The 288,358-nt window shown below is 45.1% G+C and overlaps 5 protein-coding genes across 5 annotated transcripts; 1 reads left to right on the top strand and 4 right to left on the bottom strand.

Annotated features, from left to right (window-relative positions):
• The first annotated feature begins 14,109 nt into the window (after positions 1-14,109).
• Positions 14,110-71,555, top strand: LOC100557913 (probable cation-transporting ATPase 13A5). The gene is made up of 30 exons (XM_062976950.1): positions 14,110-14,369; positions 19,266-19,439; positions 19,666-19,806; positions 20,799-20,869; positions 20,966-21,046; positions 21,235-21,304; positions 27,736-27,870; positions 33,482-33,554; positions 33,782-33,913; positions 37,108-37,278; positions 39,936-40,093; positions 40,806-40,994; positions 42,407-42,468; positions 47,092-47,239; positions 47,356-47,442; positions 48,084-48,240; positions 50,990-51,107; positions 52,095-52,219; positions 52,402-52,565; positions 53,344-53,448; positions 53,533-53,612; positions 55,369-55,411; positions 59,932-60,041; positions 60,294-60,390; positions 62,470-62,542; positions 65,654-65,828; positions 67,076-67,260; positions 68,810-68,898; positions 69,151-69,231; positions 70,920-71,555. Exons 1-30 carry the CDS (start codon positions 14,301-14,303, stop codon positions 71,118-71,120), a joined length of 3,564 nt encoding a protein of 1,187 aa, XP_062833020.1. The 5' UTR covers positions 14,110-14,300; the 3' UTR covers positions 71,121-71,555.
• Positions 71,556-76,889: 5,334 nt separating this feature from the next.
• On the bottom strand, positions 76,890-114,804 carry LOC100558109 (probable cation-transporting ATPase 13A5). Its single transcript, XM_016997581.2, has 24 exons — positions 112,949-114,804; positions 110,445-110,517; positions 109,404-109,535; positions 107,283-107,453; positions 106,080-106,237; positions 104,047-104,235; positions 101,601-101,662; positions 96,933-97,080; positions 96,730-96,816; positions 95,915-96,071; positions 91,185-91,302; positions 90,466-90,590; positions 90,105-90,268; positions 89,183-89,296; positions 89,011-89,090; positions 88,046-88,088; positions 86,500-86,609; positions 86,112-86,208; positions 84,934-85,006; positions 83,547-83,721; positions 79,447-79,631; positions 78,421-78,509; positions 78,143-78,223; positions 76,890-77,534 (listed from the first exon to the last, which is right to left on the bottom strand). The coding sequence occupies exons 1-24, from the start codon at positions 112,991-112,993 to the stop codon at positions 77,334-77,336; spliced, it is 2,877 nt and encodes a 958-aa protein (XP_016853070.2). The 5' UTR covers positions 112,994-114,804; the 3' UTR covers positions 76,890-77,333.
• A 34,509-nt stretch (positions 114,805-149,313) lies between these two features.
• On the bottom strand, positions 149,314-212,524 carry LOC103280848 (probable cation-transporting ATPase 13A5). Its single transcript, XM_062976947.1, is given in 30 exon segments — positions 149,314-149,933; positions 153,540-153,620; positions 153,705-153,793; positions 159,685-159,851; positions 161,137-161,311; positions 173,240-173,309; positions 174,566-174,662; positions 176,626-176,735; positions 184,731-184,773; positions 185,277-185,356; positions 185,482-185,570; positions 187,829-188,026; positions 188,200-188,324; positions 188,874-188,991; positions 189,533-189,689; positions 189,781-189,867; positions 191,361-191,508; positions 193,799-193,860; positions 194,512-194,700; positions 195,240-195,397; positions 196,625-196,795; positions 197,521-197,652; positions 198,035-198,107; positions 199,127-199,261; positions 200,015-200,084; positions 201,144-201,224; positions 201,319-201,389; positions 204,005-204,145; positions 205,074-205,247; positions 212,359-212,524. Coding segments are annotated over 30 exon segments (3,570 nt in total). The 5' UTR covers positions 212,425-212,524; the 3' UTR covers positions 149,314-149,720.
• Positions 212,525-224,826: 12,302 nt separating this feature from the next.
• LOC103280852 (probable cation-transporting ATPase 13A5) lies at positions 224,827-227,998 on the bottom strand. The gene is made up of 2 exons (XM_062976945.1): positions 226,827-227,998; positions 224,827-225,486 (listed from the first exon to the last, which is right to left on the bottom strand). The coding sequence occupies exons 1-2, from the start codon at positions 226,863-226,865 to the stop codon at positions 225,274-225,276; spliced, it is 252 nt and encodes an 83-aa protein (XP_062833015.1). The 5' UTR covers positions 226,866-227,998; the 3' UTR covers positions 224,827-225,273.
• A 668-nt stretch (positions 227,999-228,666) lies between these two features.
• On the bottom strand, positions 228,667-282,258 carry LOC100557321 (probable cation-transporting ATPase 13A5). The gene is made up of 27 exons (XM_062976946.1): positions 282,005-282,258; positions 269,032-269,205; positions 268,639-268,779; positions 267,008-267,078; positions 266,818-266,898; positions 264,700-264,769; positions 264,136-264,270; positions 263,639-263,711; positions 262,789-262,920; positions 258,361-258,531; positions 256,312-256,469; positions 253,849-254,037; positions 252,479-252,540; positions 250,465-250,612; positions 249,178-249,264; positions 248,784-248,940; positions 248,151-248,268; positions 247,464-247,588; positions 247,056-247,284; positions 246,473-246,551; positions 246,282-246,361; positions 245,950-245,992; positions 245,228-245,337; positions 240,785-240,881; positions 240,083-240,152; positions 237,545-237,719; positions 228,667-229,205 (listed from the first exon to the last, which is right to left on the bottom strand). Exons 1-27 carry the CDS (start codon positions 282,068-282,070, stop codon positions 228,869-228,871), a joined length of 3,378 nt encoding a protein of 1,125 aa, XP_062833016.1. The 5' UTR covers positions 282,071-282,258; the 3' UTR covers positions 228,667-228,868.
• Positions 282,259-288,358: the final 6,100 nt, after the last annotated feature.

Genomic DNA, 288,358 nt, shown 5'->3' with positions numbered 1-288,358 from the left:
TATCTGGTTGAAATTACATTTCGATCCAGAAGTGGTTTCCCTTGTTATTATTGAAAACTGTCTTGAGATCTCAAGATAAGGGGCAGGAGAGAAGTATTTTAATACAGACAACACTAAATGTTTTGAGTAAACACAAGGTATCTTTTTACCTTGGCTTTAATGCATATTCAGTTGCATTTGCACTGCAGAATTAGAGCAGGTGAGCACCACATTCATTTCTGTGTCTCAATGCTATGGAGTCATGGGATTTGTAGTTCAGAGAGATCATTGTCCTTCTCTATCAGAAAGGTCTAGGGCCACAACAAACTACAACTCCCAGGATTCCATGACAGTCAAAGAGGCATCTTATTTACCTCCACTTTGGATTTTGTGTTGCTTCTTTAAAAAAATAATTTTAGCAATTTTTCTGCCCACATCTTTGAAACCTATTTTCACTTTGGAACTTAGGATGCATCTACACTCTAGACTTAATCCAGTTTGACCACACTTTAACTGCTATGGCTCAATGGTATTAAGTTCTGGGAGTTGTAGTTTGGTGAGGCACCAGCACTCTTTGTCAAAGAAGGTTAAAGTCCTTCTGAAACTACAACTCCCAAAATCCCATAGCCTTGGGCTGTGGCAGTTAAAGTGGAGTCAAACTGCATTACTTCTCAAGTGTAGAATTCTCCAAGTCTCCAAGAGTATGCATGGGTTTTTTGTTTTGTCTTTTTCATAGAAATTAGCCTTTTTTTGAACAACATTTTCTCTGCAAAAAACAGTACTTATACTCAGAAATATTTTCTGGGCAGGAAAGTCAGTATCCTGCATAGAAAATGACATTTCCTGCACACACACACACACATGTTATGAACAAAATAGTGTCTGTACCTTTGTTCTTAAGTTGAATTTGTTTGTGAGTCAGAACAGGGACATTTTAAGTGTAATTCCAGCCACACACACACACACATATATACAGTAGAGTCTCACTTATTCAACATAAACGGGCCGGCAGAATGTTGAATAAGCGAATATGTTGGATAATAAGGAGGGATTAAGGAAAAACCTATTAAACATCAAATTAGGTTATGATTTTACAAATTAAGCACCAAAACATCATGTTATACAACAAGTTTGACAGAAAAAGTAGTTCAATACAGAGTAATGCTATGTAGTAATTACTGTATTTATGAATTTAGCACCAAAATATCACGATGTATTGAAAACATTGACTACAAAAATGTGTTGGATAATCCAGAACGTTGGATAAGCAAGTGTTGGATAAGTGAGACTCTACTGTATATATATGTGTGTGTGTGTGTGTGTGTGTGTGTGTCTGGAGTTAGACTTAAAAATGTTCCTATTCCAAACGACACCTCAGGTAAAAGCTAATCAATGTGGAGAAAACTAAGTTTTCCCAGTTTATTCCACATTAATTAATCATCTGGAAGGGAAAGCCCAAGGTTGTAGGTAGGGTGTGGACAGAAAAACAGGAAGATGCGGGTTATTTTAACCTGCTTCCTCCCAGGTTTCTGCCCTGTGTAGAAGGGCCCTGCGTCACTTGCATGGAGGATGTTTGTAATTCAAGGACGGACTGTAGACACACTGACACCAGTAATCCATATTTTTTTCAATAACACGCATTCACTCACACATTCTCACTGACTCGTGCGTCCAGCGTCACATCGGCCATCCCTTTGCTGTTCCTGGCTGTCGCGGGAAGAGAGGCGGATGGTCAGGCCTGGCTCTGTGTACCCGAAGGCCTGGCACACGCTCCCTTTGGGAGGGCCTTCCTTCCTTACACAGGGGTTATATCATCCATCATTTGATTGCTCAGTGGTTACTCTCCGCTCTGCTTTTGGTCAGGTGCCGCTTCATCAATCACCAAACTAACAGGGCGCTGCGTTCATTCTCCTCCAACTGGACAAAATAAAACTTCAGTGATCTCTGATTCTAACGTTCTGCTGAGGTTTTATTGGGATAAAGGATTTTAAAATTTGCTTCTCGGGAGCTCGCCAGGTGATTGCGCAATCCTCCTTGCTGGCTTTGCGTGGGTCTCCTCCGCTAGGAGAGATCCCCAAATCTTTGATCTCGACCTCAACACCATGCTTTCTCTTTATGTTTGTGCGTGTACACTTTGTAACACCTGTTTGTACTTTTATCTCTTTTGGCTGAATCGAATATTTATTTATTTATTTACAGTATTTATATCCCGCCCTTCTTTCTCACCCCGAAGGGGACTCAGGGCGGATTACAATGAACACATATATGGCAAACATTCAATGCCAACAGACAAACAACATATATAGACAGACACAGAGGCATTTAACATTTTTTGTCCAGCTTCACGATTCCAGCCACAGGGGGAGCTGTTGCTTCACTGTCCAGTAGTGGCTGTACTTCCTCATTCCATTCCTTGTGTTTTGATGGCAGTTTTATGATGTTGTAAATTAGTTAAATTAGCCTCCCGCATAAAGCGTATCTACATTTCCCTAATTGACAGATGCAACTGTCTTTCGGGGCTGCATAGGTCAACAGCAAGCCGGGCTATTTAATGGTCGGGGGCTTAACTCGATTCGGGTTTCAAACTCATGACCTCTCGGTCAGTAGTGATTTATTGCAGCTGGTTACTAGCCAGCTGCGCCACAGCCCGGCCCTCTGTGGCTTGTCTTCAACCAGGTGAGTGTTTCTCTGTCCTGCCCAAGGATCCTTTTATCCCTAGTACTAGCTTATCCACTTCATTATGGAATCCTGGGAGTTGTAGTTTGGCAAGGCCATTAGCCTTCCCTGCCTAAGAGGGTTGGTGTCCCGCCAAAGTCCAAATCCCAGGATTGCATAGCAGTGAGCTATGGCAGTTCAAGTGGGGCCAAACCTCATTCATTCCACACACAACCAATGTCAGAAAATGCACCAGGCTTCCAAATTTCACACCTTGATTGGCAGCTAAAGAAGAAGGGAATTAAGTGGAAGAGGAGCTGGGCGTGGAGCATTCTTCTCATCTTTGGAGGGGGGGGGGGGGAGAGAGAGAGATACTACTCAGCAGTTATGGAATATCTCTTTGTAGTAAAAGGATCTTCACCAATTAAGGCCCAAAACAAAACAAGGATGTCTATGGTTCCTTTTGGATGCACCCGGAACCTCTCGTTGCAGGCTGAGCATTTTCACTACAGTGATACCAAATGTTGCTTTTCATGGTGCAATTGCAAAATGTCAAACTCTCCAACATTTCACGGGCACAATCTGGGACACATCTTGCCAAATGGCATCAGAGTAAAAGGAGTGAATGAGGAAGGTGGTGATGATGATAATGATGATGATGAAGATGATGGTGTATACCCTGTTTTGTTCTCTTGAGAACAGAAGCAAATTGAAACATTATGCTCCGTTGGAATATCCTTCCTTCTCTGGAAGTTTTAAAACATCAGTTGAATGTTGTATCAGTTGTATATATGTATTTTTATCCTTTACAATTTTATCTTGTAAATCGCCTAGAGCATCTTGGATGGAGGGCGATTAATAAGTAATTAAATGATGATGATGATGATGATGAATGGCCATCTGTCAGGAAGGCTTAGATGGTAGCTTCCAGCCTGGCAGAAAATTTATTTATTTACAGTACAGTAGAGTCTCACTTATCCAACACTCGCTTATCCAACGTTCTGGATTATCCAACGCATTTTTGTAGTCAATGTTTTTAATATATCGTGATATTTTGGTGCTAACTTTGTAAATACAGTAATTACAACATAACATTACTGCGTATTGAACTACTTTTTCTGTCAAATTTGTTGTATAACATGATGTTTTGGTGCTTAATTTGTAAAATCATAACCTAATTTGGAGTTTAATAGGCTTCTCCTTAATCTCTCCTTATTATCCAACATATTCGCTTATCCAACGTTCTGCCGGCCAGTTTATGTTGGATAAGTGAGACTCTACTGTATTTATATTCTGCCATTCTCACCCCGAAGGGGACTCAGGGCAGATCACATTACACATATAAGGCAAACATTCGATGCCTTTAACATAGAACAAGGACAAGACAAACATAGGCTCCGAGCTGGCCTCGAACTCATGACCTCTTGATCAGAGTAATTTGTTACAGCTGGCTGCAGCTGGCTGGCTGCTCACCAGCCTGCGCCACAGCCCGGGCCCAAAATGATTGGTCTGGGTGGTCCTTGGGGTCCCTTCCAGCTCTAGGATTCTATGATTAAAAGCAATCCTCAGAGGTTGAGACTTATATTGGAAAGAAACTAAGCAAGGAAGGTTTATATATCTGTGGAAGGTCCAGGGTGGGAGAAAGGACTCTTGTCTGTTGGAGGCCAGTGTGAATGTTGTAATTAATCACCTTGATTAGCATTGATGGCCTTGCCAGATTCATTCCTGCCGAGGGGAATCCTTTGTTCAGAGGCATTAGCTGCCCCTGATTGATTCCTGTCTGGAATTCCCCTGTTTTCTGAGTGTTGCTCTTTATTTACTGTTCTGATTTTGGAGATTTTTTTAAATACTGGGAGCCAGATTTTGTTCATTTTGATAGTTTCCTCCTTTCTGTTGACATTGTCCACCTGCTTGTGGATTTCAAAGGCTTCTCTGTGTCGTCTGACATGTTAGTTGTTGGCAGGCCCGTAGCAAGGATTTTGATTTTTTTTGGGGGGGGGGGGGGCTGAGACTGAGTGAGAGAGGATCTACCCTAGCAAACCTTTTGTATCGTTATCCCAATACCCCCATGCATATGGGATATATTGAGCATTATATATATATAATATGGGGCCGGGCTGTGGTGCAGGCTGGTGAGCAGCGTGCTGCAATAAATCACTCTGACCATGAAGTCATGAGTTCGACGTCAGCCCGTGGCGGGGTGAGCACCCGTCAATTAAAAAATAAAAAATAGCCCCTGCTTGTTGCTGACCTAGCAACCCGAAAGATAGTTGCATCTATCAAGTAGGAAATAAGGTACCACTTATAAAGTGGGGAGGCAAGTTTAACTAATTTACAACGTTGGAATGAGGAAGTGCCGTCACAGTGGGCGATGAAGCAGCTTCTCCCCCCTGTGGCCAGAATCGAACATCCTCTCAGGAGAAGGTTAAATTGCCTCTGTGTCTGTCTCTGTCTCAGTTCTATGTGTATATGGGCATTGAATGTTTGCCCTATATGTATATAATGTGATCCGCCCTTTGGGGTGAGAAGGGTGGAATATAAATACTGTAAATAAATAATAAATAAGCATGGTAATGATATGAATAAACGTAACAGTTGATAATCAGATCATGATATGAATAAACATAACAGTTGAAATAATACCAGTAAGGCCTTCTCGTGGACCACCCTGAGCATTTTTTTGGGGGGGGGGGTGCTGAATGGGGCTCCCATTCCAGCTCCCCTTTGTATTCCTGAAAACTCAGAGATGCGACTCGTGGGGCCCCAACGCTCCCCGGACTTCCTCAAGGGAGGCCCACGGGAGGAGTCTTGTCTCGGGGAGGATTCTCCTTTGGGGATTTCCCCTCCTTCGTTGAGCAGGTTGCCAACACAGCCATTCCTGTTTGGTCAGCAGTTAATCAGGCAGTATCGGCACCACCTTGGCGTCATTGCTGTGGCCCACAAAAAAGGAAGCGCACGGTGCACGCTCAGATCTGTGGTGTGGTGGGACCTCTGACTTTCCTCGCAAGCAAAGCTCTGATCCGCCTGGATCTGGATCCACCACCGTTTTCCTCGAAGGACGGCTCCCCTGAGCTCTCCTTCCTTCCTGCTTCTTTGGCAGGAGGAGCACACGCTTTTGCGTCAGTCTTCTGAGTTGCTGAGTAATAAACAACAGCCAGAAAGGAGGATGGGCCAAAGCACTAATGGGTTTTAAAGCTCTTTGAGAGTTCAGACAAGGCTACACCCAAAGCTCCCCAACACTGTGCCAAATGACTCACACTTTGGGGAGAGAGATGAGCAGCCACTCACCTCCCTTGAGTTTTGCATAGAGGTGAAACCGGCAGAAGGGAAGTTGAGATCATAGAGACCTAGAGTCAGAAAAGAACCCCAGAGGTACCCAGTCCAGGAAGACACTATCCGACCGCTCCTGACAGATGGTCATCCAGCTTCTGCCTGGAAACCTCCAGAGAGGGAGACTTCACCAGATTCCCAGGACATTATAATAATAATCATTATTATTTTTATACCCCGCCCCATCTCCCCGAAGGGACTCAGGGCGGCTTACATGGGGCCTTGCCCGAGAAAACAATCAAATATCAAAACACAGCAATAAAACAGTTATCCAACAAAAACATCAATTACAGTAGAAACAATCGTTAAAAGCAACATAAAACATACAATATTAACACTGGAGACTAATTCATAGAACCCAGGCAACGTGCAACATGTGCCGAAATGGGCCGAAATGGGGAAGGTAATTTCACAGTTGAAATGGACAAAGTGCAATATAGCATTGGCAACACCTCGAGAATGGGGCTATTATAAAATGGGCAGATAGATCAGTCCGACACCACATTGACTGCTGTGACAGGGAGAGCGAGAAGGAAAGGAAGGGATTTCAGTAAGGCCTTCGACAAAGTCCCCCACGACCTTCTGGCAAACAAACTAGTAAAATGTGGGCTAGACAAAACTACGGTTAGGTGGATCTGTAATTGGCTAAGCGAACGAACCCAAAGGGTGATTCTCACCAATGCGTCGTCTTCATCATGGAAAGAAGTGACAAGTGGAGTGCCACAAGCAGGGCTCCGTCCTGGGCCCGGTTCTGTTCAACATCTTTATTAACGACTTAGACGAAGGGTTAGAAGGCACGATCATCAAGTTTGCAGACGACACAAAACTGGGAGGGAGAGCCAACACTCCAGAAGACAGGAGCAGAATTCAAAACGATCTTGACAGACTAGAGAGATGATTGGCTGAAACTCACAAAATGAAGTTCAACAGGGACAAATGCAAGATACTTCACTTCAGCAGAAAAAATGGAAATCAAAGATACAGAATGGGGGACGATGCCTGGCTTGAGAGCAGTGTGTGCGAAAAAGACCTTGGAGTCCTCGTGGGGAGGAAGATGAACATGAGCCAGGAATGTGATGCGGCTGCTAAAAAAGCCAATGGGATTCTGGCCTCATCAATAGGGGAATAGCGTCTAGATCCAGGGAAGTCCTGCTCCCCCTTATTCTATTCTGCCTTAGTCAGACCACACCTGGAATCACACTGTGTCCAATTTTGGGCACCGCAGTTGAAGGGAGATGCTGACAAGCTGGAAAGCGTCCAGAGGAGGGCGACTCAAATGATCAAGGGTCTGGAGAACAAGCCCTATGAGGAGCGGCTTAAAGAGCTGGGCATGTTTAGCCTGCAGAAGAGAAGGCTGAGAGGAGACATGATAGCCATGTACAAATACGTGAAGGGAAGTCATAGGGAGGAGGGAGGGGGCTTCCTTTCTGCTGCCCTGCAGACTAGGACGCAAGGGAACAAGGGCTTCAAACTACAGGAAAGGAAGGAGATTCCACCTGAACATCAGGAAGAACTTCCTCACTGTGAGAAGGGCTGTTCGGCAGTGGAACTCTCTCCCCGGGGCCGTGGTGGAGGCTCCTTCCTTGGAGGCTTTTAAGCAGAGGCTGGATGGCCATCTGTCGGGGGTGCTTTGAATGCGATTTCCTGCTTCTTAGCAGAATGGGGTTGGACTGGATGGCCTGTGAGGTCTCTTCCAACTCTACTATTCTATGATTCTATGATTCTATGATTCTAAGGGACACTTGTGGCCAAAGGGACAAACATGGCTCCATCGTTTGGGAAAGAACATCGACCAGAGGAAACCTTCACACACGGATAGATAGATACCTACATAAAAACTCCAACCATCACCCAAGTCAAAAAAGAAGCACAATCAAAGCCCTGGAAGACCGTGCCAAAGGAATCTGCAAAGCCCACCTCCTCCAAGGAGAACTGGACCACTTAAACCCGGCTCTCCAGGCCAATGGAGACTCCACTACAGACATCATAAGAGACGCAAGACCAAGAAAATGCCATGAGAGCAAAGACAAAGCTCCACCCAAAGGAAAAGGGTTCTGACCAGACATCAAGGGAACCATCCTCTCCTCCATCCTAGTGGTCTTTCTTCTTCTTCTTCTTCTTCTTCTTCTTCTTCTTCTTCTTCTTCTTCTTCTTCTTCTTCTTCTTCTCTGATTCATATGTTATTTGAGTGATTATATTGCTTCTGTTTATGTGATTGTTTTAGTCAATTGTTATGTTTTTTAAAAATTCTTATAGCATTTTATAGTGTTTTCAGTGTTTTATTGTATAATGTTTTAGGCTGATTTTATATTGGAAACCGCCCCGAGTCCCTTTCGGGAGAGAGGGTGGTATACAAAGAAACTTTTACTTACTTACTTAATTACAATGATTGCAGAGGGAAGCTGAGGAAAAAACACAACCTACAAAACTATCAACAGACCCACCAAGATAATAATAATAATAATAATAATAATAATAATAATAATAATAATAATAAAAAAACTGTGTAAGGAAGCTGACGAAACCATTGATCATATCCTCAGCTGCTGTAAGAAAATCGCACAGACAGACTACAAACAGAGGCACAACTGTGTGGCCCAAATGATTCATTGGAACTTATGCCTCAAGTACCACCTCCCAGCAGTAAAGAACTGGTGGGATCACAAACCTGCAAAAGTATTGGAGAATGGGCACGCAAAGATACTGTGGGACTTCCGAATCCAGACTGACAAAGTTCTGGAACACAACACACCAGACATCACAGTTGTGGAAAAGAACAAGGTTTGGATCATTGATGTTGCCATGCCAGGTGACAGTCGCATAGATGAAAAACAACAGGAAAAACTCAGCCGCTCTCAGGACCTCAAGATTGAACTTCAAAGACTCTGGCAGAAACCAGTGCAGGTGGTCCCGGTGGTGATGGGCACACTGGGTGCCGTGCCAAAAGATCTCAGCCGGCATTTGGAAACAATAGACATTGACAAAATTACGATCTGCCAACTGCAAAAGGCCACCCTACTGGGATCTGTGCGCATCATCCGAAAATACATCACACAGTCCTAGACACTTGGGAAGTGTTTGACTTGTGGTTTTGTGAAACGAAATCCAGCATATCTATCTTGTTTGCTGTGTCGTACAACGTCGTTGTGTCAATAATAATAAAACTTTATTTATACCCCGCCACCATCTCCCCAACGGGGACTCGGGGCGGCTTACATGGGGTCTTGCCCAGGAGAATACAATATAACAAAATATAAAAAACAACATATCATAATACAATTAACCAATACAGTAGATAAAAATGTGCAGTACAACACAAAGTCAAGAAAGCAATATAACAAGGGCGGGCCGCATGAACACTAAGTTAAAAACTCGGGGTGAGAAAGGGATCAGAATAAAACCCTCGGGGGACAGGGACATCAGATAGTGATGGATAGAATCCAACAAATGCTGCGTTCAGCAAAGGACAAGGGGGATCCTCTCACCTCTGCAGGAGTCTACTGTATCCCATGCAGCTGTGGATACATCTCCATAGGGACAAGTCTACAGAAGGACCATCAGATGCAGCAGCATCACCCAAACACGAAAGGCACTGCAGACTGACTCGACCAGAGAAGTCCGCCATAGCAGAGCCCTCGAGGGACCAACCTGGACAGAGAACATTATCTGAGAACACAGAAATGCTGGACCACTCTCACAACCACCTTGTCAGACGACACAGAGAAACCACTGAAATCCACAAGAAGCATGTGGACAACTTCATCAGCAAGGAGGAAACCATGAAAATGGACACTATTAAAAAATCTTAAAACCAGGGCAGTAAATAAAGAACAACACTCAGAAAACAGGGGAATTCCAGGCAGGAAACAATCAGGGCCGGCTAATGCCTCCCAACAAAGGATTTCCCAAACAGGAAGCAGCAAGACTTTGAAGCTGCAAGGCCATTCAATGCTAATCAAGGTGGCCAATTACAACATTTATACTTGCCTCCAGCAGACAAGAGTTCTTTCTCCCAACCTTGACTTTCCATAGATATATAAATTTGCCTAGTTTCCAACAGACCTCACAACCTCTGAGCATGCCTGCCATAGTTGTGGGTGAAACGTCAGGAGAGAATGCTTCTGGAACGTGGCCAGGCAGCCCCAGAAAACTCACAGCAACCTACCAGAGAGACTGTTAAAAAGGCTGATTCAGTCAATTCTCTTATCCAGTGATCAGCCCTGAAGACGTTTTCCAGTTGCTTCATGACGTGGAAAGTGAGGCCCTGGCCATGCAGACTGAGACGGAAAAGACAGGTGTGCCTCTCACCTGTTGCGTTTTGTCTGGCGAAGGCCCTCCGTCCTAATGGTTCTTATAGGGCTTCTGCCTCTCCCTGAGCAGCTCCAGGTTCAGCAAACAGCAGCTCCTCCAAAGTGGAGACACCAGGGAGAAGGCTTCTCAGGGTCAGAACCCAAAAGGACCTCCGTAGCAGATGGGAGACCTGATGGGCCAGAGCTAACCAAGTGAATTTCAGCACGGGGAAATGTATGGTACTATGATTTGGAAATAAAAATGAAATGCACAGATACAAGATGGGTTGGACTTGGCTTGGAAACAGTCCACGAAAGAGCTAGAAGTCTTAGTGTAAACAATTACCATCAAAGGGTCCTGGCTCAGGAGGGAAATCAGGCAGAAAAATCCAGTCTCGTGAGAGATGCAAAAAGCAAAGTTTATTATCATAGCTATGACAAGGGAAACAGCCGTAGGCACCAATTTCAATGGCTGCAACAACATGTGCGTAGCAAACAAAGAATAAATACCTTTGGCTTATCTAAAATTGACCAAGGGCTGAGGGTCTTCCTCACCTTCCACACCCACTTGGCATAAGTGATACCTGTGACCTCACTTGTTGATTTCAAGCTAACTTTTGGTCTTGGAACTTTCTGGAGAAAGGCACCAGCTCGCAGAAAGGGAGGGGCATATGCAGAGGCAAAGCTACATTATTTATTTATTTATTTATTTACAGTCTATATATTCCGCCCTTCTTTCTCACCCCGAAGGGGACTCAGAGCGGATTACAATGAACACATATATGGCAAACATTCAATGCCAACAGACAAACAACATATATAGACAGACACAGAGGCATTTAACATTTTTTTTTCCAGCTTCACGATTCTGGCCACAGGCGGAGCTGTTGCTTCACTGTCCAGTAGTGGCTGTACTTCCTCATTCCATTCCTCGTGTTTTGCTGGCAGTTTTATGATGTTGTAAATTAGTTAAATTAGCCTCCCGCATAAAGCGTACCTAAATTTCCCTAATTGACAGATACAACTGTCTTTCGGGGCTGCATAGGTCAACAGCAAGCCTGGCTATTTAATGGTCAGGGGCTTAAGCCGACCCGGGCTTCGAACTCATGACCTCTCGGTCAGTAGTGATTTATTGCAGCTGGTTACTAGCCAGCTGCGCCACAGCCCTGCGCCACATAGGCAATAGTTTATTATTTTCTGGCTTATGGTCCCTTCATTAGTGAGACCATGAGCTGGACATGAACCAAGAGTGTGATGCGGCAGCTAAAAAGGCCAGTGTAGTAGTAGTAAACTTTTATTACGGTCAATGACCAGCTCGTAACGGGGGTACCCAGTTCTGTACATCCATGTTAGTGTGATTCTAGTGTGATTCTAGACTGCAGTTTAGGTTGCAGGAAGTCCTAATCCCACTCTAGAATCATAGAATCATAGAATAGTAGAGTTGGAAGAGACCACATGGGCCATCCAGTCCAACCCCCTGCTAAGAAGCAGGAAATCGCATTCAAAGCACCCCCGACAGATGGCCATCCAGCCTCTGTTTCAAAGCCTCCAAGGAAGGAGCTCCACCACACTCCAAGGCAGAGGGTTCCACTGTTAATAATAATAATGATAATAATAATAATACAGTAGAGTCTCACTTAGAATCATAGAATCATAGAATCATAGAATAGTAGAGTTGGAAGAGACCACATGGGCCATCTAGTCCAACCCCCTGCCAAGAAGCAGGAAATCGCATTCAAAGCACCCCCGACAGATGGCCATCCAGCCTCTGCTTAAAAGCCTCCAAAGAAGGAGCCTCCACCACGGCCCCGGGGAGAGAGTTCCACTGCCGAACAGCCCTTCTCACAGTGAGGAAGTTCTTCCTGATGTTCAGGTGGAATCTCCTTCCTTTCCTGTAGTTTGAAGCCATTGTTCCCTTGCGTCCTAGTCTGCAGGGCAGCAGAAAACAAGCTCCCTCCCTCCTCCCTATGACTTCCCCTCACGTATTTGTACATGGCTCTCATGCGTCCTCTCAGCCTTCTCTTCTGCAGGCTAAACATGCCCAGCTCTTTAAGCCGCTCCTCATAGGGCTTGTTCTCCAGACCCTTAATCATTTTAGTCGCCCTCCTCTGGACGCTTTCCAGCTTGTCAACATCTCCCTTCAACTGTGGTGCCCAGAATTGGACCCAGTGTGATTCCAGGTAAAGTGGTCTGACCCAGGCAGAATAGAATAAGGGGGAGCAGGACTTCCCTGGATCTAGACGCTATTCCCCTATTGATGCAGGCCAGAATCCCGTTGGCTTTTTTAGCTGCTGCATCACATTGTTGGCTCATGTTTAACTTGTTGTCCACGAGGACTCCAAGGTCTTTTTCACACACACTGCTGTCAAGCCAGGCATCGTCCCCCATTCTGTCTCTTTGATTTCCATTTCTCTTTTGCTTGGGCCAGACCTTTTCACCTGGAATCATAATCTTGCGTCCTGTTTCTCTTGCTCCCACCACCATCACAAGCACGGTTGGCAGGGACGAGGGAGAGGCCTTCTCGCTGGTGGCTTCCCAGCTCTGGAACGCCCTTCCGAGGGAGATCAGACAAGCTGCTACCTTATCCTCATTTCATAAGAATCTGGTTTCAGCAGATCTTTGAGTAGAGCTTTTTCGTCCTGCCGGCTATGCTCTTGCCCTTTACCCATTTCCCTGCCCACTACATATTGTAGCATCTGATACGCCTAGCACTTTAGCCAGCCATTTCAATGCCGAATCCTGGTCACTGTACAAGGAATTCGTGATTGAGGTTTGTTATTGATTTTAAATCCTTGTTACATGACTATATGTCTTATGTATTTATGTTTACGTGGTATTGCGTTTTAATTGCTGTATGGTTTTTAACTTGTTTATTTATTTATTTATTTACAGTATTTATATTCCACCCTTCTTTCTCACCCTGAAGGGGACTCAGGGCGGATCACATTGTACACATACAAGGCAAACATTCAATGCCATATAACATAGAACAGAGACAGAGACAGACACAGAGGCAATTTAAACCTTCTCCAGCTTCCTGAGGGTATGCTTGATTCCGGCCACAGGGGGAGCAGATGCTTCATCATCCGCTGTGACGGCAACTTCCTCATTCCAACGACGGCTAGGTGATTTATATGGTGTCGTAAATTAGCCTCCCCACATATAAGTGGTACCTAAATTTCCTACTTGATAGATGCAACTATCTTTCGGGTTGCTTAGGTCAACAACAAGCAGGGGCTATTTTTTTAAAAAAAAATTATTTATTTTAATTGTCAGGAGCTCACCCTGACATGGGCTGGCCTCGAACTCATGACCTTTTGGTCAGAGTGATTTATTGCAGCTGGCTGCTAACCAGCCTGCGCCACAGCGAGTCTCCATCTAAAATGCCCATACTCTCTACTAGGTTAGCCATATTCTTAGAAATCCTTCTAGAAAAGATCTGTGCCAACTTGAGCAAATGCATCATCTCTAAAATCTGGTTGCGAATATCTCAAGACATCTATTTAGTACGCAATATGTCAACAAATGTCTAGGTCGTTTTCCTTGAGCTTCCTTAATTCCTTTATTATAACATTCATTTTGTACGTTTCATGTGTATTGGAAGTCGAGTCCCTCGAGGAGATGGGCCAGTATATAAATAAAGTTTTATTATGATAGTAATGAGAAAAGCACCCTCCTCTCCTCCTTTCATGCACCATTGTATTACATCTCTACCAAGTCTTTGCATGCTCACCTTTAGGGGAGAAATCCCTCCTTTTGTGACCTGAAGCAGCCAGAATGCGATGCTGATCCTGCCTGTTGCTTGTGATGCCAGCGAGAGGAAGAGAAAGGCGTCTCAAGGAAGAGCCCGGCCTTACGTAAGAAAGAATACCTGAGGGCCGGGAGGCAGGAACAGGTTTCTCAGCCGTGGGTTTGGTGGAAAAGGCGTGTGCTCCCGTTCTTAAAGGCAGCCGGACCGGCCATGAGGGAGGTCATTGCAGCCCTGAGCTCAGGACCGTTGCAGATGCGGAGAGAGTCCTCTGGAGTGAGTGACAGCTGTCAGTCTGGATGGGAGGGAAGCCTTCCTTGCTGGATCGGCACCATGCCCTGCTTGGCAAAGGGACCGAGGAGGAGATGGTAAGCGCCGGAGGGGGAAACGGGCTCTCGTTCATCATCTTTCTAAACATCTGCTTTGTTTGGTGTCTGCACTGGAGAGTTTGGCTCTCAAAGCAGAATCATTTGCAAGGGAACTGCTACCTGGAAGGTCATGCGCTGGAGGGTGGAAATGCTCTTGAAAGTTATGGGTCAATTCTCTTGGTAGCCCTTTGCTTTCTGCCAGTGCCAGGTTGGCAAGTGGGAGGCCATTCACTGGAGCATGGAAATACACTTATTTATTTATTTATTTATTTATTTATTTATTTATTTATTTACAGTATTTATATTCCGCCCTTCTCACTCCGAAGGGGACTCAGGGCAGATTACAATGAACACATATATGGCAAACATTCAATGCCAACAGACAAACAACATTCAGTTTAGACAGACACAGAGGCATTTTTAACATCTTTCCAGCTTCACGATTCCGGCCACAGGGGCAGCTGTTGCTTCACCGTCCACTGGTGGCTGTTCTTCCTCATTCTTTTCCTCGTGTTTTGCTGGCAGGTTTATGGTGTTGTAAATTAGTTAAATTAGCCTCCCGCATAAAGCGTACCTAAATTTTCCCTACTTGACAGATGCAACTGTCTTTCAGGGCTGCATAGGTCAACAGCAAGCCAGGGCTATTTATTTTTTTTAATGGTCGGAGGCTTAACCCGACCCGGGCTTCGAACTCATGACCTCTCGGTCAGTAGTGATTTATTGCAACTGGTTACTAGCCAGCTGCGCCACAGCCCGGCCCACTTGGACTTTATGGGCAAACTATTTCAACAACCCTTTATTTTCTGCTGGTGCCATTCAAAGCATTGGATGGGGGACAATGGGCCTTGATGTCTCTGCAAAAGGCTGAAGCCAGCTCCAGGCAAAGAAGAGCTTCCATGGTCAGCCATTGAGGTCTCTTCTGGAGCCCTTGCATGGCCTTGGCCTGGAGAAGGTCCTTTGCTTGGGAGGTTTCAGCCAAGGATCTCCTCTGCTGATGTTTGGCTGCACTGATGTTCCTCCTTAAGGGACAAGAGCCATAAGGCATGCGGTGGAACCCAGGAGATAGTTTAGGACGGCAATGCTCAGCTTTAGTTGAAAGAGGGACTGCAGTTGGGGATCTTGAGGGAAATGGCTTGGCTTCTGGAATGGTGCAATGTGCTTCACAGGACACAACAGGACCAGGCAATCGTTCATGCAAGTTGGTTTCTGCGAGTGCATCTACACTGTAGAGCAGTGGTTCTCAAGGTGGGGTCCACAGATGCTTTTGGCCTTCAACTCCCAGAAATCTTAACAGCTGCTAAACTGGCTGGGATTTCTGGGAGTTGTAGGCCAAAAACATCTGGGGACCCCACGCTGAGAACCACTGCTGTAGAGTGAATGCAGTGTGACACCAATTGCACTGCCATGGCTCAATGCTATGGAGTCCTGGGAGTTGTAGTTTAGAGAGACACCAGAACTCTTGGGCAGAGAAAGCTAAAGACCTTGTAGAACTCCAACAAATCCCATTGCATTGACAATGACAGTACAGGGCTGTCAAACTGCATTCATTCCACTGTGTAGACACACTTAAAGTCGTTCTCGGTTATTTTGCAATTGTAATTAGAGATTTATGTTTCACAATTACTCTGCAGCTACTTTTTAACTGCCAATACCTGGATGGCGCAATCTTCTGGACTGTGATGCCAAGCACATTCTCTTTGTGCTCATCCTTCTGAGCTTCGGATTAGCGTTACGTTGCTCTTTGCCTTTGGCTACACCTCTGCAAGAACATACGTCCAACCGGTTCTGTGGCAGATTTATCCCTTTTTTTGTTTCTCCCTTAAGCTTTAGAAAAACAAGTCACTGATCCTAATAAAAATGAATGTTATAATAAAGGAATTAAGGAAGCTCAAGGAAGACGACCTAGACATTTGTTTACATATCGTGTACTAAATAGATGTCTTGAGATATTCGCAACCAGATTTTAGAGATGATGCATTTTTTCAGTTTGGCACAGATCTTTTCTAGAATAAATACAGATTTCTAAGAATATGGCTAACCTAGTAGAGAGTACGGACATTTTAGATGGAGATGTAATGAATATCCACATTGAGAGGGATTGTGGGTACCCTGAGGACAGGATCCGGAGCACAGATTAGAGATCTGATTGGCCAAAACTAAGAGAAGAAACTCCAGCAGTGGGAAATGCACTGCACTACCTTGAGGCAATGAAAACGACTTGCACAGATATAGGATGGGAGACACCTGGCTTGGAAACAGTTCATGGGAAAGAGATCTAGGAGTCTTAGCGGACCCCAAGCTGAACAAGAGTCAACACTGCGATGTAGCCTCTTAAAACGCCAGTGTAGTCCTAGGTTGCATCCACAGCAGTATAGCGTCCCGGTCGAGGGGGTGGTAGTCCCTCTCTCTTCGGCTTTGGCCAGACTTCCTCACCTCAATCTCTCAGTTCAGTTCTGGGCACCAAGATTCAAAAAAGGAGATGGACAGAATGAAAAGTTACCACAGGATCTGCTTAATCGCATCATTCCCTCACCCGAGTGTTCATTGTTTCACAACTGACAAATACCCAGGGATGGGTTCAACACCCTGGGAGTCTCCCCATCCCAGGAAATGCTCTTGACTGCTGATTGGAGGTCCTAGGGTTTCCCTGCCTGGCTGGGAAGGAACCACCAGCCACATCATCGCCAATCAGGCTGTAATGAAGTATGAGTTTTGTATTCATGTTTGTTGTGTTTAACTATGTGCTTGTGGTTTGGTTGGGTAGGTGTGAGATGGCAGCAGCCATTTAGTGGCTCTCCTCTGAGGCAGTTGCCATGGAGATGTGGGCAGAGCCATCTGCCAAGGGGAGGAGAAGTGAAGAGGTTTTTAAAAAGTGAAGCCTCAGTCTGTGCTCTGATGAGGCAAAGGGAAGATTGATTCCAGGTTGATGGGATCAAGGAGACTCAATTGTTCATTTTGAGTCAGTTTTAAATAAGTTTGGTGACTTATTTAATGTAGTCTGTGTCCTGGAAAGGCACAGAGAATCTGTGATAGTATATCACAGGGGTGACTGTGGTTTGAAGTCACTGGATAGTCCAAGTTTCAGACTTTGGGAACCAATCCCAGCTGGACTCACAGAGATCCATTGAAGTAACAGTTTAGAAATGAGCAGAGTGTGATGTCTCAGAGACCCTCGAGTCATGACCCCACAGCCATTATAGATCAGAGTGAAGAGGATATGGGTTTTTTCCCAACTCAGCAAGATTCCGTTCCCTTCCAGATGTCCCCTGTTGACAGTTTGGGTCCAAAACTAATTACAAAAGCCCTTGAAACAGAAAGTGTTGTTTTTGATAGGAAGTCGTTTCTCAAAACACACTGCTCTGAGAAGGAGATTTGGAGACGGAGAGAGAGGATTCTAATTAAACTGATTCCCTTGGGAGTTTTCAGGGAGGCTTACATCTGGCAAGTTGTTTTCTTCAGTCCGTTTCCCTTGGGAAAATGTGAACTCAGGCACCTGGTTCGGAGAAGTGTTTGCAGTCCCCCAACGTGTCAGTTGGAAGGTTAACATCGACTCTTGTTTCCATGTACTTCAGCGGCCTGACGGCGCGCTACTCTTGAGTAGACCGGGCATTGCGTCCCATCTCCCAGCCAAGACTGGACTGCGTTTCAGTACCACCACGATCAACTTTGCCTTGCCTTGCTTCCTTGCCTTGCCTTGTTTTCCTGCCTTGGACATTCAACTTGGAACTCTCTTGAGAGACCTTGCCTTATTCCCCACTCAAACTGCTTGGAAGTTTGAGTGTGTTTCGGTTATTGGATTTGAAAACTTGAACTCTAATACTGGACATTAAACTTTATATTACTGGACTATATTTGACCTTTCCTGAAAGGACTATTGCTGGACTATATACTCTGCTTATTTTTGTTTGATTCCTTTATTGCTTTAATAACGATATTAGATTGTTTATTGGCCTCTGTGTTGGTTTCCAGTGCTCACACAGCTTAGAGGCATCACACAGAGGAAGAAGTTTTAACTACTTTAAGTAAAAGAAGTGATACTTTAGAGAGTTTTATTCATCTCATTCTAGTATTGTAACTGTTAATAAGAATACCTCTAAGTGAAACATCTTTTGTAACCACCAAGCTTGTGCCTGAATAAACTTGATATTGTTCTTTTTACATCAAAGCCTCTGTCGTCTATAGACAATCTCAGCACAATTGCGCTACCATTTTAACACCGAATAAAGTAAAAGGCTTCCTCTGAGCTATTGGGTGGTTGAGCGCTTTTATAATCTAAAGGTCTCTCTCCACACAGTGGTGGCTGCATTTCTACTAATCGGTGGCAATTATCTTTTATTATTTGGGACATCTATTAGTTATTAATTGGGTCTTCTACACTACCCTCTTTTACATAGGCCAGTCAGCACACACCTCTCAGACAATCAGGGGTGAGGAAAACACTGTCCAGCTTTTCAGAGCCGGCCAATCAGGGAGAGCGGAGGGAATTTCAAACCCTAGCAATGTTAATGTGTGGCATTTCTTCTTTATAAAAGTGACTGCATCTTCTATATTGTTAATTCTTGTATTTTTGGGCAGGAGCCCACATGCATTGATTCTTGGCCAAGAATGCATTAAAACACCTCTGTCCTTTGTCTTCACTTCCTGGTGAGTCTTTAATCTGGAACATATTTATTTTGGTTAGCAATGCTTGCCAGGCAGACTCTCTCATTTTAATGTGGTCTAAATTCCATATCAGAAGCTTTTAAGCAGAGGCTGGGTAGTTATCTGTCAGGAGGTCTTGGATGGTGTCTTTCTGCCTAGCTGAAGGGGGTTGAACTGGATGGCCCCTGGGGGTCCCGATCCTATGATGCTATGATTCTATGAATGACTGAGCATTCATATTTTCCCACCATTTAGGAAATATTTGGCTACAGGACCCAAGTCTTCCGGAGGGCCCTTTGCATTGCCGGCTACCTCTTCTCCTGTGGAGCCCTTCTGCTCCTCTTCTACTGGAAGCCTGAGTGGGACGTCTGGGCCAACTGCACTCCCTGCGACCTGGAGGAGGCCGATATTGTGTTGTTACGGGCAACAGTAAGTCCCTTTGGATTTGCCAATACATTTGTATATATGGATGTTGTAGCTCAGTGGTTCTCCTCCATGTTGGTGTCCACTTCCACCTTGTGAGGTCTATGCAATGTGCCCACTTTCCTGGGAGCTGCATGCATAATCCCTAATCTATCATTCCTGCTCTAGCAAGAGTATGATGTTCCTCAAAAGCTTCTCTTAAAGACAATCCACCTCTTCTTTCTCTCCTGAGGATGAGTTCCAGAGATACAAGAGGAAGAAGGTGATCTCCCTTGACCTGCAGCGTCTTCTGGACAGTGAGAAACCGGAGCAGCTCTTCAGTGAAGACCAGGAATCTGTCATCAACAGAGCCATCGCCAGGCCTGGAGGCAAAGTAAGTGTTTCTTGCAATCAAAGAATTAAACCAGATGATGGGCTGAAGATATGGAGAACGCTATAGTTCATTCCTATCTCTGAAAATGCTTGAATGTGGGACAATCCCTGCATCTGTAGAAGCAGTATCTATGGTTTCATTCATCTACAAATGACAAAATATGCAATCTCTAGACACTTTCTAGATCTTCTAGTCTATCTCTAAGGTTTTCTTGGGCCAGAAGTCATTTCAATGGGATTTGCTATCATTCATGGCTTTCAGTGTCCATGCACAGTCTTGTAGCGTGAGAATGAACGAGCCACCCTATTGTATCTCCTCTCAAGAGAAACAGGAAGTTGGAATGAGCCTTGAATCTGAGCAAGAAGGGAAACTCAAAAGACAGTATTTTTGACCAAAAGGACTACCAAGCCCATCCCTGCCTTCAGCTCTATCTTCTCAAAATCCTGGCCCAACCCTTGGTATTTTACAGAAGAGTTACACACAGCAGGCATGAGCAATATCTAATGCATGTGTGGTCATCCATATGTGTGGTCAATGTATTCATTTGCTTGTTTAAATGGATCTCTCTCAGGTTCTGGCTCTGTATGTAGCCATAACTTTGGTTGGTTGACCTGAGAACATGGAACCATAGAATCGTAGTGTTGGAAGAGACCTCAAGGGCCTTCTAGTCCAACCTCCTTTGGCCACAAAAGAGAGATACAATCTTGCATCAATCTTGTATCAATCTTGCATGAATGTTATGGAAAACATTTTAGAGAAGACTCAAAACATTGTGAAACCACAGGATTTCGTAGCATTGAGCCAAGGAAGTTGAAATGGGGTCAATCTGCCTTCATTCTACAGCTTAAATGCACCCCAGAAACCAGCTTCCACAAAGGATTGCCATTTATGAACACCCGAGGGTAGCAATGGCTATGGTATCAAACTGCATTGATTTGACAGTGTAGATGCACCTTTCGTTGTTGCTAATGCCTTTGCCATGGGTCTTGCAGGTGAGATACATCCAGGTGCAAAAAATCCGCTACGTCTGGGATGTTCCCGGAAAAGCCTTCGTCAGAGTTGGGTGAGTTATTCCTGCCATTTAGCAGGAAAAGAGATAAAAGGAATGATATCTGAAATATTGCTTCACTTCTCTGTGTGGTATTTCGCCCTTTTCCAGGTCGCTTGAGGACAGCAACACTTGCTATCAGATACACCAGAAATTCAGAGATGGACTCACCAGGAGGCAGCGAGATCTCAGGTGTGTCCCCAGTACAGTCGCCTGGCTTTCGGACATCCGACAGTTGCACAAGTGGAACAATTGTGCCATCATCACACTTCCAAAGTCACCCCTTGCTTGTTGCGAGGAATCATGAGGTCCATCCCTGTTCTGTTGTCCCTTTCCCAAAGGAAGTAACAGCTTCTCTTCTGTCCTTCTTTCTTATGTAGGAAGTTGGTGTGTGGACCCAACGCCATCGAAATCGAAATCCGGCCCATCTGGAAACTGCTTTTCAAAGAGGTAACCAAAGAGCGTCATTCTAATCTATGAATTGCTTTTCAAAAAGGTGTCCAAGGATTTTCAACTGATGGTTCCATCAGTCTTTGTAGGATGTAATGGGGTCATCCTGGTAATATGATACCTGGAGCTGCCACAGTCAGGTCATGCTGGAACGTTATGCTCTGATGGCACACCTTTGGGGTGTTTAAGGCATAATTCCCAGCCAATGTGGGCACAGCATATGGTTGTTGTAGCCAGCATGGCAGCCTTACTTGTTCAAGGACCACAGCCAGTAAATCCCTTACTATGTGTCCAGGGAGGGTGACGTGTTTGGCAACTGCTTTTTGGGGCATTGCCATTTTAAATGCCAGATCTGTGTCCATTGCATAGAAAATTTATCCTGTTTATCCAATGTAGCATGCAGAGGGGCACTGCTGGCATAAGATGGCATACATCGCATAGGTACACCCACCTCTGACCACATAGGTAAATGCACCAAGGAAGATATAGGAACAGAGTCAGCACCTGGGTTTGTGGCAAAGTCTTGTCCTTGTATTCAGAGCCGGCCCTAGGTATTTTTCAAGTGTAGGCGAACAGAATTTTGCCCCCCCCCAAAAAAAATCAATCACTGAAAAATAAAAGCGTTGGATAAGCGAAAATGTTGGATAATAAGGAGGGATTAAGGAAAAGCCTATTAAACATCAAATTACATTAAGATTTTACAAATTAAGCACCAAAACATCATGTTTTACAACAAATCTGTTAATGTGGGATTTGTGTATTGATAGTGTTTAAATGCAATTTGTGCCGTGCTTGTATTGCAACTGATTGCATCATCCAGAATGTACCATAGTGTGGAAAGAGTTAATTGCCAAGAAGCTATGATGACCTTGATGTGTGGCTGGAACTAGGGAGTATCCAGACACAAGTGTTTGTGCATAATGATTGCATCAGTTCAGTTCTGTTCAGTTGAGTTCTGTCTGCCTAAAGTTCGAATCAAGTTCTGTTGGAGAACAGAGCAGTCCTGTGTTCGTCTGCAAGTCTGTTTGTGTTGATTATTGCTGCATACAGTAAAACTTTGTAAATAGTTTTACCAACGTCTCTGAGTGTCTCTTCATTCTGCGTTCCACTGCTTCCATCCAACTACTGCTGCACTGCAAATACTCTGACAAAATCAACAGAAAAAGTAGTCTTGGCTGCACCCCTGTATGTTTTGCGCCCCAAGTGACCGCTTAATTCGCCTCATTGTTGGACCGGCTCTGCTTGTATTACTATCCAGGCTACGCATCTTGTTGCAAGTGAGACTTCGTCTAAGATTAGAAGCTCTCCAGAGGTTAATAAACATCTATGTTATTCTCCAAAAACACAATGAAGGAGGTCTGAGCTGGGGATTGTAGCAGACTACCTTGTAGGAAATGATGCCTGGGTGTTAGTTTTGCCTTGTCAATGTGTTTCTTCACCTGCTTGGTTGGGCATGGTATGAGTAGGTTGAGGAATGCCTCTTGTAAATGTTTTGAGCCTTGTGGTCTGAATAGATATGGTTGCATCAGAGGTCATGGTTGTGAAGAGCAGCTTTGGTTGTGTGTTCTGGGGGAAAGTACAGGCACTGCGTATGGAATTAGGCATTAATAAAGAGAATTTGTTGTGTGGCTTCTTCCAGGCTCGATGGTTGTTAGAAGTGGGTGAAGTCTTGGAGATTGCTTCCCATGCAGCCAATTACAAAGATGAAGTTTGGCAGAGGAGAGGGTCTGGGGGTCAACCCCAAACCCTGCCTATTCCAGGCCAGCCATGATAATGTTTGGGCATTGCGTTTCCATGCCGTTGTCCATGGCAGCGCCCTGGACTTGGATAGACATATTGTCCCCAAAATGAAGCAGTTAAGAGCAAGCGGACAAAGTGGCAGAGATCTCCCTCTGAGGAGCGGCTCCGGTTGCTGTAGAGGTTTGGCCTGGAGAAGAGAAGATTGTCAAAGGCTTTCATGAGCAAAATCACTGGGTTGCTGTGAGTCTTTTAGGTTGTATGGCCACGTTCCATTAGCACTCTCTCCTGTACCTATGGCTGGCATCTTCAGAGGTCTGTTGGTAGTGAAGCAAGTGAGGTGTGTGTGAAACACACACACACACACCTGTGGAATGTCCAGGGTGGGAGGAAGAAGCCTTGTCTGCTTGAAGCAAGTGTGAATGTTGTAATTAGCAGGCTTGATTAGCACCGAGTAGCCTTGCAGCTGCAAAGTCAATCAGTGAGAGTATCTGCATAGAGGTAGCCTGGCTGATGTTGCCTGGAGGCATCCTCTGTTTGGGAGGTCTTAACTGGCACTTGATTGCATGCTGTCCAGAATTCCCCAGTTTCTCAGTGGTGTTCCTTATTTCCTGTCTTGATTTTGGTGTTTTTCAATATGATAACCAAAATTTGTTCATTTGCAAGGCTTCCTCCTTTCTGTTGACATTGTCCACCTGCTTCATGTGGGTTTCAATGGCTTCTCTGTGTCGTCTGACATGGTGGTTGTGAGAGTGGTCCAGCACTCTCCGATAATATTCTGTGTCCAGGTTGGTGCTCTGCTATGGTTGACTTCTCTGGTTGAATTGGTCGGGAGGGCTTTCATGTTCTTTGATATGTGTCTGGGCAATGCTCCTGCCTTTGGTGATCCCTATGTAGACTGTTCACACTCTGAAGATGCCATGAGCCACAGATGCAGGTGAAACGAAAGGTGCCAATTTTTGCCCTGGTCTTGTTATCTTAACCAGAGTCATGGCAATCCTAGACTTGGAAGAGACCTCAAGGGACATCCAGTGCAACTCCCTTTGTCAGGCAGGAAGACACCACCCAAGCCCTCCCAACAGATGGCCATCCAGCCTCTGCTCTTTTATGCCATCATAGAATGTGCTAAAACCCATCATCCAGTATGTGCAGAGAGCATGGGTTAAAAACGTGGCAGGGCCTTTGATCCTGAGATCTGGCATGTGGTTGCCTTTCATTGCGGCCAGTCCTTGGAACGGGAACAAAGGCTTACCTTGCAAGCCTGATAGCAGAGGCCAGGCGTCTTTGAGGCTGCCTCGTTGTGTGGGTGAAAACGAGTTAATTAAAGGAAATGTGCATTAGCAGGAGAGGCCAGGAGATGCCGTGCATTCCAGCAGGCACTGCGCGTTCTCATTCTGACAATGGACACATCAGTCTCCATCCCACATTCACTTTTGTGTGTTTTGATAAATGCCGATCCAAACCAAGATGCCAGATGGAGAGAAGGGGGGGGGGGGGAGAGTCAGAGAAACATTTGTTTGTTTGTTTGTTTACAGTATTTATATTCCATCCTTCTCACCCCAAAGGAGACTCAAGGCGGATCACAATGCACACATATACTTGGCAAACATTCAATGCCATTATTAGACATACAACATACAGACAGACACAGAGGCAATTTAACATTTTCCAGCTTCTGGCTTCATGACGATATGCTCAATTCTGGTCACAGGGAGAGCTGCTGCTTCACGTCCACTTGTGACACCGAATCCTTGATGGTAGTACTTCCTCATTCTTCCGCACACTGTTGGCAGTTTTATGGTGTTGTAAATTAGTTAAATTAGCATCCTCCTACAAAGTGGTACCTAATTTTTCTATTGACAGATGCAACTGTCTTTCAAGCTGCTTAGGTCAGCATACACTCCTAGAGCTTGAAGAGACCCATAAAGGCCATCCAGTCCAACTCCTTTCTTCCAGGCAGGAACACCCCATCCAAACTGTCTCAACAGATGCCCCCCAACTGGGATATCTTTTCAGATATTGAAACTAGACTCCTCTTGATACAGTCTAGATTTATTTATTTATTTTGTGTCAAAACCGTTGCATAAATAAATACGTTTAAAACTGATAAAAAGGGATCAGAAGCAGCTAATTGCAATGGGATCAGAAGCAGCTAATTGCAAAAGATTGCAATTTGCAATCTTTTGGAAAAGCGCTCAAGACTTGGCTGTTTGGTTGTGCATTTAAGTAAATCAGATCTAATTTGCCAAATAGTCACTGTTGAATGTTTTTATGTTGAATGTTTTATATTGTGGAATGATATTTTAAATTGTAAGTCGCTCGGAGCACTCTGGTGGAGAGCGACTAAGTAAGAAATAAAGTGAAGTGAAGTGAAGTGAAGCTAAATAGTTTTAGACCAAGAACAGGCAACAGTGACTGCATTGTCTGTAACTTGAAGCAGTTCTTCCTCTGTGCACGAGGCAGGGCATGGTGGGCAACCATACAGGTGCGGAGTTGTTTGCTCTGCTCCACAGTTGCACAAAGTGGAGGATTCTTCTAGTTAGTGCCATTTTGCCAGGTTCCCTTTTGATCTGCCCACTCCGCTTCTGAGTCTGTTCAGGGACTTCCAAGTGGCCCATTCTTGGTTTGCCCCTGGATGAAGGAAAACCCTTGTGGGGGGCCACCCAGTTGGAATTGCCTGGTTTTGCTGCCCAGAGGGATATTCTTGCTGTTGCTGGAGGAACATCGAGAGGAGTGGTGGTCCTCATGAAACTTTCCCTTGATTTGCATCTACTGGGAGGAGGCTGGTAGCCATGCAGTGGGTGGTTTTCACAGTCTGCAATCTTATTTCTCTTACAGTTAGAAGCAACTTTCTGTCGCACATCAGGTGGGGGGGGGGGGCAATGCCGGCTAGCTTGTAGAGTTTATCAACAGGTGTAGGTTTTAAGCAACTTGTGATTATTCTTCATGTTTCGTTCAGTGCTATATTCAACCACTTTGACAGATTTGTGCCAGACATGGCAGGCATACTCAGCGGTTGAGTAAGACAAGACCAGGGCTGATGTTCTTATTACTTGTGGGTCTGCACCCCATGCGCTGCCAGTCAGTTTCGGCAGGATGTTATTGTGTGCAGCTGCTTTGTGCTTGGTGTTCACGCAGTGTTTCCTAAATGTTAGTGTTCGATCTAAGGTGACAGCGAGGTATTTAGGATGGGAAGAGTGTTCAAGCTCTTGCCCTTCCCACATAACCTTCAGTTTCCTGTTGGCTTCACCATTACGTAGATGGAAAGCACACACTTGTGTCTTGTCTTGGCAGGGTTAGGCTTCAGGTGGTTATCTTTATGGTAGCTGGAGAGATCTTTCAAGGCATTCAGAAGTTGGTTTTCAACTGTTTCAAAGGGCAATGATGGGCAACCTTTTGCTCTTGATGTGTCAAAATTCACCAAAAAACCTAGCATGACTTAGGTGGTGTGTCACTTCGAGAAAAAAACCATAATTTTGCAATATGTGTAATTTAAATAACAAAAATATATAATTGTAATATATAACTGTATTCAATAAATCAAAAACTATTTACTACCATTATTTCCATGTACAACAATCTATGGTACCTCTTGCAGTTTCCATGCTGATTTCCCTCTATTCTAGTTTCAATGTAGTCATGAGCAATGAATAATATAATAATAATATAATAGTAATAATATAATATACTACAATAATAATAGAATAATAATAGAAATTATATATGTAATGTGCATAATTCCCATGGAGTAAACAACAAAACCACTGGACCAAATCACACCAAATTTGGCCACAAAAGACATAGTCATCCAATCAATCTGCATGCGGCAGCGTGTCAGCAAAAATGACTAGCCGTGTCAGTGCTGACATGTGTGTCATAGGTTGGCCATCACTGGACTAGGGTCATCAGCATATACAAATCTCTTTGTGAGTGGTGATTGTGGCTGATGGTTAGTAAAGATGTTAAACAAGGTTGGTGCAAGAACCATTTTTGTCTCCTCCATCTACTTTTTTTTATTATCCAAAAGCGTTACTTTGCAGTCTAGATATGCATTGGCCTTTGTAGCTGCTGCATCACACTGTAGGCTTATGCTCAGACTCTTAGATCCCTTTCACATGGACTGTTTCCAAGCCAGGTGTCACCCATCCTATACCTGCGCATTTCATTTTAATCGCCTCTATCTGTGCATTTCATTTCTTCCTGTTGACATTCATTGTGTTGGTTTTGGCCAATCAGCTCTCTAATCTGTTGAAGTCATTTTGGATCCTGATCTTATCCTTTCGGAGGTACTGTATTCCTTTTCAGTTTGGTCCTATCTGCAAATGTCCTAAGCAGGCCTTCTATTCCATTGAATAGAAGTCATTGACAAAGATCTTGAATGGCCCCGAAAGCAAGGCTCAGGACAGAATCCTCTTCATGGCACCCAAACTGGGACTTCTCTCCAGGAAGAATAATGTTGGGTTCAAGCAGCACTATTTGGGGTCCAGCCTTTTTGAGTCCCCATCTCCTTTAGGCATGCGCTGGCTCTTTCGCTCTGTTATTTATGAGAAGTGCCAACAATGGAGAAGCTGGGTTGTGGAGCTCACCAAAGAGAGATGCAAAGGAGATGGGTTTTTGGGGGGTGTTTGCTGCATGTACCCCAGAAGCACCCTGGCGCATCACTCTGACCTGTGGCCCTTCTGCTCTATTGACAGATCCTGAACCCCTTCTACGTGTTCCAAGCCTTCACGCTGACCCTCTGGCTGGCCCAGGGATACATTGAGTACTCCATCGCCATCATCATCCTCTCCATCATCTCCATCGGCCTCACCGTCTACGACCTGCGGCAGGTGAGTGGCCCAAGCCATTTGCCAGAATTAGAATGGAGGTTCTTAGGATGCATCCACGAAAAGACCAAGATTTTTCAAGTGTGAATTTTATAAGTTTTGAGAATGGGTGAAAGAGTGGGCAGGAGGGAGGGAAGAGAGCGAAGGAGTCGGAAAAGATGGTTTTGCCAGGCACCGTGAGAGAAGAGTGTGTGAAAGGTGGAGAAAGACCAGAATGACCTGGAAGAGATGAGAAAGGGAAGCGCAGGGGAATTGCTTTGGAAAACAGGATTATTTTGGAACAGAGTGGTGGAAGGGGCTCCCAAGGGCCACCTAGTCCAACTGTTATGAATAACCTTTCAATAACTTTAAAGCATAGGTTCTTTTTATTGTAATTTGCAGTGTGAGAGGGTACATCAGAACTTTTACAGAACTTTTACACAAAGAATGACATTAGACATATAGAAATATAGATTCTATTCATTGGATTGACAAATCTACAGTTACATTGACTAACAAACAGACAAAGGGGGTAAATTTCTTACTCAGCATTCACAGACACGTGCATGCATTCATCTGTGGGGGGGGGGAGGTGCCATGTTGTTCATGCATCTGGAAAAAGAGTGGTGGGGTTTTTTGGTCCTTTGTTATGCTGTCAAGATGCATTCGCACTGTGGAATGAGTGCAGTCTGGCACCGTTCTAACCTCCATGGCACAGGAGAGTTGTAGTTTCACAAGGTCTTTAGCCTTCTCGGCCAAGAAGGTTGGTTCCATGCCAAACCAGAACTCCCTTGATTCCAAAGCATGAATCTATGGCAAGTAAAGTGGTGCCAAACTGCACTCATTCTGCAGTGTAGAAGGGGGAAACTGCACTCAGTTTGACACCACTTGTGACGGCGCGAGTGGCTCCATCTATATGTCGAACTGTAAGTTGCAAGATTTGAATTGCTGTATCATGCCTGATTTTGCCTTTACCCTGTAAATGTAGTTGGATTGATTGGTTATTTATAGCTGTCAATCAGTGTTGTTTGCACCAGTTATATTGCTCCCTCAGCTCAATTGTTTGATTCCACCCTTTCCTGGAGTGGGTCAGTGTTTCCTTTTTCATTCCACCATCAAGCTTTCTACCAGATGGACGTGAGAGAGAGATTTGGCTCTCAAAGCCCTTGATTAAGTTACCTCTCACCACCAGTTCTGAGGTTCTTACCCTTGAGACTTACACTTCATGTTTAGGGCCAACCTGAACGACGTTGAGGAGTCTCAAGCGCCTTCAGATAAGTTCTTTGGCATCAAAGGAAGACTGTGTCTTCAAACATAGGCCATTTGGACTGAGGCTGAGGATTGCTCTGGCATTCACAGCCATTGAGAAAGAGGGACCTGGAAAAGCTTCTCAGCTGCAGAGCTCCTTGGACTTAAGACAACCAAAGACTGTAATGTATATTTTCCTTTATCCCTTTGAAACTTCCAGCTTATTGGGATAACCTTTTGTGAACAATTAAACCAGTTTTGCGTTATCTACAGTGTTTTGGTCCTTGGGAGTTCCAGTTTCCCTAAAGGAGGGCAAGAAGCAATCCCCTGGGGAAAGATGTCACGTCCATGCCTCTTTCGCTAAGAGTTATAGCCCCAGGCGCGATGGCACACCACTTGCTATGGGATACTGGGAGTTGTAGTTTATCAAGATCTTTAGCCTTCTCTGGGTGCGTCTACATTGTTGAATGATGCAGTGTGGCCCCACTTGAGCTGTCATGGTTCCATGCTAAGGATTCCTAGTTTGGTGGGCACCAGTGCTCTTAGCAGAGAAGGCTAAAGACCTTGAAAAACTGCAATTCTCATCATTCTATAACATCTATGTGCATGTGTATGTATGTTTGTGTGTTTGTATCTAATCTCCCCTCTGAAAGCAAACCTTGACGTGGCCATTGAATAGTATCAGGGGCCCCATTATATTCCACCATTGCATCTAATGGGACTTGAGCATCCACAGATTTTGTTATCCATGGCATGTGGGCTCCTAGAAGATGCCGATGGCTTGCCATAGATTCCTGAGTCCAGAGCATTGCTGGGACATGAAAAAAAAAATTAAAAAGTTAGAAAGAGCCAAACAGAGCTTCTGCAAAGTGACCATCGAGGGATCAATCTGAACGGGATGCAAAGGAGGCAAACGGTTTGCTTTGGAATCCAAAGGTGCATCCGTACTGTAGAATGAACACAATTTGAGCCAGGTTCAATGCTATGGAATCACGAGAGTTGTAGTTGGCAAGCTCTTTTTTAGCCATCCCAGCAAAAGAATGCTGGTGCCCCTTTAAACTGTGGCGGGCTGTGGTGCAGGCTGGAGAGCAAGCCAGCTGCAACCAGCTGCAATGAATCACTCTGACCAGGAGGTCATGAGTTCGAGGCCCACTCGGAGCCTATGTTTGTCTTGTCTCTGTTCTATGTTAAACGGCATTGAATATTTGCCTATATGTGTAATGTGATCCGCCCTGAGTCCCCTTCGGGGTGAGAAAGAAGGGCGGAATATAAATGCTGTAAATAAATAAATAAATAAATAAACTCCCAGGACTCCCTAGCATTCAGCCAGGAAAGATAAAGTGGTGTCAAACTGCAGTGTGGATGCACTCCAGTGCACAATGTCACTATTGCTGTCCATTCTCATGGCAGAAAGGCTGAGATTATTGGGTTCATTGGAGTTGTATAACCAGTAATCCTCAGTTGGGGACCGTGAACGGGCTGCGGTGAGGAACAGAGCGGTTGTTGACTGTCATTGGAGCTTGTTCTTCTTGACTCCTTCCATTCGCTTTGGTTTTGTTGAATCGCCAGGCTTCACCTTCTGTTTGCTTTCTGTCTCCGTTTCTCCTCTTAATGGGTTTCTGTGTACCTTAGGCGCCCGGTTCCTCCCAACAGCCCGTGAAGTTCTTATGAATAGAAGGATGAATCAAATGTCAACATAAGAAATAAAAGATTTCTGACAGACAGACCGCCCCAAAACCACTTGCTAAAAACTCTTTAAGAGGAAGACTTTTGTGTAGAAGATTATGCAACGTATGGGATGGCTTTGTTTTCATTTTTGTTTATTTATGGAAAGGCTCTTTCAGTTTCTACTTGGCATTTACAAATGTGGATGATTTCCTCTGTTTTTATGAGAGTTTCTTCACTGCTTCCTGAAACTGGCAAAACAAAAGAGGGTCCTTAGTGTTCAGGACACAACAACAACAACAACAACAACAATAACATCTTCCATTTGAAATTCTGTTGGATTGTACTTTTAATATAGAAGACATGACAACTTTATAACAATTTTCGGTATATATACAATGTGTTTTAAGGTCTGAAAGCTTTGAAAGAAGAATGTTGGTTTCAGAACCTCCAAGGGTGGAGAGTCCACTTTCTTCCCTGAGAAAGTCTATGTCACTGTCCATGTCAGAAATCCTGCAAGTCGCTTCTGGTGTGAGAGAATCAGCCGTCTACAAAAATGTTGTCCAGGGGACACTCGGATGAGTTAGGATCCTGCAGGGAGGCTTCTTTAATGTTCCCCTAAACAGAAATTATACTGTGTTGAAGGTTTTCATGGCCGGAATCACAGGGTTGTTGTGTGTTTTCCGGGCTGTATGGCCATGCTCCAGAAGCATTCTCTCCTGACGTTTCACCCACATCTATGGCAGGCATCCTCTGAGGTTGCCTAGTTTCCAACAGACCACACAACCTCTGAGGATGCCTGCCATAGATGTGGGTGAAACGTCAGTAGAGAATGCTTCTGGAACATGGCCATACAGTCTGGAAAACACACAACAACCCAGAAATTATATTGTTTAGCCGGTATTGCACCACCTGACATCCGCTACGAAGTAGCAGCCAGCAATGAAAGGACCAAGGCAGTGACATCTCCGGCCCATCCTCTATTTGGATATAAGCCAGCATGCCAATGCCTTAACTCAAGAAACAGCTTCCTAAGATCTACGGAGATACGCGCAGGAACACCTCAGCAAGCAAGAGTCCAAAAGTGGCAGGCTAAAACCCGAAACCTCAATCCGTGGCTGATACCAAATGAGAAACGCCCTCCTGGGCACACAGAAGCCTGGGCAACTTGGAAAGCGCTGAACACACTGTGTTCTGGCACCACGAGGTTCAGAGCCAACCTTAAGAAATGGGGCCACAAAGTGGAGTCCACGACATGCGAGTGTGGAGAACAGCAAACCACAGACCACTGACTACAATGTGGTCTGAGCCCCACCACATGCTCAAAGGAGGACCTTCTTATAATGACACCAAAGACACTCCAAGGGCCCAGCTTCATAGAATCATAGAATCATAGAATCGTAGAGTTGGAAGAGACCACATGGGCCATCCAGTCCAACCCCCTGCTAAGAAGCAGGAAATCGCATTCAAAGCACCCCCGACAGATGGCCATCCAGCCTCTGCTTAAAAGCCTCCAAGGAAGGAGCCTCCACCACGGCCCCGGGGAGAGAGTTCCACTGTCGAACAGCCCTTCTCACAGTGAGGAAGTTCTTCCTGATGTTCAGGTGGAATCTCCTTTCCTGTAGTTTGAAGCCCTTGTTCCCTTGCGTCCTAGTCTGCAGGGCAGCAGAAAACAAGCTCCCTCCCTCCTCCCTATGACTTCCCTTCACGTATTTGTACATGGCTATCATCATGTCTCCTCTCAGCCTTCTCTTCTGCAGGCTAAACATGCCCAGCTCTTTAAGCCGCTCCTCATAGGGCTTGTTCTCCAGACCCTTAATCATTTTAGTTGCCCTCCTCTGGGCGCTTTCCAGCTTGTCAACATCTCCCTTCATCTGCGGTGCCCAAAACTGGACACAGTATTCCAGGTGTGGTCTGACCAAGGCAGAATAGAATAAGGGGGAGCAGGACTTCCCTGGATCTAGACGCTATTCCCCTATTGATGAGGCCAGAATCCCATTGGCTTTTTTAGCTGCTGCATCACATTGTTGGCTCATGTTTAACTTGTTGTCCACGAGGACTCCAAGATCTTTTTCACATGTACTACTGTCAAGCCAGGCATCGTCCCCCATTCTGTATCTTTGATTTCCATTTTTTCTACCGAAGTGAAGTATCTTGCATTTGTCCCTGTTGAACTTCATTTTGTTAGTTTTGGCCAATCATCTCTCTAGTCTGTCAAGATCGTTTTGAATTCTGCTCCTGTCTTCTGGAGTGTTGGCTCTCCCTCCCAGTTTTGTGTCGTCTGCAAACTTGATGATCGTGCCTTCTGACCCTTCGTCTAAGTCGTTAATAAAGATGTTGAACAGAACCGGGCCCAGGACGGAGCCCTGCGGCACTCCACTTGTCACTTCCTTCCATGATGAAGATGACGCATTAGTGGACGCTTCTGGTCAAAGGAAATCTTGTATCATGCCAAGTTTTTAACTTTGTTTGTGTGTGTGTGTTTTTTAATACATTATAATTGTACTCACAGTTTGCTTTTGACATGATAAATGAATAAATACTGCCAGAAGAGTGCTCCTCACATTTCAAGGGAGTCTCTTTTCTTGCCACTTGAATCCACTCGTTTATGTCCTGGCCTCTGGATCTCCAGAAGCAAGTTCTCTCCACCTTTGACAGTCTTCCAGCTACTTAGACATGGCTCTCGTGTTACCTCTCCTCCTTTTCTTTCCATTTCCCACAGCAATCCGTCAAATTGCACAACTTGGTGGAGGAGCACAACAAGGTCCAAGTCAAGGTCTGGACTAAACCTGAAGGTGAGAATATGCTGCCTCCTTCCCTGGAGGTTTTCATGCAGAGGCTGGATGGACATCTCTTGGGAGGAGTTTGGATGTCTCTTCCTGGATGGCGGAAGGGGGTTGGACTGGATGGCCTTTGGGGGTCCCTTCCAATGAAGGAGAGGATCAGCACAACCCAACTTGTAGGCATATAGCAATGGCAACACTTGAATGTCCTTGCTTTTATGGATTGTGTCTTTCCGCAGGTGGGCACCAGTCGGAGTCCTGCCACTTGGTCCCGGGAGACGTCCTCCTCTTGGAAGGGCAGAAGCTTTCCTTGCCCTGCGATGCCATCCTCCTGGACGGAAGCTGCGTGGTCAATGAAGGCATGCTCACAGGTGTGCAACCACAATGGCCTTCATCATGCTCTCCTTTTGCGCCTTTTCCCAAACAGGGGCTGCTTCTGCCATCAGGGGTCTTTTGGGCAGAAGAGAGTTTTCAAACGCTTATAGAAGGTGCAACGTGGCAGCCACCAAAGACTCAGGGAGGAGACCTTTACTTTTACTTTTTCTTCTTCTTCACTTTAGATGGTAGCGTAACTTAGTTTAGAATATATGTGACAGAGGCCTGGATGTTGGAGAACACTAACAAGTTTATTCAGGCACAGAGCTTAGTGGTTACAATGTTGCTTCTCAGAGTTACACTTTCTTCAACCGTTGCAAATATAACCTATGATGAATCCAATTTCAAAATACTTTCTCCTTTCCTTGAGCAGTCTAAAACTTTTTCTTCTCTTACAACCAAAGCTATCAACTGATCACTTTGGATCTAACTGGGATTGCTTCCCCTTACCACTCAGACTCTACGAATAAACCCAAACAAGTCACTTAACTTGCTTAATATGACACAACTAGAGATCTGAGCTTCCCTGGTTTCCCTAACCTGGAACCAGTGTCTTCCCTGTGACTCAGATCACAGATGACTGCTTTTTTAAAACATTCCCTCCTTTTTCTACAAACAGTGGTTGGCTCCGCCCTCGTTACTATGGCAACCTGCCTCAGAATGCTAAGATGCCATAACTGTAATACTTACCCTTTTAAAACATAAACACACAATTAAACATAACATCTGTAAACCAAAATTCATACTTCATTACAGAAGGAATGCAGCTTGATGCTATTTATTATTCATTTATTTGCAGTATTTATATTCCACCCTTCTTTCTCACCCCGAAAGGGACTCAGGGTGGATCACTATGCACATATACATGGCAAACATTCAATGGAATTAGACATACAACATACCGTATATACTCGAGTATAAGTTGACCTGAATATAAGCTGAGGCACCTAATTTTACCATAAAAACTGGGAAAACTTATTGACTTGAGTATAAGACGAGGGTGGGAAATGCAGCAGCTATGGGTCAAATTCAAAAATAAAAATAGATATTAATAAAATTGCATTGTTTGAAGCATCAGTAGGTTAAATGCTTTTGAATATTTATATAAAACTGTAATTTAAGATAATAATAATAATACTTTAATAAGACTGTCAAACTCTGAATACCTATATATTGAAGTATGAGCTGACCTGAATAGAAGCCAGCCAGGACCCTCACTCGAGTATAAGCCGAGGGGAGCTTTTTCAGCCCTAAAAAAGGGCTTATATTCGAGTGTATACAGTATATAGACAGACATAGAGGCAATTTAACATTTTCCAGCTTCCGGCTTCATGACGGTATGCTTGATTCCGGCCACGGGTGGACCTGCCGCTTCACCGTCCATTTGTGACACCAAGTCCTTGATGGAATACTTCCTCATTTCTTTCCGCACGCTGCTGGAAGTTTTTATGGTGTCGTAAATTAGTTAAATTAGCCTCTCCACATAAAGCGGTACCTAAATTTACTTCTCAACAGATGCAACTGTCTTCCGAGCTGCGTAGGTCAACAGCGAGCTCACTCTGATCCGGGCTGGCTTCAAACTCATGACCTCTCAGTCAGTAGTGATTTATTGCAGCTGGCTACTAAACAGCTGGGTCACAGCCCAGCCCATTCTACTTGAATTCAATTTTTATAGCTCAATGCTATGGAATCATGAGCTGTCATTTTACAAGGTCTTTAACCTTCTTTGGGCCACCAGACTACAACTCCCAGCATTCCATAGCATTGAGCTCAAGTTCAAGTATAGTCAAGCTGCCTTCCTTCCCCAGTACAGAGATTATGCTTTTGCCCTGAAATGCGATGACACTTTTGCCCTCATAGGCCATGATGTGTTAATGCTTTTGCTTTGAATTGTTATAACACGATGACCTCTTTTGCTCTGAAATGCTGTAGTGTAAGACAATTACCTTCAAAGGGTCCTGGCTCAGGAGGGAAATCAGGCAGAAAACCCAGTTTCATGAGAGATGCAGAAAGCAAAGTTTATTTTCACCACAGCTGTGCGAAGGCGACAGCCGTACATACCCCAGAGGGCTGTACCATGCAAATGGCTGTCGCAAAAGCATGTCGCAGTAAACAAATAATTTATACCTTTGGCTTATCTAAAATTGACCAATGGCTGAGGGTCTTCTTCACCTTCCACACCTACTTATTTACAGTATTTATATTTATTTACAGTATTTATATTCCGCCCTTCTCACCCCGAAGGGGACTCAGGGCGGATTAACATTGCACACATATAAGGCAAACATTCAATGCCATAACATAGAACAGAGACAGAGACAGACGTAGGCACGGGTTGGCCTCAAACTCATGACCTCTTGGTCAGAGTGATTTGTTGCAGCTGGCTGCTAACCAGCCTGTGCCACAGCCTGACCACTTGGCATAAGTGATACCTGTGACCTTACTTGTTGAGTTCAAGCTAACTTTTGGTCTTGGAACTTTCTGGAGAAAGGCACCAGCTCACACGAAGGGAGGGGCATATGCAGAGACAAAGCTACATACCATGTTTCCCCGAAAATATGACAGTGTCTTATATTAATTTTTTCTCCCAAAGAGGTGCTAGGTCTTATTTCAGGGAATGTCTTATTTTTCAATGAAGAAAAATTCACATTATTGTTGAACAAAACATTTGAGCATTTATTATATACTATACAGTAGTTGTCATCACAAACCAACATAACCAGACAAACTGTGAATCCTATCAAGAATTTCTTGTTACTACCATTATTTCCATGTACACCTGGTATGTACATTTACCAATCCTGAATGCTCTGGTGTTCTGTTTGGCAGGCGCTAGGCATAGTTCCAAACAAAAACTTTGCTAGGTCTTACTTTCGGAGGAGGCCTTATATTTAGTAATTCAGCAAAACCTCTACTAGGTCTTATTTCCGGGGATGTCTTATTTTCGGGGAAACAGGGTAGGCAAAAATTTACTATTTTCTAGCTTATGGTCCCTTCAGTAGCTCTATGATACTTTTGTCTTGTGATGCTGTAATGCTTTTGCCTTGAGTTGGCATACTGTTATGACACTATTGCCTTGAATGCTCTGATGCTCTGATGCTTTTGCCCTGTAACATTACGGCTCCCATGTGGCACTTCTGTGTACTGACCCAAGGTGTGTGTGTGTCTGGGATGTGGGCTTCCTTTGCAGGTGAGAGTGTCCCGGTGACCAAGACCCCTTTGCCCCAAGCGGACAACGTCCAGCCCTGGAAGAAGCACAGCCTGGAGGACCACCGGCGCCACGTCCTCTTCTGCGGCACAGAGGTCATCCAGACCAGGCCCAGCGGCAAAGGGCCGGCCAGAGCCGTCGTGCTGCAGACAGGTGAGGGGCTTCGCTCCACCTTTTGAGGAAGAGGAGGGACACTTTGTCCTTGTAGCTACAAGAGAGAGAGAGAAAAGGGGAGATGGAAGCTCCCATTGCATAGAGTCACAGAATCGTAGAGTTCAAAGAGAACCTAAGGCCTGTCCAGTCCAAACGTCATTAATACTTTTTGAACCCCAGAATGTTCTTTAATCTCTTTTCCGGGGAACAGAATGCAAGACCCCAGTATTGGCTTTTATAAATAATAATAATAATAATAATAATAATAATAATAATAATAATACTTTTATAATAAATAATAATAATAATAATAATAATAATAATAATAATAATAATAAGACTCAAAGACTCTGGCAGAAACCAGTGCAGGTGGTCCTGGTGGTGATGGGCACACTGGGTGCCATGCCAAAAGATCTCAGCCGGCATTTGGAAACAATAGACATTGACAAAATTACGATCTGCCAACTGCAAAAGGCCACCCTGCTGGGATCTGCACGCATCATCCGAAAATACATCACACAGTCCTAGACACTTGGGAAGTGTTCGACTTGTGGTTTTATGAAACGAAATCCAGCATGTCTATCTTGTTTGCTGTGTCATACAACGTCGTTGTGTCAATAATAATAATAATAATAATAATAATAATAATAATAAGTTTATTTGTATCCCGCCACCATCTCCCCTGGAGGGGACTCACCGAAATATCAGATACAAAATGATAACAATGTACAATACATCAATAAACAGTAACGCGCACCAGTTATAATATTTAAACATTGACCAGAGAAACGAAACACACTTACTAAAAACATAGAATTAAAAACAGTGAGGTTGTAATGATAGATTAGCAAAGTACACATTATAAGTTGCGAACTCAGAAACATAGATGAAGTGCCACAGATTCGCTTGAGGTCAATTTGGGATGAGAGAAGCCCTGAGCTAATATCAAGTTATATAATATAATAGTTATATTGGTTACACAGACAAAAAGGGGAAATATCACATATACTGTGCTTGTTTATCAAGCTATTCCCCTTCCAACCCTGTTCTATGCCTGCAAAACTTGGAAAGTCTACAGACGTCACACTCAACCATTGGAATAATTCCACCAGCATTGCCTCCGAAAAATCCTACAAATCTCTTGGGAAGATAGGCGGAGAAATCTTAGCGTGCTGGAAGAAGCAAAGAACACCAGCATTAAAGCAATGCTCCTTCGCCATCAACTCCGCTGGACTGAAGGCCACGTTGTCCGAATGCCCAAAGATCACCGTCTCCCAAAGCAGTTGCTATACTCCCAACTCAAGAACGGGAAACATAATGTTGGTGGACAGAAAAAGAGATTTTTTTTAACCATTAAGCATCCAAGAAAGATTGTGGTTGAGCAATGAATGAATACATTGCAATATTTATATGTAACGGATGAAATAAGAATGATGTCAAAGTACCGTAATAGAATTGGCAGTGCTGTATTTTGATAATGGGAGGGAGGGTGGGTATAGACCTGGGAATAGAAAGTGTGACGCGGCAATTGTATTATGTTTCAATCAATAAAAAAGAAAAATATTTTAAAAAGAAGACACCATCCAAGCACTCCAGACAGATGTCCATCAAGTCTCTGCTTCAAAATTCCATCAGACTCCAAGCAGATTCCATGGTTGAGTAGCTCTGATGATGAAGACCCTCATGTTGAGGTGGAATCTCTTTGCAAGGACTTTGAATCCATTGCTCCATTGTATTTCCTGGAGTAGCAAAAATAAGTTTGCCCCTTCTCCTCAATGGGACCTCCTTCCAAATAGCTAAACATGGCCCTTATATTCCCCTTTCCCAGCCTTATATTATCACAGCTAAATCTCCTCAGTTTCCAGAGCTGCTTCTCGCAGAGATTCACAATTTCCAGGTCTTTGACCATTTTTGTCATCTTTTCCTCTCTTCTTTCCACCTTACGCATCTCCTTCTTGAATGGCGTTGCTGGAGGGCTCCCAGCACATCCTGTGAGCCTAATGCATTAATCCCTTGTTCATCTTGTTTGGAATGAATGAGCCGCTAAACTCTAATCACCCCCTTTATGAGGTAAATTCCCATTAAAATAGCAGATTAAAAATGCACCAGTGAGACTTACGCGGTGTGAGTTTTAGAAGGCTTCTGTGTCTTCAGGAAGGCAAAGGAACGCAAAGTTAGCTTTAAAGTTTAAAAGCATTTATTGAGGTAAAAGGAAATCCATTGATGGATAGAAAAGGTTTGGAGCTAACTAGCTAATCTATCCTGTTCTAATACACATAGACGGATCAAAATAACAAAGGTATAGATAGCTACATCTTGGAATATAGGAGCAGACAGAGTGCATCCTCTCTCTGGAACAAAGCAGGAAGCAGGAATGGCGACTAAGCCTCGTGGATCGCTTCTTCTCTAGGGCCATAAACATTCCAAAGTCCAAATTGGGGAAAGTTACGTCAAAGCCCTAGGAGAGATCACATTTCTAAAGCATCGAAGGGTGGGGTTGACCTAAACAGGACACAAGGGAGGAAACAGTAGTAAAGCCTAATCAAAGCATGCATGGAACTGGGGAAGGTGCCCCTAACTCTTTTTCTAGGCTTCCTATCTAACCATATAGACTTAAGCAGTGCAGGATGACATTTTTCCAACACATCTTCCCGCAGGTTTCAATACGGCGAAAGGAGACCTGGTGCGGTCCATCCTCTACCCGAAGCCCATGAACTTCAGGCTCTACAAAGAGGCCTTCCTCTTCATTGTTGGTCTGGTCATCATTGGGCTCATAGGGCTGGTCTACGCAGCAGCCGTCTTTGGGAGCCGAGGGGTGAGTTTGGGCAGCAGAACCCCATCCTGAGCCCCCTTTTTCCCACAATGTCCAGCCAGGGGGTCAGTGGGGGTCCACAGTCTCTCTTCTTGGAAGGAGGAGAAGCGGCCACGTTGCCTTCAAGGGTGATGAGAACATGCTGTGGACACATTCAACACCAAGGAGGGACCTGATGTTTCTCTGCTTGGGGTTGTGCCTTTTGGGAGAGGGATGTTGCCTCGTTCCCAGTTTCCTTTCCCCATTTCCCTCCTCTGTTCATCACTAGACACTCAACATCCCTTCTGGACACTGAGCATGTCTTCCAATGGCAGTTTGGGTCAAGCCTTGCTTGGTTTTATCTTTTCCAAAAATATTGGGGAAACCAAATCTGCAAACTGCTCCAACTTGTATCTCCAGAGCCTGTTGCAACTCAGCCTGGGTTGATTGCTTGTTAGCGGTGACATGGAATTTAGACCTCAATGAAATGGGAGGGGACGGTCTGGTGAGCCTTATGCCAACCATAATTAAGAACCAAAGTTCCAGATGAAAAACTCACCAGTGAAGCAAAGACAAAGGAGAGAGGCATTTATTGGATTCTTGGCCTTCTCCACTCCATGCCCATAACCACTGGATTCTCTCCCCTTGGTGGCCATTCATCTTCCCTCTCGCCTGCAATCTGCAATGCTTGCTTCTTCTCATGCGCTGCTTGATGCGCCTGTCCCTGTTTCCCCAGAGGCCTGTGTCGGACACCGTGGCCATGGCCCTCCTCCTCCTGACAGTCGCTGTCCCTCCGGCCATTCCGGCCGCCTTGACCACCGGCATCGTCTACGCCCAGCGGAGGCTCAAGAAGAAGAAGATCTTCTGCATCAGCCCTCAAAGGATCAACATCTGCGGGCAGATCAACATGGTCTGCTTTGACAAGGTGCGTCCCTTGAACTTCCAGCTGGTTTCGGGCAGCCAGAGAGAGAGAAGGTACATCTACACTGTAGAATTAATGCCACTTGACTCCCCATTGACTGCCATGGTTCCATGCAATGGAATCCTCAGAGTTGTAGTAGTTTTACAAGGTCTTTAGCCTTCTCTGCCAAAAAGTGCTGGTGCCTCACTAAACTATAACTCACAGGATCCCATAGCATAAAGCCTCAGCAGTCAAAGTGCCTTTATTCTGCAGTGTAGATGCACAGAGAGAGAGAGCCTTGCTTCCCAAAGGCAAGATGGGTACGAATGAGAGACATAGAGCTACTACAGTGTCCTGGGTGAATGTCATGATCTCAGATCTTTGACATATCCAGACACAGAGCAAGCGCTGACAAAGAACAGATGCCAGCCATAAAACGGGCCAGCCATAAAACCTCAATTACCCTCTGGTACATGAGAGCCCCTATATAAATGGGCTACAGTGAAGATTCTGGTATTCTGTACAATAAAACCTGTTGGAATCTACCAGCGTGTGTCTTGGTGCTTTCTTCTGTGGAAGACTTACCCACAGCACAACTGGAAGAAGAGAACCTTACAATTTGTACAGAATACCAGAATCTTCTCTGTAGCCCATTTATATAGGGGCTCTCACATACCAGAGGGTAATTGAGGTTTTATGGCTGGCCCGTTTTATGGCTGGCATCTGTTCTTTGTCAGTGCTTGCTCTGTGTCCGGAGATGTCAAAGATTGAAGATCATGACATCGAATGTAGGAGCAACTTTATTGAAGTTGTATCAAATTGTAGCCTTGTTGTATGCCACCGTGGATCTCGTATTGGGCAAGATAGCAACCTGCTTTGGGTCTCCATTCTGGGGAAAAAGAAGGATAGCACTAATAATGTTAACAGAAAGAACAGAGGACTGAATCAGGTTTGTTTCCATGTCAGGAGCGACTTGAGAAACTGCAAGTCGCTTCTGGTGTGAGAGAATTGGCCGTCTGCAAGGACGTTGCCCAGGAGACTTTGCCCGGATGTTTTGATGTTTTTACCATCATTGTGGGAGGGAGGCTTCTTTCATGTCCCTGCATGGGGAGCTAGAGCTGACAGAGGGAGCTCATCCACTCTCTCCCGGGTTGGATTCAGACCGGCAACCTTCAGGTCAGCAACCCAGCCTTCAAGTCATCCGTCCTGCCAGCACAAGGGTTTAACCTACTGCGCCACGGTGGGCTGACTGAATCAGTGGGTTCCTGGGAATGTCCTTCTACCCCCAAAGACCCCCTTTGGACCCCAGCCCTCCATGGCTCCGATTTCTAACCTTTTTGAACCTTTTCTACCTGACCTTCCTTTCTTTGAAACCAAGCCAAAAATCATGGTCACCTTTCCCTCACTTTGTCTTCGCTTTGTCTTCTTTGACCCAGACCGGGACGTTGACGGAGGATGGGCTTGATCTCTGGGGGGCCATCCCTTGCCAGGAACAGAGGTGAGGAATGCTGGATGCAAGGAAGACGGTTGTTGTTGTTGTTGTTGTTGTTATGATGACTATATTTATTTTGCATCTCCTGGTCCTTATGCTGAGAACATTCTCACATTTGCAAGCCCCACCTTGCATCTCCACTGAAGAATGAATGCAGCTTGGCTCCCTTTTAACCACCATGGCTCAATGCGATGGAATCCTGGGAGTTGTAGCTTTACAAGGGCTTGTCAAACAAAAAAGTACAAATCCCAGGGTTCATAGACTCATAGAGTTGGAAGAGACCACCTCAAGGGTTATGCAATCCACCTCCTTTCTGCCAGGCAGGAAGACACTATCCAAGCCCTCTTGACAGATGCACATCCAGTCTCTGTTTCAAATCCTTCAACGAAAGAAGGAGGCTCCACTGGACTCCAAGGAAGCATCATATTTCAGCATCGATGCACGGGGAGGATGCTGCATTCATTCATATTAATTCCTCATTTCATAACCCAAAGCCATGTCAAGGAGATGATGATGATGATGATGATGATGATGATGATTGACACAAAGACACAGTATGACACAACAAACAAGATAAATATGCTGGATTTCGTATCACAGAATCACAAGTCCGAATGTGTGATGTATTTTCGGATGATGTGTGCAGATCCAAGTTATTATTACAGTAGAGTCTCACTTATCCAATACTCCTTTATCCAATGTTCTGGATTATCCAACGCATTTCTGTAGTCAATGTTTTCAATACATCATAATATTTGGGTGCTAAATTCATAAATACAGTAATTACTACATAGCATTACTGCATATTAAACTACTTTTTCTATCAAATTTCTTGTATAACATGATGTTTTGGTGATTAATTTTTAAAATCATAATCTAATTTGATGTTTAATAAGCTTTTCCTTAATCCCTCCTTATTATCCAACATATTTGCTTATCCAACATTCTGCTGGCCCGTTTATGTTGGATAAGTGAGACTCTACTGTATTATTATTTTATATCTGTATTGTGTACTTCAATATGTATTTTATAGAAATGCAGTTTTAATGTGGATCTTTTATAGAAATATGTATATTTGTTGAATTTATGCAATGTTCATGGTTTTTAATTGTGTCGTAACCCACCTCGAGTTGCAGGGAGAGGCGGGTAAGAAATTCAATTACAGTATTATTATTATTACTAGCTGTGCCCGGCCACGCGTTGCTGTGGCAAAGTGGTGGTGGTATTGGTTAAAAATTGTTGTGTAATTTTTATTTGACATTATTTGCATTTTTTAAATTAATTTTATTGTAAGTTATATTTTTATTTATTATATTTTATTATTTTCTTGTATTATTTTTAGTTATTTTCTGTTATTATAGTATTTTATTGTATCAATTTTTTTAGTGTTTATTATTATTTTTTATTGGGTTGCTAGGAGACCAAGTTGGAGGAGCTTAGCCTTCTAACTGGCAGCAATTGGATAAAAGCAATTATTCCTCTCCCTCTAATTAGGACTTTATTTTTCTTTTCTTTTTGTTGTATCAACCTAGAGGCGTGGATGATGGGTTGTGTTGTCAAATTTCGAGGTTGGGGGGCATGTAGTTTTGTTGTTTTGTGGGTCGCCGTGATGCCATCACTCTTTTATATATATAGACTAGCTGTGCCCGGCCACGCGTTGCTGTGGCTTTTTTTTAGTGATGTTGGTCAATCTACATTGGGTTTTATTTTTGTTGTGACCGTCAACAAAAATTATACAGTATTATTTATTCATTTATTACATTAAAGACATATGATAGGATATTACGCTATAACATATACGACTATTTCACAATATTAGTAGTAATATATATATATATATATATATATATATATATATATATATATTGTTTTGTTTTGTTATTAGTATTATATTGTAGTGTATTATAATATTATTAGCAGTATTATATGTATATACAATGTATTGTATTATATATGTATTGTATTATTATATATATTAATATATTGCAAATTGGCCCCAGAGTACGGAATGGCCTTGTAGTTTCAAAGCTTGGGTGGTTCCGTGTGTTAGAGGGGGGGAATGCTTTGTTGGGAGGTGCTAGGTGGTCCTGATTGTTTCCTGGATGGAATTTGTGTGTTTTCAGACTGTTGTTGTTTATTTACTGTGCTGAGATGAGAGAGTGATGAGTACGGAATGGCCTTGTAGGTTCAAAGTGTGGGTGGTTTCCTGTGTGAAGGGGGGAATCCTTTGGTGGGAGGTGTTAGATGGCCCTGATTGTTTCCTGGATGGAATAGCTGTGTTTTTAGAGTGTTGATCTTTATTTACTGTCCTGAGATGATATTGTTGTGTATTATTGTACCACAGTAATTATTTCATATTACAGTAGAATCTCACCCAACATTCGTTTATGCAATGTTCTGGATTATGCAATGGAGTCTGCCTTTTAATAGTCAATGTTTTTGGAGTGAGTGTTTTTAATGTATTGTGATATTTTGGTGGTAAATTTGCAAATACAGTAATTACTACATAGCATTACTGCGCATGGAACTACTTTTTGTGTCAAATTTGTTGTATAACATGATGTTTTGGTGTTTAATTTGTATAATGATGACCTAATTCGATGTGTAATTGGTTTTCCTGAATCCCTTCTTATTATCCAACATATTTATTTATGCAACGTTCTGCCGGCTTGTTTATGTTGGATAAGTGAGATTCTAGTGTATATTTATAATGTGATATTATTTGTTTAGAAGTGGATTATATGAGGCGCCTTCTGTTATAACAATAATAATTATTATAGTCTTGAATGATTATCATTGTGATAAAAATAATAACTACTTATTATTAGTTGTTATTATATTGTTGAATGATTATCAATGTTATAATAATAATTATTAATTTGTGAATGATTATTACTATAATAATAATAATAATAATTTTCTATTATTACGATTTGTTAATACATTGTTGAATGATTGTCAGTGTTATAATAATAAGAACTGACTATTATTATGAATTATTATGTTCTCGAATGATTATCAGTATTATACTAATAATAAATTAGTATTATTATTGGTGATTATGACATTCTTAACTGATGATCAGTTATTATATTAATAATTATTACAGGGAAGGGAAAGGTGAGGGCGATAGGGTTTGAGAGGGGAAAAAGGGGGGCTTCTGAGGCATTGGAGGGGTTGTAATTTGTGGGTGAGAACAACAACAACAATAACAACAACAGAAAAGGGGGAAGCTCAGCCTGGGCCAACTGGGGCCTTCCCTTGACTTGTTTTGGGCGCCAACTTCCACCCTTCCTGGCCTGAGGCGCTTTCCTTTTCCCCACCAGCCGTTTAACCGGGTGAGGGGGAAAAGGAAGGGCCCTGAGGCCGGGAAGGGCGGGGGGGGGGGGGTTGGTGCCCCAAACCACTCGAGGGGAGGTCCAGGCCTGCTCGAGGGCCGTGCCCTCCTCTTCCCCCCTCACCTTGAAGAGCTTGAAGACCTCCGAGAAGAACCGAGAAGGGAGGAGGAGGAGAGAGGGTGAGGCGGGGGGGGCTCCACGGGGCCTTCCTCGCATTGGGGGGAGGGGAGAGGGGCGGGAGGAGGGGGCCTGAACGGCAACCGGGGCCCTCCATGGGCCCTGAGGGGGGGGAGATTGAGGGGGAGAGGGCAGAGAGCGACGTGAGGCCCGCACGCCTCCCAGCGCGGCCTCCTCCATCCCGCGCCCAGCAAGGAATCGGCCTTCCTGCCTTCCTTCCTTCAGCTCTGAGGCGAGGTGTGTGTGTGCGCGCGCGGGAAGGGATGGGGGGGTGCGCGCAGGCGCACATCGCCTGTTGCAGTTTTTGGCCGTTTGTGGCCCTGTGATTGTGTTTGTCATATAAATGTGTTGTATCTTACTGGAGCCGCGCGAGCGCCATAAAGGTTTGAAGCATGGTGTTTTTGCGCATGCGTACTTAGTTTTGGCATTTTTTGGTGTTGTGATAGTGTTTTATGTGTAAATTTGTTGTATCTTACTGGAGGCGGGGATGATGGATTGCGTTGCCAATTTTCGAGTTTGGGGGGGCTGTAGATTTGTTGTTTTGTCCATCGCCGTGATGCCATCACTCTTTTATATATATAGATTGACACAATGACATAGTCTGACACAGCAAACAAGAAAGATATGCTGGATGATGATGATGATGATGATGATGATGATGATGATTATTATTAACTTCATTTCTATCCTGCTCTTCTCACCCCGCAGGGGTCTCAGAGCAGCTTACAACATACATTTAGGAAAAATTCAATGCCTCATTATACAAAGCAAATAAAACATAACATAAAATCTATAGAAACCATCAACATATAAATACAACTAGCATCTAGATTCACCCTACTAGCCCCCCCCCCCCCCCATCTCATGATCTTAAGGTTTTCTTTGTCTCCCTTGGATGGTGCTGGGATTGAGTTCGTGTTGCTTTTGGCTTGTTGTGAGCTGCCTTGAGGGGGAAAGACGAGAGGCAAACAAATGAAAGAAAGCCACGAGCAATGAGGGGATGGAGGGTCTTCAGCTCAAGAAGATCAGCCACTGCTGTAAAGCCTTATTCTTTGCACAATTGATGTATTGGCTTGTGTTTATCTCACGTGTATTTCTCTCTTTTCTGCCCCAGCTTCCTCCCCTTGCACAGCTTCTCCTCGGGCCCTCTGCCCTGGGGACCCCTGTGCCAAGCCATGGCCACCTGCCACTCGCTCCTCTTCCTGGAGGGGAGGATTCAGGGGGACCCCATGGACCTCAAGATGTTCGAAGGCACCGGATGGGTGAGCCTCTTCTCCTACAACGCCATGAGTATAAAATGAGTATTTGATACTAGTATCATCTGTAAGTGAGTTCAGAGGAATCCCCTGGAACGCCTTCTGTGTCTTTCTTCCTTCAGGAGATGCAAGAGGCCAGTTCGGAAGAGAAGGAAACGGGGGAGACGGAGGAATTCACCATTGTTAAACCAGGAGCCACTGCTTCACAGGTGAATTTCCTTCCAAAGAACCCTTTGCCCTGGAAACCCCTTCAAAAGACCCTTCATGGTTCAAACCAGCCACCCAACTCTTGGAAATTGGTCGCTGTATCTGCAGCTTCTGGGGTTTAGCTTTGGATTGCATGTAAAGAACTATCAACCCAAGTTGGACTCTAATCTACAATGTAGGATTACTGAAGTCTGACTCTATTTTAACTGACTTAGCTCAATACTATGGGATCCTTCTCTGCCAAAGAGGGCTGGTGTCTCACCAAACTACAAATCCCAGGATTTCATTGCATTGTGCCATGGTGTTCAAATGCTAGCAAACTGCCTTATTGAATTAATTTTGACAATGTAGATGCACCCTTAGATACATCTGGAAAGAAAGTTCCATGAAAAATAAACTGATAGAGAAGGTTAATCCAGAGGAGGGTTTCTGTCACCCACCGAAAAGACTGGGGAGATGCAGGGCAGAACCGAGTGGATCAGCGGGTGAGCACAGAGAAGCTGGCCTCTCTTGCAAACCTCATGCAGAACTGGCTCCAGCATGAAATGGGGGTCCAGATATCTCACATACTTCCAAGCTAATTTCCCTTGGTGGAAGGCCAGTTCAACAGGGCTATGATCTCACTGCTTCTCCCCCCGTCCAGGCCCCGTCGGAAGGGATGTCCATCCTGCACCAGTTCCCCTTCTCCTCGTCTCTGCTGCGGATGTCGGTCGTCACCAAAGAGCTGGGCAAGGACACCCACGGACTCTACATGAAGGGAGCCCCCGAGACCGTGGCCAGCTTCTGCCACCCAAAGACTGGTAGGAGGAAAAGACAATCTGTGGGTGTGATGGGCCAAAGCCAGAAGGGAGCCTCGCCGCCTTCTCGGTCTCAGATATTCCACTTCTGGGGTCAAGGCTGCAGTCATTCTTGGAAAAAACCCTGAGTGCCCAAATGTCCCCTCATTTGTAGACTCTGGTGAAGATGCCTCTGGCCCAGTCTGGCTTTCCAGCCATGTATATGTCTTTAAAAATGTACACAGCATCCACACTGGGGCCACAGTCCAGGAGAGAAGTTGCATAGAGGATGTTCCCCTTGTAAAGCCACAACATGGGTTTTCTCCCCCAGTTATACTCTGGATCACACCATGGTGACTGTACCTGGTGACATCCTTTGCATTATGCTACTGTTGCACAATGGTTGAGAGACTTGCACGACACTTCCAAAAGCATGACTACATTTGCAAGAGTGCTGTTAGGTCACCAGTAAAGGTCTAGTCATGGTGTTATTCCTGAATAAGGAGAGAAGTTCCGGAGATATAGCTTCTCTCTAAGGGTTTCTCATATTGGGCACCTGCAGCTGCCCAAGGTTCCAGGTGGGATTCAGTCTTAGCTTTGCATGAAACTGCTGCCAGGGATTGAGCCCAGGACCTTCGGCATCCAAAGCAGACTCCGTGACACTTGGCTACAGCTCTCCTCAGCAGGTTTTCTGGCCAAAAGCAAGACAGGAACTTCAGAACAGAATTCTTCTCCTCTCCCTTCTCCCATTCCCTCTCATCTTCCCGCTCGCTCTTTCTTTTCTCTTAATCTTCATACAAGACTGTCGTGAATGGCAGGAAAACAAAGTGGTTTTGGGCTGCTTCACCTTGCTCCTCTGACTGAACCCAGGCCTTTATTGTTCATTTCAGTTCAAAAGGAAAGCCCTTTGTTAAGGGATTTTATGGGGATTAAGATCCTGTCTTTATGTAATGCCTGACTTGCGCAATTCATTGGCACTGGATCTTTGAAAGGCAACCAGTGAAAGAGGCGTTTGGCACAGATTGCTTCTCTAAGTCAGAGTCTCAAAGATCCTCCACACTTAGTAGAGTAGAAGAAGTGTTTGTCAGAGTATTTGCAGCACAGCAGTAGTTAGATGGAAGCAGTGGAGCGCAGAATGAAGAGACACTCAGAGACGGTAAAACTATTTACAAAGTTTTACTGTATGCAGCAATAATCAACACAAACAGACTTGCAGATGACAGATGAACACAGGACTGTTCTGTTCTCCAACAGAACTTGACTCGAACTCTAGGCAGACAGAACTGAACTGAACTGATGCAATCGTTATGCACAAACACTTGTGTCTGGATACTCCCTAGTTCCAGCCACACATCAAGGACATCACAGCTTCTTGGCAATTAACTCTTTCCACACCATGGTACATTCTGGATGATGCAATCAGTTGCAATACAAGCATGGCACAAATTGCATTTAAACACTATCAATACACAAATCCCACATTAACAGAGTTGACCCATGTCGTGTGTCAGACCTCTGTCAGCTGGGCACCAAGAACCATACACGGAGGCCAGTCTCTATCTAATATTATTATATATTTCTAATTAAGGAAATATATAAAGGCAATAAAAACAAGTGAAGAATATAGTTCAGAAGCAGACCTTTCAAATGAGGTCAAATATAGTCCAAAAATGTATTGTCCAATAAATGATATTAGAGTTCAAAGTTTTAATCCACTTGACCGAAACACACACTTCTGCCAAGCAATAGTGTGGGGAAATGTCAGAGTCTTAGAGTCCAAGGTAGCTTGACAACAAGGCTGGAACAAGGCTGGAAATAAACTTGGTTCTTTGACTAGGTCCGTGACTAGAAACAAGGTAATCCGTGGATCCTGGAACAAGGTTCGTGGTCGAAAGCAAGGCAATGCATAAACTTGAATACGTGATCTGGGAGGCAAGGAACTGGGGTTACGAAGTCCACACACGATCTCACTCCTGAAGCTGATCTGTTGACTCCGCAAAGAATCTCCCGCGCCAAACACCTATATTGGGTCTCGTTTTCCCGCCAACAATCTCTTTCCCTAGAGAACGAGAAGCGAAACCCAACTCTGTCCAGATGCATGACTCCTTAGAATTTCCCAAGGGAAGCAGGCCTAATCAGCCTGTTGTTTGGCAGCGATCTGTAAACTCCTCCGATTTGCTTCTCTGACTCCTCTGTCTCTAGAGTAAGATTCCTTCCTGGGAAACGGAGGGGAGTAATGCCCAAGGCCTGTTTTACTGAATTCTTGAGGGCAAACATCAACATCCGGCAGGTGAAGGGATTCCGGGTCTTGTTGAACCGGCGAAAATCCCATGTTTTCATCTTCATCTGCCACGATAGTACTAGGAACAGGACTACAAGGCCCATGAGGCATCACATCGTGTGATCTTCTCATGTTGGCCCAAACCTCTTAGAAGAGGGCTCACTCTGCCACAGCAACAACTGAGGCACAGATGTCATCATTGGTGGTTCTGGTGCACATCCAGGATTGTGCATTTAGTCCTTGTCCAAGGCGCTTGTGTGGCAGCCCAAGGGGTCTCTCCAGGCAAGGTATGCTCACCAAAAGAGCCCAATGCCCTTGCGTGGCTGCAATGGTGGCCTTGTGAACCTTACTGGATCTGCAACCTCTCTCTTGGTTCTCCATCTCCCGAATATTGGAGGTCCTGCTGGTTCTGCTTCAGGGCCAAGGCTTCCCTGACTCTTTGCCCACGTGACTATGACACTCAATGCCTTCTTCCTCCATCTTCCCCTCCAGTGCCCTCCTCCTTCCAAGAAGAGCTGAAGTCCTTCACGGCGCAGGGCTTCCGGGTAATCGCTTTGGCCCACAAGGTGCTCTCCCTGGATGCAGAGGACAGCCTCAGGGACCTGGACAGGTAAGGCCTCTGTCTCATAACTCTGTCTCAGTGAAGGACAGGACTTCATGGCTTGCTCCCTTTTCAATCCATGTGTCGTGCCTCATTTGTGCATTGCGGTCACTACTAATGCACAACTGCTTGTCCGACGGGCAAACCAATGGGACGTGCTATTTTATTATTTTTATTTTATTTACAGCATTTATATTCCGCCCTTCTCACCCCGAAGGGGACTCAGGGCGGATCACATTACACATATAGGCAAACATTCAATGCCTTTTAACATAGAACAAAGACAAACAAACATAGGCTCCGAGCGGGCCTCGAGCTCATGACCTCCTGGTCAGAGTGATTCATTGCAGCTGGTTGCAGCTGGCTTGCTCTCCAGCCTGCACCACAGCCCGGGCCCCTACTCTTTATAAGTATACGGCATTGTTTTTAGCACTGTTAACCACATGTTGCTGTTGTTGATTATTATTATTATTATTATTATTATTATTATTATTATTATTATTATTATTATTGACACAACGATGTTGTATGACACAGCAAACAAGATAGACATGCTGGATTTCATATCACAAAATCACGTCGTTTAGGACTGTGTGATGTATTTTTGGATGATGTGTGCAGATCCCAGTCGGGTGGCCTTTTGCAGTTGGCAGATCGTGATTTTGTCAATGTCTATTGTTTCTGAATAATAATAATAATAATAATAATAATAATAATAATAATAATAATAATAATAATAATAATTGTAACAATAAAGAAGTGCAGCAACCCCTAAACCTATTTCAGAATGCAGGTTGAGTCTTCCTTATACAAAATACTTGGAAGCAGAAGTTCATTGGATTTTGGATCCCCCCCCCCCCCCCCCCGGGACATTAACTCCATTTGGCTCCAGAGGCGCCTGGCCCTTGTATGTCCTGCCTGGTCGGAGAGAAGCCTTCTTTCCCCTCCTGTTGGAGAAGTAACCCCCACCTGTCGCTTTCTTCTTCTTCTTCCGAGGGACGAGGTGGAGTCCGGCCTGACCCTCCTGGGCCTCCTGGTCATGGAGAACCGGCTGAAGGGCGAGACCCGGCCTGTCCTGGAGGAGCTCAGGGACGCCCGCATCCGGACTGTCATGGTCACAGGTACCGCCGCTCCTCTTTTGCTCTGCTGCTTTTTTATGGTTCATCCATGCATTGAGAATGCGCAGAACCAATGCTGTGGAGTTAAGGCCATTGTGACGCAGCCAACACTCCCATCAGTCCCTTGAGGGTCAAGTGAAGCTCCCTTGAGACTCAATCCCTTGGCCTCGCCTTCTCCTTTGCAGGTGACAACCTGGAGACGGCCGTCACGGTGGGCAGGAACTCTGGCATGATCCCTTTGGGAGACAGAGTCATCCTGGTGGAAGCTGCAGATTCTGAGGGCCCCCAACCGGCATCTGTTACCTGGCAGGTGATGGAGGACATGCAGTCTTGCAAGGAGAAGAACCAGGTATTGTATGCTAGACCTTCAGCGGCATGTGGGTTGATGAGCCTGAGCAGTGTTGTAGCAGCATTGGGGAAAATAAGAGCCTTTCTGTACACAAACATGGATTTCTGAGGGTCAAAAATCCCCTTCCAAAATGTATGGTGAACCAGCATGAAGCAATGGTTTGGGATAGGACTCTGGAGAGCAGGTTTTGGGTCATTGCTCAGCCCTGGAAACCCATGGGTGACACTGGGTGAATCACAACCTCTCAGCCTCAAAGGAAGGCAAGGACAAGTTCTGTTTCTGTTTAGCTGGAGATTAGAAATGAATCATTTGACAAATTTTGTATTTTAATGGCATCTCTTAATATCTCAAGACAGCACTTTTCATTGAGGATGAGAAAAAATGCATATATTATTATTTATGGCCTTGTTGATGGAGCTGGCCCACCTTCTTAGGTGGGCAAAACAGGTGTCCTTGTGGTTTACCTGTGAGTTCAGTGTTTGGCATCATTTCTAGAGAAATATCTGCCCACAAGATGAAAGAGGGTGAAAGGGAGCAAGAAGGGGTCATTTTACAGCCCCATGGCCTTTGTTGTTATTGTTGTGTGCCCTCAAGTCATTTCCAGTGACAACCCTAAGTCTGTCTTATCACCGGATTTGTTCAGCAAGATTTAATCAGAGAAGGTTTGCCATTGCCTTCCTCTGAGGCTGAGAGAGTGGGACTCTTGCCATTGGGTTTCCATGGAAATTTGCATAAATCCTAAAACCCACCTTGGGAATCACTTTCCCCTGACTTCCAGGATCCTTGCATTAGCATTGATGGCAGCAGCACCAGCTTCCACTTTGCTATGAATGGGAAGACCTTTCAGGTTCTCCAGAAGTACTTCAGCCCTTTGCTGCCAAAGGTAAATTGTGGGGCAAACTGGGACGAGGGGAGGTTCTTTGCTGGTGCAAATGGAATAAAGATAAACTCATTGGGCTTTCCCCAGATTCTTGTGAATGGGACCGTGTTTGCACGGATGTCTCCAGGGCAGAAGTCCAGCCTGGTCGAGGAGTTCCAGAAACTGAAGTGAGTGATTTGGTCCTAAAATAGAGAAAGGAAGGGAGGGAGGGATGCATTTCCCCCAAAACCCTGGAATATTTATTTATTTATTTATTTATTTGTGACATTTATATCCCACCCTTCTCACCCCGAAGGGGACTCAGGGCGGTTTACAAGTATGTATACATACAATATATTATATTATATGACTATATTGCAATGTAATATAAATATACAATTATAATAGTGAATTATAATTTTTATTACATTGTATTACATCATAATATTATTATTAATATTACATGTATATACAATCTATATATATAAAAGGGTAATGAAATTTCGGCCTAGGACAAAACAACAAAACTACACATCCCAGAAACACTAAACTTGGCAGCACAACCCCTCATCCATGCCTCTACGTTCATACAACAAAAAGAAAAGAAAAATAAAGTCCTAATTAGAGGGAGAGGAATAATTGTTTTTATCCAATTCTGCCAGTTAGAAGGCTAAGCTCCGCTCACTTGGTCTCCTAGCAACCCACTCAGCCCAGGGGACAGGCAGAGTTAGGCCTCACTTAGGCCTCTTCCACACTGCCTATAAAATACAGATTATCTGATTTTAACTGGATTATATGGCAGTGTAAACTCAAGGCCCTTCCACACAGCTATATAACCCATTTAGAATCATATTATCTGCTTTGAACTGGATTATCTTGACTCAACATTGCCATATAATCCACTTCAGTGTGCATTTTATCCAGCTGGGTAGAAGGGGCCTCATACTTCGCCACAGCAACGCGTGGCCAGGCACAGCTAGTATATTATAATATTAGTATAGTGTAATATTATTATATATTATTATATCATTAAATTGATACAGGAGACAATAGATTGATGGACCATTATGGAAGGAGTCAGAGCCAGTAAACTGTATTCTTTTTTTAATATATTTTTATTGAAGTTTTACCTTATAAGATAGAGTAAATTAACATCGAAAGAGAGAACATTTGATTGTATAGAAAGTAGGAAAACAGATTAAAGAAGGATCAAAAAGGGAGAGAGAGAAAAAAAGAACCAAAAACGAAGCTAAAGTGTCCATATTTATATAAAAAATAAAAAATAAATAAATCTGAACAAATGGCGATATAAAAATGCAAAAGTACTTGGCAAAGAAACACACCAAAAAGCAAAAGCAAAAAGCATTAGCACTGGCATTAAACACTTTGAATAAAATCGCTAGTTTAGAAGCAGCTGACATTGGAAATGTTCTAACAAAAAACTGCCAAAAACTGTTAAAGTTAAACAATCATTGTTGTTTCCAGTTGGAAAATTAAATAATAATAGTAGTAGTAGTAGTAGTAGTAGTAATACTAATAGTCAGGATTTCCAAGACAATAGATTGATGGACCATAATGAAATACTAATAGCCAGTAAACTATTGATTTGAACGTTGGACTGTGAATTCAGGGCTCGAATCTCTGTTCAGCCATAGAAACCCCCATTGGGTCACCTTGGGCGAGTCACACTCTCACAGCCTCAGAGGAAGGTGATAACAACCCCCCTTTAAACCAATTTTGTCAACAAAACCTCAGGACAGGTTTGCCTTAAGGACCCTCAAGGGCACAAGACAACAATAGAAGAGAGGGAAGCATGAAGGCATCTACAAGAATAAACATGGTCACCTTAAGGATATCACAAGACTTGTTTGTGTCCCAAGAGATCGTGTTGTGTTCTTATTTTATTTCCTGGGTGGCCCAACAATGTCTTCTCCTGTCTTGCAGTTACTTTGTGGGGATGTGTGGAGATGGAGCCAATGACTGTGGGGTAAGCCATTGCGACCGTTGTCGTGTTGTTGTGTTTTTGTTACCTCCATGTTCGTTGTTGTCCATCCTGATCCCTCCCCTGTAAACATGATGGGGATCTTTAGTGGAAACAATCCCTTCCAAAACCATTTAAAGCAAGGTCCATCTCTTCATAGTAAGTAAAGACTTTGCATATTGATTATGTAAGGAGGCATCTTGTTTGGTTTTCAGTCCATCCTTTACTGCAGCAGTTCTCAACCTGTGGGCTGTGGCCCAGCAGTGGGTTGTGAGAATGAAAATCCGGTCTGAACTTCCTTCCTTTTTGTTTATTTATTTTATTTACGCTTCTTTCTGCAGAACTGACCATTGCATTGGGTACACCACATCAGCTCTAGATTATTAATTATTGTTTTCTGTGGGTGAGCAGATGGCGGCTACTGTATCAGAAACTAGATCTGATGTGGTAGTGTTTGTAAGATGCTTTTTAAAAAAGATATTTTAAAGATGTTTTTAAACTGTTAGATTTTAGCCTTTCTTGTAAGCTGCCCTGAGCCCTAGGGGAGTGGCGGCATATAAGTTTAAATAATAAATAAATAAATAAATATTCAGTTTTCTGAATCAGCACCCCAAATAACCAAACCGAATCTAAAGTTGACCAAAAACTGAATTGTAACCCTTTTGGTACTAATGTTGGAGAGTGGCCCCTGGTCACAATGGACTCTGGTCAAGTGGGCCCTGGTCAAAAAAAGGTTGGGAATCACTGATTTAACACAATGTCCACCTCCTTATGGGAAGTAAACACACTGCATCTATTTAGGGTTCACCTTGTACACAATATTGATCATGTAAGAACGAATCTCACCTTGTTCTCTCATCATCCATTACTGTGTCAGTGTATTCATCTCTGCTTATTAGAGCAAAAGCAGTCTGTGCTCAGAGCTGAGAGGGGTGCTGAGAAGAGGTTATCTTTCCCCTTAGGACCTAATTTTATAGGGTCATAGAATCATAGAATCATAGAATCGTAGAGTTGGAAGAGACCTCATGGGCCATCCAGTCCAACCCCATTCTGCCAAGAAGCAGGAAATCGCATTCAAAGCACCCCCGACAGATGGCCATCCAGCCTCTGCTTAAAAGCCTCCAAAGAAGGAGCCTCCACCACAGCCCCGGGGAGAGAGTTCCACTGTCGAACAGCCCTTCTCACAGTGAGGAAGTTCTTCCTGATGTTCAGGTGGAATCTCCTCCTTTTCTGTAGTTTGAAGCCATTGTTCCCTTGTGTCCTAGTCTGCAGGGCAGCAGAAAACAAGCTTGCTCCCTCCTCCCTTTGACTTCCCTTCACGTATTTGTACATGGCTATCATGTCTCCTCTCAGCCTTCTCTTCTGCAGGCTAAACATGCCCAGCTCTTTAAGCCGCTCCTCATAGGGCTTGTTCTCCAGACCCTTAATCATTTTAGTCGCCCTCCTCTGGACGCTTTCCAGCTTGTCAGCATCTCCCTTCATCTGCGGTGCCCAAAACTGGACACAGTATTCCAGGTGTGGTCTGACCAAGGCAGAATAGAGGGGGAGCATGACTTCCCTGGATCTAGACGTTATTCCCCTATTGATGCAGGACAGAATCCCATTGGCTTTTTTAGCAGCCGCATCACATTCTTGGCTCATGTTTAACTTGTTGTCCACGAGGACTCCAAGGTCTTTTTCGCACACACTGCTGTCAAGCCAGGCATCGTCCCCCATTCTGTATCTTTGATTTCCATTTTTTCTGCCGAAGTGAAGTATCTTGCATTTGTCCCTGTTGAACTTCATTTTGTTAGTTTTGGCCCATCTCTCTAGTCTGTCAAGATCGTTTTGAATTCTGCTCCTGTCTTCTGGAGTGTTAGCTATCCCTCCCAGTTTGGTGTCATCTGCAAACTTGATGATCGTGCCTTCTAACCCTTCGTCTAAGTCGTTAATAAAGATGTTGAACAGAACCAGGGCCCAGGACGGAGCCCTGCGGCACTCCACTTGTCACTTCTTTCCATGGTGAAGACGACGCATTGGTGAGCACCCTTTGGGTTCGTTTGCTTAGCCAATTACAGATCCACCTAACTGTAGTTTTGTCCAGCCCACATTTTACTAGTTTCCTTGCCAGAAAGTCGTGGGGGACTTTGTCGAAGGCCTTCCTGAAATCCAGGTACGCGACATCCACAGCATTCCCTGTATCGACCCAACTCGTAACTCTGTCGAAAAAAGAGATCAGATTAGTCTGGCATGACTTGTTTTTGGTAAATCCGTGTTGACTATTAGCAATGACCGCATTTGTTTCTAAGTGTTTGCAGACCACTTCCTTGATGATCTTTTCCAGAATTTTGCCTGGTATTGATGTGAGGCTGACCGGACATTGGTAATTGTTTGGGTCGTTCTTTTTTCCCTTCTTGAAGATAGGGACCACATTCGCCCTCCTCCAATCTGCTGGGACTTCTCCCGTTCTCCAAGAACTCTCGAAGATAATTGCCAGTGGTTCTGAAATAACTTCCGCTAGTTCCTTCAGTACTCTTGGGTGTAGCTGATCTGGCCCTGGGGACTTGAATTCGTTTAGAGAGGTCAGGTGTTCCTGGACAACTTGTTTCCCTATTTGGGGTTGGATTTCCCCCAATCCTTCGTCCATTCCATGTTGCTGAGGTTGAAGATGGCTTTCTTTTTGTGAGAAGACCGAGGCAAAGAAGGCATTAAGTAGTTCTGCCTTTTCCCTGTCCCCTGTCGCCATCACCCCATCTTCTCCTTGCAATGGCCCTATCGCCTCCTTTTTCTAACTTTTTCTACCAACGTAAGCAAAAAAGCCTTTTTTGTTGTTTTTTATGTCCCTGGCAAGCCTGAGCTCATTTTGCGCTTTAGCCTTGCGAACCTTTTCCCTACAGGAGTTGGCTATACGTTTGAATTCTTCTTTGGTGATTTCTCCCCTTTTCCACTTCTTGTGCATGTCACTTTTGAGTTTTAGCTCAGTTAGAAGTTCTTTGGACATCCATTCTGGCTTCTTCGCATGTGCCATATTTTTTTTCTTTGTTGGCACTGTTTGCATTTGCGCCTTGAGTATTTCACTTTTAAAAAATTCCCATCCATCGTTAACTCCCTTGTCTTTTAATATTGGCATCCATGGAATGCTGCTCAGTATTTCCTTCATTTTTTGGAAGTCAGCTCTCTTAAAGTCCAGAATGCGTGTTTGACTTGTCTTAGTTTCAGCCTTCCATTGTATCACAAACTGCAGGAGCACATGGTCACTTGCCCCTAAGGATCCAACGACTTCTACTGTATTGATCAGGTCTTCCACATTTGTTAAGATTAGATCAAGAGTTGCTGATCCCCTTGTTATCTCCTCTACCTTCTGGACCATAAAATTGTCTGCAAGGCAAGTGAGGAATTTGTTGGACTTTGTGCTCTTGGCCGAGTTTGTTTTCCAGCAGATATCAGGATAATTGAAATCGCCCATGACTACTATATCTCTTCTTTGTGCCTGTTTGGTCAGCTGTTGACAAAAGGCTTCATCAAGTCCTTCATCCTGACTCGGAGGTCTGTAGTAGACACCCACGACGAGATCTTTTTGAGTCCCGGTTCCCTTGATTCTTATCCAGATGCTTTCAAGCTGGTTTCCCAGATTACAGTCTTGCATTTCTTCTGCAACGTAACTGTTTTTGACATATAAAGCTACTCCCCCTCCTCTCCCCTTTGTTCTATTTCTGTGAAAGAGGTTATAGCCCTCAATGGCTACTTTCCAGTGATGGGAGTCATCCCACCAGGTTTCAGTGATGCCTATGACATCGTATGTGTGGTGCTGTGCTAGGAGTTGGAGTTCGTCTTGCTTATTTCCCATGCTCTGAGCATTAGTGTAAAGACATGTAAGCCCCTGTGACCTCCCCTTGAGCTGTTTATTTGGGATTATTGTGCTCTCGGTAGTTGGTCCTTGCTGTGTTTGTGCAGCCCTCCGTTTAGCCTTTTGGCAGTTCCCTGTGGTCGTGGGTAATATAGTGTTTGCCAGGCTGTTGTTCCCCTCCCCCAGTGGATCTAGTTTAAAGATCTCTCTATAAGTCAAAGATGACCTGAAGGCACACGACAACAACAAGGTCTATGGACCTTCAAGTCATCTGTTGCCTTCTGCGGGATTTCATAGGGTTTTCTTAGCCAAGAATGACTCAGGGTGCATCTACATTGTAGAATTAATGCATTTTGAAGTCACTAAATTGCCATGGCTCGATGCTGTAGAGCCCTGGGATTTGTAGTCTTACAATGTCTTTAGTCTCATCTGGCAGATAAGGCTGGTGCCTCACCAAACTACAACTCCCAGGATTCCATAGCTGTTAAAGTGGTGGCAAGCCCCATTCATCCTACATTGCAGATAGATAGATGCTCCCTCAGAGGGGATTTTGCCCTGCATGAAATGGGGAACTTCTAGCACATGAGGGATCTCAGTATCCAGAAGATCCGTTCCCATTTTACTTGGATGGGGAGATTGGTGGGAATTCCTCCTCCTCTTGCTGCTGAAATCTTGTGGGCTTGTGCTCCCTCCCCTCCAGGCCTTGAAGATGGCTCACGCGGGGATCTCCCTCTCGGAGCAGGAGGCCTCCGTGGCCTCGCCCTTCACCTCCCAAACCCCCAACATCCAGTGCGTCCCGGAGCTCATCCGGTAAGTTGTGCCTCCTTCCACGCGACACAACAAAGGACTCCCCGTTCCTCCAAAGAGGAGCAAAGACCTCTTGTGCTCCCCTTCTGAGGACATCTTTCTGCACTGGACCTCCTCTCCTGTCATCCAGATGGCCATGTTGGGGATTGCAAGGCAATGGGGGGCTGAGGAGGGTGGCCGAAGGTGTTTCCTCGGTGCCCCTGAACCACCCACTCTCACTGAATGCATCGCAAACACTTGATCTTTCCCTCGCAGGGAAGGCCGGGCATCTCTGGTGTCCTCCTTTGCTGTTTTCAAATACCTGACCATTTATGGGCTGACGCAGTTCATCGGTACAGCCCTGCTTTACTGGGTAAGTTCTTCCTTACGAAGCTGATGTGACTCATAACTGGTATTTTGTTAGTGATGTATCCATGTGTTTAACTTGTGCTATGTGTGTAGGGTGAAGCTGATGTGTCCCACAACTGGTATGTTTACCTCCAGGATGGACTATTGCAATGCACTCTACGTGGGGCTGCGCTTGAAGACGGCCCGGAAACTACAATTAGTCCAAAGTTCAGCAGCCAGACAGTTAACTGAAGCAACTTACAGGGAGTGGTCCACCCCCTTGTTTAAGGAGCTCCATTGGCTGCCGTTTACTTTCTGGTCCCAATTCAAGGTGCAGGTTGTCACCTACAAAGCCCTGTACGGTTCGGGACACGTCTACCTTCGCGACCACCTTTCCCCCTATGACAGTGATGGCCAACCTATGACACGCGTGTCAGCACTGACACGCCTAGCCATTTTTGCTGACACGCTGCCGCATGCAGATTGATTGGATGACTAATGTCTTTTGTGGCCAAATTTGGTGTGATTGGGTCCAGTGGTTTTGTTGTTTACTCCATGGGAATTATGCACATTACACACACATATATACAGTATAGTCTCACTTATCCAACATAAACGGGCCGGTAGAACGTTGGATAAGTGAATATGTTGGATAATAAGGAGGGATTAAGGAAAAGCCTATTAAACATCAAATTAGGTTATGGTTTTACAAATTAAGCACCGAAACATCATGTTATACAACAAATTTGACAGAAAAAGTAGTTCAATACGCAGTAATGCTACGTAGTAATTACTGTATTTACAAATTTAGCACCAAAATATCATAATGTTTTGAAATCATTGACTACAAAAATGCATTGGATAATCCAGAACGTTGGATAAGTGAGACTCTACTGTATATATAATCATTCTATTATTTATTTATTTATTTACAGTATTTATATCCCGCCCTTCTTTCTCACCCCGAAGGGGACTCAGGGCAGATTACAATGAACACATATATGGGAAACATTCAATGCCAACAGACAAACAACATACAGTAGACAGACTCAGAGGCATTTTTACCATTTTTCCAGCTTCACGATTCCGGCCACAGGGGGAGATGTTGCTTCACCGTCCAGTAGTGGCTGTGCTTCCTCATTCCTTTCCTCATGTTTTTCTGGCAGTTTTATGGTGTTGTAAATTAGTTAAATTAGCCTCCCGCATAAAGCGCCCCTAAATTTCCCTAATTGACAGATGCAACTGTCTTTCGGGGCTGCATAGGTCAACAGCAAGCCGGGGCTATTTAATGGTCGGTGGCTTAACCCGACCCGGGCTTCGAACTCATGACCTCTCGGTCAGTAGTGATTTACTGCACCTGGTTACTAGCCAGCTGCGCCACATTATTATTGTAGTATATTATTATATTATTACTATTATATTATTATTATATTATTCATTATTCATGACCACATTGAAACCACAATAGAGAGAAATCAGCGTGGAAACTGCAAGAGGTACCATAGATTGTTGTACACGGAAATAATAGTAGTAAATAGTTTTTGATTTATTAAATACAGTAATATATTACAATTATATATTTTTGTCATTTAAACTATATATATTGCGAAATTATGGTTTTTTCTCTCGAAGTGACACACCACCCAAGTCATGCTAGGTTTTTTGGTGAATTTTGACACACCAAGCGCAAAAGGTTGCCCATCATTGCCCTATGAGCTTGCACGATCTCTCCGATCTTCCGGGGAGGCTCTCCTCTCATTCCCTCCACCATCACAGACTTGGCTTGTTGGAACGAGGGAGAGGGCCTTCTCCGTGGTGGCCCCTCTGGAATTCTCTCCCTAAGGAGATTAGACTGGCACCAACCCTGTCTACCTTTATTAAACAGCTCAAAACATGGTTTTTCAAATGTGCTTTCGAATAATCGATAACATGTTAGGCCCCGCTCAGTGACATGTTGTTTCCTCGCACCTTGTTTTCCCTCCTATCTATCCAAATGCAAGTTATCTCAGGAAATGTTTTGACACTTGTCCTGGACTCTTCCAAGTCTATGATTGTAAAACAGGCCTTCGTGGGACTCCTTCTAATGGTTCTTTTTTGCAAACAGCAACTGCAGATCTTTGGGAACTACCAGTACCTCATCCAAGACGTCTGCATCACCCTCGTGGTCTGCCTCACAAGTAAGCACAGGCCTTGCCCTCTCCTCGCTCTTGTGTAGGCCAGATATTGCAGGCTTTTGGCACACCAAAATTACTTCCTGATTTGGTATTGTATTTTTTATTTGAATTCATTGCATGGTCTCTTGTTTTTTTGATGTTCCCTCCTTGGCATTTGTCGAGTTCTCTTCTCCCAGTTGTGCTGTGAGTCAGTCTTCCACCAGAAAAAGCACCAAGACACACACTGGTAGATTCCAACAGGTTTTATTGTACAGAATAGCAGAACCTTCTCTTTGGCCCATTTATATAGGGGCTCTCACATACCAGAGGGTAATTGAGGTTTTATGGCTGGCCCGTTTTCTGGCTGGCATCTGTTCTTTGTCAGCCGACTGGAGATGTCAAAGATTGGAGATCATGACATCAACATTCATAAAAACATTCTAAAATATAAATGGGCATGTTCAAGTGCAAAAGACTGGGTCTGTCAATTGAGTTCTGGCGTACATAATAATAATTAGCGCTGCTGATTCTTATTCGAAAGCCTGGCCCCCTTATTCGAAAGCCTGGCTTATTCAAAAGCCTGGTTTTAGTCAGTTATTTTAATCCTTGTTAATTTACCGTATATACTCGAATATAAGCCAACCCAAATATAAGCCGAGGCGTCTAATTTTACCACAAAAAACTGGGAAATCATTTACTCAAGTATAAGCCTAGGGTGGGAAATTTCAGAAATAAAAATAGATACCAAAAAATTACATTAATTGAGGCATCAGTAGGTTAAATGTTTTGAATATTTACATCAAGCTCTAATTTAAGATAAGACTTTCTAACTCTGATTAAATCATTATCATCTTCTTCAATGTAAATGTGTGTTGCACCCCAAGGCAGTGAGAGCATTGGAAACCAAACAGAGACCAATAATCATATAATAACTTTATTAAAACAATTATAAATTCAGCAATGAATAAGTGGAAAGGATGAGTGGGCAATAGTCCTTTGTAAAGAGGTATAAATTAGTTCAAAGTGTTGAAGAGAAATGTCCAATATTATTGTACAAAGTCCAGAAAGCGAAACACGCTCAAAACTGTTGGAAAGTTTATTTATTTATTTTTATTTATTATTAGACTTGTATACCGCTACTCCCAGTTTGGCTCGGAGCGGTTTACAGAAATAGATTAAAACAATACACTTAGCTTTAAAATAACAATACAAATAATAAAAACAACAATAAAAACAGATATAGCCCCGAGTTTTTCACCCATTGAAAGCTTGTTGGAAGAGCAAGGTTTTGCAGGCTTTCTGAAAGGCAAGTAGGTCTCGGATAGTTCGAGTTTCAACTGGCAAGTTCTTGAGCAGGGAGAACTACAAAGAAGCAAGACTGTATAACAAGGTCCAACGCCACTAGAAAGTCTTTGATATCAAAGCAGGAAAGAGATGAAGTTAAAACCAAGCTTGATTCAGGAACAAGGCAAGGAAGTGGATTTACTCTGGGTCTACTTGGGAGTTGCGGCTCAGCTTGGCCGCCAGGAACAGGAAACTTGGCTTGGTAGAATCAGGAACTAGAGTCGGTGAACTGTTCTCAGGAAATAGCTACGTTGACATGACGAAGTGTTCACAGTGTAGGACACTTTTATGGAACTTAGATCTGATCACAGCGAAGGGAAGCCAAACTCCCCAGAGGTTCCCAAGGGAATCTTCTATCCATTATCCCCTCGAGATGCCAAGCGGTTACTCCTTCGAAGCCCTTGTTTTTCTGATCTCTGACGATGCAGAAATTCCCTTCTGTTAAAAGATACATTCCCTGGAGAACTCGGAACATCTGGTTCAGCCACGGGAGTAATATTTTCAGCATCTCTCCCAATTAAGGAAGCATCCGAGCTATCAACAGCTGGGAGCTGTAATTGGAAGGAGCTCTGCGGACTAGGAAAAAGTCAGAATAAGCTTCATCCTGGTCAAAGTTCATTTCTGAATCAGGTTCAGAAGCCAAAGGTGGCTGGGGTATGACAATGTGCTTATATATCCTTTTAATAATAATAGAGTAAAATAATACATGTAATAATAGTAATAATAAATACAGAAAAATAATACATGTAAAAATAAATAGAGCAGAATAATAAATGTAATAATAATAATATCAGAGTGAAATAAATAAATAATAATAATAATAATAATAATAATAATAGAGTAAAATAAATGTAATAGTAGCAACAATAATAGAGTACAATAATAAATGTAATAATAATAGAGTAAAATAATAAATGTAATAATACCAATAATAATAGAGGAAAAATAATCAATGTACCATATATTCTTGAATATAAGCTGACCCAAATATAAGCCAACCAGGACCCTCACCCGAGTATAAGCTGAGGGGGGCTTTTTTAGTCCTAAAAAAAGGGCTGAAAAACTAGGCTTGTACTCAAGAATATACAGTAATATACAGGGGCCAGGCTGTGGGGCAGGTTGGTGAGCAGCCTGCTGCAATAAATCACTCTGACCATGAGGTCATGAGTTCGAGGCCAGCCCGTGGCGGGGTGAACACCCATCAATTAAAAATAAAAAAATAGCCCCTGCTCGTTGCTGACCTAGCAACCACCTAGCAACCCGAAAGATAGTTGCATCTATAAAGTAGCAAATAAGGTACCACTTACAAAAGTGGGGAGGCAAATTTAACCAATTTATGACGTTGGAATGAGGAAGTGCGGTCACAGTGGATGATGAAGCAGCTGCTCCCCCCTGTGGCCAGAATCGAACATCCCCTCAAGAGAAGGTTAAATTGCCTCTGTCTATCTCTGTGTCGGTTCTATGCATACATGGGCATTGAATGTTTGCCCTATGTGTGTATAATGTGATCCGCCCTGAGTCCCCTTTGGGGTGAGAAGGGTGGAATATAAACACTGTAAATAAATAAATAAATCATTTAATTTTCCCTGATTAGCTTGAGTGATTTGCAATCTAAACTGCCTGTGGAGTCTGTGGTGGAGTCTCCTTATCTGGAGGTTTTTACACAGAGGCTGGATGGCCATCTTTTGGGAGTGCTTTGATTGCGTCTTCCTGCCTGGCAGAAGGGGGTTGGACTGGATGGCCTCTTGGGCTCTCTTCCAACTCTAGGATTCTCTGCTTCTTCCTTCCTAGTGAGCCTGACGGAGGCCTACCCCAAGCTGGCCCCCTACCGCCCCCCCGGGCGCCTCCTCTCCCCTTCGCTGCTGCTCTCCGTCTTCCTCAACGTCTGCTTCACTCTCGTCGTCCAGATCTTCGCCTTCCTCTTCGTCAGGCAGCAGCCCTGGTACTCCCCGATCCGCAGCCACAGGTCAGTCCTGGCCCTTCTGTAGGGCTTTCCCTGATGGGTAGTGTCACAATTGTTAATGTGGGATTTTTGTATTGATAGAGTTTAAATGCAATTTGTGCCGTGCTTGTATTGCAACTGACTGCATCATCCAGATTGTATCATAATGTGGAAAGAGTTAATTGCCAAGAAGCTATGATGACCTTGATGTGTGGCTGGAACTAGGGAGTACCCAGACACAAGTGTTTGTGCACAACGATTTCATCAGTTCAGTTCAGTTGAGTTCTGTCTGCCTAGAGTTCGAGTCAAGTTCTGTTGGAGAACAGAGCAGTCCTGTGTTCGTCTGTCGTCTGCAAGTCTGTTTGTGTTGATTACTGCTGCATACAGTAAAACTTTGTAAATAGTTTTACCAACGTCTCTGAGTGTCTCTTCGTTCTGCGCTCCACTGCTTCCATCCAACTACTACTGCGCTGCAAATACTCTGACAACAAAGCCAGGGCTCTGCCAATACACCGGCAGAGGTGAACCAAAACAAACACCCAGTTTGTGTCAAACTGTTTAATTAAAGCAACACTTACAGTCTGGTTGTTTTCATAGTCCCAATGTAAAACATAAAGATAGCACTCAACCACAGAATATAAAACAAAATTGATAGCAAACACCAATGCAGGTTCGAGAAAATATTGTAGTCAAAAAGGTCCAGTCCAATAGTCAAACACCAAGAGTTCAATGAGTAAAGTCCAGGGATCAAAAGTCTATACCACTGTTTCCCAAACTTATTTGGCCTGCCGTCCCCTTTCCAGAAAAAATATGACTCAGTGCCCCCTGGAAAGGGGTCGTGGCTTAGAGGGGTGGGCGTGGCTCCTGCTCAAGAGGGTGGGGCTGAGCCTCTCCCCTAGTCCAAGGTGCAGGGGGGGGGAGGGGGAGGGGGAGGTTGGTTGGGCCACAAATGGGTGGCTAGGACTGGGATGGGCGGAGTTACAAGCTCTGAGGCAGCGCTGAGCTTCTATCCCTTTGTAGACGGCCAATTGTCTCACATCAGAAGCAACTTGCAGTATGTTCTCAAGTTGCTTCTGACACGATAAAAAAAGTCTTGGGGAAGAGGCGGGGCATCAATAAAGGCAGGGCTAGTGGGAGGGATGTTCACTCGAGCTCAGTCATATCAAGCCCTGCTTCCCTCTGGCTGGGTGCAAAACACCATCAGCTGAGGGCAAGGCAGAGGCTGGTCAACGAGGGAGAAGTCATCCTTCTTGGGGGCTGTTCTCTTGCAGGGGCTGTCCTTTAGGAAATGAGCCCTTCCTCCTGGGCAATGGGACGGGGAATGCCACTGAGCCAGAGGACACAGTGCTGAGCTACGAAGACACCTCTCTCTGGCCATTAGTGACCATCTACTGCATCATCGTGGCCTTTGTCTTCTCCAAGGGGAAGCCCTTCAGGAAGCCCATCTACACCAACTGTGAGTTCCGGGAAGGGGGGCATCCTCTATCTATCTATCTATCTATCTATCTATCTATCTATCTATCTATCTATCTATCTATCTATCTCTATCCATCCATCCATCCATCCATCCATCCATCCATCCTTCCATCCATCCATCTATCCATCCATCCATCCATCCATCCATCTATCCATCCATCCATCCATCCATCCATCTATTCATCCATCCATCTATCCATCTATCCATCCACCCACCCACCCATTCATCCATCTATCCATCTATCTATCTATATATGTTGTAGCCTGATCAGATTCTGAGTGCTCAGAAGATGAGGAAGGAGATGCTGGGATAGATTCAGAAGGCCCAGAGAAGGATAGAAGTGGCTTGGACAGAGTTGATTTGGAATCTCCTGGCAGTTCCCACGAGACTGGAGAAAGTGATATCAGTTCTCATGAGAACCTGCCAGAAGTGCCGTCTGAGAGAAATGTGGGAGATGAATGTTTGTCCAGATCCAGGCGCTTGGAAATTCAGAGGCAGCACATTCAACAAAGACAGACTCACTTTTCCCAGAGGCTAAGAGATAAGGAGAGGAAAAACAGGTGTGTGAGGAACGATGTCATGGGAGAGACTGATGTCATGGGAAGGAATATTTCAAATACAGTCTCCTTTTATTCTCTTTTTTAGATTTGCTTATTTTTATATGCACTTCTCTAAATAAAGTTTTACTTACTGGATTATCTCGACAGTGAGTGCTGTGTGGTGAAAAGGTGTTTCAGGGCTCTTGTGCAACAATATAGATATAGATATAGATATAGATATATTCCATCCCTTGTCAGCATCTGTCTTTGGTCTCTGGACCAACCTGCCTCTCTTTGTACTCCCAAGCCTTAAATCCTATCCCTTAAAAATAAAGAATTCTGGAGTTGGAAGGGACCCCGAAGGGCCATCCAGTCCAGCCCATTTTGCTTGGCAGGAAGACAGAATTCAAGCCCTCCTGGCAGATGGCAATCTGGTCTCTGTTGAAAGACGTCTAGGGAAGAATTACCCATCAGACAGTCTATATATTCCACTGGAATTGGAAAGGGGCACCCAAGGGCCATCCAGTCCAACCCTTTCTGCCACACAGGAATGCAATCTGAGCCCTCCTAGAAGGTGGCCATCCAGCCTCTTTCCAAACCTCTGGAGAAGGAGAATCCAGTGGATTCCCAGGCAGAATACATTCCACCAGAGTTGGAAGGGACTTCCAAAGGTCATTCAGTCCAACCCATTTCTGCCAGGCAAGATCACACAACACACAGCTCTGTTGGAAAACCTCAAAAGGAAGAGGTTACACCAGATTTCAAGGCAGCAGCAGATTCCTCTGTTGAGCAGCTCTTCGTACTGTTTTTCCAAAAGGTTTAAGTGGAATCTCTTTTCCTGCTGTTTGAAACCACTTATAATCCCAATCCCATCCCCTTCCTTCTCTCCAAGGTCCGCTTGAGATGCCTGTGCCTCGCTTGTTATCCCTGAACGAACCCATCTTTGCAGCTTTAACTGGGACCCTTTTCTCCCTCCTTTGATTCTACAGACATCTTCTCCACCTTCCTCTGCATCCAGCTGGGCCTGAGCCTGTTCCTCTTCTTTGCTGACATCGAGGCCATCTACAAGGGGCTGATGGTGAGTATTCAAGGAACCCGGAAACAGCATGGTCCTTCCAATTGTGCCATGAGCACTTTTTCTCCAGCAAGGCTAAAACCAATGCTCCCTGCTTGGAGCAAAAGGCAGGATTATATTCAGTTGTCCTGAGACAAAACCCTTGACCAGGTGAAATGGCCAACAAGAACGGTCATGCTGGTCCAAAGGGCTGCTAGAGGTCTTTGGAATGAATGGGAATGGACAGCCTGGGGCCCCTTTCTCTTTTTCCCACAGCTGCTCTGCACCCCAACCATCTGGAGGATTTACATCCTGATCATGTTGCTGGTCAAGTTTGGCGTCTCCTACTTTGTGGAGGTGAGTGAGAAATGGCGGCTGGGGCCATTAATGGCTGTGCTTCTCTTGAAGACTGCTGGGAGGGCTGGGATTGAGTCTTCTCCAATGGCAGCAAGGGCTTGGACTGGATGGCCTTTGGGGGGTCCCGACGAACTGTAGAACTCTATGGCCAAAGGATGATACTTTCATGAGAGTGGGGCCCACTGCTGTGGAGGCCAGCCACAGGGGAAACTGAGGCAACGGCAGACAGGGCATCCCATCCCACAAGTGAAGCAGAGTTTGGCATTCCTCTCATTGCTGTCTCCTTTCTCACCTGAAAACAAGATAGCCTTCTTACCTGGACCTTATCTTACGCTGGAAGGACTGAAGTACCCCAATAATTAGGAAGAACAACCAACCTGATTTTCTATTTGGTTGCTATGGATTTTGTTACCTGCCTTCAAGTCATGTCCCAGTCTGAGAGCGTGTGCCCCTTGTTCTTGCTCAACCAGTGGATTTCCATGGCTTAGTGGAGAATTCAAATGTCTGTCTCCCCAGTGTCTAGTATTATCTTTAGTATCATCATTATTATGAACATCATTATTATCCTCCTCCTTCTCATTCGGCTTTTATCTCTGGATTGAGACTTATGTCTTGCTGAGAAAAATGTGAATTCCTTTGCTATATTTCCAAGCACTTTGAATTGTAAGATTGTCCATGAATTCAATGAAATATTTGGGAAGTTTACCCTGGTCTCCTTTCATCTTCTTCACTGATAGTCTGCCCAGTTTAAGTGACGCCACTCCATTCCAGTCTCCTATCAGTATTATATTTTCATAGGGGAATTCCTTAATTTCTATTAAAGGTTTCTGATATAATTCTGGTTTTGCTCTTATAGGGGCACAGATGCCAACTATCAAAAATTTTGGCTCTTGAATATGTATCTCAAGCTCTACATATTGTCCATTATATATTATATAATTATATTATATTAATTATATTATATTAAGTATGTGACCGCTGACATCAGCACTTGGCCAAACTGAATAAATGCATCTGTTCTTTGCCTTCATCCCATCTGTGGATGTTAGGGATTCCTCTTCTTCGGAAAAGGAAGGGGAGCAGGAAAGTGTTCGTGAATCTGAGGGTGAGTTGGAATCTGAGGAGGAGACTTTGCAAGTACCCTCATTTCAGGAGAGGTGAAAGGAAACAGAGCAGAGACGTTGCTCAGCTAGAATAGCTGCCAGAATTGGGAACCACCCTAGCAGCTGTGAGGGGACTCAGGGCTATAAAGCAGAAGCAGGTGCAGCCAGCTCTTGCTGGTAACAAACTAATTCTAATGCCTTTGCTCCCCTGGTGCCTGCTTCGAGTCTGCATCTGGATTTATCGCTGTTTCTTTGTCTGAAGTAAGACTGCTATTTGATTTGGAAGTGTATCAGAGACTAAGAACTGTGTTTGCCATATGACTTCCTTGCTTCCTTTTGCATTATTCCACTTGAGTGTGCGGTACCTTATGTTTTCCTGAAGTAAGGCAGTTTTCATTTACTTACCACAGTGTTTTAAGGCTGTTCTTGAAAGACAAAACAGGGCAGTGTATTATTTGGTTCTTTGGGAGCTTGACATGCCGGGCCCCGAAACTCATGGTTCTTGCAGAGCTGAAATCCCTTGACAGTCCAGTGCTCAGACCATTGTGCCATGCTGCCTGCTTCCCTTCTTCTTTTTCTTTGCAGGATGCCATCTTGCAAAACCACCGCCTCTGGCTCTGGATCAAGGCGCTCTTGCGGTTCCGTTCCTCCAGCAAATACCGGAAGTTGCAGAGGCAGCTGCAGCGGGATCCCTCTTGGCCTCCTTTGAACCAAAGGGACTTTGCCGAGGACAGGAAAGGCGAGGCCTACACCAACCCTGTCTTTGAAAACAGTGAAGGGGACTAGGCAGACGGAGCCTCTCAAGAGGTGGCTGGTGGATCAGGACTGAATAATTTATCTGTACAGGATGTTAATGGAACTTACAATAGAAATACAGATCTGTGGAGAGCACTGTTACAAAGAAGATCCTTGGAAAAGCTGGAAATAAGCAGTGTTGGGGACTTCTGACCTGGAAATGGCATTGTGTGGTCAGCTGTGATGAAGGACTGGCACTGGTCATGGCCCTTGCTGTTGGCTAGCTGGCTACCAACAGGCAAGAATGGCCTTTTTCGCCCACGAGCCCAGTTCCTGTTCCTGGCATCCAAAAAACACAAGAGTGGACCAAGGAAGGACCACCTACCTGCCAGGGCTTGGCCACAGTTTGAATGGTTTAAGTCACTGCCAAAATGGATTGCTAACTTGCACTTTGTGATAATAAAGTTGACTTTATTTTTTCTCTAATTGATTAAATATGTGTTTTAGAATACTCAGAGATATAAGAAAAGTCTAGGTACCAAAACAACTTGGATGAGTCCATGTAGTCTCCTTCCTCCCTATTCTTTCCCTATTCTTTTCCAAAAGAGTCAGAGAATTCTCAAGAGGGAAGAGTCCCCCAAAAGACATCCAATCAAGCCCTCCTGACAGAAGGCCATCCAGCCTCTGTTCAAAACTCTTCAGGAAAGATGTCACTTGAGTTCCAGGTTGCAACCTATTCCACTGTTGACTTCTCAAGAAGTTCTACCTAAATTTTAAGTGGGATCTCTCTTCCTGCCATTTGAATCCATTGCTCGATTGTGTCCTAGTCTCCAAAGCAGCAACTAGCTTGGCCCTCCTCAATGGGACACCCACCCCAATATTTAAACATGGCGATCAAGTCTCTTATCAGCTTTATCTTCTCCAAATTAAGCAAACCCAGTAACTAAAAGGGAACGTGTCCAGAGAAGGGTGAGTTAAATGGCCAAGGGTCTGGAGGCCAAGACCCATGAGGAGCGGCTCAATGGAGCAATGGTTTTGAATGGCAGGAAACAAAACCCCACCTACAATTTAGGAAGAAGTTCTTGAATGTAAGAGCTGTTTGGCACTGGAATATGTTGCTGCCTGGGAATCTAATGGACTCTCCATCTCTGGAGGTTTTGAAGAAGAGACTGGTCATTGGTTGGGAGGGTTTGGATGGTGTCTTTCTGGACTGACGAGATTGGACTGGATGGCCTTTGGGGTCTCTTCTAGCTCTAGGATTCTATGATATATGAGGGGCCTGGTTCACTTGGACTCTGGTAGAGCCTCCTTCTCTGGTGCCTTTAAAACACAGGCTGGATGGCCACCTTTTAGGGTGCTTTGTTTGTGTCTTCCTGTCTGGCAGAAGGGGGTTGGACTGGATGCCCTTTGAGGGTCTCTTCCAACTCTATGATTCTATGATGCTATGAAATGAGGCCAAGCCCTGCATTGGGGAAAGGCCATCTCCATCATCATCCAGTTAGGTGCAATTATCCCCTGTCCTTAACGGGCGGAAACACTAGTTTGCCAAGCCATGGCACTGCTAATGAGGACAGTATTTGAACATCTTGGAAGGCCCAATGGGAGCAATCATCTGTAAAATTGCCAAATGTTGGGAGTACTTTGATTTTATTTTCCTGCATGGCAGAAGGGGTTGGACAGGGTGGCCCTTGGGGGGTTCCTTCCAATTCTATGCATCGATAGATGTTAGGATTTTCAGGAGAGAACCTCCTCTGCAGATTCCCATAGTCTGGGTCTGTCCTTGATCCTGTACTAAAAGGTGGGGAGTTGGCAATGCCCACTGCCTCCTTGCCGTGCATGATGACATGATGGCAACAGTCTTGGAAAGCACTGGCTCCCAAAGTGACCCATTTAAGGTGGAATCAGGTGTCAAGCAGGGATGTGTTATTGCCCCCACCTTATTTTCCATCTTCATCGCTATGACACTTCACCTTGTTGATGGGAAGCTTCCCACCGGAGGGTGGAGGAGCTCCCTGATGATGTGGAACAACTCCAATGGTCTTTTAGTTGCAGACACTATGCGGGCAGTCGTGAAGGTCTTCCTGCCTGCCTGCAAAGCCACGGAGTAGGCCTTAATAGCGGCACTAGACCGTGCTCGGTCAGAGACGTCCTGAGTTTTCACCAGCGGCACTCTAGTCTCCTTCTCGAGCGTTTCATCACTGCCAACTCCTCTGAGAACCAGGGAGCCAAAGTGAGTCTTTGCAACAAGAGGGGACATTTGGGGGTGATTGTGTCAATTGCCCTGGACATCTCGCTATTATAGCGGTCAACCAAGGCATTGACAGGATCATCAGCCTCCATGACAGGAGAAACCCCAAGAGAACTCAGGAATCCATCAGGATCCATAAGTCTCCTGGGGCAGACCATCTTAATGGGTCCACCACCCTTGGGGAGGTTCGAGGAGATGGTGAGTCTTAAACCGATCATGTGGTGGTCAGACCATGACAACGGAAGAATATTTCCATGTTGAGACTTGGATCCTCTCTCCAAGAGAACTCATTATGTCTATGCAAGGATTCCAAGATCTGGGGGAAAATAGCAAAATGCAGAATACTCCTGGTGCCAAGCTGTTCAGAGAAGAGAAATGCCATTGCTGTTATTTGCCTATAGAAATTCTCAATTTTTCTGCCTCACTAAGCATTTTTCCAGTGCTCTTTCCTTGATAGTTCATGTAAACTGATTGAGAAGACATCAACTGGAAATGTCTTCATTGCCTTTCTTGGGGGAAAGGACATCTCTGCTTTTTGCAAAGTGGACCTTAGTTGGGCTAATTGGAAATGTCCTGCTTATTGGCCCAATGGACCCCGTATTTGCAAAGGTTACTTGGGCCACCCAAAGTCCTTCTAATGAATGCCAGGCTGTTCAGTGACCCAAATACTCAGGTGTGGCTTGTTTCAATGGCCAAATTGGGTGAGGTTTCCTCCCAATTCCAGATGTATCTGAGCAAGGTGAGAAAAGGCACAGGAACCTCACACCTACGTTGGCCAAGGTGCTTTTGTGAAATTAGTTTTCTGGTGCTCCAGGGAGCAGGGCACAATGGAGCAAAGGAAAAGCTCCAGGAAAAGAGATTCCATGTGAATATTAAGAAAAGCTTCCTCAAGGCAAGAGCTGTTTCAAAGTTGCCTGGGCATCCACTGCAGTTTCTTTCCTTCTCTGGAGGCCTTTATGCAGGAGCCATGGATACAAACTGAAGGAAAAGAGAGTCTACCTCAACATTAGGAAGAACTTTCTGTCAATCAGAGCTGTTCAACAGAGGTATAATGCTGCTGTTGTTGCCTCAGGGTCCTACACAGTCTTCTTCTCTGGAGGCTTCTTGGCCATCTGTCAGGAGGGTTTGGATGGTGTCCTCCTGGAAGGCAGAAGGAGGTTGGACTGCATGGTCTTTGGCCAAATCATAATAAACCTCTGACTTGTCTTCAACCTGGCAAGTTTGTTTCTCTGTCTTGGCCTATCTGGTTTAGCATATGCTCTCCAGGCACGGACCCTTTAACTGCAGTCCTAGCTGAAATCACTACACTGGTGCCATTCTTATGTCTCTGGATTGTTTTTGTCAAGGTAATGGTTAAATATAGTGAAACGTTTAACTCATTGTTTCAATGTAAGTGTGTGTTTGATTCGGTAAGCAATCCAGTACAGAAGTAGTTAATCACATAGAGCAATGATTTACTGCCTAGAGGGAAAAGGAATGAGACTCCAGCTTTTCCCAAGTAGAAGATAATAGAATCATAGAATCATAGAATAGTAGAGTTGGAAGAGACCTCAAGGGCCATCTAGTCCAACCCCCCGCTAAGAAGCAGGAAATCGCATTCAAAGCACCCCCGACAGATGGCCATCCAGCCTCTGCTTAAAAGCCTCCAAAGAAGGAGCCTCCACCACGGCCCGGGGGAGAGAGTTCCACTGCCGAACAGCCCTCACAGTGAGGAAGTTCTTCCTGATGTTCAGGTGGAATCTCCTTTCCTGTAGTTTGAAGCCATTGTTCCGTGTCCTAGTCTGCAGGGCAGCAGAAAATAAGCTTGCTCCCTCCTCCCTATGACTTCCCCTCACATATTTGTACATGGCTATCATGTCTCCTCTCAGCCTTCTCTTCTGCAGGCTAAACATGCCCAGCTCTTTAAGCCTCTCCTCATAGGGCTTGTTCTCCAGACCCTTAATCATTTTAGTTGCCCTCCTCTGGACGCTTTCCAGCTTGTCAGCATCTCCCTTCATCTGCGGTGCCCAAAACTGGACACAGTATTCCAGGTGTGGTCTGACCAAGGCAGAATAGAGGGGGAGCATGACTTCCCTGGATCTAGACGTTATTCCCCTATTGATGCAGGCCAAAATCCCATTGGCTTTTTTAGCTGCCGCATCACATTGTAGGCTCATGTTTAACTTGTTGTCCACGAGGACTCCAAGATCTTTTTCGCACACACTGCTGTCAAGCCAGGCGTCCCCCATTCTGTATCTTTGATTTCCATTTTTTCTGCCGAAGTGAAGTATCTTGCATTTGTCCCTGTTGAACTTCATTTTGTTAGTTTCGGCCCATCTCTCTAGTCTGTCAAGATCGTTTTGAATTCTGCTCCTGTCTTCTGGAGTGTTAGCTATCCCTCCGAGTTTGGTGTCATCTGCAAACTTGATGATCGTGCCTTCTAACCCTTCGTCTAAGTCGTTAATAAAGATGTTGAACAGAACCGGGCCCAGGACGGAGCCCTGCGGCACTCCACTTGTCACTTCTTTCCATGATGAAGACGACGCATTGGTGAGCACCCTTTGGGTTCGTTCACTTAGCCAATTACAGATCCACCTAACCGTAGTTTTGTCTAGCCCACATTTTACTAGTTTGTTTGCCAGAAGGTCGTGGGGGACTTTGTCGAAGGCCTTACTGAAATCTAGATATGCTACATCCACGGCATTCCCTGTATCGACCCAACTCGTAACTCTATCGAAAAAAGAGATCAGATTAGTCTGGCATGACTTGTTTTTGGTAAATCCGTGTTGACTATTAGCAATGACCGCATTTGTTTCTAAGTGTTTGCAGACCACTTCCTTAATGATCTTTTCCAGAATCTTGCCTGGTATTGATGTGAGGCTGACCGGACGGTAATTGTTTGGGTCGTTCTTTTTTCCCTTCTTGAAGATAGGGACCACATTCGCCCTCCTCCAATCTGCTGGGACTTCTCCTGTTCTCCAAGAACTCTCGAAGATGATTGCCAGTGGTTCTGAAATAACTTCCGCTAGTTCCTTCAATACTCTTGGATGTAGCTGATCTGGCCCTGGGGACTTGAATTCGTTTAGAGTGGCCAGGTGTTCCTGGACAACTTGTTTCCCTATTTGGGGTTGGATTTCCCCCAATCCTTCGTCCATTCCATGTTGCTGAGGTTGAAGATGGCTTTCTTTTTGTGAGAAGACCGAGGCAAAGAAGGCATTAAGCAGTTCTGCCTTTTCCCTATCCCCTGTCACAGAGAATGGAATTTGGGAGGAGTTATTCTTTACTGATAAGAATTCTTGTAGTCGCCATTAATTTTGCTGTAAGAGAAACGTGTCTGAGCAGCTCCGGCTGCTATCTGTGTATTTAGCTGTATAATAAATATTTATTACCGCCAGGATCGGCAGACAGCTATGCAGTCTTATTTCTTCGTGTTACTAGGCAGATGCTGAGTTGCCGAACAGAGGGGAGAATTGAGACAGAAGGCTGTAAGTGTCTCAATCTATCTACCTCACATCCATCGTCCACACATTTGACAGTTTTCTATAACACATATTTACATTTATTACAAAAGGCTAAAAGAAAATCATTTAGAGAAAAAAAACCAAAGTCAACTTTATTATGACCACAAAGTTGAAGTTAGCAGTCTCTTTAGGCCTCTCAGAGGCTTGGACCATTCCAATTGTGGCTAAGCCTTGGCAAGACAGGGCAGAGAGGGATAGTCCTTCCTTGGTCCGCTCCATTCTTGTAGCCCAACTTACATTTCCTGGATGCCAGGAACAAACCCTGGGCTCATGCACACAGTTCCCTGAGCCTGCTGTGCCAAGGAGGCCTTTCTTGCTTGTTGGTAGCCAGCCAACTAGGAAAGAGCCAGGACTAAGGCCCATTCTTCATCACAGCCAACCACACAGCACCATTTTCAACTCAGAAGTTCCCAACGCTGCTTGTTTCCAACTTATCCAAATATCTTCTTTGTAATTGGATCTGTATTACTATTTGGTTCCATTTGCATCCTGGACAGGTAAAGTATTCAGTCCCGACTAGTCCCCTTCACTGTTTTCAAAGACAGGGTTGACGTAGGCCTCGCCTTTCCTGTCCTCGGCAAAGTCCCTTTGGTTCAAAGGAGGCCACGAAGGATCCCTCTGCAGCTGCCTCTGCAACATCCGGTATGTGCTGGAGGAACGGAAGCGGAAGAGCGCCTTGATCCAGAGCCAGAGGCGGTGGTTTTGCAAGATGGCGTCCTGCAAAGAAAAGGAAGAAGGGAAGCAGGCAGCGGTGCACAATGGCCTGAGCACTACGTATGGCTCTGGAGACCAGGGTTTGACCCTCCACTCAACCATGGAAACCCACTGGCTGACCAAAGGCAAGGCACGCTTTCTCACCTTCAACACAATTTGAAGGCAGACAAGGAACAACAACAATAACAGAAAAACCCATCAGGTTGGTCTCCTTCCCTATTGGGGATACTTCAGTCCTTTCAACCCAAGGTGGGATGATCAGGTCCAGTTACTAAGGAAGGCTGCCTTGTTTCCAGGTTAATAAGAAGACAGCAATGAGAGGAATACCAAGGAATGTTTCTCCCAAGCGTTTTGCTGTCATTTGTGGGGTGGAATGTCCCTTCCTCACAATCCCCCTCCTCACTGTCTCTATATTCCTTGGGGATGGTGTCCACCAAAGCAATGGATACCACTCTTGTGAAAGCATCAAACTTTGGCCATAAGGTAACAAAGTTTGGAAGAGACCCCCAAAGGTCATCCAGTCCAGTCCTGTCTTGACATTCTTGAACACTCGATCCAGACCCTTCAGACAGTCTTCAAGCCCAGAATCACAACCCCGGTTCCTCACTTACCTCCACAAAGAAGGAAACGACAAACTTGACCAGCACCATGATCAGGATGTAAATCCTCCAGATAGTTGGGGTGCAGATGAGCTGTGAGGAAAGGGAAAGGCTCTAGTATGGCCACCCTTCCTGGCCACTTCACCCAGTCAAGGGTTTTGCTGAAAGGCAGCAGAGCGTAATCCTGGCTTTTGCTCCAAGCACAGAGCATTGCTTTCAGCCTTGCTCTCATTGGCCAGATCCTGATGCTTCAAGGGCTCACGTGCTGTCCAGGCCCCTTGAATACTCACCATCAGCCCCTTGTAGATGGCCTCGATGTCAGCAAAGAAGAGGAACAGGCTCAGGCCCAGCTGGATGCAGAGGGAGATGGAGAAAATGTCTGCAGAATCAAAGAAAGGAGGAAAGGGTCCCAGTTAAACCCATGGAGACAGCATCTGGACCTGAGTATGGAGACCCAGGAATAGCAAGGAAGGCAAACACATCTCAATGAGACCTTGGAGAGCAGGAATGTCACTGGGATAATTACTAGTTTCAAATGGCAAGCAAAGATATTCCACTGAAACCTTAGGAAAAACTTTCTGGTGGCAAGAAGATGTTCAACAGAAGAATCCACTGCTGCCTTGGAGTCTGGTGGAGTCTTCTCTGGATGTTTTCAGCAGAGACTGCATGGCCATTTGTGGGGAGGGCTTGGATTTTGTATTCCTACATGGCAGGATTCTATTGGACTGGATGGCCTTTATGGGTTTCTTCCAACTCCAGTGGAATATAGACTGCTTGGGAGTCTGGTGAAGTCTCCTTCTCTGTAGGTTTTGAAGACTCCCCAAAGGCCAACGAGTCCAGCCCCACTCTGCCAGGTAGGAGGACACCATCCAAGCCCTACTTCCAGATGACCACCCAAAAGGCAGGACTACGCTCCGTTGCCCTTCAGCAAAACCCTTGACTGGGTGAAGTGGCCAGGAAGGGTGGCCATACTAGAGCCTTTCCCTTTCCTCACAGCTCATCTGCACCCCAACTATCTGGAGGATTTACATCCTGATCATGGTGCTGGTCATGTTTGTAGTTTCCTTTTGTGGAAGTAGGGCTTGGATGGTGTCCTCCTACCTGGCAGAGTGGGGCTGGACTCGTTGGCCTTTGGGGGGTCTCTTAAAATTCTAGAATTCTATGATTCTATGTCTTTAAGGGATGGTGTTGGAGACTGGGCAGTCCAAATAGGGGGAAAGCTGGCCCAGAGGTCAAAGACAGATGCTTACAATATTGGAATATACACCCACACACACATACGCATGCACCACAGATGCCCTCTTCCTGGAACTCACAGTTGGTGTAGATGGGCTTCCTGAAGGGCTTCCCCTTGGAGAAGACAAAGGCCACGATGATGCAGTAGAAGGTGACGATGGCCCAGAGAGAAGTGTCTTCATAGCTCAGCACCATGTCCTCTGGCTCCGTGGCATTCCCTGTCCCGTTGTCTAGGAGGAAGGGCTGGTTTCCCAAGGGGCAGCCCCTGCAAGAGAAGACCCCCAAGAAGGATGGCATCACCCTCATTGACCAGCCCATGCCTCCGCCTTGCTCCCCGCTGATGGCATTCTGCACTTGGCCATCTGCTACCCAAATGTTGTTGGTCATCCAGGCTTTTATGGAACACAATGGGCCAGGGGTCCTCAAACTAAGGCCTGGGGGCCGGATGCGGCCCTCCAAGGTCATTTACCTGGCCCCCGCCCTCATTTATAATATAATATTTTATATCAGTTTTAATAATATATATTGTATATACATATGATATTGATAATAATCAATAATTGATAATAATCAATAATCAATAATTGTTTCGACAGGCTTTTGAGTTCTGTTGTTGATGTTTTAGAAGGTGCTTTTAGGATGTTTTTAAGATGTTTTTAAAGATGTTTTTAAGATGTTTTTTAAATTGTTGATTTTAGCCGGTTCTTGTAAGCCGCTCCGAGCCCTAGGGGAGTGGCGGCATATAAGTTTGAAAAATAAATAAATAAAATAAATAAATAATATTATCATTTTATACAATATAATACTAATAATAATACCATATAATAATATTAATTATATGTTATATATTACATAGAATATTACAGTATAGTGGTATAGTTCAATATAGTAATATATAATGCTAATATTTTGCTATGCTAATAATATAATATATTGTATGTACATACAGCTGCTCTGAGTCCCCTTTGGGGTGAGAAGGGCGGGATATAAATATAGTAAATAAATGTAGTAAATGAATAAATAAATAGTTTTAGACTTAGGCTCACCCAGGGTCTGAAATGACTTAAAGGCACACAACAACAACCCTAATTAACCTGACTATCTCATTGGCCAGAAGCAGGCCCACACTTCCTATTGAAATCCTGATAGGTTTATGTTGGTTAAAATTGTTTTGATTTTTAAATATTGTATTGTTCTTTCATTGTTATTGTTGTTCTGCAATACAAATAAGATATGTGCAGTGTGCATAGGATGTTTTTTTTTCAAATGATAATTCGGCCCCTTAACAGTCTGAAGGATTGTGGACTGGCCCTCTGCTTTAAAAGTTTGAGGACCCCTGCAATGGGCTATAATGCAACATCTGCTCCACATCTGGAAGCATGCTACTCCACATTAAACAACCCCTTTTGCAGTAAAGTAGCATTAAGTGGCATGGATTAGAGAACTGGGTGCCGTTGTGTGATGAGTGTATTGAATGAAATTGTATGATTGGGATCTGGCTAAGGGCCTATTAAGGCCTGGCAAGACCGAAGATGCGATCCTAAAATTAAACCTGAAAACTGCATCATGGAAGAGGTGAAGAATTTGATGAACTTTAGCAAGAAATGTGCTGAATGAGAAAACTGCTGACTTGATGAGACCTGACCTGCAAACTTTTGGGGTAAACAACACATGTTGAAATAGTCAGAGACAATTACTCCTTATGTTAAGGAAGAAAAACAACATCTGTTCTGGAATTGATGGAGCTTCAACAAGTCTTAGCTGAATGACAAGTTGTCAATCAATCAAGAAGAACAACAGCAAAAATTTTTACACAAGGTGACCCTTTCCCCTTTTAAAATTGTGTCAGATTTGCAAGCAATGCAGAATCTGAACATCTGCCACCTTCCAAAGTTGACTGAATGAAGAGGGATGGTGAGTATGGATGATTGAATGAATGGATTAGGAGTGAATATTAGGGTATATGTGATGTTTTGTCTCTCAAGAACAACCTTAAAACAACGGGGTAAGCAAATGAAAATTGCTTTACTTCAGCAAAACATAAAGAACTGCACACTCAGTTGTATAATGCAAAGGAAAACAAATAAATATTAAGGCAAACATAATTCTTAAGTCTGATAAATTCCCAAATCAAGTAGCTGTCTTACTTCAGATAAAGAAACAGCAATAAATCTTTAGGAGCAGTTTCCCAAATACAGACTCGAAGCAGGCACAAGGGGAGCAAAGGCTTAGGTATTAGAGTCAGTTTGTTACCAGCAAAAGCTGGATGCACCTGCTTCTGCTTTATAGCCCTGAGTTCCCCCACAGCTGCTAGGGTGGTTCCCAATTACTTTAGCATTTCTGGCAGCTATTCTAGCTGAACAGCGTCTCTGTTCTGTTTCCCTTCACCTTTCCTGAAATGTGGGTACTTGTAAATTCTCTCCTCGGATTCCAATTCCCCCTCTAATTCCTGAACACTTTCCTGCTCCTCTTCCTCTTCTGACGATGAAGAATCCAACGTGTTTCCCCTTTTTGTCTGTGTAAACAATACAGCTATTATAAACCCAGTACTAGGTCTGTGTGACTGCTTCTTTCTCTGAAAGTGCCTTATTCACTCTGTCCCACTGAAAACAGATTAAAGAACGTTTTAAGGTTAAAAAAGTATTTATGACAGCTGTGCAATTGTAAGGCAGCTTACAAGATAAATATGCAAGTTCTTCAAAACAAAAAATGAAATTAAAACTGAAGTGCCTGTAGGTGTGAAAACAGTGATTGAACTCCCATAAAAGCTCAGAAAACAAGACTCAGTGGAGGATAATATCCCAAGGTCAGCAAACGTGATGCTGCATTGGCTCGGGTCCTTTGGAAGCAGGGGCCAAGCTATGGGACAGAAGATGACACTTAGTGTTGTGACTCAGCTTGAATCTAGGATAGACTCTGATGAGGAAACAGGGGTTCAGGTTCAGAATCTCCCTGAAAGGCCTGTAACTTTGGAAGATGAGGAACAAAGATGGCAAGTTCAGTTTCCCACAGGGAGGGTTGGGGTTGATGACTCTGAAACTACTGAAGCCAGCCAGGTGCAAACTGACTCAGGAAAGGAGGAAGGGAGGATGGAATGTTCTCAGCCTGATAATGAGTATCAGAGAAATAACGAGCAAGCTGATCTTGATGGGATGGGCTCCTTAGATCGAGCGGACTGTTTGGAATTGAGGGTATGGCGTAGTACTAGTATTGCAAACAGGTGGGGGGAGCCAAGAGGGTAAAGAAATGCTTTCATGTTTTGCAAAGAGCGTTAAAAGGGGACGTTTGGGAAAAAGCTGTTGTCAAAGCAACTTTCTTTCACTGGAGAAGCAATCTCTAGTTGAAATTCACAAGCATGTGGACAATTTCAACAAAAAGGAAGAAACCATGAAAATGAACAAAATCTAGCTACCAGTATTAAAAAAACTCAAAAATTAGAACAGTAAATAAGAAGCAACACTCTGAGACATGGGAACTAGGGGCAGTTAACAAAGAATGCCCCAGGCAGAAAGGAGCTAGTAGGTGTAGCCATTCAATGCAAATTAGGGTGATTAATTGGAACATTTACACTATCCTCCAACTGACAAGAGTTCTTCCCACACCATGGACTTCCCCACAGATAAATATAAACATTCTTTGCTTAGTTTTTTCATACCTCACAACCTCTGAGGATGCCTGCCATAGATGTGGGCAAAACGTCAGGAGAGAATACTTCTGGAACATGGCCACACAGCCCGAAAGACATACAACAACCCTGTGATCCCGGCCATGAAAGCCTTCAACAACAAATCTCTAGTTTTCCTGCCATGTCTTGGATTATCTTGCAGTTATCCATGTTCCTTGGACTTTGCCATGCTTTCTTTGGACATTGTTTATTCCTTGTGAGTTCCTGATTTATATTTCAAGATTATATTTTGTAACTGACTTTTGATATTTCAGTTTTGCTTTTTGAAGAATTTTTTATTATCTTTCTTTAATAAACTGAAAAGACTTAAACCTGCTGAACAGTTTTGTGTGTCAGAGTAAGGTGAATCAAGGCTGAGGTGCGACACTTAGGGGATCGTAAAGGAAAGAGCCTTTGGTTCTTAGGAAGCAATTGCTAGCCAGCAGGGAAAGCCCTACAGAAGGGCTTGCCATCCTGCTCTTCCCTTGAGCCCTCTTCCATCGGGCCAGGACTGACCTGTGGCTGCGGATTGGGGAGTACCAAGGCTGGTGCCTGACAAAGCGGAAGGCGAAGATCTGGACGGCGAGGGTGAAGCAGACGTTGAGGAAGACGGAGAGCATCAGCGGAGGGGAGAGGAGGCGCCCGGCGGGGCGGTAGGGAGCCAGCTTCGGGTAGGCCTCCGTCAGGCTCACTAGGAAGGAAGGAAGGAAGGAAGGAAGGAAGGAAGGAAGGAAGGGAGAAGACCATGTCAGGGGGTTCTTGCCCTTTGCAAGCAATAAGGCCCTTAGTATTCCCTGCCCCACAGCTGGTAGCACCTGGGAAAGCAAGGAGCAAGTTGCTCGAAGGATGGCTGTGTTTGGGACGCTATTCCTCTGTTGACTTATGTGACAAATGGGGAGAAAGGGGCACAGGGCAGAGAAGCCATTCCATAAGGAGAGGGACACTCACTACCCGAAACTCCAAATTTCAGCAATGGCCCACAAGCCATGGTTTCCCTGCCAGTGGCACAAGTCCCCTGTGGACCTGTGGTGGCCCCGTGAATCTCAAAGGGTTTTCTAAGGCAAAGAACTGTCAGAGGTGGTTTGGTCAGTTCCTTCCTCTGAAATAGAACCAATATCATCTGGGATCCCTTGATGGTCCTTCTGGGCTTAAGGAAGGCGAGGCATCACTGGTGGGGAATTCAGCAGCCTTTTTGGGAAAGGGCCCGGGCCCAGTTCTTATGTGTCTCTCAGCCATCAAGTTGACTTATGGTGACTTCATGGATTTCTTAAGGATTTCTCAAGCAAGGAAGACTCGGACGTGGTTCTGCTGGTCTTTCCTACAGTACTCCACAATGTTTTCCCATCCAAGGTACAAACCAGGGTGGACCTTGTCCAGCTTCCAAGAACAGATAAGTTCTGGTGCCTTTAGGGTATTTGTTGCTGTGTGACTTCAAATCATGACTGACTTATGGCCAACCTGTGGAGTGACTTTGTTGGTAATGTTTCTTCCGGAGGACATTTGTCCCCACTGCCTTCCTCCAAAGCTGAGAGTGTGTGATTTGGATAAGCTCAACCAGTGGGTTTCAAACCCTGGCCTTCCTGTATTCAACAGTAAAATCACTAGACCACATTGGCTTTTAGGGGAATAATTTACCTCAATCCAGTTAGAGTGCCTTTCCAAAGAGGGTTTGTCAAGCCCCAAAGAAGTAGGCAAAGACAGAGAAGGGAGACAGATGAGACTTCCAGACTGGTTTGGGATCGGGCAGAGGGCTTCTTGGTGGTTCAAGGCCTGGAAGCCCTAGAGGACAAGGAGGCCCCAAACCCACTCAAGGCTTGTGCAAGTGAGCTCTTTAGGGCCATAAATGGAGCCAATGTCCTTCCCAACCTAAGTGAGTGTGTGTTTAGGGTGAGGATCCGCTTACTTGTGAGGCAGACAACGAGGGTGATGCAGACGTCTTGTGTGAAGTACTGGAAATTCCCAAAGATCTGTAGTTGCTAATTTGGAAAAAAAAACAATTCACAGGAGTCCCATGTAGACTTGTTTTGCAACTCTTAACAATCATTTCATTAGTAGGTACAGGAAAGAGGGCACAAGGCTCTGCAAAAAGGACACCCACAAAACAATACCCTCTTTTACGGAGACATCCTCTCTTGCAAACCTTTGGCTCTTGTGCTGCAGCTGCCTCATTCACTTCTGTGCCCACCCCATGAAAGCTGCCCCACACCAGACTTCTTGCAACAGGGTCACATGTAATGTGTGGTGTATGAATGGGATCTGATGAAGACTGAGGACACAGTCCTAAGATTGGAGCCTGGAAAACTACAAGAGGTTCAGAATTCATGAAATGCTGAACTCTGATTAGAAAGGTCACTGAAGAGAACTGCTCTTCTATGGTGGAAAACAACATGTTTACACAGGCAAAGACATGGATTCTTTAAGTTAAGGAAGCAAACACAATGCATCTTAGTTAAGAAGGAAAACTAACATCTGCTGGAACTGATGGAGTCGGCACTCAGCGTGTATAGCATATTTCCCTTCCATATCTGACAGTCATGGAGCAGGAGCATTGCTCTTCCCACTTTGGGAGGGTTTCCATCCATCGGCTTTGTAGGATTTTGGTATGCCTTAAGGAGAAGGCACCTTTGCTACATTTTCTTTGGGCTTTAAAAAGTCCCAGCCAGGGTTGGTCATCCAAACCCAACATCTTTGCCACATCTGGAGGCGTGTTATTCCAGAACAAGGCCCACCGTTTGCAAACAAGTCACCCTAAGGCACAAAGGGAAGGGAATGGCTGGCATTCTCCATACAGTCTCCTAGGCACTACTGTCAGGCAGAGTTTTCAACTAAGACACATAATTCACAAACAAAGTACACAGTGGGCAAAGGCATTCCACAATGTGTAACAGCTACTACAATGTGTAACTCTGGTAATTTACCCTACAAACATAGCACAAATTATGCCTTGATATATCACTAACAAAATAGTCATAACAATAATAATAATAATAATAATAATAATAATAATAATAATAATAATTTATTTATAGCCAGCCCTATCTCCCCAAGGGGAATCTGTAAAGTCTGTAAGGAAGGACTTACCCAGTAAAGCAGAGCTGTCCCGAAGAACTGCGTCAAGCCATAAATGGCCAGGTATTTGAAAACGGCAAAGGAGGACACCAGAGATGCCCGGCCTTCCCTGTGATGGAAAGATTTGTGATGCATTTAGTGAGAGTGGGTGGTTCAGGGGCACCAAGGAAACACCTTCAGCCTGGACTAATGGTGCACTGGTGTCCAGAAGAAAGGGACACCCTTAGGGCCACCCTCCTCAGCTCCCCGTTGCCTTGCAATCCCCAACATGACAATCTGGAAGCCAGGAGAGGAGGTCCAGTGGAGAAAGGTGTCCTCAGAAGGGGAGTGCAAGAGGTCTTTGCTCCTCTTTGGAGGAACGGGGAGTCCTTTGTGTCGCATGGAAGGAGGCACAACTTACCGGATGAGCTCCGGGACGCACTGGATGTTGGGGGTTTGGGAGGTGAAGGGCGAGGCCACAGAGGCCTCCTGCTCTGAGAGGGAGATCCCCGCATGAGCCATCTTCAAGGCCTGGAGGGGAGGAAGCACAAGCCCTCAAGATTTCAGAAGGAGGAGGAGGAGTTCCCATTGACTGCATATCCTCAAGTAAAATGGGATATGCCTTCTGCATGCTGAGATCCCTCATGTGCTGGAAGATCCCCATTTCATGCAGGCAAAAATCCACTCTGAGGGTGCCTCTATCTATTGTAGAATGAATGGGGCTTCCCACCACTTTAACCATCATGGAATCCTGACAGTTGTAGTTTGGTGAAGCACCAGCCCTATCTGCCAAAGGAGGATAAAGACCTTGTAAGTGTTGGAAAAATGTCATCCTGCACTGCTTAAGTCTCTATGGTTAGATAGGAAGCCTAGAAAAGAGTTAGGGACACCTTCCCCAGTTCTATGCATGCTCTGGTTAGGCTTTACTATTGTTTCCTCTTTCCTGTCCTATTTAGGTCAACCCACCCTTTTGATGCTTTAGAAATGTGATCTCTCCTAGGGTTGATGTAACTTCCCCAATTTGGCCTTTGGAATGTTTATGGCCCTAGAGAAGAAGCAACCCATGAGGTTTGGTCGCCATTCCATTTTCCTGCTTTGTTCCAGAGAGGACGCATTTTGTCCCTTCTTCTAGTCAAGATGTAGCTATCTAGACCTTTGTTATTTTAATCTTTCTATGTGTATTAGATCAGGATAGATTAGTTAGTTATCTCCAAACATTTTCTATCCATCAATGGATTTCTTTTTACTTCAATAAATGCTTTTAAACTTTGAAGCTAACTTTGCGGTCCTTTGCGTCCCTAAATACTCAAAGGCTTGCTAAGGAAACCCTATGAAATCCAGCATAAGGCAACAGGTGACTTGAAGGTCCAAAGCAGTATGCCGCTGCCGCCTCCTCCTCCTCCTCCTCCTCCTCCTCCTCCTCCTCCTCCTCCTCCTCCTCCTCCTCCTCCTCCTCCTCCTCCTTCTTGTGGTGTGCCTTCAGGTCATCTCTGACTTAAGAAGACCCTAAAGGGAACCTATAAAAATGGGTTCTGAGCGGAAAGAAACCCTCTTTCAGCCCTGATCTCAACTCTGAGCATGGGCTGCTTTATGTGTAATAAACAGAGATGAATACACTGATACAGTAAAGCAGTGCCCCCCCCAGATGTTTTTGGCCTTCATCTCCCAGAAATCCTAACAGCTGATAAATTGCCTGGGATTTCTGGGAGCTGTAGGCCAAAAACATCTGGGGACCCCAGGTTGAGAACCATTGCAATAAAGGATGGACTGAAAACCAAACAAGATGCCTCCTTACATAATCAATATGCAAAGTCTTTACTTACTATGAAAAGATGGACCTTGCTGTAAATGGTTTTGGAAGGGATTATTTCCACTAAAGATCCCCACCATTTTTACGGGGCAGATATCAGGATGGGCAACAACTAACATGGAGGCAAAACAACACAACAACGGTCTCCATGGCTTACCCCACAGTCGTTGGCTCCGTCTCCGCACATTCCCACAAAGTAACTGCAAGACAGAAGACATTGTTGGACCACCCAGGAAATAAAATAGGAACACAGCACGATCACTTCGGACACAAAAAGCATCTTGTGATAGCCTTAAGGTGAGCATGTTTATTCTTGTAGAGGCCTCCATGCTTCCCTCTCTTCTATTGTTGTTTTGTGCTCTTGAGGGGCCTTAAGATAAACCTGTCCTGAGGTTTTGTTGGAAAGATGGTTTAAAGGCGGGGTTGTTATCACCTTCCTCTGAGGCTGGGAGAGTGTGACCTGTTACTGTTTTTGTGATAATCTATTTGTGGCTGTGGAAGTGTGTGTATTCATTCCGGAAAGCATTCCAGCAGTCAAGAGGTTAATTGCAACGAGCCCTGATTGATTGTTAAAAGGGCAAAGGGCTAAGACTTCCATTTGTGTACTACATGACAGGAAGATATGTCATGGACTGTGGAATGCAGGGAGGTTCTTCAAGTTCACTGATAACGGACTCAGAGAGAGATGGAGAAAACCACATGATTTGATCTTGCGGAGGCAAGATGTGTCCAGACAGCTTTGGTTATTAGGATTGTAAATATTACTGTAAATAAAGTCTTTAGTGCCGCTGGCTTCAGCAGATAAGATCGACTGAGCTGTAGTTCTTTGTCGGTGCCACTTTCTTTGTTGCTGAAGTGGTCTGACGGGTTAGCAGAGGTGAGACCTGACTAATCAATCAGTCAGGGTGCCGGTTCCCTGACATGGCCCACCCAATGTTACCCAATGGGGGTTTCTATGGCTGAACAGAGATTCGAGCCCCAAACTCACAGCCCAACGTTCAAATCAATACAGTTTACTGGCTCTGCCTCCTTCCATAATGGTCCATCAATCTGTTCCAGGGCTTTTGGTGGAATGCATCCCTCCCTCACTTCCTTTCTCCATTTTAGGACCAAATCACTCACTTCAGTTTCTGGAACTCCTCGACCAGGCTGGACTTCTGCCCTGGAGACATCCGTGCAAACACGGTCCCGTTCACAAGAATCTGGGGAAAGCCCAATGAGTTTATCTTTAAGACATTATTCCATTTGCACTAGCAAAGAGCCTCCCCTCATCCCAGCTTTCCCTCCAATTTACCTTTGGCAGCAAAGGGCTGAAGTACTTCTGGAGAACCTGAAAGGTCTTCCCATTCATGGCAAAGTGGAAGCTGGTGCTGTTTATGCTGCTGCCATCAATGATAATGCAGGAATCCTGTAAGCCAAGTGAAAGTGATTCCCAAAGTGGGATTTCAGAACTAGCGGAAGTTCAAATTCCCATGGGAACTGGGTGGCCTTGGGGAGTCCCACTCTCTCAGCCTTAGAAGAAGGCAATGGCAAACCTTCTCTAGTTAAATCTTGCTGAGAAAATCTGGTGATGAGATAATTTTAGACCCCTTCTACACTGACACCTGTTTTGCCCACCTAAGAAGGTGGGCCAACTCCATCACCAGGACCATAAATAGAATATGCATTTTTTGTCATCCTCAGTGAAAAGGATTGTCTTCAGACATTAAGAGATACCATTAAAAGAAAGAATTTGTCAACTGCCATTAATTCCTTTCTGTTCTTTAATGAGAGTGAAAAGACCACCCTCTGACTTTTCTTGGCAAGATATATTCAGTGGGAGCTTTCCCTTGACTTTCTTTGTGGCTGAGAGAGTGTGACTTACCCAGGGTCACCCATGGGCCTCCAGGGCTGAACGAGGATCTGAACCCTGCTCTCCAAAGTCCTAACTCGAGGCTCAAAGCATGGCATGACAAATTTCGAGGAGTGGGGAAGCTTTGGAATCCTTGGAGATGTAGTTTTGTGAGATGGAGAAAGCTTAAGTCCATACAAAACAACAACTCCCAGGATTCCATTGCACTTAGTCATTCAAGTTAAAGTGGGGCCAAACTGCATTAATTCAACACTGTAGACACCCTCTTGGTGGCTGGAAGGCAGCACTTGCTACTTCAATACCATTAAGCTTCTCTGCCCCATGGATCTATTAATCCTACTCAGATGAAATTTCTGTGCCTTACTTGGTTCTTCTCCTTGCAGGGCTGAGTGTCCTCCACGGTCTGCCAGGTAACGGATGCCGGGTGGGGATCCTCTGGATCACTGGCTTCCACCAGGATGACTCTGTCTCCCGAAGGGATCATGCCGGAGTTCCTGCCCACCGTGATGGCCGTCTCCAGGTTGTCGCCTGCAAAGGAGAAGGAGAGGCCAAGGTATTGAGTCTCAAGGGAGCCTCGCTTGGCCCACCTGCAGGGACCTCAAGGGACTGATGGGAATGTTGGCTGTGACACAATGGCTGAAGCTCCACAGCAGTGGCTCTGTCCATTCTTAGTGCATGGACGAACCATAAAAGAAAGTGGCAGAGCAAAAGAGGAGCGGCGGTACCTGTGACCATGACAGTCCGGATGCGGGCCTCCCTCAGCTCCTCCAGGACAGGCCGGGTCTCGCCCTTCAGCCGGTTCTCCATGACCAGGAGGCCCAGGAAGGTCAGGCCAGACTCCACCTTGTCCCTTGGAAGAAGAAGAAAGCAAAAGGGTTACTTCTCCAAAAAGAGGGGAAAGAAGGCTTCTCTCTGATCAGGCAGGACATACAAGGACCAGGCACCTCTGGGGCCAAATGGATTTGAGTGTCCCTCAACTGGAAATATAAAGCCATTCCAAAATCAGGGGAGAAGGGATCCAAAGCACTCCTGCTTCTGAGCATTTTGGGTAAGGGAGATTCACCATCATCATCATCGTCATCGTCATTATCATCTTAATAATAATAATAATAATAATAATAATAATAATAATAATAATAATAATAACCAGCAACAACAACAACACTATGCAGTCAACAGTGCTAAAAACAATGGAGTACTGTATACTTATAAAGAGCCATCACGTCCCATTGGTTTGAACATCGGACAAGCAGTTGTGCATTCGTAGTGAACCGCAATGCAGAAATGAGGCAAGGCACATGGACTGAAAAGAGAGCAAGCCATGAAGTCTTCTTCACTGGGACAAATTTGTGGAGGTTGCACTGCTGTCCCTGCTGCCCTCCTCTCTCTCTCTCTCTCTCTCTCTCTCTCTCTCTCTCTTTCTGTCTCTCTCGCCAGGCCTTACCTGTCCAGGTCCCTGAGGCTGTGCCCTGCGTCCAGGGAGAGGGCCTTGTGGGCCAAAGCGATGACCCGGAAGCCCTGGGCCGTGAAGGACTTCAGCTCCGCTTGGAAGGAGGAGGGCACTGGAAGGGGAGGAAGAAAGTGTTGTGTGTCAGAGACCCATGGGCAATAGAGTTGGGAGACAGCACTGTCCCTGAAGCAGAACCCACGGGGCTTCCAATATGAAGGATATGGAGGACCAGGACAGATGCTGCACATCCAGCAAATGTCTCAAGGCCACCACTGCAACCATGCAAGGGCATTCTGTTCCTTTGATGAACCCACTTTGGTGCTGGAGAGACCCCTTGGGCTGCCACACAAGCACCTTGGACAAGGACTAAATGTTGGATTATGGTTTTATGTGTATGAAATGTAAATCAAGTGTTTTCTGCTGTTGAGCAAGAGTGTATTTTTCAGTAATGAAACAGTTAACAGCAGGCTAGTTTTGACTGACAGCCTGTTGTGATTGCTATGACCTATCAGGCATGACTTCCGGCCTTTGGGGGTCGGAACTTCCTCTGAACAGAGGAATGTGTTTCTTATCTTATCTGTGGAGTTCGGCTTGAGCATTCGCTGAAGATGGACTATGAATGCTATGCTCTGAAGCCGAGAAATGCAAACTGTAAATAGACATGTAAATAAAGTTAATCAACAGTTGGACTTCGCCTGCTGGAGTGTTTTCTTGACCAGTGCTGATTCTCCGCATGGGAATACAGTCTGGAGAAGGAGGTGAGACCGGGATGATGAATTTTGGAATCCACTCTACACCCCATCATCCCCTGACACTAAATGCATGGTCCTGGATATGCACCAAAATCACCAGTGATGACTGTGCTTCAGTTGTTCCTGAACAAATAGAGCCCACTTTTGAGGGGGTTTGGCCAACCTCAGAAAGCAATACTAGATGGCCCTTTGGTTCGACGAGGCTCTATTTCAACCCTTAAAAGTGTGATCTTTGAGCCGTTGATTTGGAGTAGTAATCTGTGTCAAAAGCCTCTTACGCCAGTTGCCGTTCAATGATCCAGTGCCAATGAATTGCACAAGTTAACCAGGCATTGCATAAAGACGGAGCTTAATCCCCACAAAACCCATTAACAAAGGCTCTCCTTTTGAACTGAAGCAAACAATAAAGGCGTGCAGTGTGCAGACAAATCAGCAAGGCTAAGAAACTCAAGCTACTTTGTTTTCATGCAATTCACAACAGTCTTGCATGAAGACTGAAAAAAGGAAGATGGGAGAGAGGAAGGAAGTAGAGCAGAGGGGAAGGAGAGTAATGCAGATCCTACTGAGGAGAGCTGTGGTTTCACACCCCTTACTTTGCATGCCAAAGGTCTTGGGTTCAATCCCTGGCAGCAGCTCCATGCAAAGGTAAGACTGAATCCCACCTGGAGCCTTTGGCAGCTGCAAGTGGCCGGTCTCCACTGCGGTCAATAAGACAAACCCTTAAAACTTGCGCTGAACCCCCAGAACTTCTCTCCCTACTCAGATATTGGTGGTGCATGGAACAACACAATGGTTAGAACTATGATAACAACACTATTGTCCGTGTTTTGGCTCAGCCTTTGCCTTTGTGTGATTCTGATGAGGATTCTGGGATGCAAATGCATAATGATGGGATTCAGAGTCAGGATCAGATTCAGGATGAGTTTCAGGATGACTCTGATGGGATTCAGCTGCAGAGTGTGCCTGCTGTGGGAAATGAAGGGCAAGGAGGTTTTCCCATGGGAAATAATGAGGTTGTTTCTGAAGATGAAATTCAGGTGTTGGAAACAGAAAGTAGCTCTGATATCACTAATGGGCTCAGCGGCCTTGACAATGGGGCTACTGAGCTTGACCGTGCTAGTCGTCTGGAATTCCGTGGGGTGCGAAGGAGTCTTCATATAGAAAACAAACGAGAGGCCAAAGGGCAAAGGAATGATTTCATGCTATGCTTTTAAAAAGGGTTTGCTGAGAGAGAGATCTTTGTCAAAAGCAATCTTAGCCAGGGGTCCTCAAACTTTTTAAGTGGAGGGCCGGTTCATGGTCCCTCAGATTGTTGAGGGGCCGAATTATCATTTGGAAAAAAAAATGAACAAATTTTACACTGCACATGTCTTATTTGTAGTGCGAACACCCCCCAACAATTATTTATTTGTTTGCTGACTACATTTATACCCCACCCTCTCTCACCCCGAAGGGAACTCAGAGCGGCTTACAAGTTGTATGTACATGCAATATACTATATTATTAGCATAGCACAATATTAGCATTAAATATTTCTATATTGTACTATACCACTATACTGTAATGTTATTGGTAATATTATATTTAATATATAATATATAATTAATATTATTATATTATACAATACTATTATATTGTCTTATTATTATTATCAGCCGCCCAGAGTCCCCTATTGGGTGAGAAGGGCGGGGGTAGAAATACTGTAATAAATAAATATTATATTGTCTTACATTATAATATTATAGTAGAGTCTCACTTATCCAAGATAAATAGGCTGGCAGAACCTTGGAGAAGCGAAAATCTTGGATAATAAGGAGGGATTAAGAAAAAGGCCTATTAAACATAAAATTACATTGATTTTACAAATTAAGCACCAAAACATCTTGTTTCACAAGAAATTGACAGAAAAAGCAGTTCAATACACAGTAATGTTATGTAGTAATTACTGTATTTACAAATTTAGCACCAAAACATTGCAACATTTACTACAAAAACAATGACTACTAAAAGGCAGACTGCCTTGGATAATACAGAACCTTGGATAAGTGAGCTTGGATAAGTGAGACTCTACTGTATTATCAATGTTATATGTATACACAATATATTATATTATTGCCATAGCACAATATTAGTAAATGAAAGAACAATACAATATTTAAAAATCAAAACAATTTTAACCAACATAACCTATCAGGATTTCAATGGGAAGTGTGGGCCTGCTTCTGGCCAATGAGATAGTCAAGTTAAGTAGGATTGTTGTTGTTTTGTGCCTTCAAGTCATTTCAGACTTAGGGCGAGCCTAAGTCTAAAACTGAGGGCGGGGGCCAGGTCAATGACCTTGGAGGGCCGCATCCGGCCCCCGGGCCTTAGTTTGGGGACCCCTGGTCTTAGCTAGAGTCAAGAACCAAGTTGGTTTTCCTGTATCAAGTCTGTGTTCCTGTATTACCTTGTAGCCTGGATGTTTTCCTGTGTTTGGGACTTTGGCTTTCATTAAAAGGATCTTGTTTCATGCCTATGCTTCTATGGATTGAAGGACTACAGCTTTGTTTTGTAACTATATTTTGGAACTGTACTTTTACCTCTTTTGAACTACAGTAGAGTCTCACTAATCCAAGCTAAACGGGCCGGCAGAAGCTTGGATAAGCGAATATCTTGGATTATAAGGACTGATCAAGGAAAAGCCTATTAAACATCAAATTAGGTTATGATTTTACAAACTAAGCACCAAAACTTCATGTTATACAACAAATTTGACAGAAAAAGTAGTTCAATACGCAGTAATGTTATGTTGTAATTACTGTATTTATGAATTTAGCACCAAAATATCACGATATATTGGAAACATTGACTACAAAAATGGCTTGGATTATCCAGAGGCTTGGATAAGTGAGGCTTGGATTAGTGAGACTCTACTGTATTCTTATACTTATTCCTCAATAAATTATAAAAGTCTTGTGTACAGCCTGGTGTCTCTAGCAAGGTGAAGCTATCCTGAGGTGCGACAGTCCAAGCAGTCGCGCTTTTGAAAGTGTCGTGCAAGTCTCTCAATCACTGTCAACAGTAGTGTAATGCAAAGGTGTCACCAGGTACACTTCCCATGGTGTGATCCAGAGTATAATTGGGAGAGAAAACCCATGGTGTAGCTTTGCAAGGTGACCATACTCTATGCAACTGCTCTACTGGATTGTGGCTACTGTGTGGATGCTGTATACACCTTGAAAGATATATATATATGGCTGGAAAGCCAGACTGGGCCAGAGGCATCTTCACCAGGATCTACAAATGCAGGGGACATTTGGGCACTCGGGGCTTTTTCCAAAAGTGATTGCAGCCTTTTTAAATATATATATTTTAAAAATATATTTTATTGAAATTATCTCATATTTCATGTTGTGAGTATATTGCAGATTTAATACAAACATTCATACCTACACATCATTTATCTCTTATCACATTTCTCCATCCTCTTCCCATCTATATTGTCTACTCACATGTCTAATATATCATCATTCTATTCATTCTTTCCCCCCCCCCCTTTCCCCATACCACAATTCCATTAGAAATTTAACTCCAACCATGAGCACAACTTTTCCCATTTCTGTGCAATAGTTACATTGGCTTCGCCTCTTTTTATCCAATCTGAATATATATTATTAGGGAACAATAAGATTGATGTAAAACACCAAGATCTATTCAAAGCTATGATTCTTTCAGGGAAGGCAGTAATAGCTTGGGGCTGAAGAGACGAAAAAAAGGGGAATATGGTGAATTGGAATAACTATTTGTTTGACCAGGTTCAATCAGAAATTATTGCAAATGTAACCTCTGAGGATAAGAAGGAAGATAAAATGAGGAAAGTTAAAGAGAAATGGGAGTGACTTCAGCCTTGACCCCAGAAGTGGAATATCTGAGACTGAGAAGAAGGTGAGGCTTCCTCCTTGGCTTTGGCCCATCACACCTGCAGATTCCTACCGGTCCTTGGCTGGCAGAAGCTGGCCACGGTCTCGGGGGCTCCCTTCATGTAGAGGCCGTGGGTGTCCTTCCCCAGCTCTTTGGTGACGACCGACATCCGCAGCAGAGACGAGGAGAAGGGGAACTGGTGCAGGATGGACATCCCTTCCGACGGGGCCTGGACGGGGAGGAGAAGCAGTGAGATCATAGCCCTGTTGAACTGGCCTTCCACCAAGGGAAATTAGCTTGGAAGTATGTGAGATATCTGGACCCCCATTTCATGCTGGAGCCAGTTCTGCGTGAGGTTTGCAAGAGAGGCCAGCTTCTCTGAGCTCACCCGTCGATCCACTCGGTTCTGCCCTGCATCTCCCCAGTCTTTTCGGTGGGTGACAGAAACCCTCCTCTGTATTTCTGCATTAACCTTTCCTTTCTGTTTATTTTTCATGGAAATTTCATTCCAGATGCATCCCAGGGTGCATCTACACTATCAAAATTAATTCGACAAGGCAGTTTGCCAGCATTTGAACTGCCATGGCTCAATGCGATGAAATCCTGGGATTTGTAGTTTGGTGAGACCCCAGCCCTCTTTGGCAGAGAAGGATCCCATTGCATTGAGCCAAGGCAGTTGAAAGGGAGTCAAACTACATTAATCTTACATTATAGATGCACCCATAGAGTCCAACTTGGGTTGATAGTTCTTTACATGCAATCCAAAGCTAAACCCCAGAAGATGCAAATTCAGCAAACAATTTCCAAGAGTTGGGTGGCTGGTTTGAACCATGAAGGGTCTTTTAAAGGGGTTTTCAGGGCAAAGGGTTCTTTGGAAGGAAATTCACCTGTGAAGCAGTGGCTCCTGGTTTAACAATGGTGAATGCCTCCGTCTCCCCCGTTTCCTTCTCTTCCGAACTGGCCTCTTGCATCTCCTGAAGGAAGGAAGACACAGAAGGGGATTCCTCTGAACTCACTTGCAGGTGGTACTAGTATCAAATACTAATTTTATACTAGTTATTGGAGGGGTGTTGTAGGGGAAGAGGCTCACCCATCCGGTGCCTTCAAACATCTTGAGGTCCATGGGGTCCCCCTGAATCTTCCCCTCCAGAAAGAGGAGCGAGTGGCAGGTGGCCATGGCTTGGCACAGGGGTCCCCAGGGCAGAGGGCCCGAGGAGAAGCTGTGCAAGGGGAGGAAGCTGGGGCAGAAAAGAGAGAAATACAAGTGAGATAAACACAAACAAAGAACAAGGCTTTACAGCAGTGGCTGATCTTGGCCTGAGCTGGAGACACTCCATCCCCTTATTGCTCTTTGCCTTATTAGCTCATTGCTTTCTTTCATTCGTTTATACCCCACTTTTCCCACTCAAAGCAGCTTAGGTAAAGGTAAAGTTTCCCCCTTGACATTAAGTCTAGTTGAGTCCAACTCATCTCCATTACTAAGCTGAAGAGCCGCCGTTGTCCGTAGATGCCTCCTAAGTCATGTGGCCATTAGCGTGACTGCATGGAGCACCGTTACCTTACCACTGAAGCAGTAGAATAACAGAATCATAGAATCATAGGATAGTAGAGTTGGAAGAGACCTCATGGGCCATCCAGTCCAACCCCCTGCCAAGAAGTACCTATTGATCTTTTCATATAACAACAAGCCAAAGGCAACACAAGTTAAACCTATTTGAGGTGGCTTCGTACTGTGCGATATGGGATTGTATGTTTCTGCTTGTAATTTAGTAGGGATGAAAGATGGGATTTTACCAGAAAATTATGAAGTCTTTACAACTTCAAGGTCATGACTTTAGGTTTGGATGGCACAGTTATTTGTGGCACGACAAAATAAACAAGGACTTTAACGACCCCCTTACAAGATTAACATGGAGAATAAAAGCTAATTTAAAGCTAATTGTATTGTTTTAATCTACTTTTGTAAACTGCTCCGAGCAAAATTGGGACTAGCGGTATACAAGTCCAATAAATAAATAAATAAATAAAATAATAAATTTACTACAAGACCAAGCAATATAATGACATAATGGATATGAACTCCAGAGACATTTCATAAACTGGAGAAGGAAACTACTGAAACATGGATAACCTATAAAGACTTAGTAGTCTTTGAAAAAAGAGTATCGTAGACTTAAAACCATTAAAATTTATGACAAAGAATATGTACAAGCCAGTTTCAAAACCCTATCTGAGTCAGTTTCTAACGTCCTGTGGCATAACAATGTTTGGTTTCTCAGGGGAATTGTTTCTTGCATAAAGTTGCTAAACATGTTGTATAAGATTATCTGCAGGCAATCCGCGTAAGGTGTATATGATACACAAATCAGTTTTGTGTTTAGACTTGGGCCTTATCTCCAAGACATTATGCATGTCTGTGCAAACGCAAATATTCCAAAATCTTGGGAGGGGGAGTCCAAAGTAAGAGTAGGTTCCTGATTTTGGAGAAAGGGAGCTACACTTGAACTACAGGTAATCCTGGGACTGAGCAGCGTCCAGTTCTCCTGCCCTTTTAGTGGGGTTTTGACTCCCATCAAGTTGATGTTGACTTTAAATGGTGACCCCATGGATGAGAGACCTCCAAGCCACTCAAGCAGCAGCAGCAGCAGCAGCAGCAGCAACAACAACAACCCAGCTCAGATCTTGCAAAGTCAAGTTAACTTTGACTTATGGTGGCTCTAGGAACGAGAGGTCCGAATCAACAAATCTTTTCCAAATTTATCTGCAAGTTTCAGGGCCTTATGTTTTGATTCATTAATGCTTTGGAGGGGACCTTCTCGCATTTTATTTAGGTGATTCATGCCTCCAATTTGCCAAATTTTTCCAAAATCCAAAATGACGTCTGGAATTTCACACACCCCTACTTCCCCATATTTAAACGTGGCTCTCATGTCCACGTCTCTCAGCATTCTTGTCTCCAAGCTGATCATCTCCAACTCCCTAAAACACTCGTTCCAGACCTTAACTATTTTGGTGGCCCTTCTCTGGACCCCATCCATCTTGTCCATCTCCTTCTTTGCCCAGCAATGGACACATGGCTATTATTCCAGGTGAAGAGGTCTGAGCAAAGCAGAAGGGAGTGGGGCTTCCTCGTGATCTCAGCACTATGGTCCTATTAGTGCAGCCTAGAACTGAGTTGACCGTTTTGGCTCTCACACCACACTCTTGACTCCCATTCCATTTTTGCTTCACTAAGACTCCTAGATTCCTTTTGCATGGACTATTTTCAAGCCTGGTGTCGCACCTCAGGTTAGTTTCACCTTGCTAGATACACCAGACTGCACACAGGTTGAAGTCTTTTGTAGTTTATTAGAAAATAGAAGATAAAAAGTTATTTAAAAGCAAAAGTAACGTTCCAAAAGATCGTTACAAGACAAAGCATTAGCAAATAATCCAAGAAATCACAAGGAATAAACAAAGTCCCATTAGAGCATGACAAAGTCCCAATAACATGAACACAAAGGCTGCAAGATAATCCAGGAAAATGGGAGCTTGCTTCTCGGTTGAACGAAAGTTGCTTTGACAAAGATTTATCTCCAAACACACTGTTTTAATCCTCTTTGCCAAGCATGAAAGCATTTCTTTGGCCTCTGACCTCCTTCTTGTTTGCTATTCTCACACTCCTTCGAACCCTGAATTCCAAATGGTCAGCTCAATCTAAAGATTCCATTTCATCAAGGTCAGCCTGCCCGTTAATGTCATCCTGCCTGCTGTCAGACTGAGAACTGTCCTCCTTTTCTGAGTCAATTTGCACCTGGTTAGTTTCAGTATCATCAATATCATTTCCTGCTGTGGGAAAAACTCTCTGTTCCTCATCTTCTACAACAGGGATATTCTGAACCTGATTTTGAACCTGAATCCCATAATCCTCATCAGAGTCACTCTGAGGTTCCAGCTGAGTCACAACGCCAGGTGTCACCCATCCTATATCTGTACATTTGTTTTTATCACCAAAGTGCAGTACCATACATTTTCCCCTGTTGTTATCCACAGCCGAGTTTAGATCTGAAAATTCAAGTCTGTGACTTCTTTGATGGACTTTCTCCACCTGTAATTCTATATTCCTCTCCTCCTCTGGCCGCTTTCCTTCCCAAGCACTCTGTCCTCCCAAGATATGCCCAAAATAGCCTTGGTTTAGCCGCCTGGGCTTCTATGGAGAAGTCATCCTTGATCTCCTCTGGGCCCCCCCACCAAAGTCATTCCAGCTTCTGGAAGTAGATTCCCCACAACTGACCCCTCATCTACATCTTCCTTTATCCTCAGACAACCCAGTATTTGTGATTAATAGGAAGTCTCTCCCAAGGCTTACATAAACCTGCCTCCCAGTCATTTCCAACCGTTGCTTCTACTTAACCTGTTCTCACAAAACAGGGTAGACAAGAGTTTCTAGTCTGAAAATTGTAGGCCTCCTTTTCTTTGTCTGTTATGGGTTCAAGAGGCCAAACATACATGGCTCTTTCGCCCTTTTGCTGGGGGGCTTTTCCTTTCTTTTTCGCTCTTCTCCGGTTCTCAGACTTTGTACTCTATATGCATAACATCCCCCCAGTTCAATGGATGACGGTAATAAGTTAATGTCTTGCTCCTCCCTTGAAGGACTACTATGTTTTCTGGAGGACTGCAACCCAAAGTTTTGGAGGACTTTCTGGAGGACGGCACCCCTTTGTTTCAAACAGGCTGGATTACTGCAACGCACTCTACACGGGGCTGCCTTTGAAGACGGCCCGGAAGCTCCAGCTGGTGCAGCGGGCGGCAGCCAGGCTAATAACGGGAGCGGCTTACAGGGAGCATACAACCCCCCTGCTAAGCCAGCTCCACTGGCTGCCGATATGCTACTGAGCCCAATTCAAAGTGCTGGTTTTGACCTACAAAGCCCTAAACGGTTCTGGTCCTGCCTATCTATCCGAACGTATCTCCTCCTATGAGCCCGTTAGAACCTTAAGATCTTCCGGGGAGGCCCTGCTCTCGATCCCACCTGCCTCGCAGGCGCGGCTGGTGGGGACGAGGGACGGGGCCTTCCTTCTCGGTGGTGGCTCCTCGGTTGTGGAACTCCCTCCCCAGCGATATCCAGCAAACCCCATCCCTCCTGGGATTTAGAAGAAAACTAAAAACTTGGCTCTGCGCCCAGGCATTCAGCGAATAAGCTCATTGGCTGATGTAATCGGGTCGCAAATCTGTCATTGTAGCAGTATTGAATGACTGAGGATGGTGCAATATCGCTGCCTTGCAGCGTTTTAATTTTTGTATACTTTTTGTCATGTTTTAATTGTTTGTTTTATAGTATATTTGTTGCTGGCCCTTGTGGCGGAATGTAAGCCACTCTGAGTCCCCTCGGGGAGAAGGGCGGGGTATAAATGCATGTAATAAATACATAAATAAATAAATAGTGTTGTGAAATTCTGGGATGTGTACTCTAGTGAGGCACTATTTCTGTTTGGGCGACAAGGCTAATGCCCTTGGAAAACTACAACTCCCAGGATTCCATCACAGCAAGCCATGCCAGTTAAAGGGGAGGGAGACACACTGCGTCCAAGATGTGCCTTATAAAAGTATGAACGTCCAATGGGAGCTGAGAACTTTTCAACATAACCTCTGGGAGATGCCAATTTGGGCCTCAACCCAGAGAGAAAAGTGGGATATAAACATATAAACAAACAACAATGAGAGGATACAGTTTCCTTGCATGTATTGGACCGATTCACAACCCGTATTCCTGACTTACCTCCTTTCCTGGCAAGGGATGGCTCCCCAAAGATCTAGACCGTCCTCCGTCAACGTCCCAGTCTAAGTTTAAAGAGAATTTTGAATGAAAATTAGGAAAAGATGGCCGTGATTTTTGGCCTGGTTTCAGTGGGGCAGGGAAGGGTCAAGTGCAGACCCCTTTTGGGTGGAAGTGGGTCAAGAGGGGTAGAAATGGGGGGCATGGGGGCAACGAGATGAAAGGGGGCCTGGGGTTCTTCAGAAACACAGGAAGTTCTCTGCACCCTACTGCTAAAACCATGGGATCTAAACCTCTGGTTTATTTTAAAATCATCAACATCGTGCTAAGGAGCTGCGGTGGTGCAATGGGTTAAAGCCTTGTGCCAGCCGAACTGCTGACCTGAAGGATGGGTTGCTGACCTGAAGGTTGCCAGTTTGAATCCATGGGACAGGATGAGCTCCTGTATGTCAGTTCTAGCTTACAGGGACATGAGAGAAGCCTCCCAGCAGGATGGTAACACATCTGGGTGTCCTCTGGGTAATGTCTCTGTAGATGGCCTATTCTCTCACACCAGAAGCAACTTGCAGTACGTTCTCGAGTCGCTTCTGACACGATTTAAAAAATCATCTTACTTTTCCCCCTTCAGAATGGAGATTCCAAGCAGCTCACACTTAAAAAGAATTCCTGTTAAGCACACACAAAAGGCCACTGTTAAGCTGCAGTCACCTTTTAAGCGTGCCTAATGGGAGGCCCAAGGCAACATATAACCAGACTAGAAATGAGATCAAGTTTCAGACCTGATAACAAATTTGTTAGAACCCAATTAAACAGAGCCACGCGTTAAGATGGCATCCATTGGGTAATATAGTAAGCCATGTCTTTAAAAAACAAAAATGTAACATTAAAGATAAAAGTACGGACATGCTCACAGACGGAGCTGACAGAATCGAAGCAACAGGGAAGTCAATGCAAGCATCCAAAAGCTTCCTCACCGTTGCCACTTATATAGCGCTTTGAAGCATTGAGGATTCCTTTTGCTCACAAACTGAGCAACGTTAGCTAGGATAATTGTGTTGTTGTGAATTTTCCGGGCTGTATGGCTATGTTCGAGAAGCCATTCTCTCCTGACGTTTTGCCCAGAGGTTGTGAGGTATATGGGAAAACTAAGCAAGGGAGGTTTATATATCTGTGGAAGATCCAGGGTGGGAGAAAGAACTTTTGTCTGTTGGAGGCCAGTATGAATGTTGCAATTAATCACACTGATTGGCATTTAATGACTGCTTCTTGCCTGGGGGAATCCTTTGTTGGGAGGTGTTAGCTGGCCCTGATTGATTCGTATCTGGAACTCCTCTGTTTTCAGAGTGTTGTTTCTTATTTACTATTCTGATTTTAGAGGTTTTTTTTAAAAAAAAATACTGGTAGCCAGATTTTGTTCATTTTCACGGTTTCCTCCTTTTTGTTGAAATTGTCCACATGCTTGCAGATTCTAGGTCACTCCCCATTGGGATTCATCGTGTTCACACCATAGCCTTTTGGTCACCCTCCTCTGGTCAGTCTCCACTTTGTCCATCTTCTTCTCGAGTTGCTTTGCCCAGAATTGGACTCAGGTTAGCTAGAACCCATTGAAGGAAGGCTCCTGTTTTCCTCTCTCTATGACAGATGCGGGTCAAGAGACTGAGATGGAGAAAGCATGGCCTCCCCAAGGGGAAGGGGAAGGGGGTGGGCAGATTTGAATTCAGCTCCTACATTTAGCTAAAACAATCAGTGTGGTGCTGGACTGCATCCATAACAATCTATTGTCTAAATTCAGAGAAGTCATAACCCCACTCTGTCATGTTTTGGTCAGAACTCTTCACCCTGAGTCCAGTTCTGGGCAAAACAACTCAAAACGAAAATGGACAAAGTGGAGAGTGTCCAGAGGTGGGTGACCAAAAGGCCCATGGTGTGAAAATTATGAATCCCAATAGGGAGCGACCTAGAGAATTGGGGGTGTTTAGTTTGGAGAAAAGAAATTGCAAGAAAGGGACATAAGAGCCAGGTTTAAATATCTGAAAGGACGTCATACTGAGGAGGGGGCAAGATACTAAGATCCAGATACTAAGGCACAAGGGAGGGGCGGATTCAAATGGCAGGAAAAGATTCCACTGAAATGTTAGGAAGAACTTATTGATGGTCTACATTATTTGACATGTGATATATAGATCCTGGGAGTCTGTGGGAGTCTCCTTCTCTGGAGGTTTCTAAACAGAAGCTGGATGGCCATCTGTCAGGATTGTGATTGGAATGTGTCTACCTTCCTGGCAGGAGGGGGTTGGGCTGGATGGCCCTTGGGGGCCTCCTCCAATTCTAGGATTCTATGATTCTATTTACTCATTCGTGGCTCTATGGCTCCTTTCTCTACCCTCCCTGCCTTTGGGATGTCAAACATTTTCTGCCCAAAAACCAGCCAAATGATCCCAGGAGGCACCTTGTCGAAGCAGACCAGGTTGATCTGCCCACAGATGTTGATCCTCTGAGGGCTGATGCAGAAGATCTTCTTCCTCTTGAGCCTCCGCTGGGCATAGACGATGCCGGTGGTCAAGGCGGCCGGAATGGCCGGAGGGACGGCGGCTGTCAGGAGGAGGAGGGCCATGGTCACCGTTTCTGAAGCAGATCTCTGTGGAAGGGGGCAAAGGCACATCAAACTGCGCATGGGAAGGACCAGGATGAAGAATGGTGCTGTGTTTGCAATGAAGGGAGGGAGAGATCCCAAGGCCTCCTCACCTTTCCTAGAGAGAGACTGTGGGCCCCCCATTTGTGGGAAGATTGGGGTCTGGCTAAGGCCTATTAAGGCCTAGCAAGGCTGAAGACACCGTTTATAAAAAAAAAATTGGACCCTGGAAAATTGCATTATGGAGAAACAAAGGAGGTGAAGATTGGATGAACGGTGGCAAGAAAAGTTCTGAAAATATTTGACCTGAGAACATTTGGTGTAAACAATATATGTTTAGTTTACATATGTGTTGTTGAAGGCTTTCATGGCCGGAATCACGGGGTGGTTGTGCATTTTCCGGGCTATCTGCCATGTTCCAGAAACATTCTCTTCTGATGTTTCACCCACATCTATGGTGGGCATCCTCTGAGGTTGTGAGGTATATCATAAACTTCACAACCTCTGAGGATGCTTGCCATAGCTGTGGGCGAAACGTCAGGAGAGAATGTTTCTGGAACATGGCCAGACAGTGCGGAAAATGCACAACAACCCTATGTTGTTTATATAGTTAGAGACAACTCTTTAAGTTAAGGAACTCAGAAACAATGACTCCTTACGTTGAGGAAGAAAAAAAACATCAGGACCAGAATTGATGGAGCTTCAGCAAGACTTAGCTGAATGACAAGTTGTCAAAACCATCAAAGAGCAGCAGCAAAAAGTTCTACATAAGGAGACCCTTTTCTCTGTGAAAAGTGTGTCGAATCTCTGAGGAATGCAGAATCTGAACACCTGCCTTTCTTCTCCATCAACAGACCAGGGAAGTGATTGTGAGTAATATATGTGAAAGAATGCATATGAGTGAATGTTGAATATATGTTTCCCCTTTATCTGTGTAACTAGTATTGCTATTATTGTTGTGACTCAGCCACAGCATAGCCAGAGTGAGGATGAAGAAGGGGATTCTGGGTTTCCGATACAAGAGCTAGATGAGGGGATGCAGGATGAATTTCAGGAGGATGGCATGGGAATCATACAGGCTGATTCAGAGGCTCGAGAACTGCAGCTTGAGCAGAATGAACTGTTGACCCCACAGACCATAGATAACGGCCAGCATGACATTCCCATGGGAATTAATGAGCAGGAGATGTCTCAAGCCCTGGTTCAGGTGCTAGATAACGAGGACCTTGAATTATCCAGGGCGGACTGGCTGTTATGGAAAGGAGTTCAGCCTCGTAGGAGTGTGAGATTGACGAGTAAACGAGAGGCCTCCACAGGAAAGAGAAATGCATTTCTGGGGTGCTTTTAAAAGCGTGTGTTTTGAGATCTTTGTCAAAGCAAATTCTCGCTTCATCTGTGTGGATGTTTCTGCTTCATACCTAGAGAAGATTTCTGTTCCTGGATCTTTGAAACCTTGTGCCTTTGTTCTTTGGGATCTATCGTTTATTGCTTTGGCTAATGGACTTGTGGATTATTATGACTTACGAACTATTGGATTTCTATTGACTTTTTTATTGCCTGCTTTGATTTATATCTGCTTTTGCTCAATAAATCTACAAAAGACAATCTCCCGTGTATGATTGGTGTCTATAGCAAGGTGAACTATTCTGAGGTGCAACAATTATAAAACAAGTACTGGGTCTATGTGTCTTCTTCTTTCTCTGAAAGTGCCTCATGTACTCTTTCTCACTGAAACCAGATTAAAGAACATGTTTAAGGTTCAAAAAGTATTCGTGACACTCACTTCCCAGACATTGGGTTAGGAAGGGGACTCGGGATGGAGACGCTGGGGTTCTGCTGCCCAAACTCACCCCTTGGCTCCCGAAGACGGCCACTGCGTAGACCAACCCTATGAGGCCAATGATGACCAGGCCAACGATGAAGAAGAAGGCCTCTTTGTAGAGCCTGAAGTTCATGGGCTTCGGGTAGAGGATGGACCGCACCAGGTCTCCTTTGGCCGTGTTGAAACCTGGAGGAAGACGCTCAAGAGCTTAATGCATGAAGCTTGCAGCATGTGCTTGGAGCCCTCCCCTATGAATATTTTTATTTATTTATTTCACATATTTGTATCCCACCCTTCTCACCCTGAAAAGGGGATCCAGGGCAGCCTTACAGTAGGCAGCAATTTGATGCTGATATATATAAATATAAAATAAACAGATACAATTAAAAACATTAATTAAAACATCAATTAAAATCACGCAGTCCAGATCATAGTCAGAGGCCTGTCCAATTGCCAATTCCATTAATCCATTATCACTATTGCACTGTTTACTAGTTGAATGCGTGGTCCCACAACCATGTCTTAAGTTTTTTCCTGAAAGACAGGAGGGAGGGACCTGACTTGATTTCATTGGGAAGGGAGTTCTATCGGGGGCACCACTAAGAAGGCCCTGTCTCTCATCCCCACCAATCTCGCTTTCGAAGGTGGTGGGACCGAGAGCAGGGCCTCCCCTGATGATCTTAATTTCTAAGGTGGACCATAACGGGAGTTACGTTTGGACAGGTAAGCTGGGCCGGAACCGTTTCGGGCTTTATAGGCTAAAGCCAGCACTTTGAATTCTGCTCCGTAGCAGACTGGCAATAGAAGTTGTTCTCTGGATCTCACACTGTCTTTTGATTTTCACCCTTTATTATCCTGTTCCCTTTAGGTAGTACTCTATAACCAACACTACTATTTTTAATAACATCTCTCTAATGCAGTGTTTCTCAAACTCTGCTTCTCCAGTGTTTTGGGCTTCAACTCCCAGAAATCCCAGCCAGTTTACCAGCTATTAGGAATGGTGGGAGCTGAAAAGCACTGCTCTAATGTATAGATCCTGCAGTTACTATCTGCCCCTACCCTTTTTGTCAAAAAGTGATAAACAAATCCTAATCATTCTTCAAGTTGACCAATGATATCTCCTTGATCAGCACGGTCAGTCTGTCCACCTCAGCTCCTTATTTCTTTTTCTCACAGCCACAAGCACAGAGCAGCTCTTCTCTTCCTCAAATGGTGAAGAGAAGCCCCTCACCTGTCTGCAACACGACGGCTCTGACTGGACCTTTGCCGCTGGGCCTGGTCTGGATGACCTCTGTGCCGCAGAAGAGGACGTGGCGCCGGTGGTCCTCCAGGCTGTGCTTCTTCCAGGGCTGGACGTTGTCCGCTTGGGGCAAAGGGGTCTTGGTCACCGGGACACTCTCACCTGCAAAGGAAGCCCACATCCCCCCCACACCTTGGATCAGTACACCTGGGTGGGGACTGTAAGCAAGAAAGACAAAACTGCCACATCGGAGGCCTAATGTTACAGGGCAAAAGCATCCTAGCATTATAGCATTTAGGAGCCATGGGTTAAACCCTTGTGCTGGTTGAACTGCTCACTTGAAGGTTGCCGGTTCGAATCCATGAGACAAGGTGAGCTCCCATCTGTCAGCTCTAGCTTCCTGCAGGATGGTAACACTTTCAGACATCCCCTGGGCAATGCTGATTCTCTCACACCAGGAGCGACTTGCCTCAATTTGCTTGTGACACGATTACATATTATAGCATTTCAAGGCAACAGCGTCATAATAGCATAGCAATTCAAGGCAACAGCGTCATAGTGTTCTGGCAATTCAAGGCGAGAGCGCCATAACAGTATAACAGTCCAAGGCAAAAACATTACAGCATCACAAGGCAAAAGTATCATAGTGCTACAACTTTTCAGGGCAAAAGCGTCATTGCGTTGTAGCAATTCAAGGCAAAAGCATCCTCGTGTTATACTATTTCTACACTTGCAGAATGAATGCAGCTTGAGACTGCCCTGGCTCAGTGCTCTGGAATCTGTCAGAGTAATGGTTATTATAGTGTGTGAAATGTTCACTCATTGTTAAAGTGAATATGTGAGTGCTTCAGTAAGCTTTCCAGCAGAGGAATGGTTAATTGCATAGAGTTAGATTTACTGCACAAAGTGACAGGAATGCAGCTTCCGTTTTTTATGTTTTTTACATAGCAGACATAAGTTACTAAGAATGGAATTTGGAAGGTGTTAACTTTACTGATAAGCTTCTTTGCCAGTTGCTTTAATTCTGCTGGAGAGGAAACGTGTGTGAGCTGCATGTTTGTACATTGTTGTAAATAACATCAATAAAGCTCTGAACCACCAACTTCGGCTGACATCTGACTGATGAGAGTTGTATTCTTTCCATGAGACTGGACAGATTGCCAGATCTTTGGAAGGAGAGGAATTGAGACAGGGAAAAGGTACGAGGGCTATCCAGAAAGTACATGACGTTTTGGAATTAAAAAAGAACAAAATATAGGATAAACCACTTACGATATGCAGTTGAAAGCCACACTGAAATAGTACATTTCAACATAGTTCTCATTCAGATTTAGGCACTTATCACAGTGAGGAATGACTTTGGAAATTTCATAGCCTCAACACTTTCCCGCCGCTGAGACCAGCGTTATTGCAACGCTGAAACTCAGCCAGGCTGAACAATGAATGCAAAGGGAAGCAAGGAAAAATTCAGCTCTTGCTTCTTTAGCAAAGGGATCTGAAGAAGACAGACTTCCTGCCAGCCGATCCTGGTTGCTTGCAAAACCTGGGCCGATTGCGACCTAGCCAATCCTGCCTGTTTCTCCTTGGGAGCTGCTCTCCTCCAGTCCGCTTTCTGGAGCTTGCTTGCTTCCCTTTGCATTCATTGTTCAGCCTGGCTGAGTTTCAGCGGCGGGAAAGTGTTGAGGCTATGAAACTTCCAAAGTCATTCCTCACTGTGATAAGTGCCTAAATCTGAATGAGAACTATGTTGAAATGTACTATTTCAGTGTGGCTTTCAACTGCATATCGTAAGTGGTTTATCCTATATTTTGTTCTTTTTTAATTCCAAAACGTCATGTACTTTCTGGATAGCCCTCGTATATGTCTCAATTAACCTCTCACACATCGGCATAATCCTGTTAGTCATACCTTGGTGGGGCACCAGCCCTCTCTGGCAGATGAGGCTACAGACCTTGTTAAACTATGGCTCCCAGGATCCCATAGCATCGAGCCATGGAAGTTCAAGTAGGGTCAGGCTATCTAAACCGTTTCTGCTGCCTGATGCCAGAAGCAGCACCTGCTTGGAATGAGGCGCAAGAGGAGAGGCAGAAGACAAAGGCCATGGCTTCTCACCTGTGAGCATGCCTTCGTCCACCACGCAGCTTCCGTCCAGGAGGATGGCATCGCAGGGCAAGGAGAGCCTCTGCCCTTCCAAGAGGAGGACGTCTCCCGGGACCAAGTGGCAGGACTCCGACCGGTGCCCACCTGTGGAAAGGCCAAGGTTTATGGAAAACCATTGGCCATCATTGTTATACATCTTCAAGTTGAGTCCAACTGATACCGAACCCCTCCTGGGGTTTTCCTTCATTGGACCCCCAAGGGCTATCCAGTCCAATCTTCACTTCTTCACTTCACTTTATTTCTTAATTAGTCGCTCTCCACCAGAGTGCCCCGAGCGACTTACAATTTAAAATATCCTTCCACAATATAAAAACATTCAACAGTGACTATTTGGCAAATTAGATCTGATTTACTTAAATGCACAACCAAACAGCCAAGTCTTGAGCGCTTTTACAAAAGATCGCAACTCCGACATTGCTCTAACATATGGAGGCAACGAGTTCCACAGAATTGGAGCATCGGTCGAAAAGGCTCTACTATGCCTTGTGGCTTCCAGGCGTACCTCCCTAGGGCCCGGTACGTATAGGAGATTTTCCTGGGAGAATCGAGGTGACCACTGATGGAAGAAAGGAATCTCCTTCTGCCAGACCGGGAGATGCCATCTAAGCCCTCCCAGCAGATGGCCATATCCGGCTTCTGCTTGAAAACCTTCAGAGAGGGAGACTCCCCTCGACTCCCAGAAGATCCATATTATCCCAGTTGGAAGGGATCACTAAGCCCAACCCCTTTGTGCCAGGCAGCAAGACACAATCCAAGCCCTCCCAACAGATGGCCATTCAACCCCTGCTCAAAAACCTCCCCTTGACTCCAAGGCCACATATTCTCACCTTGGTTGTTGTATGTTTTCCGGGCTGTATGGCCATGTTCTAGAAGTATTCTCTCCTGATGTTTCGCCCACATCTATGGCAGGCATCCTCAGAGGTTGTAAGGTACCTCACATACAACAACCCTGTGATCCCGGCCATGAAAGCCTTCAATAACACATATTCTCACCTTCGTTTTTAGTCCAGACTGTGACTTGGACCTTGTTGTGCTCCTTCACCAAGTTGTGCAAATTGATGGATTGCTGTGGGAAAGCAAAATAAAAAGTGGAGAGGTAAGAACTGGAGGGCTGTCAAAGATGGAGAGAACTTGCTTCTGTTGATCCAGAGACAAACACATAAACCCGTGGATTTAAATGGCAAAAAGGCTCTTGATGGCAGAATAGACTCCCTAAGACAAAGACGATGGCCTCACCATCTTTGAAGGTCCTTAAACACAGCTTGGATGAGCATCTTTCAGAAGTGTTTTGGTTGTGTCTTCCTTCATGGTAGAATGAGGTTGGACTAGATGGACTCTGGGGGTCTCTTCCAACTCTAGGATCCTACCAGAAGACCACCTTGGAGGGTGGTAGACTCTCCACCTTGGGAGGTCTTTTAATAGGGGTTGGATGGCCATCTTTCAGGAGTGCTTTAGCTGGCTGAAGGGGGTTGGACTAAGTGGCCCTTGGGAGCCCCTTCCAGTTCTGTCTTTCAAAGTGCAGGTACTGCCTGTTTTCTGGTGGTTCTTCCAAGAACAGGGCCATAACAGAGGCAGGATCTCTTAGCATTGAGTTATGTCGATTAAATCAGTGCCAAATCACACCTATCCCACAATGTGGATGTTAAAGCTCAGGGCCCCCAAAATCCCTAGTATCTTTTTCCAATCAGATGAAGAAATTTAAAATACAATGGTTTAATTTGAAGAATAGCACTAAAGGGTGAGTGCAACAGAAAGAGTGACATAATAGATTGATCTGCACTGATCTGGTTTTATACTTGACCAGAGTAGAGTAAACAAACCAAACTTTCTGTGATGACTCATGGGCCATGTAGTCCCGTTCCTGGTACTATTGAGGCAGATGAAGAGGAAAACTTGGGTTTCCCACCGTTTCAGCCAGAATTGGAGCCCTTGCACCTGCAAGATGTTTGCCCACAAGAAGTCAGCCAAACAAACCTTGAGCAGAAATCTTCCCCATTTTCTCGCCGGGATTATTATAATCAAGATAGAGGCGCTCGGGAGGTGACTCGCAGGAGCGCCAGGATTGCTGCCAGACAATTAGCTGATTAAGTCTGCTTCCCTTGGGAAACTTTAAGGAGTCATGCATCTGGACACAGTATGGGTTTTGTTTCTTGTTCCCCAGGGAAAGTGTTCCTTGGCGGGAAAACAAGATCCTATATAGGTGTTTGCTCACAAAGAAATCCTTGCGGAGTCAATTCGTCAGCTTCGGGAGTAGATTGTGTGTGGACTACGCTACTCCAGTTTCCTCGGACCTTGTTCCAGTTCCAAGCCTGCCTTGTCCCCGGATCTTGCCACGGACCTCGTTCTTGCTTCTTGCCTCTTGTTGCCACGTATCAAGCCTTGTTTGCCAAGAATCTAGTTTGCTTCCAGCCTTTGTTGTCAAGCTCCATTGGACTAAAGGACCCTGTCATTTCCCCACGCTTTGCTTGGCAAAGTGTGTGTTTCGGTTATTGGATTATAACTTTGGACTTTAATATCTCATATTGGACATTGTTTTCCTGGACTATATTTGACCTTTCCTGAAAGGTCTACTTCTGAACTATATTCTTCACTTGTTTTTATTAACTTTATATATTCCTTCAATAAAGATATTAGATAGTTTCTGGCCTCTGCGCATGGTTATTGGTGCTCTGCAGCCTGGGTCTTGACACTTTCCCCCCTTTCTTTCTCTTCTCCCTCCCAGCTCTATCCTTCAATTCTGCCCCTCTCTGTTCCAAAACAATCCTGTTTTCCAAAGCAATTCTTTCTCATTTCTTCCAGGCCATTCTGATCTTTCTCCACCTTTCACACACTCTTCTCTCACTGTGCCTGGTGAAAGTCAGGGCTTCCTTGATGGAATCCATTCACTTGCAGTGGGATTGTCATCCTTTTTCTGTTGCCTCCCATACCTTAAACATTATCCACTCTTTGAATGACTTGTGTTGTCTTGCCGTATGTCCAAAGTATGACAGCCTCGGTTTCGTCATTTATTATTGTGTGGGACAAAGATGGTTCGTATGTGAAACACATGAGTAAGATATGGTGTACATCTGGAATACTTAAATGGGAAATTAAATCAATAGGATGTTTGACAGTTAGGGTATATATTCAGTATAATAATATTCAGTTATTATTATTGTCCAGGTTTTAAATTCTGTTGATGTGTTTTATGTTGTTTAATGTTGTTAAAATGTTTTAATTTTATGCATCTGTGTTTTTAATAGGTGTTGTTGTTGGGCTTGTCTCCATGTGAGCAGCCCCGAGTCCCTTCGGGGAGATGGAGGCAGGATACAAAAATAAAGTTGTTGTTGTTGTTGATGATGATGATGCTATCTTTTCCGACTCCTTTGCTCCCTCCTCCTCACTCTTTAACCCATTTTCAAAACTTAAAAAATTCACACTTGAAAAAACTCAGTCTTTTTGTGGATGCAGCCTAAGAACCTCCACTCTACTTTTAGCAAATGGCTTGGGCCACTCACCTGGCGCAGGTCGTAGACGGTGAGGCCGATGGAGATGATGGACATGATGATGATGGCGATGGAGTACTCAATGTACCCTTGGAAGAGCCAGAGCGCCAGGGTGAAGGCTTGGAACACGTAGAAGGGGTTCAGGATCTGTCAAGAAAACAGAGGGGCCACAAGTCATGCCCCAAAATAGTCCCGGAGTGCAGCAAGCACAATGCACATTTCCTCCCCAAAATATCCTTCAGCACCATTGCATCCTCTTTTGGGGAACCCCAGAGACCAGACACCCAGTTCCTCTGTGTGTCTTGTAAAGGACAGAGTAAAAGAATACTGGAGACTGAGGCAAAAGTGGTTACAAGTGATCTTTAGAATCAGAATATAGACAGATCCAACTTGCTGTGAGTTTTCCAGGCTGTCTGGCCATGTTCCAGAAGCATTCTCTCCTGACATTTTGCCACATCTATGGCAGGCATCCTCAGAGGTTGGGAGGTCTGTTGGAAACTAGGCAAGTGGGGTTTAAATATCTGTAGAATGATGTCCAGTGTGGGAGAAAGAAAGAACTCTTTTCTGCTGGACTGGAGGCAAGCATGAATGTTGTAATTGGCCACCTTGATTAGCATTGAATGGCCTTGCAGCTTCAAAAGCTGGCTGCTTCCTGCCTGGGGGAATCCTTTGTTGGGAGGTGTTGGCTTGTTCTTCGGTTTTACAGCTCTTCTGATGTCTGTGGTGGAGTCTCCATTGGCCTATAGAGCTCAGTTTAGGTGGTTCAGTACAGGACAATGGATACTCCACCACAGACATCAGAAGAGCTGCAAGACCAAAGAACAAGCCACGTAGGTAAAGACAAAAATCCACCCAGAGGAAAAGTGTTCTTCTCATACATCAAGCAAACCACTGACTGCATAGGGAAGCTGATGAACAAGCACAACCTACAACTATCTATAGACCCACAAAGAAACTCCAACAAATGCTACATTCAGTGAAGGACAAGAGAGATCCTCTCACCTCTGCAGGAGTCTACCGGATACCATGCAGCTGTGGACAAGAAGTCTACATAGGGACCCCCAAATGCAACACTGCCCAAACACAAACCAAGAAACCTGAAAGGCACTGCAGACTATCTCAACCAGAGAAGTCAGTTATAGCAGAGCACAGCATATTATTGGAGAACACAAAAAGGCTGGACCACTCTCACAACCACCATGACAGGCCACACAGAGAAGCCAGTGGAATCCACAAGCAATGGAATTGGATAAGTTGCCAATATTGTTGCAGGATAAATCTCTAGACATATTCTAACTGAAATGGAAACTTGTCTGTTACTGTATATATGAGGGAGAGGAAAAGGCTTTATGCACAGGTTTGGAGATGTAAATTGTTGGGATATTCATTTCTTAAAGTTAAAACAAGCAGAGGCCAATGACTAGATGGGTATAAGATAGAGAAAAAAAACTACAGAGGGTAAACGACAGAGAAACTGACAAGAGAGAAGCGGGAAGTCTTTTTATGACCAACTCATGGATACATGTTTGCATTTTGGTTTCACAGGGACTTAGAGTTGAGGAGTCTGTTGGCAAGGGAAATTAGGTAGTTATGCAACTGTTGTTCAAGTATGTTTGTATGTATGTATAGGTCTGGCTGTTTTCTTCTTAAGAAAAAGAATGGAAAATGGAAACAAAACAACTTGCAAAGTGTGTGTGGGACAGAGACTGATTTGTCCATTGCTATAATGAGAACACGCAGTGCCCACCGGACTACGTGGCGTCCCTTGGCCTCTTCTGCAAATGCCTTTCTCCTTTGATCAACCCGTTTCCACCCCCACAATGAGATGCCTTCAGAGATGCCAGCTTGGAAAGTCAGTCTTTGTTCCTTTGGCAATGATCGATTGCAAAAGAAAGTGTGCCAAGTGCCAGCTCTCAAAGTATGCCAAGATCAAAGGTCCTGCCATGTTTCCTAGCCATGCTCTGCACATACTGGATGAGGCCCCAATTCTCTGGTGGAACCGGGATTGTTTGCTGTGTGGTGCTAGATTGAAATCAATTTAGCTGGATTTGGCAATCCACAAACACAACTTGCACAAGCAGAACATTTTGCAAGACCTGGACATACAGTAAGGGAGGCACAGGTTGTAGTCCCAACGCCATGGCCACTCCTAATGCCATGCCCACACTTTCTGGGAATGATAAGAATTGCATTCCATCTCACAAGAAGGGCTCTAGGTCAAGGAAACCCAAAAGTTATCTTGCCAGAGGACACAACTCAAATGCAAGCCGATTCCGGCACCACCGGGTACCATTTTCCTGGCATCACACCATTGCAACCCACAAAAACCACTGTGAGAGTCTTGGAAACTATTGGAAGTTGAAAACTTTTGGAAATCTTTTGGGAAAGCAATCAAAAGAGACTGGAATGGCACTCCTCAATTACCTCTTTGAAAAGCAGTTTCCAGATGGGCTGGATTTCAATTTCGATGGCGTTGGGTCCACATACCAACTTCCTATGAAAAAGAGAAGGATGAAAGAGAAGGATGAAAGGGACGGCAGAACAGGGACCTCTTGCTTCCTCATAATAAGTAAGGGATTGCCTTGAAAGTGGGATGATGGCACGATGGTTCCCATGTTATTCTTGGGAAATCGCAACGTATTCCTGCCTGGCAGAAAGAGATGGGACTGGACGGTCCTTGCAATTTCTTCCAGCTCTAGGGCCCCACCTACACTGCATATATTGAAGCATCAGAATGCAGCTTAACTGCATGGAACTGCATTATATGCTAGTATAGACTCATAATCCAGTTTAATGCAGTTATTATTACTTCAGTTCTGCAAGAACAACTGGTATGGGCCCCTGAGTGGCAAGAGCACAGATGGGCTGAAGACAAAATCAGAGGCTTTATTCTCAATGGTCAGAGAAGATGTCAGTGGAGACAAGACTCCAAGGAACCAACATACTACATTGCTGAATATGTGGCATATTTATTATATTCTGAGAGCTCTTCAAGACTACCGCACTGATTCCTGATTGGTTTAGAAAGTGGCTGGCTAGGATCTGCAGCCCCATTGGAGAAGGCACAAATTCGCTTTTGCCTCCGTCATTTATGGGTTTGAAGTTTTGTGTCTGTTGGGAGTCCTTCCCAGAAACTGAGTATGTCTGGGTAAATGTGGATTGATGGGTGGATGATGGGTCATGATGGTTCAATGCCAGCTGGACAAAGGAGGTGCTGGTTGATGGACAAGTGTTCATGGGATAGTTACAGACAATGGATGGTTTATTTTATTTATTTACAGTAGTTATATTCCACCCTTCTCACCCCAAAGGGGACTCAGGGCGGATTACAATGAACACATATATGGCAAACATTCAATGCCAACAGACAAACAACATACAGTATAGACACACACAGAGGCATTTTAACATCTTTCCAGGTTCACGATTCCAGCCACAGGGGGAGCTGTTGCTTCACCATCCACTAGTGGCTGTACTTCCTCATTCCTTTCCTCGTGTTTTGCTGGCAGTTTTATGGTGTTGTAAATTAGTTAAATTAGCCTCCCACATAAAGCGTACCTAAATTTCCCTACTTGACAGGTGCAACTGTCTTTCAGGGCTGCATAGGTCAACAGCAAGCCGGGCTATTTAATGGTCGGGGGCTTAACCCGACCCGGGCTTCGAACTCATGACCTCTCGGCCAGTAGTGATTTATTGCAGCTGGTTACTAGCCAGCTGCACCACAGCCCGGCCCTGGTTCACAGAAGGGGTCTGGATAGGGGTTATAAACGAGGCAACACTCCCAGAATAAAGTTTTAAATAAAATCAGATAAAGGTGGGAAACCTTCATGAGAAAACCCATTAAATGGCCTGGGATTTTCCCAGGATATTGTGATGCCTCATGGGCCTTGTAGTCCTGTTCCTAGTGCTATCGTGGCAGATGAAGATGAAAACATGGGGTTTTCGCCGGTTCAACAAGAACCGGAGTCCTTTCACCTGCGGATGTTGATGTTTGTCCTCAAGAATTCAGTAAAACAGACCTTGGGCATTCCTCGCCTCCGTTTCCCAGGAAGGAATCTTACTCTAGAGACAGAGGAGTCAGAGAAGCAAATCACAGGAGTTTACGGATCGCTGCCAAACAACAGGCTGATTAGGCCTGCTTCCCTTGGGAAATTCTAAGGAGTCTTGCATCTGGACAGAGTTGGGTTTCGCTTCTCGTTCTCTAGGGAAAGAGATTGTTGGCGGGAAAACGAGACCCAATATAGGTGTTTGACGAGGGAGATTCTTTGCAGAGTCAACAGAGCTGCTTCAGGAGTGAGATCGTGTGTGGACTTCGTAACCCCAGTTCCTTGCTTCCCGGATCAAGAATTCGAGTACTGCCTTGCTTTGCTGTTATCCACGGACCTTGTTCCAAGATTCACTGTTTGCCTTGTTTCTAGTCACGGACCTTGTCAAAGAACCAAGTCTATTTCCAGCCTTGTTGTCAAGCTTCCTTGGACTTCTAAGACTCTGACATTTCCCCACACTATTGCTTGGCAATAGTGTGTGTTTCGGTATTGGATAAAGAACTTTGAACTCTAATATCATTTATTGGACAATACATTTTTGGACTATATTTGACCTCATTTGAAAGGTCTGCTTCTGAACTATATTCTTCACTTGTTTTTATTGCTTTTATATATTTCCTTAATAAAGATATTAGATAGAGATTGGCCTCCGTGTATGGTTCTTGGTGCCCAGCTGCCAGGGGTCTGACAGATATTGTGAGAGGATTATGATAATTACAAAGCCATTCCTGAAGGTCTTAAAGACAGGAAATATTCTGAAGCATCCCAAGTGAGGAAATTCGTGAAATGTTACTAGCAAGCAAGGAAACGTCTTGGCTGTATATCTCAATAGAGCCACAGATAATCATTCCTAATTTTGGGTTTCATTTTCAATAACATATTATGGCAGTGTAGATGGAATCTCAGATTCTATGGGTACATCTACACTGTAGAATGAATGCAGCTTGATACCACTTTAACTTCCATGGCTCAATGCTATGAAATTGTGGGACATGTGGTAAGGCAGAGAGAGACCCATCTTTCTTTGACAGAGACGGATCAAGACCTTGCAAAACTATGACTCCTAGGATTCCATCGCACTGAGCCATGGCAGTGAAAGTGGGGTCAAACTGCACTCATTATACAATGTAGATTAACTCTATGTTTATACACAAACTGGTTCAGAACAAAGGCAAATCTTCCTTCCCTCTATGTGAATTGACAAAAGCTTCAGCCTACAGAATCTGTGACCCATTCTTGTACAATCTCTCTAGAGCAGCGTTTCTTAACCTGGGGGTTGGGACTCCGGGGGGGGGGGGGGTCATGAGGGGGTGTCAGAGGGGTCGCCAAAGACCATCAGAAAACACAGCACTTTCTCATAGGGGTTCTGTTGATGTTTATCTATTGTTGTTGTGGTTCAGAATGCTCTTTGATTGTAGGTGAACTATAAATCCCAGCAACTACAACTCCCAAATGTCAAGGTCTATTTTCCCCAAACTCCAGCAGTGTTCAAATTTGGGCATATTTGTGCCAAGTGTGATCCAGATCCATCACTGTTTGAGTTCACAGTGCTCTCTGGATGTAGGTGAACTACAACTCCAAAACTCAAGATCCATGCCCACCAAACTCTTCTAGTGTTTTCTGTTAGCCATGGGAGTTCTGTGTGCCAGGTTTGGTTCAATTCTATTGTTGGTGGAGTTCAGAATGCTCTTTGATTGTAGGTGAACTATAAATCCCAGCAACTACAACTCCCAAATGACAAAATCAATTCCCCACCCAACCCCACCAGTATTCAAATTTGGGAGTATCGGGTATTTGTGCCAAATTTGGTCCAGTGAATGAAAATACATCCTGCATCTCAGATATTTACATTATGATTCATAACAGGAGCAACATGACAGTTATGAAGAAGCAACGAGAATAATGTTATGGTTGGGGGTCATCACAACATGAGGAACTGGATGAAGGTTGAGAACTACTGATCTAGAGGCATATTTTTCAGATGTATCCCAGAATAGGAAAGCATTTAAAACTCTTCAGCACCAATATCACATTTTGCAGGGATGCATCAACATCCATTTGGCCATTGGGCTTGCCTAAGGATTTTTCCATAGCTTATATCCCTGCTGCTGAGATTGGAACTGGAGATCACACACTTTCTGCAGACCATACCTGAGTTCTTGCTGCTTCTTCGTCAGCCCGTCTCCAAATTTCTGGTGTATCTGATAGCAAGTGTTGCTGTCCTCAAGCGACCTGGGAAAAGAGGAGAAACATCACACAAAGAAGTCAAATAATATTTCAGATGATGTTTCTTTTGTTTATTTCCCTGCTAAATAACTCCAAACTCACCCAACTCTGACAAAAACTTTTTCGGACACATGCCAGACGCAGCGGATTTTTTGCACCTGGATGTACTTCACCTGCAACACACAAGGCATTAGGAGCAGCTGGGATCCACTTAGGATAGATCCACACCATTGGAAGAATGTAGTTTGACCTCACTTCAACCTCCATGGCTCAACGCGACGGAATCCTGGGAGCTGTAGTCTTGCAAGGTCTTTTTCTCTCTCTGCTGGAACCTCAAGAAATTACAGATCAAAGGATTCCATAGCATTGATCCGAGGAAGTTAAAGTTGAGTCAGACTGGATTACTGCAACCTAAGGCTGGATCTGCTGTGATATATAATGCAGTTTCAGCATGCAGATTAACTGCATTGAACTACATTATATTAGTCTACACTGCAATATAATCCAGTTCAATACTGATGAATATTATAAATCTATGCATCAGGAGCAGGCTTGTGATATTGCTTGCTCTTGGATTGCGTTCTTGCTCAGATTTAAGGCTCCTTCTAACTTTGTGTTTCAATTGGGAGATATAGTACGAATGATACGTTTGATGTTATTCAACACCAGGACTTGGCATAGATACTCAAGGCCATGGATGAAAGCAATTCCTATTGAAAGGAAGGACTCCCGGACCAAGAAGGACATGGAAAATGCCCAGAGAGGATGAATTTTGTTGGATGTGGATAAATGAAACCATGGAAACCGCTCCAATTGTATTGCATTTGAACGTTTCCAGGGCTCCTTTGACTGGATCCACCTCTAAGTTCAGGCTGAGTCAGCTCCCTCCTTACAAAGTAGAAACAAACTATAACTTTCTTCAATCCCTTCATTTAGGATGACTTCCTTGATTGTAAGCAATGCTTACTTTGCATCCAGGCCTGGGGACGGCTCTGTTGATGACAGATTCCTGGTCATGGCTGAAGAATTCATCTGGTGTCTCGCTGCCCAGGAAACTCTGCAGGTCGAGAGAGATCACCTTTTTCCTCTTGCATCTCTGAAACTCATCCTCAGGGGAGAAAGGCAGAAAGATGGGGTGAATTGTCTTGGAGGGAAGTTTTTGCAGAACATTACTCTACGTAGAGATTAGGGGTCATGAATGCAACATGAATGGAAACCTTCCTTGGTGGAGGTGGACACCAACATGGAGCAGAACCCACTTCACCTGGGCTATAACATAGAGCTAAGACCTCACAAGAGATGGAAACCTCCTTGGTGGAGGTGGACACCAAGATGGAGCAGAACCCACTTCACCTGGGCTATAACATAGAGCTAAGACATCACAAGGGATGGAAACCCTCCTCGATGGAGGTGGACATCAACATGGAGCGGAACCCACTTCACCTGGGCTATAACATAGAGCTAAGACCTCTCAAGGGATCGAAACCCTCCTTGGTGGAGGTGGACACCAACATGGAGCAGAACCCACTTCCCCTGGGGTATAACATAGAGCTAAGACCTCACAAGAGATGGAAACCCTCTTTGATGGAGGTGGACACCAACATGGAGCAGAACCCACTTCCCCTGGGGTATAACATAGAGCTAAGACCTCACAAGAGATGGAAACCCTCTTTGATGGAGGTGGACACCAACATGGAGCAGAACCCACTTCATCTGAGCTATAAAATAGAGCTAAGACCTCACAAAGGATGGAAACCCTCCTCAGTGGAGGTGGACACTAACATGGAGCAGAACCCACTTCACCTGGGCTATAACATCCACAGATAGGAATGTATACAAGTAGCATGTGGCAAATCCAAAGGGACTCACTCTTGCCCGTAACAATACAGTATCGGCCTCCTCCAGTTTACAGGGAATGCAGTTGGCCCAGACGTCCCACTCCGGTTTCCAATAGAAGAGAAGCAGAAGGGCTCCGCAGGAGAAGAGGTAGCCGGCAACACAAAGGGCTCTCCGTAAGACTTGGGTCCTGTAGCCAAATATTTCCTAAGCAGGGGAAGGATTAATGCTCAATTATTCATAGAATCCTAGAGTCAGAGGTTGGAAGAGACCCTCAGTTTCACTGTGTATCAAGGTGCAGCTGGGGAACCATAAGTTTCCACATTCCCAGTGAAACAAGTGATGCTCCAGAGAGCCGGGCTGTGGCGCAGCTGGCTAGTAACCAGCTGCTATAAATCACTACTGACCGAGAGGTCATGAGATCGAAGCCCGAGTCGGGTTAAGCCTCCGACCATAAAAAAAAAAATAGCCCCGGCTTGCTGTTGACCTAGCAGCCCCGAAAGACAGTTGCATCTGTCAAGTAGGGAAAATTTAAGGTACGCTTTATGTGGGAGGCTAATTTAACTAATTTACAACACCATAAAACTGCTCACGAGGAAAAGAAGAGGAAGAGGAAGAACAGCCACCAATGGAAGGTGTAGCAACAGCTCCCCCTGTGGCCGGAACCGTGAAGCTGGAAAGATGTTAAAAATGCCTCTGTGTCTGTCTAAAACTGAATGTTGTTTGTCTGTTGGCATTGAATGTTTGCCATATATGTGTTCATTGTAATCTGCCCTGAGTCCCCTTCGGAGTGAGAAGGGCGGAATATAAATACTGTAAATAAATAAACTGTAAATAAAATTACACATCATCCAGGAATGCACATCTGGGCACACAACAGGAGCACAAGTCAGACTTCAGCTGTGAAGCTGTGATTTGAATATAGATGTCATGGGATGCCCAAAAAGGGATCACTGATTGTCGATATATGTGTAAAACAACACCGACTTCTAGTTGTAGTTTTGCAAAGACTAAAGACTAAAGAATGCAGTTTGGCCCCATTTGTTATGGTCATGGCTCAAGGCTATAGAAACCTGGGATTTAAATGTTTGCAAGGTCCATAGCCTTCCCTAGGTGCATTGATATTGTACAACTGATGCATTTGACCCCACTTGTAACTGCCATGGCTCCATGCATTGGAGTTGTAGTATTTATTTATTTCCCTCATTTCTATCCCGCCCTTCTCACCTGAAGGGACTCAGGGCGGCTTACAGTCTGGGAAAAATTCAATGCCAATATACAATACAATACAAAAAGATAAAACATAAGCAATGGAAACAATTGGATAATTTAACAAAATATAATAAATACATTTAAAACAATAGAATATATATATAAAAGGGTAATGAAATTTCGGCCTAGGACAAAACAACAAAACTACACATCCTAGAAACACTAAACTTGGCAGCACAACCCCTCATCCATGCCTCTGTGTTCATACAACAAAAAGAAAAGAAAAATAAAGTCCTAATTAGAAGGAGAGGAATAATTGTTTTTATCCAATTGCTGCCAGTTAGAAGGCTAAGCTCCGCCCACTTGGTCTCCTAGCAACCCACTCAGCCCAACAGATGGCCACCCAGCCTCATAATAATAATAATAATAATAATAATAATAATAATAATAATAATAATAATAAATACAATCCTAAGGTTAGCAGATACCCCTAAGGATCATCCAGTTCAACTTCCTTATATCATGCAGGAGGACACAATCCAACCACTCCTCACAGATGGCCATCCAATATCTGCACAATAATAATACACATCGAATCATAGCATCAGACAGTTAGGAGACTCCCCCAAAGGCCATCCAGTCCAACCCAATTCTGCCATGCAGGACACAATCCAAGCACTCCCAACAGATGGCCACCCAGCCTCTCAATACTAATACTACTACTACTACTACTACTAATAATAATAATAATAATAATAACAACAACATCATACAATCCTAAGGTTTGGAGTGACCCTTAAGGATCATCCAGATCAACTTCCTTCTACCACGCAGGAGGACACAATCCAAGCACTCCTGACAAATGGCCATCCAGCCTCAACAAGTTCTCACCAACACCACCAGACAACGCCACAGCAACGTGTGGCTGAGCACAGCTAGTAGAATATAAAATACTTGAACCATTCGTCCGCAAAACCTAGTAAGAGACATCAGCACTCTTTGACAGAGAAAGCTCAAAACCTTGGCAGACTACATTTCCCAGGATTTCACAGTATGGAACTATGGCAGTGAAAGTGGTATCAAACTGTATTCATTCTGCAGTGTAGATTCACCCCCAGAAACCGACTTGTGTGAAGGATTGCTATTAATGTGCCCTGAAATGCCAGCACTGGCCTTTGTTGTGTCTTGGACTGACCGAAGGTCCCGAAGTTTCTGCAAGGGCAGTGACACAAAAAGCACGTTGAAGTGTTCAGAAGCCAAGGTGCCCAGCAGTGGCTCTTCTTTCCGCTTAACCTGTGCCCTCACAAGCCAGTAAAACAGCTCCTTCGCTGTCATAAAATAACTCCAGGTTCAGTCACATTCCTCCGATAAGGATCTTGTCCCTCGAGGGGAAAGTGAGGGCAGCCAAGCCAAGAGCTGACTTCTAGGATCCACGGCTGACTCCTTCTCTGTCTCTAGGCCACAGCGGGGTCTATAAGGGGCCTCAATGGCCGGCTGTGGAAACTTTGACGAGACCACAGGCTGGCTTTGCCCTTTTGGAGAGACATCTATTGCCAGCTTGGGGGTCCTTCTGGATTTCAGCGGTGGCCAGCGGAGCTTTTGCACAAGTAAGTAGTAAGTAAAAGTTTATTTGTATACCGCCCTCTCTCCCGAAAGGGACTCAGGGTGGTTTCCAATATAAAATCAGCATAAAACATTGTACAATAAAACACTGAAAACACTATAAAACGCTATAAGAATTAAAAACAAAAACAAAACATAACGATTGACTAAAACAATCACATAAGCAGAAGGAGTATAATCACTGAAATAACATATGAATCTGCAAAGAAAAAAGAAAAAAAGACCGCTGGGATGGAGGAGAGGATGGCCTGGAGGGACCACTAGAACTAAAATACAATGTGATATTCTAAGATGATTTCGGGCAGAGGAATATAGTGCAATGTTTCAAGTCAGAGAGATGGCCTGTGCAACTACTATAGCTATGGGCTCGGTTATCCAAAGGCGCAGCGGAAGAGCCAAGTTTTAAGCAGCTTTTTGAAGGAAGCCAGGGAGGGTGTTTGCCGGATCTCCTCCGGAAGGGAATTCCAGATCCGGGGAGCAACAAGAGAAAAGGCCTGCTCCCTCGTCCCCGCCAACCGAGCCTGGGATGGTGGCGGGAGCGAAAGAAGTGCCCTACCGGATGAACGAAGAGGACGAGTGGGTTCATAGCGGGAGATGCGGTCACAAAGGTAGGCGGGTCCCAAACCGTTTAGGGTTTTATAGGTAAGAACCTGCACCTTGAATTGGGACCGGAAAATAATCGGTAGCCAGTGGAGCTCCTTAAACAGGGGAGTAGATCTCTCCCTGTAGTTTACTCCAGTTAACAACCTGGCAGCCGCACGTTGGACTAACTGAAGTTTCCGGGCCGTCTTCAGGGGCAACCCCACGTAGAGCGCATTGCAATAATCCAGTCTAGAGGTGACTAAGGCGTGGACCACCATAGAATCATAGAATCATAGAATCATAGAATAGTAGAGTTGGAAGAGACCTCAAGGGCCATCTAGTCCAACCCCCCGCTAAGAAGCAGGAAATTGCATTCAAAGCACCCCCGACAGATGGCCATCCAGCCTCTGCTTAAAAGCCTCCAAAGAAGGAGCCTCCACCACGGCCCGGGGGAGAGAGTTCCACTGCCGAACAGCCCTCACAGTGAGGAAGTTCTTCCTGATGTTCAGGTGGAATCTCCTTTCCTGTAGTTTGAAGCCATTGTTCCGTGTCCTAGTCTGCAGGGCAGCAGAAAATAAGCTTGCTCCCTCCTCCCTATGACTTCCCCTCACATATTTGTACATGGCTATCATGTCTCCTCTCAGCCTTCTCTTCTGCAGGCTAAACATGCCCAGCTCTTTAAGCCTCTCCTCATAGGGCTTGTTCTCCAGACCCTTAATCATTTTAGTTGCCCTCCTCTGGACGCTTTCCAGCTTGTCAGCATCTCCCTTCATCTGCGGTGCCCAAAACTGGACACAGTATTCCAGGTGTGGTCTGACCAAGGCAGAATAGAGGGGGAGCATGACTTCCCTGGATCTAGACGTTATTCCCCTATTGATGCAGGCCAAAATCCCATTGGCTTTTTTAGCTGCCGCATCACATTGTTGGCTCATGTTTAACTTGTTGTCCACGAGGACTCCAAGATCTTTTTCGCACACACTGCTGTCAAGCCAGGCGTCCCCCATTCTGTATCTTTGATTTCCATTTTTTCTGCCGAAGTGAAGTATCTTGCATTTGTCCCTGTTGAACTTCATTTTGTTAGTTTCGGCCCATCTCTCTAGTCTGTCAAGATCGTTTTGAATTCTGCTCCTGTCTTCTGGAGTGTTAGCTATCCCTCCAAGTTTGGTGTCATCTGCAAACTTGATGATCGTGCCTTCTAACCCTTCGTCTAAGTCGTTAATAAAGATGTTGAACAGAACCGGGCCCAGGACGGAGCCCTGCGGCACTCCACTTGTCACTTCTTTCCATGATGAAGACGACGCATTGGTGAGCACCCTTTGGGTTCGTTCGCTTAGCCAATTACAGATCCACCTAACCGTAGTTTTGTCTAGCCCATATTTTACTAGTTTATTTGCCAGAAGGTCGTGGGGGACTTTGTCGAAGGCCTTACTGAAATCCAGGTAGGCTACATCCACAGCATTCCCTGTATCGACCCAACTCGTAACTCTATCGAAAAAAGAGATCAGATTAGTCTGGCATGACTTGTTTTTGGTAAATCCGTGTTGACTATTAGCAATGACCGCATTTGTTTCTAAGTGTTTGCAGACCACTTCCTTAATGATCTTTTCCAGAATCTTGCCTGGTATTGATGTGAGGCTGACCGGACGGTAATTGTTTGGGTCGTTCTTTTTTCCCTTCTTGAAGATAGGGACCACATTCGCCCTCCTCCAATCTGCTGGGACTTCTCCTGTTCTCCAAGAACTCTCGAAGATGATTGCCAGTGGTTCTGAAATAACTTCCGCTAGTTCCTTCAATACTCTTGGATGTAGCTGATCTGGCCCTGGGGACTTGAATTCGTTTAGAGTGGCCAGGTGTTCCTGGACAACTTGTTTCCCTATTTGGGGTTGGATTTCCCCCAATCCTTCGTCCATTCCATGTTGCTGAGGTTGAAGATGGCTTTCTTTTTGTGAGAAGACCGAGGCAAAGAAGGCATTAAGCAGTTCTGCCTTTTCCCTATCCCCTGTCACCATCACCCCATCTACTCCTTGCAGTGGCCCTATCGCCTCCTTTTTCTTCCTTTTTCTACCAACATAAGCAAAAAAACCTTTTTTGTTGTTTTTTATGTCCCTGGCAAGCCTGAGCTCATTTTGCGCTTTAGCCTTGCGAACCTTTTCCCTACAGGAGTTGGCTATACCGTGGCCAAGTCAGACTTCACGAGGTATGGTCGCAGCTGGCGCACAAGCTTTAATTGTGCAAAGGCCCTCCCGGCCACCGCCGACACCTGAGCCTCAAGTGTCAGTGATGAGTCCAGGAGGACCCCCAAGCTGCAATGGACCTGCGCCTTCAGGGGGAGTGCGACCCCATCGAGCACAGGTTGCCACCCAATACCCCAATCAGACTTGCGACTGACCTCGAGGACCTCTGTCTTGTCAGGATTGAGCTTCAGCTTGTTCGCCCTCATCCAGGCCATTACAGCGACCAGGCACTGGTTCAGTATCTGAGGAGCTTCCTTGGAATTAGGTGGAAATGAGTAGTAGAGTTGAGTGTCATCTGCGTAGAGATGGCACCCAACTCCAAAACTCCGGATGACCTCGCCCAGCGGTTTCATGTAGATGTTAAAGAGCATGGGGGATAAAATGGAACCTTGCGGGACCCCACAGGTCAAAGGCCAGGGGTCCGAGCAGGTATCACCCAGCTTCACCAACTTGCCGGATCTCCTCCGGAAGGGAATTCCAGATCCGGGGAGCAACAATAGAGAAGGCCCGCTCCCTCGTCCCCGCCAACCGAGCCTGGGATGGTGGTGGGAGCGAAAGCAGTGCCCTACCGGATGAACGAAGAGGACGAGTGGGTTCATAGCGGGAGATGCGGTCACAAAGGTAGGCGGGTCCCAAACCGTTTAGGGTTTTATAGGTAAGAACCTGCACCTTGAATTGTGCAGCCAGTCGCACCTGTAACTTGGGAAATCTGACTTGGCCACGGTGGTCAACGCTCTGGTTACATCCCGTATAGATTACTGCAATGCGCTCTACATGGGGTTGCTTTTGAAGACTGTTTGGAAGCTTCAGTTGGTCCAACGGGTGGCACAAGGAGCACACAACTCCATTGTTGGGCCAGCTCCACTGGCTGCCAATCTGCAACCGAGCACAATTCAAAGTGCTGGCTTTAGCCTATAAAGCCTTAAATGGTTCTGGCTCAGCTTACCTGTCTGAATGTATCTTCCCTTATGAACTAGCTCGAAGATTAAGATCATCCAAGGAGGCCCTGCTCTCGATCCCGCCTGTTTCACAAGCGCGGTTGGCGGGGACGAGAAACAGGGCCTTCTCGGTGGTGGCCCCTTAGCTGTGGAACTCCCTTCCTAGTGCTATAAGATCAGCCCCCTCCCTCCTAGACTTCAGAACAAAAAGTGAAGTCTAGCTCTGGCATCAAGCCTTTGGATAAGAATGTAGTGTAATAAGAGATGGACAACTCATGCATTGACCATGGAACGGCTTCAGACTATGACCTATGGATGACGTGATTTTAATTAATTATCATGTTTTAATGCTAATGTACAAATTTTAATTTTTGCTTTATTTTATATGCATGTCCGATATGAGTCCTCTCCGGGGTGAGAAAGGTGGGGTAAAAATGGAGTAAATAAATCAATAATAAATAATTTCTTGAATGGCACTGGCAAAAAGTAAGTGCTTACCAACCGAATTTTCCCATAAATATTGAGAGTACAGTAGAGTCTCACTTATTTATTTATTTATTTATTTATTTATTTTTAATTATTCAAACTTATATGCCGCCACTCCCCCAGGGCTGTTATCCAATATAAACAGGCTGGCAGAACCTTGGATAAGCGAAAATGTTGGATAATAAGGAGGGATTAAGAAAAAAGCCTATTACACATCAAATTACGTTATGATTTTACAAATCAAGCACCAAAACATCATGTTTTACAACAAATTGACAGAAAAGGCAGTTCAATAAACAGCAATGTTATGTAGTAATTACTATATTTATGAATTTAGCACCAAAACATAGCAACATTGACTACAAAAACATTGACTACTAAAAGGCAGACTGCGTTGGATAATACAGAACATTGGATAAGTGAAGCTTGGATAAGTGAGACTCTACTGTATTTCTATCCTCCAGCGCATTGCCTCCCTTTGGCCAACTTGATTCCAGCAGAAAAGAACATACAGTAGAGTCTCACTTATCTGACACTCACTTATCCAACGTTCTGGATTAGCCAACGCATTTTTGTAGTCAATGTTTTCAATGCATTGTGATATTTTGGTGCTAAATTCGTAAATACAGTAATTACTACATAGCATTAATATGTATTGAACTACTTTTTCTGTCACATTTGTTGTATAACATGATGTTTTGGTGCTTAATTTATAAAATCATAACCTATTTTGATGTTTAACAGGCTTTTTCTTAATCTCTCCTTATTATCCAACATATTCGCTTATCCAACATTCTGCCAGCCCGTTTATGTTGGATAAGTGAGACTCTACTGTATTCCCGAAATGATTTGCCCAGATATTTTAAGAGTGTTTCATTCTTCCAGTGCATTACCTGGAGCCGATAATTCCTTTCCATCAGAAGTAAATCTCCTCAAGAAGCCAAAGTAATAATCAGCAAAGCGGATGTTTAGAAATGCCTGAGAAGTTCCTACCTTTGGGGAGCGGGTGCCAGAGAGCCCACCTTCCCCCTCCACTCACCATCTCCTCCTCGGTCCCTTGGCCAAGCAGGACATGGTGGCCGTCCAGCGAGGAAGGCTTCCCTCCCATCCAGATTGGCAGCTGTCACTCACTCTGGAGGACTCTCTCTGCATCTGCAACGGTCCTGAGCTCAGGGCTGCAATGACCTCCCTCATTGCTGCGTCCGGCTGCCTTTAAGAACCGGAGCACACACATTTTTCCACAAAACCCACGTCTGAGAAAACCTGTTCCTGCCTCCCGGCCATTAATCTTTCTTATGTAAGTCCCGTTGCTGTGACTCTCTCGCTCGCTGGCTTCACAAGCAAAGAGGTAGGAAGGCATCACATTCTGAAAGTCTATAGGCCAGAAAAGGGGGGATTTGCTCCGCTGTGCAGCCAAGGGACCACCAATCTCCCCGAGGAAAATGTCCCCTTCTTTCTAACCGTGAGTAGGCAAAGACTTGGTAGAGATGTGTAGAATGACACATTGCATGGACAATAGGGGTAGGAGGTTGCTTTTCTTCTTCTCATATAGGCAGACATGATTATCATGCTGATCCTATGGCAGTGATGGCCAATAATAATAATAATAATAATAATAATAATAAGAAGAAGAAGAAGAAGAAGAAGAAGAATAAAACTTTATTTATACCTCGCCACCATCTCCCCAACGGGGACTTGGGGCGGCTTACATGGGGCCATGCCCAGAACCAAACAATATAACAAAATATAAAACAACACATCATAACACAATTAAACAATACAATAAATAATAATATACATTATAGCACAAAATCAGAAAAAGCAACCTATGACACGCATGTCAGCACTGACGCGCCTAGCCATTTTTGCTGACACGCTGCCTCACGCAGATTGATTGGGTGACTATTAGGCTTGCTCAAATAATTCGTTTCCCCCGTTAACCGTTATTAATTCGTTATTTTCGTTTGTTTTGAAGCAATTTTGAAGCATTGGTTGTCCACACGTCTGGATATTGCGGTTTCGAATCGCGAGAGGCCGTTTTTCGTTATGTCGTCGTTTTTTTCGTTAGGAAAAAAAAGCTTTTGCAAATCACCCAAACTCCCACCATTCAGGCCCTTTCCTTTTGCCCCTCAGCAAAAGGGGCGTCACGGGCTCAGCCAATGGGAGGGGGCGAGGGGGAAGGAGGCCGAGGAGGAGGAGGAGGAAGACGGAGGGGGAAAATGGCCGCCGCCGCCGCCGCCTCGCCTCAGCTCAGGCCTGATACTCAGAGGTTTTGACGTCTGTGCGAAGCTAGGCAAGTGGGGTTTATATATCTGTGGAAGGTCCAGGGTGGGAGAAAGAACTCTTGTCTGTGGCAGGCAAGTGTGAATGTTGCAATTGGTCACCTTGATTAGCATTGAATAGCCTTGCAGCTTCAAAGCCTGGCTGCTTCCTACCTGGGGGAATCCTTTGTTGGGAGGTATTAGCTGGCCCTGATTGTTTCCTGTCTGGAATTCCCATTTTCTGGGTGTTGTTCTTTTACTGTCCTGATTTTAGCTTTTCTGTAGCTAAAAATGCATATAAAATTGATTCTATAGGGAGGATAAATGATTGGATTTCAACTCCTACAGCTTGGCTTTCTCTGCCAATAATGGTACCCATCTTGGATATTGTAAGGGATTTATTATTATTATTATTATTATTATTATTATTATTATTATTATTATTAGACCTTGCTCCCAGGAAGGTGCCTTAGCTGTGGCTCCCAACTTATCTATCTATCCCTTTCCACATATTCTCCACATTGTGTGTATGTGTATGTATATTATATATACATGAGCCCCGATGGCGAAGTGTGTTAAAGCACTGAGCTGCTGAACTTGCAGACCGAAAGGTCCCAGGTTCAAATCCCGGGAGCAGAGTGAGTGCCCGCTGTTAGCTCCAGCTTCTGCCAACCTAGCAGCTTGAAAACATGCCAATGTGAGTAGATCAATAGGTACCGCTCTGGCGGGAAGGTAATGGCACTCCATGTAGTCATGCCGGCCACATGACCTTGGAGGTGTCTATGGACAACACTGGCTCTTGGGCTTAGAAATGGAGATGAGCACCAACCCCCAGAGTCAGACATGACTGAACTTAACGTCAAGGGATACCTTTACCTTTACCTATATACACACACACACACACACACACACACACACACACACACATTATGCAGGGACTATATACACAGTATATATCACACACACACCAATTTAACAAAGTTTCAGCCACAAAAACAAAGTTTCTGAAGTAGAACAATGACTTTCACAGTAAAGACAACCCAATTTAACAGGAAATAAGACTTTCAAACCAGGAACAGATTTCTGCAATTATTAAAAAATGGTTTATTATAAAAGCTATGAAAATTCGCCAAAAATCAGAGGATAAGGGAAACGTTCCAAATTTTGGTGAGCTATCAGTGTTAAATGTGTTCTACCACTGTACCAAGTTTGAAGAAGATCACTCAAAAAATGAGGGTGGGAGAGTCCTGTAAAGTCCTCTCCCTCTGTGCTGTTTTTGGGAATTGCGCATGCGCGTCCGCCATTAACGAATTAATTTAGAAAATAACGAATTTTCGTTAATTTCGAATTTTTTGGGGGGCCAAATTCGGAAATACCATCAGAAACGAAAAGCTGCCCCCCTCTAGTTTTGAAACGAGTTTAGAATCAAATTTTTCGTGGATCGATCAAGCCTAGTGACTATGTCTTTTGTGGCCAAATTTGGTGTGATTTGGTCCAGTGGTTTTGTTGTTTACTCCATGGGAATTATACACAATGCATTTATATATATACTAGCTGTGCCTGGCCATGCGTTGCGGTGGCATTGTCTGGTGGTGTTGGTGAGAACTTGTTGAGGTAGTGGTGGTATTGAATGTTTGTTGTATGGTAGTCTTTATGTTTAGTATGCACACTGAAGTGGATTATATGGCAGTGTGGAGTCAAGATAATCCAGCTCAAAGCATTCTAAATGGGTTATATAGCTGTTTGGAAGGGCCTTGAGTCTACACTGCCATATAATCCAGTTCAGAGCAGATAATATAAAATTATAAATGGGTAATATAGCTGTGTGGAAGGGCCTTGAGTCTACACTGCCATATAATCCAGTTCAGAGCAGATAATATAAAATTATAAATGGGTTATATAGCTGTGTGGAAGGGCCTTGAGTCTACACTGCCATATAATCCAGTTCAGAGCAGATAATATAAAATTATAAATGGGTAATATAGCTGTGTGGAAGGGCCTTGAGTCTACACTGCCATATAATCCAGTTCAGAGCAGATAATATAAAATTATAAATGGGTAATATAGCTGTGTGGAAGGGCCTTGAGTCTACACTGCCATATAATCCAGTTCAAAGCAGATAATGTAAGATTCTAAATGGGTTATATAGCTGTGTGGAAGGGCCTTGAGTCTACACCGCCATATAATCCAGTTAAAATCTGATAATCTGTGGAAAAGGCCTAAGTGATGCTTAACTGTGCCTGTCCCCTGGGCTGAGTAGGTTGCTAGGAGACCAAGTGGGTGGAGCTTAGCCTTCAAACTGGCAGCAATTGGATAAAAACTATTATTTCTCTCCCTGTCATTAGGACTTTATTTTTCTTTTCTTTTTGTTGTATCAACCTAGAGCCGTGGATGATGGGTTGTGTTGTCAAATTTCGAGGTTGGGGGGCCTGTAGTTTTGTTGTTTTGTCCGCTGCCCTGATGCCATCACTCATATATATATATATATATATATATATATATATATATATATTAGTATATTATCATATTATAACTATAATATTATTTTTATATTATTCATTATTCATGACTACATTGAAACTAGAATAGAGAGAAATCAGCGTGGAAACTGCAAGAGGTCCCATAGATTGTTGTACATGGAAATAATGGTAGTAAATAGTTTTTGATTTATTAAATACAGTTATATATTACAATTATATATTTTTGTTATTTAAACTATACATATTGCGAAATTATGTGTTTTTTTTCCTCAAAGTGACACACCACCCAAATCATGCTAGGTTTTTTTTTGATGAATTTTGACACACCAAGCGCAAAAGGTGGCCCATCATTGCCCTATGGTCATCCTCTGGAGGTGAATGATGGGAAGTATCAGGAATGACCAGGCGAAGGGTTTCTTCAGATGTCAGACAGTTCTGATTGACCACTTAGAGGTTCATGGCTTGAGTTCTACCCAAAATGTCACCATCAGAGTCACATAGGATGTTCAGAACTCATAGCTGGACTTTCTTGGTGGTGCTCCCCTGGGACAGCCCTCAAATGAAAGTTAGTTGGAAGCAAATAGGATTAGTTTTCCAAATCTGGAGAAGAAGAAGGATGTTTTTCTTCCAGATCCTGAGAAGATTGAGAGATGATATGGGAGCTGATGCACAGAAGAACAAGGAGAGCTTATGGCCTGCTGCTGGCATCTGAGAGGGATGTCACTTAGAGGATGAAGACAGCTTGCTTTCTGTGTAACATGAGTCAATGAATTCAAATTACGTTGTCATTGCTATTGGATTCAAGTCACTTCTAGTTTATGGTGGCCCTAAGGCTACCATAAGTCTCTTGGTGAGACTTATTTACAGAAGGTTTGCCTTGGCTTCCCTCTGAGGCTCCTTTGCCATCGATGGTTTCCATGGATGAGCAAGGATTCAGGCCCTGGTCTCCACAGAATCATGGAATCCTAGAGCTGGAAGAGACCTCATGGGCCATTCAGTCCAAACCTCTGCCAAGAAGCAGGAAATTGCATTCAAAGCACTCCTGACAGATGGCCGTCCAGCCTCTGCATAAAGTCTCTAAAGAAGGAGCCTTCACCACACTCCAAGGCAGAGAGTTCCACCACCAAACAGCTCTCACAGTTAGGATGTCCTTCCTAATGTTCAGGTGGAATATCCTTTCCTGTAATTTTTTTTTGGTATAGTTTTTATTTATTTCATGTGAGTATAATACATCGAAAATGGGAGAACAAGAAATAGCTAGTAAGATAGTAGGAAGTAATGGAGGGGCTAGGGGGAGGGAGAGAAAAGGGGAAAGAAATATATATATATTTATATATATATAAAAATAATACACACACACACACCACACACAAGATTGTGCTCTTGAATGTGGTTTGACTTCCCATCTTAGCTTCGGAGATTTTTTTTTCGTTGTCTATCATTTTCTTTAATCTCCTTCTGTTTAGTCCATTTTTATATATAAGACAGCTCTATCATAAAGTCTGTTCTTCTTTTTCTCATAAACTTCGTGAAATTTGTCCAGTCAGTTTTATTTTTTTCCTTCTGTTATCTTTTGTGTTAAGCTGTCCATTTGAATTATACCCAATGTCTGAATTAGCCATTCCTCAGGGGTTGGAAGTCTTTTCCCCTCCCACACTTTTGCTAATGTGAGCCTGGACGCTGTCCTTATGTGTAAGAAAATTCTATGTTCATTTTTGTTAAATTTTGTTTTGTAAAGCCTAGTAGATACATTTCTGGTTCTAGCTTAAATTTGAAACCTATAATTTCTTTTGTTATCTGGTGTACTGCCTTCCAATAGTTTTTTATTTTCTCACAGGTCCACCATTGGCGATAGAAAGTCCCTATTTTCCCCCCACATTTCCAGCACATATTGGATTTCTTTTTGTTGAATTTTGCTAATTTTTCGGGGGTATAGTACCACCTATATTGTATTTTATACCAGTTTTCTTGTATGTCAATTGCAGCTGTGCATTTTAATTTTTTCTTCCAAATTTCTTCCCTTTCCTGTAATTTGAAGCCATTGTTCTGGGTCCTAGTGTTGTGACTCAGCCACAGCATAGCCAGAGTGAGGATGAAGAAGAGGATTCTGGGTTTCAGATACAAGAGCTAGATGATGGACTGCAGGATGAATTTCAGGAGGATGGCATGGGAATCATACAGGCTGATTCAGAGGCTCGAGAACTGCAGCTTGAGCAGAATGAACTGTTGACCCAGCCGGCCATAGATAACAGCCAGACTGACATTCCCATGGGAATTAATGAGCAGGAGACGTCTCAAGCCCCGGTTCAGATGCTAGATAATGAGGACCTTGAATTATCCAGGGCGGACCGGCTGTTATGGAAAGGAGTTCAGCCTCGTAGGAGTGTGAGATTGGCGAGTAAGAGAGAGGCCTCCACAGGAAAGAGAAATGCATTTCTGGGGTGCTTTTAAAAGTGTGTTTTGGGGAATAGATCTTTGTCAAAGCAAATTCTCGCTTCATCTGTGTGGATGTTTCTGCTTCATGCCTAGAGAAGATTTCTGTTCCTGGATCTTTGAAACCTTGTGCCTTTGTTCTTTGGGATCTATTGTTTACTGTTTTGGCTAATGGAATTGTGGATTATTATGGTTTACGAACTATTGGATTTCTATTGACTTTTTTACTGCCTGCTTTGATTTATATCTGCTTTTGCTCAATAAAACTACAAAAGACAATCTCCCGTGTGTGTTTGGTGTCTATAGCAAGGTGAACTATTTTGAGGTGCGACACCTAGTCTCCAGGGCAGCAGAAATAATCTTGCTCCCTCCTCCCTATGACTTCCTTCCCCTCACATCTTGATCCATGTCCCTCATCCTGTCTCCTCTCTCTCAGCCTTCTCTTCTGCAGGCTCTTTCAGCTCTTTCAGCCACTCCTCGTAGGGCTTGTTCTCCAGACTCTTGATCATTTTAGTCCAGAGGGATAGAAACCATGACACCATCCTGGATCCTACCCAAAGATTAATAAGAACCCCTTGGCCACAAGAGCTGTTGGAAGTAGGATAGAAAGCTTGGGGGGATGGTGGTTCCCTTTCTTTGGAGGTCTTTAAGCTGAGCTTGGTGGCTGTCTACTGAAGGGCCTGCATGGGAAGAAGGTTTCTTTGGCCCCTAGTTCCTACTCTAGGACACTTTTTCTTTTCATTGGCCATTGGCCCTATGTTTCCCAGCTGGACTATTGAGGTCAGCACAGGCTGAGTTCAGCTCTGGCTTCGTGGTGGATATTCTTATCTATGGCCGCTACTGAAATCACCACAGTCCCATTCTTCTGGGCAATTTGGGTGAGAAGAAGTGGCCTGCAGTCAAGTCAACCACAGTCCTGGCATTTCAATTGGGTCCTTAAAATGTAGATTCTGGTTCTACAATGCAGGCAAAAATGCCAACTGAAAGATCATAAAATCCTAGAGACAGAAGAGATCCCTAGAGATTGTCCTGCACAGGAACATACAGTCAAAACACATAGAGGATGATCCAGAGAAGACTTTCAGGGAGGAGCTAAAGAGTGAAGCTTCCATCTCACTTTGATTGGAGGTGGGAGAGAAGCAATCCACGTAGAAAACCTGGTTTGGGGCTCCAAAACCAGCAAAGGACATCTTCTAAGAAGAGAAGAAAGCAAAAGGATGACCCACATGTCAATATTTAGATCTCAGTGTTGGACGAATCCAATAGAGAGGGGTGACACAGCCAGCATTGCATTGGCCAAGCTCTCAGGACCTTCCTTTCCATAGGCTTCATAAATCAACATAAAAGAAAAGAAGATTGGGAACCTCCTTAAACTAAGGCAAGTTAGGGTTGTTTTTTTTTTACCTCTCCAAATAAATCTAATTAAATTAGATTGGAAAATCGATGAGCTTTGGAGGCAAGCACAACCATCTTCTCCACGCTGAGACTGTCTGTCACTATCACCTCTTTGCCCTGTTGTGGAGAAGAGGAAAAAATATTGGGCAGAAAAACATTTGTATTAATAATTGTATAACACTCTAAAGAAGATAAAGAGGGGAAATTCAGGATGATGTTGGGAAACACAGTTGCACATTCCAGGCAGAGAGAAGAGTTTTGCAGCAACAACAGCAAGCAATTTCTATCCTCTGTTGACGAACATGTCATCAACCCCTTCCTTCCATGCGCTGCTCCTGTTGGGTACAAAGAACATGGAAAAATGTCACCAAGGCTTTTGCAGCTTTAAAGAGAGCTTTTTTCAAGCAGAAGCTAATATTCAGCAAAGGCTCAAAGATGTGGTCATTGAATCTAAAGAAATCTCGAGGGTCACAAAACAAATTACAGGAAAAACAACAAAAAGGAAAAGAGCAGGTGAAAGAGACAGACGAGAAACCATAATGTATCAGACAGACCAATAATTATCAGCTTGGAAGGAAGAGATGACAGATTTACCAGAGACAGATTTCCTAATGTTTAGATGGAAGCTCTTCTCCTACAATTTGAACCATTACTCTATTATGTCATTGCTCCAACTGGACGCAGGACTGGGACATGATTCCAAGTGAGGTCCGAATGAAGCAGGAGAGAGTGGGACTGTAATTCCCTCCATCTGGACACTATTCCTCTTGATGCAATCTCAGATTGCATTGGCCTTTTTAGCTGCCACATCACACTCTTTTTTAAATAATATTTTATTGTTATTATTGAGAAAATTACAATTATATAAGCATATTCTATACATTTCCCCCTCTTTTATTTACATTCACCCCTGTGCTCCTGTCAGGCTCACTTCAAAGGACCAGTCTGAACGCAGATCAAAGATAGCTGCTCTCAAATTCAATCTTTATTGAAGAATACTTGACTTTGGAAAAGTCGAGAATGACCTAATGTTTACATACATCTAATTTTATCACTTCTGATGCAACGTAATATCACACGCAAATATCATCATCAAACCCCACCTTCGGGATCACATTTCTACCATGATTTCTATTCCCACACACTACAGCAATTATAATTGTTTATACTTTCAACTCTGAGTTCCCAGGCTCATTTTATCTTCTCCCGCCAGGTGCTTGCAGGATTGTTTATGTTATGAAGTCAGATTCAGGGCTTGGAAATTCAGCCCTGGGATCTGGCTCCATGACATGGCGCCCTCGTTTTCTTCGTCCTCCTCTTCGGTTCTTCTTTCATCATAGTTCTGAAACAAATCAAACAATAACTCTATGTGTCCATTTTGTCCAAAGTCCCCATATACTTTTTCAGTAAGCTGCGATGGAATACTGGGTGTATTTTCCCTAAACTTTTTGGCAATGCCAACTGGAAAGTCACTTCATTGATAACACCCTGTATTCTGAATGGTCCAATATATTTGGGGCCCAGTTTTCTTGAAGGTAGCCCCAATTTGATGTTTTGGGTACTTAACCACACTAGATCTCCTTTATTTAATTTATCGCCTTCCACCCTCTTTCTGTCTGCGAACGCTTTATACTTTTTGTGTGCTTCCTTTAAGGATGCAGTCACTTGACTCCAACATTCTAGCATTTGCGTTTTCCACTTCCCTGCCTCTGTTTCCTCATTTTCTGTCCACCTTGGCAACTGGGGTAAAGGCTGTATTTCATACCCGTAAACTACTTCAAAGGGGGTTTTATATGTTGCTGAATGTATAGTTGAATTAAAGGCTAGTTCCGCAAAAGCCAACCACCTAGACCAGTCATTTTGTCTCATGTTAGAGTACATTCGAAGGAACTGCCCAAGCGTTTGCTGAGTACGTTCTACCGCCCCGTTTGTCATGGGGTGAAAAGCAGAACTTAGACTCCTTTCTGCTCCTAGCATTTCCAAGAATTTTTCCCAAAATTTTGCTGTGAACTGTACTCCTCTGTCACTGACTACTCTACTGGGACATCCATGTAGTTTGTAAATATGATTTATGTACAATTCAGCTAGTTTCTCAGCCGATGGTAGTTTAGTCAGCGCTATAAAGTGGGCCTGTTTAGAAAACAGGTCTAATACTGTCCAAATATAACGATGTCCTTTGCTAACCGGCAGTTCTCCCACAAAGTCCATAGCTACACATTCCCAAGGTCTGGTAGGTTCCGCTACTGTTTGTAACAATCCCATAGGCTTCCCTCCTCCCGATTTATTTCTGGCACAATCATCACATTGAACAACATGATTCTTTATGTCCTTCCTCATTCCTGGCCACCAACAATGTTTTACTATTGCCTTTGTTGTTTTTGTAATTCCTGTATGACCAGCGCTCTGGTTGTTGTGAAAACGATGCAGAATCTTAATCCTTAATATTGCTGGGATATACAGTTTCTTGTTTACAAACCAAAATCCCCCCTTCTGTTCCCCCTTTTCTGCGTTGGACGCGATCCATTGATCTCCTTCATAAGACTGTTTCAGTTCATTTCCCCAGTTTTCTTCCCCGCCGAGTTCAACAAAAGCCGTGTCCTCCTTTTGGGTTTGTGCTCTTGTCCTGACAGCTAAGCCCCATTGTTTGTCAGAGAATATTGTCCCCTCTTTTGCTGTGGTTATGCCTTCGTGTTGAGGCATGCGTGAAAGAGCATCTGCCAAGACGTTCTGCTTCCCTTGAAAAAACTTTAATTGGAAATCGAATCTGCTGAAGTATTGCGCCCATCTAATTTGTTTGGGGGACAATTTTCTAGGAGACTTTAAATACTGTAGGTTCTTATGGTCAGACCAAATTTCAAATGGGATTCCGCTTCCTTCGAGGAAGTGTCGCCAGCATTCTAAGGCTTTTAATATGGCTAATGCCTCTTTTTCCCATATTGGCCAACTTTTTTCAGTTTCGCTGAACTTCCGTGACAAATATCCACAGGGTTTTAAGTTCCCATTTTGATCTTTTTGCAATAGTACTGCCCCATACGCACAGTCTGAGGCATCGCAATGGATTATGAAAGGGCTCCTGATATCGGGGTGTTTTAGGATGGGTCCTTCAGTGAAGCATTCTTTTAAGGTTTCGAATGCCTTTTGGCATTCTGGCGTCCAACTCAGTTTGGCGCCAGGAGCTTTCACTTTTGCTGTCTCCCCTTTCCCTTTTGTTTTTAAAAGTTCTGTAAGGGGTGCGGTTATTTGCGCGAAACCTTTTATGAAGGGTCTGTAAAAATTTGCAAACCCCAGAAATGATTGTAATTGCCTCCTTGTTTGAGGCACTCCCCATTCTTTCACATCTGCTACTTTAGCTGGATCCATAGCTAACCCTTCTGGAGATATCCGATACCCCAGAAAGTCAATTTGAGTTTTATTGAATTCACATTTGGACAGTTTTGCGTACAGCTTTGCTTCTCTTAGTCTCTGCAAAACTTCCCGGACCAATTTTACGTGCTTTTCCTTATCTTCACTCACAATCAAGATATCATCAAGGAATATGAATACCCCTCTGTACAACAATGGGTGTAGTATTTCATTTATAAGCTGCATAAAGCAGCCGCCTCCGTTTTTTAACCCGAAAGGCAAAATTTCGTATTCAAAATGGCCGAATGCGCAGGAAAATGCAGTTTTCCAAGTATCCTCCGGTTTGATCCTTAATTTATGATACGCTTCAATTAAATCTAGTTTAGTAAATATGCTCCCTTTCTTCAATACGGTAATTAAATCCTTGACTAAGGGCATAGGGTATTTATTGTCCTTAGTAATTGCGTTTAAATTTCGATAATCAATGCACAATCTTAGGGAGTTGTCTTTCTTTCTCCTAAATAACACTGGGGCCCCGAGAGGAGAATTGGATGGCTTAATGAAGCCTTGCGCCAGGTTTTTATCAATGTATTTCCTCAATTCCTCCTTCTCCTGCACAGACATGGGATACACTTTTGGTTTGGGTAAGTTTGCTCCTGGGGTTATTTCAATTTCTACTTCTATATTCCTTTTGGGAGGCAATTTACTGGCCTCTTTCTGATTGAAAACATCCACAAAGTCTCTGTATTCAGGTGGCAACAGCTGTGGGTCTATTTCCCCTGCTTCATCTTCCTCGTCCTCCTCTTCTGCAATTTTGCTTATCTCCCATTGCATTTGCTGTTCTTTGAATGCTAGGCTTTTTCCTCTCCAATCTACTTCAGGATTTGCCTGTTCGAGCCATGGTATCCCTAATATTACGTGGTATGTGGCAATAGGGGCTATCACAAAGGATATTCTTCCTTCCCATTTGCCTATTTTACATGGGATTCCCCGTATTTCCTTTGTAGATACTTCCCCAGCAGCGACTGATCCATCTAGCTGCGAAAATGCAATTGGGGGGTCAAGCGCCATCTGCTGGCATTTCAGCGCTCCTGCTAACTCCGGGGTTATAATATTTCTAGAACACCCACAATCCACAAATGCCTTGCAGGTGGCCCGATTTTCTAGCCCTGAGAGGCAGATTGGCACTACTATCATGCGGTTGTCCCGACTCACCAGTTTTTCTGAAGATTCTGGGGCCTGCACCTCCTCTTCCGCGCGCCTCCCGGTTGCTGGCTTGGGCTTTGGGGCTTTTGGCGGCTCCCCCTTCCGGGCCCAGCATTCTGCTGCTCGATGACCCGTCTTCCCACATACAAAGCATCCCGGTTTAGGTTTGTTGTCGTCTCCTCTGGAGGGAATCCCCGGCCTCCCTCCGGGTCTTTCTTGCTTCCTCGTTTCTCCTCGACCCCTCGCCACCGGTCTTTGCTGGCCGCTGCCGCTCCTGAAGCGCTTTACTTGGGCCAGGGTGGATTCGACGCGCCCCGCTAGTTGAATCCATCCCTGGAGCGTTTCGGGGTCGTCTCTGTGCGCTGCCCAGCTGAAAATCTCGGGGCGTAGTCCCTCTTTAAATAATTCCACTTTGGTCACTTCAGACCATTCTGGTACCCTTTCCGCGAGGTGAAGGAATTCCTCTGCGTACTCGGGCACTGTTTTGTCCCTCTGCTTTATTCCTTTCAGCTGGTCTCGAGCCCTCAATTGCTCTAGCCGGTCTCTGAACCGGTTTTCCAGTGCGGCGAGGAAGCGGGGCACTGACCTCAGGCATGGGTCGCGTCTGGCATGAAGCTGCACATACCAGCTGGCTGCTCCTCGCTTTAGTGTGTTGCTGATGGCTCGAACCCTGCTTGCCTCGGAGGGGAATGTGTGTGCATTGTCTTCCATGTATCCTCTGATGCTAATTAGAAAAAAGTTCAGTTCATCTGATTCCCCTCCGTATTCTAGTTTGAGATCTTCCCTTCTAGGCATCCATTCTGCAGCCCGTTGATGCTGTCTGGGAGGCATGGGGAAGGGTTGCATCAGGTTTCCTCGGGCGGCTCCTTGGAACACGCCGCGCCCCACTCCGGTGGTCATTCTGCGCGGCTCCCGAAAGTCTGCCGCCGCTGTCGGCTCTTCCGCCCATCCGCATACTGGCCTTGCTGTAGCCCCCTCATCTTGCCTTTCCTCGTCGTACGGCACATCCTCCTCCTCTTCCTGGATCCCCCGCTCCCCTCCGCCTTCGTCTGCAAATCCACTGGACCCGATCCCTGGCCCCAGTGGCCTTTCCACCCCGACGCCCATTCGGGGGGTTGGGAGCTCTGTTGGAGATGGCGGCCTCAGAGTTCCCAGGGCTCGCTGACGCTCCACTTCTCGCGCCATTCTGTCCCGGAACTCCAGCTCCCGCCAGTATTCCTCATCTCCCTCGTCCCTTGCCGCCACGGGACTCTGCGTTGACGCTCGCTGGCCCCTCTGGCTCCAATCTCCTTCTTTACTTGGTTCTCTCTCGGCGCCATATCGGCTGGGCTCCTTTTGGAGATTCTCTTCCAATAATGGCACCAATCTCCCCACGGTTTCCGACAGCCTGGATAAATTAGTTTCCAGGATGGATAACCGCAGGGCCACGGTCTCCGGCATACTTCCTCCAGATCCCCAACTGGTTTCTGCAGCCGCAGAGACGCCTCTTCCTCCCCTGGGAATTCTCTGGGTCACGCCGTTCGGCCTGGGGTACCCCGTAGAGGAAGCTATGGCTTGCAGCGTTTCTTCTCTCTTCGGCCGGGCCCCTTGCAAAGGCCTCTCTGCCCCATTTGGGCTTTGATCTCCTTCTTCACTCATTATCACTTCACTGCGAATTCCGTAGGAGGGTGAGAAATGGATTCTCGACTTTAATGTCAGGCTCACTTCAAAGGACCAGTCTGAACGCAGATCAAAGATAGCTGCTCTCAAATTCAATCTTTATTGAAGAATACTTGACTTTGGAAAAGTCGAGAATGACCTAATGTTTACATACATCTAATTTTATCACTTCTGATGCAACGTAATATCACACGCAAATATCATCATCAAACCCCACCTTCGGGATCACATTTCTACCATGATTTCTATTCCCACACACTACAGCAATTATAATTGTTTATACTTTCAACTCTGAGTTCCCAGGCTCATTTTATCTTCTCCCGCCAGGTGCTTGCAGGATTGTTTATGTTATGAAGTCAGATTCAGGGCTTGGAAATTCAGCCCTGGGATCTGGCTCCATGACAGCTCCCCTTCCCCAGAGCCATCTCTTCTTCTGTAGTCCCACCAAAAGTTCAATTCTTCATTTGGAGGTAAATTCCCATCTTCTTTTTCCAATAATTTTTCTAGAAATTTTCTCCAAATACTTTCAAAATCATTTTTTCCCCATAATCCCTTCTTTACTTTTAAATTTGATGTTAGCTTGTCATTCAGTGCCATTCGCCAAACTTCTTTATACCATTCATTAATTTGTATTTTCATTTCTCCTTTCCAATATTTTGCAATTAGTAATCTAGCTGCTGTTAATAGCATGTCTATTAAATTTCCCCCCCCCCCCCCTCTTATCTTTCTCATCCTCTTTTTTAATTAAAAGTAATATTTCCACTGGATTCCTTCTAATTTTTATATTCATAATATTTTCTATTTCCCTTATGACCAATTCCCAAAACCCTTTTACATGTTTACAATCCCACCACATATGCATGTAGGTTCCAATTTCCTGGCACCCTCGCCAGCATTTTTCATTATTATTCTTATTCATAATATTTAACCTTCTTGGTGTTAAATACCACTTCCAAATTAGTTTGTAATAATTTTCTTTTATTCTAATTGACATGTTTTTAATTGTCTTGTTTTCCATATCTCCTCCCATTATTTTTCCGTTATCTTTGTTCCTAATTCCTCCTCCCATGATTCTCTTAATGTTAATCTTTTCTTTTTTTCTATGTCTTTAATTAATATTTTATACACATCACACTCTTGGCTCATGTCCAGCTTGTGGTCTCACGAAGACTCCAAGATCCCTTTCATGGACTGTTTTCAAGCCTGGTCCCACCCATCCTGTATCTGTGCATTTCCTTTTTACTGGCACAATGTAGTACCGTACATCTCTCCGTGTTGAAATTCACTTGGCTAGTTCTGGCCAGTCAGGTCTCCCATCTGCTATGGAAGTCCTTTTGGGTCCTGGCCCTGAGAGGCCTCCCCCCTCGTGTCTCCCCTTTGGAGAAGCTACTGTTTGCTGAACCCGGGGCTGGAGCTGCTCAAGGAGAGACAGAAGCCCCATAAGATCCATTGGGATGAAAACCGTTCACAGGACAAAACAGAAGAGGTGCTTTGCAGGTGACGGGTGAGAGACACATCTGTCTTTGTTGTCTCCATTTGCATGGCCAGGGCCTCACATTCCACGTCATGAAGCAACTGGAAAACATCTTCAGGGCTGATCAGCAGATAAGGAAATTGGTTAGACCAGTGTTTAATCTTTCTGGTGGGGAACCAGCCGGGCTTTCTTCCCTGAAGGACCAGAGCCACCTTTATCCCTTTGGACACAACTGACCCTTCCTTTCTTGCAAACTCTCTCTGGACCAGTGGCCAATGACCTGCAAACCAGGACTGGTCTATGGGCCGCCAATTCTGAAAAGCTGCTGGATAACTTAGTTTAATAATAATAATAATAATAATAATAATAATAATAATAATAAAAGAATAATGAAGAAGGAGACAGAAGGCCTGATCCTTGCAGCCCAGGAGCAAGCCATCAGAACAAATGCAATTCAGGCCAAGATCGAAAAATCAGCTGACGACCCAAAATGCAGACTGTGCAAGGAAACCGACGAAACCATGGATCATATCCTCAGCTGCTGTAAGAAAATCACACAGACAGACTACAAACAGAGGCACAACTCTGTGGCCCAAATGATTCATTGGAACTTATGCCTCAAGTCCCACCTCCCAGCAGCAAAGAACTGGTGGGATCACAAACCTGCAAAAGTCTTGGAAAATGAGCACGCAAAGATACTGTGGGACTTCCGAATCCAGACTGACAAAGTTCTGGAACACAACACACCAGACATCACAGTTGTGGAAAAGAAAAAGGTTTGAATCATTGATGTCGCCATCCCAGGTGACAGTTGCATTGACGAAAAACAACAGGAAAAACTCAGCCGCTATCAGGACCTCAAGATTGAACTTCAAAGACTCTGGCAGAAACCAGTGCAGGTGGTCCCGGTGGTGATGGGCACACTGGGTGCCGTGCCAAAAGATCTCAGCCGGCATTTGGAGACAATAGACATTGACAAAATCACGATCTGTCAACTGCAAAAGGCCACCCTACTGGGATCTGCGCGCATCATCCGAAAATACATCACACAGTCCTAGGGAAGTGTTCGACTTGTGGTTTTGTGATATGAAATCCAGCATGTCTATCTTGTTTGCTGTGTCATAATAAAATAATAATAATAATAATAATAATAATAATAATAATAATAATAATAATAATAATAATACAGTAGTGTCTCACTTATCCAACATAAACGGGCCAGCAGAACGTTGGATAAGTGAAAATGTTGGATAATAAGGAGGGATTAAGGAAAAGCCTATTAACCACCAAATTACATTATGATTTTACAAATTAAGCACCAACCAAATCATCATGTTTTACAACAAATTGACAGAAAAATAAATTCAATACATGGTAACGTTCTGTAGTAATTACTGTATTTACAAATTCAGCTCCAAAACATTGCAATGTATTGAAAACACTGACTACAAAAACATTGATTACTAAACTGCATTGGATAATACAAAATGTTGGATAAGAGAAGGTTGGATAAGTGAGACTCTACTGTAATAATAATAATAACAATAATAATAACAATAATAACTTTATTTATATACTGCTCCATCTCCTCAAGAGAGGGCGGTTTCCGATGTGAACATAAAAACATTCAACTGTCAAAAAACACGATACAACAAAGTTAAACATAATAAACATAATAAACATAACAAACAGCTCCAGGATTCCAGGAATCTATGACCTCAATTTCCCTTCTGTTGGTTTCACCTCTATGCAAAACACAAGGAAGGTGTGTGGGTGCTCATCTCACACCTCAAAGTGTGAGTCACTTGGCACAGTGCTGGGAAGCTTTGGGTGTAAGATCACATTGCAATCTTACAAAACAAAAACCCTTTCGAGCTTTGGCTCATCCTCCTTCCTGGCCCTCCCTGTTGTTTATTACTCAGCAACTGGTAAGATTGCAATGTGAGGCTGTGGCGGCAAATGAAGCACAATCCAAAGAGAAAAAGGAGAGCCCAGATAAGCCTGTCCTTTTGGATCTGGAGATCTGCAGAGGAGCTGGGCTTACGAGGGAATTTCCCAGCCCTGCCACCCAACACAGGCCCGCCTGCTCAGTGTTTTTCCTAATTTGACGCAAAGGCTTTGTAGGTGCCTGCTGACCGTAAAGGAATGGCAGTGTTTCTATCCTCATTGCAACAGAAGCCCGGTGCTTTCCAGGCAGGGAATTCCCCAAATGACACCTCTGGGAGTGAATCCTCCCTGAGACAAGACTCCTGAGAGCTTTGTGCCTGTGGAAGCCCTGGGAGGATTGGGGCCCTGCTCTCCCCTCCTTTCCTTCAGTAAAGCTGTTGTGACTCAGCCACAGTATAGCCAGAGTCAGGATGAAGAAGGGGATTCTGGGTTTCAGATACAAGAGCCATTTCAGATACAAGAGCCAGAAGATGATGGCATGGGAATGCAGGCTGATTCAGAGGCTGGAGAATTGCAGTTTGAGCAGAATAAACTGTTGACCCCAGAAGCTATAGATAACAGCCAGGATGGCATTCCCATGGGAATTAATGAGCAAGAGAGCTCTCAAGGCCTGGAGAGCTCTCAAGTCCTGGTTTAGGTGCAAGATAACAAAGACCTTGATTTATCTAGGGTGGACCGTCTGTTGTGGAGAGGTTCTCAGGTCCGTAGGAGTGAGAGGCTAGTGGGAAAGAAAGAGGCCAGTTCTGGGAAAAGAAATGCCTTTCTCGGGTGCTTTTAAAAGTGTGTGTTTGCAGACAGCTCGTTGTCAAAGCAAATCCTCGCTTCATCTGTGTGGATGTTCTTGCTTCATGCTTAGGAAGAGTATTCCTGGATCTTTGTACCTTTGGGCATTGTTTTTGGGATCTATTGACTACTGCCTTGCCTTATGGATTATTAGACTGCTATGGTTTATGGACTAATGGATTTTCATGACTTATGAACTATTTGGATTCCTATTGACTCTTTTATTGCAACTTTGAAATACTATCCACTGCCTGCTTTGATTCATATATTTGCTTTTGCTCAATAAAACTTCAAAAGACTGTTTCTGTGTTTGACTGAGTGTTTATAGCGAGGTGAACTACTCTGAGGTGCAACAAAAGCCTTTGACAAGGTTCCCCAAGGCATTCCCATAGAGAAGCTGATACAATGTGGGCTGGACGGACAATGCTCCTGTGTGATGGATTGTGAACTGGTTGACCGCCGAACCCAAAGGGTGTCTCTGTCCAAATGGCTCCTCTTTCGTCTTCCTCTTGGAGAAAAAAAAGGGATTATTTTGGGTCTGTAAAGAGGATTCTGTCCTGGGCTTTCAGGGCTATTCAACCTCTTTATCAATGACAGATAAATCAGAAAACATTCCAGGCACAACAACAACAACAACAACAACAACAACAACAACAGGATCCCTTGCTACTGCTTATTTGCCTTGCTGCCCCAAGGTGGAATCTTGATCCAGCTGTTTTGTTTACCATCTCTAGGAATGGAAAAGATGTTCGAAAACATTTGGAAAACCATCAAAAACATGTCTCTTGAGTATTGGGACCAATTATTCCTTCTTGGCTTGATGTGGGTTTTTTTCCAGTCAATATTTGATGGGACTCTTTTCTGTTTGAAATTTACTCTGTGTACAAGCCACACATACATTAGTATTTGTGGATAAAGGAAATGTCATTTTCTATGCAGGAGACAGCATTTTCTGCCCAGAAAATAATAGTTCTGGGCAGAAGTATTGTTTTCTGCACAGAAAAATTGTTCCCTGGACAGAAAATGTTGATTTTTTAATGAAAAAGCAAAACAAAGGAGTCATGCAAACTTTTGAGTCTTAGAATGTATCTACACTGTAGAATTAATGGAGTTTGATTCCACTTTAATTGCCATGGCTCAGTTCCATGGGATCCTGGTAGTTTCACAAGGTCTTGAGCCTTCCCGTCCTCGAAATGGCTGGTGCCTTGCCAAACTACAAATCACAGGATCCCATAGTATTGAGAGCCATGAAAGTTAAAGTAGTGCCAAATTGCTTTACATCTATAGCGTAGATCAGGCATGGGCAAACTTTGGCCCTCCGGGTGTTTTGAACTTCAACTCCCACAATTCCTGGCCTCAGGCCCCTTCCCTAGTTTTGCAGCCAGAATTTTTCGAGCATGCATGAAGTTCAGTTAATTTTTCCCCCTTTATTCTTTCTTATGAGTATCCGTTGTGTCTGCTTCCTCAGCATCTGACATTCCTCCCTCTCCCCCCCTCCTGCTAAACTCTCTGTTTTTAGCTGAAAATGAGCCAATCTCTGGACAGACCAAAAGGTCACGGAGGCACCCAATGCCCTGCCCTTGTCTCTACCTGGGAATCCATTCAGGTGGGCCAACACCCATTGTCACCCATTGTTTCACCAGCTCCAGACCCTTTGTTCCACCTGGGCTGGCAGGAATACAATACAGTAATAACTCTGGATGGTTATAAACTTTGTATTTGTTTAAAACTTTGGATTCAAAAGGATTTACAAACTTGGACGTATAGGATTGGATTTACAATCTGTGATTGAAACCGTCCCCTATGTGGAACATGAACTTTGGATGTCATTGGACTTACAAACTTTGATTATAAGAGTGATGCCTTCTATGAGTATGTGTGTTTGTAACATGTTGATTATATTCTTTTGGATTCTGCTTTAGGAATCTCTTGCTTCTCCTATGTAAGGAAGATTTCGGTTTGGAAACGTGTTTTGAATCAAGTATATTTTGAACTCTACAATCCTTGTCTGTACATTGAATGTTCTATGACTTTAGCATATATATGAAAAACTGTCTTATGGTTTATATTATTGGATTATATTTATGTTTATAGTGGCCTCTTGCCCTGGCAGGAATACAGCCATTGGCACCCTTCAGTTTGAACCCTAGTACCCATATTCCTTTCCCCCACGGACCCACGAAAGACGGAACCAAGCAGCATCCACAAACCTCAAAGTGAGTAATGACAGTTTATTAAAGTTCCCGCAGACTGGGGGACCAATCAGCGGCAGACGGCATGCCTCGACCAATCACAGAGCTGATTCTAGTTGGCATCAGCTTGCGCTCAGAGTGACAAAAGTCCATGGTTTGAATAGCTGTCAAACTCCTATCAATGTCTCTGTATTGCCTTTATGTCAGATTTCAGAATGCAGTTGCTCCTGGCATCCACTTTGGATGAGCAAATAAAGCCTCCGTCCTTTGCCTTCCATCTGCTTGTGTCTCATTTGACGTTTGGAGCCTAGGCATGCCGGGACCCTGAATCCACGAAACGGTGGAAGCTGAAATCACACATCAAAGGCACGCAACAACAATAGCAATGAGGAAACTCGGCAAGCCCTTGTCCACCAGCCAGCCAGCCAGCTAGTCTTCTTTGCCATTTTCATAACAGGGGTTGATGTAGACCTCGCTTTTTCCATTGCTTTCCCCATCTGCTGCAAAATCTCTGTGGTTCCTCGGAGGCCAAGACACATCCCCATCCATCTGCCTTTGCAGCTTCCGGTATTTGCTGGAGGAGCGGATCTGGAAGCGGGCCTTCACCCAGAGCCACAGGCGATGGTTCTCCAGGACGGCATCCTGCAAAGAAGGAAGGAAGGAAGGAAGGAAGGAAGAGTGTTGGATATCATCCTGGACTACACAAGTCTCATACATTAGATATGTAGTGGATAGATTACACCGAGGGAAACCTCTCCATATTCCATGCATGCCTAGATAGGCTTTGCTGATTTCCCTCTATTCCTATCCTGTTTACATCCACCCCTTCACCTTATTGTTTTAGCAATGTGATCCTTCAGGGATGAGGTAACTTCCTCTATTTAGATTGGAATGTTTATTGCCCCAAAGAAGGTTCGGACCATGAGGTGGTAGCCATTATTCCTCCTTTGTCTTCTGCATGAGAAGAACACATTTTGCCACTCTCCTAGGCAAAATGCAGCTATTTAGATATCTTTGTTATTTTTACCTGCTTACCTTCCTTAGTGCTAGCTTAGACAGCTAGTTAGCTCCAAAACCTTTATATCTACAATGGATTTCTTTTTACCTCAATAAATACCTTTTGAACTTTTAAGCTGACTTTGCAATCCTTTGCCATCCTAAGAAGAAAGACTTCCCTAAACTCACCTTATGTAAGTTTCTGCTGTTTGGAAGTGTGCTTCTGCCACTCTGCTATATTCTTGGGAATCTCCTTGACAAAGAGGGTATTTTTGAGCCTAACTGCTCATAGATTCCAACAAAGAGAGAGATTGGTGGTTCCTTTCTCTTTGCTGGAGGGCAAAGCCTTTCCTTGACTGGGATATATGTGTGTCTTTCTGCCTGGCGGAAATGGGGTTGGTCTGGGTGGACTCTGGGGACCCCTTTGAACTCTATTGCCAGGACCAAGCTGGACCCATTGCTCCTCCCAAGAGACAAAGGCCTTCCAACTGGTTTGGGTTTCTGTAATTACCTTTGGGAAAAGGGCTTGGGAATGTCAGCGTATCTGGAAAGGCCAGATCTTCATCCAGGAAGTGGTGGCAGGTGGCAGTAGGAAAATTAAAAGACTGTACTCAAGGTTGATCAAGAAAGCTTTGAATGAGATTTTCCTGCTTCTTGCAGGGGGTTGGACTGGATGGCCCATGAGGTCTCTTCCAACTCTACGATTCTATGATACTATGATTCTAAGCTCTAGACGTCCTGTGATTGCCCACCTAAGAAAGGCCATTGGGGACTGGGATAACGGGCACCTGCCAATCATAGGGTTGACATGGGTTTAGAATCATAGAATGATAGAGTTGGAAGAGACCTCATGGGCCAGCCAGTCCAACCCCGTTCTGCGAAAAAGCAGGAAATCGCATTCAAAGCACCCCCGACAGATGGCCATCCAGCCTCCGCTTGAAAGCCTCCAAAGAAGGTTTGACCCACGGAACAACAAAAAATCAAGGTTGAATGTCTACTGGAAGCCAAGGTGTCATACTTTGAGAACATTGTGGGATAACAGAAAGCTTTTGATTGGTTGTGCCTTCCTTCCTGCCTGGCAGAAGGGGGTTGGACTGGATGGTCCTTGGGGTCTCTTCCAACTATGACTCTATGACCCATGTTCCTATGTTCCTTTTCACCAGAAAAGACAAAAATCCTGGGGAAAGTGGAAGGCAATTACAAAACTGGGGTGGGGGCAAGGACTCATGGCAGATGATTTGACCTCCTTGAGGAAGCCACTTCTGGTCCCTTGACCCGAGCAGGGCAGGTCCTGGTTGGAGGAGATGCAGCAGCTAAAAAGGCCAATGCAATTCTGGGTGCCATCACACAGGGTGCAGAACAAGGGATGCCACCAGGCCAGTCTTTCCTGCTTTGGTCAGGCCTCCTTTAGAATCCTAATTCCAAGTGGGACCACACTTTTCAAGGAAGATGGAAAGATGTCTGAAATGATCAGGGGTTTGGAAACTATGACTCCCTCTGAGGAGTGGCTGAGGGAGCTGGGGAAGTTTAGTTTGGAGAAGAGAAGGCTGTGACCCATGTCGAAAAGATGTCACATAGAATTTATTTATTTTATTTATTTATTTCAAATATTTCTATCCCGCCCTTCTCACCCGGAGGGACTCAGGGCGGCGTACAATTGGCAACAATTCGATGCCGATACATCATTAAAAACAACAACATATAAAAAATACAACCAATTAAATACAGTATAAAATATAAAACATAAAACGTGTTTAAAATCCGTTCGTCCAATATCCTCCAACTTTATCCATATAACAATCTGGGCCGTCTTTATCATTTATTCATTAAAAGCCTGGGCACAAAGCCATGTTTTTAAGGCTTTTCTAAAACTCAAAAGGGTTGGGGCTTGCCGTATATCTCTGGGGAGGGTGTTCCATAGCCGGGGAGCCACCACCGAGAAGGAAGGCCCTGTCCCTCGTTCCCACCAGCCGCGCCTGTGAGGCAGGTGGGACCGAGAGCAGAAGAAGCAGCAGCAAGATCGTCCTACTGCTCTAAAGATCAGCAGATGCAGCAGTTTGGAAGAAAAAGAGCTCCCCTCTAAACATTAGGAAGACTCTCAGGACTGGAAATGTTGTTCAACAATGGAATGGTCCACCTTGAAAGCCGTTGGGCTCTCCATCTTTGGAGATGGGCATCTCTTAGGGGTGCTTCATTTGTGCATTTCTGTAAGGTAGAAGGGGGTCAGACTGAATGGCCCTTGGGTCCCTTCCAGCTCTAAGATTCAATGAGTCTAGGATCCTAGCTCTCTCATTCATAAGGTTGAATCCAGCCTTGCCATGCGTCACCACAATAACAGCAAAGCAGTCCTCATTGTCTGGTGGACTGCTTTGCTGCTATTGTTGTGATGGATGGCAAGGAAAGGTTGGGTTCAGCTTTATGAATGAGTGGGCTGGGAGGCAAAGGGGAAACAGTGCTCTTCCCAAGCAAGATCTTGGTTGCTGTCCAGGCATGAAAAGGTTTGCTGTCCATAGTTGGGTCGGGCTGTGGCGCAGCTGCTTAGTAGCCAGCTGCAATAAATCACTACTGACTGAGAGGTCATGAGTTCGAAGCCAGCCAATGTTGGATTGAGCGCCCAACTATTAAAATAGCCTAGCTCGTTGTTGACGTAAGTAACCCGAAAAATAGTGGCATCTATCGAGTAGGAAATTTTGGTACTGCTTATGTGGGGAGGCTAATTTAAGTAATTTACGATGCCATAAAGAAAAAATCATCCAGCAGCGTGTGAAAGAATGAGGAAGTACTCCACCAAGGACTCAGTGTCACAGTGGATGATGAAGCAGCAGCTCCCCCTGTGGCCGGAATTAAGCATACCCTCGTGAAGTCAGAAGCTGGAAAAGGTTAAATTGCCTCTGTGTCTTTATCTCTGTCTTTGTCTGTATGTTGTATATCTAATGGCATTGAATGTTTGTCATGTATATGTACATTTGTGATCCGTCCTAAGTTCTATTTAGGGTGAGAAAGAAGGGTGGAATATAAATACTGTAAATAAATAATAAAGAAATAGTTCGCTCCATGTTTAGTTGTGTAAATGCTGAATGGAGGGCCTGCTTCCTCCCCAATTGTTTGGAGGCAAGCCCGCTCCCCTTTTCCCAGTCCCCACTGGGCCAAGTCCCAACAATATCTTTGCCATTCTGTTCAGACAGGAAAGTTGGAGCCCATTTCCAGGGAAACAAAGGAAGAGAAACCTAAGAGCGCACCGTGACTGCTTACCTCCACAAAAAAGGAGATGGCAAACCGGACCACCATCATGACCAGAATGCAGACCCTCCAGTGAGTAGGGATGCAGAGGAGCTGTGGGAAAGAAAAGGGGGTCAGAAGGGGGTCTGGGGCACCATACATATCTACATACGAAGCCAAAGCACCTTGTAAACTCACCTGAAGCCCCTTGTACACAACCTGTGTGTCAGCAAAGAGAATGAACACTGAAATCCCAAGCCAGATGGACATCAGGCAGGAGAAAATATCTGGGGAAAATCAGGGGAACAAAAGGGAAAATGCTCAGTGAATCCCATGATGCTCTTCCTGTAGCAGATTGGAAAGAGATGGGGATGAACAAGTGGGCAGGTGGGCAGGTGGCCCTCGAAAAAGGGGGGCAGATTTTGTCAGACAGGGATACATGAAACTATAAGGAAGCCCAATGAAACATAGGACTTCTGGCCCAAGAGTTTCATAGAGGTGCACTGGAGGATCTGGATTATCTCTAGAGATGTTCTAAAGTTTGTTGGATGTAGAATCATAGAATCATAGAATCATAGAATAGTAGAGTTGGAAGAGACCTCATGGGCCATCCAGTCCAACCCCATTCTGCTAAGAAACAGGAAAATCACATTCAAAGCATCACCGACAGAAGGCCATCCAGCCTCTGCTTAAAACCCTCCAAAGAAGGAGCCCCCACCACGGCCCCGGGGAGAGAGTTCCACTGCTGAACAGCCCTTCTCATTGTGAGGAAGTTCTTCCTGATGTTCAGACGGAATCTCCTTCCTTTCCTGTAGTTTGAAGCCATTGTACCGTGTCCTAGTCTGCAGGGCAGCAGAAAACAAGCTCCCTCCCTCCTCCCTATGACTTCCCTTCACGTATTTGTACATGGCTATCATGTCTCCTCTCAGTCTTCTCTTCTGCAGGCTAAACATGCCCAGCTCTTTAAGCCGCTCCTCATAGGGCTTGTTCTCCAGACCTTTGATCATTTTAGTTGCCCTCCTCTGGACGCTTTCCAGCTTGTCAACATCTCCCTTCAATTGCGGTGCCCAGAATTGGACACAGTATTCCAGGTGTGGTCTGACCAGGGCAGAATAGAATAAGGGGGAGCAGGACTTCCCTGGATCTAGATGCTATTCCCCTCTTGATGAGGCCAGAATCCCATTGGCTTTTTTAGCTGCTGCATCACATTGTTGGCTCATGTTTAACTTGTTGTCCACGAGGACTCCAAGGTCTTTTTCGCACACACTGCTGTCAAGCCAGGCATCGTCCCCCATTCTGTATCTTTGATTTCCATTTTTTCTGCCGAAGTGAAGTATCTTGCATTTCTCCCTGTTGAACTTCATTTTGTTAGTTTCGGCCCATCTCTCTAGTCTGTCAAGATCGTTTTGAATTCTGCTCCTGTCTTCTGGAGTGTTGGCTCTCTCACAGATTGGTGTCATCTGCAAACTTGATGATCGTGCCTTCTGACCCTTCGTCTAAGTCGTTAATAAAGATGTTGAACAGAACCGGGCCCAGGACGGAACCCTGCGGCACTCCACTCATGACTTCTTTCCAAGATGAAGACGACGCATGGTGAACACCTTTTGTATTATAGATACAAGACAATAATTGTCCTGTTTTGTCTTTCAAGAACAGCCTTAAAACATAAATTATGCAAAAGGAAGCAAGGAAGTCTTAGGGCAAATGCAGTTCTTAGTCTCTGATACAGTCCCAAATCAAATAGCAGTCTTACTTCAGACAAAGAAACAGCAATAAATCCAGATGCAGACTCGAAGCAGGCACATGGAGAGCGAAGGCATTAGAGTCAGTTTGTTACCAGCAAGAGCTGGCTGCACCTGCTTCTTCTTTATAGCCCTGAGTCCCCTCATAGAATCATAGAATCATAGAATCATAGAATAGTAGAGTTGGAAGAGACCACATGGGCCATCTAGTCCAACCCCCTGCTAAGAAGCAGGAAATCGCATTCAAAGCACCCCCGACAGATGGCCATCCAGCCTCTGCTTAAAAGCCTCCAAGGAAGGAGCCTCCACCACAGCCCGGGGGAGAGAGTTCCACTGTCGAACAGCTCTCACAGTGAGGAAGTTCTTCCTGATGTTCAGGTGGAATCTCCTTTCCTGTATTTTGAAGCCATTGTTCCGTGTCCTAGTCTGCAGGGCAGCAGAAAACAAGCTTGCTCCCTCTTCCCTATGACTTCCCTTCACATATTTGTACATGGCTATCATGTCTCCTCTCAGCCTTCTCTTCTGCAGGCTAAACATACCCAGCTCTTTAAGCCGCTCCTCATAGGGCTTGTTCTCCAGACCCTTAATCATTTTAGTCGCCCTCCTCTGGACGCTTTCCAGCTTGTCAGCATCTCCCTTCAACTGTGGTGCCCAAAATTGGACACAGTATTCCAGGTGTGGTCTGACCAAGGCAGAATAGAATAAGGGGGAGCATGACTTCCCTGGATCTAGACGCTATTCCCCTATTGATGCAGGCCAGAATCCCATTGGCTTTTTTAGCAGCCGCATCACATTGCTGGCTCATGTTTAACTTGTTCCCCACGAGGACTCCAAGGTCTTTTTCGCACACACTGCTGTCAAGCCAGGCGTCCCCCATTCTGTATCTTTGATTTCCATTTTTTCTGCCGAATTGAAGTATCTTGCATTTGTCCCTGTTGAACTTCATTTTGTTAGTTTTGGCCCATCTCTCTAGTCTGTCAAGATCGTTTTGAATTCTGCTCCTGTCTTCTGGAGTGTTAGCTATCCCTCCCAGTTTTGTGTCGTCTGCAAACTTGATGATCGTGCCTTCTAACCCTTCGTCTAAGTCGTTAATAAAGATGTTGAACAGAACCGGGCCCAGGACGGAGCCCTGCGGCACTCCACTTGTCACTTCTTTCCATGATGAAGACGACGCATTGGTGAGCACCCTTTGGGTTCGTTCGCTTAGCCAATTACAGATCCACCTAACCGTAGTTTTGTCTAGCCCACATTTTACTAGTTTGTTTGCCAGAAGGTCGTGGGGGACTTTGTCGAAGGCCTTACTGAAATCCAGGTACACTACATCCACAGCATTCCCTGTATCGACCCAACTCGTAACTCTATCGAAAAAAGAGATCAGATTAGTCTGGCATGACTTGTTTTTGGTAAATCCGTGTTGACTATTAGCAATGACCGCATTTGTTTCTAAGTGTTCGCAGACCACTTCCTTAATGATCTTTTCCAGAATTTTGCCTGGTATTGATGTGAGGCTGACCGGACGGTAATGGTTTGGGTCGTTCTTTTTTCCCTTCTTAAAGATAGGGACCACATTCGCCCTCCTCCAATCTGCTGGGACTTCTCCCGTTCTCCAAGAACTCTCGAAGATAATTGCCAGTGGTTCTGAAATAACTTCCGCTAGTTCCTTCAGTACTCTTGGGTGTAGCTGATCTGGCCCTGGGGACTTGAATTCGTTTAGAGAGGCCAAGTGTTCCTGGACAACTTGTTTCCCTATTTGGGGTTGGATTTCCCCCAATCCTTCATCCATTCCGTGTTGCTGAGGTTGAAGATGGCTTTCTTTTTCTGAGAAGACCGAGGCAAAGAAGGCATTAAGTAGTTCTGCCTTTTCCCTGTCCCCTGTCGCCATCACCCCATCTTCTCCTTGCAGTGGCCCCATCGCCTCCTTTTTCTTCCTTTTTCTACCAACGTAAGCAAAAAAGCCTTTTTTGTTGTTTTTTATGTCCCTGGCAAGCCTGAGCTCATTTTGCGCTTTAGCCTTGCGAACCTTTTCCCTACAGGTGTTGGCTATACGTTTGAATTCTTCTTTGGTGATTTCTCCCCTTTTCCACTTGTGCATGTCACTTTTGAGCTTTAGCTCAGTTAGAAGTTCTTTGGACATCCATTCTGGCTTCTTTGCACTTGTCTTATTTTTCTTCTTTGTTGGCACTGTTTGCATTTGCGCCTTGAGTATTTCACTTTTGAAAAACTCCCATCCATCCTTAACTCCCTTGTTTTTTAATATCGGCGTCCATGGAATGCCGCTCAGTAATTCCTTCATTTTTTGGAAGTCAGCTCTCTTAAAGTCCAGAATGCGTGTTTGACTTGTCTTAGTTTCAGCATTCCTTTGTATTGCAAACTGCAGGAGCACATGGTCACTTGCCCCTAAGGATCCAACCACTTCAACTGTATTGATCAGGTCTTCCACATTTGTTAAGATTAGATCAAGAGTTGCTGATCCCCTTGTTGCCTCTTCTACCTTCTGGACCATAAAATTATCTGCAAGGCAAGTGAGGAATTTGTTGGACTTTGTACTCTTGGCTGAGTTTGTTTTCCAGCAGATATCGGGATAATTGAAATCGCCCATGACTACTATATCTCTTCTTTGTGCCTGTTTGGTCAGCTGTTGACAGAAGGCTTCATCAAGTCCTTCATCCTGACTCGGAGGTCTGTAGTAGACACCCACGACAAGATCTTTTTGAGTCCCGGTTCCCTTGATTCTTATCCAGATGCTTTCAAGCTGGTTTCCCGGATTACAGTCTTGCATTTCTTCTGCAACGTAACTGTTTTTGACATATAATGCTACTCCCCCTCCTCTCCCCTTTGTTCTATTTCTGTGAAAGAGGTTATAGCCCTCAATGGTTAAATTCCAGTGATGGGAGTCATCCCACCAGGTTTCAGTGATGCCTATGACATCGTATGTGTGGTGCTGTGCTAGGAGTTGGAGTTCGTCTTGCTTATTTCCCATGCTCTGAGCATTAGTGTAAAGACATGTAAGCCCCTGTGACCTCCCCTCGAACTGTTTATTTGGGATTATTGTGCTCTCTGTACTTGGTCCTTGCTGTGTTTGTGCAGCCCTCCGTTTAGCCTTACGGCGGTTCCCTGTGGTCGTGGGTAATATAGTGTTCGCCAGGCTGTTGTTCCCCTCCCCCAGTGGATCTAGTTTAAAGTGCGCCTGATGAGGTTTGTGAGTCTGTGTGCAAAAAGATGTTTTCCTACTTGTGTGAGATGCACCCCATCGCTTGCCAGTAGTCCATCCTCTTGGAAGAGTAGACCATGGTCAAGGAAGCCAAAATGCTCCTCTTGACACCATTTTCTGAGCCAGTTATTGACCTGTACTATTTTTCCGGCCCTTGTAGAGCCGTGTCCTACAACAGGGAGGAGGGATGAAAAGATCACATGTACATTATACAGTTTTAGCTTTGTTCCCAGAGCTCGAAAATCATTTGTGATCTTTTGAAAAGTATGCCTAGCGGTGTCATTGGTACCTACATGAATCAACATAAGGTGGAGAGGGTGATGGGGCTTTAGGAGCCTGCTGAGCCTCTGAGTGATATGGTGTATTTTTGCCCCCGGGAGGCAGCATGTTTCTCGAGCCATCCCATCCGGTCTGGAAATGATGGCTTCCGTTCCTCTAAGGAGGGAGTCACCTACTACCAAGACCTGTTTCCTTTGAGGATTGACAGGGTCCCTTTTGTGCAAGACAGTGTGTATGTCCCCTGAAGAGTGTTCCTGTTGAAGTGAATCATGTAGGTGTAAAGTGTTGTCCTCCTCCTCAACATCCCCAGTGCATTCATCAATGACAATCCATTGAGATACATCCGAGAGCCCATTACTCTCCCAAGGATGTTCCTGTTGCTCCTGGTCTATGATTGGGGATGGAGCATTTGCATGATTACATAAGTGTGACTGTGGTGATGCACTGTCCCCGTCAGGGCTATCCCCTGCGCATTGATCCAGGGTGGTCCACTGAGTGGTATCTAAGAAACAGCTGTTAGGGCAGTTCCCAATTACTCAGCTGCATTTCTGGCAGCTATTCTAGCTGAACGATGTCTTTGCTCTGTTTCCTTTCGCCTCTCCTGAAAAGTGGGTACTTGCAAAATCTCCTCCTCAGATTCCAACTGCCCCTCAGATTCACGAACACTTTCCTGCTCCCCTTCCTCTTCTGAGGAAGAGGAATTCCTAATAATAATGAACCCTACTGAAGCGAAGGACTTTTGACCTAGAATATCTCAGACGTGAAAACCTCACAAATGCAAAGTCTATATTGATTATGACCAGGAAAGGCACCAGGAAATAACACTCCTGATACCACACTGCTTATCACTCCAGGCAAATGTATTAGATGCCGAAGGAGTCTTGCCGAAAGTCTCAGACAGGAGACACTGGGAAGACCCACATGCTCCCCCCTGATCTGGACTCACAGTTGGTGTAGATGGGCTTCCGGAAGGGCTTCCCTTTGCAGAAGATGAAGGCCAGGATGCAGCAGTCGAGGCAGGACAGGTGGTAGATGGTGGTGGTCTCGTAGCTCAGCACCGGGTGACCTACGGCCAATGTGCCTTCGGAGGAGTGGTTTCCAGTGGGGCACGGCCTGGAAGGAAAGGCAGACCCCAGAAATGGCCTCTTCCATCATCCCAACCCTGCTACTCTCTGTCTCGTTCCCCTTGCTTTTGGTGTCCAGGCACACATTTTGGGCTTAACAGGAGTCAAGGCTGGAGCCCAAAAGATCCTTGTTTGCTTGAAAGGACTGAAGGTGCTGCTGGGATCACGGCTCCCAGGATGGAGACCTTCAGAGTCAAGGACCAGACTCTGGGGAAGAGCTTCCCAAGCATTTCGTGTTGGTGGCACCCTTTTAAGACCTATGCGTCATTTCGTGACACAGGAATACGGTTTTAGTAGCAAAACTAAAAGTAAATCCAACCCTTATAAGACATATGTACACACAGATAAAATTGTATGTGGACACCATTCATTATTATTATTATTATTATTGACACAAAGACATAGTATGGCACAGCAAACAAGATCTATATGCTGGATTACGAAATCCATTATTATTATTATTATTATTATTATTATTATTATTATATTTATCTCCCCAATGGGGATTCAAAACGGCTTGATATACAAACATTAAAACAGAATTAAACATAAACAGCATTAAAAAAATTCAGTTAAAATCTTTCAAAGCATATTCAAAATTATATTTATTATTTGTGTTGTTATGCTTACTATGTGTATTTATACCTTGCTTTTTCTCTCCACAAAGGAGACTTGTATCTCATTAAAACCTTTCATTTCATATATTATATGCTTTATTGCTTATCTCTCATAGACTCAGAGATTCCTATGTTTGTGCAACACATCCACACACTGCAGCTGAAACACAAATGTGTTGCAATACATAGTTTAGCAAGCTCTTCTCTGCGGAAAGGGAGGCTATTTCTAGAGGTGTAAGGAAATCTGGTGCTTAGGAAGAAACCCCTGAGGAGCAGCTAAAGCCAAATGAAAATGGCTCACCTTGGGATCTGTACCTGTTCTGTATATGTAAGGTCGCTTGACAACTGCTTGAACTGTCATAGTTCAGTGTTATGAAATCATGTGAGTTATAGTTTTGCAAGGTCTTAAGCTTTTTTTTACCAAAGAGTGTTGGGTCCTCATCAAACAACAACTCCCAGGACTCCATAGTATTGAGCCATAGTGGTGAAATGTGGTTTCTAATAGAATTTATGCCCCAGTACCGATGCACCCAGAGAAGGGTAAATGAATATCAAACCAAATTACATCTCCCAGGATTCCATGTCAGTTTAAGTGCTGCAAAACTGCATCCATCCCATAGTGCAGATACCCCTTTGGCCCCTGTCTGGAGAGCTTACCCATAGCTGCGGACCTCTGCATACCAGGGCTGCTGCCTGACAAAGACGAAGCCACACGTCTGGATGGCGAGGGCTGAGAGGATGCTGAAGATGATGGAGACCAGAAGTGGTGGGGAGATGAGGCGCCCGGAGGGGCGGAAGGGGGCCAGCCTGGGGTAGGCCTGGGTCAGGCTCACTGCGGAGAGAAGCGAGAGAGAGGCACATGCAAGGATGGACGGACGGACGGATGGAAGGAGTCCTACTGCTTCCCCAGCCTATGAAACAACAATGACCTCAAACCCAAGGGCCAGGAAGGACAGCCAGGCTGGAGCCTGGCAGAGGGGCTGGCAGACTGGCAGGATCATCAAGCTCCATCTCTGTTTCCACTCCTTCCTTGGAAAGGGTTGGAGAAAGGGCAAGGTGACCAGGAGCAGAGAGATAAGGGCCACCAAAGGGTTATCAGAGATTGCGAGCTTTGGGATCAGGCAGAGGTCTTCTCGGTGACTTCTCCAAAACCACAGAGAGGAATGGGAGAAGGTAGGACCAAGAATGGGGAGAGGAATGGGAGAAGGTAGGACCAAGAATGGGGAGATGAATGGAAGAAGGTAGGACCAAGAATGTGGAGAGGAATGGGAGAAGGTAGGACCAAGAATGTGGAGAGGAATGGGAAAAGGTAGGACCAAGAACGGGGAGAGGAATGGGAGAAGGTAGGACCAAGAACGGGGAGAGGAATGGGAGAAGGTAGGACCAAGAATGTGGAGAGGAATGGGAGAAGGTAGGACCAAGAATGGGGAAAGGAATGGGAGAAGGTAGGACCGAGAATGGGGAAAGGAATGGGAGAAGGAAGGACCAAGAATGTGGAGAGGAATGGGAGAAGGAAGGACCAAGAATGGGGAGAGGAATGGGAGAAGGAAGGACCAAGAATGGGGAGAGGAATGGGAGAAGGTAGGACCAAGAATGGGGAGATGAATGGGAGAAGGTAGGACCAAGAATGGGGAGAGGAATGGGAGAAGGAAGGACCAAGAATGGGGAGAGGAATGGGAGAAGGAAGGACCAAGAATGGGGAGAGGAATGGGAGAAGGAAGGACCAAGAATGGGGAGAGGAATGGGAGAAGGTAGGACCAAGAACGGGGAGAGGAATGGGAGAAGGAAGGACCAAGAACGGGGAGAGGAATGGGAGAAGGAAGGACCAAGAATGGGGAGAGGAATGGGAGAAGGAAGGACCAAGAACGGGGAGAGGAATGGGAGAAGGAAGGACCAAGAATGGGGAGAGGAATGGGAGAAGGTAGGACCAAGAATGGGGAGAGGAATGGGAGAAGGTAGGACCAAGAACGGGGAGAGGAATGGGTGAAGGAAGGACCAAGAATGGGGAGAGGAATGGGAGAAGGTAGGACCAAGAATGGGGAGAGGAATGGGAGAAGGTAGGACCAAGAATGGGGAGAGGAATGGGAGAAGGAAGGAACAAGAATGTGGAGAGGAATGGGAGAAGGTAGGACCAAGAATGGGGAGAGGAATGGGAGAAGGTAGGACCAAGAATGTGGAGAGGAATGGGAGAAGGAAGGACCAAGAATGGGGAGAGGAATGGGAGAAGGAAGGACCAAGAACGGGGAGAGGAATGGGAGAAGGAAGGACCAAGAATGGGGAGAGGAATGGGAGAAGGAAGGACCAAGAATGGGGAGAGGAATGGGAGAAGGTAGGACCAAGAATGGGGAGAGGAATGGGAGAAGGTAGGACCAAGAATGGGGAGAGGAATGGGAGAAGGTAGGACCAAGAATGGGGAGAGGAATGGGAGAAGGTAGGACCAAGAATGGGGAGAGGAATGGGAGAAGGAAGGACCAAGAATGGGGAGAGGAATGGGAGAAGGTAGGACCAAGAATGGGGAGAGGAATGGGAGAAGGTAGGACCAAGAATGGGGAGAGGAATGGGAGAAGGTAGGACCAAGAATGGGGAGAGGAATGGGAGAAGGTAGGAACAAGAATGGGGAGAGGAATGGGAGAAGGAAGGAACAAGAATGGGGAGAGGAATGGGAGAAGGAAGGACCAAGAATGGGGAGAGGAATGGGAGAAGGTAGGACCAAGAACGGGGAGAGGAATGGGAGAAGGAAGGACCAAGAACGGGGAGAGGAATGGGAGAAGGAAGGACCAAGAATGGGGAGAGGAATGGGAGAAGGAAGGACCAAGAATGGGGAGAGGAATGGGAGAAGGAAGGACCAAGAACGGGGAGAGGAATGGGAGAAGGAAGGACCAAGAATGGGGAGAGGAATGGGAGAAGGTAGGACCAAGAACGGGGAGAGGAATGGGTGAAGGAAGGACCAAGAATGGGGAGAGGAATGGGAGAAGGTAGGACCAAGAATGGGGAGAGGAATGGGAGAAGGTAGGACCAAGAATGGGGAGAGGAATGGGAGAAGGAAGGAACAAGAATGTGGAGAGGAATGGGAGAAGGTAGGACCAAGAATGGGGAGAGGAATGGGAGAAGGTAGGACCAAGAATGTGGAGAGGAATGGGAGAAGGAAGGACCAAGAATGGGGAGAGGAATGGGAGAAGGAAGGACCAAGAACGGGGAGAGGAATGGGAGAAGGAAGGACCAAGAATGGGGAGAGGAATGGGAGAAGGAAGGACCAAGAATGGGGAGAGGAATGGGAGAAGGTAGGACCAAGAATGGGGAGAGGAATGGGAGAAGGTAGGACCAAGAATGGGGAGAGGAATGGGAGAAGGTAGGACCAAGAATGGGGAGAGGAATGGGAGAAGGTAGGACCAAGAATGGGGAGAGGAATGGGAGAAGGAAGGACCAAGAATGGGGAGAGGAATGGGAGAAGGTAGGACCAAGAATGGGGAGAGGAATGGGAGAAGGTAGGACCAAGAATGGGGAGAGGAATGGGAGAAGGTAGGACCAAGAATGGGGAGAGGAATGGGAGAAGGAAGGAACAAGAATGGGGAGAGGAATGGGAGAAGGTAGGACCAAGAATGGGGAGAGGAATGGGAGAAGGTAGGACCAAGAATGGGGAGAGGAATGGGAGAAGGAAGGACCAAGAATGGGGAGAGGAATGGGAGAAGGTAGGACCAAGAACGGGGAGAGGAATGAGAGAAGGTAGGACCAAGAACGGGGAGAGGAATGGGAGAAGGTAGGACCAAGAATGGGGAGAGGAATGGGAGAAGGTAGGACCAAGAACGGGGAGAGGAATGGGAGAAGGAAGGACCAAGAACAGGGAGAGGAATGGGAGAAGGTAGGACCAAGAATGGGGAGAGGAATGGGAGAAGGAAGGAACAAGAATGGGGAGAGGAATGGGAGAAGGAAGGACCAAGAATGGGGAGAGGAATGGGAGAAGGTAGGACCAAGAATGGGGAGAGGAATGGGAGAAGGAAGGACCAAGAACGGGGAGAGGAATGGGAGAAGGAAGGACCAAGAATGGGGAGAGGAATGGGAGAAGGTAGGACCAAGAATGGGGAGAGGAATGGGAGAAGGAAGGACCAAGAACGGGGAGAGGAATGGGAGAAGGTAGGACCAAGAATGGGGAGAGGAATGGGAGAAGGAAGGAACAAGAATGGGGAGAGGAATGGGAGAAGGAAGGACCAAGAATGGGGAGAGGAATGGGAGAAGGTAGGACCAAGAATGGGGAGAGGAATAGGAGAAGGAAGGAACAAGAACGGGGAGAGGAATGGGAGAAGGTAGGACCAAGAATGGGGAGAGGAATGGGAGAAGGAAGGAACAAGAATGGGGAGAGGAATGGGAGAAGGAAGGACCAAGAATGGGGAGAGGAATGGGAGAAGGTAGGACCAAGAATGGGGAGAGGAATGGGAGAAGGTAGGACCAAGAACGGGGAGAGAAATGGGAGAAGGAAGGAACAAGAATGGGGAGAGGAATGGGAGAAGGTAGGACCAAGAATGGGGAGAGGAATGGGAGAAGGTAGGACCAAGAATGGGGAGAGGAATGGGAGAAGGTAGGACCAAGAATGGGGAGAGGAATGGGAGAAGGAAGGACCAAGAATGGGGAGAGGAATGGGAGAAGGAAGGACCAAGAATGGGGAGAGGAATGGGAGAAGGTAGGACCAAGAATGGGGAGAGGAATGGGAGAAGGAAGGACCAAGAATGGGGAGAGGAATGGGAGAAGGAAGGACCAAGAATGGGGAGAGGAATGGGAGAAGGTAGGACCAAGAATGGGGAGAGGAATGGGAGAAGGAAGGACCAAGAATGGGGAGAGGAATGGGAGAAGGTAGGACCAAGAATGTGGAGAGGAATGGGAGAAGGAAGGACCAAGAATGGGGAGAGGAATGGGAGAAGGTAGGACCAAGAATGGGGAGAGGAATGGGAGAAGGAAGGACCAAGAATGGGGAGAGGAATGGGAGAAGGTAGGACCAAGAACGGGGAGAGGAATGGGAGAAGGAAGGACCAAGAATGGGGAGAGGAATGGGAGAAGGTAGGACCAAGAACGGGGAGAGGAATGGGAGAAGGAAGGACCAAGAATGGGGAGAGGAATGGGAGAAGGTAGGACCAAGAATGGGGAGAGGAATGGGAGAAGGTAGGACCAAGAATGGGGAGAGGAATGGGAGAAGGAAGGAACAAGAATGGGGAGAGGAATGGGAGAAAGAAGGACCAAGAATGGGGAGAGGAATGGGAGAAGGTAGGACCAAGAATGTGGAGAGGAATGGGAGAAGGAAGGACCATGAATGGGGAGAGGAATGGGAGAAGGTAGGACCAAGAATGGGGAGAGGAATGGGAGAAGGAAGGACCAAGAATGGGGAGAGGAATGGGAGAAGGTAGGACCAAGAATGGGGAGAGGAATGGGAGAAGGAAGGACCAAGAATGGGGAGAGGAATGGGAGAAGGTAGGACCAAGAACGGGGAGAGGAATGGGAGAAGGTAGGACCAAGAACGGGGAGAGGAATGGGAGAAGGTAGGACCAAGAACGGGGAGAGGAATGGGAGAAGGTAGGACCAAGAATGTGGAGAGGAATGGGAGAAGGTAGGACCAAGAACGGGGAGAGGAATGGGAGAAGGAAGGACCAAGAACAGGGAGAGGAATGGGAGAAGGTAGGACCAAGAATGGGGAGAGGAATGGGAGAAGGAAGGAACAAGAATGGGGAGAGGAATGGGAGAAGGAAGGACCAAGAATGGGGAGAGGAATGGGAGAAGGTAGGACCTAGAATGTGGAAAGGAATGGGGGAAGGTAGGACCAAGAATGTGGAGAGGAATGAGAGAAGGTAGGACCAAGAATGGAGAGAGGAATGGGAGAAGGAAGGACCAAGAACGGGGAGAGGAATGGGAGAAGGAAGGACCAAGAATGGGGAGAGGAATGGGAGAAGGAAGGACCAAGAATGGGGAGAGGAATGGGAGAAGGAAGGACCATGAATGGGGAGAGGAATGGGAGAAGGAAGGACCAAGAATGGGGAGAGGAATGGGAGAAGGAAGGACCATGAATGGGGAGAGGAATGGGAGAAGGAAGTACCAAGAATGGGGAGAGGAATGGGAGAAGGTAGAACCAAGAATGGGGAGAGGAATGGGAGAAGGAAGGACCAAGAATGGGGAGAGGAATGGGAGAAGATAGGACAAAGAATGGGGAGAGGAATGGGAGAAGATAGGACAAAAGAATGGGGAGAGGAATGGGAGAAGGAAGGACCATGAATGGGGAGAGGAATGGGAGAAGGTAGGACCAAGAATGGGGAGAGGAATGGGAGAAGGTAGGACCAAGAATGGGGAGAGGAATGGGAGAAGGAAGGACCAAGAATGGGGAGAGGAATGGGAGAAGGAAGGACCAAGAATGGGGAGAGGAATGGGAGAAGGAAGGACCAAGAACGGGGAGAGGAATGGGAGAAGGAAGGACCAAGAATGGGGAGAGGAATGGGAGAAGGAAGGACCAAGAATGGGGAGAGGAATGGGAGAAGGAAGGACCAAGAATGGGGAGAGGAATGGGAGAAGGAAGGACCATGAATCGGGAGAGGAATGGGAGAAGGTAGGACCAAGTATGGGGAGAGGAATGGGAGAAGGAAGGACCAAGAATGGGGAGAGGAATGGGAGAAGGAAGGACCATGAATCGGGAGAGGAATGGGAGAAGGTAGGACCAAGTATGGGGAGAGGAATGGGAGAAGGAAGGACCAAGAATGGGGAGAGGAATGGGAGAAGGAAGGACCATGAATCGGGAGAGGAATGGGAGAAGGTAGGACCATGAATGGGGAGAGGAATGGGAGAAGGAAGGACCAAGAATGGGGAGAGGAATGGGAGAAGGTAGGACCAAGAATGGGGAGAGGAATGGGAGAAGGAAGGACCAAGAATGGGGAGAGGAATGGGAGAAGGTAGGACCAAGAATGGGGAGAGGAATGGGAGAAGGAAGGACCAAGAATGGGGAGAGGAATGAGAGAAGGTAGGACCAAGAACGGGGAGAGGAATGGGAGAAGGTAGGACCAAGTATGGGGAGAGGAATGGGAGAAGGAAGGACCAAGAATGGGGAGAGGAATGGGAGAAGGTAGGACCAAGAATGGGGAGAGGAATGGGAGAAGGTAGGACCAAGAATGGGGAGAGGAATGGGAGAAGGAAGGACCAAGAATGGGGAGAGGAATGGGAGAAGGAAGGACCATGAATCGGGAGAGGAATGGGAGAAGGTAGGACCAAGTATGGGGAGAGGAATGGGAGAAGGAAGGACCAAGAATGGGGAGAGGAATGGGAGAAGGAAGGACCATGAATCGGGAGAGGAATGGGAGAAGGAAGGACCATGAATGGGGAGAGGAATGGGAGAAGGAAGGACCAAGAATGGGGAGAGGAATGGGAGAAGGAAGGACCATGAATCGGGAGAGGAATGGGAGAAGGAAGGACCAAGAATGGGGAGAGGAATGGGAGAAGGAAGGACCAAGAATGGGGAGAGGAATGGGAGAAGGAAGGACCAAGAATGGGGAGAGGAATGAGAGAAGGTAGGACCAAGAACGGGGAGAGGAATGGGAGAAGGTAGGACCAAGAATGGGGAGAGGAATGGGAGAAGGAAGGACCAAGAACGGGGAGAGGAATGAGAGAAGGTAGGACCAAGAACGGGGAGAGGAATGGGAGAAGGTAGGACCAAGTATGGGGAGAGGAATGGGAGAAGGAAGGACCAAGAACGGGGAGAGGAATGAGAGAAGGTAGGACCAAGAACGGGGAGAGGAATGGGAGAAGGTAGGACCAAGTATGGGGAGAGGAATGGGAGAAGGAAGGACCAAGAACGGGGAGAGGAATGAGAGAAGGTAGGACCAAGAACGGGGAGAGGAATGGGAGAAGGTAGGACCAAGAATGGGGAGAGGAATGGGAGAAGGAAGGACCAAGAACGGGGAGAGGAATGAGAGAAGGTAGGACCAAGAACGGGGAGAGGAATGGGAGAAGGTAGGACCAAGTATGGGGAGAGGAATGGGAGAAGGAAGGACCAAGAATGGGGAGAGGAATGGGAGAAGGAAGGACCATGAATTGGGAGAGGAATGGGAGAAGGAAGGACCAAGAATGGGGAGAGGAATGGGAGAAGGAAGGACCAAGAATGGGGAGAGGAATGGGAGAAGGTAGGACCAAGAATGGGGAGAGGAATGGGAGAAGGAAGGACCAAGAATGGGGAGAGGAATGGGAGAAGGTAGGACCAAGAATGTGGAGAGGAATGGGAGAAGGAAGGACCAAGAATGGGGAGAGGAATGGGAGAAGGTAGGACCAAGAATGGGGAGAGGAATGGGAGAAGGAAGGACCAAGAATGGGGAGAGGAATGGGAGAAGGTAGGACCAAGAACGGGGAGAGGAATGGGAGAAGGAAGGACCAAGAATGGGGAGAGGAATGGGAGAAGGTAGGACCAAGAACGGGGAGAGGAATGGGAGAAGGAAGGACCAAGAATGGGGAGAGGAATGGGAGAAGGTAGGACCAAGAATGGGGAGAGGAATGGGAGAAGGTAGGACCAAGAATGGGGAGAGGAATGGGAGAAGGAAGGAACAAGAATGGGGAGAGGAATGGGAGAAAGAAGGACCAAGAATGGGGAGAGGAATGGGAGAAGGTAGGACCAAGAATGTGGAGAGGAATGGGAGAAGGAAGGACCATGAATGGGGAGAGGAATGGGAGAAGGTAGGACCAAGAATGGGGAGAGGAATGGGAGAAGGAAGGACCAAGAATGGGGAGAGGAATGGGAGAAGGTAGGACCAAGAATGGGGAGAGGAATGGGAGAAGGAAGGACCAAGAATGGGGAGAGGAATGGGAGAAGGTAGGACCAAGAACGGGGAGAGGAATGGGAGAAGGTAGGACCAAGAACGGGGAGAGGAATGGGAGAAGGTAGGACCAAGAACGGGGAGAGGAATGGGAGAAGGTAGGACCAAGAATGTGGAGAGGAATGGGAGAAGGTAGGACCAAGAACGGGGAGAGGAATGGGAGAAGGAAGGACCAAGAACAGGGAGAGGAATGGGAGAAGGTAGGACCAAGAATGGGGAGAGGAATGGGAGAAGGAAGGAACAAGAATGGGGAGAGGAATGGGAGAAGGAAGGACCAAGAATGGGGAGAGGAATGGGAGAAGGTAGGACCTAGAATGTGGAAAGGAATGGGGGAAGGTAGGACCAAGAATGTGGAGAGGAATGAGAGAAGGTAGGACCAAGAATGGAGAGAGGAATGGGAGAAGGAAGGACCAAGAACGGGGAGAGGAATGGGAGAAGGAAGGACCAAGAATGGGGAGAGGAATGGGAGAAGGAAGGACCAAGAATGGGGAGAGGAATGGGAGAAGGAAGGACCATGAATGGGGAGAGGAATGGGAGAAGGAAGGACCAAGAATGGGGAGAGGAATGGGAGAAGGAAGGACCATGAATGGGGAGAGGAATGGGAGAAGGAAGTACCAAGAATGGGGAGAGGAATGGGAGAAGGTAGAACCAAGAATGGGGAGAGGAATGGGAGAAGGAAGGACCAAGAATGGGGAGAGGAATGGGAGAAGATAGGACAAAGAATGGGGAGAGGAATGGGAGAAGATAGGACAAAAGAATGGGGAGAGGAATGGGAGAAGGAAGGACCATGAATGGGGAGAGGAATGGGAGAAGGTAGGACCAAGAATGGGGAGAGGAATGGGAGAAGGTAGGACCAAGAATGGGGAGAGGAATGGGAGAAGGAAGGACCAAGAATGGGGAGAGGAATGGGAGAAGGAAGGACCAAGAATGGGGAGAGGAATGGGAGAAGGAAGGACCAAGAACGGGGAGAGGAATGGGAGAAGGAAGGACCAAGAATGGGGAGAGGAATGGGAGAAGGAAGGACCAAGAATGGGGAGAGGAATGGGAGAAGGAAGGACCAAGAATGGGGAGAGGAATGGGAGAAGGAAGGACCATGAATCGGGAGAGGAATGGGAGAAGGTAGGACCAAGTATGGGGAGAGGAATGGGAGAAGGAAGGACCAAGAATGGGGAGAGGAATGGGAGAAGGAAGGACCATGAATCGGGAGAGGAATGGGAGAAGGTAGGACCAAGTATGGGGAGAGGAATGGGAGAAGGAAGGACCAAGAATGGGGAGAGGAATGGGAGAAGGAAGGACCATGAATCGGGAGAGGAATGGGAGAAGGTAGGACCATGAATGGGGAGAGGAATGGGAGAAGGAAGGACCAAGAATGGGGAGAGGAATGGGAGAAGGTAGGACCAAGAATGGGGAGAGGAATGGGAGAAGGAAGGACCAAGAATGGGGAGAGGAATGGGAGAAGGTAGGACCAAGAATGGGGAGAGGAATGGGAGAAGGAAGGACCAAGAATGGGGAGAGGAATGAGAGAAGGTAGGACCAAGAACGGGGAGAGGAATGGGAGAAGGTAGGACCAAGTATGGGGAGAGGAATGGGAGAAGGAAGGACCAAGAATGGGGAGAGGAATGGGAGAAGGTAGGACCAAGAATGGGGAGAGGAATGGGAGAAGGTAGGACCAAGAATGGGGAGAGGAATGGGAGAAGGAAGGACCAAGAATGGGGAGAGGAATGGGAGAAGGAAGGACCATGAATCGGGAGAGGAATGGGAGAAGGTAGGACCAAGTATGGGGAGAGGAATGGGAGAAGGAAGGACCAAGAATGGGGAGAGGAATGGGAGAAGGAAGGACCATGAATCGGGAGAGGAATGGGAGAAGGAAGGACCATGAATGGGGAGAGGAATGGGAGAAGGAAGGACCAAGAATGGGGAGAGGAATGGGAGAAGGAAGGACCATGAATCGGGAGAGGAATGGGAGAAGGAAGGACCAAGAATGGGGAGAGGAATGGGAGAAGGAAGGACCAAGAATGGGGAGAGGAATGGGAGAAGGAAGGACCAAGAATGGGGAGAGGAATGAGAGAAGGTAGGACCAAGAACGGGGAGAGGAATGGGAGAAGGTAGGACCAAGAATGGGGAGAGGAATGGGAGAAGGAAGGACCAAGAACGGGGAGAGGAATGAGAGAAGGTAGGACCAAGAACGGGGAGAGGAATGGGAGAAGGTAGGACCAAGTATGGGGAGAGGAATGGGAGAAGGAAGGACCAAGAACGGGGAGAGGAATGAGAGAAGGTAGGACCAAGAACGGGGAGAGGAATGGGAGAAGGTAGGACCAAGTATGGGGAGAGGAATGGGAGAAGGAAGGACCAAGAACGGGGAGAGGAATGAGAGAAGGTAGGACCAAGAACGGGGAGAGGAATGGGAGAAGGTAGGACCAAGAATGGGGAGAGGAATGGGAGAAGGAAGGACCAAGAACGGGGAGAGGAATGAGAGAAGGTAGGACCAAGAACGGGGAGAGGAATGGGAGAAGGTAGGACCAAGTATGGGGAGAGGAATGGGAGAAGGAAGGACCAAGAATGGGGAGAGGAATGGGAGAAGGAAGGACCATGAATTGGGAGAGGAATGGGAGAAGGTAGGACCATGAATGGGGAGAGGAATGGGAGAAGGTAGGACCAAGAATGGGGAGAGGAATGGGAGAAGGAAGGACCAAGAATGGGGAGAGGAATGGGAGAAGGTAGGACCAAGAATGGGGAGAGGAATGGGAGAAGGAAGGACCAAGAATGGGGAGAGGAATGAGAGAAGGTAGGACCAAGAACGGGGAGAGGAATGGGAGAAGGTAGGACCAAGTATGGGGAGAGGAATGGGAGAAGGAAGGACCAAGAATGGGGAGAGGAATGGGAGAAGGTAGGACCAAGAATGGGGAGAGGAATGGGAGAAGGAAGGACCAAGAATGGGGAGAGGAATGGGAGAAGGAAGGACCATGAATCGGGAGAGGAATGGGAGAAGGTAGGACCAAGTATGGGGAGAGGAATGGGAGAAGGAAGGACCAAGAATGGGGAGAGGAATGGGAGAAGGTAGGACCAAGAATGTGGAGAGGAATGGGAGAAGGAAGGACCAAGAATGGGGAGAGGAATGGGAGAAGGAAGGACCAAGAATGGGGAGAGGAATGGGAGAAGGTAGGACCAAGTATGGGGAGAGGAATGGGAGAAGGAAGGACCAAGAATGGGGAGAGGAATGGGAGAAGGTAGGACCAAGAATGGGGAGAGGAATGGGAGAAGGAAGGACCAAGAATGGGGAGAGGAATGGGAGAAGGAAGGACCATGAATCGGGAGAGGAATGGGAGAAGGTAGGACCAAGAATGGGGAGAGGAATGGGAGAAGGAAGGACCAGGAATGGGGAGAGGAATGGGAGAAGGAAGGACCAAGAATGGGGAGAGGAATGGGAGAAGGAAGGACCATGAATCGGGAGAGGAATGGGAGAAGGAAGGACCATGAATGGGGAGAGGAATGGGAGAAGGAAGGACCAAGAATGGGGAGAGGAATGGGAGAAGGAAGGACCATGAATCGGGAGAGGAATGGGAGAAGGAAGGACCAAGAATGGGGAGAGGAATGGGAGAAGGAAGGACCAAGAATGGGGAGAGGAATGGGAGAAGGAAGGACCATGAATCGGGAGAGGAATGGGAGAAGGAAGGACCAAGAATGGGGAGAGGAATGGGAGAAGGAAGGACCAAGAATGGGGAGAGGAATGGGAGAAGGAAGGACCAAGAATGGGGAGAGGAATGGGAGAAGGAAGGACCATGAATCGGGAGAGGAATGGGAGAAGGTAGGACCAAGAATGGGGAGAGGAATGGGAGAAGGAAGGACCAAGAATGGGGAGAGGAATGGGAGAAGGAAGGACCATGAATCGGGAGAGGAATGGGAGAAGGAAGGACCATGAATGGACTCCTTACTTGTCAGACAGGCAACCATGGCAATGCCGTCCTGCAGGAGGAACTGATAATTCCCAAGAAGCTGTATTTGCTGAAAGAAGAAAAGGAGTTGGAGGGAGAAGGTCCACATTAGGTTTCCATTGATGGATATCAGACAGAAGACTCAGTCAAAAGGACTCTTGTATGGCAGAGTCCATGGCCATCTTGCAAGATGGTTCCCCGTCTTGGAGTATACTGCCAGGCGTGGCATGCATCCAGCACTTCACCAAGGACCCCCTGTTGACCTCTGGGCACATGGAGCAGAGGAGACCTATGAGGTCCCCTGTCAGGGATTTCTCTCTTCACCTTCAAGGCATTTCTGATTTTTGGAGACCGTATATAAGGTTTTCTAGGACTGAGATTGTGTAACTTGCCCAATGTCACCGACGGGCATCCATAGCTGAAGAGGGATTCAAACCCAGGTCTCTCAGACCACGCAAATCACTATGCTACGATGGGTCTTCTTTACTTAGCCTGATGTTCTTAGGATAGTTTCAGCTTTCCCATTCCGATTCCAGGTCTGCATCTAGCTGCACTTTTGCAAATATATCTTTTTAACTCCAGATGCAGTCCTAGAAATAAACCCTTTTATTTGTGGTGGTGATAAGACAAAGGATATGAAGGTAACTGGGCTCAAAATGCAGAAGCTCATGACAAATGTTGGTCTGAATACAACGTTTTTTTCTGGGAAGCCCCTCTTCCATCCCAAAAATGACTCTGAAAATCAGCACTGCAGGACCCCTCCTCGGAGGAGAAGAGCCAATTTAAACTACTGGATTCTAAATTCTGGTTCATTTGGTCTCATCTTGGAGCATATTTTCTGCAAAGGAAAGAAAACACACGCCTCCAAGAACAAGCTGCTAGAATTGAAGAAATACAGTACAACTCATTCGTACAAGTGGACAATACATTTTTTATATATATAGAAAAAATTATGACAGTTGTACGGAAATTAAAGTGCCTCTTACAATTGAAGAAATATGGTCATTCTCCTCCACTTGGTGCATATTTCCAAGGGGTGGGTTTGGAGCCAAATGACCCGCAGGTCACTTTTAGAGGTCTGAAGGTTGCCTGAAAAACACATCACTCTCCCCACTGGGGAGGCCATGTATCTCTTTTGTGGTCTTTTGGAGCACCTTAAAAGCCCGCCAGGACCCTCTGCCCAAAAGGGGCCAAACGTATGTTGATCTCGCAACGGCGGAAAACTTTGTGTTTTCCATGTCTTGGATGTTGGGCTCTCTCTGGCTTATGACAGCTACATGGAGCGCGCATGGAAGGATGCCACCCCTTCTGCATCCAAATACGTACCCAATAAAGCAGGCAGCAAGCAATGGAGTTGAGCATGCCATACAGGATCAGGTATTTGAACACCCCAAAGAAGGACACGAGGGCGGCACGGCCTTGCCTGCAACGGAGAAGAGGAGAACATGTTAAACATGGCATTGATCATCTCAAAGGGCCTCAACTGAGGAGAAGGCTTCACACCACTATTGCCACCCATAGAAAAGCAATCACTCTCGCCACAACTCTTGCCAAGGCAATCATTTGTGCTTGGGAGAAAAATAGCTATGTTCCAAATCCCAAAGTCTCCCAGGAAAGGACAGGAAGACCAGCCATTTGAGAAATATCCATAAAGTCTCGTTTGCCAGCAGAGGAATGAACAGAGACAACCATTTCCTGGCACACTGCACAATCTCTCCATGTGGAAGTCAAGGCAAGTATGGATGTATGTGATACTATATGTATGTTTGTTTCACAAAGGCTTGCACATGGCTTGATGGATCTGGACCAAACTGGGCACAGATAACCTTCATTAGCCTACTCAAAATACTGGTGGGGTCAACTACAAAATCCTTCGCATTTTGGAGTGAGGATCTCCAGAAGTAAAAAAAAATATGCATGTGATGCTCAAATGCAACCACAAGAGAGCAGCATAAAGATACGAGAAAGAATTCCTGACTGTGTTGTCGAAGGCTTTCATGGCCGGGATCACAGGGTTGTTGTATGTCTTTCGGGCTGTGTGGCCATGTTCCAGAAGCATTCTCTCCTGACGTTTCGCCCACATCTATGGCAGGCATCCTCAGAGGTTGTGAGGATGCCTGCCATAGATGTGGGCGAAACGTCAGGAGAGAATGCTTCTGGAACATGGCCACACAGCCCAAAAGACATACAACAACCCTGCAATTCCTGACTGGCCTCCTCTCGTACTGTATGCACGCAATGCTCAGATGCAATGACAAGACAATGGCAAGGAGCTGTCACCCGGGAGTCTGGCGGAGTCTCTGGTTTTTGAGCAGAGGCTGGATGGCCATCTGCCGGGAGGGCTTTGATTGTGTTTTCCTGCCTGGCAGAAGGGGTTAGACTGGATGGTCCTTGGGGACTCTTCCAACTCTTGGACTCATAGAATCATAGAATCGTAGAGTTGGAGGAGACCTCACAGGCCATCCAGTCCAACCCCCTGCCAAGTAGCAGGAAATCGTGTTCAAAGCACCTCTGACAGATGGCCATCCAGCCTCTGCTTAAAAGCCTCCAAAGAAGGAGCCTCCACCACAGTCTGGGGCAGAGAGTTCCACTGCTGAACAGCTCTCACAGCCAGGAAGTTATAGAATCATAGAATCATAGAATAGTAGAGTTGGAAGAGACCTCATGGGCCATCCAGTCCAACCCCCTGCCAAGTAGCAGGAAATCGTGTTCAAAGCACTCCCGACAGACGGCCATCCAGCCTCTGCTTAAAAGCCTCCAAAGATGGAGCCTCCACCATGAACATGAGTTCTTCCTTATGTTCAGACGGAATCTCCTTTCCTGTAGTTTGAAGCCATTGTTCCAATGCATTACTGTTTTATCTGTTTTATATTGTGATTGTATTATGTTGTTTATATTTTGTCCTTGTGTTGTTTGGGCCTCTGCCCCATGTAAGCCGCCCCGAGTCCCCACCGGGAGATGGTGGCGGGGTATAAATAAAGATGATGATGATGATGATGATGATGATTATTATTATTATTATTATTATTATTATTGTGTCCTAGTCTGCAGGGCAGCAGAAAACAAGCTTGCTCCCTCCTCCCTATGACTTCCCCTCACGTATTTGTACATGGCTATCATGTCTCCTCTCAGCCTTCTCTTCTGCAGGCTAAACATGCCCAGCTCTTTCAGCCGCTCCTCATAGGGCTTGTTCTCCAGACCTTTGATCATTTTAGTCGCCCTTCTCTGGACGCTTTCCAGCTTGTCAACATCTCCCTTCAACTGCGGTGCCCAAAATTGGACACAGTATTCCAGTATTCTATGATTCTATGGGTGTGTTACATGAACAGGAAGGGGGACCTCTACACAAACATCACCAAAGTGATTCTGGACGGGACATGACGTACCGGATGAGTTCTGGGACGCACTCGATGTTTGGAGTTTGGGAGGTGAAGGGCGAGGCCACAGAGGCCTCCTGCTCCGAGAGAGAGATCCCCGCGTGAGCCATCTTCAAAGCCTGAGGGAGGGAGAAGTAAAACGATTTGTGAGTCTGTGGTTGAGTGTGACAGTGATGTATGAGGGTTGAATGAAAAGTAATGCCTCCACCTTCGTTACTTGGGTTTGGATGGGAATATTTTAATAAATCAAACGCAGAAATAATCCTTAGCAAGTGCTCTTTAACTATCACTATTCACTTTTCCACATAATCACCAAACAATTGGATACATTTCTGCCAATGATTAACACATTTTCTGAAGCCGTCACGGAAGAAGTTGACACTCTGTTTCCGCAACCGGCGTCTCACAGGACCCATCGTGCACAGATCTTCCGACAGCCAAGCAAAGCAATCATGTGACCCACACGTTCTTGTGAAATGCTGATTATGCTTGGAATTTCTCTCTGAGTGATACGACAATCGTCCTGAATCAATCTGTCAACCTTTTGCTTGTGAAACTCAGTGGTTGCTGTCACAGGATGTCCAACTCTTTGTTTGTCATGCAAGTCAGATGTTCCCACCTCAACATCTTTAAACTTCCTCACCCAACGACTCACAGGACTCACATCAACTCAATCACCATCAACAGCTTGCATTCTTTGATGAATCTCCTTTGGGGCGACACCTTCTGCTGTCAAGAATTCAGTGACTGACCGTTGCTTAAGTCGCATTGACCAACCGTCTGTGCAGGGTTCCATACTGCATACTTTAACAACACAACTGTTCAATGCTAAGGCTTCCCGCCAAAGGGGACTGGAGAGGAGAGTCTACTGAACAAGCCAGAACCTGCCGCAGACCAGGACTGCCATCTGCTGAGGAGTTACGAAGGTGGAGGCATTACTTTTCATTCAACCCTCCTAGTCCAGTTGTGGAACTCAGAGAAATGGCACCAAAAGGGGAGACACTCCACCAGCCATTTATTTTAACACTCTGCAGTTGGGCCAAAACAAGGAGATGCTTTCATTCCCACAAAAAAACCAGATGAGCAAAGGATGCCAGCTCAAACAGCAAGTGATTACAACATCATCCCCATTACCATAGTAAGCTGTGACTGAACAAATGCATATACAGTAGAGTCTTGCTTCTCCAACATAAATGGGCTGGCATAACGTTGGATAAGCAAAAATGTTGGATAATAAGGAGGGATTAAGGAAAATCCTATTAAATGTCAAAGTACATTATGATTTTACAAAATATCATGTTTTACAACAAATTGACAGAAAAAGCAGTTCAATGTACGGTAATGTCATGTAGTAATTGTTGGTGTTATTTGTTGTTAGTGTGAAATGTTAGATCAATATCTCTCCTCTGCAGGAGTCTACCGGATGCCATGCAGCTGTGGACAAGTCTCCATTGGGACCACCAAACGCAGCTTTGCCCAAACAAGAGTCAAAGAACATGAAAGGCACTGCAGACTAATTCAACCAGAGAAATCAGCCATAGCAGAGCACATGAGGAACCAGCCTGGACACTTTATATTATTTGAGAACACAGAAATGCTGGACCATTCCAACAACTATCATGTCAGACTACACAGAGAAGCCATTGAAATCCACAAGAAGCATGTGGACAACTTCAACAGAAAGGAAGAAACCATGAAGATGAACAAAATCTGGCTACCAGTATTAAAAAACTCTAAAATCAAAACAGTGGATGGGAACCAACACTCTGAGGGCAGAGCACAGCTAATGACTAACAAAGGATGCCCCCAGGCAAGAGACAAAAACCTTTCCAATGCTAATTAGGGTGATTAACTGAAACATTAATGCTGGCTTCCCAGTGACAAAGGACTCTTGCCACACCCTGGACTCTACACAGATATATATTCTTTCCTTTCCTTACTTAGTTTATCCATACCTCACAACCTCTGAGGATGCCTGCCATAGATGCGGGCGAAACGTCAGGAGAGAATACTTCTGGAACATGGCCACACAGCCCGAAAGACATACAACAGCCCTGTGATCCCGGCCATGAAAGCCTTCGACAACACGTTAGATCAATAGTTTGCTGTTTGGATTGTGCATCTGTGTTCCAGCAGCACATGGGTTAATCACAAGCCAGCTTGATTGACAGCCTGCGGAGCCTATAGGTCGGACTCAGCAGAGCGGACAGGACATTTGTCATCTGGGATTGGAATGTGGGAGTTGCCTGCTTGAGTTGTTGGCAGACGCTCGGCAAAGAGAAAGGGCATGCTTTAGCCTTGCTGGGGAAAGCATGAGTCCTATGAGCGATGGACTTTGTAATTGTATATAGATGTATATAATAAAGCCTTAGAACTGCTGGGATCAGCAGAATTACGACTGTGGTGTTGGTTTGTCGGTGCTGCTTTCGCTGGATGCTTAAGTGGTCTGACTGAAGAGAAGAAGATGAAAGAGGACCAGACTCACAATGAATCAGGGTGTTGCGGAGGTTAATTGAAATGAACCCCCAGCCCCTGCCTCCACAGTAATTACTGTATTTACAAATTTAGTACCAAAACATTGCAACGTATTGAAAACATTGGCTGAAAAAACATTGACTACTAAAAGGTGGACTGCGTTGGATAATACAGAACGTTGGATAAGTGAGACTCTACTGTACATCTAATGAGCAATACAAATTGATTTATGTGAGCAAAGATATATCAAAAAGTACTAGTATAAGAAAGGCATCTTAGGATCCCAGAAGGGCAGTTGGTTCTCGCAGAAGCAGAGGAAGCAGGAGGACATTTTTGCTCCCTGGCTTCAGGTAGGATTTGGCTAAGATTTGGCTAAGAATTTAAACTGAGTTTGGGCTTGGCTCCTGTGGTCAAAGTCTAACTGTTGTGTGACTGTTGTGTTGAAAGAGAGCCAGGTACTTAAGTTGATTGACAGCAGGCATTGTCCCCTGTTAATTGAGTTTCTGGGAAAGCTTTATTTGCCAGTGTGAGTTTCTGCCAGAGCCTGATCCCAGAAGGGCAGTTGGTTCTCGCAGAAGCAGAGGAAGCAGGAGGACATTTTTGCTCCCTGGCTTCAGGTAGGATTTGGCTAAGATTTGGCTAAGAATTTAAACTGAGTTTGGGCGTGGCTCCTGTGGTCAAAGTCTAACTGTTGTGTGACTGTTGTGTTGAAAGAGAGCCAGGTACTTAAGTTGATTGACAGCAGGCATTGTCCCCTGTTAATTGAGTTTCTGGGAAAGCTTTATTTGCCAGTGTGAGTTTCTGCCAGAGCCTGATCCCAGAAGGGCAGTTGGTTCTCGCAGAAGCAGAGGAAGCAGGAGGACATTTTTGCTCCCTGGCTTCAGGTAGGATTTGGCTAAGATTTGGCTAAGATTTTAAACTGAGTTTGGGCTTGGCTCCTGTGGTCAAAGTCTAACTGTTGTGTGACTGTTGTGTTGAAAGAGAGCCAGGTACTTAAGTTGATTGACAGCAGGCACTGTCCCCTGTTAATTGAGTTTCTGGGAAAGCTTTATTTGCCAGTGTGAGTTTCTGCCAGAGCCTGATCCCAGAAGGGCAGTTGGTTCTCGCAGAAGCAGAGGAAGCAGGAGGACATTTTTGCTCCTTGGCTTCAGGTAGGATTTGGCTAAGATTTGGCTAAGAATTTAAACTGAGTTTGGGCTTGGCTCCTGTGGTCAAAGTCTAACTGTTGTGTGACTGTTGTGTTGAAAGAGAGCCAGGTACTTAAGTTGATTGACAGCAGGCATTGTCCCCTGTTAATTGAGTTTCTGGGAAAGCTTTATTTGCCAGTGTGAGTTTCTGCCAGAGCCTGATCCCAGAAGGGCAGTTGGTTCTCGCAGAAGCAGAGGAAGCAGGAGGACATTTTTGCTCCCTGGCTTCAGGTAGGATTTGGCTAAGATTTGGCTAAGATTTTAAACTGAGTTTGGGCTTGGCTCCTGTGGTCAAAGTCTAACTGTTGTGTGACTGTTGTGTTGAAAGAGAGCCAGGTACTTAAGTTGATTGACAGCAGGCACTGTCCCCTGTTAATTGAGTTTCTGGGAAAGCTTTATTTGCCAGTGTGAGTTTCTGCCAGAGCCTGGTCCCAGAAGGGCAGTTGGTTCTCGCAGAAGCAGAGGAAGCAGGAGGACATTTTTGCTCCCTGGCTTCAGGTAGGATTTGGCTAAGATTTGGCTAAGAATTTAAACTGAGTTTGGGCTTGGCTCCTGTGGTCAAAGTCTAACTGTTGTGTGACTGTTGTGTTGAAAGAGAGCCAGGTACTTAAGTTGATTGACAGCAGGCATTGTCCCCTGTTAATTGAGTTTCTGGGAAAGCTTTATTTGCCAGTGTGAGTTTCTGCCAGAGCCTGATCCCAGAAGGGCAGTTGGTTCTCGCAGAAGCAGAGGAAGCAGGAGGACATTTTTGCTCCCTGGCTTCAGGTAGGATTTGGCTAAGATTTGGCTAAGAATTTAAACTGAGTTTGGGCTTGGCTCCTGTGGTCAAAGTCTAACTGTTGTGTGACTGTTGTGTTGAAAGAGAGCCAGGTACTTAAGTTGATTGACAGCAGGCATTGTCCCCTGTTAATTGAGTTTCTGGGAAAGCTTTATTTGCCAGCACCTTTACTAACTATCCTTTGCAGTACATACAGGAAACAAAGCAACATAAACAAATACACAAAGACGTGGTTTGTTGCAGTCTGCACATAAAGTGCGTGCATATTACTTAACTGTACAAAGATCCCACTTGGCCACCACGCTCACCAAGAGATGCAACAAAAGCAAAACATTCCCATCACATGCACCAGCTGTGGCATGTTCCGCTTTTTCACACAAAAACTAGACAACTACATCTGCTCCAAATGCAAACAGATGACTCTGATGGAGCAGAGGATCCAACAGCTCGAGCACCGTATTAAGACCCTTAAGGACATTCAGGCACTCGAGCTCTTCTTGGACACTGCACAACACGCTGCTGTAGATCAGCAGCCTGCATCACACCAACACCACCAAGACCATGATCAGGAACCTTATGGGGAGATCAACTCAAAGGTAGACAACCCTCAGGCTTGGAAGGAGGTCACCCATAGAAGGAGACGCAGGACCAGGCAGCCTCCGCAGAACTCCTCTGCTCAGCTGCATTTACACAACAGATTTGAAATTCTTACATCATTAACATACAATCAGGAAACACATCTTGTGGAGGACCACAGTTTCTTAGATACCACTCAATGGACCATCCTGGATCAATGCGCAGGGGATAGCCCTGACAGGGACAGTGCATCACCACAGTCACACTTATGTAATCATGCAAATGCTCCATCCCCAATCATAGACCAGGAGCAACAGGAACATCCTTGGGAGAGTAATGGGCTCTCGGATGTATCTCAATGGATTGTCATTGATGAATGCACTGGGGATGTTGAGGAGGAGGACAACACTTTACACCTACATGATTCACTTCAACAGGAACACTCTTCAGGGGACATACACACTGTCTTGCACAAAAGGGACCCTGTCAATCCTCAAAGGAAACAGGTCTTGGTAGTAGGTGACTCCCTCCTTAGAGGAACGGAAGCCATCATTTCCAGACCGGATGGGATGGCTCGAGAAACATGCTGCCTCCCGGGGGCAAAAATACACCATATCACTCAGAGGCTCAGCAGGCTCCTAAAGCCCCATCACCCTCCCCACCTTATGTTGATTCATGTAGGTACCAATGACACCGCTAGGCATACTTTTCAAAAGATCACAAATGATTTTCGAGCTCTGGGAACAAAGCTAAAACTGTATAATGTACATGTGATCTTTTCATCCCTCCTCCCCGTTGTAGGACATGGCTCTACAAGGGCCGGAAAAATAGTACAGGTCAATAACTGGCTCAGAAAATGGTGTCAAGAGGAGCATTTTGGCTTCCTTGACCATGGTCTACTCTTCCAAGAGGATGGACTACTGGCAAGCGATGGGGTGCATCTCACACAAGTAGGAAAACATCTTTTTGCACACAGACTCACAAACCTCATCAGGCGCACTTTAAACTAAATCCACTGGGGGAGGGGAACAACAGCCTGGCGAACACTATATTACCCACGACCACAGGGAACCGCCGTAAGGCTAAACGGAGGGCTGCACAAACACAGCAAGGACCAAGTACAGAGAGCACAATAATCCCAAATAAACAGTTCGAGGGGAGGTCACAGGGGCTTACATGTCTTTACACTAATGCTCAGAGCATGGGAAATAAGCAAGACGAACTCCAACTCCTAGCACAGCACCACACATACGATGTCATAGGCATCACTGAAACCTGGTGGGATGACTCCCATCACTGGAATTTAACCATTGAGGGCTATAACCTCTTTCACAGAAATAGAACAAAGGGGAGAGGAGGGGGAGTAGCTTTATATGTCAAAAACAGTTACGTTGCAGAAGAAATGCAAGACTGTAATCCGGGAAACCAGCTTGAAAGCATCTGGATAAGAATCAAGGGAACCGGGACTCAAAAAGATCTTGTCGTGGGTGTCTACTACAGACCTCCGAGTCAGGATGAAGGACTTGATGAAGCCTTCTGTCAACAGCTGACCAAACAGGCACAAAGAAGAGATATAGTAGTCATGGGCGATTTCAATTATCCCGATATCTGCTGGAAAACAAACTCAGCCAAGAGTACAAAGTCCAACAAATTCCTCACTTGCCTTGCAGATAATTTTATGGTCCAGAAGGTAGAAGAGGCAACAAGGGGATCAGCAACTCTTGATCTAATCTTAACAAATGTGGAAGACCTGATCAATACAGTTGAAGTGGTTGGATCCTTAGGGGCAAGTGACCATGTGCTCCTGCAGTTTGCAATACAAAGGAATGCTGAAACTAAGACAAGTCAAACACGCATTCTGGACTTTAAGAGAGCTGACTTCCAAAAAATGAAGGAATTACTGAGCGGCATTCCATGGACGCCGATATTAAAAAACAAGGGAGTTAAGGATGGATGGGAGTTTTTCAAAAGTGAAATACTCAAGGCGCAAATGCAAACAGTGCCAACAAAGAAGAAAAATAAGACAAGTGCAAAGAAGCCAGAATGGATGTCCAAAGAACTTCTAACTGAGCTAAAGCTCAAAAGTGACATGCACAAGAAGTGGAAAAGGGGAGAAATCACCAAAGAAGAATTCAAACGTATAGCCAACTCCTGTAGGGAAAAGGTTCGCAAGGCTAAAGCGCAAAATGAGCAAAATGGAAATCAAAGATACAGAATGGGGGACGCCTGGCTTGACAGCAGTGTGTGCGAAAAAGATCTTGGAGTCCTCGTGGACAACAAGTTAAACATGAGCCTACAATGTGATGCGGCAGCTAAAAAAGCCAATGGGATTTTGGCCTGCATCAATAGGGGAATAGCGTCCAGATCCAGGGAAGTCATGCTCCCCCTTATTCTATTCTGCCTTGGTCAGACCACACCTGGAATACTGTGTCCAGTTTTGGGCACCGCAGATGAAGGGAGATGCTGACAAGCTGGAAAGCGTCCAGAGGAGGGCAACTAAAATGATTAAGGGTCTGGAGAACAAGCCCTATGAGGAGAGGCTTAAAGAGCTGGGCATGTTTAGCCTGCAGAAGAGAAGGCTGAGAGGAGACATGATAGCCATGTACAAATATGTGAGGGGAAGTCATAGGGAGGAGGGAGCAAGCTTATTTTCTGCTGCCCTGCAGACTAGGACGCAAGGGAACAAGGGCTTCAAACTACAGGAAAGGAGATTCCACCTGAACATCAGGAAGAACTTCCTCACCGTGAGAAGGGCTGTTCGGCAGTGGAACTCTCTCCCCCGGGCCGTGGTGGAGGCTCCTTCTTTGGAGGCTTTTAAGCAGAGGCTGGATGGCCATCTGTCGGGGGTGCTTTGAATGCGATTTCCTGCTTCTTAGCGGGGGGTTGGACTAGATGGCCCTTGAGGTCTCTTCCAACTCTACTATTCTATGATTCTATGATTCTATCTCACCTCCACAGCACGACTGCTTTCATGTTTACATGATGACAGATAGTGTTAAATAAACAGATAAACCCACCAAGTTCCTGGGGAAAGAGTCTGAATATTTCAAAACTATTTAAGCACATCACAAGCAAATGGCACAGTCATAATGACTTACCCCACAGTCGTTGGCGCCATCTCCGCACATCCCCACATAGTAACTGGAAGACAGGAGAGGACACCATTTAAAAAACCAATCACATAAAATAACACACGGCAGGATCATTTGTGAATGCAAAATATAGGCATAAGTAAAGGTAAAGGTAAAGGTTTCCCCTGACGTTAAGTCCATCATGTCTGTAGGTTGGTGCTCATCTCCATTTCTAAGCTGAAGAGCCAGCGTTGTCCATAGACACCTCCAAGGTCATGAGGCCGGCATGACTGCATGGAGCACTGTTACCTTCCTGCCATAGCAGTACCTATTGATCTACTCACATTGGCATGTTTTCGAACTGCTAGGTTGGCAGAAGCTGGAGCTAACAGCGGGCGCTCACTCCTCGGATTTGAACCTGGGACCTTTCGGTCTGCAAGTTCAGCAGCTCAGCGCTTTAACACACTTCACCACTGGGGCATAGATCCTTGTAATAAATGAATGTTGAGCATTTCTCTGCTAAAAATACACTTCTTTCTCTCTCTGTTTCTGTTTTAGGGTCAAATAACTTACTCCAGTTTCTGGAACTCCTCAACCAGGCTGGACTTCTGCCCTGGAGACATCCGTGCAAACACCGTTCCATTCACAAGAATCTGCAGAATGAAAAACAAATGGAGTTTATTTTTCCAAAAATAACCAATTATGATTCCATTTGCAAGAAGGTAGACCAGCAGTGGAACTTCCCCTCCCAAAGACAGACCCCCCCCCCCCAATTTACCTTTGGCAACAAATGGCTGAAGGACCTCTGGAGCACCTGAAAGGTCTTCCCGTTCAAAGCAAAGTGGAAATTGCTGGTGCTGCTGCCATCAATGGTGATGTAGGGACCCTGGAAATCAGGTGGAAAGTCAATGCACACAACAAAGCAAAGAAGTGTTAAAAAGGGAGATGGTATAAGGGTCTGTCCTTGTTCGTCCAGCGCATTCGGAGAGGAAATAAACGAGAGAATTCCAAGAGAGCAATAAAACAAGCCTTTTATTGTTATCACAGTTATGATAAGGCAAACAGCCATAGGCACCCACTTGAATGGGTCCTTACAATGCAAATCGCCATCGCAAAAGCATGTCGCAGCAAACAAAGAATATATACCTTTGGCTTATCTAAAATTGACCAATAGCTGAGGGTCTTCCTCACCTTCCACACCCACTTGGCATAAGGGATACCTGTGACCTCACCTGTTGATTTCAAGCTAACTTTTGGTCTTGGAACTTTCTGGAGAAAGGCACCAGCTCACAGGAAGGGAGGGGCATATGCAAAGGCAAAGCCACACAGGCAAAAGTTTACTATTTTCTGCCTTATGGTCCCTTCAATGGTGCTGCTCAAAAATGTTCCCGGGATAAAAATGGCCCTTGAGTCCCCTCCTTTTGCGAGTCTTGGCATAAAACCAGAGCAGACCTGGGATAAGAGCGACCCTCCAGTCTCTTCTTCCTTTTGATGCAGATGCTGGGCCTGGCATAAAACCAGAGCAGACCTGGTGCCCAAGCTTCTCTTTTGTTCACCCACCAAACAATGACAGAACCACCACTGGGAGCAACGTCCATGTGTGCATTGCATCCCCTACTCCTTGCTCAACCTCTTGTTGATAGTCAGTTCTTTCCACGGAGGAACAAGCCACTAACACTGAGATCTGGCTCAAAGGCTTCTTGTATTCTTCACCCATGAATGCAAATGGCCTAGCCTACTATAATATCCCAACTATTGACATGGCCCTTGGGAGGGATAGTCCAGGGTCTAAGACAGGGGTCCCCAAACTAAGGCCCAGGGGCCGGATGCGGCCCATTGAAGCCATTTATCCGGCCCCCATGGCACAAGGGCAGAAGGGGGTTGGGCTAAATGACCCAAGGGGTCTCTTCTCTTACAACCCTTATTATTATTATTATTATTATTATTATTATTATTATTATTATTATTATTTGAAACACAACAAGATGAGTCCACAGCAGATACTCTTCTGGCTGTGGTATTGGATCACACATCGGACACTTCCCAAGTGTCTAGGGCTGTGTGATGTTTCAGCGAATAATGCGTGCAGGTCCCAGTAAGGTGGCCTTCTGCAGCTGGCAGGTGGGAATTTTGTCAGCGCCGATTTTGTTTAAGTGCAGGCCAAGGTCTTTAGGCACTGCACCCAGTGTGCCAATCACCACTGGGACCACCTTGACTGGCTTGTGCCAGAGTCTTTGTAATTCGATCTTTAAATCCTCATATCATGCCAGCTTTTCCAGTTGTTTCTCCTCAATCTTGCTGTCACCTGGTATTGCAACATCGGCAATCCATACTTCGTTTTTTAACACGATTGTGAGGTCAGGAGTATTGTGTTCCAAAACCCTGTATTATTATTATTATTATTATTATTATTATTATTATTATTATTATTATTATTATCATCATCATCATTGAGGCTAGGTGGCCATCTGTCAGGGATGCTTTGCTTGTGCTTTTGGTGCACAGAGGCAGAAGGGGGTTGGACTAAATGGCCCAAGGGCTCTCTTCCAACCCTCTATATTATTATTATTATTATTATTATTATTATTATTATTATTATTATTAACATTGAGTCTGGGTGGCCATCTGTCAGAGGTGCTTTGCTTGTGCTTTCGGTGCACAAAGGCAGAAGGGCATTGGACTCAATGGCCAAAAGGGTCTCTTCCAACCCTCTTTTTTATTGTTGTTGTTGTTATTATTATTATTGCTTGGTGGCCAACTATAGTCCGGCCCTCCAACGGTCCGAAAGATCGTGAACTGGCCCCCTGTTTAAAAAGTTTGGGGACCCCTGGTCTAAGATGTAGAGCTCAGACCAACCCCTCTGGGGCTGCCCTCCCTCTTAAGGATGTTGTGAACATAATCCCATGTGCTGAAACTGATACTTCACTGTTATCTTGAGACTCAGGGATCAAGCACTCTTTGCCCCTCGTCAGCAAATCTGTATCTGTTTTATCAATTTTATCACTACCTGGTTGCTTGTCACAAGTACAAATATAAGATGAGAGGGCTGGGAAGCAGAGCCTGCTACTATAAGAACACCAAGTCTTCCCTCCACTCCATGCATTCATCCATCCTTCCCACTTAAATGTCTGTGGAGGACTAGAATGTATAGTGCCTTACTTGGTTCTTCTCCTTGCAGGGCTGCATGTCCTCCATCTCCTGCCAAGAAACGGATGCCGGGTGGGGATCTTCAGGGTCACTGGCTTCCACCAGGATCACTCTGTCTCCCGAAGGGATCATGCCGGAGTTCCTGCCCACCGTGATGGCTGTCTCCAGGTTGTCGCCTGCAAAGGAGAAGGAGAAGCCCAGTCTCAAGGGAGTTTCGCTTGACTCACCTGCAAGGACCTCAAGGGACCGATGGGAGCACTGAGTGAATTACAACAGTGGCTCTGCCCATTTCTCAATGCATGGATGGACCATACAAGAAAGAGGCAGAGCAAAAGAGGAGCGGCGGTACCTGTGACCATGACGGTCCGGATGCGGGCCTCCCTGAGCTCCTCCAGGACAGGCCGGGTCTCGTCCTTCAGCCGGTTTTCCATGACCAGGAGGCCCAGGAAGGTCAGGCCGGACTCCATTTCGTTCCTTGGAAGAAGAAGAAAGCAAAAAGTTGGAAGAGACTCCCAAGGTCATCCAGTCTGACCCCCTTCTGCCAGGTAGGAGCACACAATCACAGCACTCCTGGCAGAAGGCCATCCAGCCTCTGTTCCAAAAGCTCCAGAAAACTCCCTGGCAGTCAATATCCCACTAGAGTTGGAAGGGCCCTAGAAGCCATCTAATCCAACCCCTTCCTGACACAACTAGATCACTCCCCAAAGATGCCCATCCAGCCTGTGCTATTTTAAGTCATTGGAAGCCACCTCAGATCCCATGGGAGGTGACAGGCAGGGTATACATTGAATCATATTAAAATAATTATCTGTGTTATGCCAAGGAGTAATCCCTAAAGTAGGCTCAGCACCTTGGACAAGCCCTTAAAGTTCAGACCAGAACCAGCAGAGAGGATTCAAACCTGGCACATCATCAATGTTGAGCCATACATCTGACCAGGTTTCCTTGGTTTTGGTTTCTCTTGCTGGTTTTTAATGGATACCTGGTTGCAAGGGGCTATTGGTAGCTAATGCCAGGCCTTACCTGTCCAGGTCCCTGAGGCTGTCCGCTGCGTCCAGAGAGAGCTCTTTGTGGGCCAAGGCAATGACCCGGAAGCCCTGGGCCGTGAAGGACTTCAGCTCCGCTTGGAAGGAGGGGGGCACTGGAGGGGAAGATGGGGAAGGAGGCACTGAGTCTCAGGGGCAGATGGGTCTTGCAGTCAGAGGAAGAACTGTCCCCAAAGCAAGGTGTGGTTAATATCATCTGTGGACCCACAGATGCTTCTGGACCAGCACAGGTCACCCATTGTAGCATCCCCACTGGGGCATCTGGCACCATTGATGACCCCACTTTGGTGCTGAAAGGAGGCCATAGGCAAGTCAGGAAACCCAAGAGAGAGAATTTCCTTGCACCAGCATTTGCTGGCGGAGGATAAGGCATGTCTTAGAGTGAACCAAAACATTTCATTAAAAGCATTGAGTGGATGCTACACCTGCAAAATGTGGAATATAATAATGCACATTATTCAGCACCAGCTCGGCTGGGCCAGAGATATCTTCACCAGGGCTTTTATGCAGGAGATGTTTGGGCACTTAGGTTTATACCAGTGGCGACCTTGTCTGGATCCCAGAGTCAGAATATCTGAGATCAGAGTATTTGAGACTTTGGCCAGGAACACCTTCAGGGCCGGCTTCACTTCCTACCGGTCTTTGGTTCGCAGAATCCGGCCACGGTCTCGGGGGCTCCCTTCATGTAGAGTCCGTGGGTGTCCTTGCCCAGCTCTTTGGTGACGACCGACATCCGCAGCAGAGACGAGGAGAAGGGGAACTGGTGCAGGATGGACATCCCTTCCGACGGGGCCTGGACGGGGGGAGAAGCAGGCGGTGAGGGCATGGCCCTGCACTGTAGCCTTTTCTTAAATGTTCTTCAAAGGGGGAAACTGAGGCGTTACCTTGGAAGCCTTGGGTCCTGGTTTAACCACGGAGCATGTCTTTGGCGCACCACTCTCTGGGTCCCCTGAACCGGATTCTTCCATCTCCTGCAGGAGTGGGTTTGGAGACACAATGTGAGTGGAAGGATGTCCAGGTAACAATGACATATCAGGGGATTCTGGAGAGCCCAAGGCGTTGTGGGTAAAGATAGTACAGAAGGAGCAGATCCCAACAGACCTGGGTGCAGAACTCAGTTCCTGGGAGGGCTGTTCCTTTGGCTTCAGAAGGGAAGGGTCACATCCCTGGCCTTGAGTGTTTGAGGCCAAGGCCTGAGCACAGATTAGCAGAAGATGGATGTGGCCCTCATTTGTGATTTCAGTCACTCTTGCATCAACTATGTTCACCAAGGGTGCATCTTAATTGTGGAGTCTATGCAATTTGAAGTCGCTTCAACTGCCAGGGCTCAATGGGGCAGGGCTCAACTGCCAGGGCTCAATGCCAGGGCAGTGGCGCAGGCTGGTTAGCAGCCAGCTGCAATAAATCACTCTGACCAAGAGGTCATGAGTTCGAGGCCAGCCCATGTCAGCGTGAGCAATCAACAATTAAAAATAAAATATAGCCCCTGCTCATTGCTGGCCTAAGCAATCCAAGAGATAGTTGCATCTATCAAGTAGGAAATTTATGTACTACTTATATGTGGGGAGGCTAATTTACAATACCATAAAAATCATCCAGTTGCTGTTGCAGTGGATGATGAAGCAGCTGTTCCCGCTGTGGCCGGAATCAAGCATACCCTCAGGAAGCTGGAGAAGGTTTAAAAATTGCTTCTGCGTCTGTCCCTGTTCTATGTTATATGGCATTGAATGTTTGCCTTATTTGTGTACAATGTGATCCGCCCTGAATTCCCTTTGGGGTGAGAAGGGCGGAATATAAATACTGTAAATTAATTAATTAATTAATTAATAAAATGCTATGCGTTCTTGAAAATTCTAGTTTTGTAAGATCTTCAGTCTTCTCTGCCAAAGAGGGCTGGTGCTTCACCAAACTACAAACCCCATGATTCCATAGAATTGAGCCGTGGGTATTGAAGGGGATCCAACCAATGGCGTTTATTCTACAATACAGATGCAATCCAACCTGACTCATGAAGAACTGCATAGAGACATAAATGCCACCCACACTGCAGAATTATAGCAGTTTGACATCACTTTAAGTGCCATGGAATCATGGGATTTATAATTTGGTATGGCACTTGCACTCTTTAGCAGAGAAGATCTTGCAAAACTACAACCTCCTGTAAGCCATGGCAGTTAAAAGTGGTCTCAACCCGCATTAACTCTACAGGGTAGATGTACCCCTATATACTTAAAACCGTGTTCTTAAAACAGTCAGCTGGATATAAACCTTTATGTGAGGTGACTTGGCAGGTTGTTTTTATTTTCACTTTGACAGGGCTTCTCAGAAATGCCGGCATGAAAGGCCTCTGAGGAAGATAGCCATCCCTGGATAACAAGAGAGGTCCCTTTATGGAGAGGCAGATAGAAGGGAGTGACCAGAAGAAGGGAGGAGTGAAAGGAGAGGGATATAAAAGGAGGCTCACCCATCCGGTGCCTTCAAACATCTTGAGGTCCATGGGGTCCCCCTGAATCCTCCCCTCCAGGAAGAGGAGCGAGTGGCAGGTGGCCATGGCTTGGCACAGGGGTCCCCAGGGCAGAGGGCCCGAGGAGAAGCTGTGCAAGGGGAGGAAGCTGAGAGACAAGACAACAGTGGTCAGCACCAGGTCAAGGCATCAGGAGATCCTTCTCCAAAAGAATTTGGCAACATGGTACAAGTAGAAACATAATAATAATAATAACAATAATAATTCCAACATTTTTCTTCCATGCACCTCAAGACACCATCCAAGCCCTCTCAATGGATGGCCATCCAGGCTCTGCTTTAAAACCTCATCAAAAGGAGACTCCTCTGCTCTTGGAGGCAGCAGCGGATTCCACTGTCAAACAGCTCTTAACGTCAGAATGTTCCTCCTAATATACGAGTGTAACTTTTCCTGCAACTTGAATCCATTGCATTGCCTTCTCCTCGTCAACGTGACATCCTTTTAAATATTTTGATATGGCTCCTCTATTCCTTTGTAGCCTTCTCTTCTCCAAGCTAAACATCCCCAGCTTACTAAGCCACTTCTCATGATAATCCATGGCTCTCAGGCCTTTGGCCATTTTGGTGGCCCTTCTCTGGATTCTTTCCATCCTCTCCATCGCCTTCTTCTATGGTTTTGCCCAGAAGAGAACACAGGGTCATTCCAGTGGTCCCTGCCCAGAGCAGAAGAATACAGCGGGACCATAACTTCACTAAGACACTAGACTGTTGACGTAGTCTAGAATTGCATTGGCTTTTTAGCTGCTGCATCACACTATTGCCTCATCTCTGTTTGTGTTTCTCAGAGGAGACCACCCCAAAGACCATGGCTCCCTTGGCCTTGGATGAACTATTGGTTTTTTAAAAAAATATTAGGCAGCAGTCTCTCCTAAGGCTTAAATAAATCTGCCTTCCAGCAGTTAGCAACCACAGCTTCTTAATCTGTTCTCACAAAACAGGTGAACAAGAGTTTCTTGTCTAAAATTGTTGGCCGGTCTCCATTTCATCTATTTTTGGTTCAAGGGGCAAATCTGACTCCTTCACCCTTTGCCTTCTGAATTCTTTGTAGCTCTTGTTTGATTTCAGATTGCAAGAGAAGAGACTAAATAAATCAGCTAGTCTCACAGATAACACCAAACCGGCTTTCAAAGAATCATAGAGTTGAAGGGGACCCCAAGGACCATCCAGTCCAACCTTCTTCAGCCATGAAGGAAAACACAACTCCAGAAAGAGGCCCCTTCAGCTCCTATTTGATGGTCTCCAAAGATGAGTCTACCACCTTCTATCCCAATTTCTCCAGTCCTCATTTTGCTTCTTAAATCATTCACAGATAGACCGGAGAAGATGAGCCTTCAAACCAGGCATGGGCAAAGTTCATCCCTCCAGGTGCTTTGGACTTCAACTTCCACAATTCCTGACAGCCTAATGGTTGTTAGGAATTGTGGGAGCTGAAGTCCAAAACACCTGGAGAGCCAATGTTTGCCCATGCCTGATTTAACCAGTTAAGCAACTGCCAGAAAAGAGAACCAAGGTCAGTTGCAGACATCAGTTGACACACAAAGGGATGAGGGCTCTCCAAACGCAGGGTCAGCATCTCATCAAGTTTGAGGAGGAAAAGTCAAAGACAAAGTCATTTCATTTCATTTACAGTATTTATATTCCACCCTTCTCACCCCAAAGGGGAGTCAGGGCGGATTACAATGAACATATATATGGCAAACATTCAATGCCATCAGACAAACAACATACAGTATAGACACACACAGAGGCAATTTAACATTTCCAGCTTCATGAGGGTATGCTTGATTCCAGCCACAGTTAAACTAGCCTCCCGTATAAAGCATACCTAAATTTCCTAGTTGACAGATGCAACTGTCTTTCGGGCTTCTTAGGTAAACAGCCAGCCAGGCTATTTAGTGGTCAGGGGCTTAACCCGACCCAGGCTTCAAACTCTTGATCTCCTGGTCAGTAGTGATTTATTGCAGCTGGTTACTAACCAGCTGCGCCACAGCCCAAAGTCCAACAATGGACCAAAATCAGAATATTTTGAGAAATGCCACGGTTGAAATGCACAGTCCCTATTGAAGCTGGCACTAAGGACGGGGCCTTTTGCCCACCTAGCCTCATTGCCCATGCAGCTGGAGGTTCTGTCTACCTGGCCAGTCTTCTCCTGCATTTTGGAGTGCCAATGTTGCCAGGAACAATGTTGGGGGCACCGGGGTTCCAGACTCTCCTGCAGAATGCCTCTCCTTTGCATGAACTCAGTCCTCACCCATTCCACCCCCTCAAGGGTCCTGACCCCTCCCAAACCCCCCATTCCCAAAAGGTCACAAACAAGTCTAATCCTTTGCAAACCTGAATGCATCAGGAATAGAGAGTGCCTTTAGCCCCATGTCTTACCTTGCGTCCTGGCAAGGGGCGACGCCAAAGAGATTCAGCCCATCCTCAGTCAAGGTGCCAGTCTGGATTTGGAGGAGAGACAGATAATGGAGTCAGAAGGGCCTGATCCTGGGTCCGTTCAGCAAAATAGGTCATGCACAGACCTCTTAAAAGCAAAGGGATCTTTGGGGTGTGACTCCAGGAAAGATGGGGAGGTCGGGGGGCCGGCATTGGGAGGAAATGGGTCTCTTTGTGGGGGGCAGAGTTGCCTTCCCCAGAAGCCAGAACTGCTGAGCATAGTCTATCATGAGAAAGACTAGGAAAGACAGGTCAGATGAAGAGCAGGAGGAGAAGAAGACTGTGCTCAAGGGACTCAGGTGAAGAAGCCATGGACACTGTCTTGACTTGCAAGACCTGAGAACAATGGGGCATGGAGGTCCATAGGATACCCCTAAGTCCCAATCAACTTGAAGACAGCTAACAACAACAACAAATCCCATAAATGTCTACAAATATCTCAGGGTGAGCCTGGAAAGGCCCTTGTTATCCTCCCTCTGTGGCAGATGGGGTGGGGGGCTGAGATGGAGAAAGGGTGGTCTTCCCAAATGATCTGAACCAAGGCCTCCTCAGCCCAAGACACAGCGAGGAGTCACTTGAGCACTCTCTTCTCCCCTGGGTTGTTGAAGGCAAGCCTTTCTTCATCCCATCAACTGTATCCCTTCCCTTCGTTGCACCTTGTCGAAGCAGACCAGGTTGAGCTGCCCACAGATGTTGATCCTTTGAGGGCTGATGCAGAAGATCTTCCTCTTCTTCAACCTCCGCTGGGCGTAGACGATGCTGGTGGTCAAGGCGGCCGGGAGGGCTGGAGTGACGATTCCACTGAAGAGGAGCACCGACATCAGTGCTGTCTCTGTTGCAGGTCTCTGGGAAATATATCATCATCATCACCATCATCATCATCATCATCATCATCATCATCATCACCGCCATCATCAGGGCTCTACAGGCTAATGGTTCCTCTTCTGCGAACATCAGAAGAGCAGCAAGACCAAGAACAAGTCACAGAAATAAAGATATAGATCCACCTAGAAGAAAGGTGTTCTTACCATGCAATAAGAAAACCATGGACTGTATAGGGAAGCTGATGAAGAAACAGAACTTATAAATCTACAGACCCACCAAGAGAAGGCAGAGAAGGGTGAGGACTTTGTAAAACTACAGCTTCCAGGATTCCATAGCATTGAGTGGCAGCACTTTAAGTAGTGTCATGCTGCATTCATTCTACAATGTCGATGCAGGTAACAAAGGACATCAAGAATCCTCAAATCACCCACAGCTTTGCAGCTTCAAGCTGAGCTCTGTCCAACCATCATCCGCATCCCTTCGGCCATATTGGAGGCATCTACCAGGGATCTCACTGATAGACTTGTGGCGTCATCACAAATCCGTTGTTGAAACCCACCTTGTTCTTTACATACACACAAACGGAATAGATCATCATCAGGAGGCCAAGAACGATCAGGCAGGCAATGAAGATGAAGGCCTCTTTGTAGAGTCTGAAGTTGAGGGGCTTCGGGTAGAGGATGGACCGCACCAGGTCCCCTTTGGCCGTGTTGAAACCTGTGGGAGAACCATCAATGGATGAGATCACTTCTCAGGGGGATCAAGGGTGCAAGTAGCTCTCTTTGGGGAGAAACACGGGTATGGATCTCTCCTGCTAGACTGGGATTTCCCAAAGCAGAGCAAGAAGGAAGGGACATTCCATTTCTTGAGCACCAGCAGGACCTCTTGACTCCAACTAGGCCAGATTCTGATGGTTGACAATCAGTTTTTAGGTGTCTCAAACAATGTCAATGTGAGGACTGAAAACATTGGAGCAGCTCATTCTAGGCTCCTTTCCCTCCTGGAAACTCTGCTGGCAGGAAGCCAATGCTTGTGAACCCGCATCAGTCCAGGGAGCCCAACTTTAAGGGAGAGAAGGTGGCTTCCCTTGGCCAAGGTTTGCTTGCCCTGAGCTATCAAGGAACATGCCTTCAGAAGTGGAGAGGGGCCCATATTCTGGAGGGGCTGATTCCAATCCAAAATGGTCATTAGCACCTGGATTTTCTCTCACCCCACTTTAAAGTTTACCTGATAGATATTATTAGGACCATAAGGATCTGGGAAGAAAACATCATCCAGCTGTTGTGACTTTGTCCCCAGTTTGTTCAAGTGTTGGGACTTGCCCAGAAGGGAAGTAAAGGAGAGAATTCCAGGAGAGCAATAAAACAAGCCTTTGATTATTATCACAGCTGATGATAAGGCAAAACAGCCGTAGGTACCCACATTGTGTGGGTCCGTACCATGCAAATGGCCGTTGCAACATGTGTGTAGCAAACAAAGAACTTTATATCTTGGCTTATCTAGAATTGACCAATGGCTGAGGATCTTCCCCACCTTCCCCACCTACTTGGCACAAGTGAGACCAATGACCTAACTTGTTTACTCTGAGCTTTCTTCTCTCTCTGGAACTTCCTGAAGGCAGGCACCAGCCCACAGGAAGGGAGGGGCGCAGGCCCTGTGTTGCACATACTACTTTGGTTCATACAAAGTGCTTATATTGTCTATATAAAGGCTATATGATATATGTAGAGACAAAGCTAAGTTAGGCAAAAGTTTACTATTTTCTGGCTTATGGTCCCTACACAAGGACAACAGATGCCTTTCAGTTTGCACAGTCCAAGATGAGGACAGGATCCCCGTGTGCAATGACTTAGGCAGTTCTCCAGCAGGACCTACTCCACACCTCTGCCTGGTTACTCATAATTGGCCCACGTTTACTTCAAATGGTGGAATGACACCCCTCACCTGTCTGCAACACGATGGCTCTGACCGGCTCTTTGCCGCTGGGCCTGGTCTGGATGACCTCTGTGCCGCAGAAGAGGACGTGGCGCCGGTGGTCCTCCAGGCTGTGCTTCTTCCAGGGCTGGACGTTGTCCGCTTGGGGCAAAGGGGTCTTGGTCACCGGGACACTCTCACCTGCAAAGGAAGCCCATACACACACCATGGGTTAGTCCACCTGGGATGGGGCAATCCAACCAGCATATTGAGGTGTGGGGGTTGGTGTGGTGTCATGCCATCATGGCATCATAGTGTCATAGCATTGTAGCATTTTAAAGGTCAGGGCTCTGTAGAGTAAAACAGGACAGGTTCCTTCCCAGGGAAATGCCAAAATGGAGACACAAAGGAAGGAAAGGAGGCAGAGGGAAGGGCATGCAGGAGGAAAACATCTAAGAACATGTGTTCTTAGATATGGAACGGCTTGTGTCAAATGTGGCTATTTCATGCTATGGATGCTTCCAGATAGAGGGCTCATCTTGCTGCTGTCCATAAAATGTCACTTCTTCCTTTTGGGGCAATAATTTTGGGGCAAAGGCAGAACAGGATCTTGGAAAGCACAGGCTGGGAACCAAAGGAAGACAGTGATCCTCAGTAGGACCATAGGAGGAGAGCAAAGAAAGCCCCCCTGCAATAGCACCTTGCACTCAAGCCTCACACCTTCCTCCCCTTCAACCTTCCCTCTGCCATCATCTTCTGCAAGGAAGCCCAGTCTCTTCCAATTCTATTATTCTATGGATCTATGGAAGGCATCTCAGGAACAGCTCCTCAAAGCAGTCATCCAAAGGACCTTGATGGCAGATGCAGCACCTGTTTGGAAAGAGGCGCAAGGGGAGAGGCGAAGGACAAAGAGCATGATTGCACACCTGTGAGCATGCCTTCGTTGACCACGCAGCTTCCGTCCAGGAGGATGGCATCGCAGGGCAAGGAGAGCTTCTGCCCTTCTAAGAGGAGGACGTCTCCCGGGACCAAGTGGCAGGACTCCATCTGGTGCCCACCTGCGGAAAGACAAAAACCAGGAATAGCTTGTTGTTAAGGCTTCATGGAGGCCTTTTGGTGATCTTCCATGAGGAGTCACCATCTACCATTGCTCTTAGACCCCTGCGTGTGCCTTGGCCACTCTAAGAGACGGACACACTGATGCATCTAAAAATTGTGTCCTAGCCTTGACTGTCTTCTTATGATTTGGAGGCATCAGGCTCTGCTTCCAGCAAGTCTGGTGCTTGACCTGCTCCCAGAAGGAGTCAGGAGCAGAGAAGGACCTCCAGAAGATCTCCTCCATGGGCTTCTGCAGACTTTGAGTTGACATGACTGCCTTCAGAGTGGCAGAGAACAGGCAGGAGAAGAGGGCAGAGCTGAGCAAGGTGGCTCCACACCTACCTTCATGTTTGGTCCAGGCGGTGACACGGACCTTGTTGTGCTCCTCTACCAGGTTGTGAAGTTTGACGGATTGCTGGGAGGAAGAAAAGGGAACGGGTGAAGCACCTGAACAGGGACCGAATCGTGCGCCTTTGTGATTTTTGCAAGCCGGTGGGCAACAGAATATCACATTAAGGATCCCCACTTTGCAAGGAAAATGCTCATACCATTCTTTGCTTGGTGCTCGCTTCCTTGTGCAAAGTCACTTGGCCATTATCTTTCCAAACAGCAACGTATAGAGTTGGAAGGGGTCCCTTAAGGGCAAGAAGTCCACCCCTCCCTCAACCCTGGTTTTACTATTCACTTCAACATTGCCATGCAACCCTCTTAGGAGACCAATTGGTTGTGCTATTTGCAAAGGTAATCTAGGAGGCCCAAAACACTGGCATTCCTGCTGGCCATTGAACAATTCAGTTTGCAATTTTGAGCTAATAGCTGGTTGTTAATGCAGTTGAAATGTGTGGGATTACCCCTGAGCATGTGGAGAGTGCAGTTAATTGGCCTCTAAAGGGCTTGCATTTTCCCCCTGCTTGGATTATAGGTTGGGATGAAAGTCTTCAATGGTCTCATTCTAGTCCACAAGAACAAAACTCTGAAGCGTTGTCTACAAAACAAAATCAGAAGAGTTTTGTGCACATTAGGATCAGGTTTTTTTTCCTTTTTGGGACTTGTTTTTGAGGTCTTTTAAAAATTTTGCATCTGGGTTCTGAATGATTTTGCACGAAAAACCCTCTCTGTTATATTTTGCAAAATCTGTTTGTGCAAGAATCTCATATATCCCACAAGAGTCTTTTTGTTTTTCAATAGAAAACCAGAATTAACACAGCTTGGCACCATTTTAATCCTGGGAGTTGTAGTTTGGTGAGGCCCCAGCACTCCGTTACAGAGAAGGCTAACGACCTTGCAAATCTACAATTCCTGGGATTCTATCACATTGAGCTACAGCACTTGAAGTGGTGCCAAACTGTGTTAATTCTGCAGGGCAGGATGTCCTTTCTCACGGAGGATGAGAATATGGGTGATTCCTCAAAATACATAGAACATCTTCCTTACCTGCCGAAGGTCATAGACAGTGATCCCGATGGAGATGATGGAGAGGACAACGAGGAACGAGGCAAACTCATAGTACTCCAAGGAGATCCAGAGGGTCAGGGAGAAGGTTTGGAAGACATAGAATGGGTTCAGGATCTGACAAAGAGAAGACAGAGCCCAAGGCGTCAGTGTGGGGCAACCGGACACTCCTAGGGAACCAATGGGAGGCACCAGCAGGGTTTATTAAGTTGCAAAAACATTTTCAATGAATATCGAGTCTCAACCAATTCAACCTAGTTTGTGGAAGCCACAAAAACAAAGTTTCTGGAATAGAACAACTACTTTCAAAGTAAGTAAAGGTTTTTTCCTGACATTAAGTCCAGTTATGTCTGACTCTGAGGGTTGGTGCTCATCTCCATTTCTAGGTTGAAGAGCCGGCGTTGTCCGTAGACACCTCCAAGGTCATGTGGTCACTGACATGACTGCACGGAGCACCGTTACCTTCCCGCTGGAGCGATACCTATTGATCTACTCACATTTGCATGTTTTCGAACTGCTAGGTTGGCAGAAGTTGTGGCTAACAGCGGGAGCTCACTCCGCTCCCTGGATTTGAAACTGTGACCTTTCAGTCCGCAAGTTCAGCAGCTCAGCGTTTTAAAACACTGCACTAACATGGGACTCCAAAGTAAGTACTGCACAATTAAACAGGAAATAACACTTTCAGACCAGGAACAGAATTTGTTTCTAATTTTGTTACATCGTGTTATGAGCCAGAGCATGGCGTTCAAACTCAACTTGGTCTCATTTTGTGAGCATGACTCCATTACAACCTGCAAAGGCGGCTCCAAGGAGCCTGGAAACCTTTTGGAGGAGCAGCCAGAAGAGGCTGGAATGGCAATCCTCAGTTACCTCTTTGAAAAGCAGTTTCCAGATGGGCTGGATTTCGATCTCGATGGCATTGGGTCCACACACCAACTTCCTAAGAAAGAGAGAAGGACGGAAGAGAAGCTGTGACTCTCCTTGGAAAAGGGACAACAGAACAGGAATGGACCTCATGATTCCTCACAACAAGCAAGGGTTTTCTTTGGAAGTGAGATGGTGATCTAACTGTTGCAGCTTTAGAAGGTCACTAAGCCAGTTCAGAAAATGGTGTCAGGATGTGTCCATACCAACGACAGTGAGCTGCCTTGTCCACCCCATGCCAATACGTTGGAAAAGGGAGGAAAGCTCTGGCCTCTGATAAGAACTATCTGGAAATGTAGTATGTTCTGAGAGAATGGAATGTAGCCGTTAGGAATAGACAGTGGGAGGGGTCATGGGTCACCTAGATGATATACACCCCATTTGGATGGAACTAGTCAGAACTCTCTTTCTATAGCCTGTGGAAAGAAGGAAAATAAAGCTGTTTCCAAGGACTTGCCTTTATTCCAAGAACTTCCAGGGTCTGACACAATTTTCCCTTCCCTGCCTCGGAATTGACCAGGGCTTCAGGCTACAGAATTCATGGCCCAATCATAGAATCACAGACTTGTAAGGTTGGAAGGGGCATCTAAGGGTCATCTAGTCCAACGCTCTCCTGCCAGGCAGGAAGACACAAGCAAAGCACTCCTGACAGAAACTTCCTTGTATAATCTCCTCGGGAGCACATCTTTCATCCCATTCCTAGCCAGTAACCCAGGACAAGATAACATTTCAAGCTCTTCAGCACCAACATCACATTTTGTGGGGCTACATCAATATCCTTTGGGCCATGATGTTTGCCCGAAGTTTTCTACTAACTTGGTGCTCATGGTGATATTTGATTGAGGAGTTACACAATTTCAGCCATATCCCAACCACCAGCTAAGCAGAAGTAGGTTAAAAAGAAAGCCAAGAGGGAGATGTAGTTTTCCAAGGCCTTGAGCCTTCTCCTCCAAAGAGGGCTGGTGTCTCCCCAAACTACAGTTCCCAGGATCCTATAGCATGGAGCCATGGCACTAAAAGTGGGGTCAGACTGCATTCATTCTACAGTGCAGATGCACCCAATGACTGGTCACACCTGAGTTCTCTCTGCCTCCGGGTCAGCCCGTCTCCAAATTTCTGGTGTATCTGATAGCACGTGTTGCTGTCCTCAAGCGACCTGGAAAAAGGGGAGAAAGAAAGGGCACAGAGAGAAGTCAGGTAATTTTTCAAATATTTTATTTATTTTTGTGCTTAGTTAGCCTTGAACTCACCCAACTCTGACAAAGGCCTTTCCGGGAACATCCCAGATGTAGCGGAGTTTTTGCACCTGGATGTACCTCACCTGCAAGACACATTGAAAAGGCATTAGGAACACGTAATGGTGTATCTACATTGCCAAATTAATGCAGTTTGACACCACGGCCAGTGCTACCCTCAGGTATGCCTTGACAGCAATCCTTTATGGAAGCTGCTTTCTGGGGACTCATCTAAGCCATATCGACACCACTAAATGCTGTGGCTCAATACAATAAAACCCTGGGGGTTGTAGTTTCATAACGTCTTGAGTCTTTTTTTTGCCAAAGAGGGATGTGATTTCAGCTTCTGCAAGAAGCTCGGATTCTGGGCCCAGCTTCCAAAGGACCAGATAAATCATAAATGGGCTGAAGGCAAAATCAGAGGTTTTATTATCAATGGCCAGAGAGGATGTCAGCGGAGAAAGTCCTCCAAAGACCTGACATAGCAGAATTGTGAATACAGAGTGTATTTATGACATTCGACATCTATCCAAGTCTACCACACTAGTTCTTGATTGGTCCAGAAAGTGTCTGGCTAGGGTCCATTCCATGGTTGATCCAGGATTTCCTACAATGTCATTGTTGATTGTTGTGATGGGAAACTTTATTAAACTATCATTCGATTATTTGAAGAATTTGCCTGTTTATTGACCCGCCCACAAGAAGGGTGCAAACAGAAAAGAATGTGGCAGAACAATTGACACTACATAACAGGATTTTTGTTCCTGGGTTATAAATGTCATTTCCTAATTGGTTCTATCATAAATACATGGAAAAAGTTTATCAAACTGCTAAAACTTTGTTTCTTCGGGAGAGACATTCTGCAGCACTTTCTTCTCTAGTTTTTCAACGAATATATTTCATAGAGTCTTAACCAATTCAACCTAGTTTGTGGCAGCCACTAATTGAGTTTCTGGAGTAGAACAACTACTTTCAAACTAAATACCGCACAATTAAACATGAAATGACACTTTCAAACCAGGAACAGATTTTTTCCCCAGATTTTGTAACATAGTGTGATAGGCTTAATATCCTAGTTACCGTTGATACAATGGTGTTAGTCCAGATAAACAAAGGGTGCTTAAGTAAATAGCCATCTCAATGGGTGCCACAAAGATGGGTCTAGTTTTGGAGAGGAAACATTCCCGCAGACAACCCAGATCATATCAGGTGAAACAGGAAAAAGGGCCCGGGGTGCTGACGCAAGTCCATTGTGTACTCCCTTTGGGTCTCCACGTTCATTGTGAAAGGATTACGATAATTTGAGGAATTGTTTCTGGAGTCTAGGTATGTTGGGCAACAATCCAAGGCAGTTCATGAGAGGTGATTACAAGGCAAAATGGAAAAGGCATGGCAGGTGTGCTGTATGTCCCCATGGAGCTGTGCCTCATAATTCATAATTTTGGGATCTAATTTCTCAATAATGAAACTAGAACTCCCAGATTTCCATAGCATTGATGCAAGAAGTGTTTGGGTTGTGTTTTCTTTTGTGGGCAAAAGGAGCTGGACTGGATGGCCTTAGGGGTCCCTTCCAGCTCTAGGATTCTATCGTTCCATGTTCACAGATCAACCAGCCAAAGTCATGGCTACATACAGAGCCAGATCCTGAGAGAGATCAATTTAAACAACCAAATGAATACATTCTGTGTTGGTCACATTGGCATCAGATATGGATCACCATGAATGCATTAGGTATTGCTCATGCACACTTTGAGTAACTCTTCTATACAATACTGAGGGTTGGAATGATCTTTCTCTATCTTGACCAGGGTTGTGAGGAGCTTGGGCTGAAGGTGGGGCTGGGCTTGGTAGTCCTTTGGGTCAAAGATACTGTCAGTTACCTTTGCCTTCCTGATCACATTCAGGGCTCATTCTAGCTTCGTGTTTCTCTTGGGAGGAGATACGATAGGGCTGATAGCTCAACCTCACCCTACATCAGAAATTTGCATGGATATTGAAAGCCATGACTGATAGGGGCCGGGCTGTGGCACAGCTGGCTAGTAAACAGCTGCAATAAATCACTACTGACCGAGAGGTCATGAGTTCGAAGCCCAGGTTGGGTTAAGCCCCCGACCATTAAATAGCCTGGCTTGCTGTTGACCTATGCAGCCCCGAAAGACAGTTGCATCTGTCAAGTAGGGAAATTTAGGTACGCTTTATGTGGGAGACTAATTTAACTAATTTACAACATCACAAAACTGCCAGCAAAACACGAGGAAAGGAATGAGAAAGTACAGCCACTAGTGGACAGTGAAGCAACAGCTCCCCCTGTGGCCAAAATCGTGAAGCTGGAAAAAATGTTAAATGCCTCTGTGTCTGTCTATATATGTTGTTTGTCTGTTGGCATTGAATGTTTGCCATATATGTGTTCATTGTAATCCGCCCTGAGTCCCCTTCGGGGTGAGAAAGAAGGGCGGAATATAAATACTGTAAATAAATAAATAAATAGCAAATCCGAATGTATGGTAACACGTCTGATCCAAGAAGATCTTAAGAGCTGCACTGGAGGACCAAGAAAGTGCCTAGAGATGCAGGGATTGTCCTGCATTCAAGCACTTTCAGGGGCAGGAGCCCTTGAATGAGGAGTAGAAATGAACTATAATGTTTGCCACATCTTGAGCTCATTATCTGGTTTAACTCTTTGATTGCAAGAAATACTTACTTTGCCTCCAGGCCGGGTGATGGCTCTGTGGATGACAGATTCCTGGTCTTCGCCGAAGAGCTGCTCCGGTTTCTCACTGTCCAGAAGATGTTGCAGATCGAGGGAGATCACCTTCTTCCTCTTGTATCTCCGGAATTCATCCTCAGGAGAGAAAGGCAGAAAGAAGGGGTGAGCTATCTTGGAGGGAAGCTATTGGAGAACATCAAACTCTTGCTAGAGCAGGAATGATATAGCTCTAGAAGCAAGAGTCATGCATGTAACCTCCAGGGAAACTGGACACATTTCTAATACCACACAATGGATGAGAACCCTCCTTAATGGGCTTGGGCTGTGGCGCAGGCTGGAGAGCAACTGCAATTAATCACTGCAATGAATCACTCTGACCAGGAGGTCATGAGTTCGAGGCCCGCTCGGAGCCTATGCTTGTTTGTCCTTGTTCTATGTTAAAAGGCATTGAATGTTTGCCTATATGTGTAATGTGATCCGCCCTGAGTCCCCTTCGGAGACTAATGGAGGTAGACACAAACATGGAGGAGAACCCACCTGAGCTATTGTTAGTGTTTTTGTTGTTATAGTGTGAAATGTTAAATCAATTGTTGCTGTTGGATTGCGTCTATGTGTTCCGGCAAGCTTTCCAGCAGCACATGAGTTAATTACATGCCAGCCCTGATTGATTGCCTGCAGGGCCAATGGGTCAAGACTTCTGTTTCAACTGCATGGACAGAACATTCGTCATGAACTGTGGAATGTTGGGAGGTGCCTGCTAGCACTGATAGCAGACGGCTTGGTGAGAGGACTCGCCATGCTTTGCCCTTGCCGAGGATCATGTGTCCTGATAGTGATGGTGTTTAGAGTTGTATATAGTCTGTAAATAAAAGTTTAGAACTGCTGGGATCAGCAGATAATTTACGACTGAGGTGTCGTTTGTTGGTGCCACTTTCGCCAATGCTTAAGTGGTCTGACTGGTGAGAAGAAGGTGTGACTCATCAATAAATCAGGGTGACGAATTAACCCTTGACAGCTATAACATACATGGATGCAAATGCATACTAGTGGCAAGTCCACTTACTGTTGCCCTTAACAATACAATATCGGCCTCCTCCAGGTCGCAGGGAACACAGTTGGCCCAGACGTCCCAGTTCGGCTTCCAGTAGAAGAAGAGCAGAAGGGCTCCGCAGGAGAAGAGGTAGCCGGCAATGCAAAGGGCCCTCCGGAAGGCCTGGGTCCTGTAGCCAAATATTTCCTAAATGGGATTAAAGATCAATGCTCAATCATTCATCGGAAGGGAACCTAAAAGCCCTCTTCTCTTCTGCTGTGTAGGAAAGTGCAATCCAAGCCCTCCCGACAGATGACCCTTCAGCCTTTGCTTCAAAGCCTCCAGAGAAGAAAGAAGACTCCTCAAGGATCCGAATAAAGCACAAGAGAGTGAGACCATGACTGTCCTTGATCCAGACGCTATATTAGCTTTATAAGCTGCTGCATCACACTCTTGGCTCATGTTCAGCTTGTGGTCTCCCAAGACTCCTAGATCCCTTTCATATGGAATGTTTCCAAGCCAGCTGTCATCCAGCCCATCTCTGTGCCTTTCCTTTTTATTGTCAGAATAAATCACCATACATTTCTCTCTGTTAGTTAGCGAATTTTGTTAGTTTTGGCCCAACTTTCTAACCTGTGAAAGCCATTTTGGATTCTGATCCTGTTCTCCGGGGTGTTTCCTGCTCCTCCTAATTTGGATATTCATTAGATCTCCATCTAAGATGCCTTTGCTCTGTTTTCAGGGACATTGTGGTCTGAAATATTATTATTACTATTCTTTGTTTAATGTCACTATTCTTTACGAGCTGAGTCGTGGTCCTAGGCATTCAGAAAAGATCTATTCTGGAAATGAATCCTGAAAATGAATTGCGTGGTCTCGAAAGCAGGCATGGGCAAACTTGTTAGCGAGTATAGCGGAATCCAGCAGCGTCCAGTTAACACCATATGCAAAAGACTCACACCAGGCAGAGGAATTGAAAGAACAAATGAACTTTACTCTTGCTTGTTGAGTTGAAATATAAAACAGTTCTGCAATCGTACAATGTCCATGTAGTTGCACAAGATCAATAACATCAGCATTCTATTTACAGCATAGCATATTCAAACTGCTACTTGACCGTAGCTAGAGAGCTTCTCCATTTCTGTGCTCTCCCTGCAAGTTCAGATTACCAACTGACAAACCCAGCCATCTGCCAGCAAACTGATACATTGTTTGAGGCGTGGCTTGCCTCTGCAAAAACTCAGCTCCCTTTTTGCAGAGATCTTTTGCGAGCAACTTTGCAAGGATTTCTTTACACACACACACATAGCAATTTGGCGCAATAAAACTTGGGCCCTCCAGGTGTTTTGGATTTCAACTCCCACTATTCCTAACAGCCGGGTAGGCTGTTAGGAATGGTGGGAGTTGAAGTCCAAAACACCTGGAGGGCCCAAGTTTGCCCATGCCTGCTCTAAAGTCTGGTTGCAAGTATCTCCCACTGTTTTCTCTATTAATGCAAAGTATTAATGCAAAGTATTCTATAAATGTAAAGAAGGTTTCAAGCAGTCTCTCTTAATCTTCCTTAATAGCTTTTACGAGAACTTTCATCTTAATTAGGGTCAACGACTTCCGAAACTAAAGGATGAAACCAAAGAAGAGCTGTAGGCAAAGGTGCCAAGCAACATCGAGTTAATTAAGAAGATTGTGACATTCAGATTTTGAAACTTCTAGATAGTGGCTCCAGAGTAATTCTGGAGAATAATTCTCTAATTCCTCTTGCAAAATAACTGAGAACATTTCCTTGAGTTCATCTTCTACACTGCATTTTCACCACACTCTTAACAACCAAGGCTTAATGTGTGGAATAATGGGAGTTGCAGTTCTGCAAGGGCTTTTTGTCAAAGAGTAATGGGACTTCAACAAACTACACCTCCCAGGGTTCCATAGCATTCAGCCATAGCAGCCGCCAAAGTGGGGTCAAACTGCATTCATTTTACAGTGTAGACATGCCCCCAGGCACAGGTAGAAGAGGACATAAATATTATGTTAATGTGTTTAATCTTACACATTAACATAATATCACACATTAACATAATTATCTCTGTCTCTCATAACAATCCTACACATTTACATTACAATACAGTTAAAATACACAGGGAAGACCGACAAAAGGTCATTAAAACACATATCTATATATATAAAAGGGTAATGAAATTTCGGCCTAGGACAAAACAACAAAACTACACATCCCAGAAACACTAAACTTGGCAGCACAACCTCTCACCCATGCCTCTATGTTCATACAACAAAAAGCTCCAGCTACTCCAGAAAACGACCAGGCTTTGAGACTGCAAGGCTATTCACTGCTATTCCATAAGGATTCCCATAAGCCACAGCAACGCGTGGCCGGGCAAAGCTAGTATAAAAGATATATGTCTTTAATGACCATTTGTCTGTCTTCCCTATATATTTTAACTGTATTGTAATTGAATAACAACAACAACAACAATAACAACAACAACAACAACATAAGAAGGAGACTTCTAAAAGTTATCTGCTATGATGTTATGCAAATGTAGAACAGCAAAGGGATACAATAGGAGCGCATTGGGTCACAAAATGCAACTTGGTTCAAGTTCTAGATGGACTCCGTTTCCAACATTTATGGCTCATGTAATTTAAGCATTGTATTAGGAGCCTCCGGTGGCCTAGGGGATAAAAGCCTCGTGACTTGAAGGTTGGGTTGCTGATCAGAAAGCTGCCAGGTTCGAATCCCGCCCGGGGAGAGTGCGGATGAGCTCCCTCTATCAGCTCCAGCTCCATGTGGGGACATGAGAGAAGCCTCCCACAAGGATGGTAAAAACATCAAAACATCCGGGCATCCCCTGGGCAACATCCTTGCAGACGGCCAATTCTCTCACTCCAGAAGCAACTCCGGTTGCTCCTGACACGAAAAAAAAAAATTAAGCATTCACAAGCTTCATTTTCTTTGTAAACAAACCCCTTTTGTGTGTCCCAGTCCATCCATTTCCACCAAGAAGCCATGCGTCATTCCTCTGCTTTGCACATTTCCTTGGTAGAGATTGCATACTTAGAGAGTATTTTTCCTCCTTTGTGGGTCTGCCAACAGGCAAAGAATGACCATCACCAGCCCTGCTTTTACTTTGGATCCATTACATCTGAGCCTACCTAGTGATTGCTATGATACTATTCCATTTCTGACCTATGGTGACCCTAAGGCTCTTGTGGGGTTTTCTTAGCAAGGTTTGTTCATCTTCCTCAGAGGCCGAGAGAGTGTGACTTCCCAAAAGTTATCCAGTGGGTTTCCATATCTGGGCAGGGATTTGAACCTTGATCTCCACAGTCCTAGTCCAGCATTGAAACCACTGCACCATGCTGCTTTCCCATGCAAATTTATTCACGTAGTTAAGTGGTGCACCTGGGAAGCAGGTTCATGAAGCCATTCGAAGCTGCAAAGGTTTGTGTTGCAAACCTCTTTTCCTTTGTTTGCCTCAAAGATGCTGCAGGGTTTCTCTCTGTCTCTTTATGCGACTCTTATGCCTTTGGAGAGTTTACCCCATAGTTACACTCTTCCACCTTTCTGCTCAAGGCTGGTCTTGTGTATCATGATGGGGAGTCATGCACAGTTTCCACCTTTCCAATGAAGTAAGTGATACTCCAGATAGTTACACCCCATCCAGGAATGCACACCTTTGGCACACAACAGGAACACTAGTCAGGCTGCAGCCATGAAGCTGTCATTTGACTGCGGATGCCATGGCATGGCCAAAAAAAAGGAATAATTTCATGCAAACAATCATTTACATGTTTGTAAAACACTAGCATCCTGGGAGTTGTAGTTTTGCAAAGATTAAAGACTGAATGAAGTTTGACCTCATTTGAACTATTAGTAGTATGCGTTTGTATGGAATTGCTGTTCATTTTACGTAGTCTCATTCGTGTCCCGCTAACGAAAATGGGCCGCCTATATGATACGAATTTTCATCTGGCTAGAGGGGTGAAAATCGCCACACATGAGGGCATTTCAACCTCTTTTAGCCCACCAGCTTTTAAAACATTTGGGTCTTCCCCAGCACACTATTGTTATGAATATTATTATTATTATTAACACCCATAGGAGCCCCCAGATGGCGCAGTGGACTAAGTGACTTGAAGGTTGGGTTGCTGACCTGAAAGCTGCCAGGTTCGAATCCCACCTGGGGAGAGTGCGGATGAGCTCCCTCTATCAGCTCCAGCTCCATGCGGGGACATGAGAGAAGCCTCCCACAAGGATGGTAAAAACATCAAAACATCCGGGCAACGTCCCCTGGGTAACGTCCTTGCAGACGGCCAATTCTCTCACTCCAGAAGCAACTCTGGTTGCTTCTGACACGAAAAAAAAAAATTAACAACCATTGGCACACATCATCTGTCATGGGGAAGCAACCCTCTCTCAAACTCAGATTAGGCTCCCAGAGTAACTATTGTTACTAATATTAATATTACGACCCATTGGTACACATCCGATGTCATGGGGAGTGGAAGGCATTCCTCTCCCAGACTCAGCTTAGGATCCCAGAGTGTAATGAAGTATGAATTTTGATTTACAGATGGGTAAGTATTAGAGTTACCAGTGTGTGGGGGATGGTAGCCAGCTCAGCATTCTGAGGCAGGTTGCCATAGAAACGTAGCTGCTTCTGTAGAAATGTAACTATTTCAAAGCTAGCAAGAAAGGGGTGGAGCTAGCTGGATGAAAAAGGAGGGAATGTTTTAAAAAGAGTTCAGTCTGTGCTCTGATGAGGCACAGGGAAGATTGATTCTAGGTTGATGGGATCAAGGAGACTCAATTGTTCATTTTGAGTTGGTTTTATATAAGTTTGGTGACTTATTTAATGTAGTCTGTGTCCTGGAAAGGCACAGAGAATCTGTGATAGTATATCACAGGGGTGACTGTGGTTTGAAGTCATTGGATAGTCCAAGTTTCAGACTTTGGGAACCAATCCCAGCTGGACTCACAGAGATCCATTGAAGTGGCAGTTGGAAAGGGGCAGAGGAATAGGTTTTAATTACTCTAAGTAAAAGACGTGATACTTTGGAGAGTTTGATTCATCTCCTTCTAGTATTGTAACTGTTAATAAGAATACCTCTAAGTGAAACATCTTTTGTAACCACCAAGCTTGTTCCTGAATAAACTTGTTATTGTTCTTTCAACATCCAAGCCTCTGTCGCATATATTCTAAACTAAGTTACGCTACCCTTTAAAGTAAAAGTAAACATCTCCCTGCGTCTTTGGTGGTTGCATCTTCGCAAATTGGTGGCAGACGACGGGATACATGTAACATCACTAATTCAGTACCTAAGATAAACTTGTTATTGTTCTTTCAACATCCAAGCCTCTGTCGCATATATTCTAACCCAAGTTCCGCTACCATCTAAAGTGAATAAGAAGAAGAAAGGAAAAACACAGGAAAAGGTCTCCTCCCTGAGTCTTTGGTGGTTGCATCTTTCCAAACTGGTGGCAGTCGATATTAGTTCTTTACAAATTTGGGGCAGCGGGTGGGATAAAATGATTCCCCCTGCCTGAAAGAGCCTTAGACGTTCATAGTCCCTTTGCACAGAGTAACTGTTGTTATTAATATTAATATTAATATTAAGACCCATTGGTAGACATCCGATGTAATGGGGACTGGGAGGCATTCCTCTCCCAGACTCAGCTTAGGATCCCAGAGTAACTGTTGGTAGTAATATTAATATTAATATTAAGACCCATTGGTAAACATCTGATACAATGGGGACTGGGAGGCATTCCTCTCCCAGACTCAGCTTAGGATCCCAGAGTAACTGTTGGTAGTAATATTAATATTAATATTAAGACCCATTGGTACACATCCGATGTCATGGGGACTGGGAGGCATTCCTCTCCCAGACTCAGCTTAGGATCCCAGAGTAACTGTTGTTATTAATATTAATATTAATATTAACATTAAGACCCATTGGTAGACATCCGATGTAATGGGGACTGGGAGGCATTCCTCTCCCAGACTCAGCTTAGGATCCCAGAGTAACTGTTGGTAGTAATATTAATATTAATATTAAGACCCATTGGTAAACATCTGATGTAATGGGGACTGGGAGGCATTCCTCTCCCAGACTCAGCTTAGGATCCCAGAGTACCTATTGTTACCTATATATAACTCAATACTATGGAATCCTGAGATTTGTGGGTTTGTAAGGTCCATAACCTTCTCTCAGTGCACCAACAAGGTAGAGTGAACACAGTTTGGTCCCACTTGTAACTGCCCTGGCTCTATACTATGGTGTCCAGGGAGTTGTAGTTTGGTGAGGCACTACCACTCTTTGGTAGAGGAATTAAAGCTCTTGTAAAACTACAACTTCCTGGATCTCATAGCATTGAGCCAGGCAGTTAGCATGGTGTCAAACTGCATTCATTCTGCAGTGTAGATGCACCATGATGCATGGCCGTTAATGCGCCTCTGAATGCCAGCCCTGGGCTCTGTTGTGATCTTCTCGACTGACTGAAGGTCCCAAGGTTCTTGCAAGGGCAGCACCACATAAAGGACATTACAGATATACAGAAGCAAAGATGTTTCTCCCACCGAGTGCCCATCTGTGGCTCTTCATTCAACTAAAGCTGAACATCCTCACTCATGCCTTTGCATGCCTCAGATATTCCTGGGTGAACCACATGCCTCAGACAAGGACCTTGTTTCTTAAGAGGGAAAGTGAGAGCAGCTGAGACTTCTAGCCATAAGCAAACCATGGCTGATAATGGCCCAAGCGAGAGGCCCTCCTCATGCCAGAAAGGACCTCAATGGCTGGGCATGGAAACCCTGGAGAGACCACAACCATGGCTTGATGGAGCTGCTCTTGCCCTTTTGTTGGGTCATCAATGCCCATCTCCATCCATCCAATAATGCCAGTTCCTTGATCAACACCAGTGGGAGACAACATTCTGGGTTACCATCCTCTAGTTTCCATCCTCCATTTGCCAATCCATTTGCATGTGGATAAGGGTGCATCTGCACTGTAGATTTAATGCAGTTCAACAACACTTGAACTGCCATGGCTTGATGCTGAGGATTCCCAGGAGTTGCAGTTTTGCAAGATCTTCTGTCTTCTCCGTCAAATAGTGCTTGTACCCCATGGAACTAAAACTCTGCAGTATTGAGCCATGGCAGTTTAAATGATGTCAAACTGCATTCGTTCTAGAGTGTAGATGCGCCCCAAATCTCCCTCCTGCAAGAGCCAAAGTCACCAGGGTTTAGAAATGCCTGGGAATCTCCTGCCTTTGGGAAGAAGGTGCCAGGGAGCCTCTTACCATCTCCTCCTCGGTCCCTTGGCCAAGCAGGGCATGGTGCCGGTCCAGCAAAGGCTTCCCTCCCATCCAGATTGACAGCTGTCACTCACTCTGGAAGACTCTCTCTGCATCTGCAACGGGCCTGAACTCAGGGCGGCAATGACCTCCCTCATTGATGCACCTGCCTGCCTTTAAGGAGAGAGGAACACGCCTTTCCCCACAAAACCCACGGCTGAGAAACCTGTTCCGCCTCCCGGACAGCTAGTCAAACATTCCTTCTCACCTAAGTCCCTTCCTTGTGGCTTTTTCCCCTTTCTCTTCTCTGGCACCATAAGCAACAGGATGCACATGGAATTCTGGCTTCTGCAGGTCAAAGAAAGAAAGAAAGGAGGGATTTGCACACCTGGGGAGGAAGGTGAGGAAGCAGGGAGACAAGGCATCACAGGATGGAAGTGAGCCCTCAAAATTTTGTGTTTTGAAGTGAGGTTGCATTTCCTCTTTTTCTCATAATAGTTATTACGCCGATTATAGGGTCATCCTCTGGAGATGAATCGTAGGAGATTTCAGGATGGACCACAGGAAAGATTTATTCAGACACCAAAGAGTTGTAGTTGACCATGGCTTGACATCTACCCCAAAACTTAATCACCAGGAGGTTTTTCCTAATGTTTTGTTGGAATCTCTTTTCTTGTAATTTGATCCCATTGCTCCATTGCTTCATTGGACCTTCCATGTTGTCCACCTCCTTCTTGAGTGGCTTTGCCCAGAACAGGGTATGGTTTTGTTCCAGGGGAGTTCTGACCAAAGGAGAAGAATAGATTGGTAATGGAGCAGCTCTTGAATATTTTATTTAAAGACCCTAAAAATCAGTTACCTAGATGACCCTTACTCAAAAACCTTGTTTTTCCATGAAAGTGTCGACAGGACATGTTCTGCCTGACATTTGCTCTTTGCTCACAATATAAGGTCATGCAAACTGCAGTAATGATTTGGCTGCTGGATGATGCATACGTAGGATGAACTATAAACATGTCACCTGAGGATAGTGCATACATGGAGCAAACTATGGACACTTCACCTGATGTGATGAGTAATGAGTTATATAAGTTACAAGGCAACTACGCAGGTCCAAAAGGATTATAATAGTCAGCAAATTCCATTGTCAGTTAGCTTTCTGCGCATGCTTCTGTAAAATTGTATAAATTGGAAAGCCACTACAGGCAGGGTGTGGCATTGCATTTTCTGGGCATTAGCTAACATTGTCACCTGCTCTTGGCCAAAAGTAAACTATCTTGAAGACAACTTCTGCTGTCAGTCTGCTTTCTTCACCGCGTCCAAACGAAATTCCGCAACATTGGGACCATGACTTCCCTTGATCTAGACACTATCCTCCTCATGGCACAACCTAGAATCACATTGCCCGTTTTAGCTGCCGCATCACACTGCTGACTCATGTTCACCTTGTGGTCCACTAAGAGTGAGATCCCTTCTGTCAGGGTTTGTAAAAATACTAAATGTGTGTTAACTGGAAAAACATGAATGAAGCCGATTGGCCGAGTTTGCAAGGACCTGGGGAATTGGTTTGTAACTGTTGCTATCCTGCTGCTGGAGAACCATTTTGAACAGGTTTCTCTCTCTGTGTGTGAGTCTACTGAGTACTGGCTGGAAAGAAGATGGCTCTGCACTCAGAGAGGCCTGTCTATTTCTGAGGCCTTGTTTGCTACTGATCTTCACTGAAGCAGATTCATGGACTAAGAAAGGATTGCCTATAACTGCTGATTTCTGTAAGACTACTGTAAATATCATTGCTATGTTGATCACTTGGATTTAGTAAAAGTTCCTGTGCTATTTGTTCTGCAAAGCTGAGTGGTGCATCATTCTGCAGGGTGTCTCTGGGCTCATGGCACACGTAAGAGCTTCTATCTATCACCTACAATCCCCAACACCTTCTATGTTGCTATGCCAAACGATTCACCTGATCATTTTGCCCAGTTTTGCGGTAAACAACGTTGCTTCCCCAGCATCTTTGGCCAAAGGATTTCCAACAACAGATTTCTGGAAGAGACTCTGGACAGATTGTTGCCTGTCAAAGTGGACAATGCAAGGCTGGCTGGACTGATGGTCTTACTCTCTGCAAGGTGACTTTATGGGTTGGGATGTGGGATTTCCTGGCACCAGTGCAAGCTGCAGCTACTTGTGCCAGCCTGCCGGTAGATGTGCAGCATCCATGAGACTGAGAGGTGGCTGGCAGTCAAAGATGCCCTCTCGAAGGGCTGCCGCTTTGGGTCAGCTTTGGTTCCTCAGCTGCCCAGCAAGACATGTTCTCCCCAGAGCCTCCATTCCCTCTGACATTTCACTGATGTAAACCAAAGGGCCAAAAAACATCAAAAATGTAGCCCAAATGGCAAATGTTCTTCATTGAGGTCTTTCAGACATGCCATAAAAGGCTGCAGCAGTTTGTTTGTGCCTGAACCAACTGGGAGGGCAAGATATCAGTCCATCCTCCCCTCTCCTTCCCTGCAGAGTTAGAGAGGAAATGCCTTTTACACCCCGAACCCAGTTTGCAGCAGTTGGAGTAATCTGAGGCTAAAGGAGGAAGGTGGGAGAAGGAAGGAGGATCTGGGACATTCTGAGCACAGCTAGAAAAGTGGGACAGCAGGGGAGGAATGGTATCTGTCCCTGCCGTACTGGCACATTTGGAGCATGGACTGTCCCCCTGGGCTTAGAATCATGGAATCCTAGGGTTTGGAAGGGGCACCCAAAGGCCATCCAGTCCACCCCTTCTGCCAGGTAGGATGATACCCTCCAAGCCCTCCTAATAGGTGGCTATCCAGCACCTGTTTAAAAGCCTGAAAGAAGAATGGGGCTCCACTGGAGTCCAAGGCAGAAGAAGATTCCATTCTCAAACAGCCCTGGCCTGAGCACTCTGGTGTCTCCCTTCCACCTCTCCTGCTGCCCTTGTGCTTCTGAGGCCTGGCTGTGGGTGAAGAATGTGCAACAATAGCACCTATTGTTTCTAATCTGCTTTGGCTCTTGCAATTTGACATCTCAACTGTCTTGGAGCCCCCACAATTCAAGAGGGAGATGGACAAGATGGAGAGAAAGGTGTGCAGAGAAAGACGACCAAAACGATCAAAGGTTTGGAAACCAAGCCCTATGAGGAACAGCTTATGGAACTGGAAATCTTTAGCTTGGAGACCAGAAAGTTGATAGGGGTCATGAGAGCTAGGTTTAAATATTTGAAAGGATTTCCCATTGTTATAAAAAAATAAGATCCCAAAATTATGAATTATGAGATGCGGTTCCATTGGGACCTACTGTGAGCCCTGCATCGCCTTGGACTGCATGGCTTTCGGGGTATCATCCAACTCGATGATTCTATGAAAAGAGGTCATTGGGGAAAGGCCATCTCCATCACCACCCGCCCAGATGCAATTATCTCCTGCCCATAAAGGTTGGGAATGTCAGTTTGCCAAACCATGGGGCTGCCAAATAGAACAATATTTGCACATCTGGGAATGCCCAGTGGGAGGAATCATGCCCCAGATTGCTTCCCTCTTACATCTCAAGGAAAGGGATGGGGAAAGAGAGAAGCATTCCCCTCATTTGCCGTTCAGAGTTCCGTTGAATAAGATGTTGGTACTAAACACAGAGTTAGAGCTGCAGAGGGATAGAGGGTGCTTGTATTGCAAAATACAAAAGGTGAACTGCAGGTAATGGGGGAAAGATACATCTGTCTTTGTAATCTCGGTTTGCATGGCTTTGCAGGTGGAAAGTAGTCTTGTGCATTTGTATGGAATCGCTATCCATTTCTGTTTGTCCTATTCGTATGGCCCCATTTCCATTTCTGTCTGCCGCTTCCGAAAACAAGCACCTATACAAATGAGCTTTTCCATCCAAGGTCTGAAAAAAAATGAAGATTTTAGTCTCATTGGTGGCAAAGTGCCAAGGTCTGCCTGGAAGGGACTCTGAGGGGCATCCAGTGCAGCCCCCTCCCGCCTTGAAGGAACAAGTAATCAAGACTCTCCGGACAGATGGCCATTCAGCCTCTGCCTAAAAGCCTCTAGAGAAGGAGACTCCACCGGACTCCCAGGCAGAAGCATATTCCACTATCTTACTGTCAGGAAGTTCTTCTTGATGCTTAGTTGGAATCTCTTTTCTTGCCGTTTGAATCCATGGCTTCACGGTATCTTAGTTTCCAGAGCACTGGGAAACAAGCTGTCCTCCTTCCACCATATGGTGCCATTTCCAATATTCAACCCTGGCTCTCTTGTCCCCTTCTCTCAACCTCCTCTTCTCTGTTCACAGCTTCCCCAGCTCCCTAAGCTGCTCCTCAGAGGGATTCGTGGTTTTCAGAACTTTGATCATTTTAGTTGTCCTCCTCTGGACACCTTCCAACTTAGAGTAATATCCCTCTTTAATGGTAGGGCCTAGACCAGTGATGGCCAACCTATGACACGCGTGTCAGCACTGACACGCCTAGCCATTTTTGCTGACACGCTGCTGAATGCAGATTGATTGGAGGACTATGTCTTTTGTGGCCAAATTTGGTGTGATTTGGTCCAGTGGTTTTGTTGTTTACTCCATGGGAATTATGCACATTACATTTATATATTTATACACATATATACAGTAGAGTCTCACTTATCCAACATTCGCTTATCCAACATTCTGGATTATCCAACACATTTTTGGAGTCGATGTTTTCAATACATCATGATATTTTGGTGCTAAATTCGTAAATACAGTAATTACTACATAGCATTACTGCATATTGAACTACTTTTTCTGTCAAATTTGTTGTATAACATGATGTTTTGTTGCTTAATTTGTAAAATCATAACTTAATTTGATGTTTAATAGGCTTCTCCTTAATCTCTCCTTATTATCCAACATATTCGCTTATCCAACGTTCTGCTGGCCCATTTATGTTGGATAAGTGAGACTCTACTATATATATATACACACAGTAGAGTTGTCATACAACAAATTTGACAGAAAAAGTAGTTCAATATGCAGTAATGCTATGTAGTAATTACTGTATTTACGAATTTAGCACCAAATTATCACGATGTATTGAAAACATTGACTACAACAATGAGTTGGATAATCCAGAATGTTGGATAAGCGAGTGTTGGATAAGTGAGATTCTACTGTATGTATGTGTGTGTGTGTGTGTGTGTATATATATATGTATATATATATTAGTAGAATAATAATAGAAATTTTATATATATATATATATTCTATTATTCTATTATTATTGTAGTATATTATTATATTATTACTATATTATTATTATTATTATTATTATTATTATTATTATTATTATTATATTCATTATTCATGACTACATTGAAACTAGAATAGAGAGAAATCAGCATGGAAACTGCAAGAGGTACCATAGATTGTTGAACATGGAAATAATGGTAGTAAATAGTTTTTGATTTATTGAATACAGTTATATATTACAATTATATATTTTTGTTATTTAAACTATAAATATTGTGAAATTATGGGGGGTTTTTTTCTCGAAGTGACACACCACCCAAGTCATGCTAGGTTTTTTTGTGAATTTTGACACACCAAGCGCAAAAGGTTGCCCATCATTGGCCTAGACTATTCCAGGTGAGGCCTGACCAATGCAGAATAGAGAGGCAACATGACTTCCCTTGATCTAGAAACTTGACTCACCTTCATGCAGCCTAGAATCGCATTGGCCTTTTAAGCTGCCGTATCACTCTTGGCTCAAGTTCAGCTTGTGATCTACTAAGACTCCCAGATCTCTATCCCACGGATTCTTTTCAAGCCAGGTATCACCCATCCTATATCTGTGCATTTCATTTGTATTGCCTAAGTGTAGTACCATACATTGTTTCTTGTTGAATGCATTGTGTTTGTCTTGGCCCATCAGCTCTCTTATCTGTTCAGGTCAATTTTGATCCTGATCCTGATCTCTGGGGCATTCGCTGCCCCTCCCAATTTGGTCCCATTTGCAAATTTGAGAATTCCAAAGAAATCGGCTTCCCTTCTGCCAGTTTCATCTCTATGCAAAACACAAGGAAGATGTGTAGGCTCATCTCTCTCCCAAAAGTGTGAGTCAAGTTGGCTTGTTTTTGGAGCTTTGGGTAGAGCCTTGCCTGAACATTGAACAGAGATTGGCACTGCAAGACTGAAGAAGGACAAATCAAAGGGAGCATCTTCCTTCCTGGCCCCACCTTCCTGTTTATTACTCAGCAACTTGCAAGACTGAAAGGCAACCTTGAGCAGGCCGGAGATCTTGTTCCGTCCTGCCCCGCAGCACAATCCAAAGAAGGCGGCAGAGGAAAAGGAGAGTTCAGGTCCTTATCCTTCCAGATCTGAAGCGCTGCCTTGGAAGGTTACCAGTCCTGCCGCCCGAGAGAGCCAAGCGGGTGCTGTGTTTTTCCTTGCTTGTGGGTCACAGAAATAACTCAGAGGTGCCGAATGACTGACAGCTGGCCCAACAGGAATGACAGCGTTTACAACCTCCGCAGCAAAGGAAGCCGAGGGCTTTCTAGGCAGGGAATTCCCCAAAAGACACCTCCAAGTGCGAATCCGCCCCGAGAAAAACACCCGCATGCCTCCCTTGGGGAAGTTCTGGGAGGATTCACAATTCCAGGAAAAGATTCCGCCTAAACAGCAGGAACTTCCTGATGGTAACAGAAGTGGGATATACTGCCTTTGATATCGAGCTATGTTTTACAAGGAGTCCCCTTCTTGAAGGGGATTCTCGCTCCTGCCCCGGCCGCGAGTTCGAGAATCCTGGCAAGGGGGGAGCCGCTATAAATCAAGGTTTTGCCGCAAAAATCTCACCCTCAGCCATGAAGAAAGAAGACCGATTTGTTTATTCAGTTCAGCTGAGAAGGATGACAGCCTGCGATCGTTCGTCAAGGAGCCATAATACACAATACAGAACAGTAACTTTTATAATACAGAAAATGGGAGGCGCGACTTGAATCTCGCGCTGTTCGTTTCCCCGCCCACCTGCATGCTGATTGGTCCTTGAGCCAACGGCGGGAACCTCCGTCCAATCAGGGAGCTCCTATCGTCTCGGTGTTTCCACCAATCAGAGACGAGGAGGCGGGCTAAACTGAAAACAATGGTTTTGCTAGGGATTAGCAAGGGATTATGATTGAGTCATTGAGTAAATGTCCAGGAGGAAATGCCGAGAGCCCTCAAGGTAGCTTTAAACTGCTCCTTGGGGTGCAAATATACATATTTGTCTGGCAGGCTTTGCCAGATTCCGGTGAACAGATGGGCTGTATTTGTTTTTGAAAGAGTCCAGTTCCTTTTGACAGCCGAGGCTATCGTAGGCTTTGATTGTCCTCTTTGTAAGCAGACTGAGAACCGGATGGTCACCTTTTTCATTAAATGGACTGCTCTGACGTTCAATGAAGGGGGGGGGGGAGAGACCAGATCTATTGTCCATGCAAGAAATGGGTGTCTGACAGTTTCCTGGTGAGAAAGATTATCCCCTCTGGGAATGTTGCAACTACCTGTCCATTTGATTCCTAGATTAGATTTCGGTCATTCTTTAATATAAAATATATTTCGTGGTGATATAGGGAAAAGGGGGCATGCAGGATACACAAGGCACATATAGGAACATATTTCATCTTATTTCACCCATCCCAAAGCCCAAGTTTTAATGTAGGGAATACATAAAGAAATAAAAGTTCAGAAAAGGAGCTGAATCTGTGACAATCTGGGCGAAGCAGCCCCACTAGGTCAAAGGTCATCGGGAGGGGCACTCCGGAGATGAGGGCAGTTCATGGGTGGGAGGCAGGGAGCCCTGGGTGGCCCTCCTCCGCACCCAGCACCTTTGAGAGTCCGTCCTTGCAGAGAAAACCACGCCGCAGGGCGAGGAAACTCCGTTTTTGACAGTTGACAGCTTTTGACAGTCAGCTGATTTACCTCCGAAAACTCTATTAATTTGGGAACGGGCGGTCTCCTTCTGATGGGGAAGCATTTTGAGTAGGGGATATGAAAGATGATCATGCTTGAGGTCGAAACAAAGGAGATATGGCCGGAAATTGAGGCTGGGGGTAGCCCGCAGCTCCGCGGCTCGCCCAGAGAGGGAGAAAAGGAAGGGAGGGCAGAGCCGCGAGAGGGAATTCAAGCTTTCATTCAAGAGAGGATACAAAATAGCTTTTATTAGAAGTTGCTACATAGTCAAAAGTTTTGGAAGGCACACAGAGGGAGAGCGAAAGATACATTTTAAGTTGCTGCTGGGGCATGCTTGTATCGTTGAATTGATCTCAGCATGGCTCCTCCCGATCTGCGGAACTCCCTGCTACAGGTCAGATTTAGTTGAATGCAGATGGCTGCCTGGGTTCGACCACACCTTGAAGTCTGGTGGAGACTCCTTCTTGGGGGCTTTCAAACAGCAGCTGGATGGCCATCTATTGGAAGGCTTTGATTGTGCTTTTCCTGTATGGCAGAATAAAGGGGGCTGGACTGGATGGCGCTTGGGGTCTCTTCCAGCGGTAGGATTCTAGGATAGGATTCGGGCCCTGCTCTCCCCATCCCTTGGGTGGGCTCCTGCTTTGCAAGGAGGAGGCTCCCAGTTCAGTTTCTGGTGGAATCAGCATAAACAGGACTGGGAAGGACTCTCTAGGGAGGTCTACATGTGATACTCAACACAGATTCTCTCCCACAATTCCACAAGATAGTTTTTAGGTGGGATCTCTTTTCCTGCAGTTTGACTCCATGTCTCCATTGCATCCCAGTCTTGCCTCTTCTCAACGTGGCCTCCTTTCTAATATTTGAACATGGCTCTCATGTCCGCTTCTCATGTCTATCTCCTTATCGGAGATAGAGTGGTACAGTAGAGTCTCACTTATCCAACATAAACGGGCCGGCAGAACATTGGATAAGTGAATATGTTGGATAATAAGAAGGGCTTAAGGAAAAGCCAATTAAACATCAAATTAGGTTACGGTTTTACAAATTAAGCACCAAAACTTCATGTTATACAACAAATTTGACAGAAAAAGTAGTTCAATATGCAGTAATGCTATGTAGTAATTACTGTATTTACTAATTTAGCACCAAAATATCACGATATATTGAAAACATTGACTACAAAAATGTGTTGGATAATCCAGAACGTTGGATAAGTGAGACTCTACTGTATATAAATAAAGGTTTGTTGTTGTTGTTGTTCTCCTCGCCTTCCTTTCTCCAAACTAAACAGACCCCGCTCCTGCTGCTGCTCCTCTGAGGGACTCATGGTTTCCATGCCTTTGACAATTCTTGCCATTCTTCTCTGGACACCTTCCATCTTGTCCATTTCTTCTTGAGTTGTTCTGCCCAGAACAGGCCTTGGCAACCCCTTTCCCCTTCCATGCAAGACTCTGCAAAAGCCAGCCCGGAGCCCAAGAGCAACCTGTTGAAGTGGGAATGATTGTATATAGAGTTGTTTAAATGTAATTGAGTTATAGTGTTGCAATGTGAGCTGGATGGCCCCCCATGAGGGTCTTCCTTCCTCCCGGGGCAAACCAAGAATGGGCAACTTGGAAGTCCCTGAACAGACTCAGAAGTGGAGTGGGCAGATCAAAAGGGAACCTGGCAAGGTGGCACTACCTGGAGGAATCCTCCACCTTGTGTGACTGTGGAGCTGAACAAACAACTCCGCATATGAAGGCTTGCCCACAATGCCCTGCCTCATGCACGGAGGAGGAGTTGTTTAAAGCTACGGACAATGCGGTTGCTGTTGCCCGCTTTTGGTCCAAAACTATTTAGTTGCCTGTGATTTCTTTTCTTTTCTATTTATTTCCATTATTTGAAATGTATTTGCTGTACCAATGCTTTTGACACGAAATAAATAAATAAATGTGAGCTGGAGATTGCATCATGCACTGTCTGCTGTCCACTATGCGAGTGTGTAAAGAGTTAACTGTGTATTGCATCAGACAGCAGAGGTGATTATAAATAGCTCCCTGTGTTATCTGTTCTGCCCTCTGCTCTCTGCCTTTCTGCATTCTGTCTGTATATACCGTCTTGAGAGGTTTCCGTTTGTTAGTAAACCTTTTGTAGATAGCCAAACAGGCTTCAGCCTCTTTATTGGTGCAAGTGATTCTTCATTGATCTTCCGCTGCATGTGTGTTTATCCAAACCGCGCGCTCTGACACAACCACCCACACGCACGCCCACCCAAACGCAAAATGCCACGAGGCGCTCCAAGTCCAGTGTTTTTATAGAAGACACGTACAGAGGCATCTTCTATAAAAATTTAAAAACACATAATATAATTTAAATTTCAAAATACATAATATAATTCTTAGAATTTTAAAGCCTTTTGCCTGGCTGGCTGTGTTTGTTGGGTTTGCTGCCCACCCAGTGCCCATTGTAGGAGCAGAAGAGCCAAACCAAGCTCATTGCAAAGGCATTGAAGGGTTTTCCTTTTGAAAATTTAAAAATACATAATATAATTCCCAGAACTTTAAAGCCTTTTGCTGGAGTCTGCACATGCTGCACAAGTGCACAACTGCACACACACACACACACACACACACACACATATTACTCTGGTGCTGGGACAAATTCAAGTCCCAGGGCATTGCTCCTTAAATGTTGGTGTGAAGTCAACTGTTTGTTTCAGTGCATGCGTGCGTGAAGTATATTGGCACACACGTCAAATCGCTGCCTGCCTGCCCGCCCTGGCACCAAGTCCCTGAGTTTTGCCTCCTTCCTTACTAGTTGTTGGTGTGAAATAAATGTTTGACGTTCTTTGTGTGCCTAAAGTGCATTGCCAAACGTACCACTAACCCAGGCAGTGGGAAGCATCACGTCTGTTGCCTCCCACCACGTCAAATCCTTGCCTGCCTGCTCCCTGGAGGCACCAAGTCCCTGAGCTTTGCCTCCTTCCTTTCCAGTTGTTGGTGTGGCATGTCACCAACAGCAGCATAGTGTGTCCACCAGTGTCCACCAATTTCAGGGAGTTTCAGCCACAAAAACAAAGTGTCCCAAGTAGAAGAAGGACTTTCAAAGTAAAGACAACCCAATGGAACAGGAAATAAGATTTTCAAAGCAGGAACAGATTTCTGCAATTATTTTAAAATGCATTTGATGAACCAGCTTGGACACAGGATATTATTTGAGAACACAAAAATGCTGGACCATTCCAACAACTATCATGTCAGACTACACAGAGAAGCCATTGAAATCCACAAGCATGTGGACAACTTCAACAGAAAGGAAGAAACCATGAAAATGGACAAAATCTGGCTACCAGTATTACAAAACTCCAAAATCAAAACAGTAGATGGGAACCAACACTCTGAGGGCTTGACTGAACAAAGGATGCCCCCAGGCAAGAGACAAAACCTTTCCAATGCTAATTAGGGTTATTAACTGAAACATTAATGCTGGCTCCCAGTGACAAAGGACTCTTGACACACCCTGGACTCTCCACAGATATATATTCTTTCCTTTCCTTACTTAGTTTATCCATACCTCACAACCTCTGAGGATGCCTGCCATAGATGTGGGAGAAACGTCAGGAGAGAATACTTCTGGAACATGGCCACACAGCCCGAAAGACATACAACAACCCTGTGATCCCGGCCATGAAAGCCTTCGACAACATATTTTAAAATGGTTTCTTTTATAAGTTATGAAAATTCACCAAAAATCAGAGGATAACAGAAACATTCTGCAATTTGGCAAACTAGCAGGGGTGAATGTGTTCTACTACTGTATCAAATTTGATCAGGATAGCTCAAAAATGAGGGAGGTAGAGTCCTGTAAGTCCCCCCCATGCTGGTTTTTTGTGACTGCGCATGCGTGCCTGTCATTAATGAAGTAATTCCGAATATTCCGAATTTTCGGAAAGTTCCAAGGTTTTTGGTTCAAAAAATCAGAAATGACTTTAGAAACGAAGCGCCAGTGCCCCCTACTTTAGAAGCGAGTATTGAACCATTTTTTTCATGGATTACACATGCGTACTATTTACCTAAGCAGTTAAAAAACAGCTGAGTTGTAAATAGAGAAATTTGGTATCGCCAATAAGTGGGGGAAGTATTTTATGACATCATAAAAGAAAAAGACCAGAAAATGTCCAGTGACTAAAAGAAAGGAGCAAGCCTGATGGCTCATCACACAGGATGGAGCAACAGCTGTGGCTGGATTTGAGCAGAGCCTCCAAGGCACCAAACGCTGGACATCGACACAACATGCCTCCTTTCTGTCTGTTCTGTCCTGTCTGTCCAAACGGCATTGAATGTTTGCTGTGTATGTGTACTGTGATCCGCCCCGAGTCCCTTTGGGGAGATAGGGTGGAATATAAATAAAGTGTTGTTGTTGTTGTTGTTGTTGTTATCCCCAAGTATCCATTGTGTTCACTGGACTAAACCCTATTGTGTTACCCAGAGACAATGCATCAAGCCCATCATGGACTCATTTCCCAAGGCCACGTCACATTACTTTTGGATCACACCCCTTTTGGAGGTGGACCATTAAATGGACTGACACTTAAAATACTTTAATAGCAGCTTATTGAATTTCCCGTCACAACAAGGATTCAACCAGTGATGATGTTCAACATAGTCCTCAGCAACTCAGGACAGTTTTTGAACCAATCAGAAGACGATGCAGGTTTCTTGAGTGGCTGTCAAATGAAATAAAAATGCTCTGTATTTGCAATTATGTTATGTCGGTAATTTGGAGTGTCATCCTCTCTGGCCATTGAGAATAAACCTTTGTTTTTGCCTTAAACCCATCTGTGTCTGGTTTGGCCTTCTTGAAAGCTAGGCATGCCAGGTCCCTGAGGCTGCGGTTTTTGTCTGTACTGCAATTGCTCAACAGAATGCAAAGGCAAACTCCTCTGGACAAACCTTGCCAAGGAAAGGATCTGAAGGCATGCAACAAGAAGTTTGCAAGGCCTTGTCCCTCTATCCAGCTCTTCATGATCAGCTAGTCATCTTTGCTGTTTTCATAGGCAGGGTTGACGTAGGTCTTGCTTTTTCTATTTCTTTTTGCATCCTCTGCAAAATCTCTGTGGTTCGTCGGAGGCCAAGAGGCCTCTCCCTCCACCTGCCGCTGCAACTTCCGGTATTTGCTGGAGGAGCGGATGCCCAACAAGGCCTTGATCCAGAGCCAGAGGCGCCGGTTCTCCAGGAGGGCATCCTGCAAAAAAGGAAGGAAAAAGGAAAGATTTTTTGGTGGCTTTCTCTTTACTGGAAGTCAAAGAAATTCCTTGGCTGTGAGATACATTGGAGTGAGTCTTCCTGTCTAGCAGAAATGGGGTTAGTTTGGATGGCCTTCAGGGGGGCTTTCAATTCTATGTCTCTGGGGCCAAGCAAGACCTGTTGCTCTTCCTTTTGTTATAATACTAGCTTTGCCCAGCCACGTGTTGCTGTGGCTTATGAGAATTATTTCTTGGCCAGGTGGAATAGCAGTGCAGTCTTAAAGCCTGGCCATTTTCTGGAGTAGCTGGAGTAGCACCCTCAGTCAAAGAGCTGCTTTGAAACCTGGCTACTAATTAGGATTTTATTTTTCTTGGGGTTTTTTTTTATGTCTAAACACAGCGGGGATGACCATGTCTTTTGTGGCCAAGTTTTGTGGGTTTTGGGTGTTTAGTTTCGCTATTTACTTTAAGGCAAAAATGATCAGAACATATATATATATATATTTTCAGAAAGGACTAACACAGAATACCCACCATCAGGAAAAAATACAAAGACAGAAAATTAGAAATACAGTTTCCTAATAGGAGAAGCACACTACTACTACAACCATGAAATATTCATGGCATACAAAATGTCTGGGCTGGAAAAAGTTGTTCAGTAATGGAATGGGCCGCCTTGGAAGCTGATGGACTTTTTCTTTGGGGAGCCCTAAACAGAGGCTGGACGGGCATCTTTGAGGAGTGCTTTAGTTGTGCCTTCGTGCAGGGCAGAAGGGAGTTAGGCCTCATGGCCCCTGGGGGTCCCTTCCAACTCTGGGGTTCAATAAGTCTATGAGCCTAAGGTTCTCATTCATATAGTTGTCATAAGACCAAAGCCAACTTTGCTTGAGAATATAGTAAAAGGTAAAAGTTTCCCTTGATGTTAAGTCCAGTCATGTCTGACTCTGGGGGTTGGTGCTCATCTCCATTTCTAAGCCTAAGAGCCGGCGTTGTCCGTAGACACCTCCAAGGTCATGAGAATATAGTAACAGGGAAGCAATCCTTGTTTTCAGGTGAAGGAAGGCAAAGGGGAAGCGGTGCCTTCTCAACCAAGAGCTCTGATACCAATCCTGGCAAGAAAACCATTGCTGCTCTGAGTTCCTCCATATTTAATTCTGCATCCCCCTCCCCAGTTCTTTTCAGGCAAACCCGTTGTCTTAAGCCACAGACACCTTTTCCTCAATCCCCACTGTGCCAAGTCCCATCAATAGCACCATTGTGCCCAGACAGAAAACATGGGAGTCCATTTCCAGGGAAAGAAAGATAAACCAAAAATAAAAATGAACAGTGGCTTACTTACTTCCACAAAAACGGAGACTGCAAACCGGACCACGATCATGATCAGAATATAACCCCTCCAGAGGTTGGGGATGCAGAGCAGCTGTAGAGAAAGAAAATGGGGTCAGGAAGGGGTCCGGGAACCCCAAAAACACACATTTGAAGGAGAACACGAGATGGGAGAAGAGATTCCAGCTTTTTAAACGCATCTATACAACAAAGACGGTGATCCAGGGAGAGCCTCCAAACCATGGAATCCACCATGTGGTCAAAGGGAGCATCTGCACTGTACAATGAATGCAGTTTGACCCCACTTGAATGGTCATGGCTCAAACTATGGAGTCCCAGGAGTTGTAGTTTCAGAAAGTCTTTAGACAAGGAGTGCTGGGATTTGCCAAATTAGTGAATTAGTGGAGTTCCACAGGGTTCAGTTCTGTTGCTGTTCAATATCTTTATTAATGACTTGGATGAAGGTTTAGAAGGCATATTTATCAAGTTCGCAGCTGACACTAAATTGGGAAGGACAGTCCAGAGGACTATGAAGTGGAGGTTTGAAAGCTCTGGACCGCAGTTAAGGAGGGTCCTTCCTGGTGAGCTATGGTAACCACCAATGTTTTCCGAAAAGAGAGAGAGGATTAAGACAAGCAACAGAAATTCGTTACTATGATCTGCAGAAAAAGATGCCAAAATGTACAAGCACGAACATGCAGAGAAATACAGGATACCTTATACATTTTGATAGCTATTCAAACCTCCTGCCCTCTCTCCAACTGGCCAGAAAAGAGGCTGGCTAGGATCCATGCCAACATTGGTAAGCAAGGGAGAAGGTCATCAGGGGATTGGTCAAGAGAGAAGGACTGAAGGGCTGGTCAGCTGCAGAGCCACCCCTGGGAGGGCACGGTCTGGGGCCATTGAGGCCAGGGCCACTCCGTTGAGGGCAGGGCTGTCTCTGCAGGGCTTGGGTCATTCCCAGCTGCCTTCAAGGGCTGCCCCCCCAAAGCCCCCAGAGCACTCACCTGTAGACCCTTGTAAATGACTTCTATGTCGGCAAAGAGAATGAACACGCAAAGGCCCAACCAGATGGACATCAGGCAGGTGAAAATATCTGGAGGAAATCAAAGGAAAACACGTAGAAATGTCCCATGAATCCCATCCAATTGTGCCCTTCCTGTAGCGGAATGGAAGGAGATGGGGATGAACAAGCAGGCAGGTCCACCGGTGGCCCTAGAACATGGGAAAGGTGGCCAGAAGGGACATATTGCATTGAACATGGATGTGCCAAAGTAGGGGTCCCCAAACTAAGGCCTGGGGACTGGATGTGGCCCATTGAAGCCATTTATCCGGCCCCCACAGCACAAGGGCAGAAGGGGGTTGGGCTAAATGACCCAAGGGGTCTCTTCTTCTTTTACAATCCTTATTATTATTATTGTTATTATTATTATTATTATTATTATTATTATTATTATTATTCTTATTATTATTATTATTATTATTAACATTGAGGCTGGGTGGCCATCTGTCAGGGTGCGTTGCTTGTGCTTTTGGTGCACAAAGGCAGAAGGGGGTTGGACTCAATGGGCCAATGGGTCTCTTCCAACCCTCTTTATTACTATTACTATTATTATTATTAACATTGAGGCTGGGTGGCCATCTGTCAGGGTGCTTTGCTTGTGCTTTTGGTGCACAAAGGCAGAAGGGGATTGGACTCAATGGCCCAAAGGGTCTCTTCTAACCCTCTTTTGTTGTTGTTGTTGTTGTTGTTGTTGTTGTTGTTATTAATTGCTTGGTGGCCAACTATAGTCCGGCCTTCTAACGGTCCGAAGGATTGTGAACTAGCCCCTTGTTTAAAAAGTTTGGGGACCCCTGTGCCAAAGCATAGACAAGAGCAAACCCTAGTGAAATGGAGGATTTCTGGCTTAAGAATGCCACGGAGTCACCTTGGAAGACCTAGAACATTTTTAGAGAGAGCATACATGGTTGGGTGTTAATAAATGATAAGGGAGTCATAATGGAATCTGAAAACCTGGCTTAGATTACTTGGAACTGATCTTTAAAAACACAAATTTACATTGCTCCTGACCAGAAAGGGGACCAGGTTACTATTCTACTCAGTGGTCCAAGAAGCTGCAAAGAGGCCAATGGGGCTTTAATGGCAAAGGCCTGGAACTGTTGATACTGGGAAGGGTTGCTTCCCCACTGGGACTCACAGTTGCTGTAGATGGGCTTCCGGAAGGGCCTTCCCTTGCAGAAGACAAAGGCCAGGACGCAGCAGTCGAGGGTGGCCAGGTGGTAGAGCGTGGTGTTCTCATAGCTCACCACTATGTTCCTTGTGGCCGATGTGCCGTTGGGAGCCTCATTGCCCCCAATGGGGAAGGAAGACTGGTTTCCAGGGGAGCATGCGCTGGAAGGAAAAGCAGACCCCTGAAACGGCTACGTCCACCACCCCGTTGTGCTCTTCCCATAGCCACTCTTTTTGGTCCAAAGCCACACCTGGGGAGCTTAACAAGAATCAGGGCTGAATCCCAAAGCATCCTCATTTTCAAGGCTCAGCTTAAAACGAAAGGAGGCACTGCCGGGATGGAGACCCCGGGAGTCTGGGGAAGGGAAGCCCAGCTCTATGGCTGTTAATAAATCTTTTGTGTCAGCTCCCCTTGGGTTCCGCATCTCTGAGTTCATCTTGTCAGGTAGAAAATTCTGTATTAGAAAAGAAATGCATTGCATGGAACTCCATTGTGTTAAAAATACAGTTCTAATGGACATGTGGTCAAAGCACATTCCAATGAAAGGGTTAAGAGAGTGGAGATGTGGACTTAGAGGGACAGCTGAGTCATGAGCATGCGACAGGCATGACAAGAATGACATCATTTCCTGTGGCCAATTTGGCTATATATGGAAGTGGCAGACACCTGCAGATTCTCTTTGCCCTGATGCTCTTTGCTATGCAACAGGCTTGCTATCTGGAACTCATTGTATCATTGTGCCTGTGACTCACTGCCGTCTTGCTACGGCCATCTTGCTATGGACGTGAGTATATCTCTGTATATACTCATCGCAGACCTGTAAATAGCTGTATATAGAGCAACGATTGAAAAATAAAAACCTCCAAAGGAGTCTGGATGGAAGCAAGAGCTCAGGTGTGCTTATTAAAGCAGTGAGCTAAAAACAAGCTCAGAGGCTGGGCTATAAATCTCAGCGGATTTAAAAGTTCTTAAAAGGCAAAAATACAGTTCCAAAGAATTTGTTGCAAAATAGTTCCAAGAGATTATTGCAAAATAAATCAATTCAATATTGTGCAGGAAATCACCAGAGTACATAAGATCCCATAACATGAATAAAAAGGCAAACAGCAAAGTCCCAAGACACAAACAGCAAGGTAATCAAAGAGAACTAGAGATCTTGATTCTTGGTTGGCAAAAGTTGCTTTGACAAAGATCTGCCTCCAAACCCCTGGCTTTAATAACAAAGCATGAAAGCGTTTCTCTGACCCCTGACCTCTCGCTTATTAGCTTATTCTTGCACTTCGTCTAACCCAGAATTCCAGACGGTCAGCATGATCCAAAGCTCCCAAATCATAATTGCTATCAAGGTCAAACCGTTCATTAGTGCAAGCAGTTTGCTTAGTGGGATCAGTCTGAGAACCATCCTGTTCTGAATCTAAATCTTGCACCTGGCTATTTTCACTTTCATCAACAACATTCCTAGCTGTGGGAAAATGAACATTCACACACTGCTCATCCTCATCAACAACAGAGTCATTTAGAACTGGATTCTGAACCTGAATCCCATAATCCTCATCAGAGTGATCTTGAACCTGAATCCCAGAATCCCCATCAACCTGAGGATCCAGCTGAGTCACAACACATTCAATCCCAAGCACAGCTGGAGGAGAACGTGAGAGGATTGGTTCACGTACCTCTCTGGTGCGGGTGTTTTGTGTGTTTAATTGAACCCCATGTCGCCACATCTGCACTGCAGAATGAGATGGATCCTTAAGACGGGTGAGATGGATCCTTAAGAATATTTTTGTCAGGTCCCTGGCTGCTGGGCACCAATAACCTTACACAGAGGCCAGTCTCTATCTAATATCTTTATTAAAGAAATATATAAAATCAATAAAAACAAGTGAAGAATATAGTTCAGAAGCAGACCTTTCAAATGAGGTCAAATATAGTCCAAAAATGTATTGTCCAATAAATGATATTAGAGTTCAAAGTTTTAATCCACTTGACCGAAACACACACTTTGCCAAGCAATAGTGTGGGGAAATAACAGAGTCTTAGAATCCAATGAAGCTTGATAACAAGGCTGGAAATAAACTTTATTCTTGACTAGGTCCGTGACTGGAGACAAGGCAAAACATGAAGCATGAAGCAGGGTCCGTGGTAAAACCGCAAGGCAGGGCAAGGCTTGAAGCTTGATCCGGGAAGCAAGGAACTGGGGTTATGAAGTCCACACACGATCTCTCTCCTGAAGGTGATCAATTGACTCCGCAAAGAATCCCTCGTGCCAAACACCTATATTGGGTCTCGTTTTCCCGCCAACAGAACTCTTTCCCTAGAGAATGAGAAGCGAAACCCAACTCTGTCCAGATGTATGACTCCTTAGAATTTCCCAAGGGAAGCAGACCTAATCAGCTTGATGTTTGGCAGCGATCCGTAAACTCCTCCGTTGGGCTTCTCTGACTCCCCTTTCTCTAGAATAAGATTCCTTCCTGGGAAACGGAGGGGAGTTCTGCCCAAGGCCTGTTTGGCTGAATTCTTGAGGGCAAACATCAACATCCTGCAGGTGAAGAGACTCCGGCTCTTGCTGAACCAGTGAAAACCCCATGTTTTCCTCTTCGTCTGCCACAATAGTACTAGGAACAGGACTACAAGGCCCATGAGTCATCACACTATCCCCTCTCCCAAGGCCCCCCTCATTCAGGGCCCCTCTCCGAGAGTCGCGGGGCCGCGGCTTGGTAGGGTAGGCCTGATGGAAGCGGCGGACTAAGTCGGGGGCATGGACTGTGGAAGCGTCTTCCCAGGAGCGTTCTTCGGGGCCAAAACCCACCCAGTCAATGAGATACTGAAGGCGGCGGCGATGGAAGCGAGAATCCAAAATGTCCTGAACCTCGAACTCCTCCTCTCCGTCCACTAGAACAGGGGCGGGGGGCGGCCGGCTCGCGTCGGGGCGGACACCATCCGCCGGAAGGATCAGGGAACGATGGAACACCAGATGAATGCGCATGGAGCGCGGAAGTTGGAGCTTGAAAGTCACGGGGTTAAGTTGCGCCACCACTGGATAGGGGCCAATGAAACGGGCATCTAGCTTCCGGCAGGGACGGTGGGAGGGCAAGAAGCGAGTGGACAACAGAACTCGGTCTCCTACCTTGATCTCGGGACCAGGCTGGCGATGGCTGTCAGCGTGGCGTTTGTAGTCCTCCTTGGCTTGATCAAGTTGTTGGTGTAAGAGTGCTTGCACCGCTGTGAGTTCCTGCAGCCAATCCTCCGCTGCAGGAACCTCTGAGGTCTCCACGACGGGAGGAAAGAAACGAGGATGAAAACCGTAGTTTGCAAAAAACGGGGCTTCTTTAGTTGAATTCTGGACACCATTGTTGTATGCAAACTCTGAAAGAGGTAATAGGGAAGCCCAATTGTCCTGTTGGTAGTTTACATAGCAGCGAAGATATTGTTCCAAAGTGGCATTGGTGCGCTCAGTTTGCCCATCCGTTTGGGGATGGTGAGCTGAGGATAAGCGAGAGTCTATGCCCAATAGTTTTTGCAGGGCTTTCCAAAAACGAGAGGTGAACTGAGATCCACGGTCAGTGACCAAACTCCTGGGCAGTCCATGTAGTCGGAACACATGCTGAAGAAATAAATCTGCAGTCTCTTTGGCTGTGGGAAGGCCTTCACAGGGAATGAAATGGGCCATCTTGGTGAAAAGGTCCACCACTACTAGAATCGTGGTGAATCCAAGGGATGGTGGTAGATCAGTGATAAAGTCTGCGGAGATTATCTCCCATGGGCGAGAAGGTGTGGGAAGGGGGTGCAATAGCCCTGTCGGCTTCTCCCTTCGTGTCTTGGAACGCTGGCAAACGGGGCAGGTGTTGACATACTTTTCCACATCCTTGCAAATCTTGGGCCACCAGAAATCTCGCAGGATCAAATGCATGGTTTTAAATAGTCCAAAATGCCCGGCATGTTTGCTGTCTTGGCACAACCGAAGTGCCTTTTCTCTGCCGGGGCCCGGAGGAATATAAACATGATTTCTATAGCATAGTAGTCCATTTTTAAGTGTGAATGGAAAACGTAGTCCTTGGTGGATCTGTTCTTGGGCCCAGGCATCCGCCTGTTGACTGGCCCTGATCTCCTGAGTGAAAATAGAATCTGCGGTTGGGGATTTTGGGTCAGGAGGAGCTGGTTCAATTGAAATGGATTTGATATTTCCCACTGTGAGCGTGGCAAAGTTCTCGGGTTGCAGCAATCGAGATTCTGAGGTCTCTCTGCGTCCTGCTGCATACTCTGGTTTTCGTGACAGGGCATCGGCTTGTTTGGTCTGAGTAGGAGTCACATAGTGGATCCGAAAGTCAAAACGTTCAAAGAACAAAGCCCAGCGTTGTTGTCTTTGGTTTAGCTTTCGTGCGGTTCTTAGATGCTCCAAATTCCGATGATCAGTATGAACTTCAATGGGGAATTTGGCCCCTTCCAGCCAATGTCTCCAATTTTCAAAGGCTGCCTTTATGGCTAAGAGTTCCTTTTCCCAAATGGTATAGTTCCTCTCTGGAGCCGTTAGTTGTCGTGAGTAATAGGCACAAGGATGGAGATGTTCTCCCACTGGTTGCATCAGTACAGCCCCTATTGCCACATCAGAGGCATCAGCCTGCACAACAAAAGGGGTTTTAGGATCAGGGTGCTGTAGAATTGGCTGGGTCGTGAATAATTGCTTTAGCTGGTGGAATCCCCCTTCAGCTTGTTCTGTCCAACAGAAAGGTTGTTTCCCTCGGATGCAGCTGGTGATTGGGTCAGACCAGCGAGCGAAGTCTGGGATGAACTTGCGGTAGTAGTTTGCAAACCCCAAGAAGTGCTGCACTTCCTTTTTGTTAGTTGCTGCCCGCCATTCCAATACGGCCGAAACCTTTGCCGGGTCCATGGATAGTCCTAGTGGCGAGACGCGGTATCCCAGGAAGTCTACCTCTTGCAAATCAAAGGCGCATTTTTCTAACTTGGCATATAGTCCATGATCCCGCAATCGTTGTAGCACCATTCTGACGTGCTGGTCGTGTTCCGTCTGTGATCTAGAATACACCAAAAATCGTCCAAATATATGATCAAGAACCGATCTAGATAATCTTGAAAGATATCGTTGACAAAATGTTGAAATGTTGCGGGGGCTCCAGATAATCCGTAATTCATGACTAGGGACTCGAATAATCCGAATTTGGTCTGGAAGGCGGTTTTCCATTCGTCCCCTTCTCTTATGCGAACTAGATTGTAAGCCCCGCGAAGATCCAATTTGGTGTAAACCTTGGCCCCTCGGAGTCGGTCCAATAGGTCTGAGATCAATGGCAATGGGTAGCGGTTCCGCTTTGTGATGTTGTTCAGTGCCCGATAGTCCACAACCAAACGTAGGTCTCTTGACTTCTTTTTCACAAACATCACTGGAGAAGCGGCTGGGGATTGAGAGGGTCTGATGAACCCCTTGCGAAGGTTTGACTCTATAAACTCCCTGAGAGCTTCTTGCTCTGGTTCAGTCAGGGAGTAGAGGTGTCCTCGCAGAATTGGGGCCCCCTCCACCAGGTCAATGGCACAGTCATAGGGTCTATGTGGGGGTAGTTTCTCAGCTTCCTTTTCATTGAAAACATCCCAAAAGTCCAAGTATTTCTTGGGCAAGGTGATGATGGGCTCTGCGTCCGAGGCATGGTAAACCTTGGCTACTAGACAATGATTTTGGCAATACCTTGAGGCGAACTGCAGTTCTCTGTTAGTCCAGGAGATGTTTGGGTCGTGGAGTGTCAGCCATGGGATACCCAAAATCACGGGGAAGTGGGGAACCTCGGTAACGAAAAAGGAGATTTCCTCTATGTGTTCTCTTATCCACATTCTGGTGGGCTCGGTCCATTGGCTTACTGGACCTGTCTTCAGGGGTCGGCCGTCTATGGCTTGCACCACCCGGGCATTCTTGAAATCATGGTATTGTAGTCCCAGAGAGTCAGCATAGTCCTTATCGATGAAGTTGTTTGTTGCCCCTGAGTCTATCATGGCATGGATCATGACGGGTCCTTTTTTCACTGACCACAGTGTGACCACCAGGAGAAATAGGACCCCCGTTTGCGGCTCTTGAGTGGAGTTTTTGACCGGGTTGGCGAGCCCTCCTACGCCCGGTCACTGGCTTCCCCCGCCGGTTTGGTTCCAGCCGCCTCGACCGCCTCCGCCTCCGCGGAGGACGCCGCCGCCAGACAAGCGGCGGGCTTCTTCTTTGCTGGACACTCCCTGGCGAAGTGGCCCCCATTACCACAGTACCAACACAGATTCAAGCGTTGGCGACGAGCCTTTTCCGCTACGTCCAGCTTGGGGCGCACATTGCCCAACTGCATCGGTTCTTCCTCGCTTCCCATGGGGCTAGGGGCTGGCGGTGGGATCTCCATACTGGATGTGGCTGGACACTGGCAGAAGCGGGGGGTTTCACTCCAGCTCTTCCACTCTGGCCTCGGAGCCATTGTTTTTTGTTGGCAAGCAGGACTTCAGCCCGTAAACACTGGTTGATGAGTCTTTCCAGAGTCCCTGGGGGGTCCACCTTAGAGATTTCTTCCTGCATCTCGATGTTAAGGCCCTCGCGAAACTGTCCTCTGAGGGCTATGTCGTTCCAGCCGGTGTTCTGAGCCAGCACCCGGAACTCGGCTATGTACCGGGACAACGGTCTGTCCCCTTGGAAGAGGCGTCGGAGTTTATGGCCGGCCACCTCCTCGTCGTCCTCGATCCCCCAGGTTTTTCTAAGGTGGTTCAAGAATTGTTGCGCGTTGTTTAGATGCGTGGAACCCGCATCGTATAGCGCCATCGCCCAAGTGGCCGCAGGCCCATCTAGGAGACTGAAGATCCACGCCACCTTGACATCTTCTTGGGGAAACTCGGCTTGGCGGGCTTCTAAGTACGCCTGGCACTGGTGACGGAAAACATGAACCTTGGAGGCTTCTCCAGAAAACTTGGTTGGTAGCGCTAGGGCAGGGAGACGGGCTCCGCGTTCCTTCAAGCCCCATATTTCTCCCTCCTGCGTTCGGAGTGTGTCCCGGATCCGATTGAATTCATCTTGGGAAATGGTGTAACTGGGTGGTTGAGCTGGGACGTCCGCTCCGGTTCCTGTAGACATTCTGGCCTTAGGTTGTTTGGTGCTGTGGGCGGCGGAGTCAAACTGTCAGGTCCCTGGCTGCTGGGCACCAATAACCTTACACAGAGGCCAGTCTCTATCTAATATCTTTATTAAAGAAATATATAAAATCAATAAAAACAAGTGAAGAATATAGTTCAGAAGCAGACCTTTCAAATGAGGTCAAATATAGTCCAAAAATGTATTGTCCAATAAATGATATTAGAGTTCAAAGTTTTAATCCACTTGACCGAAACACACACTTTGCCAAGCAATAGTGTGGGGAAATAACAGAGTCTTAGAGTCCAATGAAGCTTGATAACAAGGCTGGAAATAAACTTGATTCTTGACTAGGTCCGTGACTGGAGACAAGGCAAAACATGAAGCATGAAGCAGGGTCCGTGGTAAAACCGCAAGGCAGGGCAAGGCTTGAAGCTTGATCCGGGAAGCAAGGAACTGGGGTTACGAAGTCCACACACGATCTCTCTCCTGAAGGTGATCAATTGACTCCGCAAAGAATCCCTCGTGCCAAACACCTATATTGGGTCTCGTTTTCCCGCCAACAGAACTCTTTCCCTAGAGAACGAGAAGCGAAACCCAACTCTGTCCAGATGTATGACTCCTTAGAATTTCCCAAGGGAAGCAGACCTAATCAGCTTGATGTTTGGCAGCGATCCGTAAACTCCTCCGTTGGGCTTCTCTGACTCCCCTTTCTCTAGAATAAGATTCCTTCCTGGGAAACGGAGGGGAGTTCTGCCCAAGGCCTGTTTGGCTGAATTCTTGAGGGCAAACATCAACATCCTGCAGGTGAAGGGACTCCGGCTCTTGCTGAACCGGCGAAAACCCCATGTTTTCCTCTTCGTCTGCCACAATAGTACTAGGAACAGGACTACAAGGCCCATGAGTCATCACAATTTTGAACTTTCTTAAGGGAGTGGGAATGATAAAGATACACTCCTTGAGAATCAGGGCCCAGACTCCTGAGGAATGAAGGCAATATCTAGGGGTGCAAGGCAGTCTGGTGCTTCCGAAACAGCCATTGGTGAAAAGCCAGGAAAAACGTCCGTCTTTTCAATCTGCATCTTTGGGCGCTTCTACACTTTAGAATGAATGCAGTTTGGCACCACCTGAACTGCCATGGCTCATTTCTATGGAATCCTGGGTGTTGTATGATGCACTCTTTGGCAGAGAATGAATTGTCTTGCAAAACTACAATTGCCAGGATTCCCAAGTTTTAAGCCATGGCAGTTCAAGTGGTGCCAAATCTTATGGTGCGGGGCAACTCTGAGGTGCAGAACCCAAGGAGAGGAGGCATTTTTACTTGGCTTTAACTGCTACTCAGTGGTTTTATCCTAACGGTAGTGTAGACGTGTCCCTTTGGCCTCTGTCTGGAGAGCTCACCTGTAGCTGCGCACCTGCGCATACCAGGTCTGCTGCTTGACGAAGACGAAGCCCCAGGTCTGGATGGCGAGGTTGGAGAGGATGCTGAAGACGACGGAGAGCAGGAGCGGCGGGGAGATGAGGCGCCCGGAGGGGCGGAAGGGGGCCAGTCGGGGGTGGGCATGCGTTAGGCTCACTGCAGAAGGAAGAGAGCGAGAGGAACATGCAAGGAGAGTCCCTTGGATGGATGGATGGATGGATGGATGGATGGATGGATGGATGGATGGAGACCCACTGCTTCCCACTGTCTGTGGACATCTATAGCCACCTGGAATCCTGCTAATGCCAGGCTGGACCTGGCCAGAGGGATTGGGAGAAAGAGGGACTGATGCACAGAGCTCTGGCCTCTGGAAGGGCAGGACACCTCCCTTCATTCCCAATTGGAAACTGATGGAAGAAAGCCATGGGGAGCGGATCAGAGGCAGAGAGGGAAGAGTCCCCAAAGGGCCATCTTGTCAGGGTATTGTGAATTGTGTGAAATGTTAAAATCAATCTAGGCTGTTAGAAATGCCTTCTGTGTGAGTTTCGGCAAGGCATTTCAGTAGCTATGGAGTTAAGAAGAACCTGCTTTGATTGATGTAACACAGAACCAATGGGGTCAAGTCTGATTGACCGGGACTTCCTTCATGAGCTGTGGAATGCAGGGGAGTGTTTTTCCTGTGTTCGCGTGAGCGTTCACTGAAGATGGATGATGAATGCTTTGCTCTGTAGCCGAGGAAACACTGCCATGTGTCTGGGACTTATTGTAAATGACTGCAACTGTATATAGTGATGTAAATAAAGATAAAGAACAGTTGGATTTCAACTGACCCTTCGACTGCTGGAGTTTTGTTGACCAGTGCTGATTCTCCGTATGAGAAGGCAGCCTGGAGAAGGAGGGATCGGTGAGACCGGGATGATGATTTTTGGAACCAGAGTCTCACCCCATCGTCCTCCCCCTGACACATCTGTCAGAGTCTGCCAGGCTCAGGGCCAGGCAGGGCCTTCTTGGTGGCTGCACTGTTATGGTTGGTTTTTAGGAAACACACCAGTTCTTTATGCAGCTTTACTTCGACCGACCGGGCCTCCGAGTGGAATCGCTCCAACTCAAAAATTTCTAAAAACCAAGTGGCCCATTTGTGATGAAATATATGATGTTATGAAATATATTGTGTATGACTGGAGTGAGAAAGGTGTATGAATATGGCCTAATTGGGCTGAAGATACCATCCTAAGGAATAAAGCCTGGAAAACTACAATTCATGGACTTGCTGATGAGACCTGTGACAAATGATTAACTGTTGACATTGCTGGCTTGATTAACTCTTGGTGGAAAACCAACTTGTTTACATTGTGAAAGACAATGGTTCTTTTAAATAAGGAAGTCAACATGGTGGTTGTTATATATCTTTCGGGCTGTGTGACCATGTTCCAGAAGTATTCTCTCCTGACGTTTCGCCCACATCTATGGCAGGCATCCTCAGAGGTTGTGAGGTATGGATAAACTAGGAAAGGAAAAAATATATATCTGTGGAGAGTCCAGGGTGTGGCAAGAGCCTTCGACAACACATTCAACATGGTGAGTCCTTACGTTTGTCAACATTATTAAGGAAGCAAACAAGGCTCCTTGATAAGGAAAGCTAATTAAGCAATGTATACATCTGTCCAGGAACTGATAGAATCAACGGATTTTAGCTGTCTGTCAGTAATTTACAACTTTCAGAACCAAATCAACAGAAAACACTACATAAAGGACCCTTTGCTGTCAGAAAAAGTGTGTCAGACCAGATGAACACCAATTTCTGAACACCACTATGAACAGCCGTCTCCTCTCAAGAAACTGATCAACTTCAACAAGAAGGATGGTAAGAATGCTTGATGAATGAATGAATGCCGAATGAATGTTAGATTATATGTGTAACTGTTGGTGCAATATCCCCTTTTGCCTATGTAACCAATATAATTATTATAAAACCCAATACAGAGTCTGTGTCTACTTCTTTCTCTGAAAGTGCCTAATACAACCTGTCTCACTGAAAGCGGAATAAAATAACCTTTTAAAAGTACTTATAACACATTCACACAAAAACACTTATACTGTTGGCATGCATTCAAAGTATTTCAAGGCACAGAAAAATCGATCAGGATGACGATAACAGAAAGTAACCTTTTTCTTAATTTAAACAATCAATGTTTGTTTCCTGATCTCATGGCGCCGCCGACTGTCTCAAACTACATCATGCAGGCAAAGATATTTCCAGGATCTTTCTGACACCCTTTCAGCACTATTGCTCCAAGGACCCGCCTGCCCCAAAGGCCAAGCCCACCTTGAACCTGAGCCAGGGTTTGTTCAGGGAAGCTCTCCCCGCAAATAGGGGACTGTTCCAAGTCTGCCAGGAATGTGAAGATGTCACATCTTGCAAGTGATGTTTGGCTCAACGCTTAGCAATGCTTCCTCTGAGCCCCACAGGGATATGGGGAGAGGAATAATGACGGATTTGGCAAAGAAGGGCTGCTTACTTGTCAGGCCGGCCGCCATAGCAACAGCATCTTGCACGAGGAACTGATAATTCCCAAAGACCTGCATTTGCTGTAAGGAGAAAAGGAGGGAGATTTTTAGGTAATGTTTGCATTAACAGACACAAGACAAATGACCTGCCCAAAGGACCCCAATACAGCAGAGCATGTGGCTTGCTCAAGGTTATTTATCAAGATGATTCCATGGAGAGCAGGGATTCAAACCCAGTCCAACACTCAGACCACTGCAGCTCACAGTGTCTGTGATGCCCTTAGGACAGCTTCACCTCTGCCATTTCCAAACCTATTCTCATTGATCCTTCTGCACCTAGGGTTCGCATCTTGCCATCCTTCCCAACTGTATTTCTCTATCTCCAGATGAAGTCCTAGTAATACACCTTTTTATTTATGGTGGTGAAACAATTGCTGCAAATGAAATCAAACTCCTCCAAGAAGTAGGCAATTCTCCTCCATGTAGATTGCCCAGAAGGCCCATCCTTCCCCTTTTCGTGGACTTTTGGTGCCTCCTAACAACCTGCCAGGACCATCTCCCAAAAGGAGCAGAGGGGCAAAGGTGTGTTGACTTCACAGGTGGGGAAGTCCTATGGGTTCGGAGACAGGACAGCTTCTCTACAGCTTATGACAACTACCATTCATGCGCACCTTCCTTGATACATACCATCTGTTCTGTTTCCAAATACATACCCAGTAAAGCAAAGCACAGCCCATGGAGAGAATCATGCCATAAAGGACCAGGTATTTGAACACCGCAAAGGAGGAGATGAGGGCGGCACGACCTTCCCTGCGAAGGAGAGGAGGACAAGCCATGAAATGTTGGAATTGACCATCACAAAGGGGCTCAACTAGGGAGAAAGCTCCAGACCCCTCCTGCCACCCAGAGAAGAGCCTTGGCCCAGAACAGGGTGCAAGGCAAACACCTGTGCTTTGGAGACAAATGGCCAGGCTCCAGACCCCAAAGTCCTCCAGGAAGTGACAGGGAGGATGGCTGTAGTAGTAGTAGCAGCAGCAACAACAACAACAACAACTTTATTCTTCTATCCCTCCACCATCTCCCCGAAGGGACTCGGGGTGGCTTACAGACACCACAAAAGCAACATAAAAGTGAACACAATATAAAATACAATAAAATAAAACACATGCAACATATAAAACATCAGTTCAGACTCAATCAAACTGCAGTTTTCTAACTGTGGCAGTAAATTACTGGCACCATGGTCGGGTTGTAAGCATTGACATAAAATAAATGCTAGCTGCAGTAATGGAGACAGGGCATGGGATAATGTACAGGATGTGCGATTTCTACGTAGTAGATATTAGGCATGTGCAAAAAATCAGAAAGCATCATAAGTCAGATCAGTTTTGTATGATTCGTACTTACGACACAATATCCGATGCATACGCACGGTCCATGCCAAAAATTAAGAAATTGAAACTTACCCCATACTTTTTCATTGTAGTTTTGTAAATCTGGGAAAGCTCCCAAAGTCAGTTTTATATTCAGTGCAAGGAAGTAAAGCTCAAAAAGCAAAGCCAAAAAGGCTGCCTTCGTGCCTGTCTTGCCTTTCTTCTGTAAATTAATGGTCTCTCTCTCGCCATTAGGAGAGGGGAACAGAAAGAGCAGTGATTTCTGGGAACAGCACAGAACTCTGGGAAATGTAGTCTGGGAAGGGAGGAGCCCCATACCACAAAATTCAAAAGGCCCTGCCCTAAACCATATTTCCCAGAATGCATCAGCATTGGAAAGCTGATTATTATTATAATAAAACCAATTAGAAAATGACATTTATAACCTAGGAACAAAAATCATGACATATAGTTTAATCTATCTATCTATGTATATAGTAAAAGTCAGTGTTTGTATGTGTGTATGTAGAATCATAGAATAGTAGAGTTGGAAGAGACCACATGGGCCATCTAGTCCAATCCCCTGCTAAGAAGCAGGAAATCACATTCAAAGCACCCCCGACAGATGGCCATCCAGCCTCTGCTTAAAAGCCTCCAAGGAAGGAGCCTCCACCACGGCCCCGGGGAGAGAGTTCCACTGTCGAACAGCCCTTCTCACAGTGAGGAAGTTCTTCCTGATGTTCAGGTGGAATCTCCTCCTTTCCTGTAGTTTGAAGCCATTGTTCCGTGTCCTAGTCTGCAGGGCAGCAGAAAACAAGCTTGCTCCCTCCTCCCTATGACTTCCCTTCACGTATTTGTACATGGCTCTCATGTCTCCTCTCAGCCTTCTCTTCTTCAGGCTAAACATGCCCAGCTCTTTAAGCCGCTCCTCATAGGGCTTGTTCTCCAGACCCTTCATCATTTTAGTCGCCCTCCTCTGGACGCTTTCCAGCTTGTCAACATCTCCCTTCATCTGCGGTGCCCAAAATTGGACCCAGTGTGATTCCAGGTGTGGTCTGACCAAGGCAGAATTGAGGGGGAGCATGACTTCCCTGGATCTAGACGCTATTCCCCTATTGATGCAGGCCAGAATCCCGTTGGCTTTCTTAGCAGCCGCATCACATTGTTGGCTCATGTTTAACTTATCGTTTTGAATTCTGCTCCTGTCTTCTGGAGTGTTAGCTATCCCTCCCAGTTTGGTGTCATCTGCAAACTTGATGATCGTGCCTTCTAACCCTTCGTCTAAGTCGTTAATAAAGATGTTGAACAGAACCAGGGCCCAGGACGGAGCCCTGCGGCACTCCACTTGTCACTTCTTTCCATGATGAAGACGACGCATTGGTGAGAATCACCCTTTGGGTTCGTTCGCTTAGCCAATTACAGATCCACCTAACCGTAGTTTTGTCTAGTCCACATTTTACTAGTTTGTTTGCCAGAAGGTCGTGGGGGACTTTGTCGAAGGCCTTACTGAAATCCAGGTACGCTACATCCACAGCATTCCCTGTATCGACCCAACTCGTAACTCTATCGAAAAAAGAGATCAGATGAGTCTGGCATGACTTGTTTTTGGTAAATCCGTGTTGACTATTAGCAATGACCGCATTTGTTTCTAAGTGTTTGCAGACCACTTCCTTAATGATCTTTTCCAGAATCTTGCCTGGTATTGATGTGAGGCTGACCGGACGGTAATTGTTTGGGTCGTTCTTTTTTCCCTTCTTGAAGATAGGGACCACATTCGCCCTCCTCCAATCTGCTGGGACTTCTCCCGTTCTCCAAGAACTCTCGAAGATGATTGCCAGTGGTTCTGAAATAACTTCCGCTAGTTCCTTCAGTACTCTTGGGTGTAGCTGATCTGGCCCTGGGGACTTGAATTCGTTTAGAGAGGCCAAGTGTTCCTGGACAACTTGTTTCCCTATTTGGGGTTGGATTTCCCCCAATCCTTCGTCCATTCCATGTTGCTGAGGTTGAAGATGGCTTTCTTTTTCTGAGAAGCTTTCTGATTGGCTGCCACTTCCACAGGCAACTGTGACCGCCAGGAAGGACGGACCTGGACCAAACGTGCCACACATAACCCCTATGACCCATTTTACGTCCTGGTGCCTTTTTGGGATGATGGACCATGGATGATGGGATTTGCAGTGCTTTCAAATGTTATTTATTTATTTATTTACATCACTTTTACCCCGCCTTTCTCTCCGAGGAGACTCAAAGCGGCTTACAGTAAATAGGCAAAAATTGGCAAAAAATCAATGCCTAAAAACAATGTAAAAACAACAATTCATATAAAACAATCTACAAAACAACAGTTCATATAAAACAGATACCATTACAAATAAAAATGCTACACCTCCCACAGACCACTGTGATGCCCACCAGTGAGGGAACTGGACCAAACTTGACACACAGAACCCCTGTGACCCCCTTTACATCTTGGTGTAGATTGGGACAGGATGGACCAAGGATGATGGGATTTGCAGTACCTTCCCTCACTTCTTGAGATCACAGCAACTGCCACAAATCACAGAACTGAACCAAACCAGGCACACATATCCCAAATGACACACTTTAAATGCTGCAGCAGTTTGGTGGAGGATGGACCAAGGATTATGGGATTTGCAGTACCTTCATCTAATTCACCTCCCACAGACCATTGTGATTCCCATGAATGACAAAACTGTATCAAACTTGACACGCAGGTGCAGGGTGGCCCACTTTACATCCTGATGCAGTTTGGGGGAGGAGGGACCATGGATGATGGGACTTTCAGTACCTTCACTCACTTCCCTGGACCACTGTGACCTCCACCAATGACTGATCAAGACCAAACTTGGAACATGGAGCCACCATGACCCACTCTACATCTTGGCTGTTTGCATGGGATGGAACATGGATGATGGGACTTGCAATACCTTCACTCATTTCGTGAGAGCACTGTGACTCCCACCAATGATGAATAAGGGCCAAACTTGGTACACAAAGCCCTCATCACCCGCTCTATAATTGGTGAGGTTTGAAAGAGCTTGGACCATGGATGATGGGACTTGCAGTATGTTCACTCACTTCCTGAGACCACTGTCACACCCACCAATGTCTCATCAAGACCAAACTTGACACAAAGAACACCCATGACTCACTCTACACGCAGGTGCAGTTTGGAAGATGATGGACCATGGATGATAGGACTTGCAATACCTTTACTCACTTCCTGGGAGCACCGCAACCCACAGAAATGACTGATCAAGACCAAACATGGTACATAGAGCCCCCATGACCTTCTCTACATCCTAGCACTGTTTGGAGGGGGATGGACACTGGACGATGGGACTTGCATATGGGAGTTGGAGTTCACCCGCACCCACTGAACCCAGCTGACATTGGATATAGACTACACTTGGAACACAGGCAAACAATGCCTTTCTCAAATGACCCGGGCACCGCCGGGTCCGCAAGCTAGTATAATATATTACTTTACACCCCAGCCACATGAGGAACACTGTGCTATTTAGTCCCATCTCCTTTCTGATTCTTAGCCATCAAAGCACTTCCAACAGATGGAATTCCAGACTACAGAAAAAGCATTGTTGTTGTTGTTGTTGTTGCTTACCATCTTCTCCCCATGGATTGAGGATCAGCAACACATTAAAATACAACATGTACATGCAGTTTGAAACATGTGAGTGTGTTCCATGAAGAGGAAGGAGGAACAAGCACCACCAAAGTGATCCTGGATGGGACATGACATACCGGATGAGTTCTGGGACGCACTGGATGTTGGGGGTCTGGGAGGTGAAGGGCGAGGCCACGGAGGCCTCCTGCTCCGAGAGGGAGATCCCCGCATGAGCCATCTTCAAGGCCTGGGGAAAGGAAGCAAAAATATTTGGAGAGGAGGAGGAGGAATTCTTCATCACTGCAAGTCAAAAGAGGACACATTCAAAGAAAGAGAGCTCCAATCTTTTGGAAGTTTTGGAAATGGAGTCTTTAGGCCGAGTGTCACGGTATTATGCCCGTGGAGGTACAATCCCAGGAAACCAAGGCTGCTCCACAAACTATTTCCAACTAACAAGGCTGTGATTCCCCATCAATGGGGCATGAGACCGTCATGTCTGTGAATGAGGGTAAACAGAAAACCATGTTTCTCATCATGGAGCTACAGCCTCAGAACAAGAGCAATGTGCTGGAAATTGGTGTGAGGTCAGCCTTGGAAGCATCATGGAAAACAAGAGGCTTTCCCATCTCTGGGAGCAAAGGGTTAACTCTGGAAGGGGCCAAGTTGTAACTCCCAAACAGTAATGCTTATAATAACAATACTTTATTTTTAATCCGCCCTCTCTCCCCGAAGGGTCTCAGGGCATCTTCCACTGCTTTGCCTCAACAGCTGAAAGTTTTAGTTCTCATGAAGACTAGAGCTCTCGAGCACAAAATATTGAAAAGTAGGAAGAGCCAGATGGTGTGTCACCGTGACTTACCCCACAGTCGTTGGCTCCGTCTCCACACATCCCCACATAGTAACTGGAAGACAGGAGAGAACATTACTTAATAGCCCGTCACATAAAATAACACACAATAGGATCATTCATGTGCAAAATACAGACACAGAGGTTTTGCAGTTGACACATTTATTTGATTAGGAGTTCACTATGTATTTCATGCTCTATAAACAAGCTTCCAAATCTGAATTTCACAAACTATAATCCAAACTGTCATCTGGCCCGTATCTCCCTCCCTCCCAAAATCCATTCTGGGGCTTTTGGATAAATATATCCCCCCTTTTCGCTCTATTTTGGGACCAACCACCTACTCCAGTTTCTGGAACTCTTCCACCAGGCTGGACTTCTGCCCTGGAGACATCCGTGCAAACACCGTCCCGTTCACAAGAATCTGCAGAAAGCCAAACAAATAGATTTTATTTTTTTCAAAAAATGATCAATTATTCAAATGCAAATAAGCCATACCATTCCACCCCCACTTTGCCCCCCCCCCCAAATTTACCTTTGGCAGCAAAGAGCTGAAGGATTTCTGGAGTGCTTGAAAGGTCTTCCCATTCATGGCAAAGTGGAAACTGCTGCTGCTTTTGTCATAAATGGTAATGCAGGGATCCTAGAAGTTGGGTGAAAACAGCTTCCATGCATTACCCCTATAGACCTTCTACAGCCATTCTAGGTTAATCTGGAAAAGAAACCCATGTGCTGAAACAGACATGGTGCTCCACTCCTTCCTCTTTGCCCTTCGCCAGACAATCTATATCTGTTTTAATATCATGGATGTATGTAAAACAATACAAATGTAAGACCAGCAGGAGCACATCTACACTGTAGAATAAATGCAGTTTTGTAAAACTTTAACTGCCATGGCTCAATGCTTTAGAGTCCTGGGAGATGTGGTTTGGTGTTACCAGCATTCTTTGATGGAGAAAACCTCAAATCCATACAAAACTATGGCTCCCAGGATTCCATTGCACTAAGTCATTCAAGTTAAAGTAGGACCAAACTGCATTAATTCAACGGTGAAGACACCCTCTTGGCGGCTGGAAGACAGGACTTGCTACTTCAATACAATTAAGCTTCTCCTCCACCCCATGGATCTATTAATCCCACTCAGACTAAATTTCTGTGAAGAATTTAGAACTGACTGCCTTACTTGGTTCTTCTCCTTGCAGGGCTGAGTGTCCTCCACGGTCTGCCAAGTCACGGATGCTGGATAGGGATCTTCAGGGTCACTGGCTTCCACCAGGATGACTCTGTCTCCCGAAGGGATCATGCCGGAGTTCCTGCCCACCGTGATGGCCGTCTCCAGGTTGTCGCCTGCAAAGGAGAAGGTGACGCCAAGGTATTGAGTCTCAAGGGAGCTTCGCTTGGCCCACCTGCAAGGACCTCAAGGTGTTGATGGAGCATTGGCTGCATCACAGCAGTGGCTCTGACCACTCTCAATGAATGGACAGCCCATAGAGGAAAGAGGCAGAGAAAGAGAGGAGCGGCGGTACCTGTGACCATGACAGTCCGGATGCGGGCCTCCCTGAGCTCCTCCAGGACAGGCCGGGTCTCGCCCTTCAGCCGGTTCTCCATGACCAGGAGGCCCAGGAAGGTCAGGCCGGACTCCACCTCGTCCCTTGGAAGAAGAAGAAATCAAAAAGGATGCTACATTCATAGACTCCTGCGGTTGGAAGAGGCTCCCAGGGGCCATCCAGTCCAACCCTCTTTTGCTGGGCAGGAAGACACAATCAAAGCACTTCGGGCAAATGCCCATCCAACCTCTGTTTCAATACCTCCAATGAATCCCGTGTCAGTCCATATCCCACTAGAGTTAAGTGTCCTAGAGGCCACCTAATCCAACCCCTTTCTGCACAACTGGATCACTCCCCAAAGATGCCCATCCAGCCTCTGACATTGTAAATTATTGTAAGCCACCTCAGATCCTATGGGAGGAGAAAGGCAGGATATACATCAAATCATATAAATAAATAAGTATCTTTCTTAAGCCAAGGAGTCATTCCTAAAGTAGGCTCAGCACCTTGGACAACACCTTAATGTTCCGAATAGAACCAGCAGAAAGGATTCAAACTCTGCATATCATCACCCTTGAGCCATACAGCTTAGTTTTGGTGTCTATTTCTAGTTTTCAATGGATACCTGTCTGTGAGGGGCCATTGGTGGCAAATGCCAGGCCTTACCTGTCCAGGTCCCTGAGGCTGTCCGCTGCGTCCAGAGAGAGCTCTTTGTGGGCCAAGGCAATGACCCGGAAGCCCTGGGCCGTGAAGGACTTCAGCTCCGCTTGGAAGGAGGGCGGCACTGGAGGGGAAGATGGGGAAGGAGGCACTGAGTCTCAGGGGCAGATGGGTCTTGCAGTCAGAGGAAGAACTGTCCCCAAAGCAGGACTGGAGAGAGAGGGTGTCCAGTAGTGCGGACTCAGAAAAGGCAGAACTGCTCAACCCCTTCTTTGCCTCAGTCTTCTTTCTCCCAAAAGGTAAACAGAGTTCAACTTGGGGAGGATGGAGAAGAGGGTGCAGCAGAGGAAATGCAACATAGAATAGGTAAAGCTGCAGCCAAGGAATACCTGGATAATGAAACAGTTCCACACATTTCATTGAAAGCAGTAACCGGCTCTAAAGCGAGTGCCACACTCTGTATATAAAGGCACATTATTCGGCACCTGTGTCTGTGTATCTGGGAAGTCAGGCTGGGCATTTATGTTGCTGCTGACCCCAGAGTTGGGATGTCTGAGACCGGGAAACAACCCGCTCTCTCCCTCTCCCTCCCTCCTTGTCTTTGGCCGGAACACCCTCAGGTTGGACTTCACTTCTTACCAGTTTTGGGCAGGCAGAATCCGGCCACGGTCTCGGGGGCTCCCTTCATGTAGAGTCCGTGGGTGTCCTTGCCCAGCTCTTTGGTGACGACCGACATCCGCAGCAGAGACGAGGAGAAGGGGAACTGGTGCAGGATGGACATCCCTTCCGACGGGGCCTGGACGGGGAGGAGAAGCAGTGAGATCATAGCCCTGTCGAACTGGCCTTCCACCAAGGTTGTAGTTATGTAAGGGGTCTGGACCCCCATTCCATGAGGAAAGATGGGATCACTCAGTCAGCCTTGCTCCTGAGATTTACCTCTGCACCCTGACTCTTGTCTCTATCCACACATTCAACCCCTCTGCACTGTGGTCTTTTCCTAAATGTTCTTCAAAGGGGGAGATTGAGGCGTTACCTTGGAAGCCTTGGGTCCTGGTTTAACCACGGAGCATGTCTTGGGCGCACCGCTCTCTGGGTCTCCCGAACCGGATTCTTCCATCTCCTGCAGGAGTGGGTTTGGAGACACAATGTGAGTGGAAGGCATCCCATGGGATGTCCAGGTAACAGTGACAAACCAGGGGATTCTGGAGAGCCCAAGGTGTTGTGTGTGAAGATAGCACAGAAGGAGCAGATCCCAACAGACCTGGGTGCAGAACTCAGTTCCTGCGAGGGCCGTTCCTTTGGCTTCAGAAGGAAAGGGTCACATCCCTGGCCTTGAGTGTTTGGGGCTGAGGCCTGATCACAGATTAACAGAAGGCGGATGTGGCCATCATTTGTGATTTCAGCCACTCTTGCATCAACCATGCTTACCTAGGGTACATCTTCATTGTAGAGTCTGCACAATTTGAAATTTCTTCAACTGCCAGGACTCAATGTTATGGGTTCCTGAGAGTTCTAGTCTTGCAAGATCTTCAGGCTTCTCTGCCAAAGAGGACTGGTGTGTCATCAAACTACAAACCCTGTGATTCCATAGAATTGAGCCATGGATGTTGAAGTGGGGTCCAACCAATATAATTTATTCTACCATGGAGATGCATCCTAACCTGACCCACAATGAAATAAGTGCCACCTAAACACCAGAATTATAGCAGTTTAAGACCCAAAGACCTCAACGGCGGAGCAGGCAGAGGATAACATGGTCCATGTTACAACGGCTGTGAAGGCGGAAGAAGGCTGCAACAGACTGAGAAGCCACTCTCGTTGTGTTCATCACACCACTGCTGGGACCTCAATCTGTGAAGACTGTGTGTTGACGCACAGGCGTCTTCCAAGAAAGATGGAAGACAATCGTCCTCGAACTATGAGGGATCGCCTAAGAAGTGCCATGGCTCCATCATATGGAATTATGGGATTTGTAGTTTGGTACAGCACCAGCACTCTTGGCAGAAGGCTAAAGATCTTGCAAAATTACAATGCCTGTGAGCCATGGCAGTTAAAAGTGATCTCAACCTGCATTAATCCTACAAGGTAGATGCACCCCTATATACTTTGAAGCATGGTCTTAAAACAGTCAGCTGGATATAAACCTTTCTGTGAGGTGACTTGGCAAGCAGTGTTTATTTGCACTTTGACAAGGCTTCCGAAAAATGCCTCCATGAAAGGCCTCTGAGGAAGATCACCATCCCTGGATGGAGAGGCAGTTAGAAGACAGTGACCAGAAGAAGGGAGGAGTGAAAGGAGAGGGATATAATAGGAGGCTCACCCATCCGGTGCCTTCAAACATCTTGAGGTCCATGGGGTCCCCCTGAATCCTCCCATCCAGGAAGAGGAGCGAGTGGCAGGTGGTCATGGCTTGGCACAGGGGTCCCCAGGGCAGAGGGCCCGAGGAGAAGCTGTGCAAGGGGAGGAAGCTGGGGCAGAAAAGAGAGAATTGTCAGGCATCAGGTGATACTGTCTTTAGCTCTGTACAGAATCAAAGCTTCTCCAAAGGAATCATAGACTCATAGAGCTGAAAAAAACCCCCAATTACCATCCAGTATGACCATGAGCCCTCCTGACAGATGGCCGGCTAGCCTCTGCTTAAGAGCCTCCAGAGAAGGAGACTCCACTTGAGTCTCCCAGGAAACATAAAACTGGCATTATGGGTGGGGCTTTGGTCTGCATGAACTCCTTGTGGATGGAGATTTGGTCTCATTGGCTGGTCTTCTCCTGCCTCTTTAGCTGCCAACGACACCAGGAAATTGGGGGTATCTGGGTTTCTGAGCAGGATGCCTCTCCATTCATGCTTTCAGTCCTCACCCATTCCACGCCCTGATCCCTCCTGGATCACTTCTCTGGTAGAATACTACAAAGATAAGGGGCAGGGCTGTGGCACAGGCTGGTTAGCAGCCAGCTGCAATAAATCACTCTGACCAAGACGCCATGAGTTCGAGGCCAGCCCATGTCGGGGTGAGCACCCGATAATTAAAAATAAAATGTAGCCCCTGCTCGTTGCTGACCTATGCAACCCAAAGATAGTTGCATCTATCAAGTAGGAAATTTAGGTACCACTTATATGTGGGGAGGCTAATTTACAACACCATAAAAATCATCCAGCCACCGTTGGAATGAGGAAGTGCAGTCACAGTGGATGATAAAGCAGCTGCTCCCCCTGTGGCCGGAATCAAGCATACCTGCAGGAAGCTGGAAGATGGAGAAGGTTTAAATTGCCTCTGTGTCTGTGTCTGTCTCTGTTCTATGTTATATGGCATTGAATGTTTGCCTATATGTGTACAATGTGATCCGCCCCGAGTCTCCTTCGGTGTGAGAAAGAAGGGCGGAATATAAATACTGCAAATAAATAAATAACCACCTGAAGCCTAACCCTGCCAAGACATAAGTGTGTACTTTCCACCTACATACTTGTGAAGCCAACAGGAAGCTGAAGGTTACTTGGGAAAGTCAAGAACTTGAACACTGTTCCCATCTTAAATATCTCAGCGTCATCTTAGATCAAACACTAACATTTAGGAAACACTGTGCAAACACCATGCACAAAGTAGCTGCACACAATAACATCCTGTGGAAACATACTAATAGCGCATGAGGTGCAGACTCAAAAATTAATAAGAACATCAGCCCTGGCCTAGTCTTACTCAACTGCTGAGTGTGCCTGCCCTGTCTGGCATAAATCTGCCCATGCGAAGCAGGTGAATATAGCACTGAATGAGACATGGAGAATAATCACAGGATGTCTCAAACCTACACATGTTGATAGACTCTATAAACTAGCTGCCATGCCCCCCCCTCGATATGCCAAGTGCGAGAGAAATAAGGTTGAAAGCCACCCACTGCATGACTATCAGCATCTTTCCAGTAGACTCAAATCAAGGAAAAGTTTCATGAGAACCACCCCTCCTCTTGATGTTCCTCCAGCAACAGCAAGAATATCCCTCTGAGCAGCAAAATCAGGCAATTCCAACTGGATGGCCCCCCACGATGGTCTTCCTTCCTCCATGGGCAAACCAAGAATGGACAACATGGAAGTCCCTGAACATGCTCAGAAGCGGAGTGGGGAGATCAAAAGACAACCTGGCAAAATGGCACTAACTAGAAGAATCATCCATCATGTGTGACTGGAACAGAACAAACAACTCTGCATCTGTATGCTTGCTCACAATGCCCTATTTCATGCCCAGGTCCAGAGGAGGTCAAGGCTGCTCCACACATAAAGGCAGAATCCACAGGGATATGCAGCAAAAGTGTAGTCCTGTTTGGACTCTCCCACAACATCTTACCTTGCGTCCTGGCAAGGGACGACGCCAAAGAGATTCAGCCCATCCTCTGTCAAGGTGCCAGTCTGGAATCAGAAGAGAGGCAGATAATGGAGTCAGAAGGGCCTGGTCCTGAACTCAGGGATGGACTTCTTAATGGCAAAGACTACTTGGGTAGGTGTGTTGCCACCAAGAAGGATGGAGGGGGGAGGGAAAGGGAGGAAATATCTGTGGGGCCTGGAGTTAATTTCCTTCACAGCAAGCAGAAGCCTGGTTGCTGAGCGTTTGGTCATATCATGGGAAAATATGACCCTCTAGAAATGGAGATAATGCTTTCTAATACAGAAGGCAAGAGGAAAAGAGGAAGATTATTTTCTAGGTGAGTGGACTCAACCAAGGAACTCTGATGGTTGCTCGGAGTCGCCAAGATCTGAGTAAAACTCATTGAGGATACAGTGACTTGGAGGTCTCTCATCATAAGTCAGAGTCAACTTGCAGGCAACTAACAACTAGAAGACTTTCAATACCTCACAGTGCTCAAAGGGGTCCTGATTCTCGCCAGTTATGCAATACAAATATGTGAGGGGAAGTCATAGGGAGGAGGGAGCAAGCTTGTTTTCTGCTGCCCTGCAGACTAGGACACGGAACAATGGCTTCAAACTACAGGAAAGGAGATTCCACCTGAACATCAGGAAGAACTTCCTCACTGTGAGGGCTGTTCGGCAGTGGAACTCTCTCCCCCGGGCCGTGGTGGAGGCTCCTTCTTTGGAGGCTTTTAAGCAGAGGCTGGATGGCCATCTGTCGGGGGTGCTTTGAATGCGATTTCCTGCTTCTTAGCAGGGGGTTGGACTAGATGGCCCTTGAGGTCTCTTCCAACTCTACTATTCTATGATTCTATGATTCTATGATTCCTTTGACCATTCAGGATTTTCCCCTTATGCTTGCTAAGCACACAATCTCCTATAAGGAAGGCTGTCATGATCTCCAATCTTTGACATCTCTGGACACAGACCAAGCGCTGACAAATAACAGATGCCAGCCATAAAAACGGGCCAGCCATAAAACCTCAATTACCCTCTGGTATGTGTGAGCCCCTATATAAATGGGCCAAAGAGAAGGTTCTGGTATTCTGTACAATAAAACCTGTTGGAATCTACCAACGTGTGTCTTGGTGCTTTCGTCTGTGGAAGGCTTACCCACCGCACAACTGGAAGAAGAGAACCTTACAAAGGCCCTTATTATCATCCTTTTATAGCAGACCGGGTGAGGAGGCAGAGGTGGAGAAAGCATTGTCTCCCCAAGAAAGAGCTCAACTGATAACCCTCTTCCCTTCTAATCTTTTGAAGCCAAGCCTTCCTCTCCTGCCCAGTCCTGTTCCCTTCCCTCTGCTGCACCTTGTCAAAGCAGACCAGGTTGAGCTGCCCACAGATGTTGATCCTTTGGGGGCTGATGCAGAAGATCTTCCTCTTCTTCAACCTCTTCTGGGCATAGACGATGCCGGTGGTCAAGGCGGCCGGGAGGGCCGGAGTAACCACCGTGGTCAGCAGAAGCAAGGCCATCATCACCGTCTCTTTCACGGGTCTCTGGGAAAGACATGAGGTGTACCAATGTTGTAAATCAATGCAGTCTGACGGCACTTTACCTGCCATGGCTCAGTCCAGTAAAGAACCTTCTTTTTTGCGGGGTGAGAGGGGCAACATGGGGACTATGTGTTGGAATAGGACACTATCCCTTTCAAAAGGAAGGCATGGTCTTCCAAGTCCGGATTGACTGTCCAGAACATTAAGTAATGGGAACTTTTATTGGTCAAACTCCACACCCATTCTCCTTTATTCTCCTTCCCTTCCTTGCTGTGTATTTTTTAAGGTCTCCGCCAGTAACAAACAAGGCTTTCTATGATGATAATTCTCACTATTTTGCAATAGTCTGTTGAGAGGCTGACACAGTTAGAGCAAGGGCTCCTTTATACGGTTAATAACTGTTTCAAGCTGTTTCTCCAGTGAGGATTGTTGGGAATCTCCCTGGACTACTCAAGTCTAGATGTAGTTAGATAGATGATAGAGTTAGATTGAGGGAATCCTTTCCCTGTCTCCAAAGCATGCCTAAACAGGCTTTATTGCAGGGGTCCCCAAACTTTTTAAACAGGGGGCCAGTTCATGATCCTTCGGACCGTTGGAGGGCCAGACTATAGTGGGCCGAGCAATAATAATAATAATGAATAATAATAATAATAATAACAATAATAACAACAACAACAATAAAAAGAGGATTGAAGAGACCCTTTGGGCCATTGAGTCCAATCCCCTTCTGCCTTTGTGCACCGAAAGCACAAGAAAAGCATCCCTGACAGATGGCCACCCCGCCTAAATGTTAATAATAATAATAATAATAATAATAATAATAATAATAATAATAATAAATATTCTCAATTAAAAGACAAAGTATGGATTGTCGATATTGCAATCCCAGGGTACAGCAAGATTGAGGAGAAACAATTGGAAAAGTTGACACAGTATGAGGATTTAAAGATCGAACTGCAAAGACTCTGGCACAAGCCAATCAAGGTGGTCCCAGTGGTGATCGGCACACTGGCTGCAGTGCCTAAAGACCTTGGCCTGCACTTAAACACAATCAGGACTGACAAAATTACCATCTGTCAGCTGCAGAAGGCCACCTTACTTGGATCTGCCCGCATTATTCACCGATACATTACACAGTCCTAGACACTTGGGAAGGGTCCGACGTGTGATCCAATACAACAGCCAGCAGAATGTCTGCTGTGGACTCATCTTGTTGCGTTTCAAATAATAATAACAATAATAATTGACAAAATTACGATCTGCCAACTGCAAAAGGCCACCCGACTGGGATCTGCGCACATCATCTGAAAATACATCACACAGTCCTAGACACTTGGGAAGTGCTTGACTTGTGATTTTGTGAAACGAAATCCAGCATGTCTATCTTGTTTGCTGTGTCATAATAAAATAATAATAGTAATAATAATAATAATAATAATAATAATAATAATAATAATAATAATAATAAGGGTTGTAAGAGAAGAGACCCCTTAGGTCATTTAGCCCAACCCCCTTCTGCTCTTGTGCAGAAGGGGGGGCCGGATAAATGGCTTCGATGGGCCGCATCCGGCCCCCGGGCCTTAGTTTGGGGACCCCTGCTTTATTGTGTTTCACTCTATCCTGTTTACGTCACATCCCTTACTTTGAAGTTAGTAGAAACATGAATCTCCAGGGACACTAACTTCTCATTGGTCAGAATGTCTTTTATGGCCCCAATAAACTGGACCATGAGATTGGAACCATTTTGGTTCTTTCTTTCTCTCTTTGTTCTTCTAGCTAACAAGAAGCATCTTGCTGTCTCTCCTGGCAAGATGTAACTATTTAGATGTTTGTTATTTTTCCTTTCTTATTTTTCCTTAGAAACCAGTCTAGAGTCGACTCGACAGCTCCCAAGCCTTTCTATCTACAATGGAGTTCTTTTTACCTGAATAAATACTTTTTGAACTTTTACTGAGACTCTGCAGTCCATTGCAATCCTAAATGGTCAAAGGCTTCTCTTTGCTCGCCCCGTGTAAGTAACTGCTGCATTTGAAAGCTTTGCTTTTGCTACTCTGCTGATTTTTGGTGGAATCTCCCCCAGAGAGGGTTAAATTGAGTCTAACAGCTCAGAGATTACCACAACAAGGATGAGGACAATAATAACCCACAAAGCAAGACATTGCTTCAGGTAACAAACAAAGTCCCTGACTTCTCCAGAGCCTGAAACAGAATTCCAGAAGAGTAAATCTGGATCCCTCCCACAGATGGACTTGTCTCCAACCCGCTGTTGAAACCCACCTTGTTCTCTGCGTATACACAGATGGCATAGATCAGTCCCAGAGTTGCAACAAACATCAGGCCAACAATGAAGAGGAAGGCCTCTCTGTAGAGTCTGAAGTTCAGGGGCTTCGGGTAGAGGATGGACCGCACCAGGTCCCCTTTGGCCGTGTTGAAACCTGTGGGAGAACCGTCAATGGATCGTGTCACCTTTCAGGGAATCAAGGACAGAAGAGACTCTCTTAGGGAGAAATACAGCATGGGCAGGAGTAGATCTCTCCAACTAGACTGGGATTTCCAAAACCAGAGCAAGAAAGATAAGACTTTCCATTTTTTGAGCCCCAACACAGGACTGGTGAAATATTCCAAATTCAAAAGGCTAACATCTAATGTTGGTGTCTCAAGAGACATCAGGCTGAGGACTGAAAACAATAGGGCTGCTCATTCTGGGCCTTTTTCTCCTAGAAACCACCTCAGCAGCAAGACAGTAGTGCCCATCGTCTACAAGTATTTATTCCTTTCCTGGAAACTCCTTGTCAACTGACATCCAATGACTCAAAGAGAATCCAGCAAAGAACACAAACCTTCTCTCCCCAATTTATGAGCGGAAGGCAGGCTTCCCTTGACGAGAAGTTGTTTGCCATGATCGACAAAGGAAAATGCCTTCCAAAGTGGGAAGCAGGGAAAATAGAATTATCAGCCAAAAGAAAGTTCAGACAAAGTCTTGTATGCGCTGTGGAGCAGCAGGGAATGAGAGAACCAAAAAAGAAAGAAGAGTAAGTTCAAAGGGCTTGATGTCCTGCAAGGATGAGGGACCGCTGTAGAGAGGAAGAGAAGGCCTTGAGGGGAAGATACCAACTGACTATACAAAATCCCAGAATACTTGTATCTACACAAACACAAGATGGTCTTTTCTCCAGTACTATGTCTAACAGGTCCATCAAGAAATGTGTGGGTGGTTGCAACTTGGTTCTACTATGAAGGATATTCTCTATGATGGTACAGGCCTCATCTTACGGAATGTTAGTGTAGAGTGAGGTGACGTCAATCGTAACTAAAATGCTGTCTTCCTCAATTTTGAGATTTTCTACAATGTTAATGAAGTGCTTAGTGACTTTAATGTAGGAATCACAGAGAGGGACAAATGGTTGGCAAAATGAGTCTAGATATTTAGCAACTGGTTCCAACACAGAAGATGAACCTGAAATAATAGGTCGGCCTGGGGGTGGAGTGATGCCTTTATGAATCTTAGGAAGAATATAAAAGATTGGTATCCTGGGGAAGTCATTTTGTAAGTACTTAAATGTAGAAGAAGAAATAAATCCCATGGATTTGGACTTTACTTATGAAGACTTTCTTGAGAGCGGTGCTCCATCTTTATTTTCTTCATTCCAGTATACAGCAACATGACCAACCATCTGTTTACTTTGTTTGGAAGATATTTTCATTGACTTTGCATCCCTGAAGCCTATATACATTGGAACCAATATCAGACTTGGATAACTTTTGTGTTAGAGCTGTTGCTCCTTTCCATTTTGTCTGGTACTGCCAAATTGAGCTTTGTACGGGGAACTTTAATAATACTATATGCTATTTGGGCATATTTTCTTTGTGCATAGACCATCTTGTGTTTGTGAAGATACCAACCGAAACAGATAGAGCTCAGCAGGAAGCAGGGAGAGGAGGGGGAATGCAAGCTGCTGAAGAAGCCGACAAGACAAAACAAAGAACACTGAACTTGGCGCATGCTCAAAAGTGTAGGCTATAAAACTGAACTGCGCATCAATGCAATGTGGCACTCTCCACCCAGCAAGGTGACTTGATCAATTAAACTTGTTGAATGATCTCCTTGGCTTCCAGAGTTTGATTGGATAAGAAGCTCTGAAGGTTTGGGGGCTAATTAATTGACAACGAGCCCCAACAAAGAGATACTTTGCAGTTTCAAGAGAGAAAAGAGCCTCCTTGTGTACAATGATCTAGGCAGCTCTCCAACAGGACCTACTCCATGACCCTGCCTGGTTAGACATAATGGCCCACATTTTCTTCAAATGGTGAAGAGAAGCCCCTCACCTGTCTGCAGCACGACGGCTCTGGCCGGCCCTTTGCCACTGGGCCTGGTCTGGATGACCTCTGTGCCGCAGAAGAGGACGTGGCGCCGGTGGTCCTCCAGGCTGTGCTTCTTCCAGGGCTGGACGTTGTCCGCTTGGGGCAAAGGGGTCTTGGTCACCGGGACACTCTCACCTGCAAAGGAAGCCGAAATCCCCCTCAGGTCAGTCCACCTGGGACGGGGCAAACCAACCAGCACAGCATGTGTCATGCCATCATGGCACCATTGTGTCACAGCATCATAGCATTTCAAAGCTCAGGGCTCTGCAGGGTAGAACAGGACAGACTCCTGCCCAGGGAAATGCCCAGGGAGGAAAGGAAGGTGACAGAGGGAAGGGCATGCATAGAATCATAGAATCATAGAATAGTAGAGTTGGAAGAGACCTCATGGGCCATCTAGTCCAACCCCATTCTGCCAAGAAGCAGGAAATCGCATTCAAAGCACCCCCGACAGATGGCCATCCAGCCTCTGCTTAAAAGCCTCCAAGGAAGGAGCCTCCACCACGGCCCCGGGGAGAGAGTTCCACTGTCGAACAGCCCTTCTCACGGTGAGGAAGTTCTTCCTGATGTTCAGGTGGAATCTCCTTTCCTGTAGTTTGAAGCCATTGTTCCGTGTCCCAGTCTTCAGGGCCGCAGAAAACAATCTTGCTCCCTCCTCCCTATGACTTCCCTTCACGTATTTGTACATGGCTCTCATGTCTCCTCTCAGCCTTCTCTTCTGCAGGCTAAACATGCCCAGCTCTTTAAGCCGCTCCTCATAGGGCTTGTTCTCCAGACCCTTAATCATTTTAGTTGCCCTCCTCTGGACGCTTTCCAGCTTGTCAACATCTCCCTTCAACTGTGGTGCCCAGAATTGGACACAGTGTGATTCCAGGTGTGGTCTGACCAAGGCAGAATAGAATAAGGGGGAGCATAACTTCCCTGGATCTAGACGCTATTCCCCTATTGATGAGGCCAGAATCCCATTGGCTTTTTTAGCAGCCACATCACATTGTTGGCTCATGTTTAACTTGTTGTCCACGAGGACTCCAAGATCTTTTTCACACGTACTGCTGTCGAGCCAGGCGTCCCCCATTCTGTATCTATGCATTCCATTTTTTCTGCCTAAGTGGAGTATCTTGCATTTGTCCCTGTTGAACTTCATTTTGTGAGTTTTGGCCCATCTCTCTAGTCTGTCAAGATCGTTTTGAATTCTGCTCCTGTCTTCTGGAGTGTTAGCTATCCCTCCCAGTTTTGTGTCGTCTGCAAACTTGATGATCGTGCCTTCTAACCCTTCGTCTAAGTTGTTAATAAAGATGTTGAACAGAACCGGGCCCAGGACGGAGCCCTGCGGCACTCCACTTGTCACTTCTTTCCATGATGAAGACGACGCATTGGTGAGCACCCTTTGGGTTCGTTCGCTTAGCCAATTACAGATCCACCTAATCGTAGTTTTGTCTAGCCCACATTTTACTAGTTTGTTTGCCAGAAGGTCATGGGGGACTTTGTCGAAGGCCTTACTGAAATCCAGGTACGCTACATCCACAGCATTCCCTGTATCGACCCAACTCGTAACTCTATCGAAAAAAGAGATCAGATTAGTCTGGCATGACTTGTTTTTGGTAAATCCGTGTTGACTATTAGCAATGACCGCATTTGTTTCTAAGTGTTTGCAGACCACTTCCTTGATGATCTTTTCCAGAATTTTGCCTGGTATTGATGTGAGGCTGACCGGACGGTAATTGTTTCGGTCGTTCTTTTTTCCCTTCTTGGAGATAGGGACCACATTCGCCCTCCTCCAATCTGCTGGGACTTCTCCCGTTCTCCAAGAACTCTCGAAGATAATTGCCAGTGGTTCTGAAATAACTTCCGCTAGTTCCTTCAGTACTCTTGGGTGTAGCTGATCTGGCCCTGGGGACTTGAATTCGTTTAGAGAGCCCAAGTGTTCCTGGACAACTTGTTTCCCTATTTGGGGTTGGATTTCCCCCAATCCTTCGTCCATTCCATGTTGCTGAGGTTGAAGATGGCTTTCTTTTTCTGAGAAGACCGAGGCAAAGAAGGCATTAAGTAGTTCTGCCTTTTCCCTGTCCCCTGTCGCCATCACCCCATCTTCTCCTTGCAATGGCCCTATCGCCTCCTTTTTCTTCCTTTTTCTACCAACGTAAGCAAAAAAGCCTTTTTTGTTGTTTTTTATGTCCCTGGCAAGCCTGAGCTCATTTTGCGCTTTAGCCTTGCGAACCTTTTCCCTACAGGAGTTGGCTATACGTTTGAATTCTTCTTTGGTGATTTCTCCCCTTTTCCACTTCTTGTGCATGTCACTTTTGAGCTTTAGCTCAAAAGATGCAGGTGGAAAACGATGTAGAATAGCTTAACAGGGGTTCTCAAACGGTGCTCTGTGGAGGGGCTCCGCGGCACCATGGTGCTTCTTGCCGTCTCCTCTTTCCACCTCCTGAGAAATGCAGGGAAATTAAAGTTTTGAGATGCTGGAAGCAACAGAAACACAGCAGCGTCCTCCGGGGCCATAGACCCTTTCTCTCCTGCCTCCCTCGCTGGCTTTGATTGTGCTTTTCCTGCATGAAGGCAGAATAAAGGGGGTTGGACTGGATGGTCCCTGGGGTGGGTCTTCCACTGAAATACTGTTACGTCTATGTTGGTTACAATTGTTCTTCATTTTAAATATTGTATTGTTCTTTCTTTCCTTTCTCTTTTTACACAGTGTGAAATAGTTCACACAAACACTTGCTATCCCCCTGCCACTGGCCCAGTCCATGCCTGATATGCATACATTATATATAATATAATACATAATACAACATATAAACATTTGTTAGGGCTCCACAAGAAACATTTTGGTTCAAAACGGGCTCTGTGGTTGAAAATATTTGAGAACCCCTGGATTAGAATATAATCAAATAGAATAACTTTATTGTCATTGTACATTGTACAACAAAATTAAATGCTATCCTCAATATGCATGATATTTGTAGAATTACAAAGACAAAACACCCATCCTCCGCATTCTCATCACCATTGCACAGCCCTTAACGGCATGTCAGTGTGAAACCATAGGGTTCAATATAACCACAGCTCTTAGACTGTTGTAGATCAGCCTGAGACTGATGGGTTCACAGATGTTTTAGAGGGGATTGTGGGATTGCCTGTAGCACAAAGTGATGAAGATTTCAAGTCAAGGGAATGATGCTTCTGTCAGTGAGAAAGTTGACTGGGAAAGTGAAAGAGCAGCCTCCAAGGTGAGGAAGCAAGAGCAGCCAGAGACATGAGATGAGGAGGCGAGTGAGGAATTAAGTGATACAGAAGGTTCCCAGGAAAAAGCACCTGGAGGTACAGAAATCAACACAGACCTCCCTTTGCAGATCAGTGCAGACAATAGACATCGTTGGGTGGAACGGCTGCATGGGAAAGTGGGGGAGAGATTTCAAGGGAGGCAGAATGCTTTCATGGGCGGCTTTTAATCATCAAAGTGTTTATTCTTCCAGTTAGTTCAGGCAACGTAGCATTTGGAGCAAAATGCTAGGCCGGAGTTCCTGATCCATCTTTCAAGTCAAGCTCTTTGGAAGTGTCTGTGTTCCTGTCCTATAGTCAAGATCAAGTTTTACTACAGATACCTTTTGCTTGTGGTTTTAGCTCTTTTGTGATTTGTGGCTATTCCTGGACTGTATTACTCTGTTTGAGACTTTGGGATTCCTATTGGATTATAGCTGATTGCTAAACCTTTTTGGATATGCTTTTTCTTTCTCTATTCCTGCATTTTTCCTATATTTTTGATATATTCTACAATAAATTGTTTGCTTATATTCTGGACTCTTTGTTGGTGCCGTGATCTTAAGGGTTCCAGGCCTGGGGTGCAACACAGCCTATTTCTCCTTGTTTTTATCATCCTATACCATCTGCCAGATGTTAATAATTTTTTTTAAAAAAGGACATCCAGGTGAGATGGATCCTTAAGTGGATGTGTTCTTAGATATGGAAGGGTTTGTATCATATTATGGATGTTTCCAGATGTAGGGCTCATGCTGCTGCTGCCAATAAATTATCACTGCTCCCTTTGAGGGAAATAGTTTTGGTGCAAAGGGGAGGATTCAAAAAGACAGAATAGGATCTTGGAAAGTACAGACCAGGGACTAAAGGAAGACAATGGTCCTCAGTCAAATTCTGTTTTTGAAGGAAGTCAAATGAAGACCCCTCTACAATAGCACCTTGCGCTGAAGCCTCACTCCTTCCTTCCTTCAGCCTTCCCTCTGCCATCGTCTTCTGCATTGAAGTCCAGCCAGGAAAGCATCCCAGGAAGAGCTCCTCAAAAGAGTGGCCCAAAGAACCCTGATGGCAGAAGCAGCATCTGTTTGGGAAGAGGTGCGAGAGGAGAGCACGAGGAAAGTCATGGACATTGCACACCTGTGAGCATGCCTTCGTCGACCACGCAGCTTCCATCCAGGAGGATGGCATCGCAGGGCAAGGAGAGCCTCTGCCCTTCCAAGAGGAGGACGTCTCCAGGGACCAAGTGGCAGGACTCCAACTGGTGCCCACCTGCGGAAAGACACAATCCAAGAAAGGCTTGTTGGGAAAGGCTTCATGGAGGTCTGTCAGCAATCTTCCATGAGGACTTACCATCCACCATTGCCCTTAGACCGCTGTGTGTGCCTTGGCCACTCCAAGCAAGGAACACACTGACACATCTAAAAATTGTGTCCTAGCCTTGACTGTCTTCTTATGATTCGGAGACATCAGGCTCTGCTTCTGGCCAGTGTGGTGCTTGACCTGCTCCCAGATGGGGTCAGGAACAAAGAAAGACCCCCCGCCCTGCCAGAAGGTCTCCTCCATGGGCTTCTATGAACATGTCACCTGAGGATAGTGCATACGTGGAGCAAACTATGGACACTTCACCTGATGTGATGAGTCATGAGTTATATAAGTTACAAGGCAACTACTCATGTCCAAAAGGATTATAATAGTCAGCAAATTCCATTGTCAGTTAGCTTTCTGCGCATGCTTCTGTAAAATTGTATAAATAGGAAAGCCACTACAGGCAAGGTGTGGCATTGCGTTTTATGGGCATTAGCTAACATTGTCACCTGCTCTTGGCCAAAAGTAAACTATCTTGAAGACAACTTCTGCTGTTAGTTTGCTTTCTACACCCGCGTCCAAACGAAATTCCGCAACATTTCAGTTGGCATGAATGGTTTCAGAGGGGCAGAGAAGGGTCAGGAGAAGAGGGCAGAGCTGGGCAAGGTGGCTCCACACTGACCTTCATGTTTGGTCCAGGCAGTGACATGGACCTTGTTATGCTCCTTTACCAGGTTGTGAAGTTTGACGGATTGCTGGGAGGAAGAAAAAGGAATGAGTGAAGCACCAGAACAAAGGCAGGATTGTGCACCCTTGTGATTTTTCCAAGCAGGTGGGAAAGAGAATATCATATTAAGGATCCCAACTTTGCAAGGAAAATGCTCCTTTGCTTCTTGGCTTGGCACTTGCTTCCTTGTGCAAAGACAGTTTAAGTGGTGCCCAACTGCATTAATTCTACAGTGTAGATGCATCCCAAGGGGGCCAGGATATCCTTTCTCAAGGTGGATGAGAAAATGGGTGGATCTGCTTTGCCTTCATGGATTGTAGTTGGAGCTTTCAGTGAGCTACAGCTAAACCATCCCCAAACTCAAAGGAGAGCTTCTGCAGAATCATACAATGGAAGACAACTGGATTCCTATGGTTTCACAGACAACATAATGCATGGAATATCTGCCATACCTGCCGAAGGTCATAGACGGTGATCCCAATGGAGAGGACGGAGAGGACAACGAGGAATGAGGCAAACTCATAGTACCCCATGGAGAGCCAGAGCATCTGGGTGAAGGCTTGGAAGATGTAGAATGGGTTCAGGACCTGACAAAGAGAAGACAGGGTTTATTAAACTGCAAAACTTTATCTTTTGGGACATTCAGCAGCACCTTCTGCTATAGCTTTTCAATGAATATCAAGTCACAACCGATTCAACCTCGTTTGTGGCAGCCACAAAAATGAAGTTTCTGGAGTAGAACAACTACTTTCAAAGTAAGTAGTGCACAATTAAACAGGAAATAACACTTTTAAACCAGGAACACATTTTTTCCTAATTTTGTTACTTAGTGTTATGAGCCAGAGCATGAAGTTCAAGCTCAACCTGGTCTTTGTAGGTTGCAATGGGGTTAGTGTGACCCCATTACAACCTACAAGGACTGCTCCAAGGGTCTTGGAAACTCTTGGAAGTTGAACACTCTTGGACACCTTTCGGAGAAGCAGTCAGAAGAGGCTGGAATGGCATTCCTCAGTTACCTCAGTGAAAAGCAGTTTCCAGATTGGTCGGATTTCGATTTCGATGGCGTTGGGTCCACACACCAACTTCCTAAGAAGGAGAGAAGGACGGAAGAGAAGCCGTGACTCCCCTTGGGAAAGGGACAACGGAACAGGAATGGGCCTCATGATTCCTCACAACAAGCAAGGGTTTTCTTTGGAAGTGTGATGGTCATCTAACTCAGGGGTCCTCAAACTTTTTAAGTGGAGTGCTGGTTCATGGTCCCTCCGACTGTCGGGGGCTGGAATATGATGAAATAGTCCAAAATTAGGATTGTTGTTGTTGTGTGCCTTCAAGTTGTTTCAGGCTTAGGTCAACCCTAAGTCTAAAGTTTAGGACAGGGGCCAGGTCAATGACCCTGGAGGGCCACATCCGGCCCATGGGCCTTCGTTTGGGGACTCTAGAATCATAGTATCATTGAATAGTAGAGTTGGAAGAGACCTCATGGGCCATCCAGTCCAACCCTCTACAAGAAGCAGGAAAATCTCATTAAAAATCCCCCGACAGATGGCCATCTGCTTAAAAGCCTCCAAAGAAGGAGCCTCCACCACAGTCCAGGCAGAGTGTTCCACTGCTGAACAGCTCTTCTCACAGTGAGGAAGTTCTTCCTAATGTAGTTTGAAGCCGTTGTTCCATTGTGTCCTAGTCTGCAAGACAGCAGCAAACAAGCTTGCTCCCTCCTCCCTAGGACTTCCCCTCACATATTTGTACATGGCTATCATGTCTCCTCTCAGCCTTCTCTTCTGCAGGCTAAACATGCCCAGCTCTTTAAGCTGCTCCTCATAGGGATTCTTGTTCTCCAGACCCTTGATCATTTTAGTTGCCCTCCTCTGGACGCTTTCCAGCTTGTCAACATCTCCCTTCAACTGTGGTGCCCAAAATTGGACACAGTGTGATTGCAGGTAACGTGGTCTGACCAAGGCAGAATAGAGCATGGGGAGCATGACTTCCCTGGATCTAGATGCTATTCCCCTATTGATGAGGCCAAAATCCCATTGGCTTTTTTCGCCGCTGCATCACATTGTTGGCTCATGTTTAACTTGCTGTCCACAAGGACTCCAAGATCTTTTTTGCACATACTGCTGTCGAGCCAGGCATCGTCTCCCGTTCTGTATCTTTGCATTTCATTGTTTCTGCCTAAGTGAAGTATCTTGCATTTGTCCCTGTTGAGGTTCATTTTGTTAGTTTCGGCCCATCTCTGATCTAACTGTTCCAATTTTGCAGCTATAGAAGGTCATGAAGCCAGTCCAGAAAAGGGGCAATTTCCCCTTCCCTGGCTCTGAATCAACAAGGGCTTCAGGCTGCAGAATTCGTGGCCCAATCATAGAATCACAGACTTGTAAGGTTGGAAGGGGCATCTAAGAGTCATCTAATTCAATGCTCTTCCGCCAGGCAGGAAGACACAACCAAAGCACTCTTGACAGATGGCCATCCCTCCTCTGCTCAAAAACTCTCTTGTACAATCTCCTTGGGGGCATAACTTTCAGTTGTATCCCATCCCACTCTTAGCCAATGGACAGCATTTCAAGCCCTTCAGCACCAACATCACATTTTGTGGGTCTACATCAACATCCTTTGGTGTCAGGAGCTGATTTCTGAGGTTCCCGAGGACATCACAAATCCTCTTTGAGGGATCTTGAGGACAGCAGAAGGCATCAGGGACGAAGTTACAGACTCTTTCCCATGGGAAAATTGCAAATGGAAGAGGGAGTGGGCGGAGAGATAAGCAGAAAACCAAGAGCTCTGAGCAATTAAAGCCAATTTCACAAGAGCTTTTGTGAGTGGTCTTCATTTGCTAGCTAGATGTTTCGGGGAGGACATTTGGGCCATGATGTTTGCCCAGGGCTTTCTACTAACTTGGTGTTCATGGTGAGATCTGAATGAGGAGTTACACGATTTCAGGTGTTTCCAAACCACCAGCTAAGCAGAAGTAGGTTAAAAAGAAAGCCAAGAATGAGATGTGGTTTTCCAAGGCCTTGAGGGTTGGTGTCTCCCCAATCTACAGTTCCCAGGATCCTATAGCATGGAGCCATGGCATTTAAAGTGGGGTGAAACTGCATTCATTCTACAGTGCAGATGCACCCAATGACTGGTCACACCTGAGTTCTCTCTGCCTCCGGGTCAGCCCGTCTCCAAATTTCTGGTGTATCTGATAGCACGTGTTGCTGTCCTCAAGAGACCTGGAAAAAGGGGAGAAAGAAAGGGCACAGAGAGAAGTCAGGTAATATTTCAGATAAAGGTCCTCTTTTTATTTTATTTATTTTTGTGCTTATTCAGCCTCATACTCACCCAACTCTGACAAAAGCTTTTCCGAGAACATCCCAGATGTAGCGGAGTTTTTGCACCTGGATGTACCTCACCTGCAAGACATATTACAAAGGCATTAGAAACACATAATGGTGTATCTACATTGCCAGATTAATACAGTTTGACACCACAGCCAGTGCTACCCTTGGGTGTGCATTGATGGCAATACCTCACATCAATTTACCATAGAATGAAAGTAGAGTGACACATCTTTAACTGCTATGGTTCAATGTAAAGAAATCCTGGGAGTTGTAGTTTCACAAGGTATCAAGGTTTTTTTTTTTTTGCCAAAGAGGGAGGTGGTTAGAGCTTCTGCAACAACTGTGGGTTTGGGACTTGGTGTGCCAAGTTTCTAAATGACAAGATAAGACATAAATGGGCTGAAAGCAAAATCGGAGGCCTTATTCTCAATGGCCAGAGAGGATGTCAGCGGAAAAAGCCTTTCAAAGAATTGACATATGAAATGTAAACAGAAAGCATATTTATTGCATTTCAAAGCTATTCAAGTCTACTACACTGGCTCCCGATTAGTCAAGAATGTGTCCGACTACGATCCACTCTGTGTTTCATCCAATGTCATTGCTGGTTGTTGTGGTGGGAAACTTGGTGGCTTCCTCTTCAACTGGTGAGATTTATTGATTGGGGAACACTGGGTTATAGCTTCTTAGTCTCGCCAGGCACGGACCCACAGGCAACTCACTCCCAGCACCCGTTATCCACTTAACACTGTGGTTCTTAACATGTGGGTCCCCAGATGTTTTGGCCTTCAAGTCCCAGAAATCATAACAACTTGTAAACTGGCTGGGATTTCTGGAGTTGTAGGCCAAAAACATCTGGGGACCCACAGGTTGAGACCCACTGGCTTAACAGATCTTAAGCTGGGCTGTGGCGCAGCTGGCTAGTAACCAGCTGCTACAAATCACTACTGACCGAGAGGTCATGAGTTCGAAGCCCGGGTCGGGTTAAGCCTCCGAACATTAAAAAAAAAATAGCCCCAGCTTGCTGTTGACCTAGCAGCCCCGAAAGACAGTTGCATCTGTCAAGTAGGGAAAATTTAGGTACGCTTTATGCGGGAGGCTAATTTAACTAATCTACAACACCATAAAACTGCTCACGAGGAAAAGAAGAGGAAGAACAGCCACCAATGGACGGTGAGGCAACAGCTCCCCCTGTGGCCGGAATCGTGAACCTGGAAAGATGTTAAAAATGCCTAAATGTCTGTCTAAAATTGAATGTTGTTTTTCTGGTGGCATTGAATGTTTGCCATATATGTGTTCATTGTCATCTGCCCTGAGTCCCCTTCGGGGTGAGAAAGAAGGGCGGGATATAAATACTGTAAATAAATAAATAAATGAATCTTGGTATCTGTGCTTTGGGTTTCGCTATCCACGGGCTGGATCTCACTCTCCACCACCACTTTAAATTACTTGATTTCAATGGCATATTTTGTTATTTGTGGATGAATGAAACCACGGTTACCACTCCTGCGGATGCAGGGATTCAAGCATTTTCAGAGGGAGGAGCCCTTGACTGGGGAGTAGGAATGAACTATAACGTTCTTCACATCTTCAGCCCATGGTTGGGTTACCTCTTTGATTGCAAGGAAGACTTACTTTGCATCCAGGCCTGACAATGGCTCTGTGGATGATAGATTCCTGGTCTTCGCTGAAGAGCTGCTCCGGTTTCTCATGGTCCAGAAGATGCTGCAGGTTGAGGGAGATCACCTTCTTCCTCTTGTATCTCTGGAACTCATCCTTAGGGGAGAAAGGCAGAAAAAAAGTTGGATTCTCTCAGAGGGACTCTTTCAGAGAACATAACTCTTTTGGAATTAATCTTAAGCAAGAGTCAGACATGCAACCTCCATGGAAACTGGGCACATTGCTAAGATCTCACCGTGGATAAGAACCCTCCTTAGTGGAGGTGGACACTAAGTGGAACCCACTTCATCTGAGATACAACATCCATGGATACGAACGTACGCTAGTGGTAAATCCAAAGGGACTTACTGTTGCTCGTAACAATACAATATCGGCCTCCTCCAGGTTGCAGGGAACGCAGTTGGCCCAGACGTCCCACTCCGGCTTCCAGTAGAAGAAGAGCAGAAGGGCTCCACAGGAGAAGAGGTAGCCAGAAATGCAAAGGGCCCTCCGGAAGACTTGGGTCCTGTAGCCAAATATTTCCTAAATGGTGGGAAAATATGAATGCCCATACATTCATTAGAAGGGAACTTCAAAGACCACCCAGCCCTCTTCTCTCTTGCCCTTGTAGGAATGCACAATCCAAGCTCTCCCGACAGATAACCATTTAGCTTCTGCTTAAAAACTTCCAGAGAAGAAAGGAGACTCCCTAAGAACCCCAATCTGATCAAAGCAGAAGGGAGTGGGACTATGACTTCCCTTGATCCAGGCACCCGTATATTGATGCAACCTAGATTTTGGCTTTTGGCTGCTGCATCACAATGTTCAATATAACAACAACAACAACAACAACAACAACAACAACAACAAGCAGAGGCATAATACTGTTACTCAGATTATCTGTTGGAACTTGTACCACAAAGACCATCTGCCTGTGACAAAGAACTGGTGGGATCACAAGCCTGAAAAAAGTTACAGAAAAGGAACACGTCAAACTACTCTGGGGCTCCCAAATTCAGACGGGCAGGGTTTTGGAGCACAGCTTGTTTCCATTTGATGTTCTCAGCAGACAAAGATTCAGGCAGACTTCTTTAGGAATAACATGTTTGTTTTACTCATAACTTCATGTATTCAAATATACGGGTACATTCCTTGTCAGGTTAAACTTTTAAACATTTCAGTTTGTATCAGTCTCTTCAAAACTATATTGCTCTGTACAGTCTACTTCCAAGGAACTCAACCCTCAACTGACTTCTAACTTCTAAACAGACCCATGCCTCAACTGTCATTCCCCAAATGCCACCCTTTTTAAAACTGCATTCTAAACCTTCACTGAACCAGTCACATGGTTTGCAGCCCCTCCCGCTGCCTCAAGGACATAGAGCTAAGAAAACTGCAAACCGAAGAAAACATAAGGTAGGTAAAAGTTTTCTCCTGACATTAAGTCTGTTGATGTGGATGATGGATGCGAGGTGGATAAATTGAGACACTAACAGCCATCTGTCTCAACTTTCCCCTCCGTCCGGCAACTCAGCATCTGCTTAGTAGCATGAACAAATAAAACTGCATAGCTGTCAGCCGATCCTGGCGGTAATTAGTTTATTTACAAGTATTTACATAAACAACAGCCAGAGCTGCTTGCACATGTTTCTCCAACAGCTAGATTAATGGCAACTAGTAAGAACTCTTATCAGTGAAGAATAATTCCTCCCAAATTCCATTATCTGTGACATGTCTTCCTTCTACGTATGCAACAACAGAAGTATCATTCCTTTTCTCTCTAGCCTGTAAATCATTGCTCTGTGCAATTAACTATTTCAGTACTAGATTGCTAACCGAAGCAAACTTAAATTGAAACAATAGATTAAACATTTCACTACATTTAACCATTATCTTGACAAAGTCTAGTTGTGTCCGACTCTGGGGGTTGGTGCTCATCTCCATTTCTAAGCCAAAGAGCTGGTGTTGTCTGCAGGCATCGCCAAGGTCATGTGACCATTAGCATGACTGCATGGAGCGCCATTGCCTTCCTAACGGAGCAGCACCTATTGATCTACTCACATTTGCATGTTTTCAAACTGCTAGGTTGGCAGAAGCTGGGGCTAACAGCAGGAGCTCACTCCTCTCCCTGAATTCGAACTGCTAACCTTTCAGGCAGCAAGTTCAGCAGCTCAGCAATTTAAAGTGCTGCATCACCTGGGGCTCCAAAAGAAGACAAGGCACTTCAGGAAATAAATTGACACATTATAAACAGGCAAAGCATTAGATCGAGGAGGCTTGAGAAGGTTGCTGTCTCCAAATGATGAAGGTGTATTGGGAAAATATAATACTTGTATTGGAAACCATAATGTAAGCATATTAGAAATAGGAATAAGAATATCTGTCCTAGCAATTACCTAGTCTCCTCATAGCAGAGACCAAAGTTCACCCAAAGTTGCAGAGACATCTGTTAAAGCGTCAACTAGACCAGATAAGCCCTGTACCAAGCAAGGGAAAATTAATCAAGGCTTTGAGGTTGTCAAGAGGGGGCTTTTAGGTAGCCTGGTGCCATAAGGGCATAATGCGAAGGGGTGTTAATGGAACCCTAAAACTTAGATAGGGAAAGTCCTCAGTTAATGGAACCCCAGAAAGCCTAGATAGGGATTCCTTAGATAAGACCTAATGGAGGGTCAGAGGTCTTGAAAGTAGCCTATGTTTTAGAAAAATGCAAAAGTAGCTTTTAGTAAAGTACAAAAGTAATACTTTTTTGGACACTAATGGATGATGGATAATGCCCATATGACGTATGTAGATGGGTGCAAAATGGTATAAAAAGCCCTGTGATTCTTTGTTCATTACCCTTTTTCCTGGAGACAGGAGGGTCCTTTCTATGCTTATTCTCTGTGGCCACTGAGAATAAACGTAATTTTTCTGCAGCACCTGGAACTCTCTGTCTCATTACCTCAAACTTTTGTCTGCCGTTTCACAACAATCTGTGCCTTTCCTTTTTGTTGCCAAAGTATATCACCAACCATACATTTCTCCCTGCTGAAATCCATTTTGTTAGTTTTGGCCCAACTCTCTAATCTGCAAAAAGCCATATTGGATTCTGATCCTGTTCTCAGAGGTATTTGCTACTCTTCCTAATTTGGATATTCATTAGATCTCCACTAAGATGCCTTGTGGTGCGTTGTTGACTCAGGGCTAGTCCTATTGCGTTTTCTGTTTCCCATTTCCACCAAGTAATGGTGTTTGGAAGAAGACACTCTCAACACAGATGGACCATCAAGGGTCACCAAATTGAACAATGCCAGGAATTTAAGTACCTTGGAATCCATTTCACAGAAAAACTATCTTGGAAATCCCATATAGAACATACTAAAACAGTGGCTTTGAAAACTATTGGAGCAATCCTCAGATTTTACAACACTGCAGTGGGTCATCTTGTTGTCCCAGCACTCAAAATATTCCAGAGTAAAGTCATAGCCCAGATTTTGTATGGTGCTGCTGTTTGGGGATGGGATGAGACTCAGACAGTGAAACTAGAGACCATTCAAAATACATTTCTTAAGAAACTACTGAGGCTCCCACCAGGCACCCCAGCAGCCTTAGTCCGGGCAGAGGTTGGTCTCCCTTCCATTAGATCACGTATTCACTTCACCCCATTTAATTATTGGAGAAGTGTAAAAGATTCATCAGTTAGGGTCCTCCTCAGGGGATGTTTTGAACAGATAGCAAAATGCAAAGTCTGGAATACAAGATGCCAGAAGCTGCTTGAATTTCACCCCACTCTGACCAATACACCCTCCATCTTGAACTCAAGGGATATATTTTCAATCACAGTGTTCACCTGGATAGGCAGGCTATTAATAACTCAAAATTTTCCCACTGGTACAGACTGTACAAACTGACCATGATCTACCTGACTAGGCTCACATTTCCAAAACTTAGGCAAGCCTTCACAGCCCTTCGTTTCCAAAGTATGCCCACAGCTGTGATTGATGGTAGATATACAGGCATCCCTCTGGCTCTTCGTTTATGTGTGTGTGGGGCCCCAGAAATTGAGGATTTGCCTCACTACTTGTTTTCCTGCCCTCTGTATTCTGAGCCAAGAACTAAAATTCTGGGACCTATTCTTTATTCCCTCCTAATGAATACGGTGTCAGAAAGGATTTTCTACCTTCTGTCCGACACTAAGCCTGCAGTCACTCATAAGGTGGCCCTTTTAGCCCTGGCAGCTCAGAAAACCCGGGCAAAACTGATCTCCGGTGTCGCGGTCAACTGTGCTGGGGATGCTTTTAACTAATAGTGGTTTTTTATATCCAAGGTGTTCACTGTTTGGGTTTTAATAATGCTGTACTTACTTGGTTTTATCTTGTTTTAAATTATGTTGGTGCTAATCCATGACATATGTAGTACTTGAAGGGCATATCCTGACATTGATATTTGCAGCATTTTAATGTTTTAATGATTTATATAGGGTTTTAATGACATTTTTATATTGTATTTGAAGGTCTGGCTTTTGTGTATTTGTTTGTTTGTCTTGCATGCGAAAGACCTATGGTCTAAGCATTAAATAAATTTGGAATTTGGAATTTGGCACTAAGATGCCTTTGCTCTGTTTTCAGGGACATTGTGGTCTGAAATATTATTATGACTATTGTTTGCTTAATGTCACTATTCTTTACGAGGTGAGCTATCATCCTAGGCGTTCAGAAATGATCTATTCTGGAAAATGAATTGTGAAAATGAATTGCATAGTCTCTAAAGCAAGCATGGGCAAACTTGGGCCCTTCCTCCAGGTGTCTTGGACTTCAACAGCCGGAATGGTGGGAGTTGAAGTCCAAAACACCTGGAGGAAGGGCCCAAATTTGCCCATGCCAGCTCTAAAGTCTGCCAGCAAGCATCTTCCACTGTCTATTAATGCAAAGTATTCTATACATGGAATGAAGGTTTCCAGGTAGTCTTTCATAACCTTCTCATCTTAATGAGGATCAACAACTTTCGATACCAAAGGATGAAACCAAAGAAGAGGTGTAGGCAAAGGTGTAAAGAAACATGAAGTTAATTAGGACTTTAAAAGGACGATCAGGAAGAGAATGTGTTTGGAGAAGATTGTGACATCCAGATTTTGAAACTTCGATAGTAGCTTGAGCCATTTTGGAGTGTAATTGTCTAATTCCTCTTGCAAAATAACTGAGAACATTTCCTCGAGTTCATCGACTACACTGTAAAGTGACACATTTTCACCCCACGCTAATGACCAAGGCTCAATGTGAGGAATAATGGGAGTTGCAGTTTTGCAAGGGCTTCTGTCAAAGAGTAGTGGGACTTCACCAAATTACATCTCCCAGGGTTCCATAGTATTCAGCCATAGCAGCCGCCAAAGTGGGGTCAAACTGCATTCATTGTACAGTGTAGACGTGCCCCAAGGCACAGCTAGAAGAGGACATGAATAAAAGAAAAGAAAGATTCTTATTTACTCTACTAGCTGTGCCCAGCCACGCGTTGCTGTGGTGAAGTATGGTGGTATGAGAAATAAATTATTGAGGTATTGGTGGTAGTTAAGGTAAAGGGTAAAGGTTTAGCCTTCTAACTGGCAGCAATTGGATAAAAACAATTATTCCTCTCCCTCTAATTAGGACTTTATTTTTCTTTTCTTTTTGTTGTATGAATGTAGAGGCATGGATGAGGGGTTGTGCTGCCAAGTTTAGTGTTTCTGGGATGTGTAGTTTTGTTGTTTTGTCCTAGGCCGAAATTTCATTACCCTTTTATATATATAGATTGTATTGTATTGTGAGATTGGTAAGAAATAACAACAACAACATAAGCAGGAGATGTAACTGGGGTTCCCACATCACATGGAAATTGGGGAGATGCCAGTTGGCAACTTCTGAAAGGCACCTCTGACTATGTTGTGCAAATGCAGAGTAGGGAAAGGGGTAGCGCAGGAGCACATTGGGTCACAGAATGCAACCTGGCTCAATGCAGATAGCAGTAGATGAACTCCATTTTCCCCATTTGTGTCTCATGCAATTTAAGCATTCATACACTTTATTTCCTTTGCAAACAAACCCCTTTTGTGTGTCACGGTCCATCCATTTCCACCAAGAAGCCATGCGTCATTCCTTTGCTTTGCGCATATCCTTGGGAGAAATTGCATACTTTTGGAGCACTTTTCCTCCTTTGTGGGTCTGCCAATGCTATGGTTCCTTGTTGCTCCAATTCTGTCCAAGAGTCAATAGATGGAAGGCAAAGAATGACCATCGCCAGCCCTGCTTTCCCTTGGGATCCACTACATCTCAGCCTACTTAGCGGTTGCTATGATGTTATTGCCCACTTCCAGGCCATTTCTGACCTATGGTGACCCTAAGGCTCTCATGGGGTTTTCTTAGCAAGGTTCGTTCAGTTTCCTCAAAGGCTGAGAGAGCGTGACGTGCCAAAAGTCCTGCAGTGTGCAAATACTTTGTGATGATGTTGTTCTGTACTTTTCTGGGAAAGGCAAACATAAAATACTTGCAATTTATGATGATATGAAAGATACCCCTATATTTTCCATTTCAGAAAAGGTAGAATAGCAAAGGAACAGAAAAGATGTTTGAAATGATTCCTACCACTTCATCACATAACTTAAATTCCACCGAGTTCTATACTTAAAATCTGCTATTCAACTGGTCCACTACATTTGTTTTAGTCAAAGTGCAGGGGTTTTTTAAGTCTTTTAAATGTTGAGGGCAGCAATTTTTTTCCAGCATATCAAGAAGAGGTGAGGAAATGGAAATGGATGAATGGTTCAAGGATTTTATACTGTACTAGCTATGCCCAGCCACGTGTTGCTGTGGCAAAGTATGGTGGTATGGGAAATAAAGTATCTTATATTATCTGCTTAGAACTGGATTATCTGAGGCCCCTTCTACACAGCTGTATAAAATACACACTGAACTGGATTATATGGCAGTGTGGAGTCAAGATAATCCAGTTCAAAGCAGATAATATAAGATTCTAAATGGGTTATATAGCTGTGTGGAAGGGCCTTGAGTCTACACTGCCATATAATCCAGTTAAAATCAGATAATTTGTATTTTATAGGCAGTGTGGAAGAGGCCTAAGTGAGGCCTAACTCTGCCTGTCCCCTGGGCTGAGTGGGTTGCTAGGAGACCAAGTGGGCGGAGCTTAGCCTTCTAATTGGCAGCAATTGGATAAAAACAATTATTCCTCTCCCTCTAATTAGGACTTTATTTTTCTTTTCTTTGTGTTGTATGAACGTAGAGGCATGGATGAGGGGTTGTGCTGCCAAGTTTAGTGTTTCTGGGATGTGTAGTTTTGTTGTTTTGTCCTAGGCCGAAATTTCATTACCCTTTTATATATATAGATGGTTTTAAATGTATTTATTGTATTTTGTTAAATTATTCAATTGTTTTAATTGCTTATGTTTTATCTTCTTGTATTGTATATTGGCATTGAATTTTTGCCAGATTGTGAGCCGCCCTGAGTCCCTTCAGGTGAGAAGGGCGGGATAGAAATGAGGGAAATAAATAAAATAAATAAAAGGTATCCAATGGGTTTCCATATCTGAGCAGGAATTGAAACCCTGATCTCCAGAGTCCTAGTCCAGCACTCAAATGACTATACCTGCTTTCCCAATGCAAATCTACTCATATACAGTAGTTAAGTGGTGCACCTGGGAAGCAGGTGCATGAAGACATTCGAACCTGCAAAAGTTTGTGTTGCAAATGCCTTTTCCTTTGTTTGCCTCAAAGATGCTGCAGGATTCCTTTCTGCCTTTTTGTGCAACCCTGATGCCTTTGGAGAATTTACCCCAGAGTTACACTCTTCCACTTTTCTTTTCGAGGCTGGTCTTGTGTATTTTATTTATTTATTTATTTGCCACATTTATATCCCTCTTTTCTCACCCCGAAGGGGACTCAGAGCGGCTTACAAATCAAATGAACATACAATATATTATTAGCATAGCACAATATAAGCATTAAATTACTATATTGTAATATATCATTATATGGTAATATTATGAGTAATATTACATTTAACATATAATATATAATTAATATTATATTGTATTATTAGTAGTATAATATTGTAGTCCATTATAATATTATCAATATTATATGTATATACAATATATTATATATTTATAAATTATTATAAATTATATATATATATATATATATATATATATATATATATATAATTTTATTTTATTTATTTCAATTATTTATACCCCGCCCTTCTCACCCGAGGGGACTCAGGGCGGCTTACAAATCAAATGAACATACAATATATTATTAGCATAGCACAATATAAGCATTAAATTACTATATTGTAATATATCATTATATGGTAATATTATTAGTAATATTACATTTAACATATAATATATAATTAATATTATATTGTATTATTAGTAGTATAATATTGTAGTCCATTATAATATTATCAATATTATATGTATATACAATATATTATATATTTATAAATTATTATAAATTATATATATATATATATATATATATATATATATATATATATAATTTTATTTTATTTATTTCAATTATTTATACCCCGCCCTTCTCACCCGAGGGGACTCAGGGCAGCTTACAAATCAAATGAACATACAATATATTATTAGCATAGCACAATATAAGCATTAAATTACTATATTGTAATATATCATTATATGGTAATATTATTAGTAATATTACATTTAACATATAATATATAATTAATATTATATTGTATTATTAGTAGTATAATATTGTAGTCCATTATAATATTATCAATATTATATGTATATACAATATATTATATATTTATAAATTATTATTATATATATATATATATATATATATATATATATATATATATATTATTTTATTTATTTCAATTATTTATACCCCGCCCTTCTCACCCGAGGGGACTCAGGGCGGCTTACAAGTGGCAATTGATGCCATTACACTGATATTGTGATGTCTCATGGGCCTTGTAGTCCCGTTCCTAGTGCTATTGTGGCAGATGAGGAGGAAAACATGGGATTTCCACCGTTTCAGCTTGAAGCAGAGTCTCTCCACCTGGAGGATGTTTGTCCTCAGGAAGTTAACCAAACAAGCCTTGGGCAGAATTCTCCCCCGTTTTCCCGAAAGGACAATTATAATAGAGATAGAGGAGTCAGGGAGGCTAATCGCCGGAGTCTCAGAATCGCTGCCAAACAACTAGCAGTCATGCATCTGGACAGAGTTGGGTTTCGCTTCTTGTTCTCCAGGGAAAGTGTTCTGTTGGCGGGAAAACAAGACCCTATATAGGGGTTTTGCCACAAGGGGAACCTTGCGGAGTCAATTGATCAGCTTGAGAGAGAGATCGTGTGTGGACTTCGTACTCCTTGTTCCCTGCTTCCCGGATCTAGTTTCAAGTCTTGCCTTGTCTCACGTTTTGCCACGGACCTTGCTTCATGCTTCATGTTGCCACGTTTCAAGTCTTTGATCCAGCCAAGAATCAAGCTCATGTTCTAGCCTTGTTGTCAAGCTTCAATGGACTATAGACCTTGTCATCTCCCCACACTATTGCTTGGCAAAGTGTGTGTTTCGGTTAATGGATTATAACTTTGGACTCTAATATCTTATATTGGACAATATTTTCCTGGACTATATTTGGCCTTTCCTGAAAGGTCTGCTTCTGAACTTTATTCTACACTTGTTTTTATTGACTTTATATATTTTTTTAATAAAGATAATAGATAGAATCTGGTCTCTGCGCATGGTTATTGGTGCTCTGCAGCCTGGGTCCTGACAGATATACAATAAACTAAAATGATTAAAACAGTTAAAACAGTCATAAAATAGTCATAAAATACAATATACAAAGTTTAAAACAATGCAAAGTGCTTATGCCATTCATCCACCAGACGTTACACAAGAGCCGTAATTCAGACCGCGTCGAAGCCAACACATGCTTATTCTTCAAATGCCTGTGTATCATGATGGGGAGTCACACGCAGTTCCCACCTTTCCAATGAAGTAAGTGATACTCCAGATAGTTGCACCCCATCCAGGAATGCACACCTTGGCACACAACAGAAACACTAGTTGGATTGCAGCCACGAAGCTGTCATTTGAATGCTGATGCCATGGCATGGCCAACAGAACTATTTAGTTGCTTGTGATTTCCTTTATTTTATCACTTTTAAACTTATTTATTATGCAATGCTTTTGACACGAAATAAATAAATGACATGCAAACTGGAATTTACATGTGTGTAAAACAACAAATTGCATGTGTGCAAAACACCAGCATCCTGAGAGTCGGAGTTTTGAAAAGGCTCAAGACTAAATGAAGTTTGACCCTCACTTGAACTGATGTAGCTCAATGCTATGGAATCCTGAGATTCGTAGGTCTGCAAGGTCCATAACTTTCTCTGACGTGGAAGAGTGAACGCAGTTTGGTCCCACTTGCAGCTGTCCTGGCTCTATGCTATGGAGTCCAAGGAGTTGTAGTTTGTTGAGGCACTATCACTCCTTGGTAGAGGAGCTAAAACTACAAGTTCCAGTATTCCAAAGCATTGAATGGTGTCAAACTGCATTCATTCTGCAGTGTCAATACACCCCCCAGAAACCCTCTTCCGCAAAGGATGACCATTAAAGAGTTTGCACTCAAGCAGAGAGGAGAGGACAGATATTGACCTTCCCAGGAACAAGCATCTGAGAAATGTTGGAAGTTCAGTACATGGAGGATGCATATTTCTGGTTGTTTTTTTTTTTTTTTAAACCACCTCTCTGGAATGAAATTTCACAACTGGATCAATCAGGGCTGTAGCCAGAAAAAAATTTCGGGAGGGGTTTTGAAAATTTCGGGGGGGGGGTTTAACCCCTAGCACACACCCCTCCCTGCTACAAACCTGTCAATATCTGCTTGAGATAGTGCCTGGAGGGACTCTTAATGTTTTGTGTCTCATAGACTTAGCATGGGGATTTGGTTAACCAGTTAAAATTCATGAGTAAACCAGGTTTTTTTTATAACCTGAAAAAATTTGGGGGGGGGGGGGTTGAACCCCTAAAACCGCCCCCTTGCTACAGGCCTGGGATCAATCAATTTGGGAAGCTGCTTTATATATTATTATAGATTTTTTTTCCAATTTTGACATGCTATTTCCACTAGCAAAACTTTCTCAAGTTTGACTTTGACATGAACTTCAGATAACTAAAATGTATACTCCGTAACCACTCGAGCATGTTGTAAGTCCTCTTCATAGTGGGAGAGCATTTTTAAAGGAAGCTTAAAAGTTTTAATTGTGTTTTTATATTTCAGAACAACCTACTAACACAAAAATACTAGAAAATTGTAAACACGGTAATTCCAAATATTTATGTGACATAAAGAAGACTTGCTTTGTTGTTCTTTGGCAGTAAGAATCACTTATTTGTCCTAAATTTTCTCTATGCTGCTTGTACTTGGAAGCAATATACTGTAATTTTTAATGTCTTTTCTGTATTTTTGGTCTTTGTTTTGTTTTTTGTGCTTGTTTACTTTTCCCAGAAATATATTGAAAGCATAGTCTGAAGGTAAGTTTATCCAATATTTTAAATAATTTTATGCACGAAACAAGGTTTGTATACATCGAACCATCAAAAGTCAAAGGTGTCCACTGCATTTATGGACTATTTTGGACTATTTTGGATTTTGGAATTTTAGATAAAGGATGCACAATCAGTACTGGAACTATGTACGCTGGAACTATGTATGGAATTATGTACGCTGGAACTCAATCGACAGACCCAGTCTTTTGAACTGAACATGCCTATCTGTATTTTATAATAATTTTTATATTTTATATAATACTGATGTAAGTTAATAATAATTTTTTTAACTGATTTATATTGCACTGTATAATTTTAATATACGTGTGTTTATTGTAAGCCGCCCTGAGCCCTGTTGGGTGAGAAGGGCGGGATATAAATATTGTAATAAAATAAATAAATAAAGTGCCTCTCAATGCTAGCACTGGCCTTTGTTGTGTTCTTCTGGACTGACTGAAGGTCCCAGGGTTCTTGCAAAGGCAGCACCACTTCAAGCACATCACCGTCATGCAAAAGCCAGGACGTTTCTCCCACCCAGTGCCCATCTGTGGCTCTCCATTCAATTAAAGCTGAGCTTCCTCACTCATACTTTTGGGGTCCTCAAATATTCCTCAGGTGAGATCTTGTCCCTTAAGTGGGAAGGTGAGCACAGCCAAGAGTTCTAGCCATAAGCAAACCATGGCTGATAATGGCCAAAGCCATGCAAGGGGTTTGGAAAGGACCTCAATGGCTGGGCATGGAAACTCTGGAGAGACCACAACCATGGCTTGATGGAACTGGTCTCTCCCTTTTGGTGGGTTATTGATGCCCATCTCCATCCATCCAATAATGCTAGTTCCTTGTTCAACACCCGCAAGAAACAACTTTCTGGGCTATCAACAAAATTAGTCCCGAAGACCATTTCCATCTTCCAGTTTCCATCTTCCATTTGCCAATCTATTTGCATGTGGGTAAGGATGCATCTGCACTGCATATTTAGTGCAGTTCAACAGCACTTGAACTGCCATAGCTTGACCCTATGGAGTCCCAAGAGTTGCAGTTTTGCAAGTCTTTAGCCTTCTGCATCAAATAGTGCTCATACATCATGGAACGAAGACTCTGCAGCATTGAGCCATGGCATTGAACCACATGCCTCAGACGAGGACCTTGTCCCTGAAGAGGGAAAGTGAGCACAGCGAAGACTTCTAGCCATAAGCAAACCATGGCTGATAATGACCCAAGCGAGAGACCCTCCTCATGCCAAGGCCATGCAAGGGCTCCAGAAAGGACCTCAAGGGCTGGGCATGGAAACTCTGGAGAGACCACAACCATGGCTTGATGGAGCTGCTCTCGCCCATCCATCCAATAATGCCAGTTCCTAAATCAACACCTTCAGGAAGCAACATTCAGGATTACCAACAGAATTGGCCCCTTAAGTCCATTTTTATCCTCCAGTTTCCATCTTTCATTTGCCAATCTATTTGCATGTGGGCAAGGGTGCATCTGCACTGCCTATTTAGTGCAGTTCAACAGCACTTGAACTTTCATGGCTTGATGCTATGGAGTCCCAAGAGTTGCAGTTTTGCAAGGTCTTTAGCCTTCTCCAACAAATAGTGCTTGTACCCCATGGAACGAAGACTCTGCAGCATTGAGCCATGGAAGTTAAGATGATGTCAAACTGCCTTTGTTCTACAGTGTAGATGCACCGCAAATCTCCCTCCCGCAAGAGCCAAAGTCACTAGCAAAACAAGTGCTTAGAAATGCCTGGGAATCTCCTGCCTTTGGGAAGAGCCTCTTACCATCTCCTCCTCGGTCCCTTGGCCAAGCAGGGCATGGTGCCGGTCCAGCAAAGGCTTCCCTCCCATCCTGATTGACAGCTGTCACTCACTCTGGAAGACTCTCTCTGCCTCTGCAATGGACCTGAACTCAGGGCGGCAATGACCTCCCTCATTGATGCACCTGTGCCTTTAAGGAGAGAGGAACACGCCTTTCCCCACAAAACCCACGGCTGAGAAACCTGTTCCGCCTCCCGGCCGGCTACTCAAACATTCTTTCTTACCTAAGTCTCTTCGTTGTGGCTCTTTTCCCTTTCTCTTCTCTGGCACCATAAGCTGCGCATCGAATGTGAGGCTGCTTTCCTCCATTTCTCATAATGGTAGGCAGTAGGCAAGTGCGATCCATAAAGAAATGGTTCTAAACCGTGTTCTAAAGGAGGAGGCGCTGGCGCTTCATTTCTAAAGCTCTGTCCGAATTTTTGGGGCAAAAAATTCGGAACTCTAATGAAACTTACGAACCTTCATAAGTACTTCGTTAATGGTGGTTGCGCATGTGCAGTAGGGAAAACATCAATGCCAGTGGGGAAAATTCAGGGCCGTCTCTCTCCCTCATTTTTGAGCTTTCCTGATGAAACTTGCTACAGTGGTAGAACACATTAACTACTGTTAGCTCACCAAATTTTAGAACATTTGACTTATCCATGGATTTTTGGTGAATTTTCAAAGTTTTTAAAATAAAAATATTTTTAATAATACAGTAGAGTCTCACTTATCCAACATAAACGGGCTGGCAGAACGTTGGATAAGCGAATATGTTGGATAATAAGGAGGCATTAAGGAAAAGCCTATTAAACATCAAATTAGGTTATAATTTTACAAATTAAGCACCAAAACATCATGTTATGCAACAAATTTGACAGAAAAAGTAGTTCAATACGCAATAATGCTATGCAGTAATTACTTTATTTACAAATTTAGCACCAAAATATCACGATATATTGAAAACATTGACTGCAAAAATGCGTTGGATAATCCAGAACGTTAGATAAGCGAATGTTAGATAAGCGAGACTCTACTGTAATGCATTCTGTTCCTGAAACATATCTGAAACTGGACCGATAAGTTTTGTACCTGTGTATGCTGAACACATGAAGGTTGTAAGGAAACCAAATATGTTATTTTTTATCAGTCTACTTCATTTTTGTCTCTTGAGTGCATGATATAAAATATAAAACAAGTAGTTTTATGGGAGAGAATATATATATTTTGAGCACTGAAAAACACTTCTGAAGCACTGCTGTTTTTATGCACTGGCAAAATCTCAGCTTTCCTAACAGGTCAGAGACAACAGGTTATTCAGTCTAACAACTGAAACCATTACTTTGCATAATTATATCTGGTTGTATACCACAAAGAGAAGATTTTACTCTAAACTTTGTCTTTGTCGAAGGGACATCTTGATACACATTTTGCTTTAGTTTTTCAATGAGTATCTCATCGAGTCTCAACCAATTCAACCTAGTTTGTGGCAGCCACAAAAAACAAAGTTTCTGGAACAGAAGAACTACTTTCAGAGTAATGATCACACAATTAATCAGAAATTATCAGATTTACTCCTGGGAATACTTCCTTGTTCTTGTTGCCAAATCTGATTTCTCTTTGGGGCTTCCATTGATAAGACCGCCAGTCCAAAGACCCCCCCCCCCCCCGCCCCTTGTCTCTTTGAACTGGGACCCACTGCATTCACCGAGTTGGAATATTTAGACCCATCTTAGCCTGTTATCACTTACCCCACCACATTCTTTCCAAATTGTGCCCTTCTCCTGGGCAGATCAATGAATTGAAAAACCCAATTATAGTTTATTATCGTTTCGCGCCACAACAAAGACCAACCATTGTTGATGTGAGATAGATGCCTGGAACAATCAGGGAGCCAATCCTAACCAGACATTTTCTGAGTCAATCGAGAGCTGGCACAGTATTCTTGAAAAGTTATCAAAATGTAATAAATACATTATGTATTCACATATTAGAGTGCTGACATCCTCTCAGGCCATTGAGAAATGAACCTCGGATTTTGCCGTCAACTCATCCGTGTCTCATCTGGCCTGATGGAACGCTAGACAAACCGGGCTCTGAACCCGCAGTCCTTGTGGCAGCTACAATCACATAAAACCATTGTGGAGGAACGGGCAAGCTTGTTATTCGCTGCTCTAGGTACTGGGACACAATGAAGGAATGTATGCAAATGGTGGAGAAAAATCTTCACCTAAACATTAGGAAGAACTTCTTGATGATCAGATCTAGTTAACAGTAGAATCTGCTGCTACCTGGGAATTCCGAGGGAGTTTTCTTCTCTGAAGGTTTTAAAGCAGAGGTTGGATGGCCATCTGTTGGGAAGGCTTGGAATGTGTCTAGCAGGAGGGGGTTGGACTGCCTGACTTTAGGGGTATCATCCAACTCGTGATTCTATCAAATGAGGTCAAACCCTGCGTTGGGGAAAGGCCATCTCTATCACCACCCACCTAGGTGTAATTATCTCCTGCCTTTAAAGGGTGTAAATGGCATTTTGCCAAAGCATGAGGCTGCCAAGTAGGACAATATTTGCACATCTGGGAAAGCCCAGTGGGAGGAATCATGGCCCAGATTGCTTCTCTCTTACACCTCAAGGAAAGAGAAGGGGAAAGAGAGAGGCACGTTGGGTATGTGGGCTTATTTATAAAAGACCCTCTCTGTAAATATATAGTAGAGTAGTTTACTTGCACCAGTGTAACTCAGTACCAGTAGCCATTAAATCAGGGGTCCCCAAACTAAGGCCCGGGGGCCGGATGTGGCCCTCCAAGGTCATTTACCTGCCCCCCACCCTCAGTTTTATAATATAATATTTTTATATCAGTTTTAGTAATATAATATATTGTATATACATATAATATTGATAAAAATATTATAATGTTATACAATACTAGCTGTGCCCGGCCACGCGTTGCTGTGGCAAAGTGGTGGTGGTATTGGTTAAAAATTATTGTGTAATTTTTATTTGACGTTATTTGTATTTTTTAAAATTAATTTTATTGTAAGTTATCTTTTTATTTATTATATTTTATTATTTTCTTGTATTATTTTTATTTTATTTTATTATTTTCTGTTATTATAGTATTTTATTGAATTAATTTTTAGTGTTTTTTATTATTTTTTATTGGGTTGCTAGGAGACCAAGTTGGAGGAGCTTAGCCTTCTAACTGGCAGCAATTGGATAAAAGCAATTATTCCTCTCTCTCTAATTAGGACTTTATTTTTCTTTTCTTTTTTTTGTATCAACCTGGAGGCGTGGATGAGGGGTTGTGTCGTCAAATTTCGAGGTTGGGGGGGCCTGTAGTTTTGTTGTTTTGTGCGTCGCCATGATGCCATCACTCTTTTATATATATAGATAATACTAATAATAATACCATATAATAATATTATATGTTCTATATTACATATAATATTACAGTATAGTGGTATAGTTCAATATAGTAATATATAATGCTAATATTGTGCTCTGTTAATAATATATATATTGTATGTACATACAGCTGCTCTGAGTCCCCTTCGGGGTGAGAAGGGTGGGATATAAATGTAGTAAATAAATGTAGTAAATGAATAAATAAATAATTTTAGACTTAGGGTCGCCCAAAGTCTGAAATGACTTGAAGACACATAACAACAACAACAACAATCATAATTAACTTGACTATCTCATTGGCCAGTAGCAGGCCCACACTTTCCATTGAAATCCTGATAGGTTTATGTTGGTTAAAATTGTTTTCATTTTTAAATATTGTATTGTTCTTTAATTGTTGTTGTTGTTTTGCACTACAAATAAGACATATGCGGTGTGCATAGGAATTTGTTTGTATTTTTTTTTCAAATGATAATTCAGCCCCTCAACAGTCTGAAGGATTGTGGACCGGTCCTTGGCTTTAAAAGTTTGGGGACCCCTGCATTAAATGATCAAATGAACAAAAAAGCAGACCCATTTTTCTTACTTCCTTAAGAGGCTTTTTCCTTGTAGCAAAAATAACATAGTTGCAGCAGTTACAAAATAAAGTTCCTTGCAATACAAATAAAGTTGATTACACTTTCTTCTTTGCTCCCTTGCTGGGCTTCTCTTGCATGCAGGTCGGCAGCTTCAGTTTTGCTCATCCAGAGCCTTTACTTTACACAGGAGCTTCAAACAGAGAGCTCTAACACAGCTCCTCCACGTAGTGTCCAAACAAAGCTCTAACACACAGCTCTAACACAGCTCCTCCACGTAGGCTCAACTCAGCTCTTCTCTTTCTTAACTGGTGGTTTTCAAAAGGTGGTCTCCACATAATTCACATTTGCCAAAAGGACCTGTGCCCAGAGACTGGGTGCAATTATTTTCTGATAGGTTATGCAATGTCGTTTCACTCCCGAAAGTGTGAGTCACATTGGGTTGGACATTAAGCAGAGAATGGCACTGAAAGACCGAAGAAGAACAAATCAAAGCCGGTAGCGGTGTTTTCTCTCATCTTCCTTTAAGGCCTCACCCTGATGTTTATTCCTCAGCAACTTGCAAGACTGAAAGGCAACCTTGAGCAGGCAAGAGATCTTGTCTCTTTCTGCCCTGCAGCACAATCCAAAAAGGGCACAGGAGGATAAGAAGAGTTCAGATATTTATCCTTCCAGATCTGAAGTGCTGCGTGGAACCAGTCCTGTCCTTGTTTGTGGGTCACAGCAATGCCTCAAAGGTGCCAACGGACTGACAGCTGGCCCAACAGGAATGGCAGCGTTTACAACCACCGCAGCAAAGGAAGCCGAGCGCTTTCTAGGCAGGGAATTCCCCGAAGGACACCTACAAATGCGAATCCGCCCTGAGAAAAAACTCCCTCATGACTCCCTTCTGGGAGGATTCAAATTGCAGGAAAAAAGATCCCACCTAAACATTAGAAAGAACTTCCTGATAGTAAGAACTGTTCCAGAGTGGAATATCCAGCCTGGAAGTCCAGTGGAGGCTCCTTCTTTAGAGGCTTCCAAACAGAGGCGGGATGGCCATCTGTTGCGAGGGTTGTTGGTGGAATCAATGGCACTTTCCCTGCCTGCTGGGAGATTAGTCTAGATGGCCCTTGGGGTCTCTTCCCACCGTAGGATTCTGTGCTTCTATGATAGGATTGGGGCCCGGCTCTCCCCATCCCTCCCTTCTGTCCTTACTTAATGTTTTGCAAAAAGGAGGCTCCCAGTTCAGTCTCTGGTGGAATCAGCAGAAACAGGACTGGGAACAACTGGCCAGTGGCCTGACTCTCTGGGGATGCCCACATGTCATGCTCCACACAGATGTTCTCACACAATTCCAGAACATAGTGTTTAGGTAGGATCTCTTTTCCTTCAGTTTGACTCTATTCCTACATTGTGTTCCAGTCTTGCATCTTGATACCGACATAACTTGCACTTTCGGCCCAGTTTCTTTGGATCTAATCCAAGATTTTATCAGTATATTTTTATGTGATTTTATGACTTGTTTTTATTGTTGATGGATCTGTTTTGTTGCTTTGTTTTTATATTGTTTATGTCCGGGCTTGGCCCCATGTAAGCCACCCCGAGAGTCCCTTCGGGGAGATGGGGCAGGGTATAAAAATAAAATATTATTATTATTATTATTATTATTATTATTATTATTATTATTATTATTATTATTATTATTATCTTCTCAATGTGGCCTTCTTTCTAATATTTGAACATGGCTCTCATGTTTCCTTCTCTCTGCTTTCCTTTCTCCAAACTAAACAGGCCCAGCTCCTCTGAAGGATTCATGATTTCCAAGCCTTTGACCATTCTGGCCATTCTTCTCTGGACACCTTCCATCTTGTCCATTTCTTCTTGAGTTCTGCCCAGAACAGGCTGCAGGATTATTCTAAATGAAGTCGGACCAGTCCAGAATAGTGCTGGAATATAGCTTACCTTGATTTGGATTCTACTGTCTTACTGATGCAGCCTGGATTTTGATCAATGTAGAAAAAAGACTGCTCTGCTTACTTTGCATAGTGCATACTAAAGATCTGGTGAAACCTGTCTGAGCCCACCTTCACTCATGATCAATGGTTGTGTGAAGGGAGATTGCATAAATGCACCCCGGGGTTTTCTTTGGCTGCTAATAGACAATGAGGGGGATGTAGAAGAAGGTGCTGGACACCTCCTGAAGGTTTTGAAGCAGAGGCTGGATGGTTGTCTGCCAGGAGGGCTGGAATGGCGTCTTCTTGCCTGGCAGAATGGGGTGGACTGGATGGCCCCTGGGGATCCCTTCTGACTCTGGGATTCTATGATTCTGTGTCTCAGATGGTATTTATGCTGGTGCAACTGAGAACTATGCCTGTATACATC

This window comes from Anolis carolinensis, chromosome 3 (genome assembly GCF_035594765.1).
Source record: "Anolis carolinensis isolate JA03-04 chromosome 3, rAnoCar3.1.pri, whole genome shotgun sequence".
Taxonomy (NCBI): Eukaryota; Metazoa; Chordata; class Lepidosauria; order Squamata; family Dactyloidae; genus Anolis; species Anolis carolinensis.
Note: the sequence above shows the minus strand (reverse complement) of the source record. Positions and strands in the feature narration are given on the sequence as shown.

What these genes read in the sequence shown, in the direction of transcription:
- LOC100558109 (XM_016997581.2), bottom strand. Translation starts at nt 112,993, where the DNA reads ATGTCCATCATCTCCATCGGCCTCACCGTCTACGACCTGCGCCAG. An exon ending in TGTTTGAAGGCACCGGATGG is followed by an intron (nt 96,817 to 96,932) that starts GTGAGCCTCTTC and finishes TCCTTCCTTCAG; the next exon opens with GAGATGCAAGAGGCCAGTTC. An exon ending in CCATCTACAAGGGGCTGATG is followed by an intron (nt 78,224 to 78,420) that starts GTGAGTATTCAA and finishes CTTTCCTCACAG; the next exon opens with CTCATCTGCACCCCAACTAT.
- LOC100557321 (XM_062976946.1), bottom strand. Translation starts at nt 282,070, where the DNA reads ATGGGAGGGAAGCCTTTGCTGGACCGGCACCATGCCCTGCTTGGCCAA. An exon ending in ACCTGGTCTGCTTTGACAAG is followed by an intron (nt 252,541 to 253,848) that starts GTGCAGCAGAGG and finishes TTCTGATTCCAG; the next exon opens with ACTGGCACCTTGACAGAGGA. An exon ending in ACGGAGCCAACGACTGTGGG is followed by an intron (nt 245,338 to 245,949) that starts GTAAGTCACGGT and finishes TCCTTTCCCCAG; the next exon opens with GCCTTGAAGATGGCTCATGC.
- LOC103280852 (XM_062976945.1), bottom strand. Translation starts at nt 226,865, where the DNA reads ATGATCGTGGTCCGGTTTGCAGTCTCCGTTTTTGTGGAA. An exon ending in CAGTCTCCGTTTTTGTGGAA is followed by an intron (nt 225,487 to 226,826) that starts GTAAGTAAGCCA and finishes CCTTTTTTGCAG; the next exon opens with GATGCCCTCCTGGAGAACCG.
- LOC100557913 (XM_062976950.1), top strand. Translation starts at nt 14,301, where the DNA reads ATGGGAGGGAAGCCTTCCTTGCTGGATCGGCACCATGCCCTGCTTGGC. An exon ending in TTGTGTTGTTACGGGCAACA is followed by an intron (nt 19,440 to 19,665) that starts GTAAGTCCCTTT and finishes TTCTCTCCTGAG; the next exon opens with GATGAGTTCCAGAGATACAA. An exon ending in GGAAACTGCTTTTCAAAGAG is followed by an intron (nt 21,305 to 27,735) that starts GTAACCAAAGAG and finishes CTCTATTGACAG; the next exon opens with ATCCTGAACCCCTTCTACGT.